Genomic DNA, 235,004 nt, shown 5'->3' with positions numbered 1-235,004 from the left:
TGTGTGACCTTGGATACAACATTTCTCCCCATCAGTTTTTCTCTTCTGTGACACGAAGAGGTTGAGCTGAATGGTCCAGAAGATTCCCAGCAACACTGACACTTCAGGCCACAGACAGTTCACAGTTTGTTGTGAGGGTTTAAAAAGCAATGATGATGTATATGCAAGTACTCTGTAAGCCATAAAGTAGTATACAGATGTTAGGAATATCAATATTATCCAGTTCCCTGCAGCTGTACTCCAAATTTAGGGGCTTAAAATATAAATGGACACTGTCTGTCAAGGCATCTGTGCTCTTGGAGGATTCTGATAATTCTTTGTAACTATCGCTCTTCCAATAAACACAAATTTGAACTAGTCTATCTCAGGCTCACCAAAGCATGAGCACTGCTATTGTGATTTCGAGGTTGGGTTCTTGGCCCAACTCAGAATCACAGCGACTACTAGAACAGTGGCGGCTGTGGCGGGCCCCTCCAAGTTTTCTTTAAAGACCCTTAACAGTTAGTACAAGCCCTTTCCCCTTTCTGTGGGGCTTGGGAAGCCCTCTTTGTGAGAGAAGGAAGATTTGAAAGTCGTTTTCTCTCCCTCCACACAGACACCCATCTCCAATCTCCACCCCGCGTTCAAGGACACCAAAGCTTTGTCCCTTTTCTAGCAGCAATGTGGATCTGGGAAACGCCACAAAATGATAAGCAGCTTGCTAGGGCATAATTTGCCAGGCCAGCTCATCTCGCCTCCCTTGCACCAGCTCAGGACCAGACCAGGTGCAACCAGAAAGGCCGTTGTGTCTGAGGAGATGGGTTGCGGCCTTGCAGGCAAGGAAGTGGGAGAGTAGCCGGGGTCTTCCGGGAGGGAGCAAGTGCTGGAAGCTCCTGGGTGCATCCAGCGCAGAGGGGGAGGAGAGGCTGGAGGAGATGTGCGGTCCCTTTAAGACCCCAACGCTCACTTAGCCAGAGAAGGGGGGGTGCAGTGGGGGCGCTGCGTGATGGGAAAGTCGCCGGCTGAGCCTCACACTTTCTCCCGATTTCTTAACTTTCGGGCCGGGGGAGCAGGAATAAAGCCGTTGTGCCGGGGCGGATAGGGGGTGCGTACTCGCAGCGGCTGCGTGCTTGCGGACTTCCCGCCTGCCCCAAGCAGCCGGCCTCTCGGGCCAAGTGGCGAGCGAGCGGGCGCCGGGCGGGCAGGTGGCCCCGGGCCGCCGCGCCCGCGCCTTGGCTCTGCCCCCCGGGAGCCGAACGAGCCGCAGCTCCCTCGTGGTGTGAGGGCGGTGATGTTTTTCCTCCCACCCACTTTTGAGTCCCCCCTCCCCCCTCGCACGCACTCTAGCTCTCGCCACAACCTGCGAGCCCCAGACCTCAGAGGAGCGCCCCGGGGAGCTCGGAGCGCGTGCACGCTTGGAAGACGGAGGAGGCCAGTGGCCAGGTCAGTGAGCAGTGCCGGGTGCCCGCTTTCCTTGCCTTCCTTTCCAGCCTTTGCACAGGTGGGGTATACTCTGTTGGCTGGAGCCGCTCCTGGAAGTTCCCCCAGGGCGCCTCGAACTCCCCCGACCTGCCACCCCAACTCGCTCTCGGGACCTGCCATTCCAACTCGCTCTCGGGTTTAGCTGCTAGCGGCCGGCCCGGCTGGAGGTGGGGCCCAGAGCGCCGGTCAGAGGCAACTTGGGGGCTCTGGATTCGAACTCACCACTCGCCACTCCCCGCTCGGCCTGCATATCTCTATGCTCTGGCGCTTTGGGGAGGCCACTTGGGTAGCTGCTAACTAATGGGTTTTGCAGTCCCCTTAGTTATCGCGTGTGTCCTGAGCCTCTTTTCTCGCTTGCTGAAGTGCTCTGGACCAGTGGGTAATTAATGCGTGCTAAAGTTAATGAAACAGGGCAGACGAGCGACAGGCTTCTCTATCCTCTGGACGTCTGCCTCGTCTTCCAGCCCAGACCACTGGGGTCAGAATTTGAGACGCTAGGCTCAGGAAGCAACGCACTATTGCCTGAGCTTAGGGCCTGGAAAGCCTCCCTTCTATTCCCTCCCGGCCCTGCCACTCACTCTGTGGCAATAACTCTGTGAGAACAGGCAGTTGAATTCTCTGGGCTCCAGGGTGCCCATTTTGAAGGTGGAGTTGTTGGGAATAAAATGAAATGATAGATAGCAAGGTGTTTTGCCAGCCAAATGCAAGGCATTGTTTGTCAGGCATAAGCAGTAATGAAGGCATCGACTCTGACAAGAGACACCCTGGGCTAGAACTGCCATTTTTCGGTGGTAACCCTCCACCAGTGAACTGAGCTTTTCTTGTTGGGTGATAGAGTGGGGAGAGGATTTAACTGATGGACACGGCCTGAGATCCAGTATCTTCTTATTGTTTGTCAGAAAAAGAATTGCTACCCTGGGGGCTGTCCCACAGATGATACTGAATGTGAGATTACAAGGTCAGTCAAGCCTCTAGGGAGGATTAAAGAGACACTGTGGGGCGTGAAGAACTGGCTGACATGTGCTCATCCTTTAGCCTTCCTTTGGGAATGTCTCCGGATTTGTTCTACCCAGGAGACCTCTTCTGAGACTGGTCGGACTCCTGACACTTAGGGCCCATATTGCCCTGCATTTACAGCTGGGCAGGGAGCCCTTGGTCCCTTTGCTTGATGCAAATGAACAATGTGAATGCTTGTTTCATGGAGGCACCTTAATGGATACATTTCCTTAGGTTCTGACATGCTTCTTGTTCTCTTGTAAAGCTCACTCTCCCTCCTCCCCTCCCCAGTGTTAGTTGCAGGGTTTTGTTTTCTTAGTGGCTTTCTTGTTGGAGCCTGGATCCCCCCAAAACACATCAATGGCTACATTTCTAAGTCACCTATAAAAGAGCCAAGTTCAATGGCACAACAGCCTGTGTGAAGCAGACAGAGAGTTAATGCAGAAATAACTCCAGTTAAGTGGGTCAAAGTATAATTTGAAAAATTAAGGACAGTTTGGCTCTTTGCAAGTATAAGAGTCGGCATGTTTGCTGAGCAATGCTTGCTTGTGTTTATTGCTGCAGTCCCAACAAATGTCTTGAACCCTTTCCCCAAAAGAAAAAGTTAAAGGTACAAAGAGAAATTGAACAGGGAGGAGACCTGGGGAGGGAACTCTTCTCAGTTTATGTTTCTGCTCAGAATACAAAGGCAGGACTTCAGGATCTTGAAATCAAAAGTGATTATTTATAAAGCGATTCGTTTTCTGATGTTCTCCATCACAGCCTGGGAGGCCACACAGATGACAGGAACGCCAAAAGAGATTGATAGCCCTCTCGTCACCAACTTTTTTATTTGCTCATAACATTATTTGGGACCCAAGAAAAGCAAAAAAAATCCTCAGAGCCGTTTTCTTGCCAGCTTGAGTTATGAAGCAATGCTACTGTTCACCAAATCACCCAGCCATTGTACAGGAAAAACAACCCTGTTGGTTCTTGCCTGGGGAGACCCAAAAACTGTGGTTTCAGAAATACCCCCTGAGATCCATATGTGATTGTGATGAATTGGATTTCCGTGATTAAAAAATGTTTCTCATTTGGAGGCTTGGGGGATAAGCTTATTAAAGTAGGCTCAGGAAGAGCCTACTAGGGTTGGTAGCTGCGTTAAATTGTTCATGGAAATGATTTGCTTTAAGGGATCCTGGTAGCCCTCAAAGGACCGTGATGTTCTGAGTGATTGAAGGTGGACCACAAGCTTACAGAGCGGACCAAGACGTCAGAACTGAGGCCTTTGGAAAGCTAGGAACATGTCCTAGGAGAATTTAGTCCTGTTTAAGGAGCAGGGAGGAGGTAGAGAAGGCAGATGGATGCTGCAAATCCTGGCTGATAGCGCAAATTATTCTCTGCAATCAGTTTTTCTTCGGTTACATATTCATAATTTGAAACAATGGATTTCAAATTATCCATAGCATTTAAAGTTGGAACTGTGTCATCCACATCACTGCCCAAAGACAATTAAATTCTCCAGAATGGTCACCTTGCTTGCATTCCTTTCACCTCTTTATACAGCATTTAGGTTGGACCCTCTGAAAAGATCAATGAGTTCAGTTCCCATCCAGGGTTAGCCCCAGATTGAAATGTGGTGTTTTTCGAATATTTAAATATTTTCAAATCACCCATTGGAAGACTTTTGCAAATTGTAAAGTCTGTGGAAATGACCTGTGACTGGATATGAGCTATGGCAAAGTTGCTGTGTTCTAAGGCTGAAAAAGTTTAAGATTTTCACCCCTGAGACTGGAAATGCAAGTCTCATATTTTTAAGAATTGTAGTTGCTTTGATTGTCTTTTTCATGGTGACCCAATGTGAGCATGTTACCTATGTAAATTTGCCTAATTTCCCTTAAAATGGCTCGTTTTAAATTTCCATTCCACAATGGGCTTCATGTGAGAGAAATATGTCTGAATCATTCAGGTGTTTAATTGCAGCCATTTGCTAATTACATCGCTCTCTTCCAACATCAGTAGCCAAACTAAAGATCCTTATAGATCTCAGAAGACACAGGAGGAACACTGATCAATTTGTGCCTCATCCCTGAAGGATAAATAATAATAGTAGTCTTGAAGCTAAGATTAGTTAACTTTCATTTCAGAAATTGTTTGGGTCTCATGCCTGTTATTTTTATCTTGTTTGCCAAAGTAGCCGTTTTGCAAACCCCAGTTTCCCTTTTCTCCCAAAGAAAATCTCTTGAGAAATCAACTTTAATTCCCTTAAAAAGGAGGATTTCAAAATTTATTTTTATTTTCCTATGACTTGCCTGTAAGGATTTAGCCTGAGCGTCGGATAGGAATGCATGTTCATCCGCTTGAATTTTCCCTCACAATCTTTGCAAGACAGGAGAGGCAAGTTCTCTTTCTTATGCAGGAAAACAATGGTTGCACTTATGTAAAATCCCCAGCACTTTTTTTTTCCTTAGCAAGTTACAAGCTTAAGCATCAATGATCTCCATCAGTTCCAGAGGATCTGTTTTAAGTCTTTTTTCTCCTTTCTTCCCAACAGCTTGAGTATACTGGGCCCTGAAAGTTTTGAGTTGCCTTTTGCAGTGGCCAAAATGAGAAAAAAGTGGAAAATGGGAGGCATGAAATACATCTTTTCCTTGTTGCTGTTCTTTCTTTTCCTAGAAGGAAGCAAAACAGAACAAGTAAAACGTAAGTGTCTTGAGTTTAAAAAACAAGATACTTTCTTGTAATTTCTTTGACAATCTGGTTATAATCTGTTGGGATCGTGATTTAGCCCAAATGTGGCCATTCCCTTATTCTAAGGGAAGAAAGTGAATGTTACTGGTTTATGCATGAGTTGATAAAAGAATGAGGGCTTTGAATTGAGCCAACTAAATTTGGGACTGTTTTTCTGATTATCATATAGTTTTCATCTCATAGAACACATGACACATTAGCCTATTTTCCTTTTCCTGTTCTAAACTGTACAAATCTCATTCCATTTTACGTAACTCTAGAAATATCTGACAGATGAGCTGGATTTTTTCCCAAATTTCAGACTCTTCAGCAAAGGTTTTCAGTTTATGAAAAAGAATAACACAGAAAAGGAAAAAAAAAAGAAAAAGTAAAGCCGGCTCTGCCTGTTCTCTTATGCCGGAAAAACGAAGAAGGAAAAAACCTTCACAGGAACTGGATTCAGATGAAAAATCCTTTGAGGAAATTGAGATTCCAGGGACCATGAGCAAATTGGATGCCATTTATTGAAAGGAACGTACCCGCAAAGCCAGGGAATATTTCTAGAAAGTCAGTGATCCGTGTGATGGGCTAACACATTGGAGAAAGCAGAGTGGCAAGAAGGGGAGATAATTAAGCCTCCTTGCTGCGACATTTGGGAGATTTATGAGTAACCATTGACATCTCTGCTCTTGTTGGGAGCATTCTGCTGCCTTCACACAGTATGAGCCTCACCTTCATTGGGCCACTTGCAGTCACCTCTGAGGTGGACACTTGCTCTAAATTTGAAGGAAAACCCATAGCTCTAGTTCCCCTTTTTGGCTGCATCAAAAGAAGCTCAAAGTGGAACTGGTCCAAGAAGGGCATTCTCTGCTCCACTGAACTTATTCATGAGAAGGAACTGTGAAAATATTCTTGGTAGGAGCTGAAGCAGTATCTGAAGCCCATCACTTAAACATTTATCTCCTTTATCAGCATAAGTTAAATATATCAGGCATGAGTCTTGCTGACAGAGAACAGTGTCAAACCTATTCCATCATTGCGTGTGTTTCTGTCCCACTACAATTTTCATAGTAAACTTAGTCTTCTTCCTTGGAGAAATAGTGCTTTTGATTAGGTTTTTAAGCACGAGTGATCTGTGGCGATATCTAGTATGATTGGGCCATGAGAGGAAGTTTAGCAGGGCACAATATCAGCAGAGAAGCTTGGATCAGCCTCTCCCTTGTATTGTTCAAAGGACCTCCTTTTCCTTCCATTTGAATGTGTCATCCATTTCAGAGCCCTCCTCTTTCAGAACTCCTTCTTGATCAAGGGGATGTAGTAGAAAAGTTGACCATCCATTCTCAGCTCACTTCACAATCAGCTGGACTTAAAATCCGTCCTCTCCTAGGAGGAAACTGCCCTTATGGCCTGTTACTGATGGCATCCTAGGGGAAGCTTGCAACTCTTAGAAGACGGTCTCTTCTGGGAAGCCTTCCATATTTATGAAGTCTTGAGGAATATTGTCCATGCAACTTAAAGCTTAATTGACAAACCAAAGAAAAATATGACTTAAAAACTATTTACAGACCAAAAACTATCACTTTCTAACCTTTCCTACTGCCTATGAATTTGTCCCAAGCCCTTTTGGTATTCAATTGGTGTCGAAATGATTATGTAACAGATAGCCTAGGGCACCAGTTCTGGTCTAGTGTTTCAGGCTTGTAGTCAGATAATGAGGCTAATGTCATGGTCATTCTCTGAAGGAGCAGCTTAGCATCATTCTCTGTGACCGTGCCCAAAGTTAACTGTCTTGAAGATGTGTGCAAAGTTATCTCCACTAAAGGGGAAATCTCAAAGTATATGCCCTATGTACGTTGCCTTGATACACACACACACACACACACACAATGCACACACACAGATTTATATTGCTGCTCTAACAGTGAGAAGTTAGAAGTGGTGGAAATGTCAATCCGTTGGGGAATGGTTATATAAATGATCCATGTAATGTACCATCATGCTTCCATTAAAAACACTGCTTATTGAAAATGTGATAGCCCCAGAAAATGCATGTATTAACTTATTTTTAAATTTCTTATCTGAGCTTTATAAAGAATGTGTATCCCTCAACGCCCATCCTATTCCCCAGGGGTAACTATTGTTAACAGTTTGCTATGTGTTCTTCCAAACTCTTTGCTGTTTGTTATAAAAAGATACATACATATCTATAGGTTTTTTTCCTTTTACAAAAATGGGATATTATATATTTTTTTCTGTAACTTGTTTTTATTCAGCAGTGTATCTAAGACATCCTTCCATGTCAGAACATTGCAATGTGACTACCATATTCTTTCTAATGCCTACATAGTTTCCAGTTATATAAGTTTGCCATAGTTTGTTTAACCAGTCCCTATTTGTAGCTCTTTAGGTTTTTTTCAGTTTTTGCTATTATAAGTAAGGCTTTAATGAACACCTTTAGGCACTTAAGCATATTTGTGAGGAATTGTTAGGTTAAAGTATATGTTCTGTTTTAAGCTTCGTAAGTACTGTCAAATTGTCTTTCGAAAAAGTTGTATCAATTTAGATTCCCACCGTCTATGTATGAGTGTCTATTTCTAATGCCTTCACCAAAAGTCTTATTAATCTTTGTATTTTAGGGCCAGTATTAGGGGAAATCATATTTCACTTTTACTGTGGTATTTTCCTATTACTGGAGCATCTTTTCAATTATTTTTTAATCCAGCTGTATTTCTTCACTGAATTACCTATTTTTCAGTTGGGTTGCTTGTCTTATGGATTTATAAAAGCTTATTTATTGACATTTTGTTATTTCAAATGTTATTAACCTTTTGTATTTCAAATCTTATTTTCCCAGTCTGCTATTTCGCTTTAAACTTTAAGTTGTATTTTCCCATATATAAGTTTTAAATATTTGTGTAGTCAGCTCTGTCACTCATTTCCTTTATGGCTTCTGGATTTCTTCTCATTCCTAGGAAGGTCTTTCCCACTTCATATTCTTAGATTTTTTCTACTGCTTCCATAATTTGGAGTTTTACCCATAATTCTCTATTCCATCTGAAATTTATATTCATGTATGGTGTGTAGTAGGAAACTAATTTTTTTTTATCTGAGTGGTAGGTTCATGACTGTTATTTTTGTTCATCTTTGTGCTGCTTCTATTCATTCCAAAGTTTCCACAATTGGCAAGTATTACTTTTACAGCAAGGGAAACATCCTTTAAAGTAAAAGGACATCTAATTTCCCCTATTTTTACTGTCCAGTTCTAGAGAAGGGTACATATGGATGTGGAAAAAGGAAAAAGAGTTAAAAAAATTGGGAAAACTTTAGGAAACGTGTAGTTATAAGGGTAATCAAGCTTCATGTTTCTCCTTGCTGTCTGATACCATTTTACCCAAGGAAGCCAAAGTTTCTGATCTTTCACTGGCTGACTTGAATGTAAGCTTCTAGGTCAAGGAGGGTGCTCTGTAGCCTGCTGGCTCTCCTCGTGGGCATCAGAGTGGAATGAGGGAGTATGCTGTTGTGGTCAGAGATACTCACTCAGTTGAGGTACAATCCGAAGAGGTCTGGCAAAAATGCTTTATTTGTGGAAAGCTGTTTTCGCAAGAAAAGGTAGAGGTGTGTGCTGCCACTTGCTAGTAGCTAATTAGCCATAGTCCATCACTTTCACAGGAGGGAAGACAGGCTCAGGAACCCAGGAAATACGGATGGTGCATTGCATTGGATGAATGAGCCATTTGTGGCTTATATAAAAGTTTGTTACTGTCCAAAATCAGCAAGGTTTGAGGTCTTTAGCTGGGAAAAGGTCTTTCTGTAACTCCATTATGGTCTGTTGTTAAAGTTGTAGTCAAAGAGGCCAGGAAGCTCTTTTGAAGTTCAAAGGAGCGTAACATTCAGTGCATAATATTCATGCAAATATGAGACAATTGGGCTGAAGAGTTTGCCTCTTTTGGCAGATCTAACTTTGGTAATGAACTCTTGATCAAAGTAAGGTGGAAGAATTGAGTTGTTAGAAATATTCAATTATGTATTTTGAATGGACCAGCCTGTGCCAAGTCTGGCAAAGGTTCTGGGCAGAGAAGTCATTCGTGTGTTTTATGGAGTCCATTCCTGCTTTATAAGGTGAGTTAGCTGGATCTTCCAAGGGACTAGATTTCACTCATTTTTATCCTCAGGAGAAAAGCTTCCAACATTCATTTTTGGCTAAAAATGGGCCTCTGAACTTCTCAGGAAGGGCGAGTCACCAAAAGATTGAAGAGAAGGAAGAAGATACTTAGAAAAGTTAAGACATGTGAAGCATGGCCTTATGGAACCTACCTAGAGCCTCTCTATTGTGAAAGCCAACAAGAAAGGCTTGAGTTTTCCTCCTCCAGATTCTTACTTGGACATTTGAGGTGATTATTTGACAATAGAAAGAAGCAAGGAAAAGAGTAGACCTATTCACATCTTAGAAGTTTAAGTAGGTAGAAGTAGAATATAGGAAGAATACCTTAAAATTAGATCGCTTAATGTTTTCAAAGTACATTCTTAATTATTTTTTATGTTGGGGGAGCCAGTGGGGTTGAGTATGGAGGCTCCAAAGTCAGCTTAGATCCAAACCACAGCTCCATGACTTTCTTATGTACCTTGAGAATGTTACTTAACTTCTCCAGCTTTAGTTTTCTTATTAGTACAAAGGGGGAAATAATAACACAGTGGCCATCAACATGGTCATTTGAAGAATAAATGAGATTGTGTATATCAAGTGCTTTGCAACAGTGGCTGGCACATAGTTAGCTTTAAATAAGTGGTAGCTATTAGAGTAACTCTCTTGCAAATCAAGTGATATTATCCCCTTAATTTTTAGATGAGAAACTTGAAACCCAATGAGGTCAAGTGATTTTGTACAAGGACAGACAGCAAATCCAAGCCAGGGCCAGAACTAAGACCCAGGTATCCAAATTCCGTGTTGCGTTCACTACACCAGATTGCCTCTAGCAATTCTCTGAGAAAGCCAGTTCATTCTCTTGAATAGAAGCCCAGTCCTTTGCACATGGCAGCCACTTAACACGTAAGAGATGATCCAAGTGAATGAATAAAGAACTTTGTAACCAGAATTCCTGAGAGAGACAGTATACTATTTGAGAGTTAAAAGACAGAGATTAGGAGTAAAGTTATTCATGAACCTAAATAAGCTAAGCCAAAGGAAATTTGTGAGGAAGGTTAAAAATATGTGCCTTTATGTCCATGCTTCTTAGATTTCCCTGACTTCTCAGTAGGATTGGAATGTCCTCATAGTCTAATGGAAAGAGGACTGTGCTTTAAGTCAGGAGACCTGGTTTCTGGTCAGTTCTGTTGCCTGCTTTGTGGTATTGGTTGAATCATTCATGCTCTTTGAACTAAAGATTCTCCATTTATAAACTGAGAAAAATTCTTGCTTTCTGGACAGCAAACGAAAGGATGCTAGAATATGGAATTGGGAAGTAGGACAAGGGAAACCAAGGCTCTGGCTTTAGGTATTTGGAGCATACCTGGACTTTTATCATTATCACAAGTTCGTTGCAAAGAGTATTTTATTCACTTAAGATTTATAGCTTGCCTGCTTCTAAAAAGATTAGAAACAGGTTATATATGAAAGAGTAGTTGCAAGACAACATTTTTAAAGATGAAACAAAATAGAGGCCATCTGAAGAAAGTAGAAAGAGTAAATATTTTTAATACTTGGTTTAGTACGTTATAATATTCGCACTCTAAATTGGACTTATGCTTCCTGAAAGGATAGAAAGGGAAACTTTGAGTTTGTTGGCAAGAGAAAATTACAGTTTCATCTACAGAGATTTATTTCCTCTCTCCTACCCACTCAAACAGTATTGATCATGGGATGTTTGAATAAGCACCTTGTGGGTGGTATAAGGACACCATGTATAACCTTGTTTCCATAGAAGAATTGTCTGTTTGGCATTTCTTTATTGACCCTCTGTAAAGGAAGAGGACAAGTATTAAATTATAACTCAGTAAAGGTCTTTTATAAGTGATAAGGAAATGTGGTTCAGGTACTTTTGGATGATCTAAGTTAATTGAAGGCTAGAACATGGAATTGTTTAACAAATGGGTGTTTAATAGGTCTAGAGACTAGATTGTCAATTATCAGATGCCCTAAGCAAGCTTTATAAGACGAAGCACTGTCTTACACCACTTTGGTTTATTATGTCAATTCACAGTTGATTCTCTAAAACGCACCTGTAGGGGAGATAAATCCCATGTTGTCTGAAGTGAAGCTGGACGTTTTAGATACCAGTGTCAGGGCATGCCAAGTTGATTCTGTTGTGAAAAGTTCAAGAGCAGAACTTGAGTTCTTGACCAAACAGAAAGTGAACCTTGGGGCCGGCCCCATGGCTGAGTGGTTAAGTTTGCGCGCTCTGCTGCGGCGGCCCAGGGTTTCACTGGTTCGGATCCTGGGTGTGGACATGGCACCGCTCGTCAGGCCACGTTGAGACGGCGTCCCACATGCCACAACTAGGACCTGAAACTAAGATATGCAACTATGCACCAGGGGGGATTTGGGGAGATAAAGCAGAAAAAAAGAAAAGATTGTCAACAGTTGTTAGCTCAGGTGCCAATCTTAAAAAAAAAAAGAAAGTGAACGTCTGAGCAGAGACTTGTGCCACTGAGGTGCTGATAGGAAGAACAATTTGTTTTTGCAAACGAGAGCTTTGATTTTTGCCCAAAGTCCTATGCCAAATGAGATGTAAGAGACGGTTTTAACCAGAAAAAGATTCAGGTCAGGTTTCATCAGCTGAGCAGCCTTTCTGTAAAAGGATCTCGCCATGGCCTCATAGTAAAGACTAACAAGAATACCATCAAATCCCAGTTATCAGTGCTGATGGAAGATAGAAGGGCACAATAAATTGAAATTTCATGAAAAATCTCCAGTTCTCATCTTAGCCAATTATGTCGCCTTGCTCGACGATCAAACCTCTTTGAAATATGGACCCTTTTCTTCTCATTGGGTTTGCCCACCTGCTAGTAGAAAGGGCAGGTAGTGGGAGGGCTATGCTGTGCATAGGCTACTCAATATGTATTGAATTGAATTAGTTTTGGGCAAATGATCCAACAAGTAGGAATAAGATAATTAGCTCCTGGATAAAAAGGAATAAGCTGTATGCACAGGATGGAGAATTTGACTTCTTCCTAGTTTTCCTCTTTCGCTGGCTTCCACAGCCTGGAAGTGAAGTCTTAAAGCCCTGAGGAAATCTACTGGAGACTTCAATTCTAGAAGCCCAATTGCTGGAGATATAGGAGACTTTTTTCCCCTGTAACTACTATATCTTGCCCTTCTTCCATTCTGTTTCAAGTTTAATAAATGAAAGAAGGACTTATGAGTTTAATTTTTTCTTCATTATTATAGCAGCCTTTTAAAAAAATAGTTAAAAAGGAATTTGTTGACTTGATTTGTCCACTCATATAGTGGACAGCAAAGATTCATCTCTCCCTTTGCACTGATGTATGTGTTATAATAAAATAAATATTATTGTGATACTTACATGATGATGTGTCTACAATAATAGCTCTTATCAAAAACAATCATGGGAATGCTTTCTTGCTTTTAGACTGGTGGTGAAACTACTGACCTTTTGACCTCGTCCTGGGTGCTACACAGTAATGATTGGGCAAAACATTGGTGGCATAGTGGCACATCTCTGTTGTTTACTTTTTGTCATCTTTCTTCTGGTTAACAGCGGCCCCTAAAGTACCAGGAATTGCCACTTCGAATTAGGGCCAGCTGAACCATTTGAAAAACAGCTACAGTGATGCAGGTTGAAGATCCATCTCAAATGTTAATTGGAATTCCTTTGGGACCAAGTTCTACTCACAGATGCCATTAGTTAGTGATAAGACATGCATTCTCCAGCTGGTATCTCTCAGTTATTGGCAAGCGATAAACTTACTTTTCTTGCCTGTATCTCCTAGAAGTTGAGGAGGCATCATTGTTTCAATAAGATCAGCTCACTTGTGCTTGTCCAAGATGATATACTGAGACTTTAAGTGTGGTTGATTATGCCACGTAACTCATTAAATTCTCTCCTGGGTGATGCCAAAAACTTTTTAAATGTTCAGAATTAGCATGTACTGAAATTGACTTTATCATAGTTTCTGAAAATTGATAATTGTTCAGCAGACTCATAGAACGATCAGCTATAATTGTGCTAACCAATCTTGGACACCCGTTGTAAAACAGATCTTAAAGATTATAGTGTTTACTTTTGATATGTACTTGAAAAAAAACAGTCAGCAATTGCAGACGCATTGTTTAATATCTCCAAAGGCATCACTGTTCATCTCCTTGCCTGCCTCCAGTTCCTGAATTTGCTCCTTCCAGGAGTTTGTAGATTTCTGTCTACAGTCTGTCTGTTTGGGCATAATTGGCCAAATCTCATATTGCTGAGATAATAGGACCAATGCACTTGATGAAAGACCATTATGTTTGCATTTAGGGTCAGATTTCTATCAGAAGTTAGTGTTTGAGTAAGATAGTTTCATCCTCAAGAAGCATAGTTTACAAGACACTGGTACCAGAATATGGGATAAATGCCATGTGAATATTATGAGAAAAGTGCTGTTAGGTTTAAAGAGAGTGAAAAAGAGCTTTTAGCTGGTGTAATCTATCTTCACAACTAGATTTCATACCCCTTGACAGCATGGGTACTATTTTATACTTTATGCTTTATCACTGCGATGGATACAAAAAAATGCAAAATAACGTCTGCCAGCTGTACCATTTTATATAGTCTATTTGAGTATGACTTGACTTCACTACAGCCAACAGTGAATCAGTCTTTAAAATTAAAAATTTTAAAGAATCAGTCTTTAAAAGGTAATCAAAGCTGCATATCAGAAATAGAGCAGAAGGGTAATTTGAGAAAAGTTTAGGCAAGGATGTGTGGAAGCCCTTTATTTTCCAAGCTCTAAAAGTGGGTGACCTGCACCTTACAATTTTGTAGCAGGAGAGGCAGAATTCTGTAGTGGTTACAGTCCTTTGTTCTGAAGCCAGACTACTTTGAATCCCAGCTCCATACCTTGACCAGTCATGCCAACTTAAGCAAGTTACCAAACCTCCCTGTGCCTCAGATTCCTCATCTGTAAAATAGGGCTAATAATGGTACCTACCTTGTAGGGTGTTTGTGAGAATTTAGTGAATTCATATCTGTAAAACTCTTGGAACAGAACCTGGCTCAGAGGAAGTGCTCGACAAATGTTAATTGTTATTATCACCATTCTTATCTGGCTCCATGTTTTTTAGGACGTGGTTCCTGGCTGCTTTTTACACTTATCATCTACATCTTAGGCTTTGAGGCAAATTTGGAGCAGGGAAAATTCATTTCACTTAATTTTCACACTTTTTCTAAGAATGCTCTTTAAGAGGCTGAATTTGGGAGAAATGGAAGCTTTTGACTGAAACAAGTTATTTGGATTGTCTGTGGTTTTCATGAATAATGGTGAGCTCAGATGTATTGAAAAGATCCATTTAATAGTGTCCAAGAAATAACCTGTCTTAAAGATATTTCAGAGAAGAGATAGCAACTTGCTTAAAAGTGATAGATAAAGAATACTCTCCTTGTGGCATCAGTATATACTGCTCCATTGGAAAGAGATTTTCCCGCAAGTTAGAATCTTTAACAGTTTGGATGTGAGTTTTAAAAATATGTAAATTTTGAAACTCAGATTTTGATAGCTTGTCTTATTTTAGTGCTTGCTTAGTCTTTCAGAGGTCTTTATCTTTTATCATCCCATTTCTTTTTCATCAAGTAAGAAAGGGGTAAATCACCCAACTATGCAGATCACATAGCTGATAGTGAAAGCTCATCCAATTTCATATTTTAAGTGGGTAGATCTGATGTCAATCTCTGAGGAGCTAATCCAAGCAAGCAAAATAATCCAGAATCAAATGCATAATACACAAGGTTCCATCTTACTTTGCAGTGTGGATTTAAATCTGCAAAGTAACTTCTAGTTTACCTCCATTCAAGTATTAGTGGCTGCAGACTCATACGAGTAGGCTGTTTATGCTAGCCTGATAACAACATGTTAGTAGCGCCCTTCGTGGATTTGCTTCTAAGAATTTCAAATTATTTCTGAAATGTCTAGATAAGTTGTATATGTGAAATACAAATCACTCAGGTGTTTATCAGTAAGATTATAAACTTGTAGAGAAAATCACTCTCCTCTCACCAACATCTGGAATGTAGTGAAAGCTGCCTCATTTAGATGTTTGTCTTGGGAAATTCAGGATTGTCTCTCATCAATTAAAGATGCTGGAATTGTTAAAATATTTCCTACTCCATTCTAGAATATCATGGAGCAGAAGTCTAATTTGTGTATATACCAAGAAAATTGTATTTCTAAGACTTGGCTGAAAAACATACAAGTTCTACCTAAAAAGTAATTCTTATTTCCTGAGTTCTTTCACTTCATAAATGATTTTGAGCATCTACTATGAGAAATATAGATTAATATAACAATGTTAACAATAATGGTAATGTCATAAAAGGGGAAATAAGAATAGTTACTAAAAATGAGTACATATTCAACCTTCCTGATAAAGAAAGAAATATTGGTTCCATTTCCCCCCCACCAAATCGGCAAAGTTTTAAACAAAATATTCAGTGTTAGGCATTCTCACCCACTGCTAATGGGATGGTAAATTAGCATAGCTTTTCTGGAAGGCAGTTTGATAATATAGCCCAAGAATTTGAAAGCATTCAAAACCTTTGACCCAATAAATCTACTTCTGAGAATTTATATTAAGAAAATAACCAGTGTTTCATGTAGAGGTTTATATATACAAGGATGCTTATCATGGATTTTTTTAAAAGAAATAAAAAGAAGCAACCTAATATGCCCAAATAGGGGATTGGTTAATAAATTATGGTTCAACTGTGTTGGTATAGAATCATGTCACTGGGGATGAGGTATGGGGAAATATTTAATGGCACAAAAATGTTCATGATATGTTAATTTTAGAATATAGTTTACAAAGTGCAAGTACTATATGTTGTTAATTTTGTAATAAAATCTTTTTATACACAATGTGTAGAAAAAAGACTAGAAAGAGCTTCTAGTTTCTGACCTGACATGTAATGAGCATAGAAGTTGTCACTCCCATTGTCACAAGAAAAAAGCTGAAGGAACTGAAAAATCAGTCTTAATCCTCCTAAATCCATCAGAATATTGAGGTCGCAGGGCAAACCACCCTGTGTTTTTTATTCTGAAAACTGGAAAGATGGGTGAATTCAAAGAATCACCACTTCTGGATCCTGGTAGGAGTACTTAGAGGGTAATTCACTAATTGCTGGAGAAGAAGCATGTACTAGCTTGAGAGAGGAAAAGTCCTTTTTGTGAGTATTTTGAGTTTTATCTCTTAGAGCCCCACAGGTTCTAAAGGTAGAGATTGGAGAAAAATTCCTTCCTTTTTCAGGCAGGGGAGGGAAAAAGTAACCATTCTAAAATAAGCCCAGAGCTTTTTGTTCTCTTTAACTAAGGACTGCCCTCAAGGGAAATGATTTTACCACAGCCTAACTGACTGATATTTTATCAGAGCTTAACCAACCTGGGAGAGAGAAATACCCAACTCCACTAGCTTTCCTGTCTCACCTATACTAGTGGGAGGGAGAAAAGCTAATAAGAAGTTTTGAAGGTTGTATGTAGCTCAGGGAAACAGGCTCACTGAAAGACTGAGAGCTGATCATACAATTATAGAAGGCTTCTCCTTCCCTCACAATTTACCACCACATCAATAGGGCCCCTATGTAATCACAGGTGATTACCGCTGAAAGAACTGCAAGCCTCAGACACTATTTAAGAAGGAGTATCTAGGGAATCCTAAAAACAGCAGGAGGGAAATAAACAAGGACATGAGTGCAGATTTTCGCCTCTGACACTCCGGCTACAAAAAACAGTAAAATTAACCTAATTCCTAGCTAGATTTACATAAAACTTCACACTAAAGGTCTGTTTACCTCAATTCCTTTTACCCAATACTTTTTTTTTTTTTGAGAAAGATTACCCCTGAGCTAACATCTGCTTCCACTCCTCCTCCTTTTGCTGAGGAAGACTGGCCCTGAGCTAACATCCGTGCCCATCTTCCTCTATTTTATATGTGGGACGCCTGCCACAGCATGGCTTGACAAGTGGTGCCATGTCCCCACCCAGGATCTGAACCATCAAACCCAGGGCCACCAAAGCAGAATGTGCAAACTTAACCACTGTGCCACTCCCAACCCAATACATCTTGTTTAACTTTGAACAAAAAATTACAAGGCATGCTAAAAGGCAAAAAACACAGTCTGAAGAGACAAGTCAGGCATCAGAACCAGACTTAGATATGGCAGATAATTTTGAATTATCAGACTAGGAATTTAAAGTAACTATGATTAATATGCTAAGGACTCTAATGGAAAAAGTGGACAATATGCAAGAATGTATGGGTAGTGTAAACAGTGAGATGGAAACTCTAAGAAAGAATCAAAAGGAAATGTGAGAAATCAAAAACATTGTAACAGAAATGAAGAATGCCTTTGATAGGCTCATCAGTAGACTGGACATGATTGAGGGAAGAATCAGTGAGCTGAAGATATGCCAATAGAAATCTCACAAACTGAAACAAGAAGGAAAAAAATGAAGAAAAATGCAACAGAATATCCTAGAACTGTGGGAAAATTACAGAAGGTTTAACATGTATGTAACAGGAATACCAGAAGGAGAAGAAAGGAAGGAGCAAAATAAATGTTTGAAGTAATACTGCTTGAGAATCTTACAAAATCAATGACAGACACCAAAGCACAGATCCAGGAGGCTCAGAGAATAAAAGCAAAGCAGGATAAATATGAAAAAATCTAGACCTAGCATACCATATTCAAACTGTAGAAAATCGAAGACGGAGACCATCTTAAAAAAAGGAAAAACGCATTACCTCTGGAGGAACAGGATTAAGAATTACATCTGATTTCTCTTCAGAAACCATGCAAGCAGGAAGAGAGTGGAGTGAAATACTTAAATTGTTGAAAGGAAAACCTCACCAACATAGAATTCTGTATCCAGCAAAATTATCTTTCAAAAGTAAATGAGAAATAGATTTTTCTCAGACAAACAAAAATTGAAGGAATTTGTCACCAGTAGACCTGCCTTGCAAGAAATGTTAAAAGAAATTCTTCACAAAGAAGAAAATTATATATGTCAGAAACTCAGATCTACATAAAGAAATGAAGAAGATTAGAGAAGGAATAAATGAAGTAAAATAAAATCTTTGTTTATCTTATTCTTCATTGAGCTAACAGAAAAAAGTTTTTTCAAAATAGTAATAGCAACAATGTATTGAGCGATTATAGCTTATGAAAAAGTGAAATGAATGACAGCAATCTCATAAAGAATGCCAGTGAGGAATGTGGACTACTCTGCTATAAGGTACCTAGACTACCTGTGAAGTGATATAGTGTTATTTGAACTGGACCTAGATTAGTTGTAAATGTATATTGCAAACTCTAGGACTACCACTAAAATTGTTTTAAAAATAAGTATACTTGATATGCTAAGAGAAGAAAGAAAATGGAATAATAGAAAATGCTTAATTAAAGCCAGAAAAGGCAGAAAAAGAATGGGACACACACAAAGGAAAAAGAAATAAAAGTCAATGAATAGAAAATAATTACAAATATGGTCAACCTTAATCCAACTGTATCAATAATCAGTTTGAATAGTTTATATACCCCAATTAAATGACAGAGAATATCAGAGTGAATAAAGAAAACAAGACAAGATCCAATTATATGTTGTCTACAAGAAACCCACTTTAACTATAAAAATACATATGCATTAAAAGTAAAGAGAGAGAGATAGATATAGCATGCTAACACTAATCAAAAGAAAGCAGGAGTAGCTATAGTAATTTCAGACAAAGCAGACTTCAGAGCAAGGAAACTTATGTGAATGTATCTGACACAGCATCAAAATATGTGAGGCAAAAACAGAAATGCAACAAGAAACAGACAAATCCACTATTATAGTTGGAGACTTTTACCCTCTTTGATTAGTAATTAACAGATCCAGCAGACAGAAAATCAGTAAGCGTATAATTAACCTAAACAGCACCGTCAATCAACCAGATCTAACGGACGTCTATAGAATATTTCATCCAACAACAGAATACACATTCTTTTTTTTTTTTAGGAAGATTGTCGCTAGCCAACATCTGTGCCAATCTTCCTCTATTTTATTTGGGATTCTGCCACAGTGTGGCATGACGAGTGGTGCTAGGTCCATGCCCGGGATCTAAACCTGAAAATCCTGGGCCACCAAAGTGGAGCATGCAAACTTAACCACTGTGCCACCAGGCCAGCCACCAGAATACACATTCTTTTCAAGCTCACATGGAACGTTCACCAAGATAAGACCACATTCATGGGTCATAAAACACACTCACAGTTTTAAAAGAATAGTGTAATAAATTATATGATGTATATACTCAGAACACACAGCAATTAAACTAGAAATCCATAACAGCAAGGTAGCTGTAAAATCTCTAAATATTTAGCGGTTAAATAATATACTTCTAAATAGCACACAGGTCAAAGAAATCTCCAGAGAAATTTTAAAATATTGTGAATTATATGAAAATTAAAACAGCTTATCAAAATTCATAGGATGCAATGAAAGCAGTGCTTAGGGGAAATTTATAGCATAGAATTAAAATATTAGAAAAAAGAAAAATCTAATGTCAACCATCTAAGCTTCACCTTAGGAAACTAGAAAAGGAAGAGCAAATCAAATGCAAAGTAACCAAAGAAAAGAAATTTTTAAAAATTAAAGCAGAAATCAGTGAAAGTGAAATGAGGAAAATGATAGAGAAAAATCAGTGAAACCAAATCCAATTCTTGGATAAGATCAGTAAAATAGATAAACCTCTATCCAGGTTACCTAAGATGAAAAGAGAGAAGACACAAATTACTAATATGTGAGATGAAAGAAAGGCCATCACTATCCTATGGACATCAAAAGGATAATAAAGGAATATTATGAACAACTCTATGTCCACAAATTTTATAACTTAGAAAAAATGGACCAGTACCTTGGAAGTTACAACCTACCAAAACTCACACAAGAAGAAACAGTCAAAATAGCTTTATATCTGTTAAAGAAATTGAATTGGGCCGGCCCAGTGGTGCAGCGGTTAAGTGCGCACATTATGCTTCGGCAGCCTGGGGTTCGCCGGTTTGGATCCCGGGTGCGGACATGGCACCGCTTGTCACGCCATGCTGTGATAGGCATCCCACATATAAAATAGAGGAAGATGGGCGTGGATTTTAGCTCAGGGCCAGTCTTCCTCAGCAAAAGGAGGCGGATTGGCAGCAGATGTTAGCTCAGGGCTAATCTTCCTCAAAAAAAAAAAAAAAGAAAGATAAAAAGAAATTGAATCAACAATTAATAACTTTCTAAAACAGAAAGCACCAGGCCCAGATGGTGAACTGATGAATTCTACCAAACATTCAAGAAAAATTAAAGCCAGTACTCTACAATGTATTTCAGAAGATAGAAGCAGAAGGAACACTCCCTAACTCATTCTGTGAGGGTGACATTATCCTAATACCAAAACCATGGAAAGACATTACAAGAAAGGAAAACTACAAATCAGTATCTCTCATGCAAAAATTCTCAACAAAATATTAGCAAAGTGAATCCAACAGTGTAGGAAAAATCCAAAACCAAATGGGATTTATTCCAGGGATGCAAGGCTCTTTTAACATTCAAAAATCAATTAATGTAATCCTTTAACAGCCTAAAGAAGAAAAATCACATGATCATAGCAATAGATACAGAAAGAGTAGTTGACAAAATCCAACACTATGCAACAAACTAGGAATAGAGGGGGAATTTATTCAAATTCATAAAGAACATCTACAAAGAATCCCCATTATCATCATACTTACTGGAAGGAAACTAGATGATTTTGTCTTAAGATGAAGAACAAGGCAATAATGTCCCCTCTCATCACTCCAATTCAACATTGTACTTGAAGTCCTAGCTAATGCAATAAGATGGAAAATGGAAATAAAAGGTAAACAGATTTGGAAGGAAGAAATAAAACTTCCTTTGTTCACAGATGACATGATTATCTATGTGAAAAATGCCAAAGAATCAATTAAAAAACCCTCCTGGAATTAGTAAACAATTCTAGCAAGGTTGAAGGATACAAGGTTAATATATAAAAGTGATTTGCTTTCCTATATACTAGCAGGAAACAATTGGAATTGTAATTAAAAACACAAGACCATGTACATTAGCAGGACAAAAACCCCATCAGAATACTTAGGTATAAATCTAGCAAAATATGTACAAGATCTGTGTGAGGAAAACTACAAAACTCTCAGGAAAGAAATCAAATAAATAGAAAGATATTCCATGTTTATGGATAGAAAGACCCAGTGTTGTTAAGACATCAGTTCTTCCCAGCTTGATCTATAGATTCAGTATAATATCAATCAAAATCTCAGTTAATTTACTATGTGGAAATAAACAAAGTGATTCTAAAGTTTATACGAAAAGGCAAAAGACGCAGAATTGCTGACACAATATTGAAGAACAACAAAGTTGGAGGACTGACACTAACCAACTTCAAGACTTGCTATAAAGCTACAGTAATCAAGACAGTGTGGTGGTGTTGAAAGAATAGACAAATGGATCAGAGGAACGTAATAGAGAGCCCAGAAATAGACTCACACAAATATAGTCAACTGATCTTTGACAAAAAGAGCAAGGACAATTCATTGCAGAAAGGATAATGTTCTCAGCAAATGGTGCTGGAACAACTAGACATCCACATGCAAAAAAATGAAGGTAGACACTGATCTTAAACCTTTCACAAAAATAACTCAAAATAGAGGCCAACCTGATGGCATAGTGGTTAAGTTCACGTGCTCCAGCACGGGTTTGAATCCTAGGTGTGGATCTACACACGGCTCATCAAGCCATGCTATGGTGGCATCCCACATACAAAATAGAGGAAGATTGGCACAGATGTTAGTTCAGGGACAATCTTCCTCAAGCAAAAAGAGGAAGATTGGCAACAGATGTTAGTTCAGGGACAATCTTCCTCACAAAAAACATAAAAATAAAAAATAAGCAAATTCTGCTCTGCAAAAGACACTGTTAAGAGAGTGAGAAGAGGGCCGGCCTGGTGGCGCAGTGGTTACATGCGCATGTTCTGCTTCGGCGCCCGGGGTTCGCCGGTTCAGATCCCGGGTGCGGACATGGCACCTCTTGTCAAGCCATGCTGTGGTAGGCGTCCCACATATAAAGTAGAGGAAGATGGGCACGGATGTTAGCTCAGGGCCAGTCTTCCTCAGCAAAAAGAGGAGGATTGGCAGCAGTTAGCTCAGGGCTAGTCTTCCTCAAAAAAAAAAAAAAGAGAGAGGGAGTGGAAAGACAAGCCCCTGACTGAAGGAAAATATTTGCAAAACACACATCTGATAGAGGACTTGTTTCCAAAGTATACAAAGAACTCTTAAATGTCGACAACAAGAAAATGAACAACCCAATTAATAAATGGATAAAAGAGCTAAACAGACACCTCACCAAAGAAGATATACAGATGGCAAATAAGTATATGAAAAGATGCTCTACATCATATGTCATTAGGGAATTGCAAATTATAACAAAAATGAGATACCACTGCACATCTATTAGAATGGCTAATACACAAACTACAAACACCACCAAATATTGCTGAGGATGTGGAGCAACTGAAACTCTCATTCATTGCTGGTGAGAATACAAAATGATATAATCACTTTGTAAGACAAGTTGGGCAGCTTCTTACAAAGCTGAACATAGCCTTACTGTCCGATCCAGCCACCATGCTCCTAGGTATTAAGTCAATAAGTTGAAAGCTTATGTCTACACAAAAACGTGCATTCAAGTATTTATAGTAGCTTTATTCACAATTTTCAAATATTGGAAGCAACCCAGATGTCCTTCAATAGGTGAACAGATAAACAAGCTGTACATCTATACAATGGAATATTATTCAATAATAATATAAATGAGCTGTCAAGCCATGAAAAGACATGGAGGAATCTTAAATGCATATTGCTAAGTGGAAGAAGCCAGTCTAAAAAGACTTCGTACCCTATGATTCCAACTATATGACATCTTGGAAAAGACCACACTATAGAGACAGTAAAAACATCCATGGTTTTCAGGAGTTAGGGGAGTGGAGGGGGGAAGGGATGAATAGGCAGAGTATAGTGGATATTTGGGGCAGTGAAACTATTTCATAGGATACTATTATGGTGGATATATGTCATTATGCATTTGTCATAACACTTAGAACTACACAAAACTCAGTGAACTCACATGTAAACTGCGTACTTTAGTTAATATATCAATATTGATGCATTAATTATGACAAACATAGCACACTAATGCAAGGTGCTAATAATGGGAAAAGTCAGGGTGGGGTGAAGAGGGGATATGTGAGAATTCTCTGCACTTTCTGCTCAATTTTTCTGTAAACCTAAAACTGCTTTAAGAAATAAAATCTATTAATCCAAAAACAGGGAAAAAAAGACTGGAGGGGCATTAGCAGAATGTTAAAAGTGGTTATCTTCCAGCAGTGGAATTATGTGTGGTTTTTCTTTCCTCTCTATATTTCGTCTTTATTGTTTTATTAAGGCATAATTTACACGCAGCACAATTCACCCTTTTTAGTACAGTCATGCATCGCTGAATGACAGGGATACATTCTGAAAAATACATCGTTAGGCGATTTCATCATTACGCAAACATCCTAGAGTGTACGTACACAAACCTAGATGGTATAGCCTACTGCACACCTAGGCTGTATGGGACTAATCTTACGGGACCACCATCATATATGCAGTCTGTTGTTGACGGAAATGTCATGTGGCACATGACTGTACACTTAAAGCTAATACATTATATGTCAATTGTGTCTCAAAAAATAAATAATTAAAATTTAAAAATTCACCCTTTTTAGAGTACAGTTTTGTGAGTTTCGACAATTAACGTTGTGTTGTGTAAGCACCACCATAATCAAGATATAAAATAGCTCCATCACTCCAAAAATTTGCTCTGTACCCCTTTATAGTAAAATCCTTCCCCCACTCCAGACCTTGGCAACTACTGATCTGTTTTCTGTCCCTATAGTTTTGCCTTTTCCAGAGTGAAAATCATTGGAGTCATACAGTATGTAGACTTTGAATCTGGCTTTTATCATTTAGGATGATGCCTTTGAGATTCACCTGTGTTTGTGTGTCTTAGTCTTTCATTTCTTTTTATTGCTGACGAATATTCCATTGTTTGGATGTTTGTAAGTTCATCAGTTGAAAGACATTTGAGTTACTTCCAGGTTTTGCTGACTATGAATAAGACCACTTTAAACATTTATGTACAGGTTTTTGTTTGAATATACGTTTTTATTTCACTCAGGAAAATACCTAGGAGTGGGATTGCTGGGTTGTATAGTAAGTGTATGTTTAACTTGATAAGAAACTGCTGAGTTGTTTACCAGAGTGGCATTTCCACAAGCAATGTATGAGGAAAAGTCCAGTTGCCTCACATCTTCATCAGCACTTAATATTGTCAGGTTATTTTGAGTTTAGCCATTCTAATAAGTAGGTAATAATATCTCATCATTGTTTCAATTTGCATTTCCCTGATGACTAGTGATATGTTTGCAGTCTGGATATCTTCTTTTTTTTTTTTTTTGGTGAGGAAGATTGGCCTTGAGCTAACATCCGTGCCAGTCTTCCTCTATTTTGTATGTGGGACATCACCACAGCATGGCTTGGTGAGCAGTGTATATGTCTGCACCCAGAATCCAAACCTGTGAACCTCGGGCCTCCAAAGTGGAGTGTGTGAATTTAACCACTACACCACCAGGTCAGCCCCAGTATTCCCATTTTTAAAATTGGATTGTTTGTTTCCTTATTCTTAAGTTTTAAGATTTCTTTATATATTCTTGATAAAAGTCCCTTATCAGAAATGTAGTTTGCAAATAATTTCTTCCAGTCTACGGCTTTTCTTTTGATTTTCTTAACACTGTCTTTCAAAAGCAGACATTCTTAATTTTGATGGTCTTATTTTACAATAATTCTTTTATGGATTGTGCTTACAGTGTCATATCTAAGAACTCTTTGCATAACCCAAGATCACAAAGATAGTCTCCTATGTTTCCTTCTAGAAGTTTTAAAATATTAGGGTTTACATTAAAGTCTATCTATGATCCATCTTTTTTCTTTTTTTCTTTGATTCGCACCTGAGCTAACATCTGTTGCCAATCTTCTTTTTTTTCTTTTCTTCTCCTCCCCAAAGCCCCCCAGTACATAGTTGTATATTCTAGTTGTGGCATGTGGGATGCCGCCTCAGCATGGCCTGACAAGTGGTGCCACGTCACCCAGGATCCGAACCAGTGAAACCCTGGGCCGCTGAAGCGGAGTGCGTAAACTTAACCACTTGGCCACCGGGCTGGCCCCAGTATGATCCATCTTGAGTTAATTTTTGCATATGGTATGAGATATGGATTAAGATTCATTTTATTTTATGTTTTGCCTATGATTGTCCAAATGTTCTGGCAGCTTTTGTTGAAGAGATTGTTTCTCCATTGAATTGCCTTTGCACCTTTGTTGAAACTCAACTGACCACATAAAGGTGCATCTCGGGTTTTTTTGGTGAGGAAGATTGGCCCTAAGCTAGCATCTGTTGCCAATATTCCTCTTTTTGCTTGAGGAAGATTGTCCCCGAGCTAACATCTGTGCCATCTTCCTCTATTTTGTATGTGGGACACCACCATATGGTTTGACGAGCAATGTGTATGTCTGCACCCGGGATCTAAAACCATGAACCCTGGACTGCCAAAGCGAAGTGCGTGAACCCAACCACTATGCCACCAGGCAGGCCCCTGTAGGGCTACTTTTTCACTCTCTCTTCTATTCTATTGATATGTTTGTCTAACCTTTTGCCAACACCACACTGTCTTGAAAACTATAGTTTTACATTGTCTTGAAATCATGTGGTATATATCCTTCAGGAGCTTTCTTTTTCAAAATTATTTTGGCTATTCTACTTCCTTTGCCATTCCATATAATTTTTGAATAATATTAAATTAATTAGATTATTAATTTTTACAATGTATCCTGCTAGTATTTGGATTTGGATTGTGTTGAATCTATAAACCACTTTGGGGGAGATTTCACATCTTAACAATATTGTGTTTTCCAATCCACGAACAAGGTATATCGCTCCATTTTTTAGGCCTTCTTTGATTTGTTTAATCAGTGTTTTGTAATTTTCTGAGTGCAGATCTTGCACATGTTTTCTTAGATTTATACACCAGTGTTTCCATGTTTGTTGGGAACTATAGCAAATAGTACTTTTTCAAATTTCAATTTGTAGTTCATTATAGAATATATAAATGTGATTGTTTTTTGCATATTGGCCTTGTGTCCTGTAATCTTGCTAAATTCTTACTATTTGTAGTAACTTTTTAATAGATTCTTTGGGATTTTTCTATGTAGGTAATCATATCATCTATAAATAGAAACAGTTTTATTTTTTATTTTCTAATGTGTGTGTATATATATATATATATTTTTTTTTTCCTTACCTGGTTTCACTGGCTAGGATCTCTAAGAGTGGTGGAGCAGGCGTCCTTGCATAATTCCTAATCTTAGGTCAAAAGCATTCAGTCTTTTGCCAGTAAGTGCGATTTTAGCTGTAGGTTTTTTGTAGATGTCCTTTATCAGATTGAGGAAGGCCTCTTCCTAGTTTGCTGAGAGTTTCTGGCATGAATGGATGTAGAATTTTGTCAATTGATTTTTCTGCATCTATCACAATGATTACATTGTTTTTTCATCTCCAGTTTCTTGATATGGTGAATTATTTTGACTGAATTGTGAACGTTGAACTAGCCTTGAATTTCCCAGATAAATCCCACTTGCTCCTAAGGTATTATCCTTTTTATATATTGTTGGATTTAATTTGCTAAAATTTCATTGAGAATTTTTGTATCTGCATCCATGAGGGATATTGGTCTGTAGGGTATTGTTCTTATAATGTCTTCGTCTGGTTTTGATGCTAGCATAATGTTTACAGCAAAGATTCAGATTGGAAGCCCTCCTTCCTCTTCATTTTTCTGAAATGTTTGATATAATTCATCAGTGACGCCATCTGCCCCTGTTGTTTTCTTGGTGAGAAACTTTTTAACTACAAATTCAACTTCTTTAAAAGATAGAGAATTATTCAGTTTATCTATCCCTTCTTGAGTGAACTTTGGTAATTTGTGTCTTTCAAATAGTTCATCCATTTCATCTGAGTTGTTAAATTGAGTGGCATAAAGTCATTCATTATAGTCCCTTTTTATCTTTTTAATATCTACAGAATCTATACTGAATTATTCTCTGTTGTCCCTGATGTCAGTAATTTGCATCTTCTCTCTTTTTATCTTTGTTAGTCTTGCTAGAAGTTTATCAATTTTGTTGATCTTAAATAACCAGGTTTTGCTCTCATTGATTTTTTCCTATTGATTTTCTGTGTTCAGTTTCACTGATTTCTGTTGTTTATTATTCCTTCCTTATGTTTGCTTTTGGTTTATTTTGCTCTGCTTTTTCTAGTTTCTTAAGGTATTGGTTTGAGACTTCTCCTTTTCTAATCTAGGTATTTAGTGATATAAATTTCCCTCTATGTGCTTCTTTAGCTGAATCCCACTGATTCTGATATGCTATGTTTTCTTTTCATTTAGTATGAAATACTTTCTAATTTCTCTCTTGATTTTTTTCTTCAACCCACAGGCTACTTATAAGTTACCAGCATATTAAAAGTGGTTGTTTTCTTGTGCTGGAATTGTGTGTAATGTTTCTTTCCTCTGTATACGTTTATGTTCTTATTTTGTTCTTTTTGCGTATTTGTAGGTGTTTTCCAATTTTCTACGTTAAGTATGCATTGCTTTTCTAATTAGAAAATAATCAATTAGTATAAAATAATACTCTGCATTTTGTGGCACTTTATAATTTGCAGAGAGCTTCGTTTAATCCTCCAACATCTGCTTGAGAGACATTTAATCCATATTTCACAGATGTTAAAAACTGAGATTGGCAGAATTTAAATGGCTTGCTCAATGCCAGACGGGTAGAGCTCATTAAGGCTCAAACCCAGATTTTCTGTCTCCTAGTTCCTCATCCTGAATAAGTTGGAAATTAATGTTTGAAAAGTAAATTGGAATTTATCTTGTGAGTATTTGGAAAGAATCATTGAGGGTCTTTCAAGCAGTTAGGGATTTGAGACAATTATCTCAGTGTAGTTTTAATTTGAATCTCTGATTACTAGTGATGTTGAACATCTTTTCATAAATTGCCTGTTCCAATTTCTTCTTCTCTAAATTGCTGTTCACGTCCTTGGACCATTTTTCTATTGGATTGGTTGATTCTTTACTTACTGATTTGAATGATTAAAAATATTCCAGATACTAATGCTTTATTTATACTAATACTTTATTTGTTGGAAATATCTTCTCCCAGTTTCTTGCTTACCTACCTTTTCTTTATTCTTTCAATTTTGATCATCAGGGAAATGTCTGTTGGAGAGTGTGGGAGAAATTAATGTGTTTGCTACAAAAGGGGTCTTGGTTTATTTTGACCTTGTGTGATGGGAAGCAGGAGATAGAAGAGGATGGGATTAGAAGACAAACCACGTGATTTAGTGAAGAGAAGGAGACATAACTTTTGAGTTAATTGGGAGTTGTTAACGCAGAAAGAAATCTGTAAGTTGAATGAGAACAAGGACTTTGTGTAATTTTGCTTGCCATTTTATTCCCAGACTTAGCATATTGCCTGACAAAGAGTAAGTACCCAAATATTTGTTTAATGATTGAATTATGTTAGCACGTGTGGGCAAAGCCGTATATAGGGACCTAATACAATGTGTTTAGTCCATCACTCCTATGCCAACACAAGACAGCTCTGAGAATGTTCTCATAGATCAGCATTTTAGACATTAGCTTGCATTTCCAAAGCAAGGGAGCACAATCTTTTCCAAAAGGACACATGACATGCTCCCTTATCTTACCATTATAACAGAATGGTAGTCAAGATTTTGGCTTCACTGTCAAACTTGGGTTTGAGTCTCATGTCAGTTACTTATTGGTTATATGACCCTTGACTTTCCTTATATATAAAATGAAACAAATAGGGGTTGGCCCCGTGGCTGAGTGGTTAAGTTCATGTGCTCTGCTTTGGCGGCCCAGGGTTTCACCAGTTCGGATCCTAGGCACAGACCTAGCACTGCTCATCAGGCCATGCTGAGGTGGCATTGCACATAGCACAGCCAAAAGGACCTACAACTAGAATATATACAACTATGTACTGAAGGGCTTTGGGTAGAAGAAAAAAAAAGATTGGCAACAGATGTTAGCTCAGGTGCCAATCTTTAAAAATAAATAAATAGAGATGAATGGTAGTACCTAACTTACTGAGTCACTGTAGAATCAAATAAACAAAGCATGTAAAACACTGAGCCTGTAGCAGGGGTTCTGTAAATATTCGCTATGCCTCTTTCCTTGATGTACACTAAAACAGATGGAACCTGTGATTGCCTTTGGATTTTGTGACTTGGTCTGTTTTCTAACAGGCATATTTTCTATCTCCTTCCTCACAGATTCAGAGACATATTGTGTGTTTCAAGACAAGAAGTACAGAGTGGGTGAGAGATGGCATCCTTACCTGGAACCTTATGGGTTGGTTTACTGCGTGAACTGCCTCTGCTCAGAGGTACAGTCCCTCATGCGTGTGATTTCTTAGCTTGCTCCTCAGCATGCAGAGGTGCTTTCAGTACCCAGAAGGCCAGGGAGCATGGGTGCCAAAAGCCTAAAAGAGGTAAAGAAGCAGATCGCCACGAAAAATACATACCTCCTTTTTCATCTATTGCTTTTTGGCTTGCTTTTCATGGGATCTCTGAGTATTTCCTATGGACAGATACTTATGGTCTCTTAGCTATATAATATAGGACATGGTGGGAGGAGGCAGAATAGCTTGATAGTGGGAATGGGGGAAAAAGCTCAATATAATGCCTGGATGACAAGACAAATCCTTTTTGAAAACTATTCTCAAGGCTGGCCTTTAGAGAAGAGGTTAGGACAGATTATACACTGATTTATTGGGAGAGTGTATTATATGTTGTCACAGCCAATAACTGTAATTAGGATTGAGGTTGTGAAACCTTGGCCTTTACCTGGTGAGGATTAGAGTTCTCTTGGCTTGGCCTTAGTTCCTGTCCGGTCACTCAGAGAGGCGTTTTGATGGCTTAAATGCCATCTTTGCAATAGACGACGCAGGTAGTCCCATCTTCTTTCCATGTCCTTGACCCCAGGACCACAGCTATGGTCCATCGTTCTGAACAAGCCTCTACCATCATATACTAGGCCAGGGTTTCTCAACCTCTGTATCATTGACATTTGGGGACAGATAATTCCTTGTTGTGAGGTCTGTCCTATGCATTGTAGGATGTTTCAACATCCCTGGCCTCTACCCACTAGACGCCAGTACCACCAACCCTAACTGTGACAACCAAAAATGTCTCTAGACATGGCCAAAGTTACTTGGGGAGCAAAATGACCCCTGGTGGAGAACCACTACCCTAGGCCAGTTGGAAAGGAAGGCCTTGAGAATTCTGAACATAGAGAAAATTTTCAAGACCAGCCTCTCACTTCAGACTTCATGGAAAAACTGCTACTCCTTGCTAGTCCCCAGGTAGAACAGGAGCAGTCACTTGCGAGCCTGATTCTTTTGCCATTTGAACAGAAAATTGGGCTTTCGGAATTTTGAGCATGTGGAAACCTAACCTTCAGGCAACATCAAGTGGTGTTAAATGGCTGCAGGTCTCTAGCGTCAAGACAGACCAAGTTTCCAACCCTGGTTCTGCCACCTGTGAGCCATGTTATGTTTGACAAGTTACCTAACCCCTCTGAGAGTCTATCAGCTTCTTCTTTAAAATGGGATAGTGATATTTACCTATTTCATATGGTTGTGGTAAGGATTAAATTCTCTAATCCATTTCAATCCCTTGAAACAGTGCTGGGTCAGTCAACATTCAAGAAATATTAACTGCTGATGTCATCATCATCATCACTCTCATTATGGTTATCATTATTTTTATTAATCTGTTAACTCTAGAACAGAATTCAGCATAAAGCATTAAGGAGGAATCAGTTTAGACCTCAGCCAGGAGGGGTGGTTTCTGATGTGCTTTGGTGATCTCACTTCAAGATCTGGCTCTGAGGAGTGTGACACATAAGGAGGCTCTGTGGTGTTTCTAAATGTAACATTCCAAAATTTATCCTAGAAAGTGCACGAGAAAAGAAAAAGGTTTGTGGTAAGATGATTCAGATTTGGATAAAAGAAGCCTGCCTCTTTAAATGGCCAGAGCAGGTATTAAATAGAGCATCTGGGGACTGATTAACTGCCTGGTATGGCATGATTATGTTAGATTCTTGACCCAACACATTGGAAATGGACAGCTAACCCTTGGGGGCTGAGGCTTTGCTTTCTGCAAGGCAGTGAAAATGTTAATATGATCCCAATGCCAACAGCTCAAGCACTAGGCATCTTCTCTTTCTCCATCCTCTTCACCCTCTTCCCCCACAAGAACCTGACAGATACAAGTAACCCTTGCTTCAAATGAATTATGGATGGAAAATGTTAATACAAAATTGATTTCCAAAGTCTTCCTTTGTTCTAGCAATTGTTGAGAGCTGTCAGAGCTAGGGATCTTATAATTGTAAATCAGGCAGGGACCCAGCTGCCCCACCCAGGCATACTAGCTAATCAGTTCAATTCCAAACCGTAGCTTGTTCTTTAAAAATTTTTGACTGAAAAGGGAAATGAGGAGAGGAGGCACTCAGCCTACTGGACCAGGGCAGAGGCATACGGAATCCAGGATCTGTGTGCTAGGGATATTTCCTTGCCCAAGGGTGGGTAGCAACTCAGGGGACCCATCACTCATTATTCCTTCCCTTCCATGGCATTGGGCAGGTGATTATGAAATCAGACTAGGCTCTTGCAAAAGACGTGCAGCTAGAACTGGGGAGTGGTAGAAACGCCACAGAGCCAGGCCAGGAGAAGCCTCCCACAATTAGTGGAAGGCTTTGAAAACTGGAGCAATAGTGATCCCAGCCTTAGAAAAATATGCTAGTAAGCTATCAACAAACCCGGTGGAGGTGCCAGTGATGAGAAAAGTAAAGAAAATGCTGATTTCATTCAGCTTCTCGGGAATGTGTTATTCACTGTCTGGGTGAGTTCCTGCATGACTATTTCCCAAACTGGCATGATCCCAGTGACCCTTGAAAGACGTTTATTTTTTTCATATTATCTCCTCTCTTTCAGAACGGGAATGTAGTTTGCAGCCGAGTCAGATGTCCCAGCCTTCACTGCCTGTCTCCTGTGCATATTCCCCATCTGTGCTGCCCTCACTGCCCAGGTAAATCAGTTCACATCTTTGTTCTCCAGTTGCGATTCTCCTTCCTTCCTCTTCCACCCAACCCACTCCATCTCCCTCATTCCCCGGAAAGGAAACTCCCACACGGAAATAACAATAGGACACTTTTAGGCAGCCTGCAATGGCCCCTGAATACTGGTTATAGCCCAAGAAGGGCACATTCTAGGCTCTAATAAGTTATTGGGTACCCAGTAACAGATTTTCATTGGCTTTTAATCATTTGAAGGTGGATGTCAGTTGGGGGAAGGGAATCGTGGCCGAGAGATTTTCTGCCATAAACAGCCTCTTCCTGCCATGAGCAGCGGGCACCAGGGGAGTTGTAGCATGGTGGCACGTGTCCTACGCAATTAGTGCTGGAGTTGCATCCAAGCATAGCCTCTAAATGATGAGGGGCTGTTCATAAATCAAAGGGGCTGAACCAGTGAGGTTTATAACAGTATAAAGCTGCCTGCCTGCTGAATGGTCACCTCCTCCAGACTGCAGAGTTATTATGTACACATTGTTAAGAGCGACTCTAAGGGGAGGCAGGCGGAGACTTTTTCACAAGGCTGTTAGGACGTCTGCTTTCATGGTTTGCGGCTAGGGTGTTTGTCTGAGGCAGGGGCTCTGTCAATGACACTTTGTTCACATCTGACTGAGGCCTGGCTCCCACACCAGAAGCGTGCAAGCATGGAATGATTCAGAGAATGCCTGTGGGCCTGACAGCTGTCCTAGGAAAAGCTAAGTGACAGTCTTCGGGTTGGGACATTAGAAGCCTTGTAGTCCTATAAGTCCATTCTATTTCCCTCTAGGATGGACGTTCTTGAGTTAGGGTCCTTAGGTGAGCTGTATGGGGTCAGTGACCCCTTTAAAATTGTTCACACTTTTTAGTGTAACTGTGTATACATGTGAATTCCTTTAAAGAGGAGCCATGGCTTTATTGGTATTCTTAAAGGGCGTGTACATGACCCTAAAGATGTGAAGAACCACTAGTCTAGGGCATAAATGGTACTTTAAGTAGTAAGGAACCTCCAGAGCTTATAAGAGAGAAACCCAAGGTGTCAGGGCAAAAATGATAGGAATGGGGCTAGGAATGAAGTTCACTGAAAACTCAGTTAACTTAAATGTTACATGAATGGAGTTTTTGTTTAATGGAGAAAAAACCCCAAACCTTTTTGTCACCACTTTTATAAAGTATACTTTCCTGCACCAGTAAATATACTGAATATAAATATATGAAAACAGGGGATTCTTTCCCAGATGGCAAAAGATCACGCCCTGCCACAGGTCTGTCATCCTGAGTATTGGTGATGATAATACATGCTTCAAGATGTAAGAGATGGACTTGGCATATGATCAACCTAAAAGTTGTTTTTTGGAATTAATCCCTAAATGAGGCTTACTATCTTCATATGTGTTTATTTGCTTCTTCTACTTAAACTGGATTGCAAGGGTGTGGTAAGGGAGGAGTTCTGGTAGATGGGAGCAGTTTCTGATAAAGAGGCTAATCTGGAGAGTTTTTTTTTTTAATCTGCCAGGTTGTTTGTCAAATAGCCTTATAAAAGCTTTTTTATCCAGAAGCCTCCAAAGTGGTCTAATGTCATAGGAATTTATCTAAACTGCTATGTAGTGATTGTTCTTCACTAGGAAGGAGGTTGAGGCATGACCCAGCCACAGAGCATAGGGTGGAAAAGCATAGACTGAAGTATGGCTGCCATTTACCCCAGCTGCATAACAGGAAGCAAGTATTGAGAAGAGGAGAAAGTATAAGCTAGCAATTACTTTGAGAGAAAAAGAAAGTGTTAAAATAAGTGAGGTCATAAATCTCGGAAAAGAGAAAATTGAAAGAAATAAACACATTGTCTTGAAGACTTAAAAAGCCCATTTTGTGGAGTATAGAAACCAGCTGTTCATTTTCTTTTCCTTGTAGTTCTTGCAGGTCACTTCCTTGTGAGTTCATTTTTCTTCTTGTTAACTATAACCGTTAATAGTTTTTTCTGTGGGTAGTGGTACTGAAGTTCCCTAGTTATTATATGCAAAAATGTCTTTATTTTGCCCTCATTCTTGAATGATAATTTGGCTGGGTATAAAATTATAGGTGCATGTTTATCTTCCCTCAGCACTTAGAAGATATTAATAAATGGTTTGTTGACTTCCTTTGTTTGTGGATAAGAAGTCTGCTGTTTGACTATAGTTCTTTTGTGGGTAACCTGTTTTCTCCTTCTTCTAGCTTTTAAGATTTTCTTTTTTTCTTTGATGCACACAATGAGGTGTATAGATGTGTGATTTATTTTTACTTATCTTGCTCAGCCAAAGTACTCAAATTTCTCTTCAATTTTTAGTCATTATTTTTGTGAAAATTACCTCTTCCCCTTCTAGTTTTTTTCTCATTCTCAAAGTTGTCTTTGGTGTATGTTATGGCAGCTCATTTAGTTTATCCTGTGTCTCTTAATTGCTCTTTTATTTTTTCCCTCTTGATATTCAATGATATATTACTTCAATTCTGTCCTCCAATTCATGAATTCTTTCTCCAGCCTTTTCATCCCCACTATTTAGGCCATCTGTTGGGTTTTGTTTATTGTTTTATTTTCAATAACTATTTTCCTCCAAGTTTTGAATTATATTTTAAAATATCTACATGTTGCTGTTTTATAAACCCTTGTTATTTTTTCTTAGGATCTTATTCCCTTCTTTATTTCTTTGAAGTATTTAAATATTTACTTATAATCCCATTTCAGATTGTTCAAATATCTATATTTTTTCTGGTGTGAATTCTCACTTTTGTTGGATTTCTTGACAGCTTTTGTTAGTTCTGAATTTCCTCTCATTTTCTACAATTTTTGTTTAGAAGCTCATCGTCTTTGGAGGTTTTCTCTTGCATAAACCCTTCCTTCTTGGTGAGAAGGTTGTTTCAGGCCTTGTTAGATCACTTAGCTCTAAACCAGGTCATATATTACTGTCTCAGCTTGGGCTCCCTCAGGCCTGGATGATCTATTTCTACGTCTGTTTTCTTATGCGGTGGTAATCCCTGATAGTGATCTTGGACTGGGACCTCAGCTGCAGCTGCCTACCTTGGGCAATCAGTCCATTTGAGGTAACCACCTTGGGTGGGCAGAACTGTGTCAGCCCCTGTTTACATATGAGGAATGTGACTCTAGTCCCCAGTTTTACATAGGGAGCCACTTGCAGGCCATAGTTCTTGCGCAGCTGCCTGGCCTCAATTGTCTGTATCCAGTCCCAGATGCCAGTGGACCATATGGTTTTGGCCCCCATTTATTGCTGCACTTTCCGTCTATGTTTTATTCCACGAAGGGTCTCCTTTCGTATCTGAGCGTGATTTTGCAGTTTTAAAGATTTATTTATTTATTTATTCTTAGTTTTACATTTCATCTCTCTCTCTTCTTTGATTTTGGCAAAGAGCAGGGAGTTTTCTCACATACTCTCTCTGTCATATTGAACCAGAATGCGAACCAGCTATTCTTTCTTTCTGTTGAAGATAAAACAAGAGTAAATGGATTTAAACCATAGTGGAGAAGAATTAGTTTGATAAAAGGATGAACTTTGGGACATATTGGTTGTTAAAATCCTAGAATAAATGGCTAAGGAGAATTTTGATCTCTTTACTGCATATTTCTGGAAATAAAAAGTAGCCACCCATGTGAGATAGAGTTGGCACAGTTCTGCGTTGAGACAGGGCAGTGGCTGTGATGACTCCTCTGTATTGCTTCCACCCCAGTGATTATTAGGCATGAGGAAACTCATGCCTTCAGGGCCACAGGAATGCTTGGTCAAAGGAAGGGGCTCTAATTTTCTGTCTTAACCCAGTGGAAGGCACTGTGATCAAAATGTCCTCACTTAAAAATAGAAGATTTAAAGCCAAGATGATGAACAAGCTCTGTATCAAAAAGAAAAAACAAACAAGGAAACCATATACCCAAGGTTTTGGCTGTACATACTGTCTTATAGCAGTATTGACCTCGGGGACCGTTCACCTGCATAGTGAGGGACTCGATGGGAGGGGCCTGCAGGCCATGCCTAGAGCTCCTCTTCCAATGGAGGAGACTGAGGAGCCATTGCCTCCCCCTTTGTTTCTGTGTTTCCCATGGCGCTTGCTTTCTGAACTCCCTACCTCTGCAATTTCCAAGGTTCCCACCTGCATTTTAGGTTGTCTCCTGTAGCTCCTGCTGAGCCAGGGAAGTCAGAGTATGCAGACTGCTTGTCCAGAGTCACCACAGAGAAATCTATACTGATGCCCGTGAAGAGCAAATGAAAATTCTTTCATCAGCGCTTCCCCAAGTCTTTATGGCAGAGGTCAATTTTGGTCACATACCAAAGGGCTCTCCTGGGCCCAAATTGGCTGGTGCTACATGGAGGCTAGAACATTCTTAATAGAAAAGTCAAGACTGTGTAGAAGTCAGAAAGGTCATTAAATCCATCCCAGTCTCTAAGCAGGACTCTCTATATTCCCTGATAATGCGAGATTTCTAGAAATGAAATTCAATACCTTCTCTTTTGGGAAAGTGGAGTGGTAAAACGGGGAGAGGAGAGAAAAAACTATGACTTCTTTTCTTTTGTTCTTTATATATAATTTTATCACCAAAAGAAGACTTATATAGTGACCAGGAGCCTAAATCATGGTATTATCTGAGAGTTTTTTTAATGGCCATTCTTAATGAATTTGCTACTCAGAATTAATAAATTTTGGTTCCCTTACAGATATTGCAGCATTCATGGGTCATTAAAGAGCTGTTATAAAGTTGCCAAAATATCTAATTTGATCTGTTACCAGAGACCTAATCCACAGTGTTCCCTTTCGGCTAGGTGTGAAAAAGTTTAGTTCTGTGGTATGGTTTTAATAGGGACAGTGACAGTGTGGTTTTGCCAAGAGAGGCACCCCTCACCCCAGCCTTTCAAAGTCAAGGTAGGTTAAGGAAAGGACCTTTCTAGTGATGCACTGTAGTCTGTGTTCCTGTAAGAAGAAGCTGGAAGCCCTGTGGCATTTCTCTCTGGACAGTAGTTGGGCTGTGAGCTAGCTAGTGAATTCAGGCATTTCTCCTATAGTGCAACATATGCATTTCTGAAAATCCTCACATTCTGCAAAACTGTACGCTGAAAAATAACAGGGCTTAAGAAAAAAAGCAGGATTGGAGAAAACAACTCAAAACTTATGCAACTTTGTAACCAGAGTACTAACAAAACAGCTATACTAATAGAATACTAGCATGATTTAAAAAGGCATCTTAAACTTCTAATAAATACAAGAATATTACATTAAGTATAGACTTCACTACCTTTTAAAATGGTGGCATTAGCTTGAAGGAAGAGGTTATAAGGAAGGATTGAGCCTGCAGAGTTATAGAGATGAGAAAAATACACAAAGATCTGAGAGAATCATGTAATAAGCACTTATAAGACAGAGCATACGGCCAAACTGAGCCAAGAGGAAGAATGTGGGTTGAATGGGAATAGGATAGAGTAGTGTATTCCTTCATGGTTTGCTGATTTCAGTTGTGTTAGTGTTCTTGGCATTCACCTGCTGTCACGTGATGGTGCAAAATATTAATATGCTGGGAAAAATCAGGTATAAACCAATGGAATTTCTATTTTATACCAACATCATTCTCTTATTTACCACTTGCATATGAACAAGTTTGGATTACACAAATCTATAGCAGAAACAGACTATAGAAGATGAGGCAGATATATGGCATTTGGCCTTTGACAGTGTAGAGTGAGGGTTGCAAGTCACTGGATCACTCTGAATCTGTTTTTTGGTGTGTTGTCACAGCTATCTGCACATTGTTTTTCCCTTGCCTCCCATCCCGTACATTTATATGAAAAGGGGATCTGGTTCTATGCCTGTGTCCATGTCTGTGACTTCTATTGTTAGAGTAATCAAGTAGGTATGCCTGTTTTGTTCCCTCCAGTTTATTTTTTTTAGGGCAGAAGTTCGGGGGGGGGGGGATTTATTTATTTTTTATTGTGATAAAGTACACATAACATAAAATTTATGATTTTAAAGTGTACAATTTAGTGGCATTAAGACCATTCACAGTGTTGTGCAATCATCACCACTAATCACGTTCCTGAAATTTTTCACCACCCCAAAAGGAAACTCTGTGCCCATTAAACAGTCACTTTCCATTACCTTCTCCCCCCTCCAGCCTTTGGCGACCACTAATTTACTTTCTGTTTCTATGGATTTTCCTATTCTACGTATTTCATATAAATGGAATCATACAATATGTGGCCTTTTGTGGCTATCTTCTTTCACTCAGCGTTATGTTTTCCAGATTTATCTATGTTGTAGCTTGTATCAGTCCTTCGTTCCTTTTTATGGCGGGATAATATTCCATTGTATGGGTGTACCACATTTTGTTATCCATTCATAAGCTGATGGACATTTGACTTGTTTCCACCTTTGGCTATTGTGAATAGTGCTGTTATGAATATTCATGTACAAGTTTTTGTGTGACATGTGTTTTCAGTTATGTTCGGTATATATCTGGAGTGGAATTTCTGAGTCATATGGTAATTCTATGTTTAACCTATTTAGGAATCTCTTTCAAATTTTAAAGCTTCCTTATCTTCTTTTGGTTCGTCTCTTTGATTATCTGCTGCCTGTCATCCTCGTGGTTGCTGCTGATTGCTGTTGTTGCGATCATCCACGTCTGATCTCCATTGCTCTCTCATCTCTTCTTTTGTTCTTTTCTGAATTCAGTATTAGCTTGCCTCTTGGATTTTATTGAAAAAGTTCAATTCTTTAAACAGTAACAGCCAATTAGCATATTCTTTACCTTTGGTAAGGTGACTACAATAGCTATAGTATGCAAGATGATCAATTGGGGGCCATATCTTTGCCTGCTGAAGATTGGTATATTAAAAAAAAAAAACTCTTTGGGTCCAGAGCTATCCAAAAGCCTGAGGATTCTGGAATGATGGTCTCTGCATAGCAGAGGTTTTAGTTTATTATTATTGTTGTTTTATCATTGTTAGTATTCTTACACTGATTGCTGAGAGGTAGCCACAAGGTGTTCACCATTGATCACTAGACCATCCATGTCCACACTGTCTGCTTTCCTACGTCTTAGACCCCATTCACTGTCTTCCATGCATCATTTCTATTATTTTCCTGATACACTTGGTCCTTGAACACTGTGCAGAGTGTGAAGGGTTAAAACCTTCTGTAGGAAAGTGGCACCCAACTTGCCTCCTGCCAGGTGAAGTGATCTTTGTCTCTGGTGAACCCTGGGGATTTAGTTGGTCTTTTAAAAGAATGTGATTTCCTATTAGCATGCTAGAGGCCTGTATGTCATGTAAGGACAAAACTCCTAGGAGGACTATGGCTTTCTGTCATGGTAGAGCAGAACTCTTCTATTTCTTTCAATGGACATTAACCAAAGCTGGCCCCACATGAAGGTGAAGAAGGTGGCACTTCATTGAGGGATACTAAGAAGCCCCAGTTGTCCCAAATAAGTCTTCCATTTGCTTTCTATATTTTAGAAACCTCTACCATTACAATCACTTTTCTGGGTTAAGGCAGTGTTTCCAAAAGTTTGTTGCAAGGAACACAATTTAATGGGATGATAATAGGATTTACTAGAGAAAACATTTATATAGTCAAATAAATGTGAGAGTTTCTGGATTAGAGAAGGCTAAATAGGTTTCTTTTAATGCAGGACTTCTCAGAGCCTTCGATATATTAATGTGCATTATGAATCTATAAAAGAGCATGGGATGCAGTATTTTCCGAACTTATTGAGCTATAGGCCTGATTATTTGTAGAGCACTTGGCAGGATGAGTGTTCTTTAATATGTTTTAGAAAGTCTTGGATGATGCCATTCAACTTCCAGAAGTTATTTATATGATAGCAATAAGCTATTGGTATGTGCAGTATCTTAATTTGGAGAAGTTCGTTGGTGTAGCAGTCCATTTTAGAACAAGACTCCAAACTAGTGTTATTCAAACTTTAGTGTGCTGAAGGATCACCTTAGGGGGTTTGATAAAATGCAGACTCCCAGGCCCTACACTGACAATTGTGATTTGGTTGGGTGGCAGTGGATAGTCTGTATTTTAAGCAAGCACCCCAATTAATTCTGATGCAGTTGGACTGGGGACTGCACTATAGTAATAGGACGCAGGGGAGAGCTTGAGAAAGGAGTTCAAGAGCACTGACTACACAGAGCAGTCCTGGGTGGGATCTTGGAGTAGAAGGCCCTGTGCATCTGCAGAGGACTTGGGGGCAGCAGGACAGCATTATTTCTCTGATAATGGGGAGCATAGGCTCCCTGGAAACATACTTTGACTGTGTGACACTTCCCCAGGACCAACCCTGCAGTAACATGAGCTCACTGTTCCATTTGGACTGCCTCCCTGCTTTCCCAGAGCTCCCACCCAAAGTCTTTCTCTTCTGCCATCTTCCACAGTTGGAGTCCCTGGCTGTTGTGTCCAGAAAGAAGGACCCTCCGTAGGGAGCTCCCGCCTCTACCCCCGCCCATTGTCCATGACTTGTTGTTGGCGAGAAATGAATGGCATTTCTCGGAATTAGCCCAGGAATTTCTGCTGATAAACAAATGAAACTCTCAAAGGGAAAAGCAATCAACATAGTTTGAAATAAAATCAATGTTTTCAGCTTAGTCTGTTTTCAACTTAGTTTGAAATAAGAGTCACATCTAGGGTATTTTAAGGAAAGAATTACTAAAATGTCCTTTAGTGAGCTTTCTTCCTAGTTGCAAGGATGACCCTTAAACCAGGGCCTGCTTTCAGACTAAGTAGAGCAGGAGATTATTACCTTGATTTCCTGTGACCTGTGATTCCTAGACCTGTTCAGCTGGCATTGTATCAGCCTCCTCCTCCCCCACCCCACTTCCCTGCTAAGTTGCCTGATAGCCAAAATGCTATCATTATTACAGCTTCATCTTGTGAATTTAAGCTTTGACTTCTGATACATTCATCTATCTTTGAGAGTGATAACTCTTATTAATCATTTTTAATTTAATCTACACGCAGGATCTAGAAAGTGGAATTTGATGGTGGAGAGTGTGGCTGAATGGGTGGGTGGGGGAGATCCCATGGCCACAAGCCTGGGTATCTGGAAGAGTTCTGGGGGCATTGAAGAAGGAGCCCAGGGAGTCAGGCTTTGCCTTCCCCACAGTCCTGCGGAGTACCAAGTTCCTCCATAATATCAAGAAGAAGTTCTTTATTCGTGGCAGAGGACACGATGATTTCTAGGATCAGTTGCCAGCTCGCAAGTTTTTCACTTCAGGGTTGTTAATTTAAAACCAATATTTTCCAGAAGTAACCAAATATCCTTGCTATCTGTTGCCTAGAGCCAAAGGGTTTCACTCCAGGGTTTTGGATGCAAAGTGATTATAACCCAAAAGGTTTACCAGATTATTTGCAGCGACTAAGATAAATAATAGTCTTTATTAGAATGGTTTTTGTATGATTTTCGTATCTAGATTTTTACACTGTCAGCTATTCCCTGAAAGTGATTTTAGAAACTGGCAGACTTAGGGTGTCAGTTGTTGAAATCTGTGCCAAAATCCACCTCCTCACAGGACTCCATTTTTGACCATCAAAGTAGTCTATTTTATAAATGTCTTGGTGTGTTGTCTCTTGTCTTTGCCACATATACACTAAGACCCAGAGAGTGGGAAGTGGTTCAGCAACAGATGTGTGGCTGCTGAGACAGTGTTTTTTTAGAGTTGTACTCCTTGAATTGGAGAGAGGCTATGAAGTATATGTACTATATTTTTAAAGAAAGGGATAAATCAAAGTTGTCTGCAGGAGGGGAAGGAAGAGGTTGGTTGGATTTTTTTTTAATTGGAGAGAAAGGGAAAGACTTCAAACTTGGTAGTAGAGGTTACTTTTAAAACATAAAGATAAGGGAAGTGTCCCTGTAAGCTATGTTTTCTTTCTTTAGCAAATTTGGGCAGCTTTGATTTCTCCACATTCACAAGATCATGCCCTCAGGGATCTAGGGCCAAATCAGAGTCCACACTCACCATCATACCTTTTATGTAGTGTATTCCTTTATTATTTTAATAGGAGGGAAATGGAGCTTGAGATGGAGGGGCAGGGAAATATGGCTTGCTTTCTTCCTTGCGTTGTTTGTTTGTTTCTCTTCCTCCCTCCCTTCTCTCCTTTTCTTCTTTTTTAATCTCTTTTTATTTTAAAAAATTTTATTGCAGTAAAATATGCATAACATAAACTTTACTATTTTAACACTTTTAAGTGTACAGTTTTGTACGTGTATGTTACTGTGCACCCGTCACCAACATCCATCTCAGGAATTTTTCCATCTTCTCAAACTCTGTACCCATTAAACACCAACTCCCCATTTCCCCCAGCTCCTGGCAATCATCATTCTTCTTTCTGTCTCTATGAATTTGACTGTTCCAGGTACTTCATATGAGTGGAATCATACAATATTTGTCCTTTTGTGACTGGCTTATTTCACTTAGTATAATGTTTCAAGGTTCATCTATTTTGTAGTGTCTTTCTTTTTTAAATGAGGAAGAGAATGGAAAAAGACATTGAGAAGACGCTAGTCCTAGAGATGAGAAAGTGAAGTCAGGAGTCAACCAAGGAATCTTAGAAATATCTAACAAATATTGGTTTTCAGAGCACATTTTTCATAGGGTGAGGAAGACTCCAGAGACCATGCTGTCTTGAACAGTGACAGCCATGACAAGCAGTAACTATCAGTAATGACTGTGTGAAATGCTGGGTTTTGAAAGACAGGCATATTCTTTATTAACCTTTCTCAGGGAGCATCATCCATTGGGAGCTGATTACTGGCACATTTTGTCATGTTTTGGAGAAATCCATAGAGGTAGAACTGTGTCCCTGTTTTCCTTTATCTGGAGAAGTACATTTCCAAAAGAGCCTCCTCTGAGATTGCAAGGGAAATCATGTCTGGAGCCATTCAGTATGGTTTTATTAGAAAGATTATTAAAGGATCAGACTATCAAATCTATGAGGCAATGTTGAAGGAAAAGTGTGCATATGGCTATTTAGGGGCTGTTATTTTTGTTGTTTATATTATTTTGGTCTTCATGGTATTTGGTTTGGTCTGGTTTGGGTTGTTTTTTAAATTTGTTTGTTTGTTTGTTTTTGCACAAAGCAGAGCAGTACCCAAGCCTAGAGCAGGATGTGCTTTCTGTCCTCCAGCTATGTACTTTCTATCCCTCCTTGGAATTAGTAAGAAGGCATTTGGGGGCATTTGAGGCTTTGACCTCCAGCTTCCCAGCTGCAGAATGTACCAGTATGTTGGCATCTGGATGAAGCCTTCTGGCTTCAGGTCTATATCATTGACCAGAGGGCCCATTTGGCTTCCAGAATCAGGACTACATTTGGGAAGGAGAGAGAGCTTTGGTCCTATGGAGTATGCATTCCCTTCCCCCCCCAGGTGAGGCTGTATTGTGCTATCATGGAGAGAGGAAGGCATGGGGCCAGAAAAGAGATGGGGTCTAACCCTACTCTCCCTCAGATCACCGTGGGACTTTCACAGAGCTTGCCAGCCTCTTTGTGCCTGTTTTCTCAACTTGTGAAATGAGAGTGATAATTCCTACCTTCTCCTAAAGTTTGTACTGACAGTGAAAACAAAGATGATATGGGAAAATGCTTTGAAAAGTATAAAGAGGTATCTATCAGTGAGGCAGTGTATAGCAGGGGAAAGAAGGAATTTAAATCTCGAGTCATCAGATTGCATCAGTAAGAGAGAATGTGGGCAAAGCCTGAAACTCTGGCATTTCACTATTTGTTCCCGTAGATCCCAATGACAGAGCCCCATAACCAGGCGCTGACCATATGTCTCCAGCTTCAGGGAAAAGTTGTTTGGGGTCTAAAGGAAATAGGTGACAAGTTTAATGAGTGTCAGGCAGAAGGCATGACATAAATGACATTACCTCTGCCTTTCCTTTCTATTTCCTTCTGATTAGGTTTTCAGTGGTTCCCTGAGTGGGTGTGCATCCCAGTAAAGCTGATTTCTCAAAGCAGAGCGAGCCCTTAGCAGAAACATGGGGTAATGCTGAGAAGGTACTCAGAGACAGGTAACAGTCTCTGAGCTGTCTTGAAAGCTTGATGAGGATTTTCTTTTTTTTTTTTTTTTTTTTTTTTGGCTAAGCCTGACCACTTCCCCTGCCCTGAATCCTAAAAACGTTGAGCAGGATTCTTTGCTCTGTACTGTTGTGTACTGATTAAGTTGCCATAATTCCTGTTAGCAGGCCAGCACTGCGTGAGTCTCTACTTTGTTCTGAATTCATGTTCTGGCTAGAGCCTGTCATCCAGCACCTCATGAAGGAGCACAGCGTGACCCTACTTCAGGGAGCGTCTCAGACCACTGGCATCAGGGAAAGGAGCCACTGCTGTAGTGCTGCTTCCCAGCCTGGGAGGATCAGTCCCCCCCGTCTCCCAGGGCTTTGGAAATGTTGGGAAACTGTTTTGATCATCACAGTGATTGGGGAATGTCCTTGGTATTTAGTGGGCAGGAACCAGGGATGCTAACACAGTGAGTAGGAATATGATGCAGTGAAGAAGTGCCCCACCCCAAATTCCAGTAGCGACCCTATTGAGAAACACTGGACAGCAGCTTTACCCAGAGAAGCCTGGAAGGGAATCTCCTCCCAACCAGAAGTTGGTGCTACAGTCTACTCATTCATTCATTCACTCACTCACTCACTTATTTGTTCACTTCACAAACATTTACTGAGTACAAGCTTTGGGCCAGGTCCCATGTATGGTGCTGAGGTTTCAGAGTCCTTGCCTCAAGTTGCTCACAGTCTAGTGGGGGAGATAGGCATAACGACATCATTAAAACGTAATGTGAGGAGTACTCTGGTAGAGATTTGGACAGGGGCTGGGCAGGCAGAGAGGGGAGAGAGAGAGACACTCTACAAGAGCCGGGAGCCAGGGTCCTCAGAGGGGAGCCAACATTTGAGCTGGGTTCTGACAGACAAATGGGACTTTGCCAGATGGAGGAGGAGGAGGAGGAGGGAGGGCATGTGCGAAGGCATGTGTGGGACCGAGACTGCAGTGGGTGTGGTCCGTGCTGGTGGGAGGAGGCTCAAAAGGTTAGGTTGATGGGGGCCCAGTCTCAAAGGACCTCATCCTCCCTACAGTTAGACATTGTTTGGTGGAGCCAGCCCACTGCAAATGTTGGGAGTAGGTGAAGTTTGTCTTTCATGCTCCCAGACATCTTTTTGCACCCGTTTTCCTCTCTGTCAGTCCCCTGCATCCTCACCTCTCTCTCAGCCACTCAGCTTTCACATAGACACTGACACCTGATGGGAATGAGGCTGGGTTACCATTTCTAGGGGCTTTCACTCTTTATCAACAGAGAGGTGAATGCTTAACTAAAAGAATTCACTATGGATAGAATTCCAGGTGTCAGTGGAGAGACTTTGGGGAGGGGACTTGGAAGAACCGAGTGTTGAGGAGACAGTGCAGAGGGGCTAAGATCAGTTTACACACACTCACTGTGCATGTGAGCATACATGAGGTGTGTGTCTGAGTGGGTGAGATTGTGTATGTATGAGCCAATATGTGAGGGGATCATAATAGTTCCTACCTCAAAGGACTGTTATGAGAATTAAATGAATTAATACATGTAAGGGGTTTAGCACCATCCCTGGCCCATAGTATGCCCTCAATAAATGCAAGCTCTTTTTTATTATTTTAGAATGCACGGCCAGAGTTCAGTCTTGGGAAGTGGGGACATACTGGCCAGGATGGAGATGAGGATTTTATGCTAAGACCTTAGTGGCCGTCTCTGGTTAGTTTCAGTATGTACCTAGGCCACATCCTAACACTGGGACAGTATAATTTTTTAGCATGTGGCTGATCAAGATGTAAATTTTCTCAAGTGGAGCCATAGCAATATTTTATGTACATTTGTGTTTACTTTCTCTGTCTCCACTCGGAGCACATGGCAGGTGGGAAGCTGTTGTTTTACGGACAGTGCAAACCTGCCTTGAGGCCCAGGTCAGCAGTTCTGTCCTCATGTGTGGGAACACGAAATAGAAGAACCACAGCACTTAGGGCTAGAGCCAAGGAGATGCATTAGAAAGAAATTAACTTGGGAGGGGCTGGATGAGGGAACAAAAGTCTTAGCTGGAGAAAGAAGGAGCAAACGGGAAAAAAAACTGGGAAGGACAGAAGACATAAGATCATCCAGCTGCCCCCAAGCTGAACTTACAATGTTTTCTGTGTTCTCTTTGGAAGAGGGGTTGGTTTGTCCAGCATTCAATGGAAACTTGTTGATTGACACTGAGTTGGGCACGAGTTCAGTGTGAGTGTGCCTTCAGCTATTTATTTGATTTTTTAAAATTGCACCCTTTGCAGTAAGATTGTTTAGCTTCTCCTGGCGCCCTGGGGCAGTGAGTTTAGATTGTTAAAATAGCAGCTATTAACACTATCTGTGTTATGACACTGTCCTCCCTGACCGCCTTTAGAGGAATTGGGTATAAAGTTGTTTGACAAAAGTTAAATTCCACTCTCCCCACCAAGAGAGACGGAGAGTTCTCCTCTGAGTCAGAGCACGTTTGTTTAGCCCTCACCCCAAAAGCCTCCAAGTCTGCCTACCCCCGCACTGTCCCCACTCACACACATGTGACTCTCACAAACACACACTGCACCACACTCACTCTCACGTGCACCGTCACACACTCACACCCACCCCACAAACTAGAGGAATCCTGGGGAGCCCTTGTGCCTGTCTTGCTGTTCCTTTGTTTTGTTTTCCTTTCTTTGTTTTGTTTTGATTTGAAATCAGTCTTTGGGATTAAATTGGATAATTTTTTTTCATGGTGTTAATAGTGCTGTGGAGGGAGCATGTAAGGACTTTCTCCTCAGTCCTGGCCATGCTTGCTTCTCCCAACTACTAAATACAATGCTGACTGATCAATCAAAGTCGTCTTTGTCGGACTTTGCATACCATACCTCTTGGGCAGATAGCCCAGGAACCTCTAAATGATGCATGAATTGCTGGATTATCTAGATTATTCATAGGTCTGTTTAAAAGGGAATTTTTCATGAGAGGACTAGATGGCTCTGGCTTTCCCAAAGGCCCTGGGGGAAGATCAAAGGAGCCCAGTCAGTGGGAGAAGTGGGAAGCTGCTGAGCTCCCTAAGCAAGGCAGTAAGGGTGGCTGCAGCAGAGCCACACTCTAGGCAGGTCAGCATTGGTCAGTGGTGAACAGCTATGATGAGCCCAGGCCTAGGAGGCGTGGAGGGGAAGTTCTGTGTTCTCTGGACATCTTTGGTGTATGTCATCCATACCAGTGCTGTCCAATAGAAGTTTTTGGAATGATGGAAATATTCTATATCTGCACTGTCCAATATGGCAGCCACTAGCACTTGTGACTGTTGGGCACTTGAAACGTGACTGGTATGACTGCGGAACTGTGTTTTAAACTTTTTTTAGTGTCACTTAGTTTAAATGTAACTAGACACGCGTGACTAGTGGCTCCTATAGTGGATGGCACGGCTTTATACCATTCATTGGATACTTTTCTGTGGCATGGCATTTAATTTTGTACCTTCCATGCGTCTATTCAGTGTCTTGCAACTAGATGATAAACTTCTTGAGGGCAGGAATCATATTATTCTGAAACCACAGAAAATTATATCTTGAAGAGATTTTTCGTCCAGTTCCTTCCCCTCACATTTGACAAATGCAGAGCCTGAGAAAGACTCTCTCACTTACCTGAAGCCACAGCGCTCATTATAATTAGCTGAACCTGGAACCCAGGTCTCCCTGCCTCCTAGACTGTGCTTCGCCACATCTCCCTTGCAGATAAATTTCAAAAGAGTAAATATTCTCTTCCTTTCCACTCTCTTCACTGCTTCTGAGATTAATCCCCTGATATTTGAAAATAATTTGGAACCCAAGTATCTTTATCTGCTCATGTGCCAATTCACAACGTAGGCTCTGGACGAATGTTTACGGAATGAATTAATTCTCTGAGGCTTTCCTGTTGTGTGTTCTCTTTTATGTTATATTTTCCAAGAAAATCTGTTTCTGTCTCACTCAGTGCATTTGAGTCAGCCAGTGCTCATGCTGTCTCAGCTCAGGGAGACAGGGCCTCTGCAGATGTGGCCATGGCCTGGGCAGCTATTTGGGTATAGACTAGAGAACCTAGTTTATCAGCTGCCTAGCAAGCTGATAAAAATGCTATAGCGCTTTGGGCTCCAGGCCTCATCTGCAGTTTGAATTCTGTAGACTTGATGGTAACCAGGAACATCAGGCATAACTCTTTCCCCTCTCCACTTTTTCTCTGGCAAAACACAATCACCTACAACTAAAGGTACCACAAGTAGGACTTGGGGGCCATATCTTACTGGTCACTTAGAAATTGAGATAAAAAACCCAGTCCAAACTAACTTTGGAATCAACTGCCAAAAGGAAGACAATTCAACTCAGGTCCGAATAAAGTATGCTTTCATCTCCTTTCTCCTCTCTCTTATTTCCCACTCCAAGTCTTTGCCCCTAACCCAGAGCCAACCAACAGTAACTCAGCAATAGCTTAATTGAAGCAAAACCTGTTAACAGCCACCAAAGGCTGAGTTTCAGCCAAGGAGCTGGCTCCTCCAGGCAACCCTGCCAAGAGCCAGGCCCAGGCAAAGGAGCAAATGGCCTGCATCCCATCTGCGGTGGAATGGCCAGCTCGTTTGCTGGTACCACCTAAAGAAGGAGTGGTCCGGTACTGAGATAGAAGGCTTCCAGGGACCCGCCCAGCCCTAAAAATCTTAAGCCCAAGTATAGTCATTGGATGCCAAGGACACTGGAGAAAGTCTTTGGAGCATGTAGGAGCACCAAGCCAATTGGAGTGCCTGCTAAGCCAGCCCAGCATTCCTAGCATTCCGGCCACGCCATATACACCCCCACCCCCAGAAGGCAGCCAGTGGCCACATCAGAGGCTACATCCAGCAGGCTGAGACCCCCATCAGATCCTCCAAGAGCCTACTCCCTCGCTTAGGCCTGCCTGCTGCCCTGTGCTGAGTTCAGGGAGGTGGACAAACAGTACCGCCCAGTTTAGCCTAAGAATCTCATTTGCCATGGAATCTCCAGGCGGTGAATCATTTTGAGCAAGCACTTAAGCAACTTTCCACTGAGTCATCCTGAGGACTGTCAGGTTCATTAATCCTGACATATACTGTGTATATCCTTTGTTCAGATCCTGTTCCCATCCTGATACTGAGGGAGACAAGATTGTAAACAACAGAGCTTTAAAGACGTGCTTATTGGGAGTCATTTGTATCAGGGTTCCCTTTGCCTCTCTATCTTCTAAAAGGCCTGAAGCACTAATTAAAATCCTGCCAGTACCAATTCTTGCTCTGTGTATGCTCTTGGCTGCATAACTACCAAGAGTATGTACTCTTTACTCTGAGTGGCAGTACATGTTGGATTTCTTTTCCAGATACTCCATGGGTCCTTTTTCATTTGGCTTCTTCTAGACCAGGGGTCAGGAATTTTTTTTTTTCTGTAAAGGTTCAGATAGTAAATATTTTAGGCTTTGCAAGCCATACAGTCTCTGTTGCAACAACTCTTCCATTATACTGTGAAAGCAGGCGTAAACAGTATGTAAATAAATGGGCATGGCTGTGTTGCCATTAAACTTGATTTACAAAAACAAATTGCATGTCGGATTTGGTCCACGACCCCTGCCCGTTCTGGACACAATGGGCTAAGTCCAGTTAGTAGGTGAGACCTGATTTTAACTGTTAAGAGTGCCTACAAGTATCACTTTGGGGACGGGACCACTCTTACCCTCAATTCTTTGGGGGAAGAGGTGTAAAAATTAGAATATTTTTCATCTTTCCCATTTTGAATATGAATGTTGGATTCTCTGTAACAATCAGAATAGGCTAAATTATGATGCAGTCACAACCCGCGAGTCTCAGCAGCTTAAACCAACCAAGGTGTATTCCTTACTCACACTGCATGTCCATCTCGTGTCATTCTCATCCAGGGACCCTGGCTCACAGAGCCTTGCTATCTGGAATTCAGTTCCGGTGGCATGGGAAGGGAATGTAGCAAATTATGCGCTGGCTCTCAAAGACTTCTGCCCAGAAGTGACACAGATTACTTCTGCTCATATGTCATTGGCTAGAGCAAGTCACATGGCCATGCTATGACTTCTCAGGGACAGGGAAGTGCAGTGCTGCCATGTGCCTGGTAGGAGGAAAACTGGAGTATTGATGAATAGCCCTAATGACTATCACACACTCCAGGAACTGCTTTCCAGGTTTCTTCTTCATGTCCTTCCTTGCCTAGCCCTTAGGTTATCTGGCCTAATTGTCTGTTTTGCACAACCCTGCCTGGCTTTCCTCAGCCCTGCTGGTCATTGACATTGGCACATGGGGGAATAGCTTAGGAACTAAAGCATTGGGATAGTAGTCATTCCTTAGAATGCTATGTAAACCAACCATAAATATGAAGTTAGGCCTTTGAGCCAGGTCCTACATGCCATTGGATCCTAGGCTTGATTGCCATTGGGCGGCAGGCCTGAGAACAAGTGGACCTCCCATGCCTCTGGGTTTTATTTTACTTTGGTTTGCTTTTAATGGGAATTTGACCTAGAGAGGAAATTCTAAACATATTGACTCTGGGCAGTTTCTGCTCTTAGTGCTTTGGAGAGCAGTTGTCAAGATGGAGGAAGGAGGTGGAAAGTGAACGGTAGAAAGTGTAGGTGATATTAATGCAATATTATGGGCTAAAGTGAAACTTATGGCCCATGATTTTAGAAGAAGGAGTATATTTGTAAATACACAAGACTTGGATAGGATAAGCCAATTACTCTAAAAATCCCAATATCTCAGCAGCAAAACACAATGGGGGGTGGGTAGCTGTGAGGAGGGAGGGCTCTATTCCATGCAGTCATTCAGGGTCCCAGGCCCCTTTCACTGTAGCGGCCTCTCTATCCTCTACGACCTCAGAGTCCTCCTCTAGATCCTCTGCGTGTAGCCCTCTGTCTAGGGAAAAGAAAGAAAGGAGAGTTGTGCAGGAGGTTTTACAGGTCAGACTACAAAATCCTGAATCATTTCTCACCACATTCCACTGACTAGAACTTATTCACATAGCCCGACCTAACTGCAGTGAGGCTGTAAAATGTAGCATAGCTGAGAGCTCACTCAGTTGAGGGCGGGGGTAGAGGGTGGGAGGAAAATGGGTTTGATGAGCACACAGCACCACTGTATACTTGTCTTAAGCAAAGGTGATGTTTTTGTAGGAAGGGCGCAAACTGCTAAGTCTTAAATTGAAGTCTTCACCAACATCTTCTCAATATTGAAATGTCTGACGCTCATGGGGCATTATGAGCCTTGATGGAGTAAGAGACTGGTCCTACCCTCAGAGAACTTGTATTATAAATAAAGATAAGTGTAATTCCCCTAGACCTCATATTTTGCTTTGTACTTCACATGGCCTTTAGACCCATAGGTAAGAGCAATTACATTCTTGCTTGTACAGTGACTTAAGATGTGCGTCCTAGGGGCAGGAAAGTGAAAGAGTTGACATTCAGTGAAATGATGATCAGTGACCCTGGGCAATTCATTCTGAATCCTAAATATTCATAAATCACTCTTAGAAACTAAAAGAAAGCAATTAAAAGGGGAACTATAGAAGTAATCTTCTTTCTCTTCTTGCCCTGACTACTAGGACATTCAGAATCCTTTAATGCTCATATAACATCATAATTATGTTAACTCTATTGGTTGGTATTTCTTTTTCTTTTTTTTTTTTTGAGGAAGATTAGCCCTGAGCTAACGTCTGCTGCCAATCCTCCTCTTTTTGCTGAGGAAGACTGGCCCTGAGCTAACATCCAATCCCATCTTCCTCTACTTTATACATGAGACAGCTGCCACAGCATGGCTTGCCAAGTGGTACATAGATCCACACCCGGGATCTGAACCAGTGAACCCTGGGCCACGAAAGTGGAAAGTGTGAACTTAACCACTGTGCCACCCGGCTGGCCCCTGGTTGGTATTTCTTATAGCTACTTCTTGGTTCAGGTTTTTTCTGTTTTGATTGTTAATTACTTCATGGTATATGCCTTTTGTTGCAAAAAGGAAAAATTGAAAGCATGGTTTCTTGTTTTATTTAATGCTAAGTTTGAAAATTGGTATTTGTGGAAAAGGTTTTCTGTGTGTATCATGACTTCCTGAGCAGTTGGTTTTACGTGGTGTAGTTTTAGAGAAGAACTTTAGGTCAAAGAAAGGCTCAACTCTCTAAGCCAAAGGAGTATATCACTCCTTCAAGGACAGCTAGAGCTTTCATGTCCAACCCATAGCTGTAGGTCAGAATGGAGAAAACATTTTTAGGTTCCCTTTCTCCCTAGCTGTATGTTGAATATTTGGGGATCAGATCATTTGTATTTATTATTTCCTCTAGTCCAGGGCTTCTTAACCACTTTCGGGCCAGATATTTCTTTGTTGTCAGGTGCTGTCCTGTGCATTGGGGATGTTTAGCAGCTTCCTTGGCCTCTATCCATTGGATACCAATAGCGCCCTCCTCAACCTGTGACTACCAAAAGTGTCTCTGGATATTGACAAATGTCCCCTGGGGGAAAAAAATCACCCTCAGTTGAGAACCACTGCTGTCGTCCTGAAGTATTTGTGATCTTGCATAGATACCCTCACTTGCCCAGGATCCTGGTCTTTAATTATATGTATTTTGCCATTTCCTGTAGAGATAGGAGTTGGAGACAAAGGTTATGGGTGGCAGGAAACACAGTTCTAAGAATGCCTGCACTTATACCCCCGTGGGGCATAGAATGAGGCAGCATAGAACAAACGCTGCATATATATGTCCAGAACTGGGAGTAAAAAGCCTCCTCAACACTCTTTAAGCTTTGAGAAGCTGACTCATTTCTAGGGTATTATTGAAGGTTCTGAATAAAATGAGTTCTAGAACCAGAAGCCCTAAAGCAGTGCCTCTCAAACTTTACTGTCCACATGAATCACTGGGAATTTGTTGAAACGCAGATGCTGATTCAGTAGGTCTGAGATTCTGCATTTCTAACTAGCTCTTAGGTGACACTAGTGCTGCCGGTCCCCATACCACAAGAGTGGAGGGTTGGTCTCTGAGAAGAGGAGCTGGCCGTCCAACGCCATTTTCAGGTTCTGTCAAGGGAATTGTTCTGTTCCAAGATGATTTCATTGGCCCAGTAACTAAGAAGGTAATCTGCAGTTTTTAAACATTCCCTCCTACCACTCTCAAGAAGGCACAACCCAAGTCTATAGCCTCCCCCTCTTTCTCTCGCTCTCCCTAACCATTTGAGGCTAATAGGAGGTGAAGTAGTCAAGTACTTCCTTTTGATGAGCTACTTTATATTTTTTAGACCTTCTATATGCCTGTGAGTATGTGAGAGAGAAAGCGGTTTCCTTTTCAGAGGAAACAGAATTTAGGAAAAGCAATTAAAGTGACAGAAAAGATTTTGTGTGGGTGGCTATTTTATCCTAGCTGTAGTTTCATATAATGCCTAGATCTCAAGAGCAGTATAGTAGATAGCTCCACTTCTGGGGCCAGAGACTTTGGTTCAAGTTCTAGTTTGACCGCTTCCTAATCTTAGTTTCCTCATCTATAAACAGGTATAATAACATATCTACCTCATAGGGTGGCTGTAGGGAGAATAGAGGTAATGAACAGGAAGATACAGTGCTGAGCACAGAGCCTGCTCAGTGTAAGCTCTAGTCAATAACTGTCAGTTGCTAATGGTATTGATGCTGTCCCTGTAATTATTAGAACTGTGGCTGTCAAATTCTTTTCTGCCTCAAGAGTGTCTAATATGCCATACTCCTGTCAGTGATGTCTCTCATTATGCTCAGTGGTTCCCAATCAGGGATGGGCTGATGTGTGGAGCTTGGAACTACTCCCACCAGAGGCCATGGTCCTCTTGAGAATTACGAGGTCCCCTTTTGAGAATTACTGGTCCAAAGCAATGACTGATCCTCATATTGCATTTCCAGACTTGGTAAATCCAAAGATGATAACAAACCTTATTTACTTGCTTACTTTCTGACCTCTACAATCACCTTTCTCCCTAATAACTTTACTCCAAAATGAGGAGAGTGGCCATCATATGAGCATCTGGCTGCCAAAAGATGAGTCCCAGTTTCAAAGGGGAAATTTGCATTAATCTTTGACATTTCTTTACTATTCACGCCTCCATTTCCTGAAGAATAGTCACCATCGCATGGCAATCAGTGGTGGAGTTCTTTTAAATCTCAATCCCCTAACACTTCCTTTCCTTTCTCTGTATTGTATCCTCTTACCTATGTTACTCTTTGCCCAGCAGGGACTTTGGCTTCAGATCTTAAAGGATTTCCTAGGAGGAGAAACATGATACTTTCTCCTCTCCTCTAGTAATTCTGTGACACGGCAGATGAACTGCCTCCTTTGGTCTCCAGGAAGAGGTGGACTGCCTTTTCCTCACAGCTCTGACTGCTCCAGCAGCCTGGAGCGCTTCATCTGCCACTGCCTTCCCCGCAGCCTCTGCCAATGGCCTCCAGGGACCACTTTCTGAAACCTGCTGCTAACACTTTTCCAAACACAACAGAAAGCGTGTTTGGGGATAAGTTTTCTCAATTAACCCTCAAGTACTGAATACCTCTTTTCTTCCTTTAAAAGTATGTAATGTGATAGCCCTAGGTTTTTTCACTAGCCTCCTAACGGGTCCTACCTCCAACCTCATGGTCTCTTGTCCGGTCATCTCAGAACAGTCTTTCAGAAATGTAAATCTCATCAAATAACTTCACTGTTGAAGTCACTTCACTGGCTTCTCATCATATACAGAAAAAATCCAAACTCCAGGGCTTGACTTCTTTGTAGCCCCAGTGCCTGATGTCACTGGGTTGTTGTTCCATGTGCCAAACTGTATGGTTCAAGTTAATAGCACTATACAGTATTTCACAGGGGGCATTTTTCTCTTGGTTTACAGGGCTTGCTAATGAAAGAAAAAAAGAAAGGAAAAGATGCAAGAGATGCTATGCAGCTGCCTAGAGGAAACATGTTAGATTGTAGCTGAAGGTTGAGTGACTGAGGGTGGGAGCAGGGTCCTGAATTCAGTAGTTTATAGTGTCCATGAGATGGCAAATATCAAGATCATTAAAACATCTAGTTATTAGATGAGGTGCAGGGCAGTACTTCCCAAAGGGTGTTCCTGGGATGTTCATAGCTGTTACATAGATGAAAAAGACGTCTGGTGGTTCAGTAAAGTCAGTCAGAGAAAATGCTGGGTTGTAGTTAAGCAGATTTCTTTACTATGGGACTTCTGCGATCCTTTAACACACTGAAAGGGCTATTGTGAGCATAGAATATGGATCTTTTCCCAACTTTATTTGCAGCACAGCATTTTGTTTTCACAGAGCATCTTGTGGACTAGTAGTGCTCTGCAGAGCAGACTTGGGAAATGCTGGTGTAGGCAATACAAAGGAATGCTTGACTGCCCTCCGCACTGTCTCGGCCAGATGCCTCGCATTGTTTCTGTAAATGCTGCTTGAGGGTAGTGACTAATTTGTCCATTTCAAAGGGTCATTGACCTTCAAAAATAAAGCCTGGTTCCCAAAGGATTAGAACTAACCAAGTAATAGTAGAACTCATTCTTAATTTATTTAGGGAGAAGAGGAAGGCAGTGAGTGACACATGTTACAACAAAACCTGTCATTAATAATTAGGTGACATGTGGAATAGTTGCTTTAACATTTTCATTTCAACTACAAGTCCATTTATTACAGTGTTCGGTAATTAGAAATTTTAAAAGCCCATAGTATAGTAGTGAAAGAATAAGACAAACTTATCAGATCCACTGCAGAAGAGGTTCTTTTCGTTGGGCTATGTAGTCTAAGTTCAGATGAAGACCTGAGATTTGGGAATTGGCCCCTGACAACAGAGGACTTTGTGTTTTGTCTTCTTCCTCAATTGTTGGACTTGATTTTAGTGGGCTTCCCTAGCCCTCATGTTCTGTGGCTCTAGGCAAAAATTAAGAGACCTAAGTTTGAATCCTTGCTTCGACACTAAATAATGGTGTCGCCTTGGCAGCTCTGGTCCTCATTTTCGTCTGTCAGGAGAGAAGGCTATTTCCAGTTTGCTTTTGGAAATATACATGGGAAACTCTAGAAGGCTTATGTAATGAGATTGAAATGGTCCATGAGCTGAATAATGGAGCTGATGATAAAGCTGTTCAGTAAAGTGGAAGAAGACATTTTGACAGGAAAGAACGTAGAAGTTCCCTCTAAAGATTGGATTATGGGAAGCTTTCACCAGTACGTGCTCTCAGCACACAGAAAGCTGAAAATGAGCATGCATAGCCCTAGAGCCCTGGAAACTGGACTGAGTTGCCTGCAGAGATCCGGTGCTGCTGAGGGGAAACCCACAGGACCCTCGCTTTGTATTAAAATAGTAGGGACACCTCTTTTGGGTCATGGAATACTTTGAGAATCTGATAAAACCTGCAGACCTTCTTCCCAGAAAAATGCATGTACACTCATACACTCAAATTTCTGTAAGTCACTTCAGAATCACTTCAAAAGTCATACTTGATTTTTCTCCAGCTCTCTAGGACTTAAATCAAGAACCAATTTGGGGCCAGCCCGGTGGCACAGCAGTTAAGTTTGCACGTTCCACGGCCCGGGGATTGCCAGTTCAGATCCCGGGTGCAGACCTACACACTGCTTGTCAAGCCATGCTGTGGTAGGCGTCCTACAGATAAAGTAGAGGAAGATGGGCATGGATGTTAGCTCTGGGCCAGTCTTCCTCAGCCAAAAAAAAAAAAAAGAGGATTAGCAGCAGATGTTAGGTCAGGGCTAATCTTCCTCAAAAAAAAAAAAAACACTTCACCCTTGGATATTCACATTTATATCTTGAAATTAATAATAGACTCTCAACGTTCAAGCATATATCACTATTTCAATGATTGTTCCTCCATTCCAGTGCTAGAGCCAGGAGGAGATAGAGAAATCAAGACATAAGCCCTGCCTCCTTTGCTCTTACTGATCACTTAGCAGGCAGTACACTTGTTATCAGGTGCTAGACTGTAGGGTACAGTCAGACCATTATAGTTGCTGCAGGAAATCAGAGTGTATTTGATAGATGGTGAGGGCTGGGTAGGGTATGGGTAAGCAAAGGGGAGTCTGCAGTTGGGTCTAGCATTAGTTAGGGCAGAGTTGGCAAGGAGCATAGTGGGGGCAGGAACCAGCTGGTCTGAAGTAGAGTGTTGTTTAGCCAAGGGGATGCATCGTTGAGATGCGCTTCATTACCCTAGCTGTGCTGTGATGCTGCTCCATACATAGGGCTTCAGCTCCAGATGCTCGCCCACAGGCAGGTGACTGACACTGCAAGGCTAGAATTGCTATCTGAAAGGCAGCAAATCACAAGCTGAGGGGCCTTTTCTGAGTTGGCAGAACCTTTCAGGGGTGTAGTATGCTCTGGATACCGGACCGCTGGAGCAGACTCAATTATAAATCTCTTTTTGCCTTCAGATGGAATGCACTTGGTAAGCTGGAGATAATCATAATCAATTGCCTGTGTTGCATACAGCTCTTTTTCTCCCTGAACCTTTTCAAAAATGTAATCCTGTTTGTTCTTTCTATGTCCCTGTGAAGTAGGAGCAAGTGAAATGATTACCCCCAACAAATAACACACGTACTCACAGATGCAGGAAGTTCTTTAGAAACTGAGGCCCAGAGATGCAAAGTGACAGCAGTCCCATCACACGGCAAGTCAGTGGCACAACCCAGCCAAGGATACATCTGCTTCCCTGCCCCCCGAAATCCCGTGCCCAGTCTGCCAGCGCCCCTTGCTTCATAGAGCCATGTTCTCCTCTTACACAAATCCTCTCCTCAAGCCATCCTTCACAGCATCTGTCTGACAAGAAGGCATACTCAGGCAGGGTCAGCTACTGACTGACAGCAGCTGAAACATTAACGGAAGTGGGATGAAAAACAGCCCGCAGATGGGTTCCGGCTGAGGAGGGGAAGAACTGGGATTACCCCGGGGTGTGAGCTTTCAGCGCCCTCTTCCACTCTCTTCTCTCCAGCTGGACCGGCAGATGACTGTTTCCTCTCACTCGGCACCTTCTTGGCTGGGACAGAGTGTTGTGTCTGTCTGTTTAGCTGCAGAGTGATCTGCTAAATCTGCTGCAAGAATTTCCCGGCCTGGGACCCCACTGGGGGTTGGGCAAGGGGTGGGAGTAGGGAGGCCACTGGTTGTAGGAAGGTATGAGCCCACACAGAGTCTCCTTGAAGATTCCAAGCAGGAAAATCCTGTCCCCTCTCTCCCCTCCTTTAGCTCAGCTGTCTGGCAGACCCTCCACATCTCCCAAGGCGGGTAGCCCATGGCAGGGCCAAGCGGCACTGGACAAAATTATGACTTGGGATTGACCCCCTGACCCTTTTGTGGTTCTCCCTTTCTTGTTCATTTACCTTTCCCTTCTTTACCTGCCTCCCAGTCACCAGGGTACAAAGCCCCTTCGCTTTGTCCAGACCTGCCCTACTCTGATACTCAGCCTTTGTGTCTGCATTGCAAGATGTTTAGCAGTTTAGTATTTTTGGTAACAGCTTTATAGAGATATAATTCACATGCTATTTATCCTTTTAAGGAATACAGTTAATTTGGTTTTAGTGTATTTACAAGGTATTGTAACCATCGCCACTATCTAATTCCAGAATGTTTTCATCGCCCCAAAAAGAAGCCCCATACCCACTGGCAGTCACTCCCCATTTTCCCTTCCCCCTGGCTCCTCACATCCACTGATCTACTTTCTGTCTCTATGAATTTGCCTATTGTGGATATTTCATAAATGTGGAATCATGCAGTACGTGGCCTTTTGTGTCTGGTTCTTTCACGTAGCATGTTTTCAGGGTTCATCCCTTATGACAATTATATTGCATTGTATGGATATACCACATTTTGTTTATCCATTCATCCATTAATGGGCACTGGGTTGTTTTTACCTTTTGACTATTGTCACTAATATTGCTGTTAACATTCGTGTACAAGTATCTGTTGGAGTCCCTGCTTTCATTTCTCTTGGGTATATACCAAGGAGTGGAATTACTGGTTCATATGGTAACTCTGTGTTTAACGTTTTGAGGAATTGCCAAACTGTTTTCCAAAGCAGCTGTATCATTTTACGTTTTTACTTTCCCATCAGCAGTGTGTGAAGGTTCTATTTTCTCCCCATCCTCACCAATACTTGTTATTATTGTCTTTATTCTTATAGCCATCCTAGTGGGTGTGAAGTGGTATCTCACTGTGTTTTCTTGTCCCTCGCAAGGCCTTACTCTTTACTGGGGACTGTTCCAGTCTTTGGTACTCATTACTGTGAACTTATTAAATTCTGGGGAAGGCAGGGCCCCTCTCTAACTAATGCTTGAACCTGGGGCCATGTCAGGTGCTCTGGCAAAGCAGAGAGGAAGAGAGTTTAGGGACAGAGCAAACTTGCCACTTTTGGAATCTTTACCGTAGCAGGAGCAGTCTGCACTACCAGTCGTTTTCCCTTCCACCAAAGAGACTTTGAGTGCGGAAGTAGCTAGACAAGGCTTCCTGGAAGAGGTGAGACTGGAGTTGGGCCATGAAGGGTGAGGGGAAGGAAAATGGGTGAAGGGGGAAGTGGAGAGGCTAGACTGAAAAAAAAAATACGAAGAGCAGCTCAGATACTGACCCAAAACAAAGATGAAACTCAAACCAATAAGCAATTACTTTTGTTTAGTAGCTCTGGAAAACAGGCAGCAGGAGAGGAGGCTGGAAATAGTGGCTAAAATGAGGTGGGAGAGTTGGCTGAGTTCAGATTTTATTCTTTGCCCTTTAGGACTACTCATAATCACAAATACACTCATAACCCTTCTGACCCGTAAAGCCACCTGTCTGGGCCCTCAGGAAATCCGAGGAGATTACGGGTTTGGTATATGGCTCTGGACAGACTCAGATCTTTGGCTAAAGAAATCACACCTGGTGGGCTCCCCCCTGAGATGGGGGGATGGGGCAGATGGTGTCAGCTGAGAGCTGAGGCATAAAAGGATTCTGAGTGAATGTTATGGCTCAGAAGTGACTCTAGTCTTCACTCAGAATCAGGGAATTTTTGAGAAGTTCTGCAGAGCAGTGAAAGACAGTTTTCTTAGCCAGTTTAGGATGCTATAACAAAAATACCATAGACTGAGTGGCTTAAGTAACAAACATTTATTTCTCGAAGTTCTGGAGACTGGGAAGTCCAAGATCAAGGTGCCCGCAGATCTAGTGTCTGGGGAGAGACCACGTCCTGGCTTGTAGACAGCCACTTCATGCTATGTCCTCACATGTTGAGAGCAGAGATCAACTCTCTCCTGTCTCTTCTGATAAGGGCACTAATCCCGTTCATGAGGGTTCTGCCGTCATGACCTAATCACCTCCCAAAGGCCCTACCTCAAAGTACCATCACATTGGGGATTAGGTTTCAACATATGATTTTGGGAGAGGGGACCTCAACATTCAGTCTATGGCAGGCACTATAAGGACTGGGCTGCCCCACCTCTCTTCCTTTACCAGCTTGCTTTCTGCCTTCCAGAAATCCTATTGTTTCTAGCTAATAGTAATACAACAACAGGATTTACTGAGGATTAATATGCACCCAGTACACGTTATGTGTATTGTCTCAGTTAATCCTTAAAATAACCTATGAGGTAGGTACTATTATCAGCCCCATTGTATAGATGGGGGAACTGAGACTCAGAAACGTTAAGTGATTCTCTCAGCTAATAAGTGGTAACTAATTATCAGTGGAGCTGGAATTTGGGCCCAATTTGGACACCCCAAAATAAGGCCTTTTTTCCCAGTAGATGGATCTTGGAGGCTGTATTTTCAGTTAGCTGCCCCATGAAGAACTAAGTTCTGGAAAGTTTCAGAATCCTTGCCCTACGCTGTACAGCCTCATTATGGATAGGCTGTATACATGTTACAATTTAATTATCTAGAAAAAGAACCTGTTTTCAAACATTGTCTTCCATTGGCACCTTGGTATCAATTTGTTAATGAGATGAGTGCTAAGCCCCGCTAGCAGGACCTCAATGTGATGGGCCACAGAAGAGTTAAGTTTCTATGGAGGAGGAGAGTTTGGGAAAGATCTGGAAATCATAAGTTTCTGCCCAAGGAAAGCTGGTCTAGCTAAGTCATCACTTTGAGAGGCCCAGGGCAAAAGGAAGTGATGGTGGTTGGTTGTAGCACTGAAAGGAAGAAATCTAAATGATAGGCATCACTAGTTTAGCTGATGGACCCATTTGAAGCAGTACCTTTGATTTCAGTGAGCATCCCGAGGGAAAACTCATTTGAACCCACATGGCCTCGGAGGGTGAGCACTGTTCCCCTTTTGGAAGGGAGCCACTGTTTCGGATACATTCATCCTGCAAGATGTACCGCATCTTTGCTGTATGCTCTGACCTGGCCTGACCAAGATGCACTGCCAAGCTGCCCCTCCCTTCATTGTAGCACGGCTCCTCCGAGGGCCACAGTTACTTTCCCACCAGCCCCCTTATTTGTCTGCTTTCTTTCCATCTGGGCCAAGGCCTAAAAACCAGCTGAAATTTATGCACTTTAAAACAATTTGTTTAAGAAAGTAACGTAACAGCCCCCACTGTCCCCAAACAGAGGTGCTGAATAGTGTCAGTAGGAGAGAACCATCTCCTTCTAGTCAACTAGGAGCACAGAATCCTAGCTAGGGTCTGTCCCATTAGCAGGAGTAGTGCTGGGTTTCTATGCCCAGCTTTGTAGGATCGATTTGCTATGGTTTGAAGGAACTCAAAATGATCACCTAGTCTGGCCACTGGCCTTCAAGTAGGATTTTTTCAAACATACTCTTCCAATTTAGTTTTTGAATGAGAAATTTGTATCCTTCAAGAATATGAGTGCAGTGGCTGGCCCAGTGGCATAATGGTTAAGTTTGAGTGCTCCACTTTTGTGGCCCAGGGTTTGCAGATTCGTATTCGGGGCGCAGACCTACACACCACTGATCAAGCTGTGCTGTGGTGGCATCCCACATACAAAATAGAGGAAGATTGGTACAGATGTTAGCTCAGCAACAATCTTCCTCAAGCAAAAAGAGGAAGATTGGCAACAGATGTTAGCTCAGAGCCAATCTTCCTCAGCAAAAAAAAAAAGAACACGAGTGCTTATATGTATATATGATTATATATATTTACATATATAAAGGTATGAAGTAAATGTCTAGTTCACCCCATCCCACATCCATCTAATTCTTACCTTCCCCCCAAAACAGAGTTCCCCCTATAACTTTCAGTACTTTCTTATGTATCTTTCTAGATTTTCTTTATGAAAATATAAGCAAATATGAATATGTACTCTTTTAAAGATATACTCTCTTTTACATAAAAGTAGCATGCCATGCATATCATTTTGCATGCTGTGATTTTCTTCATTTCATAATTTATCTTTCCATATTGGCGCATAGAGAGCTTACTCATTCTTTCATACAACTTCATAATATTTCATTATATTAGTGAGCCATCACATATTTAACCAGATAGCTATAGATGGACATAGAAGTTGTTCCCAATCTTTTGCCATTACAAATATTGCTGCAATGAATAACTTTTATATATGTTTCACACATGTGCAAGTGTATGTGTAGAATGAATTCTTAAAAAGTAAGATTGCTGTGTCAAAAATACGTATATTTTTAAGTTGATAGATATTGCTAAATTACCCTCTGTAGTTTTTGTATCAGTTCTCACAGGCTTGCCAAGAGAGTATATTAATCAAACTTTTGGGTTTTTTCAAATCTGATAAGAAAAATGGTGTCTTGGTGCAGTTATTGACATTTCTCTTATGAGTGAGGTTGAATATATTTTCTTAAATGTCTAAGAGCCACTTGTAGTTCCATTTCTGTCAACTCTCTGTTTATATTCTTTGCCTGTTTTTTACTGTTGGGTTATTAGTCTTTTTCTTATCAATTTCTAGGAGCTCTTTATATATTAGGGGCAAATAGAATTTTAATCCAAAAGTAACAAATCTCTGAAGAGGTTCTATGTTAGTTGTTTTTACAGTGTCTTTTAGCAGCAAAGCCCTTTCTTAGAATGAAATCATAAAAATCATAAAAACACATGCATTGATAAAGTTGGAGCTGTTCTGTGAAGTGGAAGTGAGGAAGGGGCTCATGTCCCTCTGACACTTCTGAAGAATCCCAAAGCAGCCTGGAACACAATTTGAAAATGGCTGCCCCACGTGGCTGGTTGGCCTGTGATTTCAGTTCTAATAATCCTTTCAGCCAGGAATACTTTCTAGTTTCTAATCTGAATCTTCATGATACAGTTGGTACTCCTTCCTGCTTGACATAGTTGGGCAATTTGTGATAATTTAACCTCTCTTCCATTCTTAACCTTTATGTGTTATTTAAATATGTTATCATTTAACACCTTCTTGTGCCAGCCCCTCCAATGATAGCAGGATTCTCCTTGAAGTCCAGGACATGTCTTATTTACCTTTGTAGCTCTAACCTAGCATGGTACCAGCTATTGTCAAGGTATAGTCAAGGACCTGTTAGTGCCAGGTGTAGTCAAAGACTTCCATAAGTGTTTGTTGAATAAAAAAGGAAACAAGAGAGCAACAGTGCCTTAACTGTCTTTATCCCACAGCACCTACCATACACAAAAGAACAAAGTAAATGCTTCTTTTTAAAGATTTTATTTTTTTCCTTTTTCTCCCCAAAACTTCCTGGTACATAGTTGTATATTCTTAGTTGTGGGTCCCTCCAGCTGTGGCATGTGAGATGCCGCCTCAGCATGACTTGATGAGCGGCGCCATGTCCGTGCCCAGGATTCGAACCGACGAAACACTGGGCCGCCTGCAGTAGAGCACGCGAACTCAACCACTCGGCCACGGGGTCGGCCCTAAATGCTTCTTAATTAATTATCCAGTCATCCATGGAAACAAGGAAAATCCCTTCTGTTCTTCACATTTATAGCTTTCTCCTATGTGCCTTCTTTCTAGACCAACATTATTTACTATTTATTGTGGACTTTGTTATATACCAGATACTTTTGGGCTTTTTAAAATTAATTATTTCTAAACCTCACAGCCATGTAAGGTAGATGGCATACTCATTTTGAAGATGAAGAAACCGAAGTACAAAGAGATTAGGTAGCCTTCCCAAGGTCACAGAGCAAAGACAGGCCAAAGCTGAGATTTACACCTACTGTTTACAGACCCCAGAGACCAGGCTCAATTCTTTTCACTTGCATCACTGAGACATAGAGCTGAAAAACACTGTGTACAAACAGCACCCAACACAGGGCTTCCTTTCCTAGTTCTTTTGGTGTTCTGTCCTCATGTTTCTGGGACCTGGGGCCGAGCCCTTTGGACTATACAGTTCTGTTTTATTGGGGGTGTGTGTGTGTGTGTGTGTGTGTGTCTCTCAAGGTAATTAAAGGGAACATAACCCTAACCTCTTCTTTCGAGTTTTTTGCCTTCATCTCCTTGTGTCCTCTCTACCACAACCTCCAAAGTGGCCTGCTAATGTGCTGGGACTATACCAGTAGAATGACAGAGAACCAGACTGGAAACATTAGCATCAGGCTCAGCCATCAAAAGTAAGGTAGGAACCCAGGTAACAGTAGCAATGGCAAAAGAAGGGAGGGCTTGGAGTTGAGATTAGCAACCTATCCCTGGGAGCTCTGGAGAGGTTTGCATTTATCTCATAAACACTGGGAGCTGATTGTCTCCTGACATACACGCGACCTTTCTGACTAGCCAAGAACCGCTCCACTGAGAAAACAGAAATTTGAGGGTAGGGAGAGTGGAGAAGAGAGCAACCAGCATGAGGACTTTGGGTTCCAGAGGATGGGAAGAAGGGTAGTGCCAGGAGGGGAAAGAATGGTGAACCAAAGGAAGTGGGATAGGACCACAGACTTCTTGGTAAAATTTGCCAGTTTCTCTGAAGGGAGGGAAAAAAAAGCCTTTGCCAAAGTTATTCACACTAAGATGTTAGTAACAATGTCTAGCCACTCACAGAAGTTTTGGGATTATAAACTGATTGCAAAAAGGCAACCATTTACCCCAAAGGGTTTGGACTTCTAATGATGGCAGTTTAGTCACTAGTGAGAGAAAAGGAGGTAAGAAATATTTAGGATAAGGGAGTGTTTTCAGAGCACCCCAGAAATCATAGTTCTGTTTGACATAAGACCATCCCTCACCATGGGAGAAGAAACAGTTTCTTTTCCCAGCACAACTGTAGTCAGATGGCTTAGTGCTGGTCTGCTTACCCCACAGTGTCCTTCCTCCATTCCTCCTCAGAGTGCTGTGTGGGATTTGACTGGAAACAGGAGACAGCAGAGGCTAGAAGCCATGCATCCTGGTCATTTCTGTTGTAGGATTCCCCTGAGAGGCCTTGAAGCCAGCTTTGCTTTGGACTGATTTTCTGCCAGTTTTCAGCCAGGAACACTGAATGTGTTCCAAGGATAGTTGGTTAGAAGCCCAGCCACCTTCAAAAATCTGAGAAGGGAGAGGGTAGAGTACGAAGTGGCTTTCCTTGCTTCTGTGGTTCCTTGCATTGGCCCTCTAAAGATGCAGGGGAAGATTTAAGTCCCATGTCCTATTCTTAGATAGAAAAATCGAGGCCCAAAGAGGTAAAGTGGCTTGTGTAAGGTTATGGGGAGTCATATGAGATTATGACTCAGTGATCCTGACTCCCAGTTTTTTTTTAATTTCTTTGTTTAAATAAAAATTGTATATATTTAGGGTATACAACATGCTGATTTTATATATATATATTCACCCACACATGTTGAAATGATTACTAGTCAAGCTACTTAACTTATCTCCTCACCTAGTTACCATTTCTTGTGTGATGAGAGCACCTAAAATCTACTCTCTTAGCAAATTTCCAGTGTTCAGTACAGTTAGTAACTGTCGGCACCATGCTGTACTTTAGATCTCTAGACTTACTCCTCCTACGTAACTGCAGCTTTGTATCCTTTGGCTGGCATCCCATTTCCCTCACCTCCTTGCCTCTGGTAACCACAGTTCTACTCTCTGCTTCTATGTATTCAACTTTTTAAGATTCCGTATATATGTGAAACCAAGCTGTTTTTTCCTTTCTGTGTCTGGCTTATTTCACCTCACATAATATCCTCCAGGTTCATCCATGTTGTTGCAGATGGCAGGATCTCTTTCTATGGCTGAATAATATTCCATTTATATATATACACCACATTTTCTTTATCCATTCATCCATCGATGGACACTTAGATTGTTTCCATATCTTGGCTATTGTGAATAATGCTGCCATGAACATGGGAGCACAAATTTCTCTTCAAGGTACTGATTTCGTTTCCTTTCTGGCCCCAAGTTTTAGCACCCACTCTGTGAAAAGTACACAAACTTCAAGGCAGGAAAACTATATTTCTAAGTTGGCTCTCCTATTAAATAGCTGTGTGAAATGGGCAAATTCTTTTGGGGTATCAGTAGCCTCATTTTCATAATTCTACCCCCCACCACACCATTAGGGATGTTAGAAGAATGAAATCAAAATAAATGGGAAGATGTTAAGGTAATTTTATTGCATAAAACTAGTATTAAGCATGACCATAACTGGTTTCTTTTTCTTTGGTTCTGTTTTGTCTTCCTCTCCTTTGTTTTCTCTCTGTCTCCTGTTGAGTGGATTAGTAGATTCCCCTGCCAGGTTCCTCTAAAGAGTATTGCAAGAAAGACTCTCAAGGTCATGCTTCCACTGGAAAACCTCACTCTGCAGTTGCTTCACCACTGGACCCTCGGTTGAGGGCCCAATTCAAAAATCAATCCACATTCTTTTAAGGCAAAGTAATTCCAACATTTTTTTTTCTTTTGGTATTCTAGAGATCTGCCAGCTCCTGTAAGAGTCATGGCAAATATTATTTTGTAGGTCATCCTAGTTTTCCTTCACCACAAAAAACTGAGATTTGGTATAATTAGAGCCCAGGGAGCAAATGGCCCTGCTCCTGACCTTTCTCCAGTGGGTTTCACTCGTGTCTCACAGCTGCAGCTGTCTGGTTGTGTGTACTTGTGGGCAGGAGCAGGGACTCATAGCCCAGACCAAAGGGTCAGTTAGTATGACTTAAACTCTTTCTAGGAGCTAAGGCTTCTTCTTTTTAAGGCAAAATTAAGGAACTTCTCTTTTACTCTATAAGGAGTCCTTAATAAATAGTGAGTGAGTTACTCATAAATTGAAGCTAGATCAACTTATATGGCAAAATATAGAATTAAGGTACTTACCAAAATCACTGAAGCTAGAGAAAGGGCAATATCAGTTTCCTAGGTGGGTTTTTTTTTTTTTTTTTTTTGGTGAGGAAGACCGGCCCTGAGCTAACATTTGTTGCCAATCTTCCTCTTTTTTCTTTTCTTTCTCTCTCTCCCCAAAGCCCCAGTACATAGTTGTATATCCTAGTTATAGGTCATTCTAGTTCTTCTATGTGGGATGCCTCCACAGCATGGCTTGATGAGTGGTGCCTAGGTCCATGTCCAGTATCAGAACCAGAGAACTGCAGGCTGCTGAAGTAAAGTGCACAAACTTAACCACTTGGCCATGGGGCTGGCCCCAGGTTTCTGGGTATTTTATTTTTTCTTTCTTTTTCTTTTATTATTTATTTATTTGTGATGCAGACTGGCCCTGAGCTAACATCTGTTGCCAATCTTCCTCTTTTTTCCTTGAGGAAGATTGTCCCTGAGCTAACATCTGTGCCAATCTTCCTCTATTTTATGTGGGATGCTGCCATAGCATGGCTTGATGAGTGGTGCTAGGTCCACGCCCGGGATCCAAACTTGCAAACCCTGGGCCGCTGAAACAGAGTGCACGAACCCAACCACTGTACCACCAGGCCGGCCCCTGGGGATTTTAGACCAAAACATCCTAGAGGGACAACACAGCCTTCATACTCTGTTTGTTTTGGTTTTAAATTAAATGATCCCTTCCTTGTTACAGGTTTGAAGTGATTGGCACCCTCCTTTGATAGTGGGTAGGAGGGAAGACTCTAGAATCAGTCAGACATCAGTTCAGATCCTGGTGCTACCATTTACAAGTTGCGTGACCTTGGGCAAGTTAATTTCTTAAGACTTAGTTTCCTCATCAGCGAAATGGGTATAATCATAATGTCTGCATCAGAATTAGTAAGAACCAATGAGATTATGTATGGAAAAGCACCCACCATTATGCCTGGCATATTATTTAGAGCTCAATAAGTGTTAGCTATTGTTTGATGATGATGATGATGTTGATAGTGATGGATATTATTATCAGCCTTTATTATTTTCGCCTATATCCTGAGAATAATTTTATTCTGTTTTTCTAAAACAGTTGTATCGAGATATAATTTACCCACCATAAATTGGACTCATTTTCATTATAGGTTTGACTGATGGGAAAGAAAGGATGATCTATCTCCCTAAGCCTCCGCTCTAATGAAACACACAACTCCCCTGATTTCTCTTCTTCTACTATCCCACAGTAGGCACTTTCAAAGCTCTGCTTGTATCTGTTGTTAATTTGTACATCAGTGATTAGTTTATTCTGGGGGCTTGCTCATTGTTGTTTGGGGGGGTGTGTGTGTATACATGTGCAGCATGCACTTTAAGGAAGACCAATGAGAAGACTTCTTGAGACCATTCACTTAGAATCAACTCTCTAAGTGCATTGACTTTTTGCTACATGGCAACCCAGTCTAGACTCCATGGAGAAAAGAGATGTGTAAGGCAGATTCCAAGTCTTAAAAAAGCAATACATACACATGTATACATAGGTTGATAGAAAGAAGATGGAATTTAGGGTCAAGAGACCAAATTTAAATTCCCTTTTTCATCATTCACTACCTTTGTGACTTTAGATAAGTTATTCAAACTCAGGTACTTGTTACTCTCAAATGGAAAATAAAGATAAGAATCTATCTTACTTAATTTATAGGGTTGTTATGAGGCTTCATTGTAATAATGTATGAGAAATCTCTTTGTAAATTGTTGGCTAGGTGACTAAAATTGACAAATATGTGTTACAATAATATTCGATTGTAAATTGTGTGCTTCAGACATCAGGTACCCTGAGAGGTGCAGATCGTGGGCTGCAGCTATTAGGAATGCCTCGTGGAGGAAAAGGGACTCTTTCTGAGCCTTCAAAATCAGATAGGACTTCAATACATGGAAAAGAGCGGGAGGGGAGGGGCAGTCTTGATTGAGGGATTAAAAATAAGCAAAGACTCCAGAACCCCAGAGGCCGGAATAAGCATATAAGCACACACCAAACGATATAAAACATAGAAAGGGGTAAATTTACCTGAATAGTTATAATAGATGGTTCCTCTTCTGAAAGTTCGCCCTCCTTCCAGGCAGGTTAATATCTTATTTGTCTAGGACTGTTAGCTCCACCAAGGCAGAGGCCTTGTCCTTCTTCTCTGATCTTTCTTTAGTGCCTGTCACAGCGCCTGGCACATAGTAGATACTCACTAAATGCTTAACAACTGAAAGAATGGATGGATGGTCATGTCAGCTGCTATTCTTGTCTGGCTGCTTTAATATTATCTAAAGTCATCAGCCACTGAATTAGGGACTGTCTTTTAATTCCCTATATGTGGTACAGCCCCATCTGCTGTTGGGATTTGAAATTCTTTGACTGTTTTGCAATGATGGCAATACTTGGTGTGATTTTTCTCCACCCTGTCCCAGAAGACTCCTTACCCCAAGCGAACAATAGGGTGACCAGCAAGTCGTGTGAGTACAACGGGACCACTTACCAACATGGTGAGCTGTTCGTGGCCGAAGGGCTGTTTCAGAACCGGCAACCCAATCAATGCACCCAGTGCAGCTGTTCGGTAAGACCCCCCATCTTAATGCCCCTACCCAAATAAGAGAGCTCCCTCTGTACTTATACCTTTAGTTTGAGCCTACACTGTCGGATGTTTCAGTGGAAGGTGAACTGCATCTAAATCATAAGCCTCCCTGCCCATCTGGACTCCCCGATCTTCATCTGCCCTGAACAACTGTGTTGAAGAGGTCAGATCAGTAGTATTGGGCAAAGAAGAGCTGGTGGTGTTGATCTGCACTCCTTTTCACAGTAGTTATACCACCAAAGCCTTCATCTGAAGGACACGATTATTTGAAGCCTTGGGAATGCTATGGGTGGAAAAGCTACTGGCACTATCTAGGGTCACTCAACCAATTTGTAAGAAAATGGGCTGTCTCTTAGTTCCCATCTCTGAAGTAGTCTACTAACCAGTTCGTTCTTGGTGCCCTGCAGTGACAAGTGTCTCGACAAAACATGATTATTCCTGTGACTTTATTTGTCAAAAGAACTGTGTGCACTTCAGGAATAAAGTATATGGATTATATCCTCATCTAATTGTATAGTCCGGAGACTGCAATAGGTTGAACCAGAAAATGGAGAGTAAAATGAGTGTTTACACTGAAGTGTGAGGGAATGAAGTTAGAAGTAGAAACAACTTTTGTGCTTGTAAGGGGCATTAAATTCTGGATTGCCAAGGGAAGTTACAGAATCTCTTCCTTTAGGGATTTTTAGTAAAAATATACTATCTCAATAGTTTGGGAGAATTTGGTTGTGGCTTTGCCTTCCTAATGACCTTTCAGGAGCCCTTCTAGCCCCAGAATAATATGCATCTAAGAATTAAGAACAGGTTTAAGGAATAATGTTTGGAACATAGAATTTTAAAGAATGAAGATTCTGCAAAGACAGCCATAACAGCAAGTAAATGTGATCCTCTCCTTTGCCTCGTGCTGAATTGAACTGTTAGTTCAGATCATTTTTTACAGTTTTGTGTTACCCCAGTGAGCTTGTCTCCTTGGTTTGGATGGGAGACTCTAGTGAGAGTTATAAAAAGTGGCCACCACACAAATCCTCATTCCAATAAATCCCTAACATCCAGCTGGGGCGTGTGGGAACCAAGGGAGACAATGAACAGAGAAGAGAGGAGCGAGACTATATTTGGTGGTTTGGAGGCCTGTGGCAGCCCCCACACTGACTACTTTGTACCATCTTAGATCAGTATGCCCAACTAGGATTGCCAGCTCTTCTGTGACTTAGTCCCTGGCGTGGAGAAGTAGGAAGTATCAAACAAACAATACATGATAAAATTTAGGAAGTACCTAGAACCGACTATGGGAGAGCAGCAGGAAAGGACGCGCCATGTTTTAAGCCCCTGCTCAACTCAGTTACTGAGCTAAGCCTTTACTCTTATCCCAGATCCTTCTGACCTTAATTCTGTTTCTCCTTGGCAGGAGGGAAATGTGTACTGTGGTCTCAAGACTTGCCCCAAGTTAACCTGTGCATTTCCAGTCTCTGTTCCGGATTCCTGCTGCCGGGTGTGCAGAGGTAGGTGTCCCATATCCCAAGACCCAGGGTGCTGCCATCCTGAGCAGGACTTAGAAGAGAGGAAAATACCTGTACAGGGTTCTTGGGAAAGGGAATTTTCTATGGTAGCCATAGTTTCTACCAGTGCTTTCATTCGGAAAAGGAAACTATAAAAGCTCTGATTTTAAGGGCCACTGCCTAAAAGAAACTATGCTGGAGAGCAGCAGAGGAGAGGGGGTGGGAGTCATCTTAAGTGGAAGTGAGTATCTATCTCTCCTTCCTTAACCCCTTTTAGCTTGTCCCCAGGTTATTGTATTATAAAACACAGCCCATTTCCATGCACAGCCTTAAAAGGAAGAATGGGCCTTGCAGAGTGTTTTGAGCATTTTGAAGACTGCAGGGCAAATTTAGGTGCATTTTTTAAAATCCCACAGTAAGATGGTGACAAACTCAATACAAGTAAAATGGAAGGCATCATCTTCTCAAATTATATCCAAAATGGAATCGTCATCTTCTCAAGATCATTTTGTATAGTTTTGTGTTACCCCAGTGAGCTTGTCTCCTTCGTTTGGATGGGAGACTCTAGTGAGAGTCATAAAAAGTGGCTACCACACAAATCCTCATTTCCATAAATCCCCAACATGGGTGAATGTTGGAATGACCTTGGTAAATTTATGTGCAGACCAGGGCTGGGGAGGTGGGGGTAGGTGATCCCAATGTGCAGCCAAGAGAACCACTGAGTTAGAGGAAAAAATTAAAGGATTTGCTGGTAGGGGATGGGTAGTTGACTTCCTATACATTACTGCCAGCTTAATCTTCCAAAAAGATAGCCTTAACCTTGCTGCACCCCAACTCAAAAGTCTTCATGCTCACATAGTATAATATGCCAGTCACAGTTCTAAACAGTTTATAGTTCCAAACACTTTAATCCCATGACAACCCTGTGTGGTGAGTACGATTATTATCCCCATTTTATGGATGATGAAACTGAGGCAGAGAGAGGTTAAGAACCTTGCCAGAAGTCATGTAGCTAGTGAGTCAAGGAGCTAAGAATTGAATCCTGGCAGTCTGGCTCCAGACTCCAGGCTCTTAACCATTTCATTGCCATTGAAGGGGACGGCTCCCTGTTGCCAGGAAAATACATGTCAACCCCCTGACTCTGACAGTGAAGGCCTTCCATGTTCAAGCCTCAGCTTGCCTTTATAGGCCCACATTTTTCCATTCATGCACCTCAGCTTCCACTCACGTTGTTCTTATGCTCTCTTACATTTGTAGCTTTGCTCTCTCCTCTGCCCCTCAATACTTCTTGAACTTTAGTGTGCTTCAGAATCACCTGAAGAACTTGTTGAAATTCTGATCCCTGGGCCACAGCTGCAGAGATTCTGATTCAGTGGCTTTGGGGTAGGATCCCGGGATATGCATTTAGACGAACCCCCACTGTCCATTCTGATGCAGGTCGTCCATAGACTGTTGCTTTGAGAAACCATTCCTAAGATCATGAGGATGACTGGGGGTGGCTTGAAAGGAACGTTTTACATCTGAGTTTAGTGCACTTAAATTGAGCCTATTAAAAGTCTGGAACCTGAGGAAGCCAATAGAAAAGTAACCAATGTCAGTCTCTGATTGGTCAAAGCATCTAATTCCAACCATATGGCAACCAAATTTGGAGTGAATGAGTGGCAGCTGTTTCATCATAAGGAACTGGCAGGAAAAGGAGACAAATGGCTGCTTAGGTCACATCTGTACATGTGCAGTAAGGGTTGAGAGGAGGGAATGTTGCCTGTTTTTGAAATATCCGTTGCCTCCATCTCTGCCTGTGGAAATCCTGCCAGTTCGTCAAGACATAGCTCAAATGCAGCTTCCCCAGATTCAAACACAGGGAGTCCTCAGGCACATTTTGATAAATACTAGCTGGAAGGCCTTTCTGTCTTCTCTGCCTTCTCACCTCCATCCTTAATTTCTCCACCCCTAAATCCTCCTTATCTTTCAAAAGCCAGCCTAATGCCGCCTCTTCTATGAAGTGTTCTTTTCATCCTGCAAGTTGGGAGTAACCTTCCCTCTGCTCTAGGACCCCTCAGCACTTAATCTGTGCTTCTCCAGTAGCATTTATCACCTTGTCATGTTTGTCTTTTATTATTTGTGCTCATGTCTTGTCATCCCTACCAATGTATAAGCTACTTAAGGCAGAAACTATTTGTGTCTCATCTTTTCCCCCCCACTGCACTAGACACAGAATATAGGTGCTCTTTGAATAACGCACGCTAGCTTGGAAATATGGCCAGAAAGTTAGTCATAGTTTGAATTAGATGCTACTAAAATATTATGATTGTGTTTTCTTCCTTTGAATCATTGATTGCCTGTGGTAGATGGTACTGACTATACATTGGTTCATGGTCAATAGGAAATTACCTGGTGTCATTCCTGAGCCCCATGTTGTTTTTCTCCCCCATCCTACTTTAGGACGCTATAATTAATATTTTTTGAAAGAAATTAACTTATTCTGAGTACCAGTATATTCTCATCCCTTTTAATGTGCGTTTTGTACCAGCCCTCATAAGTCAGTATGGATTTACTTGCAGCCTAACTTGATTTATGCTTCAGTAAGGCTGTGAATCTTTCCATACCTGTTTCTCACAGTGTGTGGGTATCCGTACCTCAATACAGCTGTTATGTTGCATCCAGGAAAGATGAGTATGTTGTTCCTCAGCTCCGTTCCCACCTTTGCTCCAACGTAACTTGAGTCTGCTCCAAAGGGGAGAGTCCGTACTGAGCAGAGATGCACATGTGGTTGCTACTATAACCAGCTAATTGCTATAATCCAATTTTTAGGCTGAGATTATTTTGTTTGGGGAAAAGGGTATGTGAAATTCAAACTGAAGAATAATTAATAAAAGAAAGGAAACTGCAAGAAGATGTATTATTGCATCCAAGAGGCAATACAGTGCAAAGGACATAGGCCACAAGCCACAAGGACATAGATTTGATGTTGCAGAGCTACCGTCTCCTAGTGATGTTATCTTGGACAAGCTGCTTAACCACTTAAAGCCTCAGTTTTGTCAGCTGTGAAAATGGGGATGCTAAGCTCTACCACCAATAGAAAGGTTGTAAAAATTAACTGAGCTGACATAGAGTCCTAGGAGAAGGTCCAGTACAGAGTTATTCCTTAATGAGTGATAATCATTATATTTCATATAATAATTACTATATTTATTACCCTGGGGTTAAGTAGAATTGCACCTTCTCTTCTGTCTCTGACAGTCTTGCCTTTTGATTCGCTTAATCTCCGTATACAGAAACTCCATATACCGAACCTAATTTCTAGTCCTTCTTGTGCTAACAGATCCTAGGACTAACCATCTTCTCAAGAGTTCTCTTGTCACAAATAAATCTATTTTCTTTTCTTATGTCCTCAGAAGCAACAGATAAAAGCTGGCTATTACTGATCCTCTGTTGTCCCTTGACAATTCATTAAGTTCTTTCTCTGCCATCTCGTCTCCAGCCTAAATAAACCATTCTCTTTCATCTTCTCCTATAAGGACTAAATCCTACACTTTTCATAAAATTGTTGCTTTTTTCCCCTGCTTTAAATTTCTTTACATCTTTCAGTTGTATATAATGTGATTGAATCTGCTTTGAAGTTCTAATTTTTGAAGCACCTAGTTATTTTTTTCTGCTGAAATGATGTTTTTACAAAGGTATACCTTGTATAAGCATATTACTCATACAGTGGGGAACCCAGACACACTTCTGCCCTATGTTGGCCACCCTAATTGCAGGCAAAATACTGCAGAAGAAATAACCTTTTGAGTGCTGAACTTGCAAACCTTAATATAAAGGGCCCCATTCAGACAGGCTCTCTGCACTGTCACCAAACACTAATGTGTGCCTTTCTTCCTGGGTCAGACGGCAATCTTAGCTGTGGATTGAATCTCAGCCCCCACCTCAGTTGTTTAGACATGTCTTTGAGGCCAAGACAGTCAGGAGAGTGTTGGCAGGGTGCGTGTCATTGCTGGCACTCCAGCAAACCTCATCTGGACTAGAAATGTAGCTCAAAAAGCCACTGGAACCTTAAGGGAATCTTTATCAGAAGAAAAAATCTCTTCAGAGATTGTAGGACTGCCACATTCTGGGCAAGCAGGCCTCAAACCCAAACCCACACCCAGCTTCCCTCCCCCGTTTATCATTTCTGCTTCCTGTCTCCTGCCTATCTTGCCAAAGCAAAGGGGAAGGCTATGTACTTGGACTCTAGACAAGGGAGAGGTATTTGGGGTAGGCTATCAACTGTACTGAGAGCCAAACCTGTATGTGGTAGATGGTGTACATATCTAGCGCTTACTATGCGCCAGGCAGTGGTCTAAGCACTTTTGTGTGTAATATCTCATTTGATCCTCACAACAAAGGAGGAACAGTTATTATCCCCATTTTACAGATGAGGAAACTGAGGCAGAGAAGTCAAGTGATTTTCCCAAGGATACATGGTAGTAAGTGGCGGAGCTTGAATTTGAACCTTGTTAGCCTGGCTCTAGAGTCCCAAGTTTTTGCACTATCTGGTGGGAGCTATTCATAGGAGTGTGACAAGGGCCTCTCCCAGTGCAGGAGAATAAAGAGAGGACATGTGTGGCACATTGGCATAGGCAGATAATCCTAAGAAGACAGTAACCACACTGCCCGTCTTTCCCCATCAAGGTCTCAACCTACCCACTCCCAACCACAGGGGAACACCCTCATTCCACCCTTCTCTCTTTCTAGGCTTAAAGAGGCCCGAGTGTAAATATCTACCTTCTTTCATTCAGCATACATTTGTCAAGCAATCACTAAGTACCTGGCACTGTGCTGTTGCTCAAGACATAATAGTGAACAAAACAGACGTGGAACCTGCCCTTGCAGAGTTTAGTGGGGAAGACAGACATTTATCACATAATGATGCAAGTAGATATAAAATCACAACTGTGTCACATGCTACAAAGGAAAGGTATTATAAAAGCCCATAATTGGGAGGGGTCGACCTAGTTAGGGAGGTGAAGGAAGACTCCTAGGACTGTCCCTCCAGCCTCAACTCACACCACATTCCTCTTCACTCTCTGCACCCCAGGGAGGTGCACAGGGATGAGTGACTTAAAAGTTAGGCAGATAACTGGTGGCAGTCCTGTCCTCCCAGGATTCCTGACTTCTGATTTTACCATGAAACCAGTCACCTCATGCTGTAGGAGTGTCTGTACTGTCCTTCCTGCATTATAGATGCTGCATGATACTCTAGTCTGGACTTTTCTTCTGAAGTAACTACCATACCTTACCATATTCTCCAATTTCAGTTCTTCAGCTTGTTTTAAAGGCCCTCTGTAAAACAGTCTGACCCTTCCTTAACCTGATACTCATCCTCTTTTCTCTGACACCAACACGCACACCTTCTTCTCTAGGCTGGCCGTTCTCTGTCCTGTAATATGCCGTGTTCCTTCCCACCTTCACCACTGTTATGTGCTTCTCTTGACTCTTACTCCCCACAAGCTTGGAATAGCCTCCCTCCTCTTCTACTGATTAGAATCCTCCCCATCTTTCAAGAGCCCAGCTGAAGGCGCACCTCTTCTAGGTAGTCTTGCCTAACCCCTCTAATCCTCACTGATCTTGTTTGACCACTTTCAGGGCTTAGTGTGGTTCATAGAGTTCAGCATTTAAAAATATTTTCTTGTATTGTTCATTGTTTCCTGGGTCTTGGCTCCTCAACTAGAAAGTTCTATAAATAGAGGACCGTCTTCTTCCTCTGTTTCCACTAGAATAGTATTGAGCATATATCTTGTGATGAATTTATTAAAAGGAAAGAGAGCCACAGTTAGGAAAAGCTCTTGACAGCACTCCAAGTGCAGTGCTGGCTGGAGAGACAGGAGAAAAGATTGAACTCACAACTTACTCAACTCAAGCTCCTTTATCCAACGCATCTCCAGTGAGCCCAAGGAGAAAATTGAGTCTCTTTATAAAATCGAGATATTTCTGCTAACTCCTTCAAAGTAACTGAAACTGGAAGCAACTGCTTAAAAGCAATTTGTCAGTGTTCAAGACAACTGCCATTTTACCTAAGACTTCCAATTTCTTTCCGAAAAAGCAGCAAAATTACACCTCAGATGCCATCTCGGCTGCAATGCAGAGATCTCCAGGGAAGTGGTGTGTGAGATATTTCATTTTTTAATATCATAAAATTCTATCAAATTTTTCAAAATCAAAGAAAACTGGAGAAAATAACAGCAACTCCAAATATAGATCCTCACGTATCAGTCTAGAGTTGCTTTTGTTTTTGTCCTCATTTTCAGCAGAAACACTACCATCTCCTGGTCATAATGATAGAAAGGAAACATTGTTAGTGAGAAGCACTACTTAGAAAAATAAAAATTAGCTCAATAATTTTTGAGTTGGTATGCTCTCACCTAAACTTCCAAATGTGTTGAAACACTGATCTTTTCATGGCTAGGGAAGCCTGACCATCCTTAGTAATCCCTTTTCAAAAGTGAATCATTCATGTTCATGAATATGGGACCATCTTAGGTATTGTCTATCCTTGCCTACCTCTCCTCTTCTTTGAAATCCCCACTGGAAGCTTTCTTCTTCCATGGAAACTTTCCAGGTTGTTTTTGTTCTCTCTCCATCCCTTGCACTCAGAATTCATCTCCATGTGCCTGCTGACTGTCCCAGGACTCCCACCCCTCTGAGGTCATCATGTTTCTTCTTGGCATGTCTTTTATGTCTAGAATGTTTCTTCTTAGACAGAAACCCCTTCTGACAGTGGATGAGACAGCATTGACTTTCATACTGAGCTTAACAAATTAACAGCAATGATTCCTAATTGGCCATCTGGGATATCCTGTCAAGGTCAATAATGCCCCATCCTGTTGTGGTGTTGGAGGGTTTTTCATGTGTGTATGAGTCTGGTTCTACAATGAAAATAAGGAGTTCCTGGTGAAGCATTTCAAAGCAATGGTCTTTTCATGGATGGTTAAAGCCACCCTTCCTTCAGCGTTGTCCTTCTGACTACTTCAAGGGACGCTGCGACTGCCCAGAAACACACCGCTGGATATGCCCGCTACTCTCATTAGAATAGTCTTCATGACCTCAACATTTATAGAAATTAATCTTTCTTGACTGACAGTATAAATGGAGGAAAAAGAAACATGAGAAGGAAGAGTGATGTCAGGCAGAGGAATCATATTTGAATACAGTAGTACCCCCTTATCCACGGTTTTGCTTTCCGTGGTTTCTATTACCTGCGGTCAATGGCAGTCCAAAAATATTAAACGGAAAATTCCAGAAATAAACAATTCATAAGTTTTAAATTGCACACCATTCTGAGTAGCATGATGAAATCTCACATCATCCCACTCGGTCCTGGGTGGGACATGAATCATCCCCTTGTCCAGGGTATCCATGCTGTGTACGTTACTTGCCCATTAGTCACTTAGTAGCCATCTTGGTTATCAGATCGACTGTCTCGGTATCGCAGTGCTTGTGTCCAAGTAACCCTTATTTTACTTACTAATGTCCCCAAAGCCAACTTTATTATTATAGCCATGTGCTGCATAACGACATTTCAGTCAAGGACAGACTGCATATATGATGGTGGTACCATAAGATTAATACCGTATAGCCTAGGTGTGTAGTAGGCTATACCATCTAGGTTTGTGTAAGTACACTCTATGATGCCCACACAATGACTAAATCACCTAACAACACATTTCTGAGAACATATCCCTGTCATTAAGCAACACATGACTGTAGTTATTGTTGTTACTCTCTTAATGTGGCTAATTTATAAATGAAACTTTATCATAGGTATGTATGTATAGGAAAAAACATAGTCTATATAGGGTTTGGTACTATTCACTGTTTCAGGCATCCTTTGGGGGTCTTGGAACATATCCCCTATGGATAAGTGGGCTGTACTGTGTTATCTACACTACAACTGTAAGAACTCGCAAAGCCCAGGTCCCCATAGCCCAGAAAAAGTGGACAGTTGCTATAATTATCCAATTGATTCAAGCGAATTGCTGGAATGACTACATCCACTTTCGTTTTTGGCTTTGGCTGTTAAAACCAGACCCACATCCTCTACTCTCACCAAGTAGTCCAGTCCTCTTTGGATAGGGCCAGGAAGCCAAAGTGATGGTCACAGAAAGAAGAAGGACCTTAAACTGGCTGCTTTTCATTCCCGGGTTGAACAGGCAGTAAACATCAGTAGATCACTGAGTTTCCCTCTCCACCCTGCTTGTTATTTTCCATTTATGGATGTGGTAGCGCAGGACTCTATTTGGGTTCTTGGATTTTTACCACTCTGCTTTATGACTATGTAAATTGCACTGCCTCCCAGTGAAGCAGATATCTGTCTTCTTCAACCTCATTTTAAACCAAGAGAGAAAAACACAAACTCCTCCTCTAAAAAGATGAAAATAAGGAGAGGACTAGCATAATTATGAAAGAATCTAAGCCATTTCAGAAGGAATGAGCTGAAGAAATTTCTGCAGCCATTTTTTTTTGTATCTCCAGGATTCTGGCTTTAGAAATGTAATGATTTAGAAATAAAATGATTCCCTTTCTATGAGCATAAATTTTCTTTTTCTGCTAGGCTTCATTTGTTTGTTTAATCTAGATCCTTTCCTTTGTTAAATACCTAGCACACTTGTGGGAGTCCCTAAGTTGGGCTTTCCCTGTGTGTAAGCTACCCTTGAAAGAGGAGAAGGAGGGGCTGGCCCCGTGTCCGAGTGGTTAAGTTCGCGCGCTCCACTGCAGGCGGCCCAGTGTTTCATTGGTTTGGGTCCTGGGCGCGGAGGTGGCACTGCTCATCGGGCCACGCTGGGGCGGCGTCCCACGTGTGATAACTAGAAAGACCCACAATGAAGAATATACAGCTATGTACTGGGGGGCTTTGGGGAGAAAAAGGAAAAAAATTTGAAAAATCTGAAAAAAAAAGAAAGAGGAGAAGGAGGAAGAAGTGGAAGGAAAGGATGGGAAAACAGGGAGAGGCAATAATAGCTAACACTTACATAACACTCACAGCGTGCCAGGCACTATTCTAAGCTCTTTGCATATACTAATTCATTTCATCCTCAAACCCTATAGGGTAGGTATTACTGTCTACATTTTAGCAATAAGGAAATTGAGGCACAGAGAGGTTCATTTACTTGCCCAAAGTCACACAGGTAAGAAGGGGCAGAACCAGGAATTGGACCCAGGCAGTCTGACTCTGGGCTGTTCTCTTATCCATTACTGCTATGCTGCATCTCAGCTTGGGGATGTGAAACAATTTTGGGGACTCTTGTTAACTTTGAGGCTACTGAAGGAACAGACTTTGTGACAACTCTGCTCCCAGGGGCCAGATATGGTAACACTTCCAGCAGATTCATCGGGACTACTCTGGGATGCAAAGACCCCATTTATAGCCATAAACTTGGATCTGTGTAGTCACATCTCCATTGAAAGAGCAGAGCATGGGTCATGGGCACCATCTAGCTCAGTTTTTTTATTCCCTCTCCCATGATTTCCTCCTGCAAACACATGCACTTTCACAATGCACTTTTTAAAAAGTACGTATTTCTGATTTTTCTGGATAAATGCTTTTGTACTCCTCTTCAGATTTGGCTTGCCACTGTTGGCAGGAGTCCTTCCTTGTCTGTGACTTGGTGTTTCTCAAGCAGATATTTTGTTTAAAGTGCTTAGAGCTTGTATTGACAGCCCAAACAATAAAATGCTTTATTTGACAATAAAGTATTTTCTAAGAAAAATGACCGCCCACTTCACAAGATGCTGGAGGACCTCTTGTAGTCCTATGTATCACTACTGGAAGCTCAGGTGTCTACCAATGGAGAATCCTTATACCAGTGTTCTTCAAAGCTTCCTTCAAATTTCAACACACTTGCTCCCTCTGAAAAGAATTTGGAGAATTAGATGTTTGGCATAGGCCCCCCCCCAGAGTCATCTGCTTCCACTCCCTCTTTCATCTCCAGCTTGGTTATTGAGTACTAACTATAAAGTAGCCCAACCACAGAACCTGGAACGATCATTTTCTTCCTCTCTGCCCTCTCACAATTTCCCTCAAAATACTTTTAACTCTTTTCCCTGATTCTGCTGATTTCAACTTGTTCTTCTGAAAATACAGAAATCACTTTGTCTTGTCGCAGAGATCACTTCCCCCTGTCTTGAGGATTCATTTAATTTCTATTTGCCTTATGATTAGAGTGACCGTATAATTTATCATCCAAACTGAGACCCTTTTGAAAGTGAGAGGGGCAATCTTAATAATTATGCCTGCCAGAAAAAGAGGCATAAAACTGTGTTGTCCCAGATAAATCAAGACCTACGGGCACTCTATTTATTATGATGTGTGTGTTTCAGAAGTGGCCACATGCTGGCGTAGTTTTGCTGTCTGAGGCTTATCTTCATGGGTATCTCATAATCTCATTGTACATTTAGTCCTTTTGAGAGGATAGGGTTTAATTCTGTGACCTGGTTAAGCCAACCAGAGATTAATAGAAGCAATGGGAGCTATAAACAATCTGAATTTTAGCCTAGCTCTTGACCATTTTTCAAATAATTGTTCTCCATTTCTCCCATTACCAGAAAGCCAAGCCATTCCAGCTCCATAGGGTACCACTCAGAGGATAATTGAGGTTTGAATAAACAACACATGTGGCTTTTAAGGTTAAATGAATATTGTTTGACATACAGTACACCAGAGTTGTTTTTCATTTTGGTTTCAAAAATTGGTTAAAATTGCCTCTTGTTGCTTCTCGGAATTAACTAGAATCCATCTGTCTCCATTAGAATCACTGTTGTTTTTTTTTTTTTTAAAGCATTGGCTGAAAAAAGAGGCTCCCTCTCATGATCACTTGTCCAGTGAATCAGGGGCAAAAAACAAAGAAACGGGTTTTGTAGGGTACTGGTGCCTACTTTCTTCTTTTATGGATTTTGCCTCTTAGATATATCTAAGTTATATCTAAGGTATAATATCTAAGATTGTAAATGGACAAACCTATTTTCAGCTGTCCAGACAGACCCTGCCCAGGCCTAGAGAACCACTTATAGCCATAGAAAATGTGAACATCCAAGAAGATAATTCCAGTTTAACTATGGTTCAAATTATATGGAGTAACTAAAATGTTGAAACCTTTAGCAGCTATTTATAGCAGATTCAAGCTTAGAGAATGCCATTTTGATAACTTTGAAAGCTCAAAGGCAACAAAATACTGGTAGTTCCTACTTGAAAATATATATTCAGAAGTAATAGCTCTGGTAGTTTTTTTGTGTGGGGTTTTTTTTCTCTGTTTTTTATGATTTATTTTGAAGGTTCTTTTTTTTTCCCCTTCCTGCTTTTTCTCCCCAAAGACCCCCCAGTACATAGTTGCATATTTTTTTTAGCTGTGGGTCCTTCTAGTTGTGGCATGTGGGACGCCGCCTCACCGTGGCCTGATGAGCGGTGCCATGTCTGTGCCCAGGATCCAAACCGGCGAAACCCTGGGCCGCTGCAACGGAGCGCAGGAACTTAACCACTCGGCCATGGGGCCGGCCCCCTTCAGTAGTTTTTAATGAAGTGAAATAGTTCAATTTAGGTACACATGACTGTCTGAAAATGCTTAGGTGGTTGTGACACATTTATCTGAACTTGTGTTACAGGGTATTAATAGTCTGCTCCCACGTTTGATACTGACTTGCCTCGTCACGTTGCCATCTTGCCTCTGTTCATTTAACAGGGATTATATGCTTCTATATTGCTTTCCAGATTCTGACTGGACTATGAGTATTTTAAAACACCATTTAAAAGCCCTTTAAGACTCCATGGTCTAAATGCAATAAATTGAACTTCTCAGAAGGCCGTGCTGAGTAAACATTTCATGTCAATCCCAATCATTAATTTACATTAAAAAAGGACATTTGATGCGGACAGCTATTCTATCAGTTTTCTTTTGTAATTTGTTCTTTTTTGCCTACTTAGATTAGGCTTAAAACCACATCCTATAGCTTTTATATTTTGTTTTGCCATTTGCTTGTGAATCTTTTCTGATTTCAAATCTCTTGGGTCCCATGTTTTCATGTTTGCTCAGGACAAAGCTTAGACCCACCACTGCCACCTAAAATGGAATAAGTAAATCCAAGTTCATCCCCACTTAGTCACTGTCAAGGGCAGTGCCATTCCCTAGCTCTCCAGATTTGCAACCCAGAGTCATTTTATACTGTTTTCTCCTTTGCCTTCCTCCTTTATTATCAAATCTTCCATCAGGGTCTTATCATTTCCTTTTGATCAGAAGTGGTCTGATTTGCCCCTTCTTCTCCATTATTTTATAGATTTTCATGGCTTATCACATATTACTATGACAGTCTTCTAGTCAGCCTCCCAAATTCCAGTTGCTCCCCAACTAGTGGACACTCCATTGCCAAGATAAGCTTCCGCAAATATCACTTTTACCATTAGAACCTCTACATAAAGATTGGTAACAGGATCAAATGTGAATTCTTCAGCCTCTTTTTGAAGTCCATGCAGCAATTATTTACCACCCTTACCTCAACAACCAGTCCCCCTCCCTTCCTCCCTCCTTCACTCTCCCTCTCCTTCTCCCCCTCCCTCTCCACTAGCCCCATTTCTCCTTTCACATCTGAGGTTTCTACTCAAGCCACATCTTGCTTGCTGTCTCCAGTATGTGACTTGCTATTTCCCAAGCTCTGGCCCTTTGCAAATGCCATTCCCTTCAGTTGAGATACCCTCTGCCCACATCACTGTCTGTTTATACCCTGCATTTATCTGCTTCTAAAAATGTGACTTAACAGTTCTTTTGGGAAGCTTTCCATGACTACATCTGGCCGCTTGCTCCACCTGTTCAGTATCTCCTAAGCACATATATTCCATTTGTATTTTCAGTTGTTACCCTGTGTGTGTGTGTTTTTAGGCTATTTCCTATATTGATTTCCTGTCACCTCCACACAGGTTGTATATGTCTTGAGGGCAAGGGCATGTCCTGTTCTCTCCTCCTCCTGCCTTAACATCAGGCTCTCCGCTCGAGAAGCATCCAGTACATGTTAACAGACTTTGGGGAATTACGTTCTAGATAAAAACAGAGGGGAAATCATCTTCACTCTTACAGGGTCATTTAAGTTTCCACATAGTCTGCATCCAGTCTGTGTCTACCATCTTTACTCAGACATGGAATAACCAGGAAGAGGCGAGTATACTATTGCCCAAGCACTTAATTCTGTATTTTTGACTGCAGTTCAATTCAGTACATATACTGAGCACCTGATGTGTACCCAGAAATATGCTAAAGTGCTCCAGCCCAGTTATTCACAAACTCCTGCACACATCAGAATCCCTGGGATGGCTTGTCAAAACCCAGATCACTGACCCCCCCACCCCGGAATCTTTGACTTAGTAGGTCTGGAGTAGGGTCCGAAAGTTGGCATTTCTAACAAGTTCCCAGGTAATGCTGATGCTGCTAGTCCAGACACCACACTCTGAGAACCAATGATGTAGTCAGTACGGAGGGGGCGTCTAAGACATGGTCTCTGGTTTCAAGGGATTTACAGTCTCTTTAGGGAAGCAAGGCAAGCTTAGGAAATATTTAACAGCCAAAAATATTGTACAGTGTTTTAGTATTCATTCATTCAACAAATATTGACACTATCTACATGCCCAGCACTGTTCTAGGCACTGGAGTTACATCAGTGAACATGATAGACAAAAATCCTTGTTCTCATAGGAGAATTCTAGTGAGAGAAAACAGACAATAAATAAAATATATAAAATGTACAATAGTGATAAGTGCAAAGAAGGAAAAGAAAAGAAGGATAATAAAAACCAAAAGGGGATTGAAATTTTAGATAGGTGGTCAGAGAAGGCCTCCCAATTCCATCATTTGACAAGTATTTCTTGAGTGACTGCTATGTGCCAGGCACTGTTATAGATGATGGTGACAGCCATGAATAACGCAAACAATAAACCCTGCCCTTGCAGAATGGACACACTTATTTGGGAGCCAGGTAAGCTGGTATTTTGGGTATTAACGCTCATCAACTCATTATGTGACTGTGAATGGCTATACACCCTCTTTGAGCGTTGGTTTCTCCATCTGTTAAATGGAGCAGAGCAGTTGGACAACGTTATGCTTGTACATCTCTAAGGCTATAGAATGCTAAGTCCTTCAGGAGATCAGAAATATGTAAGAGTACTTGAGGAAGACTTAGTAAAGGAGGAAAAACTTAATGGTTTTCATAGGCATGGGGAGTTCTGGGGGGTGGGAGGTGGGAAGGTAATTTCAGAAGAAGAATAACGTGAGCAAAAACATGCAAGCAAGAATGGGAGCCACGTTTTAAATGAAGAGCAAGGAGGTCAAAGGGTTCCCATTGTATAATAGCTGAGATAGTTGGGTAGGAGGTAGATGCTCAGCAAAGATGAGGTGGGGGCTAATTACAGAGAGTCTTGCCTGGGAACTCACTGAGGGTTTTGATCAGGAAATGATACAATTATACAATCAAAGTGGTGTTTTAGGACGATTAACCTAGCAACCAGTTAAATCTTCAAAATTCATATTTTTTTTCCATAAGATGACCTTTGAATCATGGAGAGTTAAAGCCATACTTTGTTGTATGTCACTGTCTAATGATAATATTGCTATCAAACTAATTTTAAGGTCTTTTTCAAGCCCTAAAAGCCAAAGATGTTATGTAATTTTCCCTAGCAGTATTACACATGATTGAACCAGTAACATGTTACTGTTTAGACTTAGGTTTTGAAAGTTTCAGAGATGCATTAGAACAGAAAATCCTTAATGCTTATATCTTTTTCTATTCCTTGTTATCCCATGAAATATATGATTGACTCTATATTGGGTTTATCCTCAGGCAGATTAGATAGATAGATAGATAGATAGATAGATAGATAGATAGATAGATGTAGAGATAGATATAAGACATATATTCACAGAAACACACACACATATAAATAGTACTCATGTAGAGTGACGCAAACATCTCTAAGACCAAGCTCTTCTCATCAGCTTGCTTGGTCCTAGATAATACAAGGTAATATTCTTGGAAGCTGAGGAACGTCTGTACCTGTTTTGTGAATTTTGCCCTCCAGGCTAAAAGTAGAATCCTGCTCCTAAAAAGAGTTACTTTGGAAGATGGCAATGATAGGGGTTCGCTGTTCAAAGAGTGGACTTACAGACCTAGAGAAAGCTGTGGCAGGCAAAAACAGAAGTACATCTTGGATATTGGTTATGTAAACACTCCAACCATAGCGAGTTTTATCCTAACTTTCATATCAGGTCATAACTTCTCAGAGACATAATGGTGAATTTAACAAATCATGACAGACCAAGTCCTCAAAACTCTCACTTTTTTAAGGGTAGTTTAAACACAAGTTAAATATGCCTACAAAATACTTAACTGTTACTGGAATAAAATAAGCAAAAGTGACAAATGATGGCTATATTAAAGTAGAAAGTGATTATTTTCCCTTTTATTTTCCAAATTATGTGTAATGTTGCTGGAAAGTCTATTTTAGAAAGTGGCAACTTTCTCGGGAGTTGTTTTGAAAAATGAGGCACACCCAAAGAGAAATCTTTCAGTGGTGCTCTTTGAAGGACTGCCACAACAGCTAAAACATCTGGAGAACTTTGAGATCATAGAACCAAAATGTTACTGGGTCACAAGGGTGATATTTTTTCCTTCTATGTATGGATGATTCTTTCTTTATTTCTTTTTAATCAACAGGAGAAGGAGAATTGTCGTGGGAACATTCTGATGGTGATATCTTTCGGCAACCTGCCAACAGAGAAGCAGTAAGTGTGAATAGTTCAAATAATTCAACGCTCCACAGCATCAGGCCAAACTTTCTTCTCTCCATGGTTACTATCCCAGCAACTCCATAAAAGGGCGCATTTTTAAAACCATTTTTCTTCCCTTTCCTCAGAAATTCGAATGGCATCATTACCAACCTATAGCCTTTTAAATGCACTGTATAATTGGTAAGCAGGCCAGGACACAGAGAAATCATAGCCTTAGCCCTTAGGAGCCCTTCATCTAGATCAGATGTTGGTGCCCTTTCAGGATGACTTGCCAAAACTTTGTCTTCTGTAAGGGAGGCAGATCGCTACCCCTATCCTCAACAGGAAGGACTTTCTGTGGGATTGTAAGGCAGGGCAGCCCATCCTTTTGGCAGAGGGACTTTAGACATGTCCACTTAACCTCTATCCTAAGCCTTAGCTCTTAGTCATACAGCTTGAAGAGCGGAAAGGCAGCAGACCAGATTCTCCTTCCTCAGCCTGCAACATCTTCTCATTTCCATTCTCAGCACTAATTTCAGAAAAAGCTTTATGAGTAGGCATCTCTCTACATAGGGTAATAGCATCTCTTGTTCCTTTGTATTTTGAAGTAATTAACAAAATAGAATGTCTCTCTAACAAATTTGTGTCTAAGTACAGCAACACTTCAAAGTTCTTAAAATCTGAAAAGGAGATGTTCCGATTCAAAGAATATATCATATTAAAGGACTTAAGAAAAGTATACAAAATGTACAAAGGCACTCATTGCACATAAATGGGTATTCATTGTGCCCTGGTACAAAAAAAGCGCACAGGGGCATTCAATGCAGCATTATTTTGATAAGAGCAAAACAAATGGAGACAATCTAAATGTCTGTCAATAGGAGCTTGGTTAAATACACCCAATCTATGGGGCACTGTGCAAGTGTTAAAAAAAATGCAGTGCATCGAAGTGCAGTAAAGTGGAGGGATCTCCAAGATATATTATGTAAATAAAACAAGGTGCAGGATACAATTTATCTTGTCATATCCTTATGTAAAGATTGTGTGTGTGCATGTATGTAAAGGCATATGAAAAGTCTGGAAGGTCACATACCAACATGTTAAGAGTGGTAATGTCAGAGGGGTGAAAATGGGCAGGAGGAAAGGTTGATTTTGAGTTTTTACTTTATGTCTTCTGTATTATTTGATGTTTTGCAATGAACATGAATTAGTTTTGTAATAAATAACATTTAATGATTTTCTAAAACCTTTTGAGTTAGTTTTAAACGCACTTTGGATATAAGGCAAGAGTCTAGGAAATTATAGGGCAGGCCCGAGGATAGTGAGGGTATGAGGAAGGTGTTGATAGGGGACATAATAAAATGACCAATACAAACATCACAGTGTTGCTTAGGCCATGCTTCCCAGTTATCACATGTGCCACTTTTGCTTTGCATTGTCCCCAGCTTGCCAACACCCTCAGCAGTGAGGTGAAATGATTCATATTTTCTTTCTTTCTTTTTTTTTTGGGGGAAGATTAGCCCTGAGCTAACATCTGCCAATCCTCCTCTTTTTTGCTGAGGAAGACTGGCCCTGAGCTAACTTCCGTGCCCATCTTCCCTTACTTTATACGTGGGACGCCTACCACACCATGGCGTGCCAAGCGGTGCCATGTCTGCACCCAGGATCCGAACCGGTGAACTCCAGGCCGCCGAGAAGCGGAACGTGCGGACTTAACCGCTGTGCCACCGGGCTGGCCCCTCATATTTTCTTTATTCTCTAGTCGTATTATTTTCTAGACATTGCTGTTTCTGAGTGAGCATAGAAGGATTGTGGGTAGAGTAGAGAATAATACTCTGGATGTCTCAAAAAAGGAGCTCTCTTGCAAGAGAGGGTGGGCTTCTCAGTTTTCAGAGTAATATAGACCCTGAGGAAAGATTTTCTCCATCCAGCTCTATCTGCTTTGTAATAAGTGAGATTCCTTCCAGATCCTAACAGGAGATGATGTCAGTCTCCATCTTCTGTGTTGTAAATTTCCTTTTTCTCAGCCCCAATTTTTTATTGTGGTAGGAAATTGAGAGTAGCTAAATTAGTTGCTGTCAACCAGATGCCATTTTAAACCAAATTCAGGTCTCAGTCACCTTAAGCTGTGTGCCTTACTTAAGCTGGGTTTCTTAGCCCCCAACACTTAGCACTGTGGCCACCTCAGCAGTTTTGCTGGTAATGCCATTAATTAGACTTCCTTCCTGACTTTGTCTTATGCTGCTCCCAACTCCATCCCTTGTGTAAGCCTCATCGTTCTTCCTAAGCTGCTGGTGATAGGGCTGGACTTAATCCAGTACTTCCTGTAGCAAAAGAGGTCAGATACAGAATGCAGGGCCTTGAAATAGTTATTGATTTTCAAAGGAGTTCAAGACCTATCTTTAGAAACAAACGTTTGGGCCTGGTAGACCAAATCTCCAGATGGTTCCACTTTATTATAAATAAATATTTTCCTTTGTTCTAAAAGGGGTAGATATTGTGGGATATGATTTGAATAATAAATAGCATCTGTAGTAATGGAGAACTATGTACCTGGCACATAGTAGGCACCCAGTAAATATGTGTTGAGTGAATGAGTGTGGAAGGTGGACTGAAATAGGGGGGTGGGGAGTGGGGGGGACTTTTCATTAACATTAATGCACAGGAATTTGCCCCAAATAAGAGAGAAATCCTTCAAACTTGTTTTCTCTTGACTAGCCAAAAATTAGGAGGTGGGAGAATCCCTTGTTAATATCCTTCATAGGCCCAGCTTTCTGCATGGGAGAAAAATGGCAGCCCTAACAACACATTTCCTATTCAGTAGACTGTTCCTTTAGTAGGCTGTTCCTGTTTACAGGGAACCATCAAAAATCTCGGTTCAACAGAAACACAGATGATTGTTTTATTTTGCCAAGTGAGCTGAAAACCATCACTTTACCAAGTTTTATGAAGTGCATAGAAAGGAGAACCAGTGGTTCAATTATGACTCCTTTGTAAAAGCGTGAAATGGTTTCCGTTTGATTTTTATATCATAATTTCACATGAATTGATCCTAGTACCATCGTATGTGTGTGTGTGAGTGTGTGTGTGTGTGTGTGTTATGTTGGGAGAGAGAAGTAGGAGCGGGGTCGAAAGCCAAAACATGAAAGCAACCATAATTTTGTTTTGGACAACACCCAAACTGATTTTTGTCCCCAATAGATTACTCAGAGATTTACCATTAGAAAAGTAGAGGAGTTTGTGATAAAAACAATATGAAACAGATAAAAACGCATGTCTCATTCACATTGTAAGAACAGTGGTTTGGGAAGGAAACTGGGCTAAGTGTCTCCCAGACAGGGATAGATGTAGGTTACCAGTGACTACAATATAATGTACTCATGGCTTTGTAGATTAGAACAAATTTTTTTAATTAAATTAACCTTTTTAATTTAAATTAAAATTTTTATTTTTTAATTGAACTTAAACGTTTTATTTTGTGATAACTGTAGATTTATTTGCAATTGCAAGCGATAATACAGAGAGATCATGTCTGCCCTTTACCAGTTGCCCCCAATGGTAACCTCTTGCAAAACTATAAAACAGGATAACAACCATGAAGGCACTTTTAAGGCCGTTTCTGAACTTTCATGTTTTCCTGTCTCTGCCAATAAAATGCTTATATATTAGGCCTTAGAACAAGTAAGGAAGAAATTCCTGGGGAATTTGTACAATGGTGGGAATTTTCCATCACCAGAAAAGAACTGTGTAAGAGCCACCTCAAAAGCCTGAGATATTTGTCAGTCCTTCATGTCACTAAATTAAATAATACCAAAATATTGAGCAGAATAAAATAAACCATAGCTATGTGATCATTCCTACCTAACTAGTTTTGACCTGCTCTCTCAAGCAGGCTATTCACAGTTGGTTTTGAAGATGAGCTCCAATTTCACTTACAACTCCAAGGCCTTAATGCCTTTTTCTCCTTTGCTGTAAGTTACAAGGTCAGAATGGCCCCTGGTAAGCTTTTTCCGTTTGTTTAGGGGAGCAACTCTAAAAGAGCCATTATTCTTTTCTTTCTTTCTTTTTTTTTTTTACTTGGGTCATACTGGTTTATAACACTGTGTAAATTTCAAGTGTACCTCATTATATTTTTGCTTCTGTATAGACTGCATAATGTTCACCACCAGAACTCTAGTCTCCATCCATCACCATACACATGTGCCCCTTTACCCCTTTCATCCTCCCCCAACCCCCTTCCCCTCTGGTAACCACCAATCTGTTCTCTGTATCTGTATGTTTGTTTATCTTCCACATATGAGTGAAGTCATACAGTATTTGTCTTTGTCTGACTTCCTATTGATGGAAGAATGGATAAAGAAGATGTGGTATAAATATATATATATATATATATATACATATATATATATGGAATACTACTCAGCCATAAAAAACGATGAAATCTTGCCGTTTGCGACAACATGGATAGACCTTGAGGGTAGTATGCCAAAAGAGCCTTTACTCTTAAGCCAAAATCACACATCACCACCCCCACTTCCAGGCCCAAACAGAAGATCCTTTGTCAGTGATTCTCAACAGTGGCTTCAAATTAGAGTTCCCTGAGGAGAATATAAAAATCCTGATGCCCAGGCCTCACTCCAGACCAACACTCCAGACCAACTCTATCAGACTCCTTGTGGTAGGCCCCAGGAATCAGTATTTTCATACCTCCGTGGGTGATTCTTTGCGCAGCTGAGGTAGAGACAAGTGGCATGTGTGGTTGTGAACACTGTAGCAAACTTATATATCTGAAAGAACTTTTCTTTGGAGCAGCTTTTAGCCAAATGTTTGTGAATCACTGAGTTTGACCAGACATTTTCTGTCCTACTTTCTCTTCCTCTTGTTCATCTTCCTCTCTCCTTCCCCCCATTCCCACTCTCCTGCCATCTCCAAAAACTCAGCCTTCACTGTCACCCTGAATAAAACCACTCTCCTCCCTAGCTTCAGTTTCTCTGTCTGTAAAACAAAAGACCTAAATAAGATGAGGTTCTGAGGGGCTGACTGGTGTATCATAGGGCCTCTGATCAAAATCCCTGAGTTTTTGTGTGGTTTTTTTTTTTTGGTCTTGAATCAGTTTTCTACCCTTACCATATGTCCAGAGTCTGAGTCCCTGGTACCAAAAAACAGCATTTTAGTTTGTGTTCACCATCATGAATCAGAGAACTTCTTGTACTTGCAGCTTATCATGGGTCAGCAAGCTTCCCTCTCAAATTCTAGCCCTGTTAAACTCCTTCCTTTTAGCATCAGTAGGACACCCACCAGCCAAACTGTCCTCTCTGTATTCCTTTGGCAAAATTTTGCCAAACTCCAGAAAGGACAGAACAATCTGTATTGGCCTTTGTGGAATGTGAGTGATTATGGCAGAAAAAGACATGAGCCATTGTGGGAATGAAAAATATTTGCACTGAGAATCCCATCTGTGTGCATGATAATAAATTGATGCAAATTCTTATTTGTGTGAGGTTTTATAGTGGTGCACCAGCTTGGGCTCTTCTTAAGTATAGGTAATAATGTTCTCTTTCTCTTACCCCAGCTCCTGTTCACTCTCCTCCCAGCAATGCCTCTACCCGACCAAGAGAGTGATAATAATTCCCAAAGCTAAACTTGCAACATGTGTGTCTATGGAACATAACTATAATAAATGTTTTATGGGATGGTTGGTTCAGGGGACCCTATAACTACCTTCTCATTGTTCCCTGTTATTTCTATCACTGAGTATAAGGATCTTCCTTTTTAATTGCCTGTGAAAGATTTTTTTAATGGGTTCACCCCTCCTTTACCCCTAACAAATGCCCCTAAAACATAATGTCACTTGGCTTTAAGCCTTGAGGTTCTATTCTTCATTAATTACAACCCCCTCTGCCCCTATTCTACCTCAGCTCCTGGGAGAGGGGTGGGTAGCAGAATAGTGGGCTCAGCATGTGTCTTGAGCCCTTGCTGAAAGAGCAATGATTGGATTACTTGTACTACAAGACTCCAAGCTTTCATTAGGGATCACAGCTTTCATTCATTCATTCAACAAGGATTTGGTAAGCACCTTCTAGATGCTAGACACTGGTCTAGGCACTGGAGACATAGCAGTGAACAGGACAAAGTCCTCACCTCTGCGGAGCTGACGTTCTAGTACTGTCATGCACAGTCAGTTCTTCTCTCTCTAAAATGTCGAGGGTGTCTGTGCTCTATAAAACGTCTAGGGTATCTGCTCTATGATCTCATGTCATTGCCTGCATTTCCAGTCTCAGTACATCTTATCTAGACTATGCTTGGTTTGTCTCTTCCTCCTATCCAGTTCACACTGCACATTATCAGGGTTCATTGCTTTGAAACACAGTTCTGATTTTTTCTCTATTTAAAAAAAAAAAAAACCTCAAAGACGTCTACACCCTCGCCCGTGTTGCCTACCAAATAAAGTCCTCACCCTTTAGCCTGTCATTTAAAGTCCTCCATGATCTGGCTCCAACCCACTTTTGGAATGTTATCCTTCAACTGTTCCCTTTTATGGTCTCTATGTTCTCTGCTACACCTTCTTAACTTGGAAATCTCTGCCTGGAATATTCCTCACCAACTCTGCCTGTAAAAAGTCTCCTCACCCTTCATAGCCCAGATCACAAACCCTCCCCGACTAGAAGCTCTCTTTCTCATCCTAATTTGCACAACATTTTACACTTTTCCTGTGGCCTCTGTCATATTCTGCCTTGTGTTGCAGGCTAGTGCCTTAATTCTTAAACCCGAATGTGAGATTCTTGGGGGCAGGAAAGACACTTTACCCATTTTGGTTGTTTTCTCCCTCAGGAGTTTGTCTGTGAATCTAACCCAGTCTTCTCCAGGGAGAGAGAGAAATCTCAGCACGTCGCCAGTGCTGCTCTTACTTCACGTCCCTATTTCTCTTTTGGTGTGGGTGGACCTGCAGCTAAGAAGAGCTCATGACTAAAAATCATCAAATAGCTTCTAATGTATGTAAGTCTATCTCTGCCTTCTCACTGGTGAATTTTGGGGGCTGAATTTGTCCTTGTCATTTTACAGAGACATTCTTACCACCGCTCTCACTATGATTCTCCACCAAGCCGACAGGCTGGAGGTCTGCCCCGCTTTCCTGGGGCCAGAAGTCACCGGGGAGCTCTTATGGATTCCCAGCAAGCATCGGGAACCATCGTGCAAATTGTCATCAATAACAAACACAAGCATGGACAAGGTAAGGGACATGCTCCTTTTGTATTGTATCCACGTCAGGGCTTCAGCAGCCCTGGTCATCGGAGGGCTAGAGCTGAGAAAGGACCCTTTCTCCCATGCATATCATACATTCACATGTGGATCACTCACCATCAAGTCTAGAAAGTAGCGATGGACTTGGACGAGTGACTCCAGGGGCCTCTTAGGACTTCCTTAAATACAGACTAAAGAGCATAGGTTATGTTTCAGGTGTATCTGTCCTTATTTAGGACAAAAGACAAGAAAGGAGTAAATCTAATGCAGCCTCCAGCATTTTCTTAGTTGCCCCTGGGAGTTGGAGGTCCTTGGGAAAATTCCTCGGGTCTTTAACAGAATGAGAGGTTGTTTGTTTTCCAGCAGGGCACCCAATATTCAAAGGTATTCAGTGCCAAATGCTTCTGAAGCTCTTATACATACTTTAGAAATAGCCATGCTCACACTTCAGAGTCTCTTGGGGCTCTTCTTAAAGATACATATTCCAGGCTCCTCTCTCAGAGATTGTAATTCCCATGAGGAGATTGTCCTTAGAAATGAGTGATCCAGTGAGAACTCCAGAAACCTGGCTGAGTACCAGGAGGACTGATTAGGTTAACACCAACATGCAGCCCACTCAGCCGACCAGCTGGCTGCAGAAGGCACCCACACAGGTCCACAGCCCTGGTCCTTCCTGCACAGAGTTCTCTGGCCTCCACTCCCCGCCCCCCAGTAGCGGGGGTGAGGGGAGGAGAAATTCAATCAAACAATTGACTGCTTCTTACTTTTTTAGGCATTGTGTCAACCAGCTCTTCAGAGCAAGAGCTCAGCTGGTTCCTTTGTATGAAACCACAAACATGTTTTGTTTCCTTTAAAGGACAAACAAATCAAAGGCAGTTCCCTGAATGGGTTAAAAGTAATAAATTATTAAACCAAATGATTGAATAACACGGGTGAAAAACAATCCGTTACAAAGGACTCCTACTATAAATCTCAACAAGGCTAGTCAAGCCAAAGCTAGTTGATCACATCTGTTACTAGTTAGATGTAAATTTCAGATTACAGATAAAAAAATTAAATTGCTTTTGAAACTAACAGGCTTAAAAGAAGAACATTCAAAATAAAACTCTTAGTAAAAAATGGTGATGTATTAGAAGACTTGGAAATATTTACTATCGATCTGGGTTTGATTTGAAATTTATTATTTTTAAATTCCAAGGCATTCTGATATGAATTTATGAAATGAAGAGGAGGAGTGAGGTAAAGATGGAGTTTGATTTGCAATCCTAAATTGCCTCCAATAGATTCCATTTGCTCTGAAAGTATTTCAAAGCCTTAAAAAACGTCTGGGGAAATGGCCTTTGAAAATCCTAAATCCCATAATGTCCACAGGCCTCTTCATTTTCAGGACAGAGGCTCGTCCCTTGATTTTCTCCACATCCTACAAAAGGCCAGCTGGTTTACATTTATTCATTTGCCCCTATTGATTTGGATACAGCAGTTCTCTCCTGACCTTTCTGTTATCATTCACTGGAAAATCACTTGTCCCCACCCCCGACTCCTGAAGCCCCAGCTGGATGATTCAAAATCATCTTGAGAATTGGTTGGTGGAGAGAAGGCTGCATTTCCCTCTAGAAAATTGACCTTACCCTATTGCACTTCAGAGTGCAGTCTCTCACCCAGTCTGGATTGTTCCCTTATTCCAAATGTTTAGGGAGAGGGAACCTAGCTGTAATACACTAGGAGTCCTGCCTGCACTGCTCCTTAGCATGTCTCCCCTTCTCCTCAGCTCTCCTGCTAATGATGTGCTCCTCTGAGATACGTCTACTTAGTCCCTTGTTAGAATCAAGAAGAGACAATAGGACTCCACCATTTTGAACTTGAGTTCAGCCTAAATTGTCTTGAAGCAGACTATGTACCCACTTAATCACGTTGTCTAGAAAGGAGTGTCACTGTTTGGGGAGGAGAGAGAAGAGATAACGGCAGGAGAAAGAACAACACATCTGGCCTGTCTTGTCATGTCATTCTATCCAGAGCCCTGAGCTTCACAGTTAGATATCAAGTCCCTATTCTATCTCACTGTAAGGTTGGGAGCTTCTCTTGTTTAGGTTCTCAGGTTCTTGGAAATCTTTACATAGATTGACCTGTTAGAGTGCCTAGTACTGTAGCAGCTCTTGCAAAGGACAGGAAAAGGCAATCAACATCATGCATATTTCCTAATGTGACCCAGTGGACTTGAGGAGAAAGAAATAGCCCAATGATTCATCCTTCTGCGGCCATTGTCTTGCAGCCAAATCAGTCTATTCCTAGAAACGCCCAAAGTGGGGCTATTTCCCTCACCCTAGCCCCGCCTTAAGTGATACAACCCACCCTAGAGATGTTGTTTACTGGGATGTCGACAGGTCTCCCTGGGTATGATGAGGTGATGGAAATAATGAGAAACACACCCAGTCCCAGTCATGGCTTGAAATCTCCAGAATGTCTCAGCACTTTCAAAAGGAGAGAATTCATTCTCAGACCTCCCCATTCGCAGCCCTGTGCAGTTCTTATTCTGGAGCCTAGCTCTATGCCTTACAGTAAGAGCCAGATATGTGTTGGATGGTTTGCATTGAAGGATGTTCCTGTTGTCCCTTCCCTTCATAGGCCCCTCAGCCTGCAACCCAAATGCTTGCTCTTGCAAGGCCCCTGAGGAAACATGGAGCCAGTGACTTTATTTCCCACTCAACAAATGTGAAACCACCAAAGGATATCTGTAGGGCAGGCAGTGATTCACCGTAGCCCGATCTTTACAGCCATGGTGAGGTGGGGGACAGAGGACATTGCCTGAAGATTAGAGGCATAAGCTACCTTTCACCACTTACCAGGGAAGTGCGGGTCCTTTCCCTCTCAATCTTGTCTTAGCGCCTTCCTTCCCATGCCAAAGGGTAGGCCAGCGCCATTAAGCTTTATACTCCTCTATGCTGGTGGATCAGATTCTCATAGCATTTGATATTCTGAATGGATTTGCTTCAGGATCTGGGGAAAAAATTGGCCCTTTGGAAAGAGCAGTACTTTTGTCATCTAGCCTCCCTGAGCAGCAAATCTCTCTGGGAAATTTTCATGGCAAGAAGCACATCCACTTGAGCCATTACAAATCCTCTATGGAACTGCAGGTATTAATGCTACATTCTACTAGAGGTTCTTTATCATATACCGAGGACAGATATGCTCCCATGCATTTCATTCATTCCTCTATTTTTTTTTCTTCTTTATCTCCCCAAACCCCACCCTGTACACAGTTGTATATCTTAGTTGCAGGTCCTTCTAGTTGTGGGATGTGGGACGCCGCCTCAACGTGGCCTGACAAGCGGTGCCATGTCCGTGCCCAGGATCTGAACCCTGGGCCGCTGCAGCAGAGCGCGCGAATTTAACCACTCGGCCGTGGAGCTGGCCCCCTCCTCTATTTTTTTTATTCATTTTTTTCAGATTTTATTTTTTGCTTTTTCTCCCAAAGCCCCCCAGTACATAGTTGTGTATTCTCAGTTGTGGGTCCCTCTAGCTGTGGCATGCGGGGTGCCGCCTCAGCATGGCCTGACGAGTGGTGCCATGTCTGCGCCCAGGATTCGAACCGGCGAAACTCTGGGCCGCCAAAGCGGAGCTCGCAAACCCAACCACTCGGCCATGGGGCTGGCCCTCATTCCTCTATTTTAAAAACTATTTATTGACTGCCTTCTATCTGCCAGGCACATGTGAGCATCCAGAGGCCACTGCTGAAGAACCTGAGTAGTTGCTGATGGTTTAACAAGGCCCAAATGGTTTTTTTGGTTACAGAAGCTGCTCTGTAAACGTATCTCTATGGCCATCAGAAGAACAAAGGATCCTAGATGTCTTAAGGGGTTCAGGGCTTTGGTTCTGAGCTCAGAGGCCCATTTTCAGCTTCCTAGCCTTTAATTTCCAGTCCTCTGTTCTCTTCCAGTGTGTGTTTCCAATGGAAAGACCTATTCCCATGGGGAGTCCTGGCACCCGAACCTCCGGGCATTTGGCATTGTGGAGTGTGTGCTGTGCACTTGTAATGTCACCAAGCAAGAGTGTAAGAAAATCCACTGCCCCAATCGATACCCCTGCAAGTATCCTCAAAAAATAGATGGAAAGTGCTGCAAGGTGTGTCCAGGTAAAAAGGCAAAAGGTGCGTTGGTTGGAAGCCCTGCCTTTGGTTGAGTGAGATCCCCACATAGTCATTCTCAATGCTCTCTGAACATCAGAAACATAATCAACCTGCCATATCATTGTAATGATGCTAGTTCTACTAATAATGAACTTCATTCTCTCCTCTCTTGAAAGGCTGATATGATGGTTGCTTGGAAGAAATTTACTACTCGGAAATAGACTGGGGATTTGCTTGTGTCTACCACACCTTTGACCCCATGTAGTCCCAAGTGCCAAACTTAAAACTTGCTTTTCTGAATGGTAGAGAAATTAGGTTATAATGATTAGTAGGAAGAATAGTGGCACCTTTCATTTATATCATTATTTAACTCATGAAAGCACAATCACATATATTACCCTTTTGAGACAGGATGAGAGACAGGTGAGGTGTAGTGGAAGAAGAATGTGTTCTGGTCCTAATCTAAGTTGCTGTGTGACCTGGGAAATGTGGCGGTCTGCTCTGGGCCTCATCAGCCTTATCTGTACAATGAAAAGTTTGGAATAATTGATCTCCAAGCTCCCTTCTAAGACTAAAATCCTATAATGATATTTTCAGTTCTCTATGAAAGATAAGAAAATGGAGGAATATAAAGTAGAATGACTTGCCAAGAGTCATATAAATGGATAATAAAACCAAGGCCTGGAACCCAGGTCATTTGCAGCCCATTGTCTTTTCCAGGAAAGTAGAAAATATTAACTGATATAAAAAGGCAAATTAATTATTTAGATGGTAGTTTTAGCACATGAGCTAGATAAAAATATAGTTGGTAGTACTGGAGTTGACAGAGTATGGGATTGGGAATCAAGTATTCTAGCCCTGGCTCTGCCAGTGCTTTCCTGTGTGACCTAGAACGTGTCACTTGACTTCTCTTAGCCTCAGTTTCCTTCTCTGCAAAATGAGAAGGTGAGAGGAGATGATTTCTTATGGCCTTTCCAGTTCCAGCATTCTAGGAGTGAATGAATGAGTCACTTCCAGGCACATGAATTTATCATATGCCCACCTGCAAAGCATTTTTGTAAACACAGACGAGACACCAAACATTTTTAAATGTAGGCAGAGAAATAAATCATTTATTCCTTCAACTTAGGCAACTCCTCATGAGTAGCAGGCAAATGTGAACTTAGTTAATGTATATTTTTTGAGCATCTTCATGTAGGCCAATGGTTCCCAAACTTGTGTGCACATTGGAATCCCCAGAGAGCTTCTAAAAATACCTGTGTCCTATCCCCAGAGATTATAATTTAATTGATTTGAGATGTAGGCCTGGGCTTTGGAAGTTTTAAAAGATCCCCAGGTGATATTAATGTGCAGACAAGTTTGGGAACCACTGCTGTAGGCCCAGGGTGGCTTATGGTCTTGCTACTCAAAGTAGTTTGTGGACCAGCAGCACCTGAAAGCTAGTTAGAGCTGCAGACTCTCGGGTCCCACCACAGACCTCCTGCAGCAGGATCTGTGTTTTAATAAGATCCCCCAGTTGGTTCCAATTTGCCTTAAAGTTTGAGAAGCATTTATTTATGGCATAAACAAAATCTTTCTGTTTTTGATTGTTTTATACCATCAATTTTTATTTAGATTTACCCACATATTTATCATTGTGTATATTCAGCATTCCTTCTTGTATTCAGATCTTCCTCTTCTGGGATCTTGTTACTTCTGTCTGAAGTGAGTTGTGGTCAGCTTGGTGGCAAACTCAGTTTGGGTTGTCTAAAAATGCCTTTTTTCCCCTCTCCTTCTTGGAAAATAATTCCCATTTTTGTTGGGCAGACAAACAGAAGTGGGCTAAGTTTCTTTCCCTCTGTTGAGGGAGGAATGACATTTGGAAACAACTGCTCTCGATCATTTGGGACCAGTTGTTTCCAAGTGATCAATGAACAAAATCTTTCTTAATGTAATGACTGTCATCTTCCAGAGTAAACATGGAGCAGGGTGTGGATAGGAAGGACAGGAGCTATCTGATCTGGAGTATAGAATTGGGGCATTAAAATTGATGAGGAAACGTACTCATTAGGAATAGGGAGAGAGCCCATTCTGAAGATGATATGAACAACGGGGCCACCCAGTCACAACAACCTATCATCACTTCCAAGTCTGTGATCTCACTGGATCCTCAAAGCTTTTAGTGACACTTACGAGTAATTCCACAAACACAATTTTCCCTTTGGTCAAGAGTCTAAAGCCTCTGGTCATATAAGTAATACAGCATGGTAATTTCAGACAAAAACTAAAAGTTACCTACACTACCCCAGGTGAGATCAATCCTTCCACTATATAATATTCCAATTTGAATCTCAGACCTTCAGACAAAATCCCATTTCATTGTGTGCTTAGGATTTTATTCATGCAAGTGATTCAAATAAGAAGTGAACGAACCGAAAAGGTGTGAGAACAGGACACCAAAAATGGCATTATTTTTTAAATAATTGGCCTCTCAGGTTGGTTATACAGTCATGCATCACTTAACGACAAGGACACAGTCTGAGAAATGCATCATTAGGCAATTTCATCATTGTGCGAACATCATAGAGTGTACTCACACAAACCTAGATGGTATAGCCTCCTACACACCTAGGCTAGATGATACTAATCTTGAGACCACCCTTGTTGACTGAATCATCATTATGTGGCACATGACTGTATTTATTAAAACCTTTGCATTCATACTTTTTGGCTAAGCAGTTTCACTCCTCGGAATCCCAAAAAAGTAATCAGAGAGATACAAAAATATACAAACAAGGATTTTTGCTGTAATGCTGTTTACAATATTGAAAACTATCTGAAAGTCCACCGATATGGGAATAAATACTTATGGTATATTTGTACTGTGGTATACTATACAGCCAGTAAAAGCCATTGCAGACCAAGATTTAATGCCATGTAAAGATGTTTCCAATATATTAAGTACAAACAGCAAGCTACAAAAGAATATGTATATTATGATCCCACTTCTTATGTTAAAAAAAGACAGCGTTCATAAAACACTTAGAGAAAAAAAAGACTGGAAAGGCATATAGCAGAATGTTAATAGTGGCTATCTTTGGGTGACTGAATTATGGGTAATTCTTATTTTCTTCTTTTTGTTTATCTGTATTTTCTAAATTTTCAACAATATATATTCCTTTTGTAATTAGAAAAAAAATAATAAAAGTTATTATTTAAAAAACTGCCCTCCAGAATCCAATTGGCAATGTACCCAAGAGTCTGATTGACCAAACCTGTTTCTCTGGAACAGCTGCTTCCTCACCCTGCTCAGGTGTGTGGAGATAGAGGACTTATTGGGCAACGTGGAAGGACAGAGTTTCTGTTCCATTCTGTATACTTGTCTCTCAGTGAGCCAGACATGGGTGTCTGCAAAATTAACGACTCTTCATAGTCACATTGCCTAACAAGAGTCACTCTCCAAAAAGGACAGGGCACCTGCTCTGGGTACTCAGAAACTTCCGAGCATCAAGCAACATGCACTCGCTTATGCATTCCATCTGGAAATATGTACTATGTGCCTACTGTGTGCAAGACACGGTTACAGGCACTGAGAATAGAGAGATGAGCAAGACAGACAAAGGCTACTTGCCAGCGTGGTCCTTACATTCTAGTAGGAGAAGATAATGAACACAAACCAATAAGGTAATTTTAGGTTGTGATAAGTACTGTGAAGAAAAAACAAACAGGATCAGATGATAGTGAATTGTGGGGAGGGCACTTTCAAAAGAGTGGTCAGGGAAGGCGTCTCTGAAGAAGTAATATTTGGGTAGAGTCCTGAACGATGTGAAGGGGTGAGAAATGGGAAGATCATGACATCATCGGCCTCTTAGAAAATAACACATGACACAGAGGAAAAGGAACAAAGAGGTGAGGAGGGAAGAAGATGGATGGGGGAAAAAAAGAACAGTAAATTCAGTTATTCTTGTTGAGAAGGGAAAAGAGAGAAATAAAATTCACTGATGATCCAGCCAAAAGTTTCATTATAACGAATGATTACAGGCTCCTCCAGGAACAAACTAGGGCCAAAATAAAGGGTATGAGTCTCACCTCTCTCTCTTGCCTGTTGCTCTGGTAGAGGCTGGCTTTGCCTTGCATATCAGTGGCCACTTATAGGGTTGTGTAGGACTTCCACTTCCAGAAGGTTCCCCAACTCACCTCTCTCCCCTACCGTACCACGCCAGTACCTGGAGTTCCCATAATTACACACTCCTTTTGGATTATATAATAAAAAGCCCCTGTGAAGACTTAAAAGTTCCCTGGGCTGGGGTAATACATCTCTTTCATCAGTCATCACCACTTCCTAAGGAAATGATTTTTCAATTTCTTAGTTCTAGAGGGCTCAGGACAGGAGCATTCTCATGGGAAGTGGGAATGGCCAGAAATGACTTCAAGGATGGCATGCTTCCTCCAAGAGAAATGAAAGTAGGTGAACGTGGAGTGAGCAGAAAGGTGGAGGGTGTGGAATGAGGAGGATGTTGCCAAGTAGGTAGTTTGAAAGACACTTTGTTTGCTCTTAATATTTTCAAGTGCCAGCCAGGGTTGAGTCACTAATGGATTTTGTCGTTTGTAGATCCCTTCTGGTGAGTAAATTAAGCTCTTAGAGGGAAAGGGTGGTGGTGCAGGATAACTCTTCAGGACACTGGGAGGACTTTTAGCATGTTACAGGTACTTCCAGTGCCATCATGGATTTCATATGGTAGTTACAGCCATAGCCAATATTAAGCTGGTGAGCAAAATTTTGTAAATGAACTCAGCTCTCATTCTAAAGGTGATAATTAAATACACAGAGGTACACTCAGTGACCTCCCACCCACCCAACCATTTGAAAAGTGCTAGCACACATCACTTAGTTACCTAACACATCACCAAAAAAGACTGGCCCACTGAGTAATTAAATCACTAAAAAGAAGGGCAAAAGGATAAAGGAAGCTTGATTCTAGGATAATCTACAAATTGAGTAATCCAACTGGGAATCATGAAGAGAAGACATCGATTTTGTCCTTACAGTGCCAAAATGGTGGTGGGGGTTTGAAGGCTAATCAGGTCGGCAAGAGACATGAAATAGCCATTTGATTACATCTGGTCCAAGGCATCTGATTGGCTAACGCTGAGTCTCCCTAATCAGAGTCACAGATCCAAAGCACTCAACACTCAACAGTTTCAACAGATGGCTCCAGGGTGTCCACAGCTTCTCGTTGTTGTTTCTGATTTGAGTGTCCACTTTAAATACACCACTGAAGAGGGTGCTGATTACAAGGCCAGCAAAGAAATTTAACTCATGGATAACCAACCAGGAGAAACTTTTTTTGGTAGGGAGCTGAGGGAAGGGGTGGTGGTGGAGCAGAGTGGAGACTATCAGGGGGTTGGTACCTTTATACCTGGAAGTGAAATCCAACAGTTCATAATTTAAGTGATCCATAGTTGAGGGATTTGACCAATTTTTTTGTGTCTCCCAACCATTCGTTTGGCATAGAATACATACGACTAATCTGACATCTAGGTTTTGGCACTGGTGTTGGTCTGATATTATCGTCCCCCTTACAAACATATCAGTGAGCATTCAGAAATGTCAAGCCAATTTGGATAGATCCGTTGGGCAAGTATATGTGCATAAATGAGTGTTATAAATGTTTTCAAAGTATGTCTAAGTGATGTCAGGGAAGTTAACCAAGACCTTCTGTCAGCCCATTCCCTGGGTCTCTGTTGGTAACACTGAGCTAGACAGACCGTGATCCTGATGCAGTATGGAAAATCCCATGTTCCCTTAAGTGCCTAAGAGATTTGTACCTGGCCACATTCTTCCTCCTCATGAAGGTCCACTTATTTGGTGGTGGGTGGATCCACTTTAGTTTGTGGGCCAGTGTTCTGAAGAACTATGGATTCTCTTATCACGTGGACTTAAAATAAAGGTCATGTGCTCCTTTGTGATTTGATGGCTGTTATAGGAGCAGCCTAAGCTGAGCCAATTAAATATGGGTGGAATTTCTATCTCTGTAAGAATGTTCTTGTTGATTGTGCACTTTTGATGAGTGTGAGGTGTTATGAACAATAAGATACATAAATGCAGAAGTTTGCTTCCAGTTTTGGAAAACCATGACAGAACTCTACTTGCTTCCTGATTCCAGAAGAACTTCCAGGCCAAAGCTTTGACAACAAAAGCTACTTTTGTGGAGAAGAAACGATGCCTGTATATGAGTCTGTGTTCATGGAGGATGGGGAGACCATCAGAAAAATAGCGCTGGAGACCGAGAGACCACCTCAGGTAGAGGTCCATGTTTGGACCATTCGAAAGGGTGAGCAGTAATTTCTTTTTTTTTTTTGGTAAGGGGGCACAGGGAAGGAGGAGAAGACTCACCTAATTTTGCTTCTCCTATTCCTCTGTTTGCATCAGAAGTTCTCCTGATTGCTTAGAAGCTAATGCAGGAGTAACACAGTTGTTATTATGGCCTTTAACTTTAATCATGGCCTGGGCTATAAAGTAAGTATTGACCCTTGGGTTTGTTCTCTTTCTCATACCACCAAAGGCTGGAGGAGTGGTTCTCAACCCTGACTGCACATCAGAATCATCTGGGTTTTCAAAATACTAAATGCCTGGACACATTGTGTTCATTGCGACCCTACAGCTGTTCAAACCATCCCATAGATACCAGCCTAGTGCTGATCTAGTCTGGTCAAGTTTTCTAGGAATCCAAGGTGAGATTTCAATTGGAAAATAAAGCACATCCTCTTCTACTGACTCCCTCATAAGGCTCAAGAGAGCTCAAACTTTAGTATGTTTCAGCATCACACAAGGAGCTGGTTTAGAACACAGCTACCTGGCCTTAGCCAAGAGATGCCAATTCCGTAGGCCTTGGGTGGGTTCTGAATATTTGCATTTTTAACGGATAGCCAGGTGATTCTAATGCAGGTGGCCCTTGGACCATACTTTGAGAACCAACTGCCCTAGTATTTGTGGGGCTATTTTCCGTCTCTTTTCACAACAGTTTTTCTTTCTCGAAAGAATGAGCTCTTCCCCACCCCTTAAAAAATATGCTGGAACACACATATGTTTCTCACAATGTTTATTTTTGCTCTATGCCTACAAATGTTGATTTTCCATCTCTAACTCCCTAGCTCCTCTGTAACTGGTCACTTAGGACTAAGCGCTCTTCTGTTGGCTTCCCTTGCAGTGGGCCCACTATTCATTGCCCCATATCTCTCACCCCACAGAGATGTGTGGATGTTTTTCAACTTGCTAGTGTAGCGTCTAAATAGCCACTTGTTCATGGTGCTGCGTAATCCAGGTCTGTGCGTGGTGGGCAGAGAAAAACCCAGGCTTCATTTATGTTGCTCCCTGTAGACCTCTTGGGGATTATTGAAGTGGGCTAGTAACATGTTGCTCTGTAACTACAGGGCAGTTTTCAGTTGTTTGTGTTATTCTGATAAAAGCTATTCAGGCAAAGTTGAGACTATGGGAGCCTCATCATTTTAAGTCTCCTCATTTTTTATAAGGGAAAGCTAAAGGAGCTGTGAATATTTCCCAAAGGAAAATATGGCTTTTGGGTGAGTTCAGGAACAGGGATGGCTTCTCCATTTACACAAACAACCTGCCTGCAATCCCATTGCTGGCTCTCACTGCCTAGCCAGGAGGGCAGCCCAGTGGTTTGGCAGGGACATAGCCTACCCATACTTGGGGCAAGGGCAGAATTTCTAATACTGTGTTTGGCTACAGAAGCTTCAGCCAGCACCCGTGCCTGATTCTATGTGGCTTTCCCTAGGAGTGGGTTCCATGGTCAGGAGCACTGTCTCCCTTATCTCCATCCTCTGGAGAACCAGGGGGAGGCCAGTGAGCCAAGGAAACAAATGGAGTCAATTATAACCCTTGAGCCATCCAAGTTCCTGGTTAAGCACATTACACAGCCCAGTTCGATACTCCTAAGCCCCAGTAATGAGATGATATGCTCAGCCCAAGCAGAGAAAAAGAGTTGGTGGTTCCAGATAGAGAGTGCCTGACCACCTGCCCCACTTTTTGCTTGGCCCTAGGCATCCTCCAGCACTTTCATATTGAGAAGATCTCCAAGAGGATGTTTGAGGAGCTCCATCACTTCAAGCTGGTGACCAGGACAACCCTGAGTAAGTGGTACCACCTCTCTTTCTTTACTCCTCCGTGGAAAATGCATCCAGTTTTCAATATAGTGTAGCCCCAAATAAAGTCCCTCTGTATTCTCAGTGCACATTCTCAATTCTCAATATCAACATTAGAGGTTGTTTTGTCTCTTCTCCGGGTGACTTAGCAGTGAATGGGGTGTCTGAATGGGAACTTAAAAGCTTGGACCTGGTGAATACAAATCCAGATGTAGTCTGAGCATAAGCCACCTCAGGTCAAAGTTTCCTGAACATCTTTAATGAAACTGCTAAACCCAGAGTCTCAAGAGGGTTGGAGAAAGCTTACAAGATTCTAGGTCTGGTGCATTTGTGGAGACTTCATATCTGGAAGGATATGTCCTTTGGTGGTGGGGATGAGAGACAGAAAATGGATGCATATCAATTCCCGTGCTGTATCAAAGTTCTGTTTGCCTCTTTGAAACTGCCCCTGGGTGGTCATGTTTCTTTAAAAGCATTCAGGCACTCAAGCATAACTTGCAGCTGTCCCACTTTCTACGCTAGATGGAGCCTAGGGACTGCTAGGCACTGGAGGGTGGTGGGGGGGAGCACTTCTGAAGGAATAAAAGGCACAGACTTTCTATCCACAGGGAATTCTAATGGGCGAGACAGAACATGAAAATGCCTCCACTATGAATTAGTTTAGTTCTGGGGACTTAAATACCTAAGTGCTCAGGGGAATCTGCAAAGAACAATGAGATGAGAGCCAGGTGGGCTTAGTCGGGGAAGGCTTCGGGGAGGAGGTGTGTTTTGAAAGAGAAGGGTGTGACTGGGCAACAGGTCAGGAAATCAGTCCAGAGAGAGGGTGCAGCCTAAGAGAAGACTCAGACAGGAGCAAACAAGAAATGTAGGTGTGGGTGGGTGGGTGGGTGTGGGTGAGGAACAATTACAAAGGCCACATAGGGTGCACTGAAAGATGAGAAGAGTTGGAGGTAGGAAGTAGTCAGAGTGCCTGGAAGAAGCCAGAGAGAAGTTCAGATAGAAGGCAGGTAGCCTTGGTACTTGCTGCAAATTTACAATCAGCGTAGTGATATCAAAATGGTGCTGTGGGAAACATGTCTCTCAGCTGTCAGATGGATTTATTAAGCACCTACTTTGATGAAGCCATATTCGGAAGAGCCCAATATGCCATGCAAAGAAGTTGGACTTGATCTCCAGACCAGGGAACCCCAGTGGAGGTCTTCAAGCAACTGAATGATGCATTCAGATCTGTTTTTTAGAAAGAGGTGTTTGCTGTGTGAGTGAAAGGTGCATTATTAGTGAGGCAGCTGGTGATAGTCTGAATTAGGAAGCTATTCTACTGTATTAAGTTGGTTAGACAGGGGAGGAGGGGTCACTGTGAGGGACATGAGGCACATCTCTGAGGTTAAATCATCAAGATCAGTATCAAAGAGAGAAATGAGTTTGGAATGACTCCAATATTAACAGCTTTATAGACTGGGTGAATAGTAATACCATTCACCGATGGGAAATTCTGGAGAATAAGCAGGGATTGGTAAAAAAATGAATTTCACTTGAGAAATGTTTAGATTAAGATGCCTAAGGGCCATCTGAGCAGAGTTATCCAATAAGCACCTGAAAATAGGGTTGATGAGGTGAGTTGTTCTGCAGGAGACTGATAGACAATAAACTGGACAGTAGGAGAATTCAAATAGAGGAGTCAGGAGTCCTTACGTGTGAATAGATAATAAAAGAGGCAGAGTCTAGAATCTCAGGATCAATGATGTAACTTTTTAAATTAACAATTAATTTCAAAGAACGTATTTTTGTTTGTACTGTTATCAACACACTGCTCTAGGCATCAGGGACTTGAAAGATGATTTAAACAAACTCTCTGCCCATAGCAGTTAGGATCTGGGGTGTGTAACAGAAGTAGATGATGTGTGCCTCTGACTGTGTGCAACTGAAGGAACTGGGTAATGAGATGATCTTTCAGGGTCACCTGGGGACAAAGAAGAAGAAGCCTGACCCGTTTGTAAAATGTGCCTGTCAGATCCTGGCACACAGGAGAGCTTCAGTAAAAGCCGGTTCTTTGCCCAACTCTTCTTTCCTCTCCCATCGAGTCAGAGAGAATAGGAGAAAGTGAAGAATCCAAAGGAGAAAGGAGGAGAGAGATTGAGTCCATAAGGAAGGGGGTCATGTTCTCATGTGGCTAGAGAAAGAAAAGAGGTTCAAAATAGGTTCTGGATTAAGAGGAGCTTGCTGACCTTGGACTAGGAGTTCTCCAGGTTGCAACACCATGAGAGCAGGAATAAAAAGCCTAAGGAGGGTATCTAGGGTGGGCAGTTTGTTATGCAGGTTATTTAACAGGGCAGGAGAAGGAAGATCTTGCCACTCAAGGACCAGGAAAGTTAGAAAAGGGATGGTCCAGGGACATGGGGTGGTTTCCAGTGCTCAGCACAGAGTGTGCACTCAAAAATGCTCAGTTAGCATGACAGAATGGGGAATAGAGAAGTTGGTAAGGACACATTGGAAGTGTGGAGAGTCCATGGCGGGAAAAGAGAAAACAGGGAATGGAAGGGGACACGAGCAGAGACGACAGGGAAGGGAAGAGATACAGCCGTGTTCACTCAGAGTAGAAAGGGAGCACATGGGGGATATGAGAATGGAATTCTATAAGGAGCCATAGGAGGGAATTGAGGGCTGCTAAAGAGGGTGGAAAGACAGTATGTGGGCATAGGAGAAAGCAGAGGTGAGCAGTTTTTAACAAAGGGTAGCAGGAAGAGAGCAGAGCAGTAAATAATCAAATAACCCAAACCAATATTTGGACGCCCCAAAGTAAGCGAAGCCCCGGTATGCAGCAAGTACTATTTTCCAAAGTGCCCTCTCTGAATTGGGGCCGAGTGAGCCACCTAAATAGCTAACAACCTGATAATGGAGCATTTTGCAAATGCTAAATATACTTAAAAATTCCAAGAATAATGCTTAGGTTTTACTCATGAGGAGGCAGTTATGTATTATTCCTGGGATTCTTACAAATTGCTGTCTGTTGAAATGAAAACTCCATGGCCCATTTTCCATATCTGTCCCCAGAAAAGTGTTTTGGGGGCTGTTTTGCTGAAACCACCTTATATTTGTATTCCAACTCCCCTGGTGGGTTCGTGAGTTGGTGGATAAGGATGGGGTATATTGGTGATACTCCTAATTTGCTCTGTTCTCCTCTTACATCTCTGGGCCACTTTGTGTTTGCCTTATAGGCCAGTGGAAGATCTTCACCGAAGGAGAAGCTCAGATCAGCCAAATGTGTTCAAGTCGTGTGTGCAGAACAGAGCTCGAAGATTTGGTCAAGGTTTTGTACCTGGAAAGGTCTGAAAAGGGCCACTGTTAGACGAGACAGACAGTATTGGATAGGGTAAAGCAAGAAAACTCTAGCTGCAGCTGGACTGCAGGCTTATTTTGCTTAAGTCAACAGTGCCCTAAAACCCCAAACTCAAATGCAGTTAATTATTCACGCTATGCACAGCATAACTTGCTCCTTTATGTGGAGTGGTGTGTCAGCCCTTAAACATCTCCTCCAAAGAGGCTAGAAGAGTCTTGAATTATTTGTGGGAGGAAGAGGGATAGAACACCACAACACTGCTCTAGTTTCTGGGCGAATCACATTTCTTTGCAGGTTAAAGAGTAAACAAAACCCCAGGGTTTCTCTCTAGAAAGTTATTCCAATGAAAGAAAGAGAAGGGAATTGCTTAGTAGGAGTTCTGTAGTACAGAGAAAATATTTGTATGAAATGATACTCTTTGAATTTTAGAATGTTTTGTGTTTTTTTAAAAAATTAACTCCCCATCCTCACATACACAGACACACACTAAACTACAGCCTTCCTTCTGAGGCAAGGCTAGTGTAGACTCTCCCTTTCTTTCCCTTGTCTGGCTCCCAAGTAGCTTGGAGGTTGTTGGCACCCAGGAAGATAAATAAGTAATTGTGAGCAGAAGGCTCTGCCCTGGGGTCTTGGTGTAACTGTTGAAGTCACCACCTATAGTGGCAGGGTGAAGAATAAGAACACCATTTGATGGCTGCATTCACTTTGAAGTGGTAAATAACTTTTCCCTAATGATACCACTCCTCTTTTTTTCCTGAACCAATGGGGCTGCCATCAAGAAGTTAATATTGGATGAAACTTGCAGAAACTGAATCCATATAAGAAAATTGTTGAAGAAAGGAGTTGATAGAAGTCAACAAGGCCATCTTTGTGTTTTCAAGTCAATAAAACTCACCAATTAATAGCTCAATATTCACTAATTTTCTTGGGGCCGTAGTTTTCTAGTCCAAACACTTAGGTTTAATGATTAAATTCTAGAAGCTCCTTAAAAGGGCAGTTTCCCTTCTTCCCCAATCATAGGAGTTGATTTTTACTTTTGCAAAGGGACTCAGTCCTCACAAGCTTCTGAATGTTGACTCTTTAGTTAGGAGAAGTATTGCTCTTTTGGGGAGATGGGAATTCTGATGAAGATCTTTATCCTAAGCCTTCCTACCATTCTCTTGTCATCCACCAAGCATAGATTTGAATCATGGATCCTAGAGAAGGCTGCTCCAAAGAATGTCTATTTGCAGCCCAATACCAGAGCATAAATTATTCATTCTGTGGCCTGGCTTTAGAAATCATCTTGGTGGGACAACTATAAATTTTCCACAGCAAGGATCTCAAGCCTACCTTCTAGATGTATCTCCTCTGAGGAGCGTGAATGAAGTCTAGTATTTAGAAATATTAAGGACCCAGAATTCCTGTATTTCCCACTCCATGACCATAGGTGAGAGGAACATTTTTTTCCTCGAGTATTTGACACCAATAGGGAAAAATGTAAAAGGTCCAGTCTTTATGGCAACCTGGCACAAAGGAGTCTGTTCTCATAAAGGAGACACTGGAGCCCTGTGGCCAGGCCCTTCATGGGACAAGCCTCTCACTCCCTCACACCCATTCTCCTTGGGAAAGGGAAGTAGGACATCCAGGGTTGAAAGGCTACGGAGCATTATTGGGGGAAAGGGTGTTAAGTAGCTGCTGCCTCCTGCCCCGAGGTGGCAGTATTTCCATAGTGTGGGAATAACCGGATCCTGAAGCAAAAGCTGATTTCCCCTTCTAGATGACTCACCCCAAAGCCTTCCCACCCAGGTGTTCTCTGAAAGCTCAACCTTAAGGGAACACCCAGAGAGTTTCCCTAGATAGACTCCTGCCCCCAGGTGCTAGGACACACCTTTACAAAGTACTGTGTGAAGCAGGAGCTAGGGAGCTGTGCTAGGCCAACGTAGAAACCCTCCAGTGCTTGGTGTTGTGTAGGGAGTAGGACATAGGGAGAAGAGGCCAAGCAGCCTGTAGTTGGTAGCAAGGAATGGATGTGGTTCTTCTTGTGTATTTATTTGTGTCATAAACACTTGGAACAACAAAGACCATCAGCACCATTTAGCAGTTGTAGTCATTTGTAGTTAACTCATGTAAACAAGTAAGAGTAACATAACAGTATTACCCTTTCACTCTCCTTACAGGACATGTACCTAAATATGGTACTTATTTATGTAGTCACTGTACTTCTGGATTTTTAAATTAATAAAAAAATTAATTTTGAAAAATCATCTGCAGTAATGTGTGAGTGATTGACTCTCTGGTCAATATGGACCTTGGACTAGTAACAGGTGATGGGGGGCCTCACTGTTTGACACTCAGCCTGACACACTTCTCACACTATAGCATCGTGGTTAAAAGTGGGAACTTTGCAGTCAGATTACCTGGGGTTTTAATCCAAGCTCTGTACTTACCAGCTGTGTTTCTCAGTCTCCTCGAGTATAAAATGGGGATAATTACTGGTACTATTGCCTTTTGCTTGCAGTCTTGCAGTGAGATTTAATTTAGTCAATGCATGTAAAGTCATTAGAATAGTGTCTGGTGCATAGTGAGTGGTCGATTACGACCATGGATATTCAAAGATGGCATGGCACTGAAAATGTCCATTGATTTCTGGCTTCCCTTTAGGCCAAAATGTTTAAGAGATTGGGGACAGAAGGCCAGACTTGGGTTTCAAGAGGCCCTCGATTTTGGTCTGCGGCTCAGTGGCAGATTTGTATAGGGGGCGGGGTGAGAGTTTTGTCGCATACGTTGATCCAAACTGAATTCCCTCAAACCCCTAATACCAGCTAGATTTGTGCTATCACAGAAGCCTTGATACAAGAGAGCAGAAATGTCAAATTATATAAGGACAATAAAGTATGCGTTGGTGTTAGCACACAGAAGTCATTGGTGATGAAATGTTGGGGGAGTGATAGGAGCAGAGGCCAGAAGTGAGTGGGGAGATGAGGAATTGGAGACAGCAGTTAGAGACAACTCTTTGGAGGAGCTTAATTACAGAGAGTTGAGAGAGGTGAAGGAAGTAGCTGGAGGAGGATATGAGGTCAAAGGAAAGTTTTTGTCTTAAATATGGGAGATATTTGGCCATATCTGAATACTGAAGGGAGGACTCCTACATAAAAGAAAAGATTGAAGGTAATGGGGAAAAAAGGGTTAGCCTGTTGAGTGAGATTCGTGAGAAGCCATGCCCCCATGCTGAGGCCTTGAAACACAATAATTGACCCACAACCAGGACAGAATTTTGGCCTTCGGTTGCCAACCCCTTACAGTGAATTAGCTGTGCCTAGTTCCCCTCATCTCTGTTAGCTTGGTCCCCCTTTACACCCAGCATACTTTCTTCTGGAATGGTGGGCTATAAATCCCAATATTACTCCACCTCCATTGGGGGAACCACACATAACTCAAACCAGACACCTCAGCGCCGTCCACACTCTTCCTTTTCCCTGATCCCCCACATCCAGATTTCAGCAAGTCCTATCGATTTGGTCTCCTAAATGTAGACCATGTTTATTGGCTTTTGCTCTTATCCCCTCTTGCAGAATCTTTTCCTTTCTATGGTCTCCACCCCCCAGTGATTCCCAGGAAGCCCCAAAGATCGTCCCATTTGGGCTCAAGGACAAGTCCTGCCTGCTACCACATGTTACCCACCCTTTTATTCCTTTCTTGCTTTGGCCCTCGTCTATGATATGCACTGGTAGAAAAAACAGCCATCGACTGCCTCCATCACCACACTTCTGACAGTCACCTCTCTTGCCAGCTGTGATATTGCTGGTGAGTGCTCCTTCTGCTGACCTAGAAGTGCCACCATGGTGGTGGTGCTCTGGAATCCTCAGTGTTCCCCCGTGGCACCGTATCCTGTGAGCAAGTGGAGAGAATACCGTACTCCCTCCTGGCCCATATTGTTCCATTTTGCCACCTTACATTAAGCCAGTTAACACATAGCTCTTGAGTGCATATTATATGCACCAAAGCAGGGTCTTCCTGCGCCCAAGAGTCTCCTGGAGTTTTTCGTGGCAACCAGTCTTTCAGGTTCCACTTCCAGCTCTTTTCTCAGGGCTCAGTTGCTAGTATGCAGAGGCTGTGCTGGTTATAAGCCTCCAAGACAGACATGAGACTGTCCTCCTCATCCCTCTCTCCTTTGGTGCACATGTACTGCTTCCATTCCCCACCACATCCCTCATGCAAATTGAGGGGGCCCACCCCACCAGTCTGCCAAACAAGCTCAGACACTTCTGAAACCTCCAAGTGGAGAAGATGACTCCTTGAAGGCAGAGCTCCAGCCACAGCACACAGCCTCCGAAACATTTGATACGCATTCACAACTTTTTGCTTTTTATATGCTTCTCCCACCACTATAATGTTCTTCCCTTTTCTTCACCTGGCAAACTCCTACTCATCCTTTAAGACCTAGTCCAAGTGTTACCTCCTCTGTGGAGCCTTGCCTCCTCCCCTCGGAGTTTGTGGCCATTTTCCCTTTCTTCCTATGTACTGTATCCTCCAACCATGCCATCTCCGTGCTCCTGGAACTTACCATGTCCTTAGTACTTTTGTGCCTTTGCACACAGCTTCCTTTGCCTGGAATTTTCATGCTCTGATGTCTCTACTCAATGAACATCTACTCATTTTTTAAAACTCACATTGCTCATCTCAGACCCCATCCATCTCTTTCAGGTGCAGTTAGTTCTCTCCCCCATGCTCCTAGGAAATAACAACCAAAGCACATACCCTGTGCCAGTCACTGAAGTAATCAATTGACATGCATGTTTTCTCAGTTATTCCTCACAACAGCCCTATGTGGTAGGTCCCATTATTGACCCTATTTTAGAGATGAGGACATTGATGACGACAATGGCTTTTACATGACATTATATGTAAAAATGTGAAGTATTTGCTCAGCCACAGTCTCCCTGATTGGATTAGAGAGCTCTGAAAGGGCAGGGACCCAGTGCCCAGCACTGCCAGACATTCAATAAATATTTTCCAAGTGAATAGTCAATCTGATGAGATTCTTTCTCAAGTTGGGAAAGAAAGAAGTTCAGGGATTACTTAAATATCCAGGGGCTAGGCAGTCCTTCAGGATATTTTCTCTGTACCCCACTCCAAGGAAAACTAGTAAAATCTGGGCTAACAAATACAAATGAAAAAATGCTTGTTTTCTTGGCAAATGATTTGCCATGAGATGTCTTTTAACTGATAAGTATTGGGTTTACACGTAGATTTTTGTGTGTGCTTAAAGCACGGTGTCTCTGCGTTTGTGGCATAGGTCCCACAGCAACACTCGGCTGTGACGAGTTCTTGCTGAGACTTCAACATTGTGGATGATAAGTAGTATTTCTATTTCTACATATACTATCTATATTGTAATGTAATATTTAGAATAGCTGTAGTACATATTAAAATACTTATATCTCTATCTGTCCGTGTGTGTGTGTGTGTGTGTGTGTGTGAATCATTAGGCTTCAACATCGTGTGTGTGGAACCTTCACAAAGTGGATGATATGAGAGACCCAAGGCCTGGCTTTATGTTAATATAGATCAGAGGAGTTCTGAGTTGTCCCCACGTATAAGTAGTTCCCAATCTAGGAATGAAGTATTGGCCAAAAAATTAGGATTCAGCATACATTTTCTTATAGAAACATCATTCCATTTGATGCTCAGATTCCCAGGCCAGTCCACACAAGCCTCTTGAACCCTGAGTGGAGCCAAGTTATAAATAGTACTAATTACTACCTGCTTAAGCTTGGTCCTGGGGCAAGGGCAGGTGGTGAGGAGAGAGGAGTGGGCAGGGAGTTTCCTTTCACTTTTCTGGGTCGGATGGGTGGGAGAGGGGTGAGGGGTAGGCTCTAGGCAAAATCTCAAAGAAGACAAAGTTGGTACTGAACAGCCTCCTCTCTCCATTTCATCACGCACTCTACGGTCCCTGGTGCTGTCATTCCACCCTTCACAGCCAGCTTTCCCAGACCCAAGCCTGCGTTGCTCTGCAAAACCCCCAGGCTCTGCAGCTCACTTAACAATTAGAACCTGAGTCCCTTTGGGGCAGCTCTCTGGGCCTTAGGAAGGAAGCAGGTTTAGTGAAGTGAATGAGAGTTGCTTAACCCTCAGATACTTTTCACTTTTAAAGACTTTATTACTCTTTATTACCCTCAAAATGAATTCCCCAATTACAAAATTACAGACAGAGGGCGCAACCTCTGGCAATGGAGGTAGTAGGAGGGAGGGGTGTGTGTGTGTGTTGGGGGTGGCGAGTGGGGTTTGTTATTGGGGAAGCTGGAAGAAGTAGGCAGCACCAAGTAAGCAAGCCATCCCTACCTGTCCTGCCTGAGTACCTGAAATCCCTGCCTCTGCCCCTTGTAAACAGCACTAATGCCATTCCTGCTTTTCCAGCTTTCTCCTTCTTTCACTTCCGAACCTGCTACCTCTCTAAAATGCCCAGGTTTGGGTTTGTTTATACTGGGAAGCGGCAGCTTCCATGGCAGCAAAGGCCCTAGTGAGGAAGGAGGGGCTGCTTGTCTACCAGTGTTGAGAACTGTCTGTGCGGCTGTGCATTGGCACCCACCTGGCCATGGCCCTGGGCTAGCCCTAGGAGGGGGCTCAGAAAGGCATTCTGAAACTCAGGAATGTATCCGCGTAGGGAAATGGCTTCATCAAGAGGTAATCAGGGGAAGAGGAAACACTGTGGAAGGGCTTTAGCCTTTTTCAGTCCTGTGATCAAGACATTCACCTCTGTTCAAAGAATCAGCAAAATAAAATAAGTTTGGGGTCAAACCTAGTGAGGAGTCCACTCCCATCAGGAAACCAAGAGAAGACAGGGAGTTAATGCATGCCAACAATTCACATTTCGTTCTCTTTCTCCATGTTTCCTACATCTCTTAATCTCAGTTTCCTTATCTGTAATATGTGATAAGAATAACCCCTTCCTCATAGGGTGGTTGTGAGACTTAAATGAGATAATGTAAAGGGCTCGTGATAGTGACAGGCACATAGCAAGTGCACAGTAAATTCCATTTTTTTTTTAATTAAGTGAACCGTTTGTTCTTGAACTCTAGTAGTTTAAAAAGGGGGGAAAGCAGTCTGTGCTTGGATTATTTCAGGCAGGAAGTGGTACCTGAGCCTGGTTTTGAAGGAAGTGTCAACCTGGGATAACTAAAAGCAGGAGGTCCTAGTATAAAAAAGGAGAGAGGATGTCCCCACAGGACTTCAGCCGGGTCTTAGTAAGAGCGAGGACCTGATTTTAGTGCCAAGGAGAGGAAGAATAAATCTACCCACTAGAAACTGGGAATTGTGGCCATTGCATTTAGTTTTGAAATGCAATCACAAGACTACAAGGTGGGAAAACCTGGTTGACCACCTTTTTGGTTCTGAAAAATGATCTGAGGGTTGTTGTTGACCATAATTTCAATAAAAGCTCACAGTGTGACATATGACATGGCTATTTCCAATGTTCATTTACTTATAGGCTTTAGTAACTGAAAGGCTTCCATTCATTCATTCATTTCTGGAACACCTACAGAGAACCAGGTACTATGCTTGGTTCTGGGGTTCCAACAGTGAACAAGACAGACCTGGTATTAGCCTGCACAGAAGCTATAGTCTCCCAGGGAATACCGACACTGGATGAGTAATTGCAAGTGTGGTGATTGGTATGAAAGGGCAAGTCCAAGGTGCTATGAGAGTGTAGGTCATAGGGACTTGTCCTCATGGAAGGACAAGGAAGATGTCCCTGAGGAAATGACATTGAAGATGAGGCTTAAAGAAGACTTAGGAGTTGGCACTCCACACCATATTTTGTTTGAAAACAGGGTTTCACTGCTTTAAGAGTTTGAACAAGCATTTGACCAAAGCATTGATTTTTCAGGTGACTCCTGTTACACCGTAGGTGCTCCTGGTAGGGAGAGCTGGGTACTCATGATAAGTCTTCCCCTATAAAAAGATTCCACCAAGGAAAGGAAAGAGCAGAGCCCTAAGGGGATCAAACACAAGACCGGAAAATTTTGATGGAGGGAAGGGATATGAACCTGAAAAGTCAGCCTTAAGTATGACTCTCCAGAGGGGATGAGGCAACCACTTGGGTGCTGGAGTGGAGGCAGTGGTGTACCAAAGTGAGAAGTATCTTATGACTGACATTGTTTAGAATTGCCAGAGCATGGTGATAATAAATGTCTGACCAATTTTTAGTGAGTTCTATTGTTTTTAAGTTCTCTACAGAGAATGTACCTACTTATTGACTGCACCCTGTGGACTACTCCTACCCTCCACCCACCCCTGCCACTAGTTGGCAGTCAGACTGGAGTTGGAGAAAAGCAGACACAAAATTTTCAGCCCAGTTCTCAGGAGCCTTGTAATTCTAAGAAAATCAGCTCTCTGGAGTACCTGTTGGGATATCGCCTCTTCTAAAGCAACTGAAGTCATTGTACACTTGCCTTGTTAGTGCCAAGGAAAGTAGCCACTTATGAGCCCTGAGGTCATGTCAGGCAGAGAGGAGAATTGAGGCAATCAGTTGGTTGTCAGGCAACTCAACCTCTTCTGCAGGGACTGGCCAATTGTTTCCTCAAATGTCTTTTTCGCTTTGGCTAGTGGAGACCCAGTCTGAGTATAATTACTGTCCTGGATCTGAAACAAAGACACAATCACATGGGGTGGGATTGGAAAGGACCAGATATTAACCCCAAGCCGCAGGCAGGGGGATGCCTGGAGCAAGACAACAGGCTTGAGAAGGCTCTGATGCAATGCAACATGGAAGGAGGAGGGTGTTTGGTTGAAAGGAAAAGGTCAGTGTGCATTTGAAGGCAGAGCTGCGGCCTATGGGACGCCCTGAAGTTTTGGAAACTGAGGACAAGCTCCAAGAATATTGAGACATTCTGGCAACTTTGGAGAGGGAACCCCTCCAGAAAAACACAAGACAATTTGAGCTGATTGAATGACTTTGGATAGAAAGTGGGACTCTGGGTTGGATGGGATGGGGAAGGTTTCCAAGCAAGTATAGGGGAAGGAGATTGTGGGAAAGAACAAAGGGGAGGGAGAAGCTCAAAAGGAAAGGAAGTTTAAAGTAGTCCACTAAAGTTTTGGGGTAAACATTACTATTCCATTGTCCTCCCAACAAACTAAGAAGGGGGCAGATTTGGTCTTGCTCATGTATTTGGCAGCCCCCTCCTCCCTTTTAGTCTCCATCCCTGGTGCTCAGCACTCTCTTGTTTCCTGTTGAGTGTCTTCTTCCAACACTGGAAAAAGCTGGAGAACATTTGGGGTTTGGCTCTTTGGAGTGGTACCAGCCAAACAATAATCCGTCAAAGTTTGGCTACTGTCACAAATACAAAAGGAATCAGTTTCCCCAAGCACATGTAGCACCCCAAAGGCTGACCCTTTTAGCCCATTAGACCTGCTTGGGACCATTTCTGATCCCTACTCTGCCTTTAGTATGGAATTGTTCAATGGCCTACCCTGAAGCAATCCAATTAATTCAGACTATTGTGTTAATGGCTGCTGATAAATTGATGCCCTACCAAATGAACAATTTGTATCCTATGTAGAAGGGTCTGTCTTTAACTCAGTGGTTCCTAAACTTTTTTGCGTCCACATGACTTCTTTTGTCAATCAAAACTTTCTCTTTTTGTTTATCTCACATAATCGTTGTATTTTTAGTATCTGCTCATTGAGAAAATATATAATGAAAAAAGTTACTAGGAATTCAGACACATTTTTAAAAGGTTGTGTGCTTTTTTAATCACAACAGCCATGTATGTTTGAGAAATAGTAGTAAATATATGTTTAAGGCATATTTATTCAAAATAAAGGGAACGCCTTGTTCACAAGCAGGTTTGCAGGTCCCTCACAGTAACTCCTTGGTTAACCTGAGGGTTGTGGCCTCAGATTAAGAACAACTGTCTTAACTAGAAGAAGTGATTGAAGCAGGAAGTTTAATCTCTTTGAAAGTTTCGTACTGAAGATGCTTTTGTGCCAGCAGGGTAGGGTGGAGCCTTGCCCATGTACCTCACAGATGTATTTTCCGTAGGAGGTCTGGGCAGGGCTAGTTAATAGCTGACAAAAGAAAAATGAAAGAATGCTCATGTTTCAGGGAGCCACCCTAAATGCTCATTTGAATGACTTCCACAAAGACCAAAGCTGGAGGAAGCTGATGGAACATTCAGGGTTTGACTTTTGGGAGCAGAGATGGCCAAACAATAAGCCATTAATCAAAGTTTGACTACTGTCACGAATAGAAAAAAATTGATTTCCCCAAACGGGCTAATGGAGAAGAGCTGCACAACTCTGTGAATATACTAAAAACCACTTAACTGTACACCTTAAAAGGGTGAATTTTATGGTATGTGAATTATATCTCGAGGTGCTATTTAAAAAAAAAACTCAATGACAACTGTCACCAGGAGTATTGAGGTCATCACAGTTGCTATATTAAGCTCCCCATAGCTGAGCCCCTCATACCTCCAATATCCAGGGTCTGTGAATTTGGGCTATCCTCAGCTCCACAGAAGGCTGACTCCTTTGATATCATCTATTTGACTTTGTACATTCTGAGCAGATGTGATCAAAAGCATCAGGTGGTGAAGTGGAGTGGTTAAAACACCAGCACTGAATTGAGAGAGACCGTGTCCTTGTCCTTGTTATATGACCTTGAGTAAGTCATTTCATCTCTCTGAGCCTCATCTTACTGTTTGATCGTACTAATTGCTCCTGTCTCCTAACATTGCTGTGAGAAATAAATGAGTTAATGAGCACAAAATGCTTAGCATAATACCTAGCTGATGCAAACTGACCTAAGTCCATTTGGTAATACACAGCTATTATTTGGTAAATAATGATAGCTGGCAAAGAAGCTTGAGACAATGAGATCTAGCTACTCCTCTATGCTCTCCCTACAGATTATAATCAAAACAAAGGCTTAGCTAAAATTCTGCCTCATACAAGTATTATTCATTAGCAAAGTAGGCACACTACCTCATAATACCTGTTCTATAAGCTTGATGAAGTCCCAGATCTCTGTCCTTTTAAGTGCGCTGAGCACATCCTTATGAAAGATACAGCACACAACCTCTAGTTGGCATCATACAGTCAGAAATCCTCCTAACCTAATGACTAAGCACAGGACCCATTTGAGATCAGGTCACTCATGCTATTCTATGGAGTATAGGGTAAAAGCCTCGGTGGATTCTTATCCCCTGTTCATGCAAACGTAGGGTATGTCTGCAATTTGTTTTTGCTAATCCACATATATTGAATACCTTTAATTTTATAAGAGCCCGTTTCTAACATTCATCATAATAATACGACATTAGTTTCACTAATAAAAAAGATTTGACATGCAATCTGCTAGTTAGCAAAATGTCAGTTCTTGAGTGAGATATCAATAACAGAAGGACTCATAGTCGCCACCTCGATAGTGTAATTCTTTCTGATAAATTATCTCTGGCCACCCTGGACTATGCCCTCTTAACTGTGTGCTCAATTCCTAAATGCTTATAGGACTCTTCAAGGTCCATTTTGCCTAAGTTGCAGAATTATGAGCATACAGTTCTTTGTGGTATTTCTTTATTTTCTTTTTCATGCTTGTGGGTTCTGTGGTGATAGCCCCTCTTTCACTACTGATATTGATCATTCATATCTTACCTCTTTCCGTATTGGTCAATCTGGACATGTTTGTCAATTTTATTGATCTTTTCAAGAAACCAGATTTTGGTTTCATTGATTTTCTCTTGCTTTTCTGTTTTTAGTTTCATTGATTTCTTCTCTTATTATTATCATTCCCTTCTGCTTGCTTTGAAGGAAGCAAGCTCTTAGTTTTCTAGTTTCTTAAAGTATAAGGTTAGATTACTGATTTTAGATCTTACTTTTTTTTAATATAACCATTAATTGCTATAAATTTCTCTCTCAACGCTGCTTTAATGGCATCCCACAACTATTTCATGTTGTATTTTTATTTTCATTTTTTCAGTTCAGAATACTTTTTAAAATTTCCCTTGAGACTTTCTCTTTGACCCATGGGTTATGTAGAAGTATGTTCTTTCATTTCCAAATATTTGGAGATTTTTCTAAGTATCTTTATTATTGGATTTTAGTTTAATTCTGTTAGGATCATTGTATTATTTCTATTCCTTTAAATTTATTAAGGTTTGTTTTGTGGGCCAGAGTATGCTTTCTCTTTACGTTATATTTGCACTTGAAAAGAAGGTGTAGTCTTCTGTTGTTGGGTGAAGTGTTTTATAAATGGAAATTAGGTCAAGTTGTTGATAGTGTTATTCTGGTCTTCTGTGTCCTTCCTAATTTTATATATACTTGTTCTGTCAGTGGCTGAGAGAAGAGTGTTAAAGTCCAACAATAATTGTGGATTCGTCTATTTCTCCTTATTTCTATCAATTTTTGCTCAGATATTTGAAGATCTGTTCTTAGATATATACAGATTTAAAAATGTTATATGTTCAGGGAGAATTGAGTCCTTTATAATTATGGAATGTCTTTCAGTATCTCTGATAATATTCCTTGTTCTGAAGTCAACTTTGTCTGATATTAATATAGTTATTCCAGCTTTCTTTTGTTTAGTGTTTTCATGAAATATCATTTCCATCCTTTGACTTTTTAACTTATGTGTGTCTTTATACTTAAAGTGGGTTTCATATAGATACATGTAGTTGATGTATTAGTCAGGTTCTCCAGAGAAACAGAACCAGTAGGATATGGATATAGATGAATTAGATAGATGGCAAATAGATAGATAGATGATATTGGATGCTAGATATTTTATATATATATATAAATATATATATATAGAATACTTATATATGTATATATAGAGAATATATATTCTCTCTATATATACAGTGCATATATAAATATATATAGAATACATCTATCTATCTATCTATATGTATATAGAAAGAGAGAGAGGGAACCAGGGGAGCTGATGGTGTAAATCTCAGTCCAAGGGCCAGAGAAGTTGCGGTGAGGTGACCCAGCTGAAGCAGTGAGGTAGGAAAAAGGGGGCAAATTCCTCCTTCCTCCACTTTTGTTCTATTCAGGCCCTCACCAGATTGGATGATGGCCACACACACTGGGGAGGGAAACTTACTGAGTCTACCAATTCAAATGCTAATCTCATGTGGAAACACCCTCATAGCCGCACCCAGAAATAATATTTAATCTGGGAACCCATCCATGGCCAGTCAAGTTGACAGTAAAACTAACCATCACAAGTCTACCTCTTGTCAACTTGGCGTTCATATGCATCTACTTAAACCATACTTAATCTCCAAATAAGAACAATAACTGAGTCACAATTCTGCAGAACATAATACAACTATCTCACACACAAATGAAAATGCACTAATTTCTTTCTCAGAAGAGGAGGTAAAGTCCTTGAGCAATTATAGCTCTTCTCCTTGATATAAGGAGGAAATAGTCATGACAACTAGTCTTCCTTTCTGTAACTGGTCACATGGTCCTATCTGGTATTTATAACCACCTTCTCCCACTACCTATTCTGTATTCCCTTTACCTTTAGTAAGAACCTCAGCTGGTCATGGTTTTTTACATGATGGAGTGACCCGAACCTGCATTCCTGAAGGGTCTAGGCCATTAGTAGTCCTGTCTGGATTGGATTGTTGTAATTTTCCATTGATCTTAATGACAGGACATGGTGATACTAAGAGACTCTCTAAGGGATCTCCTGTACTCTAGACACACACTTCCTCACCTCCATTGTGGAATAGTAGTCCAATTTCCCCTTGGTAGTCAGGATCAATCAGCTCAGTCAACACCATAACTCTCTTCTTTGCCTGTTGATTCAGAGGTAGCAGGAGCCCAAAGTGACAGGGCAGCAGTCTTAACTTTGAGTTCAATGGAATCGTTGTTGTGTCTCCTACTGGAAGCATTCCTCCCTCTGGAACTAAGTCCTCTAGGCCAGCAGAGCATAAAGTTACTGAAACAAGAAGCACAATTTTTGCAAGTGGGTTACTAGGGTTAATAGTAAGCGGTGCCACTCCTATTTCTACCCATTGATTCCTAGATCTGTGGCTCCTGGCTATCGGAGAAACAGCACTGTATGTTGGATGCTGGTTCAAAGCATATACAGCCTTCTGAAGAACCTTGCCACAGACCTGCAAGATATTACCACCTAGCTGGTGCTGTAACTGAGTCTACAAAAGGCCATTCCACTATTCTATCAAGCCAGCTGCTTCAGGATGAGGAAGAACATGGTAAGATCAGTGAATTTTATGATCATGGGTCCATTGCTGCACATCTTTTGTTGTGGAGTGAGTTCCTTGATCAGAAGCAATACTGCATGGAATGCCATTATGGTACATAAGGCATTCTATAAGTTCGTGGATGGCAGTTTTGGTGGAAGTATTGCATGCAGGGAAGGCAAATCTGTATCCAGAATAAGTGTCTATTCCAGTAAGAACAAAACTCTGCCCCTTCCATGATAGAAGCAGTCCAATGTAATCAACCCTGCCACCAGGTAGCTAGCTGATCACCCCTGAGAATGGTGCCATATCAGGTACTCAGTGTTCAACTCTGCTGCTGGGAATTTGAGGACTCAGTGGTGGTCATAGCCAAATAGGCCTTGGTGAGTAGAAATCTATATTGCTGAGCCCATGCATAACCTCCATCCCTGCTACCATGGCCACTTTATTCATGAGCCAAATGGGCAATGACAGAAATGGGTAGAGAAAGAGGCTGACTGGTGTCCACAGAATGGGTCATTCTATTCACTTGATTATTAAAATCCTCCTCTGCTAAGGTTACCCATTGGTGAGAATCCATATGGGACACAAATATCTTCACATTTTTCACCTGTTCAGGGTGCTCTATCCATATACTTCTTCCTCAAATTTCTTTGTCATTAATTTTATGATTGTGGTACTTCCAAGTTCCTGCCCATCCAGCTAAACCATGAGCTAAAGCCCATGAATTGATATATAATCGCATATCTGGCCATTTCTCCTTCCAAGAAAAGTGAACAACCAGGTGCACTTCTAGAAGTTCTGCCCACTGAGAGGATTTTCTTTCACCACTGTCCTTCAGGGATGTCTCAGAGAGGGGCTGTAATGCTACAGCTGTCCACTTTCAAGGGGTGCCTGCATGTCATACAGAACCATCTATAAACCAAACCCAAGTTTCTCCTCCTTTGTCAGTCACCTGATCATAGGGAACTCCCCTATGATCATAGGTGCAGGTTGGGAGAGAAAAAGCAGAGTAACAGCAATGGGGGCCATGGACATCTGGGCCTCTTCTTCACATAACTTATTTGTGCCTTCAGGGCCTGTTTGGGCTCAATCACATATATACCACTTTCATTTTAAATGCTGCTGGTCACACCCAACTTCATGGCTTGGTGGTTCAGACAATACCCAGTTCATGATGGGCAACTCAGGTTGCATGTTAACTTGGCGGCCCATGGTTAAGCTTTCAGTCTCTGCTAAGGCCCAGTAGCAGGCCACGAACTGTTTCTCAAAAGAGGAACAGTTATCTACAGGATGGGAGGGCTTTGCTTCAAAATCCTAAGGACTTGTACTATGATTCACATATAGGGGACTGCCAAAGGCTGCAAACAGCATCCCTACTTGCCACTGACACTTCAACCACTATTGGATCTGCTGGATCATATGGCCCAAGTAGCAGAACAACTTGCACAGCAGTCTAGACCTGTTGCAGAGCCTTCTCCTGTCCAGGGCCCCACTCAAAACCAGCAGCTTTTTGGGTCACTCAGTAAATGAGCCAGAGTAACACACCCAAATGAAGAATATGTTGCCTCGAAAATCTGAAGAGACCCACTAGCCATTGTGTCTCTTTCTTGGTTGTAGGAGGGGCCAGGTGCAACAGCTTAGCCTTCATCTTAGAAGGGATATCTCAAAATGCCCCACACCGCTGAACCCCTAGAAATTTTACTGAGGTAGAAGGCCCTGAATTTTAGCCAATTTATTTCCCACCCTCTGACATGCAAAAGTCTTACCAATAAGGCAAGAGTGGTTACTACTTCTTGCTTATTAGATACAATCAGCATAATGTCATCAATTTAATAGACCGGTGTGATAACTTGTGGAAGGAAAAGTTGATCAAGATCCCTGCAAACTAAATTATGACATAGGCCTGAAGAGGATATACCCCTGAGGTAGGACAGTGAAGATGTATTGCTGGCCTTGCCAGCTGAAAGCAAATGGATTTTGGTGGGCTTTACTGACAGGGATGGAGAAAAAGGCATTTGCAAGTGAATAACTGCATACCAGGTACTGGGGTTGATTTACTCAAGCAACGAAACCACATCTGGTACAGCAGGTGCAATTGGAGTAACCATCTGGTTAAGCTTACAATAAGCCACTGTCATCCTCAAAGATCCATCTGTCTTCTGCACAAGCTAAATAGGAGAGTTGAATTGGGATATGGGGGAGAATCAACACCCTTGCATCTTTCAAGTCCTTGATGGTGGCACTAATCTCTGCAATTCCTCCAGGATTTTACTTTTGATTTACTATTTTTTTTTCTAAAACTGTGTATAGGCAGTTCTAGTGGCTTCCACTTGACCTTTCTCACCATAACAGCCCTCACTCCACCAGTCAGGGAACCAATGTGGAGATTCTACAAGCTCCTTACTACACACATTCCAATTATGCATTCCTGAACTAAGGAAATAACCAAAAGATGGGTTCAGGGACCCACAAGACACATCGTGAGTTGGATCAGAGCTAAAACTCCATTGATCATTTGACCTTCATAAGCCCTTACTCTCACTGGTGGGCCACAGTGATGTTTTGGGTCTCCAGGAACTAGTGTGAGTTCAGAACCAGTAGCCAGTAGTCCCTGAAACATTTGATTATTTCCTTTTTCCCAGTGTACAGTTACCCTGGTAAAAGGCCATAGATCCCATTGAGGAAGGCTGGGAGAAAGATTACCAGTATAAATTCGCAGTAGTGTACTGGGTCCCTACTCAAGGGTACCAAGCTTCCCATGCATTCAAGGGGTTCTGGGTCTGTAAGCTGGCTGAAGTCTGGGAATTGATTGAGAGGCAGTGACTCTGTTCTTATGATTCAGGTTAGACTTTTGTTCATTTGACCTATATTTCTACTTACACAGATCAAGCAAGAATTTAGTAGGATTCCTGTATATTTCACTTCCAGGAACACCATGATCAATCAGCCAATACCATACATCTGTATGAGTCAGACTATGCTGACTGCTGCTTTGACTGTGCTGTCTATTATGGTAAACATGCCAACCTTGCCTTTGCTGGTTGGGGGCTACAACTTGACCCCTGCCACACTGGGATCCAACTGCTCCCATTGTATTTAGGTTTTCCAATTGAGTGGCTGTGTTTCCCACTGTAAGGTCTGGTCTACAGAGAATAACAATCACAGAGCTCTTCAAGAATGCCAGGGTTCCCCCTACAAATTTATTTCTCATAGTATTGGTAAAAGGTGATCTTCCGCACTCTCCCGTTGTGATTGAGTATTTCTTAAATGATAAATCCACTCTAGCATTCTAATCTCCCTCAGCCTTTGAATCTCTTTCTCTACATTAAACCTAGGCATGTCCAGCATTTCCAATTTGCTCATGGTGGGCCACCTTTTGGTCCACGTTTCAGCCAACCAACCAAACAAGCTGTTAGAACCCTTTCTAACTCCCCAAGCTACAACATTAGATGCAAAATCTCTGCTTAGTGAGCCCATATAAATAGAATCAGCCTGATATAACCTTATGTTTCTTCCACCATTATCTCACATTCTTAGAATCCATTCCCACTCATGGTCCTCAGATATCTGTCTATGTATATTTAATTAGAAAGCTCAGGTAGTTCTTTTAGAGTGTAATGCATCTCGTTATTGGTCACACATAGTACCTCACCTTTAGGAACCTGCTGTGACTTGAGTCTAGTTATAAGTCTAAAAGGAGTAGTGGGGGTGAACTCTGAGGAGAATCAGCATTGTTTTGCATGGCAACTGCCTCAAGCGAGGCCATTATACTTTCCTCTTCCAATTCAGGGTTAACCCCCTCAGATGGAGGTGGAAAGGCCAATAATTCTCTGAGTGGAGAGGACACTTCCTTCAAGGATGAGGAGGCAACTTCCACTGGGGTAGGGAGACCTCTTCCACGGGTAAAGTAGAATCATCAGAATTTAGGAGCTCAATATCTCCAGCTTCATCAGGGTCTTGTCACATGTCCCCAACCCAACTTATAGGATCTAATTATTTCCTGATCAATGCCCTCATTTTAGTAGTAAACACCTTGTGAGGCTTGGAGTTCAACTTGAATTGTAATTCAGCCAGTTGCAGGATAAGGTTCCATGTTTGATTTTCAGCAATTTCAGCCCCGTGGCTACAGGAGTTAAGGGTATCTTTCACGGCATACATAGAAGCTCTTAGGTCATTTATGTGGTGAGTGAGCTGAGAATTCAAATCCCTGAACTCATCTTTTTCTTTCACTACTTTTTCCAGCAACATTAGGAGCAACCAACCAACATCACTATATTTGTTAGTTTCCCAAAAATATTTGATAGTACTATATTCAGTCACTTAGCTCCTTGCCTCTTATAAGTAGTTGATTAGGACTATCCCATGCAGATATGGACTATCAGTGCTCACTTTACTACTGGAAATAGAGTCATCAGGATCTTTAAATCTAATCATATTAGGGATCCAATTCTAGGAACCCCAGAACCAATTCAGAAACACATCCTTAAGATTCTGTTTCTCTAGGACCACTCTTAGTACCAAAATCTGTATTAGCCAGGATTCTCCAGAGAAACAGAACCATTATGATATACACTTTTCTCTTAGGAGATATTTTATTTATTTATTTATTTATTTAAATGAGGAATTGATTCATGCAATTATGGAGGCTGAGAAGTCCCAAAATCTGCTGTTTGCAGACCCAGGAAAGTTGGTGGTGTAATTCAGTCTGAGTTCAAAGGCCTGCGAATTAAAGCAGCCAGTGATGTGCATCCCAGTATGAGGGCCAGAGAAAATAAGATAAGATGCTTCAGCTCAAGCAGTGAGCCAGGAAAAAAGGGACAAATTCCTCCTTCCTTCACTTTTTGTTTTATTTAGGCCTTCTCTCATTGGATGATGCCCACCCACATTGCGAAGGGCAATTTACTTTACTGAGTCCACTTATTTGAATGCTTATTACATATGAAAACACCATTAATGACACATCCAGAAATAACATTTAATCTAGGCACCCTGTGGCCTGTCAAGTTGACACATAAAATTAACATCACAGTTGAGTCTTGTGTTTTTATACATTCTGACAATCTATGTCTTTTAATTAGTGTGTTTTTGACCATTTACGTTTAATGTAATGATTGATCTGTGTGGATTTAGGTCCACAATTTTATTTATTTATGCTTGTTCCTCTGTTTCTCCTCTCCTGCTTTCTTTTATGTCATTTAAATATTTTTAGTATTCCATTTTAACTTATCTATTGAATTTTAAATTTCTTTATATTTGTAGTGGTTGCTCTAGGGATTAAAATATACATCCTTGACTTTTCCCAACTTTAGTTTTATAGTTAATATTTTTTCAGGTCCAGTGAAATGTGGAATCCTTACCACAATGTGGGTCCCTATGCACTCCCTCCTGTGTGGTGTAGCCATTATTATATGTATTACATTTACACACATTGGGATCTCCATCAGACAGTGTTAGAGTTTGTGTTTTCAACCATCATAACAGATTTTAGAAACTTAAGGGAAGTACAGTCTGTTATATTTACCCAGATATTTACCATTTCTGTTGCTCTCCCTTCCTCCTCAAAGATCCCAATTTCCCTTTGGTATGATTTCCTATCCACCTCAAGATTTAATCTTTGGTTTTCAGAAATATGACTATGATGTGTCTATGCATGGTTTTCTTTGTATTTTCCTAATTAGGGTTCCCTGAGCTTCTTGAATTTTTCACCACATTTGGGACATTTTTGGCCATTATATCTTCAACTATTTTTTCTACCCCATTCTCGTCTCTTTTTCTAGGATTCCAATTACATTTATGTTAGACCTGTAGGTATTGCTCTACAAGTCTCTAAAACTCTGTAGAGTTTTAAAATCTCATTTTTCTCTTTGCTTCAGATTAGATAATTCTTATTACTTGATCTTCAAGTTTACAGATTCTTTCCCCTGCCATTTCTGTTCTGCTATTAAGCCTATCCAGTGAATTTTTATTTTATGTTGTATGTTTTGATTCTAGAATTTCCACTTTGTTCTTTAAAAATTATAATATATATTTTCTGCTGACATTTTGTATCATTTCACTGATTGCAAGCATATTTTTCTTCATTTCATTGAGCATGGTTGTAATAGCTGTTTTAAAATTCTTGTCCACTATTTCCAACATCATGGTCATCTTTTGGATGGTTTTCATTCTTATCTCTTTGTCTTGAGGCTGGGTCACATTTCCTATTTCTTCATATGTCAAGCAGTTTTTTATTGTAACCTCAACATTCTGAATGCTAGATTGTAGAGGCTCTGAGATTCTGATATATTCCCCTGAAGACTATTGATATTTTTGTGTTGTCAGTAAATTAACTCAAACTGCCAACTCTGATTATTTAGCTGGGCTGTTTTGCATCTGTCCCTTACATGCATGGTTCAAGGATAAGTCAGAGACTTGGGAAGAGTTTGATGCTCCTCATCTCTGGCTCTCTACTTGCTGGAATTTCCCCCTCACTTTCCAGTGGCTATGGTTGCTAAGAACTCTGTCCTCCAATTCTTCAGGCTGAAAGACTGCTGGCTTTCTATCAGAGTGTTAACTGCCTCACACAATCCTCTCTTTGGCCTAAGCTTAAGTTAAAATAGGTAAAAAATGGGAAACCTACTCCCTATCTTCCCTTTTTCCAAGTGTCAATACCTTTGGCTCACTCACCAGTGCCTTTGTGTCATTATTTGTTGCATTTTTTCTAGAGCAGGTGATGGCAAACTTTTTCTATGAAGGGCCAGATTGTAAATATTTTAAGCTTTGTGGACCATGTGGTCTGTCCCAACTAATCAGTTCTGCCATTATAGCATGAAAGCAGAAATAGAAAATATATAAATGAATGGATATGGCTGTGTTCCAATAACACTTTATCTACAAAGACAAGTGGCAGGCTAGATTTGGCCTATAGGCCAGTTTGCCAAACTGTAGTCTATTATTTCCAAGAGGGTGAAGTCTAATAGAAGCTTAATTGGCCACACGGGTAGTTGAAATTCCTCTATATAATATTGCCTGTTTTATTTAATTCATTTTAGGATACTTCACATTAATTGACTAAATAGAAAGAAATTCAAGTTAATGAAATTGAAAAAGGAAGAAATAGAAAAAACTTAAAAGAACGCCACAAAATCACAAAGGGGGCTAGAACCATCTTGTCATAAAGAAAGTATAAATTTGATGTATATGATTTATAGGTCAATGTATGATTATTAGGCTATTTTTTTGGTTACCTGACTTAGGGTTACAAAGGACAAGATCCATTAATTCATCCCAAAAGTGTTTATTGAGCATATATGTGTCAGGCATTGTGCTAAGTACTGGAGATACAGTGGTGAGCAAAACAGCATAGCAAAATGGTTGAGAGCATGAACCCTGGAACTAGCCTGCCTGGGTTTGAATCCTGGCACTGTCATTTATTAGTTTTGTGAGCTTGGGCAAGCTACTCTGCCTCTCTGGTCTCAGTTTCCCCCATATGTATGGCAATAATAATGCCTCATGGAGTTGCTATGAGAATTAAATGATTTAATTATTATAAACTGCTGAGCAAATTGCCTGACACATAGTAAAAGTTATATGTGTGTTTGTTAAACAACAGAGATTTAGACCATCTCTGCCTCCAGGGAACTTAGAGTCTAGTGGGAGAGACTGACTTTAACCTAAAACACAAGTAAATGTAAAAACGAGTAAATGCAAAATGCAACTGTGATCAGCGCTACAAAGCAGATTTACATGGAGCTATGAGAGCTTGTTTTACTGGGATTTGACCAGAAAAGGTATCTCTGAGGAAATGATATTTGAGCTGAGGATAAGGAGGAGCAAATTAGGCAGAACCTATGTTTTTGAAGGAGCATGATGAATTAGTCTGTATTTCCTGTCTTACTAATGAAGCACTCTGTTGAATGAGGGCATGATGCAAGTCTTAAATTTCTGTATCCTCCATCATGCCTGGCAAGCATGATAGGCATCCTGGACAAGTCTGATGATGTTTGTGGCAGGCAAGAACTGCCATTCTTGAAGCTTATTCTTCCCTCCTTCTGCCTGGCTACCCCACTTCAGAGAAAATCTTCACAAACCAGCGATACAAAGAATGCTTGGGGGTGTTAAAGCATTCTGTCTAGAAGTCAAGGCCACTGAGGGAAAGCAGCAGTTTGGATGATGAATATAACTCTCTTTGTTAGCATTTTGGCTGCTGTATCACTTCAAAAGCATTTGCTCCACAGACTCAGCCTTGGGAATCTAAGAAGTTGTGCTGAGCAGAGGACGCTGTGGGCTGAGGCTTCTCATGCTTTCTTGTGGTGTTCAATTCTGAAGGCCATGATCCTCCAGTGGGACATTCATTACAAACTATCTCCATTTCATTACGTGTGGCTAAAGGATTGGAACCATCAGGCACCTGAAACAATTTCATTTCCAAGATTCTTTCTCTTGTCAATTATGGATCAGGAAACAAATGTATGAAAGCAGATATCTTTTTTTTCTCATTCGAAGTAGGAGCAGATGACATCACTTGCAGTATGGAACTGCTGAAAACCTTAACAATCCATTTCAGGACGCTTTCTGAGGAACATTTCCATCTGGTGTAGAGATGTGTACCAATCCAACCTCAGGACCCACTAATTTGCTAAGCACTTTGCAGGATTTTAAGAGGTTTCACGTGCATTTGTAAGGAACCAGATGAAAATAAACTACAGCAATATATCAGTTAGAATAGTATTCTTTGTTTGCAAGCCACTGAAAACCCAATCCAAATTGTCTTAACCCTCAAAAAGGGAACTTATTGGCCAACGTAACTGTCTAGTTCAAGAGCAAATCCAGCTTCGGGTGAGCTTTCTTCTGCTCACCCAGTCTCTCACTTTCTTTCTCTCTCCATCTCTCAGCTCCACTTCCTTGATGAGGGCACCAGTCTCAGGTAGATTCTCCCTTCTTTGTCCAAAGAGGGATTTGGCTGCTACTTCCAGGGCCACATACTACTCCATTCATATCAGGCAAGGAAGAAGCCTCTTTTCCCCAGTATGCCCAGCCAAAGTCTTGAGATTTCGTCTGATTTCAGCATCTCGGGTCATTTTGCCCACCCCAAACCAATCACTATGGCCAGGGGATGAAATGAGTGACTGGCTTATCCTAGGCCATGTGTTTTACCTGGAAAAGAGTCAGTTGCCTCAAAACTACAGGAGGCCCAAAATAGGAATCAGGATTGGTGGGAAAAGACAAAGTGGAAATGCATGGTGGGAAGGCAAACAACAAAGGCCAACTCTGTGCAACAGTAATTGTTGCTTATACTAGATAAGGGTTTTCACTTTAAACTTCTCCAAGTCTTTCCTGTCCATTAGCACACTAGAACCTTGCAAAAACCATGGAAGGTAGCTAAGACTGGAAATATTGTTCTCATATAGCTGTGGAAACTGAAGCTCAAATGAGTCAGGTGAATTGGATAAGTCTGCAAAGTTGCATAGTGTTGGAGATAATTGACTCTCCGGCTGTAGAAATCTGGATTCTTTAAACACCAATCCATATATTGGGTTGTGTTCATTTTATCTTATTTTTTTAACTCCATAACCAATTCTCATTCCTCTTTTTCTCCCCATCTCCACGGCCATTCTAATATGTTTAACATGTAGCTTTTTTTTTGAGTGTGTTCTTTCAAACTGTATATTGTTTTGTGTGCATACATTCTTAATCTACATAAGTGGTACTATGTTATATAACTTATTCTGTTTCTTACTTTTTTCGGCATTATGTTTTTAGCTCAATCCATACTGCTGTGTGTATATTTAATCTGTTACTGCCAACTGTTGCATACTACTGCATGGCATGTATCCACCATATTTTACCGATCTACTCTCTCAGTCAGGGTTTGCCACTAGGATTCTGCTAACTTTCCACCACTACTGATAACACGTCTGCAAACATCTTCATATATGTCCCCCTATAGGCTTGTATGGGGATTTTCCTAGATATATATGCTCAGAACAGAATTCTTAGGTCATAGGATATGTGTATATTTAATGTGTCTAAGTTAGTTGTATGATCCTCAAGTCAGTGAGGCCTTCCTTGGCAAATCTTTCTTCACTTTCAACCCATGTAACATTTCATATCCCCTTTTCCTGATTTAATTTCTCTGCTTAGCACTTATAACTATCCAATAAATTAATTTATGTTATCTTTATTATCTTATAATAAATAATTATTGAAATAAGATTTTAACAGATTTTTGTTTGTTTTCTCACTGTTTGTATCCCAAACATGTAGAGCGACACTTGACACAAGGATGGTACTCAATAAATATTCATTGAATGAATACAGTGGTATCAAATTGTTCTCCAGAACAGCTGAACCAGTCTACATTATGCAGAACGTAACGGTTTTTATATCCCATATTCTCATCAACACAATATCAGCTTTTTAATTTTTGCCAACCTGAGAGCTGTTTAGTTAAACTTGTATTTCTCTAATTACTAAAGAGTTTGAGCACTTCTTCATAGATTTCATTTTATTTAAGTGCTTCCTTTGGAGGTGAGCTCTTTGTTACTTAAGAGACAAATCAAGTTCTAGTAAAGAGTCCCAAACAAATGCCCTGAGGGGCACATCTGTATCCCTAGCTAAGAGCAAGCACAGTCAGGATGTCTAATGTCCAATTTGCAAAGGAAATTCTAAAACCCAAAACAACAAGAGTTCAGAACATCAATTTCAACTCTACCTCCAAATCATGTATCTTTTGGCTGTTAGAAACTCCTTAACAGAGCTTGTAGAAGAAGTCTAAATTCCATGGCACTCTTCACTTAGTGAACATGAAACTGTCTGAATAGCCATTTTTTCCTCATTAACCCCAGTTAACACACCCAAGGAAGTATGTGTCCCAGTATTATCTCACAAATGAAGCTCAAGTTTCAAATGCCATACCCTCCCTTTCTAGGCCTGTTCCAGAACCTCTCAGCCCACAGTGGCGATCAGGTTTCAGCTTCATCTCCTTCTCTGATCCAGGCACCTTGTTGTGCCAAATGGTATGCCAAAAGGCTTAGGACCAAGGAGATGAAGCTCTAAACATTCATTCATTCCACCTTTATTGAGAACATACAATCTGCCAGAAAGCACTCTAGGCTCTGGGGATACAGTCCCTGACATCAGGCAATGTACAGTCTTATGGGTAAAGAGGCACATTGTACGAGCCATGACATTCAGAGACTGTGATAAGGTTTATGCTGGAAGGCAGTGCGGAGGGTTGGAGAGCACAACAGAGGGGTACTTGTCCTGGTCTGGGAAGAGAGAAACAGGAGCAGATGAGACAGAAGGAAGTTTCTTCAAAGGCATATTGCTTGAACTGAAACTAGAAGATGAAGTAGAAGCTTACCAGAAAGATTGGGGAAGGGGGTCAAAAAGAATAGCTTGTGCACATTATAAAAACATATAGATAACTCACTGTGGCTTCATGATATTCCACTGTATGCATACACCACACTTCGTTTATCCATTCATCCATTGACAAACACTTGAGTGGCTTCTACTTTTTGCCTATTGTGAATAATGCTGCTATGAACATCGATGTACAAACATTGAATCTTAGCTTTCACTAATTTGGGGCATACACTTAGAAGTGGAATTGCTGAATTATATGGTAATTGTATGTTTAATTTTTTTGAGGAACCATTGTACTATTTTCCACAATGGCTGCATGATTTTACATTCCCACCAGTACTGTACAACTCTTCCAACTTGTCAGTACTCATTATTTTCTGGGTTTTTTTGTAGCCATCCTAATGCACGTGAAGTGGAATCTCATTGTGATTTGGTTCACATTTCTCTAATGATTAGTGATGTTGAGTATTTTTTCATGTGCTCATTGGCCATTGGTATAACTTCTTTAGAGAAATATTTGTTGAAGTCCTTTGACCATTTTTGAATTGGATTTTGTTTTTTGTTGTTAGGTTGTAGGAGTTCTTTATATATTCTGGATACTAACCCCTTATCAGACATATGATTTGCAAATATTTTCTCTTATTTCATGGGTTACCTTTTCACTCTGTTAATAGTGTTCTTCACAGCATAAACATTTTTAATTTTGATGAATTCCAATTTATCTGTTTTTTCTTTTGTTGCTTCTGCTTTTGCTGTTATATCCAACAAATCATTGCCAAATCCAATATCACAAGGCTTTTCCTTTATGTTTTCTTCTAAGAGTTTTATAGTTTTAGCACTTTTGTTTAGGTCTTTGGACTATTTTAAGTTAATTTTTATATATAGTGCAAGGTAAGACTCTGTCTTCATTCTTTTTCATGTGGATTTGCAGTTTTCCCAACACCATTAGTTGAAGAGATTGTCCTTTCTCCATTAAATAGTCTCAGCACCTTTGTCAAAAAATATTTGTCTGTATATACTAGGGTGTATTTCTGGACTCTCTATTATAAGCCATTGATCTATATGTCTGTCCTTGTGCCTTGTGTTTTCATTACCATATCTTTAGTAACTTTTGAAATCAGGAAATATGAGACATCCGACTTTGTTCTTCCTTTTAAAGATTATTTTGGCTACTTAGGGTCTCTTGAGATTTCATGTGAATTTTAGGATAAGTTTTTCTATTTCTTCAAAAAACATTGTTAGTATTGCGTTGAATCTGTAGATCACTTTGGGAGAAAGTACTTTGTAAAAATTATTTACACAGGTGATTTTGTATTGTTAAACTACCCTTGTGTTTTATTTGCTGCTTGTATAAAGCACACTCTTGACTAAAAAAACTTAGAATAGAAAAAGGTAATAATGATAAAAATCTGAAGAACAATAATCATATGTTCAATGTATTCATATTGAACATATTCATATGTATTCATATTCAATGTATTCATGTGAACAATATATTCAATATTCACTATGGATGAGGAGTCACAGATCTTGGACTCGGCAGTATGGTTCCAGAGTCTGTATCCTTTTTTTTTTTTTTCCCCAGAGTCTGTATCCTTTTGCAAGTCATTTGCATGTGCTGTGCCTTGGTTTTCATCTGCTCAATGACCCAAAGGACTTTTGAGTTACCTCAAAATGGCCTTAAAAACACCAGGAATTTTGATATTAGATGTCGTTCTATAAGGCTATACAAAGAGACTTCATAAGAAAGTTTTATTAATGGTTCATAATTCTTGTTAAATCAATCACCCTATTTAATTGAAACCAAAGGAAATAAAATGACCATATGTTTATTGACATGATGATATGTCTACCTTATCTGATGAGGTTGTCCACAAAGTCTTGAGGACTACCCAGAAGGAATAGTTTAGAAAGCTGAGAACTTTGGAACAATGCACTGCCTCCCTAAACCTAACTCACCCATTCCAAACTTTCTGTGCCTGGACAAGCTATCTCCTCTTGACCATATTACTTCCTAATGGCACTATGAACACTTATAACACCAACCTAAAGTCAAGTGGAGCCAGAAGGCAGATGACACCCACATCCTACTATCAGCCAAGTTTGGACCTTCTCTACTCAGGGGCGAGAGAGAGTACCTACAACCTCACCTCTAGAGAATTTCTCCGTATTATTACCTATAAGTCTTTACTTGTTTAACTCCTGTATTAGTTATCTATTGCTACATAATAAGTGGATGCAAACAATAAGCATTTATTACCTCCTAATTTCTGGGAGTCAGGAAACCAGGAGAAGCTTAACTGGGTGGTTCTGGTTCAGGATCTCGCATTAGGCTGCAGAGAAGCTGCTTGTAAGAATGGCAGCATCTCAGGCTCAACTGGGGGAGGATCTGCTTTCAAGCTCACTTTGTTATATGATTGTCATCCAGGAGGGTTCAGAGTTCAGGCCTTTAGTTAAGATGTTCACATATAAACAAACGGAACAGAATTGAGAGCTCGGAAATAAACTCATGAATATACAGTCAACTAATATTTGACAAAGGAGCCAAGAATAGTCAATGAAAAAAAGACAATCTCGTCTTAATAAATACTGTTGGGAAAATTGGATATTCACATGCCAAAAGGTGAAACTATACCTCTCTTACACCACTCACAAAAATTAACTTGAAGTGGATTAAAGACTTAAATGTAAGACCTGAAACCATAAAACCCCTAGGAGAAAACATAGGGTGAAAGCTCCTTGATGTTGATCTTGGCAATGATTTTTTTGGATTTGACACCAAAAGCTCAAGTAACAAAAGCAAAAACAAGTGGGACTACATCAAACTAAAAGGCTTCTGCAAAGCAAAAGAAACAATCAACAAAATGAAAAGGCAACCTACAGAATGGGAGAAAATATTTGCAAATCACATGTCTGATGAGGTTAATACGCACAATATATAAAAGGAACTCATATAACTCAATAGCAAAATACAAATAATCCTATTAAAAATGGACAAAGAATCTGAATAGACATTTTCCCAAAGAAAATATTCAAATGGCTAACAAGTACATGAAAAGGTGCTCAATATCAATAATCATCAGGAAAATGCAAATCAAAACTACAATGAGATGTCACCTCACACCTATTAGAATAGCTATTACCAAAAAGACAAGAGATAACAAGTGCTGGTGAGGAAGCAGAGAAAAGGGAACTCTGATGCAATGTTGGTGGGAATGTAAATTGGTATAAACGCTATGGAAAACAGTATGGAGGTTCCTCAAAAAATTAAAAATAGAACTACCGTATGATCTAGCAATTCCAGTTCTGGGTGTGTATCTGAAAGAAATGTAATCTTGATTTGATATCTGCACCTTTATGTTCATTGCATCATTATTTACGATAGCCAAGACATAGAAATAACCTAAGTGTCCATTAACAAATGAATGGGTAAAGAAAATGTGAGATAGATATATATATATATATATATATATATATAATGTAATACTATTAAGCCACAAAAAAGAGAATCTTGCCATTTGTGACAACATGGATGAATCCTGAGGGCTAAGTGAAATAAGTCAAACAGAGAAAGGCAAGTACTGTATGATCTCACTTATATGCAGAATCTAAACAAACTGTACTCATAGAAGCAGAGAACAGATTAGTGGTTGCCAGAGGCAGTGGGTGTACGGCAGAGGAGATGGTTGAAGGGTGTCAGAGGATACAAACTTCCATTTATAAGATAAATAAGTCATGGGGATGTGATGTACAGCATGGCTACTACAGCTAACAGTACTGTACTGTATATTTGAAAGTTGCTAAGAGAGTAGATTTGAAAAATTCTTATCACGAGAAAAAAATGATAACTATGTAAGGTGATAGATGTTAACTAAACTTCTTGTGGTAATCATTTTTCAATAAATACATATATCAAATCACTATGCAGTACACCTTAAACTTATACAATGTTATATGTCAATTATATCTCAATAAAACTGGAGGGCAAAAGAAGTAAATGCTAAATCTCATTGGAAAAAAAGATGCTCACGTGCGTGGAGGTGACCTCGTACTTGACTTTGTTAGAGAAGAGTGGACAGTGGAGCTGCCAGCCTTACCTGATAGGCTTGAAATTCTTGTTCTTGGAGGAAAGCACCATTTTGATTCTCAACACAGGGGTAGAGCAGGCTGTACAATCACCATTGCCAAAAAGTTTTCTCAAATTTTACTAAATAGCAGAAATTCTTACCCATCTGGCTTGCTCTAGTCTAGAAGCAGGAGAATGGCCAGCATGGCATCTTGATGCTTCCTCTGGCCCCCAGGATTCTAAGATATCAGTCTCCCTAACCAATCTCCTAGGCAAATGGTAGTGGTGAGCTTGAGGCTAGAAAGCCTCAGCTAGAGAGAGATCCAGTGCCTCCAGAGCATCTCCTTGAAAGAGCCTGTAACATTTGAAATCAATCATTCCTGAAGGGCAAGGCCAGCTCTGAGGTAGAAAAGAGCAAGTGGACCTTTGTGCCTATCTGGCCTACTCATTCTCTGAGAAGGAATAGTAAAGGAAGGAAATAGTAAAAGGGCCCACTTGCCACAGCATAACTATTCGGGCTGATAAGAGGAACAAAGAGACCACTGTTGGTGGGGTTGGCAACCAACGACTGAGGGCTTGGAGCTGGATTTCCTCCAGCATCTCAGGGCTGCTGAAAGACTGGATCATTAAGAGTTTATGGCCTCGTAGAGTTATTTTAAGCCTGTTCTGTTGGTGGATGCTGGCCTCACCTTCAAGCTGCCACAAAATATTTTTATGCCCCAGGAACTGTGGCTTGGGCTGAAGAGAGGCTGCTCCTTTGGAGGGAGGAGGGCCTGAGGCTGAAAGATGGGATTGTAGGTGAAAGGGTTTTTTGCACCTAATGAGCTGCCTGTGGTGCTGCTGTCACTGCCATTGCCACCATAGCTGCTCATATGCTGTTCCTATTCTCAGGCAACTGACTGGATGGGGCATGCTCACATGGAACAAAAAAGAAAGCAACAGCCCTGCCTACTTTGAATAAGGCAGAGTGGTACCAAGTAAGATAATGGAGTCCTAACCTGCGTGCTTGGAGGGAAGGAGAGTGGAGAGTGAGGAAGATAGGGCCCCTCCAGGAGTTAATTGGTCATTTGGGAAGCAAAGCAAAGTGTCTCATTTGACACATAGTATCTAATAATACAGACCACCCTGCCTTAGACCCAGAGCTCTGAAGTCCTGGGACTTCCCTCTTGGATGCACCCTTTTAGAGATGTGTGGGGCAAGCAGCTATCTTGAAAAAAATGTGGTAATTGTATCAGTGAGTATTCCCAGAGATTTTCAAGGGCCATGGGTCCCCACTAGGAACTGGTTTCCAATGACTCATTCCACAATTTTTTTGAATGCCTACTATATGCCAGGAATTGTCCTAGGCCAATTGAGTATAACAATGAAAAAATAAGATAAGCATCTCTACCCTCACAGAGCTTATACCATAATAGAGGGTGACAGGCCATAAACAAGATAATTTATTAAATAAATACTGTACCAAATGATGGTGAATCCTATGAAGAAAAGAAAAGCAGAGTTGGGAAGGATGGGAAGTACCAGGCTTGGCAGTGAGGGAGCATGATTTTAGACAGGTCAGGGAAGATCTTATGGAGAAGCAGATATTGGAGCAGAGACTTGAAGGATGTGAGGGAAAAAGTCACATGAATATCTGTAGGAAGATTGTTCTGGATGGAGAGAAGATCATGTGCTAAGGCCTGGCATAGGTGAAGAATGGCAAGGAGGCCAGTGTAGTTGAAATGATGTAAGGGAAGAGTTGAGTGGTAGGAGTTGAGGTTGAAGAGGTAACGGGGCCGAATGGTGAAGTGCCTTATAAACTAAGGATCTGAATTTTATTATGAGTGAGATGGGATGCTATTAGAAGGTTTTCAGTAGAGGAGTAACATAATCTAATTTATGCTTTAAAAGACCCATTCTGGTTGCTACTTGGAGTAGACTACAAGGAAGCAAGGGTGGAAGTGGGAAGATCATTAGAAGGGAATTGTAATCCAGGCAAGAGAGTATGATCATTAGAGCCAGGGAGATAGTGGTGGAAAGATGAGAAGTGGTCAAATTCTGATATACTTGGAAAGTCGAGCTGACCAAATTTGCTGATGGATTGGATATGGATGATGTAAAGAAACATAGAGGTCAAGAATGACTGTCAGGCTTTTGGCCTAAGCAATTGGAGAATCAAATTGCCAGCAACTGAGATAGGGAAGACAAGCAGAAGAGCAGATCTGAGAGGTGGGAGGACATTTGAGAGTTTGATAATTAACGGTTTGGGTTTGCCCAGGTCTGGAGGCACTAGAAAAAGGGTAGCAGCTGGTAGCTGCACTAGATGGGTCATGGAAGAAAATGGATTGGAACAGCCTCAGTATAGCTGCAGACAGAGCTGGTTGGCAGTGGTTTGGGGAAATGGAATCAGTTGGACCTAAGCTGCCCTTCTTCTGCCTCTCCCTTCTCCTGTCTGGAACCCAGTGCCTTCACTGCCTCACTCAGCTCCATCCTGCTTGGTCTGTCCCTCATGTCTAGTCTAGGAGTTGAGAAACTTTCTGTAAGAGCCAGATAATAAATATTTTAGGGTTTATGGGCCAGTTAGTCTCTGCTGCAGCTACTTAACTCTGCCATTGTGGTGCAAAAGCAGTCATAGACAATACATAAATGGAGGAGCACGGCTGTGTTCCAATAAAACTCTATTTTCAAAAACAGATATGTGAGCTGATTTGGCCCATGAGCTGTAGTTTGTCACCCCCTGCTCTAGACCTGCAATGAGATACCCACAGAAACACAGGCCTCACATGCTCACCCAATCTCGTAACACACTGACAATCTAATTTCAAGGTGGAATGTTAGAAAGGAATCTCTGGGTAGCTATCCTTCAAATATGGCTAAATATTAGTGTTTTCGTGGCAGAACAAATGGTCTCATTGGCATTCTTTTACTCTATAAAGTGAATAATCTAAGTTGGAACTCATTAAAGCTCTTTTCATTTCCAGTAAGGAGAAACAAAGGTGGCTCATAAGCATTTTCACTTTTCCTGAGTTGACCTTTGTTTTTTAAAAAAGTTACTTGCCACTACTCTAAAACTGTCTCTGTCTTCCCCATGCCAACCAACATGTCCCAGGTCCTATCCCCCTCAGGGCCCTGCCAGGTGACTGTCTAATCCAGTTATAAATTGTTAATGGTTTCCACCTCCCAGAAAGTTTACAATCCAAAGCCCACTTTTTTTTATTAAGTATTTTATTTTATTTTATTTTTTTATTTTATTTTTTTGAGGAAGATTAGCCCTGAGCTAACTACTGCCAATCCGCCTCTTTTTGCTGAGGAAGACTGGCACTGAGCTAACACCCGTGCCCATCTTCCTCTACTTTACGTGGGACTGCTACCACAGCATGGCTTTTGCCAAGCGGTGCCATGTCCACACCTGGGATCCAAACTGGCGAACCCCAGGCGAACCGCCGAGAAGTGGAACATGCAAAATTAACCGCCGCGCCACCGGGCCAGCTCCCAAAGCCCACTTTTGAGGATCAAGCACCAAATGTCCTGCCCTTCCTGGGATCACCACAGGTTCATTGTCACAATTTTCCAGCTCCAATATATAGGACAGTTCAGCTCACATGAGGGATCATTGGAACTCTGTCAGATGGGCTGTTGCAATGAGCATATTTGAATAATGCTTTTCATTTATGAAAAATGTTAGATATACTATAAAAATATAAAAAAGGTAATGAACACCCTATATACTCACCACTCAGCTTAATAAATAAAATATTATAGATACAGTCAAAGGCCTTTGTATATTCCTCCCTGATTTCGTTTTCCTACCTTTCTTCTCAGAAGTTACCTCTATCTTGAAGATGGTTATGTCTTTTCTTTGTACTTTTACTACGTATGAATGTATCACTAAGCAATATATAGTATTGTTTTACATGTTGACAACCTTTGCATCTATGACATAATACTATAAATATATTTTCAAGGTGGATCCATAGTTGATACATGTACTTCAAGTTTATTCATTTGCCCAATTTTATATTCTTCCATTGTAAGAATATACCACACTTTATTTATCCACTCACCCATCAATGATTTCTTACTCTGATTCCAATTTTGCACTGTTTCAAACAATGCTGCAATGAACATTCTGGTTTACTTTCCTGGTACCATATGTGAGAGGTCAAATGCTGCTCTTTTGCTGAGCTCCTCAACCAATGTTCGAGAAGCCCTGCCCTATATAAGAGTGGCACATGTGGAAAGACAAAGTCCCCTCCTGGAGGAGCTAGTGACCAAAACACTAAAAGGCCTTCAGAATTCTCTTATCTCATTGTGGTTGGGCAAATAGTTTTGACCTAAATCAAAATGACCAAGCAAGGAGAAGCTTAAGTTACAAGGTCAAGGTCACCTTCTCCCTTGATTCTCAGTTCAGACTCTTGATCCCTGAGAGTTAAAGCAAATATTTTTGTTTGGCTACAGACACTTCTTGTCTGGCCCAATGGATTCACATGTATCAGTGATGGAGGGAGACTCAGGCAGTCAATAAGAATCAGGCTGTAATGTCATTCCATCAAGTATCATGTGTGGCAGGAGACTTCCAGATGGTGGAATCAAACCCAGGCTTTCCTGCAGTGCAAAGGCAGAAGGTAACCGAATAGCTAGCCAACCCCTTGATTTCCAAGTTGTTCTGCAGGTGTTTCCTGCTGTGGCTCTGTTGTAGAGCTGGGCAAAAGAGCATCTGATGTTTATGAGTTTCTACCGAGGAGGAGTCACACTGTAAGTCAGTGAGAAACTTGACAGTTTGGACATTAATGTGAACTGTTTTTTTCTTTTTTTCTTAGAATGTTTCCGAAGATTTTCTGTTCCTCAGTGGGTTCACATTTTCCCCCTTTATAGAGCTGCCCCTAGAGACTGTCAATAATTGTCAGGGTCTGCCAGAAACAAGAAAAAAGTTTGGAAGCTTCAGTAGATATTATCATTTAAGTCAAGTTATAATGGAGATTCTTTCTACCTTTCGCCTCTATTCATGACATCCTTTATTTCAAAAGTGTCTAATGACACTGTCCTTAAAAACTCAAAGAACCAATGTAACTGTTTTATCTATAGATGGCATCCCTGCATAGTGACCGTTCTGAAAAAACTACAGTTTAAATTCTTACAGACATATTTACTTTCTTACATCAAGTCCTTTACTGCTACCACATCCTTTCTCTGTGAATTCCTTTTAGGCACGTAGCCTGAAGCCTAGTCGTCATCCCTCAGTCACCCTAACAACTCTCATACCCCATTCCACACCCAAAATCTGTTTCTCACTCCACACTCCGTTCTTTTTTTTTTTTCAACACACTCCAGTACTATTTTAGGAAAAGTTTGAATGAAATATGACAAACTTAGGCTGTTTCTATGTGATATTAAATCAAGATGCAAATCAGAGTAATTCAATATTGTTTTTAAAAGTTATCACATAATCATATGAAAAAAGCCACGGTCAAATAGACTGATTTGGATTGGGGTCGATAATTTCTGAAGTGTGGTATTTATTACCAACATCAAATGTACAATGAAAGCTGGTAAACAGACTCACTTTAAATTTCTTTTTTAAAAATTTGGGTATTTATTTTAACATATTTTAGAAAAATACAACTATTATGTCAGACCCATTATTTCAGAAATATTATTGCTTAGGATGAGGTCACAATTTTTAAAAAGTGAGTCAAATTGATGAAAAATATTAAGTGAATAATAGGGCAGGTGGTTTATGGATATAGTAAAAGTAGTTAAGTTGGTATGTAAATGAGTGATGCTTGGAAAATACTGATGTAGATAAATGTTTATTTTTCCTTCCAAGGATTTTGAAGAAATGGCCCAGGAGTTCTAAAGCAAATTTGAATATTGTTTAAAGATATTTGTAACAACTTAAAATTTGTAATTAAAAAAAGTGTAACTAAACACAATGCCTACATTCAAAAACGTTATATGTGCCGAGTTTTCATACATTGAAGACCATGAGTGCATTAACTTGAGCTGCTCAGTAGATTCATTTTTTGTGCAGAAGTCAAAATAAACTTCATTTGCCATTCAGTTTAATCAAAGAATATACCGTAATTCCACAGCATGCTGTTGGATGAGGGAATAAAAACAATTACCATTTGGAAATACTTATCTTTGTGGGTTAGGATATTACTACTATTGTGCAACCAAAACAAATTACAGAAATGAATTGATACAATTGCCTCATAACTCCTGATTCCAAATGTTCATGTTTATCAAAACAGCTTTATATTTATTAATTTTTCCTTATAATAAGTAAATATGTGTTTGGGTTATCAAATAAATTTGTATTAATAAACTACTACTTTTATCCATTTTATATGTTCAAGTCCTGTATAGAACTTTATTTGAAAAGGGGACTTCATTAATAAACAGGCTTGAAAACCATTGGTGGAGATGAAGCAGCCAGTTGAATTGCTAAATTTTTCTCTATCATAATGTATTGGCATTTCATGTAAAATGAGAGAGGCAGATTCTGCTTAATAATAAGCATTAACATTTATTTAACACTTGCTATATCAGTCAGAATAGGTGAGATTATGTTGCAGTAACAAGCAATTCCAAAATCTCAGTTGTGAACCACAAAAGGTTAGTTCTCACTTGTGCTTGGTGTCCATTATCACTTGGTTAAGCCTCTGTTCCATATTATTTTCACTCCAGGACCCAGGGTAATAGGTCAGCCTCTATCCGGAACATTGCATTTGACATAGCAGAGGGCAAATGGAATATGACAAAGCTTTATACCGGCCCTTAAAGCCTCTGCCTGTATGTAACACATGCCATTTTTGCTTATACTTCATAGGCCAAACCAAGTTGCATGGCCATGCCTGAGTTCAACAGAGCAGAGATGTATAATCATTCCACAGGGAGGGGCACTGCAAGAGGGGGCACGAAATATAGGTAAACAGTGCTACAATCTACCACACTTATCATGTGCCAGGCCCTCTTCATGTATACTTTACAACAATCCTATGGGGGTAGGTACTATGATTACCCCATTCTAGAGATGAAGAAATGGAGGCTCAGAGGTTTTCATGACTTGCTAGTCATACAGTTGACTAATAGCCAAGCTGGGATTTAGAACCCAATCAGTGGGACTCCAGAGCCTGTGCCTTAACCACCATGCTATAGTGCTTAGGTTGGGATTCCTATTAAACCTATGGATACTGCTCTTCAGACCCAGCTTACAGTGAGTATTTTAAATAGGTTATGAAATTATACTGAAGACTGTGCCGCCGGGGGAGCCTTCAGTATAATCCCATAGTCTATTTAATATATTAACGTATGAATTCCACAAAGACAACAGTTCCAGTCATCTTCAAACATAAAAATCAAACACATTCAAAATAGTGATAGTTCACTGCAACTCAGTTTTTTGTTACTAAAAAGATACCTCTGTATTTTTATACAGATCACTGCCAGTCTTTGAATTAAGCACAGCATGTAATCTAATTTCCCCTTCTCTGGGATAGAAATAAGCCACCAAAGGCATGGGTTCACCTAAGCCTGCCTTCAGGGGGTGTCCTAATTTATACTCAAGAAAAAAGGGACTCTGAAAGAAGGATGCTCGTTGGGCAGACTCTGACTAAAGGAGGACCCATAGGCTTTAGGGTCAGAGGATCTCTTTCTTGGGAACAATACCACTAATATTACAGCTTCTGGGTAAAGCCAGGACCTGAGTTTTCGTGTAGACATGATGCCCCTGAGGACCAAAGTCAATCAGGAAACAAACAACGAACTGCACTGAATTTCATCAGTGCAGAAGGCAGCTGGAGTTGTGAAAATCAGGCACCCTAACAAACTAGAGCAGTAAATCCTTGGCCACAGTCTGGCCAAATTCACAGGTTGAAATCTAGAGGCAAATTCTTATGGATAGATTCCATAGCTATAGTAACACTCTCTGGACCTCTCCTGCCTCATTTCCTAATATTCAGGTCTTTTCCTGGAGCATTTACAAACTTTTAGGCAGGTGGGTAGAGGAAAATCTGTTTTTAATATAAAATCTGCAAAATATTTCATTTGAGCATACCTGGACTTTAACTCATTTTGTCCTCATAACAACCCCATGAGAATACCTGACTTTATAAATGAGTAAACTGAAACTTACAGAGCTATGGTAACTTGTCCATGCTCCAAGGAGGCGGACTGCATCTGTGTCTCTTGATTTCCAGCACCTCAGATCGTACCTGACACATAGTTGATGCTCAAGAAGTAGTTGAATGAATGAATAAATGAGCAATCAATTTCTTCTTTTCACACTATGTGCAAGCCATTGTGCCTCACCCCTATTTTGTCCTCACCCATCTTATCCCTCACCACTCAGACTGGGCCACCATCACTGTCTGACCTTTTCCAAGGCTTGGGGTGGGATGGCAGTTGAAGGAGGTAGTGTGCTTAGCCAATCAAATTCAAATTCTTTGTTCCCACATTTGCCTTTAAGAGCAAACAAAGTAATGCAATCCTGGAGAAGGCAGTTCTTGGGGAAAATGTTTTCCCACCACGTGCCTCATGTGTTTCCAAACACAGTCTCCACAGGCCCCATATTTTTTTTTCTAATGCAATTTGCACTCCCCATCTAAACAAGGCAGTCTAAAAAAGAGCACACCATTCTGCATTAAAAATTTTGTTCTTGATTTCCAGCCATCGATGGAATTAACCACATTTTGGCCTTGGAGAAGTTGCATTCCCGATTCTCTCTGCCATCTCACTTATAAAGGCAGAGAAGGGAAGCGGGGTGCCAGGCAGAAGGCATCAGCTTGGCATTTGCGGCATGACCACTCGGGAAATTCCATTCTCTGCAAAATCCACATCTCCTTCCTGTAGGTCCTGTGGCTGGGGCCTACAGCTAGGGACAGAGGCCACACAGCTGCTCCCCCTTTAGCCCCTTTCCCTACCGTTATCAAAGGCAGAAAGGTGCTGATGCCCAGATATCCAAGGGAACAGGGACTTTGTCTTCTAGACTCTCCTTCCCTGAAGGCTTTAATGATGAGACGAATTTTCTTTGTTTGGACTAAATCCTGAACACGCAGGCTCTTCCTTTGCCATTTCAAGAAGGCGGTTTTGCAGAGGTTGAGACTAGAACCACTGCTGTTGCCAGGGTCTTCCACGAGGGTAGTGATTTTCAAATATTTCTTAGCTATGAAACTCTGGCTAAAAATGAAACTTGGTATATAAAATAGACAAAAAGTGCAGCTGCTCTGGATAAAGTAGGGAAGGGGACTTAGACCTCTCACAGTTTTTTCCCCTATATCAGCCTCTGAGGACTCTCCAATAACCCAATGGGGTGCAGAACACAGTTCAAGGGTCACTGCCCTCAACTGTAAGAGCTGACATGGAGGAGTGTGGACAATGTCTGGCTTTCTTGCCTCTCCATCCCCACTCTGTATTCTGAGCCTGGCACGTAGTAGGAGCATCATAATCATGTATCGAATGAATGTTTCATGGCAGTTGCTGTTGGTTAAGTGACTGGTCCTCCTGGGATGTGTATGTGTGCCGGTGTATGTGCGTTGAAGGGAAGAGGGACTGAAAGCTGAGAGTTGGAGTGCGTTGGAGTTGAGATGAGTGACCAAGTCTTTGATGGTGAGCTTGCAACAGCTGGAATGTGAAGAGGAGCTGAATGGTGAACAGTGAATGGCTCAGCAGGCTGCTAGATCCTGCAGATTTGCCAGCAAAGCTGGTTGGTTTTCCCCTTCATTTGTTAGATAGTTTTTGATCTCCTGCCATGTGTCAGGTTAGCTCCTAGGAGGCAAAGATGACTAAAACACAGTCCTTGCTCTAAAGGGACTTATGGTCTAGTGGAGGAGACAGATATGAAAACAAACCAGTGCCAAAAAATTAGTGTTATGGCCATAATTATTTTAAAACTATTGCACTTATGTCTATTTCATTCCCTGTAAGTCTTGCTGCCCTGGGGTTCATCGAATCTGTGGGTTTCCACTGTTCAGAGGAAAGTGGATGCCAGCTAGAACAACAAGGCATTGCTTAGCTCTGATTGTCAGATTAGATTTTGGTTTTTAGTCTATAGATGAGTTGTTGTTTTTTTAACATGAGATCCCCAGTTAAACAAGTACACAAGGGACAAAGTGCATCTTCATTTTCACTAATCTCTCACCAAAAATTAGCATTTACTTTCATTATGAATGTAGGCAACAGACCACAGACCATACCTGTAACTGTGTCATCAATAGAAATCACAGATGTTTTCATATCACATCAGTAATGCTGTAGCTATCTGAAATATTTACCTTCATCATTGTTTCAAAATTATGGTGGTGACTAGACCTTCCACTAGATCTTATCACTTAATGCACTAATAAAGAAGCACAGATTTTATTCTATCATGATTTTTTACATTTCGATAACTATATTTCAAAATAATTGGCTTCTTTTGTAATCCTATGTACTTTATTTTATCTATTTAAACATATTAGTTTTAGAAAGGATCCATAGGCACCATGAGACTGCTAAAGGAGGCCACCATGTCACAAAATGGCTAAGAACCTCCATTAGATAGTAGTATTAAGAGTGAGATTTTATCAAGGAAGAAAACAAGTTTCAAATACCAGCAGCTCCCTTTAGTTATTCAGAGCAAAGCGTGGGGTTTTACTCTGAGCCATGAGTAGAGAGAACTCAGTCTATGATGTAAAGGAAGCTCCCACCTGCCTGGGGAGTGAAGAGCACTTCTGAGATTGGAGATAAGGAACTGTGGAAGAAAGAAGAGAGGGAGAGGAGCAGGTGGACAGATACCGGAGGGGCCTGGTAGAAACCACCAAAGCAGCGAGGAGTGTTCCTCACCTGGAACAGACTGGAAAAATATGAAGGCCCCGTGGAGAAGACCTGTATCCACCTTGGTGCTGGAGCAATCTGGCATCCAGGTGGTAGGACAGCAATAGGGGAGGAAGATCTGTACGTGCATGGGTCTGATGTAGCACTTCCGCTTCTTCATAGACTGCATCTGGCACACAGAAAATTCAAATTTTGAAGGTGAGGACCAGTGAGCCACCAGAAGCCTGCGTTTGGAATAAAGAGGTTACAAAATCAGGGGGCTTTGCCACCAGAACCAAATAGCTAGGACCATGAATTTCAACAACAGGTACAACCAATGAAGAGCGGAAGGAATCCACTGCACTTCAGCATAGGAATGTGGGGATTATTCCAGACCAGCCACTCCATAGCGGAGAGTAGTGATCACCCAGAAGAATGAGCACGGATCCAAGGCTGTATTCTTTTTTTTTTTTTAATTTTTATTTTTTTCGGATGTACATCATATTTCAAATTCTGGATACATTACATCATGTTCACCACCCGAACACTAATTATAGTGCATCCCCTCACATGTGACCCTAATCACCCCTTTTGCCCTCCCCCCTCCCCCCTTCCCCAATGGTAACCACCAGTCCAATCTCCAATGCTATGTGGTTTTTTTTTGTCGTTTTTATCTTCTACTTATGAGTGAGATCACATGGTATTTGACTTTCTCCTTCTGATTTATTTTACTCAGCATAATACCCTCAAGGTCCATCCATGTTGTCACAAATGGCTGGATTTCGTCATTTCTTATGGCTGAGTAGTAGTCCATCGTGTATAAAATACCATATCTTCTTTATCCGTTCATCCCTTGTTGGGCACCTAGGTTGCTTCCAAGTCTTGGCTATTGTGTATAATGCCACAATGAACATAGGGGAGCAAGTATCTTTATGCCTTTGTGTTTTCAAGTTCTTTGGATAAATACCCAGCAGTGGGATAGCTGGATCATATGGTAGATCTATCCTTAATATTCTGAGGATACTCCATACTGCTTTCCATAGTGGCTGCACCAGTTTGCACTGCCACCAGCAGTGAACAGGGGTTCCCTTCTCTCCACACCCTCTCCAACATTTGTTGTTTCCTGTCTTGTTAATTATAGCCATTCTGACCGGAGTGAGGTGATACTTCATTGTAGTTTTGATTTGCATTCCCTGATAGCTAATGATGTTGAGCATCTTTTCATATGCCTGTTGGCCATCAGTATATCTTCTTTGGAGAAATCTCTGTTCAGATCTTTTGCCCATTTTCTAATTGGATTGTTGGTTTTTCTGTTGTTGAGCTGAATGAGTTCTTTGTATATTTTGGATATTAACCCCTTATCTGATATGTGGTTTGCAAATATCTTCTCCCAATTGTTAGGTTATCTTTTCGTTTTGTTGATGGTTTCCTTTGCTGTGCAGAAACTTTTTAGTTTGATGTAGTCCCATTTGTTCATTTTTTCTTTTCTTTCCCTTGCCCGGTCAGACATGGGACTTGAAAATATGCTGCTCAGACCAATGTCATAGAGCGTACTGCCTATGTTTTCTTCTGGAAGTCTCATGGTTTCAGGTCTTACATTCAAGTCTTTAATCCATTTTGAGTTGATTTTTGTGCATGGTGTAAGGGAATGGTCTACTTTCATTCTTTTGCATGTGGCTGTCCAGTTTTCCCAGCACCATTTATTGAAGAGACTCTCCTTTCTCCATTGTATGCTCTTGGCTCCCTTGTCGAATATTAGCTGTCCATAAATGTGTCGGTTTACTTCTGGGCTCTCAATTTTTTTCCATTGATCTGTGTGTCTGTTTTTGTGCCAGTACCATGCTGTTTTGGTTACTATGGCTTTGTAGTATAATTTGAAATCGGGGAGTGTGATACCTCCAGCTTTGTTCGCTTTTCTCAGGAATCCTTTGGCTATTCGGGGTCTTTTGTTGTTCCATATAAATTTTAGGATTCTTTGTTCTATTTCTGTAAAAAATGTTGTTGGAACTTTGATAGGGATTGCGTTGAATCTATAGATTGCTTTAGGAAGTATGGACATTTTAACAATGTTAATTCTTCCAATCCAAGAGCACGGAATATCTTTCCATTTCTTTGTGTCTTCTTCGATTTCTTTCAACAATGTTTTATAGTTTTCGGTGTACAGATCTTTCACCTCTTTTGTTAAGTTTATTCCTAGGTATTTTATTCTTTTTGCTGCAATTGTAAATGGGATTGTATTCTTAATTTCTCTTTCTGCCACTTCGTTGTTAGTGTATAGAAACGCAACGGATTTTTGTACATTGATTTTGTATCCCGCAACTTGACTGTATTCCTTTATTATTTCTAAAAGGTTTTTAGTGGACTCTTTAGGGTTTTCTAGATATAAAATCATGTCATCTGCAAAGAGTGACAGTTTCACTTCTTCTTTTCCAATGTGGATCCCTTTTATTTCTTTTTCTTGCCTGATTACTCTGGCTAGGACTTCCAATACTATGTTAAATAAGAGTGGTGACAGTGGGCATCCTTGTCTGGTTCCTGTTCTTAGAGGGATAGCTTTCAGTTTTTCTCCATTGAGAATGATATTTGCTGTGGGTTTGTCATATATGGCCTTTATTATGTTGAGGTATTTTCCTACTATACCCAATTTATTTAGAGTTTTTATCATAAATGGATGCTGTATCTTGTCAAATGCTTTCTCTGCATCTATTGAGATGATCATGTGATTTTTATTCTTCATTTTGTTAATGTGGTGTATCACGTTGATAGATTTGCGGATGTTGAACCATCCCTGCATCCCCGGAATGAAACCCACTTGATCATGATGTATGATCATTTTAATGTATTGTTGTATTCGATTTGCTAGTATCTTGTTGAGGATATTTGCATCGATGTTCATCAGTGATATTGGCCTGTAATTTTCTTTTTTTGTGTTGTCCTTGTCTGGTTTTGGTATCAGGATAATGTTTGCTTCATAGAAGGAGTTAGGAAGCCTCCCCTCCTCTTCAATTTTTGGAAGAGTTTGACAAGGATAGGTATTAAGTGTTCTTTGAATGTTTGGTAGAATTCACCAGGGAAGCCATCTGGTCCTGGACTTTTATTTTTTGGGAGATTTTTAATTGCTGTTTCAATCTCCTTACTGGTGATTGGTCTATTCAAATTTTCTACATCTTCTTGGTCCAGTTTTGGAAGGTTGTATGTTTCTAAGAATTTATCCATTTCTTCTAGATTATCCAATTTGTTGGCGTATAGCTTTTCATAGTATTCTCTTATTATCTTTTGTATTTCTGAGGTGTCTGTTGTAATCTCTCCTCTTTCATTTCTGATTTTATTTATTTGAGCCTTCTCTCTTGTTTTCTTGGTGAGTCTAGCTAAGGGTTTGTCAGTTTTGTTTATCTTTTCGAAGAACTAGCTCTTGGTTTCATTAATTTTTTCTATTGTATTTTTTAGTCTCTATTTTGTTTATTTCTGCTCTGATTTTTATTATTTCCTCCCTTCTGCTGATTTTGGGCTTTGTTTGTTGTTCTTTTTCCGGTACCTTTATGTGCACTTTTAGATTGTCTATTTGGGATTTTTCTTCTTTGTTGCTGTAGGCCTGAATTGCTACAAACTTCCCTCATAGAACCGCTTTTGCTGTATCCCACAGATTTTGGCATGTCGTGTTTTCATTTTCATTTGTCTCCAGGAATTTTTTTATTTCTTCTTCGATTTCTTCATTGACCCAATCATTGTTCAGTAGCATTTTGTTTAATCTCCACATTTTTGTGGCTTTCTGGTTTTCTTTCTGTAGTTGATTTCCAGTTTCATACCTTTGTGGTCAGAAAAGATGCATGGTATTATTTTGATCTTCTTAAATTTATTGAGACTTGTTTTGTGACCTAATATGTGATCAATCCTGCAGAATGTTCCATGTGCATTTTAAAAGAATGTGTATTCTGTGGTTTTGGGATGGAATGTTCTGTATATATCTACTAAGTCCATCTGGTCTAATGTGCCCTTTAAGGCAAGTGTTTCCTTATTGATCTTCTGTTTGGATGATCTATCCATTGGTGTAAGTGGAGTGTTAAAGTCCCCGAATATTATTGTGTTACTGTCTATTTCTCCTTTTATGTCTGTTAATAATTGCTTTATATATTTAGGTGCTCCTATGTTGGGTGCGTAGATATTTACAAGTGTTATATTTTCTTGTTCCCTTTATCATTATGTAGTGCCCGTCTTTGTCTCTTATTACAGTTTTTGATTTAAAGTCTATTTTGTCTGATATAAGTATTGCTACCCCGGCTTTCTTTTCTTTGCCATTTGCGTGGAATATCTTTTTCCATCCTTTCACTTTCAGTTTGTGAGTGTCTGTAGGTCTGAAGTGTGTCTCTTGTATGCAGCATATACGTGGATCTTGTTTTTTTATCCAGTTGGCCACCCTATGGCATTTGATTGAAGCATTTAATCCATTGACATTTAAAGTAGCTATTGATAAATATGTATTTATTGCCATTTTGTCACTTTTTCTTTTTTTTGGGTGTTTTAGTAGTTCTTCTCAGTTCCTTTGTTTCTCTCTTGCTCTCTTCCCTTGTGGTTTGATGGCTATCTTTAGTAATATGTTTGATTTCTTTTGTCTTACTTTTTTTCCTGCTTGTTATAGGTTTCTGGTTTGTGGTTACCATGAGGATCCTATTTAATATACTATGCATATAACAGTCTATATTGAGTAGATAGACTCTTTAGCTTGACCTCTTTCTAAAAGCTCTACTTTTTCACTCTCCTCCTCCCACGTTATATGTTTTTCACATCATATATAGTCTTTTGTTTAGTGTGTGTCTATCCATTACCCTCTTATCATTGAAATAGGTAATTTTAGTACATTTGTCCTTTAACCTTCATATTACCTTCACAGGTAGTTGATCTGCTGCCTTTACTATACTTTTACCTTACAAGTGATTTTATTGCCTGTTTTTTCTTGTTGTTGTTTTGGGTTTTTTTGATAATTTTTTTTCTTTTATCTCTATTTGTGGTCATTACTTTCCCACTTAAATAAGTCCCTTCAGCATTTCTTGTAGAACTGGTTTCTTAGTGATAAACTCCTTTAATTTTTGCTTGTCTGGGAAGCTCTTTATCTCTCCTTCCATTCTGAATGACAGCCTTGATGGATAGAGTATTCTTGGTTGTAGGTTTTTTCCTTTTAGCACTTCAAATATGTCGTGCCATTCTTTTCTCGCCTGTAGGGTCTCGGCTGAGAAGTCTGCTGATAGCCTGATGGGCTTCCCTTTATATGTCACTTGTGGCCTTTCTTTTGCTGCTTTTAGGATTCTCTCTTTGTCTTTAATTTTAGACATTTTGATTATAATATGTCTTGGTGTGGACCTCTTTGGGCTTCCCTTGATTGGAGCTCTCTGTGCTTCCTGAACTTGGATGTCTGTTTCCTTCCTCAGGTGAGGAAAATTTTTCTCTATTATTTCAACAAATAAATTTTCTGCCCCTTTCTCTCTCTCTTCTCCTTCTGGGACACCTATAATCCGAATGTTAGCATGCTTGATATTGTCCCAGAGTTCCCTTACACTGTTCTCATTCTGTCTAATTCTTTTTTCTCTTTTCTGTTCTGCTTGGGTAATTTCCTCTAATCTTTCGTCTAGCTTGCTGATCCGTTCTTCTGCTTCCTCTACTCTGCTATTGAGTCCCTCTAGTGAATTTCTCATTTCTAGTATTGTATTCTTCATTTCTGATTGGTTCTTTTTTATATCTTCCAATTCTTCGCTGATGTGCTCACTGTGTTCATTCATTCTTCTATGCATATCTGTGAGCATCCTCATTATATTTTGTTTGAATTCCTTGTCAAGGAGGTTGCTAGTTTCTGTTTCACTTAGTTCTTTTTCTGGTGTTTTGTAGTGTACCCTTGCTTGGGAAGTATTCCTTTGCCTCCTCATTATGCCTCTTTCTCTGTGCTATTTTCTTTGTACTAGGTTAGTCGGCTATGTCTCCTGATCTTGGAGAAGTGGCCTTATGTATGAGATGCCTTATGAGGCTTTCCTCTCATCACCAGACCATAAGAACCAGGAGTGACCCCTTTGTGGGCTACTTGTGTTCTTCTTCTGTGGCAGGGTTGCTCCCACTGCAGGTACCCAGGGAGTCTGATCTTTCCTTCCCTGGCCGGCTGTTTGTAAATCCGGTTTGGAGGGGCCTCAGTACTGTTGGCTACAAAGTCTATTAGCACACTTTTATTGCAAGTGTCCTCTTAATTGGGTTGGTACCCAGTGTAGCTGGTTGCTAGGCTCAGGGGCATACAGTTGTGATAGGCCTGAGGCCAACAAGGCTGATGTCAGTTCTCTTAGGAGTGCAGCTGAGTGGGGCTAGCCCTTGGCATGGAGGCACCCAGTTGTTTCAGGCTTTGGAAGGTGGGGCTGATCCTTTTTATGGCTATTTGTGAAACACAAGTCTTCTGCTGCTGATAAGGCTCACCCCCCACTGGACCACATACACTGTCAGCACAGTCCTGGTCCGTGCACACTTCTCAACCCCCTGGAGCATACCCCACAGCCACACTGCAGAGGCCCCCACCTCTGCCCCAATGCCCCCCACAGTTCACCAGGTCCTCACACAAGCCCTGCCCCACAGAGGCAGACACCCTTGCCTGCCTGTAGAGGATCAAGGCACTCAGTCAATGCAGGCTGAAAAGTGGCCTGAGGGCTTGCTGTTAGGTGGGGCCAGTCCCTAGGGCAGGTTGCCTGCCCTGGCAGAACTGGATTAAATCTGTGCTCTAGTGGGTGTGGCAGACCCCTGGGCTAACAGCCCAAGGGACGCACCTCAATGGTCCCCACCGGTGTCTGTATCAGCACGCCTGGACCAGCTCAGAACAACGGCCCCCACCAATGTCTCAGTCTCTGGAGAGGATCCTCCTCTCACCAAGATGCCCCCAGAGCCCACCAGTTGAGTCTTGTTTCACCAAAGGACAGTCAGCCTTCTCTCTGGTGATTTTAGGTTGCTGCAATGAATGAGTTTGTGCGTGGGCCCTTTAAGACCCGGATCTTTTCGGCTTTTGGCCGATAGCTTTTCTGGGGTGTCCTCGCTGCAGTTAATAGCCAGCAAAGCCAGATAGTAAGACCCCCATCTCAGTTGGGCTGAGTCCAAAGGATGGTTATAGCAGTATTGCCCCTGCTCCGGACCTCACTCCTCCAGGGAGGGCTGCGTACCTTAGGTTGGCTCCCGCCTGGCCAGCTGAGAATCTCCGCTGCTCCCAAAGGTGGCTTTTTTCCTCTCCGGCCGGAGTTACTGCCTCTTCTGCTTTCGTCAGGACTGTCCTCCAAGGCTATATTCTCTCCAACTCCACTGCCCCTAGACACTGTGTTTTGTAAGAGGAGGGGAAATGAAGTTAAAACATGCAAGACTCAGCATTTATCCAAAGAGGCAGGTTCTTTGAATTGGCACAATGAATTGTGTGTGTACTTCCTCCCACACCCAGCAGGATGGGAAGTTCCTGGGGTAGTTTAGTTCAATTCTACAGAACATTTGTACACATCTGAGTTGCTGGGTATCCATTCCAATCCTGCTGTATGTGTTCTGGCACTATGATGTAGAAGTCAGTTTAAAGTCAAGAAGAGGACAAAGGGAGAAGTGTTCAGTTCCCTGAGGGTATAGTGGTGGGATAGGTGGGTCAGGAAAGGCTGCACTGAGGAGGGAATGCTTGAGTTGTGCCTTCAAATATGAGGAAGTTTTCCAGAGGTAATCAGGCACCTCACTTGAAAAATCAGTGTTATTGGTGGAGAAAGTAACCGTCTACACAATGTGATTTGCAGGGTAACAAGAAGGACCGCTAACGCCCTCAAAATAGCTCCACAACCACCATTAAAGATCTGTTCTTTCGGTTTTGAATGTCTTCTATACTAGTGTTTTTCAAACTGTAATGTGCATATGAATCACCTGCAGATCTTGTTAAACTTCAGATTCTGATGCTGTAGTTCTGTAGTGGGGCCTGAGATTGTGCATTTCTAACATTCCCCCAGGGAATGCTGGTGTTCCTGGTCCACGGGCACACTTTGAGTAGCAAGGCTCTAGAATACCTTAATAAATGTAGCTAATAATAGCTAACATTTACTGTGTCCTTATTATGTGGCAAACATTGTACAAAGCCCTTCATACACTATCACTGCATTCGATCCTCGGGACGATCTTATGAGGGAACTAACAATGTCCTGTAATTTAAGAATTACTAAAATCTCAAATTCAGAGAATTTTCAGTAATTTGCCCAAAGCCATTACCGTGATGAAACTGGGATTGAAGGCAGACTGCCTCATCCTGGGCCCTAACTCTTAGTTATTAGACTCTACTGACTCCCAGGAATAACACCTTAAGGTGACAGTTTTAGTTTTGCTTTTGTGGTTTTTTTTTAAGAAGGTAGACCTTTCCATAGCAGTTAGCATGTATAGCGGATGCAAATATAATTGATGTATTTAGCAGGGCTGGGGACTCCAGAGCCGACTTCCTCAGCCAACCCCACTCATCTCCCACAGCGGCCCCCAAAGCATCACCTCAGAACCCTGGGGCTCTGGGATACTCAGTTTACAACCCAGTGCTTAGAGATGTTGTAAGGTGCTCTTTCTGAGGAGATTAGTGGACAGTTAATTGAGAACAAACTCAGCATCTGCATCGAAGCTAAATCAGGGGTACTGGAAACAGAGAGGGTACATCAAAAGGAATGATGGGGGTTATAAACACAGACACTGTTGACATCCCTGTTTACTCATAGTTAGTTCTATGTTGGTACTGTCTTCCCTGAAGCCTGTCTGGGTTTACCTGGTTTCTCTCTCTTTCTTCCCACTGTTGGCTTGTGCCCCTGCTCCCAAGTGCAGAAATGGCCTTCTGGTTTGCTCCTCCCAGCCCTTCAGCTAAAGGTTGCCTCAAAGCCCAGGCAAGATGAGCTTGTGCTATCCTGGGGTAGGCTTTTAGAGCATCTAATCCCATGGTTTTAAAACTTTTCTCTGTGGACCCTGGAGCATCTCCAGACCCTTTAGCCACCCTACTGGGTGGGTGGGGTGAGAATATGGAGGAAGAGTAGAGTAGATTAGCAGGGGCAAGTGACTTATCCATCACAGAAGCAGAGTGCCTGAGAGTCTAAGGGGCTGAGAGTTCCAACTGCTGATTTTTTTTCCTGATATAGGCCATCCTGATATGGGCATTCTAAGGCCTGCTCTGCTAACTGTGGCCTGTCTAATGTTATGACTCTTGAATTCTTATATGAACCGTGGAATGCTTCCCACTGCTTGCCTGAAGCTGGTCATCTCTCCTTCTGGAGTCAGGGGAAGCTTCCTGCTCTGAGTCTCAACAAATTCTGGAAATAGACACTAGATAACTATTTAAAGCACATTTCAACCTTAGGATTGTCTCTGATCATGCTCTAGTCTTTTCCATTCAGCTATCTGCTCAAATGTTACCTCCTCAGAGAAACCTTCCCTGACCATCCCATCTAAAGAAGCACTCCCATACCCTGATATGTTTTCTTCATAGCACTTATCATTCCCTGACTTTATATTATTTATTTATTGCCTGCCTCCCCACTAGAATGTAAGCTCTAGCTCACTATTATTACCTGTAGAAGCTAGAGCATTGCCTAGGATGCAATGAGTGCTAGGTAACTTTTTTCAAAGGATGGATGGATGAATCCAATTCGCACTGAACCACAGACTGATTCGTTAGGTCTCTGGAGCTCCTCTTTGCACAGGAGGGCATATAACGAGCTTGAACATTCCCTGGAACATGGTAGTGACTCAAGAATGAACTGAATGAAAGAGAGAAATGACTACGGGGAGGGAGACTCGGCTTAGACCACTGATTCTTGCTGTGTGTGAGGGCACTGTGGACAATTCCCCTTTGGGTAGAATATCACAATTAGAATCCTTTAAAAAGCACTTTTAACATCACAAATACAGGGTCCAAATTTAAAAATTATTCACAAATTTTTTAAACTTACAAAGAGAAAATGTGAAAAAGAAAGATTGTTTTCATGATACCAAGCACAAAAAGGACATGAGCTTTTTGTTTCTTGAAAGGTCAGCATGAGCTTATAATGGTTGCAGGCAACACTGGACTGACAGTCCCTAGGGCGCCTCTCTTGAAAATTCTGTGATTCTAAGCCTGCACACACCCCACGGCATGTGATCCGGCCGTACAACGTCTCTTTCCTGAGGAGTGCCTCTCACGAAAGCAAATGCTGCATAAATTGTTTTCCCCATTGTGAAAAAAAAAAAGCCACAGAAATTACCAAGCCGCTACTGAGCTGCAGTCAACTCAGTCTTGAATGAGCATTAACAAGAAGAGGGTGCCATGAAACAAAGGCGAATTTTCCCTTTCCTTCCCTCCCCCATGCTGATCACATTCCATTTTTCAAGAGAATGGCAGCTATCCAGCAGGCGTTTAATTTATGCAAATACACAGCAACTCAGAGGTGGAAGTGACACAGCAAGGGGTGGCAGAAGGCAGCCCTTGATGTTCTAATTGAGATTCTGTCCCCGGATGGCTGTGGAGAATGTAAAGTACCTCATAAACAATCCCAGGCTGTATCCGTTAGTGCCCAAACGCACTGCCAGGTGAGGCAGATCAAATACTGGCAGGCTGCAACTTTTGTAACTGACTGTTTAAAATGACACCAGTAATACCTGCTCATTGAGAAGAAAATGAATAGAATATAAATAACCAGGAGGGCATAAAAATGACCAAGAACCCAGGGATAGCTACTGTTAATATATTGATATTCTAGACCTTTCTCCAAGCATGTATAGACATTTATTTTTCAAAACAAGGAATCACAATGTACTACTTTATGGCCCTATTTTTTTTATTTAGCAATACATTATAAAGATCATTCCTTGTCAAGATATGCAGGTCTACATTATTAATGGATGATTTCCAGTTTTTCACTATATAAACATGGTTGCAGCAAACCTACTTGTAATTGAATATGTAATTATTTATTTAATATAATTACCTAAAAGTGAGATTTCAGGGTAGGTATATTTTAAGATTTATGATATTACCTTTTCCCTGACAACATTTGGTATTATTATACAACAATAATTATTATTATTACTACTATTATACAATCAGCAAACACTTATTGAGATCTTACTATGTGCCAGAAACTGTTATAAGCATTTTATACATATTAACCCGCTTAATCCTCCTCATGATTCTATGTGATAGTTACAATGATGCTCATTTTACAGATGGGGAAACTGAGGTAGAAAGATATTAAGTAATTTGATTGAAGTTACACGGTTAGCAAGCGTCAGAGTCCAGAATAGATCTCAGAGAGACAGTAGCCTATAATCTTAACCACCACACAGCCCTTGTCAATTTGATAAAGCAAACAACCGTAAGCTTTTAAGTTCTAGCCCACAGCCGGAGTTATACGAATTTGCCAATGCTTTCAAAATGTACCCTCACTCAGACATCCCTCACCTTTTGTTCTTCAAAGCAACTACCTTATCCAAGGAGCCTGCCACTGATTTCTTACCTGAAAAGACAAAATATCAAATGTAAAACAATTTTTTTTAAACAAAAGTGCAATTGAAAACCATTCTAAAAGAAATCCAGCACTTCTGCTTTGGCACCAGCGGCAACTGCTGTGACAATCCGGTGGAAATTCATTCTTATTTAGACAATCTTCTGCTTATTTCCCAGAAAAGGCCCTCATGTCACTGAGTCTCACCTGAACCTCTCAGCTAATTTTGCATTCACTTTTCAATTGCAAATGTTTGCAAGCAGATGTTACTGAGAATTCAGTAGGGTTGAGGTAATCCTGTTTCCTGTAGCTTTTACCCCTAAGCATGGAGACTGCTTATAGGTATTGTTTCCCCTTCCACTTTTCCTGGCGAAGCTGCTTGAGCTCCAGCTCTGTTCCAAAGTGCAGAGGGGCTAAGCGTGCTTGACCTGGATTTGCATCTTGGTTTCACAAATACAAGCCATATAACCCTGAGTAGGTTACTTAACATCTCTAGGGCTTAGCAGCTTCATCCATAAGATGGAAGTGATAAAATAGCATCTAATTCATTGGCACTTTATGAGGTGAAATGAGAAAATGGGCATAAAACAAAATGTGAGCTATTATCATTAGAAAGGAAATGTTACCCATTTGTCAAGAGCACAAATTTTGGAGTCAAACTTTCTAGATTCAGATCTTGGCCCTGACACCTGACACTTTTTAGTTGTGGGAACTTGGGCAATTTACTTATCTTCTCTGTGCTTCAATTTGCTCATTTGAAATAATAGGACCGATATCATAGGGTTCCTATGAAGATTCAATAAGTTAATTTATATAAAGTGCTTAGAAGAGTACCTGACACAAAATAAGTATTGGATATTAATGCTGTTATCAGTATTATTACTAAAGTGCTGCAAGGCCCACTTTATGTTTTTGTGTTTTTTTCTTTTGAGGAAGATTAGCCCTAAGGTAACTACTGCCAGTCCTCCTCATTTTTGCTGAGGAAGCCTGGCCCTGAGCTAACATCCGTGCCCATCTTCCTCTACTTTCTATGTGGGACACCTACCACAGCATGGCATGGCAAGCGGTGCCACGTCCGCACCCAGGATCTGAGCCTGTGGACCCCGGGCTGCTGAGAAGCAGAACATGCGAACTTAACCACAGTGCCACAGGGCCCGCCCCTGCAAGGCCCACTTTAAAGAGACTTATAAAACGTTACTGAGGAAATGGAGAAGCTGGAACCTTCATACGTTGTTGATGGAAATGTAAAAAGGTGCAGCCTCTGTGGAAAAACACTTTGTTAGCTTCTCAATATTTTAAGCATAAAATTATCATAGAACCCAGCAATTCCACTCCCAGGTATATATTTAAAAGAATTGAAAATGGATCTTCAAACAAAAACTTGTACAGAAATGTTCACAACAACATTATTCACGATAAGAGGAAACAACCCAAATGTCAATCAACTGATGAATGGATAAATAAAATGTGGTATATCCATACAATGGAATTTTATCTGGCCATAAAACAGAATGAAATACTGATACAACTAGAACATGGATAAACCTTAAAAACATTATGCTAAGTAAAAGAATCCAGTCATAAAGCATCACATATTACATGATTCCATTTATGTGAAATGTCCAAAATAGGCAAATCCATAGAGACAGAAAGTAGATTAGTGGTTTTCTGGGTCTGGAGCAGAGAGGGAGGAACAGCAGGAATGGGAAATAACTGCTGATGTTTATGTGGTTTCTTTTTGAGGTGATGAAAGTGTTCTAAAATTAGACTGTGGTGATGGTTGTGCAACTCTGTAAATATACGAAAAACCATTCGATTATATACTTAAAATGGGTAAATTTTATGGTATATATATATATTATGCCTCAGTAAAATTGATTTTTTAGAGGCTTTGCACATAAGAAGGGTTAAGTTCCCCTCATACCACTTTGAGATCAGTTTTAGTCAAATGTGATGGAGTCTTTGGGGTCCTAACAAGAGGATGATCAGAGCAAAGATTGGTCCCTCTCCTGACCAATGTTAACCAGATCTCACCATGGCCCTCCAGGTCATCTGTTCTGAATCTTACTGCAGCCATGAGGATGCTCATTGTCCTGATGTCTATCATATTCATCATAATTTCATGCTGTAAATGAACCATGACGGAGAGCAAAGACTTTATCTTATTCCCCATTGTATCCACAGTGCCTATCTGCACATACTATGTGCTCAATAAATATATGATGAATGAATGAATTGATGGATAGATAGATAAGCAGCATGAGTTGTAGAAAGACTTTGAAACCAGCCCTTGGATTCAAATGTCAGCTCCACTGCTTATTAGATATGCAATATTGAGTAAGTCCATTAAATTCTCTCAAACTCAATTTCTTATAAGATGGGGGAAATAACACCTCCTTCATAGGAAGTAAATTTTAACTGAGATAATACATGCTATGTGATAACTCAACAAATGATAGTTTCCTCTCCTTTTCTTCCACCAACTGAAAAAGCCCTGAAACACTGAAGGGTTCGCTACTGACAAACAGCTTTTTGTTAAGTCCTGTTGTAGCAACAAACATGAGCATTGACACTTTCCTAAGCACAAACTTAATGTCGTGTTATATCTGTCCTCAAACATGGAAGCTGGCAGTGCAATTTGAGCACATAAAATGCAAGAATTGGGAGGGCTCTTAGCAAGAGATCATCTAATCCAAGCCCTATACTTGATAGAGAATCCTCAAATGCCACAACATTAGTGGCCCATTTGGAGACTCTGTTTAATAAAAAGGGCAAAGAAATAGCCAGCAAGGCGGATGGCAGACATCTGGGGGACCATCAGTGAGAAATTCCAGGAGTGATTCATTGTCCTCACCCCTGAAAAAGTCCCCTATGATATCTGACAGCTTAAGCACCATATGTGTATTTATACAGGGTGAGGCAAAGGTCACTGTACGAGAGAGAACCACTAGAGGAACAGATGTTGATCTTCAACCTTCTAAATATATTAGTCAAAGCAGAATGCCCATAGCAGGAAAAAACAGTCAGCATATCTATATAGGATCCTACTTACACTTCAATTCCAAGAACAAAATTTTAGGTTCTTTATTAAACTTTAGGCCTTGCTTTCATGAGAAGGAACTATCTGAATTTGGCTCCCTGGGGTCCAGTAAAAGGTAGTATAGAACTAAAATAGGCAAATAAGTCTTCATTTTTTAAGGTCCTGAATCAAAAACAAAACTGTTAGAAAATAAGAAATAAGAAAATAACTTGCTCATTTGGAACATAAACAAAAGATAATTAATTTTCCAACTTGTTTTCCATAATTGATACCTTCAAGTGTGACAGATATGTCTATTTATATTGTATGGAGAAAGTGCATATCACAGATTCTGTCTCTTTATGTATAAAATGCACAGAAGCATCAAGGGTAATATCGGAAGCCTAAGAGGAAAAACAACACTGGGAGGCAGTAGAGCCCAGTGGTTAAGAGCGCAGGCTTGTTTTCAGCCAAGATCAAAGCCTAGGCTGATGTAGGAAGTAATCCAACATCCCACATCCCATCAACACATACACATACACACAGACACATGCACACCACAAACTCGCACATTCCACATATGCAGAAATGCCAGATTTAGAAGTGTAAATGTACACTTTATCTTGAAAGGAAGAAAGGAAATCTCCAGTTGCCAGAAATAAATAAAATACCCTAAGAGGTGAGTAGGATTTGAAAACTTGTGACTCAAAAGGATGAGTGAACCAGACATAGTTTTTAGGATCTGGGATTTTAATGCTTAAATGAGGATAGGAGTCAGAGTTGCAAGTTCTATGTATGGCAGAGTCAGAACTGGTATACCTGGGGAAGAGAGAAAGCAGAGGAATGGTAAGGTGTCTTTGAAAAAATTTAATCACTGTACTGAGGCCAGCAATTATGTCATCTCTGCCCCAAGTCATAGGTGGAAACGAAGTCAATCTGAAAATAATCAATGCCTCTAGACAATGCAACATGAAAAGAAAAGGGAAAACCAAAGAAAAAGCATGGAAACCAGAAAACACAAAGTAATACATCAATAGTCACAATAAATATAAATGGATTAGAAACACCTATTTGAAGACACAGACACTCAGATTAGATATTAAAAATTCAGCTATTTGCTTTCTATAAGAAACATATCTAAAATGTCATGAATCAGAGAAGTGAAAAGAAAATTGCTAGGATGGAAAAAGACAAAACAGGCAAAATGGAATTTAAGGTGAAAAGCATTACTAAAGACATGCATCACTTAATGATTAATAAAGAGCCTTCCAGTAAAAAAATAAAATTTCTATGCATCTAAAAATATAGCTACAGGGGCTGGTCCAGTGGCATAGTGGTTAAGTTCGCATGCTCTGCCTCGGTGGCCCAGGGTTCACAGGTTTGGATCCAGGTGCAGAACTAGCACTGCTCATCAGGCCATGCTGTGGTGGCATCTCACATAAAATAGAGGAATATTGGCAAAGATGTTAGCTCAGCGACAATCTTCCTCAAGCAAAAAGAGGAAGATTGGCAACAGATATTAGCTCCAGGCCAATCTTCCTCACACACACAAATATTTATATATGTAGCTCCAAAATGTATAAAGTGAAAATTGACAGAATTAAAATGAGAAATAACCAAATTCATAATCACAGTGAGAGATTTTAACACATCTCATTTGGGAACTGATAGATAAAGTGGACAAAAGTTACCAGGGATGTATAAGATTTGAATAAAACAATAAAAATGAGCTAAAAATAGATATATTTGGCCAGTCTGATAAAGATACATACTGCATGATTCCAACTATATGACATCCTGGAAAAGGCAAAACTATGGAGACAGTAGAAAGACCAGTAAAAAGGAGGAATGACTAGGTGGAGCATCAGGGATTTTTAGGGAAGGGAAACTATTCTGTACAATACTGTAGTGGTGGATACATGTCATCATACATTTGTCAAAACCCATAGACCCTGCAACCCCAAGAGTGAATGTTAACCTAAACTATAGACTTTGAGTGATAATAATGTGTCAATGTTAGTTCATCACTTGTAACAAATGTACCACCCTAGTGCAAGACGATAACGGGGGAGGCTGTGCGTGTCGGGGAGAGGGAAGATATGGAAACTCTCCGTAGTTGCCGCTCAATTTTTCTGTGAATCTAAAACTTCCATAGAAAATAAAAAATCTGCACCTGCCAAAGGAAAAATACTTTTTAAGCACACACGGAAAGCTTGCAAAAATTGAACACGTAAATCTCAAACAAATGCAAAAATATGAATATTATTCTTCAACCATAATGCAAAAGAATGAGAAATCAATAACCAAAAGAAGCCCCTCAAAAAGCCATAGACTTTGAAACTATAAATATACACTTCTAAATATTCATATGTTTGAGAATAAAAATCAATAAAAATTACCAAATATTTATAACTGATTGATTAAAGAAGTACTGTATATCAGAAGCTATGGCATGTAACTTAGAAGTGGGCTAGAGCCACTTTATACCAGCTCGCAAAAGCTGGTTTTAAATATTCAGGAATTTTGCCAGCCAGTTGTTAAATAGCTTGAAATCAGCCACGGTGGAAGCATTTATACTATGAAAATCAGCAAATGCTGCAAATCAAGGCTTCTTTCTTCTTTTTTTTGCTTTCTTTTTTCTCTTTTTCAAAGATTCTGTTTACCAGCACACCACTGACTAAAGTGATAATTAGAAGGAAATATAGCAATATAAAGGCATTTATTACAAAACAAGAAACATCGAAAATCAATAAGCAAACAGTTCATTCAAGGGGCCGGCGCCGTGGCTGAGTGGTTAAGTTCACGCGCTCCGCTTGGGTGGCCCAGGGTTTCACTGGTTCATATCCTGGGCATGGACATGGCGCTGCTCATCAGGCCACGGTGAGGTGGCATCCCACATGCCGCAACTAGAAGGACTCACAACTAAGTAAAATATAAAACTATATACTGGGAGGATTTGGGGAGAAAAAGCAGAAAAAAAAAATGGCAACGTTGTTAGCTCAGGTGCCAATCTTAAAAAGATAAAAAATAATAAATAAATAATTTTTTTAAACAGTTCATTCAAGAAGGTAGAAAGAATAAGAGAATAAAGCAGTGGTGTGCAGGTAAACGTTCAACAACCAGATCTTTGAGTGGTGTAGTTCTACCATTAATGTTCGTTGACATTTTCATTTATGTTAATGAGTAAGATGAAAGTGAAACAATGAAGACTTACGTAGGAACTTCACTCACTTGTAATGATATGAGTGACTTATTTGCTGATTCAGATAACAGTCTTCGAATACTGGAAGAATATTTCCTTATTTTTTGCGCTATTCAAAAATGCAATAACTACAGATACACCACAGCTTTAGGTTCAACCTGCATTGTAAATATTTTTATTCATCACTTTGTTAAGTCTAGATAATCACCAAAACAATAAATCAAGCCTTGATTTATAGCATGTACAGATTTCTGTGGTTTCAATACTCTAACCATGGCCAGTTTCAAGCTGCCGACATGACATCAGTGGGAAAAGATGCGCACTAGCACGCTATTATATAGCATTTCCTCCATTCACATACAATAGGAGTAAATAACCTCAAGAGCATGAATAACAGTAAATGCAGTGAACTAAATAAGAAGTGACAGGCTTGGAATGTTTATTAATTTTTTTAATTTAATTTGCTTAATTGTAATTTTATCTAATTTAATTTTTAATAATGGCTATTTTTAACAACCAGATGGCAAAATTCCTGAAAATGTAACAACTGGCTCTCATTAGCTGATATAAGCTAGCTCCAGCACACTACTGGTTAATGCAAAGAATGTAGAAGGAGAGAACTAATAAAGGTGAAAGCAGAAATTAATAAAATATAAGATAAACTATAGAGATGATTAACAAAATTAAGAGCTGGTTCTTTGAAAAGTTTAGTACAATAGTCAAATATTTGGCAAAACCAATAAAGAAAAAGGAACAAATAAACAATATTAGAAATGTACATTGGGACAATTATATACACATAGAGAGTTTTAAATCATTAGAGAATACTATATATGCCAATGATTTATGCCAATAATTAGAAGGAATGGATATTTCTCTAGAAATATATAATTCAACAAAATTGACTCATGAAGAAGTCGAAAATATGAATATGCCAACAACCATGAAAGAAACTGAACTTGTAATTGAAAATATCACTCCAAAAAAGGATCCACCCAGGCAGTTTTTGTGAATATTTTACCAAATATTTTACCAAATATAGAGTTTTACCAAACCCCTCAAGGACCTGATAATTCCATCTTTTACAAAGATGTTGTTCTATGGAATAGAAAAAGAAGGGAAGATACCCATCTCATTTTATTAGCTGGTATAACTTTGATACTAAAACCGAACAAAAACAGAGTAAGAAAAGTGTCAGTTGGTCTCACTTATGAACAGAGATAAAGAACAAAATCCAAAGTAAAGCAAACTTGCAAATCAAATTCATCAGTGTAAACATACAACAATCATCATGACCAAGTTTATCCAGGAATACAAGGATGATTCAACATTAGGAAATCTATCAAGTCACTGCATTAACAGATTCACTGAGCATCGGCCATTGCAGTTGCCCTGTTGGTCAGGTATCTGTACTAGAGCGGATTAATGTGGCCTCAGGTATAAGATATGCGGCCATTGATTTAGAAAATGTGGGTTTTTTTCTGTCTCATTCAGAAAATGGTCTCAGAAACAGGTTACATTCATGTGGATATACCACTTTTGCTTATCCATTCATCAGTGGATGGTCATTTAGGTTGTTTCCACCTTTGGGCTATTTCAAATATTGCTGCTGTGAACATTCATGAACAATTGTTTATTTGAACACCAGTTTTCAGTTCTTTTGGATGTATAGCTGGGAGTGGAACCGCTGGGTCATGTGGTACTTCTATGTTGGACTTTGTAAGGAACCAAACTGTTTTCCACAGTGGCTACACCATTTGACATTCCCACCGGCAATGTACAAGGGCTCCAATTTTCTGCACATCCGCACGAACGCTTGTTATTCCCCCCCTTTTTTTTATTATAGACTTCCTAGTAGGTGTGAAGAGGTATCTTATTGTGGTTTTGACATGTATCTTCCCAATGACTAGTGATATTGAGCATCTTTTCGTGTGATTTTTGGCCATTTGTATATCTTTTTTTGGAGAAATGTCTATTCAAGTCTTTTACCCATTTTTTTTTTAAAGATTGGCACCTGAGCTAACAACTGTTGCCAATCTTTTTTTTTTCTACTTTATCTCCCCAAACCCCCCTGTACACAGTTGTATATCTTAGTTGTGGGTCCTTCTACCTGTGGCATGTGGGACGCCGCCTCAACATGACCCGACGAGCAGTGCCATGTCCGCGCCCAGAATCTGAACCCTGGGCCGCTGCAGCGGAGCGCGTGAACTTAACCACTCGGCCACTGGGCCGGCCCCGAGCTGGCCCAATTTTTAAACTGAGTTGTTTGTCTTTTTGTTGTGCAGTTGTAGTTCTTTATATATTGTGGATATTAAACCCTTATCAGATATATGATTTATAAATGTTTTCTAACATTCTGTGGATTGTCTTTTCACTTTCTTGATATGTCTTTTGATGCACAAAAGTTTTTAAGTAAAATTTATCTATTTTTTTTCTTTTGTTGCTTGTGCTTTTGGTGTCATATCTAAGAATGGTGTCATATCTATCCATTTCAAAGCCCAAGGTCATGAAGATTTATTTCTGTTTCTTCTAAGAGTTTTACAGTTTGAGCTCTTATATTTACATTGCTATTTTGTGTTACGCCTTGGATATATTGTGAGGTAGGGATCCAACTTCATTCTTTTGCATGTGGAAATGCTGTTATTCCAGCATCATTTGTTGAAGAGACTGTTCTTTCTCCATTCGATGGACTTGGCACCCTTGTCAAAAATCGATTGACCATAGATGTATGGGTTTATTTCTGGACTCTCAATTTTACTTCGTTGGTTGGTATGTCTTCCTTATCACACATTATACTTTAATTACCGTAGCTTTGCAGTAAGTTTTGAAATCAGGAAGTGTGAGTCCTCCGAATTTGTTATACTTTTTCAAGGTTATTTTGGCTATTTGGGATCACTTAAAATTCTATTTGAATTTGAGGATTGGCTTTTCCATTTCTTCAAAGAAGGCTGTTGGAACTTGGTAGAATTGTGTTGAACCTGTAGATAGCTTTGGGTAGTATTGAGATCTTAACAATATTAAGTCTTCCTATCCATAACTGTGAGACGTCTTTCCATTTGTTTAGGCCTTCTGTAATTTAATTCAGCAATGTTTTGTAGTTTTCAATGTACAAGTCCTTCACTTCCTTGGTTAAACTTATTCTTAGGTACATTATTTTTGATGTTACTGTAAAAGGAATTGTTTTCTTAAGTTCATTTGCAGATTTTTTCATTACTAGTGTATAGAAATATGACTGATTTTTGTGTGTTAAGCTTGTATCCTGCAACTTTTCTGAATTCCTTTGTTACCTCTAAGAGTTTTTTTGGTGAATTCTTTAAGATTTTTAATACATAAGATCACATCATCTGCCAATAGAGATCATTTTACTTCTTCCTTTCCAATATGAATATCTTTTATTTCTTTTTTCTTTTCTAGTTGCTCTGTCTAGAATTTGCAGTACAATGCTGAATAGAAATGGTTAAAACAATCATCCTTCTCTTGTTCCTGGTCTTAAGGGGAAAGCTTTCATTCTTTCAACATTGAGTATAATGCTAGCTGTGCAAGTTTCATAAATGCCCTTCATCAGGTTGAGGAAGTTTCCTTCTATTCCTAGTTTTCAGTGTTTTTACAGTGAAGGGGTTTCAGACTTTGCCAAATGCTTTTTTCCTGCATCATTTGAGATGATTATTTGTGGGTTTTTTCCTCTTCATTCTATTAACACAGCACATTACATTAATTGATTTTTCATAAGTTGAATCACTCTTACTTTCCTGGGATAAATCCCACTTATTCATAATGGATAGTCCTCTTAATATCATGCTAGATTTTGTTTGCTATTACTTTGTTGCAGATTTTTGCCTCTATATTTATAAAGGATATTGGTCTTTAATTTTCTTTTCCTGTGATGTCTTTATCTGGCTTTGGTATCCAGGTAATATTATATGTCTGTTCAGATTTTCTATTTCTACTTGAATCGATTTTGAGAGTTTTTGTGTTTCTAGGAATTTGTCCTTTTCATCTAGTTTACCTTATTTGCTGGTGTACGTTTGTTCACAGTATTCTCTTTATTTTTGTAAGGTCTGTAATAACGTCCCCGGTTCATTTCTGATAGCAGTAATTTGACTTTTTTTTCTTGGTCATTCTAGCAAAAGGTTAATCAATTTTGTTACTCTTTTCAAAGAACCAACTTTTGATTTTGTTGATTCTCCCTGTTGTTTTCCTGCTCCCTATTCTGTTTATCTCTCTTCTAATCTTTATCATTTCCTTCCTTCTGCTAGCTTTGGGATTAGTTTGCTCTTTTCCTAGTTCTTTAAGTTGTAAAGTTAGGTTATTGATTTGGGATCTTTATTCTTTTTTAATATATGCATTTTCAGCTATAAATTTCCCTGTAAGCACTGCTTTCACTGCATCATTAGTTTTGGTATGTTTTATTTTTGTTCTCATTTGTCTTAAAGTATTTTCTAATTTCACTTGTAATTTCTTCGTTGACTCGTTGATTGTACAAAAGTGTGTTGTTAAATTTCCACTATTAGCAAATTTTTCAAGTTTTCCTTCTGTTTTTGATTTCTAATTTCATTCCCTTATGGTCAGAGTAGGTGCTTTGTATGATTTCAATCCTTTTGAATTTATTAAGACTGGTTTTGTGGCTGAGCGTATAGTCTATCTGGGAGGATATTCCATGTACACGAGAAAAATGAGTAGTCTGCTATTGTTGGGTGTAGTGTTCTATATCTGTCTTTTAGGTCTAGTTGGTCTAGAGGGCTTTTCAAATCTTATGTTGCTTTATTGATCTTTTGTCTAGTTCTACCCATTCCTGAAATAGGGTATTGAAGTCTCCCGTTATTATTGTAGAACTATTTCTTTCTTCATTTTTGTCAGTTTTTGCTTCACATATTTTGGGGCTCTGTTGTTAGGTATACATATGTTTATAATTGTTATATCGTCTTAAGGGATTGACTCTCTTTTCAATATATGATGATCTAATTTGTCTTGTGTAACACCTTTTGTTTTCAAATCTATTATGTCTGATATTAGTATAGCCACTCCAATACTCTTTGGCTTAATATTTGCGTGAAATATCATTTTTCATCCTTTCACTTTCAACCTATTTGTATATTGGGATACAGTAAAAGGACCAGTGGGTGCCAGTGGTTGAAGGAAGGGAGGGGTGAATCTGTGGAGCACAGAATATTTTTAGAGCAGTGAAACTATTCTTTTCGACACTATAATTATGGGTTCATGTCATTATATGTTTGTCAAAACCCATAGAATGTACAAAACAGAGTGAACCCTAATGTAAACTGTGGACTTTGGGTGATGACGATGTGTCAACGTAGAGTCATTGATTGTAACAAATGTACCACTGTGGTGGAAGATGTTGATAGTGGGAGAGGCTGTGTATATGTGGGAGAAGAGTGTATATGGGAACTCTCTGTAATTAACGCTCAATTTAGCTATGAATCTAAAACTGCTCTAAGAAATAGTCTATTCTAAAAAACTTAAAATACAGAGAAAAGAATTAAAGGCTTTAGAGTCAGATAGGCCTAGAATTCCAGCGCAACTAAATACTGGCTATATGACCTTGGACAATTTGCTTAACCTCCTTGAGTCTCAGTTTTCTTATTTTGTACATGCAGATACTTCGTAGGTTGCTGTGAGAATTTAATAAGGTCGTATCTGCACAGTGACCGGCACATAGTATAATAGTAGCTGTTGTTATTATCAGAGACTCATGGAGCTATGTGGGTCCACAAATTGTTCACGGATCTAGAACTACAACCTCTCCCAGTAGCTTAATCCAGTATCTAGTTTCTCATACAATTAAACGCTTTTTCTTTACAACTGTGAAACGTATTTACTCTAGTTTGGACCATTGTAGAACTGAAGAACAAATTTATCATCCTCCTATTAACACTTCAAGAGCATTGGACTGGATAGGAGTCTAGAAACCTGGGTTCTAGTCTCAGCTGCATGACCACCTAACAGGATGCCCTTTAGTACTATTTTGTGCCTCTTATAAGAGGATAATAGTTCCTACCCTACCCTACCCACCTCCCGAGGTAGTTGTGAGGACTGTATAAAGTAATGTGCTTGATTATTGTTTGATAGTTTAAGGGGCTCCATAAATATAAGGGATTAATACTTGAAGAAACGTCTTAAATTATCTCTTAGCCATCTCCATTTAAGACTAACTTGTCTCTAACCCTTTCCATATTCCTCTGAAAATCTGGAGATCAGTAAAATACTATTTAATGAATTCATTCATTTCACAAACATGAATTGAGGGACTACTTTGTGTCAAGCACACTATTAGGTGCTGGGTGAATGAAGATTAATAAAGCATGGTCCCTGTCTCCAAAAAGCTTAAAGTCTAATAGAGAGACAAATATGAAAAATAAATGTGTTATAATGTGGTAAGTGTATTGGGACAGATATAGATATGCTATGAAAACACACGTAAATAAAAGATTTATTCTAAGAGATGCTATGAAAGGCTTCACAAAGAAGGAGACATTACTACTGGACTTTGAAGCATGAATGGGAAATTCCCAGATGGATAAAATAAGAGCATTTTAGGCAGAGGAAACAGCATAAGTGAATTCATGGAGGCATAAAATCGTGTGACATGTATGATGAGGATGATATTTAGGCATGATGGGAGATAAAGCAAATGAAGTAGACTACTAGGGAAAGTAGTGAATTATATTTGGAAAATATTGACTTTAATATGCCTATAGAACATCTCTTTGGATGTTATAAACCAATGGGAACATAGATATGGAGAGATTTGGGAGTCATCAGTATATAGGTATTAGCTCGATATGAGGGCGAGAGGGTGATCATGAATAATATTTGTGTTTCTTCTTTGGGCAACTGAGTACATAATGGTGCCCTCATTCAGGTAAGGAACATATAGGAGAAGGAGCAGAGGTGGGTAGGAAATCATATGGTCTTTCAGACACGTTGATTTTCAGATACCCATGGGACATCCAAATGAAGATGTTCAGTAGGCATTTGGATATATAGATATGATGTTCCAGAAAGAGATTTTGGTTGGAGATATAGAAATGGTAGCTGAAGTCATGGAAATGGGTGAAATTTCCCAGAGATAATGTATAGAATAAGAATAGGTGCTAGGACAGAGACATGGAGAATAGCAACACTTAAACAACTAGGGAGAGGTGGAAGATCCAGCAAAAGAGATCAAGGGGGAAGTAGAGAGATATGATGAGAACCAGGAGAAGTGTCATAAAAGCCAAGAGAAGAGGACACTTCAAGGAGGGAGAGATCAACTGTGGGAAATGCTGAGCTGAAAGGTCAAGTAATATAAGGGCTGACAAGTGCCCATTGAATATTTATTGAATACCTATTTTTCACTTGTAATTTTCTGGACACAAAAGACTCTGAAACTATCAAACCTGAAAGCTAGAAAAAGCACTAACAATCAGCACCCTGTTTTCTACCCATCTGGTCACCAATTCACCTTCCCCAATTTCACCAATTACTGTGTGTGCTCCAACAGCTTGATTTCCCCCTTGCCCCTCAACTGCCCAGACAAGCAAGTCATCTGGCTACTTGTTGGAACACTTGTAATCAATTCACGCAAAGTAAAATGACAAATCAAAAGTTTAGCCCCTAATAGAACTGACCATATATGTCTCCCCAGGGTGTGGAGGTTTATGTGCTGTGCCTGGACTACATTAAGAAAATTAAAACTGGGTTTGTAACAAAAGGGCCAAAGTGTCAAGTCACTAAAAGCAGAAAATTCCACTTGCAACACAGATGCCTACTCTCATACTGGTTTATGACGAGAGAAAGTGAAGATTTATAATATGCTTTCCATAAAGTCCTGACAGCCATTGAGTTGGGACCTGGGGGCCAGCCCAGAGGTTCTACCTCATTATCCAGGGAAAGAGGGCAAAGGGAGAGAGTGCTTAGTCACAGAACAGGCTTTGTCTTTAAGAGGATCACCTCTCACACCTGGGCTTCTTGAGCTCTGTGACTTGTACTTTTTCAATATTTATGCCAGAATCAAAAGAAGAAGTAAGTTGGCCCTTCAATCCATGCTGAAGGAGCCGTTGTTATGTACCAACTGCACATGAATTGTTTATAATCAGTCTTCTGGCATCCTTGAAGAGTATATAAGCTAGCATAAGCTAGGTTATGCTGCAGTAAGAAGCAATCTCAAAATTTTAGTGGCTTACAGTAAACATTTATTTCTTGCTCATACTACATGTCCAAAACAGGTTGGTGGGCGGGCAGTGGGGAGGGTTTTACTCATAAGTAGATCTTAGTTGTCCTCACTCTGGGATGTCAGCTGATAGATAAGGACCCATGTGGGATATTGCCAGTCAACACATTATATGGAAAAGGGAAAGTGGCAAAGCAAGCACTGGTTCTTCAAGCTTCCACCTAGAAGTGACACATGCCACTTCTGTTCATATTTCATTGGCCAAAGCAAGTCATATGTCTGAGCCTGATTTTAAGGGGTAGGAAAGTGTAATCTTTCTGTAGGTAGAGACACTGCAAGGAGGGACACCAAATATGGGTGAACCATATAATAGTCTGCCAGAGAAACCATAAAAAAAATGTTAAGCCTTGAATAGATTACATAATCAGTATTCTCTGAACACGAAGGTCTAGATAGCCATCATGAAAATATCCACTGGCCATTAGCTGTCAACTGTACCTCAGAATCCACCACTGAAGAGTCATTCCATGGGGTTAAAACATTGCACTAGCACAAGTCATTGGCTGTCAAAAATCAAATGCCTGGAGTGGGACAGCACACTAACCTGTACCAAATTAATATAGTATTCAGATTAGTTGTCCTACAACAGGCTTTTATTATCAAAAGAAGGGAGCACAGCCCTGAGACATTTCAATTAATACTTATCATATACCAGGCACTAGGCTAGACTCTGTCTGTGCTATGTCCCACTTTCTATTTGTGCCAGTTGCAGTTTAAAGATAATGCAAAAGGTCATGACTTGCCCGTGTTCACACAGCTAGTCCAGGAAGTCATAATGAATGCCAGGGGAAAGTCCAGCACTTAGGATGCCTTCTGGAGAGGGCAATTAAGGGGGACAGCAGCAGGACACCAGCTGCTTGAGGTCAGGGGATGTTTTGCACCCAATAAGCTGGAGAAATATACCCAAAGAGGAAATCCCCAAAACAGGTTTGACCTACTTCACAGTTCTGTCCAGTCAACTCTTTCTTAATCAGCACTTGGGATTTGGTGATGTTCTTTTAGATGCGGGAGAGAACCAATCTGATTCCCCAGAGCCATCTCTAGGGAGCTTAGGAAATTTCTTCTAGAAGACACCTGCCAGTGGAATCCAGCCTGCCGATCAATCAGCCTTCTGCCAAAGGCTACTGGCACACTTGTTTTATTATGGATCTATTAAGTTATAAAGCCTGGCAGGATGGATTACACTGACTGACTTTTGGCTCCATCTGCTGAAGAGTGGATAACTCAACAGGAAAATGATGCTTAAAAACCATAAATGGTAGTACACATTAGACCCCAGCATCTCCTCGCCCCTTAAAAAAAAAACAGAACATGGATTGTAAAGTTAGGAAAGATCAACAGGAGAATTTCTCTCCAAAGGGCAGCACCAATGAGATCTACTCAGGTGTTTAGCAAATCCCTTTCCACACCACACATGCATTCATTTACTCATTTATCCATTCATTCAACATATATTTATTGAGCACCTCCTGTGTTTCCAGCACCGTGCTCGGTGCTGGGGAATAAACAACAGACAAAAAGACTTGACCCCCATCTTCATGGGGCTTACAGTGTGGTGGAAGACAGACATTAACAAACACAAAAATTGATACCTCATCACAAATTAGAGTCAGTGCTGTGAAGAAAATGAACAGAGTGCAATGAGAGCTAAACAGGGGAGCCCACTTTAGATAGAGGTGGTCAAGGAAGGCATCTTTGAGGAGGTGACATTCAGATTGGAACTTGAAGGATATGAAGGAACCAAAACAATAAGTAGTAAGACATTTATGTGGCCTTAAAGTGTCTGTCAACAGATTGCATGTTAATTACTAAGGAGAATGTAGTAACCTTACAGTGGAGAAACCAGACATCATTTTGACCAGATGATCAAAATTATTATCACGAATGAGGAACAGATTAACATTGCGTGTCTCCATATGTGATATCCCAAGAAGGACACAGTATCACTTACATAGTATTCTGGCATAATATGAATTTAACAGTGAGGAAATATCAAACAAACCCAAAACGAGGAATATTTTCTTTTTAAAGGGGGTGTATTAGTCTACTCAGGCTGCCATAACAGAATACCATAGACCGTGTAGCTTAAACAGCAGACATTTATTTTCTCACAGTTCTGGAGGCTAGATGTCCAAGATCAAGGTGCTATCAGGGTTGGTTTCTGGAGAAGCCCTTTTTCCTGGCTTGTAGATGGCCGCCTTCTTGCTATGTCATTACGTGTGCTTTCTTTTGTGCTCATGCAGAGAATGAGAGCTCCCCAGTGTCTCCTCCTCTTCTTATAAGGACACCAGTCCTATCAGACTAGGGCCCCTCCCTTATGAGCTCATTTAATCTTAATTAACTCTCTAAAGGCCTTGTCTGCAAATATAGACACATGGGGGTTAGGGCTCCAATACATGAATTTGGGGAGATGCAATACAGTCTATAACAGGAGGCTTGTATCCTTCAAAGTTGTCAATATCATAAAAGACAAACGCTGAGAAACTATTCTAGAGTCAAGACAGCTAAAGAGACAGGGCAATGGAGTCAATGTGTGATTGTAGACAGGATCCTGTACTGAAGGGGGAAAATGCTATTAAGGACATTTTTGGGTCAACTGACAAACTTGAGTGCAGACAGCAGATTAGATAAAAAAAATTGCATTAATGTTAAATTCTTGTGATTGATAACTATATTGTGGTTATGTAAGAGAATATCCCTATACTTTGGAAATATATGCTGAAGTGTTTAGGGGTAAAGAGCCATGAAGCATGCAACTTACTCTGCAATATTTTTTTAAAATTTATATGTAAAGAAAGCAAAGGGTAAAACAAATGGGGGCAAAATGGCAACATGAGATGAGTATGGATAAAGGGTATACTGGTCCATAAATTTGAAATAATTTTTAATAAAAAGCTAAGAAAAGAAAAGAGAAGGAGCCAACTACATAAAAAGTGGGATTAAGAGCCTTCTTGCTCATAACATTCTTCCTTTTTCTTTAGGGCACTGAAGATAATTTGTAATTAGATTATTATTGTGATCGGCTGTTTATTTGTCAACTGCCCTACAAGATCGTAAGCTTCATAAGGGCCTCGTCAGTCTGGACCACCACTGCATCCTCAGCACTCAGCACACTGACTTGTAAGCTGTCTTAGTCCATTCAGGCTGCCATAACAAAAATACCACAAACTGAATAGCTTATAAACAACGAACATTTATTTCTCATAGTTCTGGAGACTGGAAAGTCCAAGATCAAGACACTGGCAAATTTGGTGTCTGGTGAGGATCTGCTCCCCAGCTGCCCTCTTTTTACTGTGCCCTCACAATGTGGAAGGTGCAAGGGAGCTCTGTGGAGTCTCTTTTATAAGAGCACCAATCCCATTCATGAGAGCTCCACCCTCAAGACCTAAGCACGTCCCAAAGGCCCCACCTCCTAGTACATCACCTTGTAGCTTAGATTTCAACATATGAATTTTCGGGGGATGCAAACATTCAGCCCACTGTATAGGCAGAGAACACAGCAGGTGTGATGGTCCAAAGGGTAGGTAGGATGGGAGTAATGTGGTCTGCATAAACATTCTTAAAAGATATTCTATCACAAAAAGAAAAATAAGAAACAGTAGCTTTTTGAAGGAATTGTAGGTTACCCTTTCCCCATCTAAGAATCACAGCTATTTCTAAGCCAATGAATAGTATATAGAAAATATAAGAGGAGTTTCAGCTCTTATGAAAACAAAACATTTTAATGGCAACTATTTTTATGCAAATAATTAATGCATTTTAACTGTCCAGAATAGTCCCTAAAGTTTGCCCCAATCTTAATCTCTTCTTATTCATACTTTATTTGACTTTTTAATTTGAAAAACTGCAAATATGAGATAATCATAATAAAGTTGTAATTGGAATGACAAACAACGACAACAACAAAAGTCACTGAGAAAAGTATTTGTTAAGTTGTTCAGAGGCTACTGCAATGGACCAGGCAAGAGAGAGATTGGTGGCTTTGGTTAAGGTGGAGACAACAGAATTTGAGGGGAGGAGTAAGAAGGGGAAGGATTCAAGAGTGATTTTTGAGGTATGTTTTTTGTGCACCTAGGTATGCTCCCTTTCCTGCAGGGCAACTAAGGAAGTTTGATAGTTTCTGGGGCTGCAGGGAGGGGTTGAGTTGACTGGAACAGAGACCGCTTAAAAAGCCTTCTTTCTCCCAACTGCTTGAATTTCTAGTTTATATCTTCGCCGAGTTGAAAGAGGTAAATAAGCATTTTGGCTGGATTGCAGGCCTCGTGAGGGACTAAAGAGAAGCAGAAATTTGAAAACAGTGCTCATGAAGTGCTTCATTACCTACTAACTGTGCCTAATCATTTCGCTATAATTTGGCTATTCTTTTTTTTTTCGAGGAAGATTATCCCTGAGCTAACATCAGCCCCTAATCCTCCTCTTTTTGCTGAGGAAGACTGGGCCTGAGCTAACATCCGTGTTCATCTTCCTCTACTTTATATGTGGGACACCTACCACAGCATGGCTTGCCAAGCAGTGCCATGTCCACACCCAGGATCCGAACTGGCCAACCCTGGGCCGCCGAAGCGGAATGTTTGAACTTAACCGCTGTACCACCAGGCCAGCCCCATGGCTATTCTATTTGAGAATAACTGAGAGTCAGCTCTACCAGCAATGAATACGTTAACTCAATAATGTAGTGAAGGGCTTCTTGTAGGCCTGCAAGCCTTAGCCATGCAGCCTCCAAAATGCATGGGGGAGAAAGCCTTCCCTTTGCCTCCTTTTATTTCTCCCAGGGTGGCCAGGTTTGTGTCAAGCCAACAGGAAATCACCCATTCATTCCTATATCAGGATCCTTGTGAAATGATGCCCATGCAAATGGTTGTCTGGGTGCTGGGCTGGGCACAGCAAACAAACCTGCAGAGGCCAGCTCTGGAGGCCAATGATGAGATGGGCACAAGTTGTAACCCAGGAAGACAAAATCCATCAATCAAGCAGTCAAATATTTATTGAGCCCCTACTATATACGAGTGAGATACATACTTGTGGTTCTCAACTAAGGGGAAAGTACCTCCCTACAAAGTACAATTGGAAATGTGTAGGGGCTTTTTTTTGTCACAAAGAAGGGGGATGGTAACAACGCTAATAGAATTTAGTGGGTGGGAACCAGGAATGCTAAATATTCTGCATGATGATCCCACACAACATAGAAGTGTCCTACATAAAATGTTCGTAGCACTCCCATGGAGAAACGTGTCAGGCTGGGGCCCAGTGAGTATTGTGATATGAATAGGACACAGTCCATCCCCAACCTCAACAGTTAATTGGTGCCAAAGGGCAGCCAATTCTTCTCTGCTTACACTCTTCCTCCTTATTCTTTCTTTGGGAAGGGAAAATTGTAATTTCCATTTTAAAGATGAGGAAAAAGAGACACATTGGCCAGAGGTCAGCAGCTAATAAGTGGCAGAGCTGAGACCCCGTGTCTTGACTCACAATTACATTGAGGAGTCCATGGAGTTCCCCATAAAATGGGCAACCATAACACAGTTAAGTTTTACGCTTAAACTTTCAATTCAAATCAGCTTTCAACTCAACTCTGGAGCAGACCCGCAGTGTGGTTTCGGGTGACACTGTTCCCTAGAAAACGAATAATAATATCAAGATTCATAAATGTTAGCTTTTTAATGGAAATTTTCGAGAAATTGTAGATTTACAAGCAGTTATAAGAAATAATTCAGAGGGATCTTTTACCCAGTTTTCCCCAATGGTAACATGTTGAAAAACTATAGTACAAAATCACAACCAAGATATTGACATCAATATGATCAGCCAATGTTATTCATATTGCCTCTCATTCATGTGTGTGTATGCATGTGCATTGAGTTCTATACAATCTTAGCACATGTATAGGGGTTTATGTATCCATCACCACAGTCAAGATAATAAAACAGTTCCAACACTACAAGGCTCCCTCCTGTTACTCATTTACAACCACACCCAATACCCTCCTCACCACCCTCTTTGTCCTTAACCCCCAGAAACCTCTAATTTGTCCTCTATTTCAGAAATTTGTCATATCAAAAATATTGTATAGATGGAATCATACTGTATGTAACCTTTTTGAATTGGCTTTTTTCACTTAGCATAATTCCCTGGAGATTCATCCAAGTTGTTGCATGTATCAATAGTTCATTCCTTTATACTGTTGAGTAGTATTTCATGGCATGGATGTACCACAGTTTGCTTAACCATTCACCATTTTAAAGGCCTCTGGGACTATTTCGATTTTGGGCTATTAAAGCAATGCTGCTATAAACATTCATGTATAGGTCTTAATGTTAATGTAAATTTTCATTTCTCTGGGATAAATGCCCAATAGTGCAATTGCTGGGTCAACGATAATTGTGCATTTGGTTTTAACTGCCAAACTGTTTTCCAGAATGGCTATACCATATTACACTCTTACCAGCAAATTAGGAGTCATCCAGTTTCTCCACATTCTCACGAGCAATTGGTTTTTTCACTACTTTTTCTTTTAGCCATACTTGTAGGTTTTTGTAGTGATATCTCATTGTGGTTTGAACTAGCATTCCTCAATGGCGAATGACGTTGAACATCTTTTAGTATGCTCGGTTGACACCCATATTTCTTTTTTGGTGAAATGTTTCTTCATGTCTTTTGCCCATTTCCTAATTGGATTGTCTGAGTTTTTTTAATGTTGAATTTTAAGAGTTCTTTATATATTCTGGATACTAGTCCTTCGTTGCAAGTATTTTCTCCCAATCTGTTGCTTGTCTTTTCATTCTCTTCATGTGTACTTTCATAGAACAAAAGCTTTCAATTTTAATGAGGTCTGATTTATTAATTTTCCCTTTTATGGATTGTGTTTTGGTGTCAAGTCTAAGAAATCTCTGCCTAACTCTAGATCCTAAAGATTTTCTCCTATATTCTTTTCCCAGAAGTTTTATGTGTTACATTTAAGACTATGATCCATTTTGAGTTAATTTTTGTATACGATGTGAGTTTTAGGTCAAGGTTCTTTTTTTGCCAATGGATGTCTAGTTGTTCTGGCTCCATTTGTTGAAAAGTCTATCCTTCTTCCATTGAATAGTTTTTGCACCATTGTCAATAGTATATTGGGTACAATTGTGTGGGTTGCCTATTCTGTTCCATTTATCTATATTCCACCTATCTGTATATCAACACTGTCTTTATTACTATAGACATATAGAAGGCCTTAATCTTGGATAGAGTAATTCTTCTCATTTTATTCTCTTTTTCAAAATTGTTTTAATTATTCTAGGGCCTCTGCCTTTCCATGTAAATTTTAGAAGATGCTTGTCTATGTCTATAAAAAATCTTACTGGGATTTTGATGAGAATTGTATTAAACCTATAAGTTAACTTGAGGAAGATTGACATTGTTACTCTGTTGAGTCTTCTGATCCATGAGCACAGCATGTCTTTCCATTTATTTAGATCCTCTTTTATTTCTTTCATCACTGTTTGTAATTTCAGCATACGGATGCCGTACATCTTTTGTTAAGTTTATACTTAAGTATTTCATTTTCTTTGAAGTGATTGTAAATAGTTTGTGCTTTTAATTTAATTTTCTGCGTGCTCATTGATTTTTATATAGAAATGAAATTAATTTATGGGTGTTGGTTTTTTATCCTGCAGCCTTGCCAAATTGACTTGTTAGTTGGAAGGAGGTTTTTTGTAGATTATTTGGAATTTTCTACATAGAAGGTTTTGTCATCTGTAAATAAAGACGATTTTATTTCTTCCTTTCCAGTATGTGTGCCTTTTATTTCTTTTTCTTGTATTATTGCAGTAGGTAGATCTTCTGGTATGATGGTAAGTAAGAGTGGTGAGACTGAAAATCCTTGTTTTCTTCCCAGTCTTGTGGGGAAAGCATTCAATCTTTTACTATTAAGTATGATGTTAGCTGTAGTTTTTATGTTTGTTTGTTTTGTTTTGTAGATGCTCCTCATCAGATTGAGGTAATTCTCCTTTATTCCTAACTTGCTGAGAGTTTTTACCACGAATTACTGTTGTATTTTGTCAAATGCTTTTTCTGCATCAATTGAAATGACCATATGATTTTTCTTGTTTAGCTTGTTGACATGATGGATTACATAGATTGATTTTTGAAAGTAGTTATTTTATAATTATTACCCCTAATAGCTACTGAATGCTTACATCCTTATCTCACTTAAGTCTTTCAACAGTCATGTGAAATGGGTACTATTATCATCAGACTGATTGTACAAATGAAAAAAAATAAGCTCAGAGAGGTTAAGTGACTTGCCTAAAGTCACACAGTCAATATGGGGCAAATCTGGAAATTGAACCTAGGACTGATTCATACCATTTCTCCTGTCTTCCCAGTCTGCTAGCCTCCCTTCAAGTGCTGATCAGGAATTCCTTGGCATATGTGCTTCCACCATTGTATAAATAAACAAGGGAACTTGACCATATTAACTAGGCTTTTAACAAAGATAAGAATCCTCTCTCTCCTTTCCTGTTCTTGAACTTGAGCCACAGTCGCTTTCCTGGAAGTCATCAAAGCTGCTGATGAATCAGGGCCAAAGCTCTTGGAAATGCCTTCTTGAGAACATGGGATGAGTGGGGTAGCAGGAGGTGTAGCAATCAAGTTCAATTATTCTTAGTTCCAAGATCAGCATTCTAAGGGTGGCTGTCAGAGCCTCCCTCCCCAGAGATGATAGTGCCTATCAGGCTGTCCTTAAAAGGACTCATGTGTATGCAAGCTCTGTCTGACATTCTCCTTTAGTGACACACTGGAATCATGAACTCTCCGATGACTCAGAAGGGGCTTTCACAGCAGAGTAAGAAAGCTACTTCATGCAATTGTTTTCCCCAAATGATTAAATTAAACATCTTTCCCTGTTGTTGGTTTTTTTTCTTTCAAATAAACATCCCTAGGATTTTTTCCCCCAGTCTCCTTATTAATATACCTCAGACAAGAGAGACATTTGACACAAACACTTCGGGAGCAGAATTTACAGTGCTTATTAGATTTCCCTTTGTTTTCTTGGTTAATTCAAATAAACATTTCTCTCCTCTTTTTAAGGAAAAAAATATCTCTGCAGCCAACTTTTTTAGATCACTTCTCTCTCTTATCCATTCTCTCTTTCTCTTTTTGTGTTTCTCTCTCTCTCTCTCTCTCTTTCTCTTCCCAACCCCTGACCCCTACTTCCTGCATCTCATGGTATCTCTATCTCCACAAGTTGTGCTCCCCTAACTCAATGGGTTTTTAGGTTTTTTTTTTTTTAACTTTCAGATAGAAATTTCAGAAAAAGGCGCATGTTCCAGGTTCTCCAGTTCTTATTTCTCCAAAAATGGCTCCAGTGACTATGTCTTATGCTATCTTGCTCAGTACTCGAGTTTTGTACTTACCTCCCTTCTCCTCAAAAGCTATGACCCCCGCCTATCCATAGTAGCATGTGGCCATTTGACCCTCAAGGTATCAGAGCAGGGGGTCATTTCTTGGCTTTTCTCTTCAATGAGTCCAAAGCCTGAGAGATTTCCTTCATTTGGTTTCCTGGGTCCCTTGAGCTATCTCCTCAATTTTTACCTCTGTATCTGAGGGCTTCAGCTGGTTGAATAAGCTCTCATATGTTCATCTAAAGCAGACGTAAGAAAAATAAATAAACCAGGCTCTTGTGTCCAGTTGTCTGTGATTCAAATTCTGTAGAGGTAAAATGACACTTTTCTGAAAAAATAATTGGGTCAGACCCTTGCTGCCATACAGCACTGGCAAAGTGAACAGCTGCCTTCTAGGGACTAATAACCACCTCCTCTACTTATTCATTGAGTCAGATCTTTAGTTCCCTTTCCCTCCAAATCACAAATGCATGACAAGGAAACTATGGGGAAAAGAGGAGGCACATTGACTGTAATTTTCTTAGTGATGGAAATAACTTGAGCAAGAAGTGATGTGTGCCCTTAACAGATCTGGCCCATAAAAATCACCTAAGGTGTATGATCTCTCTCTTCTCCCATTAATAGGCTGGATATGGATTGTCAAGAGAACAAGAGAAGTCATATGTTAAAGGTGCTAGCACCTCAATCAGCCTGGGTCTTGAATAACTTCATGGGACAGAACACATAACACTAGCACCTACCCTGCCATCACCAACTAGAACTTAATGTGAGTGAAAAACCAGCTTCTACTTTGTTAAACCATTGAGATTAATATTTTGGGATTTATTTGTTGTTGAAGCTAGCAATATGTCAATACCAAAATCAGTGGTCTTGCCTTCATGGAGCTTGTAGTCTAGTGGGTACAGAGGAATGTCCAGTAGAGGAATGCCCATAGTTCTATAGAAACTTAGAGAAGGGAGTGACCCAATGGTCTAGGGCAATACCAGAAGACTTTACATAGACTGTAACATTTGAGATAAACCTTGAAGGGGAAAAAGATTCCCCTCAAGAGACAGTGAGTCAAGTTGGGGGCAGCTGTGGCCTCAGTTCTTGCTGTTAGTAAGTCTGTATTCCCTGACTCTTATCTTGCATCTCGTCTCCCAATTTTCTCACCCCTATGCACTGGAGAAGGAGCCCAGTGAGTGGTCTTGCCCTCACCCCTCCCATTCACAGAAGTTGCTCTTCTGGGCAATAATCCACAGGCTGTGCTCTGCAGCTGCAGCCTATGCACACCTTCCAAGAGGCGAGATCCAAGGAGCCAGAAATCGAAGGGAAAGAGCAACCACCTGCATATTTTGTCCTGTCTGATTAATTTCAAATAAATATTACAATGTTTCATGTGTTCCTGGATAGCTCTCCAACATCCTGCAATTAGCCTTAAATGTTCCACGTAAGGAGATGGAATGAGGATGACACTGATCTGAGGGTGTAGACGAGCAAGTAAAACTATAGACTGAACTGGAAGGGACCTTTGAGATCACCCCAGTTGAAGTGCCTTGTGTAACAGATGAGAAAACAAGTTCAAGGAGGGGTCATGGCTTGCCTTACGTCACAGAGTGAGTCAGTAGCACAGACGGAACCTCCAGGTCTCAACTCCAAACCCAGCGCTCTTTCCACTATACTCATCAAGCATCGAGATTGGTTGGAAGAAGCATGCTAAAAGTTAAAAGGAAATAGTGGGTGGTTCCAAGGCAGGGAAGCTTAACATCCGGCCAAAATGTTACAGACAAGGGTCAGTCATATGCTTCCCTTGTATAGTCTTTGCATTGGGTTGCATGTGTCTGGGAACAACAGGCAGAGAAAAAATTAACCTGAGCCTGTGCCTGGTCCACTTTTGTAGAGGAGGGAGACAGTCACCTCTATGATCTGATTTGCGGGGTGCTGAAGAGGCTCTCCTGCCCCAGATGATCTTCCTCATCACCTTGCTATTTCAGGTAAGCATTGCCTTTCCTGGAGGCTGCCTTTAAAAAAAAGCCTTGGAGGGCAGGCCCTGTGGCGTGGTGGTTAATTTCTATGTGCTCCACTTCGGTGGCCTGGGTTCGTGGGTTCCGACCCCGGGCATGGACCTACACCACTCATCAGCCATGCTTGGCAGTGACCCACATATAAAGTGGAGGAAGATTGGCACAGATGTTAGCTCAGCATTAATCTTCCTCAAGCGAAAAAAGAGGAAGATTGGCAACAGATCTTAGCTCAGGACTAATCTTCCACAGCAAAAAGAAAGCACCTTGGAGAGAAAACACGGAAGACTGTTTCAAGCCACTAAAAGCTTACTATGAATTAGGTGTATATTTGATTACCAGAGGTTCTATCAATTCACACTGAGGAAAGCAGCAAATGATGTAAGCCGGGGGCTTGACCAATAGATCATGATGTGCTTGGATTGCCTTAGAACTCTCCTGTGCGTCTAGAGAAAATACTCCTGCTTTGGAGATTAATTGCCATAAGAAAATGGCCCAGAGGCCTGTGTGGGGCCTAGAAATCCAGGCTGCCTCATATTGCAAGCTCAAGGGAGCTCTGCTGTATTCATGTTTCAATCCTAATCACTGCCATGCAAAGGTCTCCCCAGTCACGCCCTTGAAATCACCACACAAGGAGTCCTCTCTTCACCTCTTTCTGCATCTGGATTCACAGCAATCACTCCTGCTTCTGGTCCCTGAGGTTAGTGTAGTGGATGACAGCTTACAAAACTCTCTCCCTGTACCTTGTAAAGCGGGTAAAACAGACAGTCTTATGCTCCTCATTTTACAAGTGGGAAACCTGTGAGCGATAAATGACTTGCCCAACTTCACAAAAGCAATAAAGGTAGTTTTCAAGTCAAACTAGAACCCAAGTATTCTGTCTCCAAATCCTGCCTTCTTTTTCTATGTTGGTATTTCCTAAAGTGTTCTCTGCAGAGCACAAGTTAATTGAGAATTACAGTGGTAGAAAGAGGAGTTCCATGATCTAATAATTTACTTCTTCTCCTACTTCCCTCATGGTAATACACAAGGCACATCAGTATATTGGAGGCTCTGAGATGTAATCTGTATAATCCAGAGTTTCCAAAAAGTATTTATGAATAAGAAGAGCTCAGAGCAGTTGAGAACTTACTGTGCTAGGCCTCATGCTAAGTATTTTCCATGCAACAGCTTATTCTATCCACCAAACATTCCTATGATCTTTGTACTGTGCTTATCCCCATTTTACCAATGATGAAACCAAGGCCCAGAGAGATAAGGTGACTTGCCCAAGTTCACACAGTGGGAACATGACCTGGAAGGTTCTTAAACCCATCCATTTGACTCTATGCAATATTTGCCCACAGAAATTTTCTGCCCCAAAGCCTTCTTTACATCCCACATAACTAGCCTCTTGCAGAATCAATCTTGGGTATGTAGTTCCCCCATTCATCAACCTTTCAACAATACCCTTGCCTTGTTCTTTCTGCCTCATCTCTCAACACCCAGAATCAACCAGAAAAGGCATTACTTTCAACCACTGAGCAAGTAACCTACACACTGGAAAATAAGATAGACATTTGGCTACAGGGGGAGAGAGAAAGGTGTAGAGAGCACAAGCACTTGCCAAGAAGGTGATAGAGACTGGGCCCTAAAAGATGACACAGGAGAATATCACCAACTAAAGTGGCCTGTTTCAGTTTTGCTCTACATGCTCAGGGGAAGAATCATAACAGAATCCTCATCCATCAAATTTTTCTTCTCTCTACCCAACAGGGCAACTGGAGTAATATATATCCACTGTGGGGCTGCTGCTGATTACAGCACCAGGTAGCTGGACCAAGGTGGGTCAGTTCAACTGAAAGCAGCAATTGAAATCACTGTGTAGTGGTTCTGCCACTGGAGATGCATGCACACACATGTGCACATACATAGATTCACAGTGCCAAAAAGACTGGCTAGTGAAGTCAATTCAGTCAAACAACCAGTCAATTTAATTGAGAGGAAAAAAAGTAAAAGTCAAAGGAGATGCTTGAATAAACTGGTCGGTCAGTTCCATCCAATCATTTAGTCAGTAGAAAAGCTCCAATAGACACAGCTCAGTTGTCTTTAGGAATATGGAGAACAATAACGAGGCACCGGACCCAGGGAGAGGGAGGTAAATCGCAACTCGGAGAATGTAGATTAAAAGTGAGGGAAGGGGCCAGCCCAGTTGCGCAGTGGTTAAGTTTGCATGTTCCATTTTGGTGGCCCAGGGTTCGCTGGTTCGTATCCCGGGTGCAGACCTACTCACCGCTTGTCAAGCCATGCTGTGGCAGGCGTCCCACATATAAAGTAGAAGATGGGCACGGATGTTAGCTGTGGGCCAGTCTTCCTCAGCAAAGAGAGGAGGATTGGTGGCAGATGTTAGCTCAGGGCTAATCTTCCTCAAAAAAAAGTGTTAACAGAATTAAAATTAAAAACAAATCTATTAAAAAAAAGGGAGGGAAAGTTTTTTCACAATGAAGGGATGTCCAAATGGCTCCTTTGAAAGGAATTTCACAAGTGAAAAACAGTGGAAAATTTTTAGTAGACAAACAAACCGGGAAAAAATATGTGCAACACGTAGAACAGACTAAGAATTGATATCCATAATATGTTTAAAGGCTGTTACAATTTGATATGAAAGAGACAACCCATGCAGTAGAAAAACAGCAAAGCTTATGGAGAGGAGGATCATAGTGGAAAATCTCTACCTGCTAACTCTTTTTTTTTTTTCCTTTTTCTCCCAAAGCTCCCTGGTACATAGTTGTGTGTTTTTTAGTTGTGAGTCCTTCTAGTTGTGGCATGTGGGATGCCACCTCAGTATGGCTTGATGAGCGGTGCCATGTTCATGCCCAGGATTCAAACTGGCGAAACCCTGGGCCGCCGAAACAGAGCACGTGAACCTAACCACTGAGCCACGGGGCCGGCTCCTCTACCTGCTAACTCTTAATCACAGCAGAAAGTGTCTCAGCATGCCAATGGCAAAGGCACATATGATGATGCGAAATACCCAACCTCACTAGCAGTGAGGGAAATGCACATTAATGTGACAAGGAAATACTTTTTACCCTTCAGATTGCAAAAATAAACACTTAAAAGATTGTTAGTATTCAGTATTGGTAAGCACCCTTATATACTGCTGGTGGGAATGTGGATTGTTTTAACTTTTACTGTTCTGCCAGTTGTTATAAAAATCTTAAATACACATACCCTTTGACCCAGCATTCTCACTGTGGGGAGTATATTCTGTAGAAAAAGTACAAGTATATAGGGAATGTGAAGCAGTAATATATATAATGACACAAAAAATGGAAATACTATAATATCCATCAATAAGGGAATGGTAGAATAAATTCAGGTACACCCATTTAGCAGAATATTCTGCAGGTATTTTCTTTAATGGGTTAGCTCTATGGTACTGACCTGGAGGAATGTCCGTGGCATATTGGTAAGTAAGAATAAGTTGTAGAATAAGGGATGTAGTGTGGTCTCATTTTTGCAAAGCAAAAAAGTGGAGAGGCCTGTGTGTTTATGTGTGTTTGTACATATAGAAAAGTATGAAAATGTGCACAACAAGATGATAATATTTATTACATTAGGAAGATAGAATTGGAGGAAGAGGAAGAGAGAAACTATTATTTTTCTTCATACGCTGCTTTACTTTTTACTATAACAGGATATATTACATATTTGAAGCAGAAAATCACATTTTTATTTAATATGGAGGAAATGTCACCTTTTTAGTTATCAAAAAGTGATGTAAAAACACTGAAAGGCATTTTTCACTTTCAAAATACTTTATCCCAATACCCCAAGGTCTATTAGGAAAGAACAGATGTCACTTTCCCGCTCCCAGAACCATTCTCTTGCAAATCCAAGAGGAAGAATCCTTTCTCCCCACTGATTAGAAAGTCTGTCACAGGGGAAGCTGAGCTCTTGGGAAACTATGTTGTGGAATCAGGGCCAAAGGGCAGTGCTCACGCCTGGGGTCAGACGACAGAGTGTATGTTCATCACACAGTGTGTGACCACAACTGAAATATGAAAAACCTGGTTTTGTTTATGTGTCTCATAAACCAGTTCTAAAGGCATTTCCCAAAAATAAGTCCAAAATGTGTGAGCAGTAGTGGCTGCTTTGGTGTAAGCATGTTCCCCCAAGGCTGCTATTTGGAAGGACAACACTCAACCACTTCAAAGTGATTCTCATCTGTTGGTGTAAAAATGTTCTGGTCTGTTGATATAAAAAACACAAAAGGGCAGTCTCATTTTATGGCCACACTAGTTCTGCTAAGTGCAGTAACTACCTAACTCTGGATATTTATACCTTTATTTCACCCTTTGAGGGAATTGCTTCAATTATTTCAGGAGACGGATTGCAGAGCTATCGTGTTGTCACTGCGCTCTCAGGGTCCTGAGCCCCGCCTAGTGAAAACCAACCTCATATGGAAAAGCACAAAGAGTGCTGTGGTTACTACTTCTACTACCACCACTGCTGAGAGAGGCTATCACTCTTTTATTTTTTATGAGGAACATTCACTCTGAGCTAACCTCCATTGCCAATCTTCCTCTTTTTTCACTTGAGGAAGATTAGCCCTGAGCTAACATCTGTACCAATCTTCTTCTATTTTGCACGTGGGTTGCTGCCACAGCACAGCTTGATGAGTGGTGTAGGTCCGCACCCAGGATCCAAACACCCAAGCAGAGCAAGCCAGACCCAGCCATGATGCCATGGTGCTGGCCCCAAGAGACTACCACTTTTAGATGTCTATTTACTATGTGCCATTCATTGTGTCGAGTGACAAAGAAATTGAGTCACCAGGAAGTTAACTTGCCTAAGGCCACACAGTTGGTATGATTTGGAGCTGGAGACTGAAACCAGTCTTATTCAACAGCCCTTTGCCCTTGACCTCAATGTTATATGTTCTAAAAGGCCACAATAGTTCTCCAGCTTCAGCTCAGTCCTATTCATTCATCATTCATAGAAAAATTCTACCAAATGTCCTGAGCACCTACTATGTATAAGGCATCATACATAGTATAACGTGCTGGGGATACAGAGAAAAATAAGATACCATTCCTACTTTTGAGAAACTTACATTTTGGTGTAGGATATAAATAAGCAACCATAAGTGTAATGTATTGTGACAATGTAATATACACCAGGAGCCAGGAATGCTTGGAAGCATGTGTGAGGAGCCCCCGGTCCTGCCTGGCAGCAGGGGGAAGATAGCTGTTTTAGGTCCAGACAAGGCTTGATTGGAAAGAGACCATCTGAACATGTCTAAGGGTCAAGTCATGGATCCTAACTTTGCTTTAGTATTTTTATTAGGATCTAGAAAGTATAAGATATAAGAAAGCCCCTAAAAAAGGAAAAGGTGGAAGGAGCCACATGAAGACAATCTTCCTTAAAAAAGAAAAAAGGTGAGAAGCCTTTAAGTCCTTGAAATTAGTATGACATGGTCACTCATTAGATACTTTCACTAACGCAATTAGAAATACAAGCAAAGCACTTGAATTGCAAGCAGGGCAAAGCCATCAGAGCATGAAAGTTGTTCGAACTGCTTGAAATATACGCAAACAGGGAACTGTGGGTCAGCTTTGTGACCTATGATGTGTGAGAGTAAGTACTATCTAGTGTAGATTATTTGAAGTTTATTGTGAGAAAGGGAAATAACTGTATCTCAAAATTTATATGTTTTTAAATCTTACTTTATTACTTTTTCTTAAAAAGACACGGAATATTTAGAGGTAATAATTGATATTGTTATTTTAATAAAGGGTTTTCTTTCATAGGATAAAAAGAAATTGGGTCATGTTAATTTAGTTTCTCTTAGTTTTGCACTAGAAGATGACCATGGAGAGGGCAGACAAGACCCAAATGTTCACTTAAGCCAAAAGAATCTTGTCATTACCGTGGGTCTAAGTAGATAAATGGTCAAGTTTGCTTAGGAGGTTAATAGTGCTGCTGAGGAGACCAAGGGGATGAGCGTGGGCTTATCAGATAGAGCCAGGTATAGAAAAGGAAGAAAGAGGAGCCAGCTACACCCTGCCAGCAGTAAGTCAGTGGACACCAGCTTTGTGAAGAATGGTGCACATCCACCTCTAGAATGAGGCATACCAAGAACAATGATGACTTAGAATCCATAGCTCACGTAGAAAACTTTTTGTTCATCCACTGCATCTGGGGTTCTACTCTCAAGGAGCTCAATAACTTGATTGGATTTGCAGTTCAATTCCTTCAGGGCTCATTCTACCATCTTAAAAAAAAAGAGAATGTTGGAAATAGCCAACGTATACCAGTTATCTATTGCTGTATAAGGAATCACCCCAAAATTTAGTGATTTAAAACAACAACCATTTATTGGGTTCATCATTCTGTGGGTCACCCAGGTGGTTCACTGGGCTGGGATTAGAGTGAGACAAGTGAGGTGTCTAGGGTACAAAATTTAAGGAGGCATTCACTATTAGGGTCATGGAATTGTCAACCCTTCACTTGCATGCTCCTGAGAGTGAGTGCTTCCTTAAATTTTGTGCTCTAGGCACTTCACTTGCTTCATCCTAGTCCCTGCCCTGAGGATTCTTCTGATCTAAGCCAGCTGGGGTGATCTCTGCTGGGTTCTTTTATGCTATGCTATGGTAGTCAGGTTTTGAGTCAGCTAACAGCTAGATAATCTAGGATAGCCTCATCCACATACCTGGCATTTGGTAGGCTATTGACTGGGGCAATAGGGATGACGGAGCCTTATATGTCTCCTCATGCAGCAGGTTAGCACAAGCTTCTTCATCTGGTATCCTTTACAGATTCCTACAAGCAGTGAAAGGGAGCAAGCCCCAACATGTGGGCAACTTTCAAGTCTCTTATTGCATTACATGTACTATTGTCCCAGTGGCCAAAGCAAGTCACACAACCAACCCCAGAATGAGTGTGGAAGGAGATTATACAAAGACATGGAACAGGGAGATATGAACAAACTGGGGGCCATTACTACACCACAACGCCCAAAGGTGAATTACAAAAATTTAAGAGAATGGCTGTGGTGAATGCATCAACTGAATAAATAACTAATTTGCGATCAGGAGAGGACCAGGAAGGACTCTCTCCAGACTACATCAGCCAGTCAGGAAGGAACTTCCTCACTGAAGAAATGAGATTGGATTGATGTAGCATATGCATCCCTCAGAGTTTCAAACATGGACTTTCCAAGGACCTGTCCCATGTGTGACTTGTTCCCTAAATCTCTACCTGGTGAGAACCCTGAGAAGGACATCTCCAACACTCCCACAGGACATACACCACAGGAGAGATTAGGGATTCTATCCACAGCAACTCCTCCCCTGGGAGAGGTTGAGAATCCTTGTTTGAGAGGAAAAGCAACCTTAACTCCTACCCCTCTGAATACATCAACTCCATTTGCCATTGGATGTAAGAACCACTTCTGTTTGAAACTCAACTGCTCTCCAAATCTGCATCTGGTTGCATAAAGAAAGAAAAGTCACCATTTTGCTAATTGGCTACAGGTAGAATTTGGCAAGTAAACCAATAAAAAGAAATATCTGGACATAACTATTCCTTTTAACCTCATCCCCTCTTTAGCTAACCCACTCCAATATCTATCTGGAATTTGGAGCCTGACATGGCCAACTACATTGCCCCAAATCTGTCTCCAAGCAACTCTATGGTCATTTTGATAATGAGGAAAGATGCTTTGTTCCCATCTTGGGAACTCTGAAGAGCCGAGCTATAAAGAGCCTGTTCCTTGCCTGCTAGGAACTGTCAATCAAACACCAACAACACTGATGTGTGCAGACAAGAGGACAAGGAAACAGTTGGATGATTGTGGAATCAGTCACCTTACATGGTGTACAAGCTTATCCCAAAACAAAACAAGACAGTTGGAGTCATTGTTAAAGACATCACGGCTTTGTTCTGAAAAGTATCAGCAGTCTCAGTCACTTATTCCTCCCCAGAAATCATTCCAGACAAAAAGGATCTAAGAGGCTCATTTTCGCTTGGTGGAACCAGAGAACACATTATTCACTGGTGACATGGAGCTGACTGTATTTTATCCATTGACAGTTATTCCCCAGACAGATCATCAAAATGCAGCTGTTGGAGTAATTATGGGAAATGTATTCACACACACATGAGATGGGTCATCTTCAGATGAAAGACCACGCATCTGAGTTAGGGCTTATTTATGAATAAGCACTGGGCCTTGTTTGAAGAAAACTCCCAAACTGCTGGCTTGACAAAGGATCTGTAGCAGTAATGGGAGCACTGGGGAAAAGAATGCCTCAGACCTTACACCACACACAGCTTGCCCAAGAGGTGGGTCAATTCCACCAAGAGCTAGCTCATTTTCTAAAACATTGGGTATTTTCCTGCCATTATTTAGGAACTTTTCCCTTTCACCGAATTTTTACTGTAAATGAGAAAGATAAATAGGCCCTTTCGAAACTCAAGGCAATTAATTCCAGCATCCAAAGTTTCCAAAATTGTTTCCATGACCTTCCCTATGATCCCTAACAACATTGCTCATTCTAGGACAAGGCAGTCATTTAAGGAGCAATATCCTACATCTGCTTTTTGGATGCTCACACTGCTTTAATAGCTTTGGTGGAGTTACCTCTCAATTTTTAAAGTGTAATTGATTTTAGTTCCAACTGGGTGTGGAGTCGGGTGACACCACTAGGACATTAGACTTCATCAGGATAATGGTCTTTTAGCCCATTCTTTGAGAAGAAGAACAGTCATTGGATTGTAGCATGACTACATGAGGGCAGATAATGTAGGGTTTGAGCGCTAGGCAGAGGAGGCTGGACTGAGCTTACCCCTCCCAGACATACTCTCTGCTCCGTTTATACTGATTATCGCATTGTCGCTGTAACTTCTATGTTTCTCACTCCTATATTTCCTAGGCTGTTTCTCTACCTGGAAATACTTTCCTCTGTTTCCTTTGTCTATAAAAATCTTAATAGGTTTTTGAAGCCTAGATCAATTCCTTATCTCCTGAAAAGGCTTCCTTGACTTCCCTAGACTAAGGACATCTCTCCTTTTTCATAATCAGTAACACCCACACTAGCTAGAGTACCTCTTGTATTGCTCTATCCCTGTTTCATAAGTATTAGCCTTGCCTCCCTAATTGGATCCTAAGATCCTCAAAGGCAGGAACCATGTATGCTATGTTGCTCATGAAATACTCTCCTTCTATATACACACACAGTGCCTATAAGAGCATCTTGTATGAAGCAGACAATAAATGTTTGTTAATTATCCATGCATCTGTAAGAAGTCATTGGAGAGCCTTGAGTAGGTAGGTAGGCTCTTAATGAGAGCAGAGTACTTAGTATTGCTCTGAAGCAAACTTAAGGAAACATAAAATATATAAGATTGCTTCCCTAGCTGATAAATTATATTCCAGCACAATTAGCTAAATTGATTTGCCCTACATGGAGAATTTTTGGAGAGGTTGCTACTTTGAGGGATCATGATGACTTCCGTTTTGTTTATCCACATGTACATGCAGTCATTTTGGTCAAATAATTAGTGATTTAAGTGATTGGGTTTATGAAATATTATTTTCTACTTTTTAACCAGTGATTATAATGTCATACAGATATAACCTCAGTGGTGAGACAGCCATAGAATCAAGCTAGCCCAGGGAGAATTAGCAGTGTCACCACAGTCAGAATGGCAGCATATGGAGATCAAAAACCCCCAAACTGGGGGATCAAGAGAGCCAAATTCGAGTTTAGTCCCAAGTCTAGCTAGGTGATTGATGGATTGGTCACTTTACCTCTTTGAGTCTGAGTTTCCTCATCTATAAAAAAGATGATCAATAGCTCAAAAAAGACTATAGGATGATAAAGAGTCATTGCATCTTAAAACTGGCCGAGATAAGGTTTCAACAGACAGCAGGAAATGTTCGCCACCAGTTCTGGGCCGCACTACAGCTGCATCCTACTAGGTGTAGCTGATAGGCATCAGGAACAGTCTGCTGCTGTAGGGTTCGTTCATCTGACAAGGCCAGGCACACTGTGCCTATGAACCCAAGCTGTGTTTAACTTATCACTGTCTCAGTTTACCCTCATGTCATCCAAGTCTCTCATGGAAGGGGATGTTCTTTTCAAGCAAGGAATTTTATTGAATGCCATAAATATAAGCTGTCACCCCATCTCAGAGTTTTCAGGTTTGATGTCGCTTAAAACACTTCTGTTTTAGGGAGAAATTCAAATGTTCTTCAAATGCATAAGCTGTGTTTTATCACTGTTTGTATGTTGGCAGAATAGAGGGATGAAAATTAATTACTTTGGTCAGACAAGAATATTGATGCACACAGGAAAAACCCACTACTAACAACCTACAGATGTTAACTGGATGAATGGATCCAGCTACATTTTAAAAATTACACTGTTATTCATTTAACAAATGCTTTCATAAGTACATATTCTGTCAAGAATTGTGCTAGGTACTGCTTCAAGAGAAGACAAAATAGGGTTTTCCCGCTCCATTCAGGACCCTGTTGTCCATTCTTTCTGCCTCTCCTGGATGTCACGGCTAAAATGCTGGGGAGGTTAGGGCTGTCATGTAACCTCTTTGGGCCCCTAAGTCAAAACCCCACAACTCCACCAGGTAACCCATCCTGGAGGGTAAACCCTCACATTGCTGTCTTCACCCAATTTCTCAGTCATCAGAGGCAAGGTGCACAAACATAAAAAAGAGACAAGTTAAAAAGAAAGTGAGAAAAGCAAGCAAAAACGATACTAAGGATGTAAACAGGAAAGAAAAACATAGCCATGAAAATCAAATTAGTCAGCCTCAGAAAGGTCAGATGAGTCAAGTTTTCCATGAGCTTTAATAGACTGTACGATACTTCTTTCCTCAGCCAAGGATAGTATTCTTGGACCTCCAAGGCTCTGATCCATTGTAGGGCAGCCCAGGGATAACCAGTAGGGAGATGGAAGCCCCCAAATTGAATCAATGTTGGTCTTTGAGAACAGGGGATGGAATCTGCTGCAGGGACGCAGTAATCCTTTGTTTAATGGTCCAGTAGTAGGCACTGGGGGATTTAAAGTGGAATAATAGGTACGCCACGGCTCGACACAATGTAACAATTGATTATCCAGAAGTGGGTGACACTTGGAAATCCAGGTAGGAAGTCAATATCCAGGAAATGTGTTGGTCAATAGCTGGGCCCCAATCACTGGGTGAGGGGTTTATGACAGGATTCCTGTCCCAAGAGGACATAGACAAAGTGGAACTGGAAGTACTAAACAGTTAAACAAGACAAAATGAATAAGCAGGAAATAAGGCTGCATGGCAATTAAAGCTGGAACACAAAGTCAGGGCTCACCTAAAACAAGGTTAACCTAAAGCCCTTTCCTAGAGTATTAGACTGGGAGACTGGTAATCCTTTCCAACCAAGGCTAAGCTTGGGCCTTGAGTGTAGATGCAGCTGAAGCCTGCGGAAGGGAATCAAGCAGCTTCAGCTTTGGGAAAAGGAGACTATGGAGGCTCAGAAGCAGACAGTATTTGATACTTAGAGTCCTGCCCTCTGATAACGAAACTAAGAAGAAGAGTCAAACCAAGGTTTTATTGGCTAACTGTATTAACCTTTCCTAGAGCACATTTACATTTTAATCCTTGGTAAAAAATAAGTGGAGTGGCCATGTAAATATATTTCTAGATGGAGTTGAGGGTAGGGGGTGCAGAGAGCCAGAGGAAACCTACTGTACCTAAACGTCACACACTCTGTGGGTCTCAGAGATGCAAACAGCCTACTTTGTGTAAAGGAAGTATCTGAATTTTTTGCCTGGATTACATCTTGAGACTATATGGTGGGAAAATGGACCTTCATAGAGTTGAATCCACCTGCCCATCCCTACCTCTGAGAGAAAAGGAAGACATGCAACAGAGGGTGAGACCCACTCACAGAATTGAAAGCAACCACCTGAAGCCCATTTGGATTCGAATTTCCCTTTAAGGAGTCGGAAACAGTTGACTAGAAACCATTAAATAGGGGCCGGGCCCATGGCCGAGTGGTTAAGTTCGTGCGCTCTGCTTTGGCACCCCAGGATTTCACCAGCTCGGATCGTGGGCGCCGACATGGCACTGCTCGTCAAGCCACGCTGAAGCAGCATCCCACATGCCACAACTAGAAGGACCCCCAAGTAAAAATACACAACTATGTCCCAGGGGCATTGGAGAGAAAAAGGAAAAATTTTCAAATCTTAAAAAAAAAAAAAAAAGAAACCATTAGACAAGAAGTTGTAAGTTTTACAACTTGGTTCCATATTTGCTAATTGTGCTTATTCTCCTGTAGTGATTAGCCTTCAAATCTCTAGAGCAAGGGTCAGCAAACTTTTTCTGTAAAGTACCAGATAGTAAATATCTCAGGCACTGCAGACCGTATATAGTCTCTTGTCACAACTACTCAGCTCTGCCATTGTAGTGCAAAAGCAGTCATAGACAATACATAAACCAAAGGGTGTAGCTATATTCCAATAGAACTTTATTTACAGAAACAAGGGTGCCCAGTTTTGAACAGTGGGCTGCAGTTTGCCAACTCCCCCTGTAGGTTGCTCTAGACCCCTAAATGACCTGTGGGATTATCATTAGAAGCAGCAGCAGAGGTGAGGAGCCAGGGAGATTGCAATCAACTCTACAACTAGATTTAGGGGGAAAGAGTCCAAGTTGGGCAGCTGTGGAGGAAAGAGAAACAAGCAGAGACCTCAAGCCCTGCTGCTGCAAGGAAAGAAAGAATCTCAGAGAGCAGGTCTGGCTCTTAGAAAAGACATTGAGGTTGAGCAGTGGAAATCCTCGTGTGATGCTCTCCAGTGGTACCTCACATGGTGCCTATCAGGTCATAGCATACAACTACCTCCTCTACTTGTCCATGTGGCCAATTCTGGAAAGGAAAAAATGTAGGTGAAAAAAGTGAAGGAGAAAAGTGAGCTAAAGGGAGCTTGGAAACAAAGAAGTCTGGCTTCTCTTTATTGAAACAATTTGGCCAAGAAAATGTTTGAGAGTGCCTAGGACCCTGGCAGAGGGCCTTGAGGCCTATAGGGAGATTTGAAAATGCAGGTCATAGTTATAGCATTCAAAGGAGTAACTAACAGTCATTGAAAGACCTATTCTTGAGGTCTGAATTGGACTATTGAGTTTTCTTGAACGGCTTTGAGTGTACAAATGTTACACTTTGTCCCTTGGGGCTCTCAGGGACAAGCCTGTGTGCAGACCAACTCTGAACTACACTTAAAATGCAAAGTAGATTTATAAGGGTGAAGCAACATGTACATATGCTTAGAGATAGTCTATTGGGACATTTCTCTCAACTGTGCCCTGCAAATAACAACTGGATCCTAGACACATAGCCAAATTTTGTAGAATCCAACAATAGTTCCCATGGGAACAAAAACCTCTGTTTCTCACTGTGTCTTCTGACATCCTAGCAGACACTCAAAGGTGAGGGCGCTTAGAAGACAAAAGATTCATCATTCCAAGGACAAAGAGTTACAACGGGATAACAACCCCAACCTCAGTCTGCTCCAGGTCAAAATGATCTGATCCTGCTTCTTCTGAACTCTCTCCAGAAAGAGAAAGACACACCCAGGAAGAATGTTCCAACTTAGTCACAACCGTGGGGTAAGCCAAGTAAGTAACTTAGGAGGAGGGGGGAGGGAGGTTTACAAAAACACACCCTCAAGCATGTGCTTTCACTCTGGAGCCAAAATGAATCTGAAGAAGAGACAACTCTTCATTTTCCATTTAGTTCTCATTAGGTTTTCTCTCTTTTGTTGTGAGAGCAGAAGACAATCTCCTTGGTGAATAAGAAAGGCTTTAAAAAGAGTCTAGACATAGTTTGTGAATCAGATATGATGGAAAATTGATGACTCCAATTCATTAACCCAGGACCATGACCCCTCAATGGCAGAGAACTGGAAATTCTACTCTCTTAGTTTATGGGGCCATCTAAATAACCTGGGACAATGTAGAAACACTGAGCACTGAACCTTTTCAAATACACTCAGCGCAATCATGTGCCTGTAGATTTGGCCTGAAGTTAAAGAGATTCCATCTGTTGCAAACTTATTTGCACAACCAGAGACATACTTGTATATGTTACGAACCATGTTTCAAGTATGGCTATCCTTATGTCAAGACCATATCCATGAAAATAGTCAACTGTTTTGATCTAAATGACCAGAAACAATTTAGATCTATTCTACCAGCTAGTTGAGATTTGACTAGTAGTACTGTTTACACATTTAAATGATCTAAATGAAAAAGTATTCAATGATAATAGCAACAATTTACCATGGGGTCTTCATCTGAAGCCAAAACATAGGTCCTTTCCTTCTTCTCCTTTCTTTTTTCCCTGCCAAGAAGCTAACGAACTTGAATGGGTGAGCAGTTTTCAAACATTAATGTAGATAATTAACAACTTTGTTATCAATTATAAACTGGTGATTTCATCAAAGAGTTGTCTAGTTTATTAATGGAAATTATGTTAATAGTTGCAATTTTACTTTGTAAGATTGGCTTACAGTTGGAATTGGGGCATGTCCTATAACTTGTAGGTGGAAAAAACAGGCAAAAGTCAATCTCTTGGTTGATACATGTCATGACTCCTCATATCATGGCTGGTCTCCTGATTTCCTCAAGGAGAATAAACCTTTCATTGTCCCATGTCTATCTTCTGGATGGACTGGTCAGGAAAAATTTGCTCATCATTATCTGTTTGATAACATCTTCAGTGGCTGATTCTACGGCAGCCTCCACTTGACTGACCCTTTTACTGACTTTGGATTCTCAGCCTAAGTTTTAGATCATGGCTTAAATAACTCTGACTCCTGACTGGGCTGGCCCTGGACTGATTTCTCCTGGAAACTTCATTGGGTGTCCTAATTTCTAACAAACCACGACTCTGAGATTGGCTCACAGATCTCTGCCTCATCTCTGATATCTTCACTGGGAAAAAGATTTACCTTCTGACAGTTAGCATGAGAAAAGTGTTTCAGTCTATGAAGAAAAATATGACCAATATGTGAATTTCCAGTCCTCTTGAGCACAGAAGAAAAAACTTCTATAAAAAGTATAAGGCGTTATTCTAGAGGAGGAAGTAAGCCTAATTTGTGACAAGAGAAATCCGGTCTTGACAATAAAATCTCCTGCTGTAATCTGGAGTTCCTCAGCTATATAGTGGGGATAGTAATGCCTATCTTCCTTGGTTGTGGGGAGGATTAAAGTGAAATGAGACCATTGCATAGATTGTGGCTGAATACATGTTTCAATTCAACCAATATTTACTGAAAGCCCACCATGTGCCAGACACTGGGAGTTACAAAGACGTAGTAAAGAACTCTTGGGTTAGTGGGTGAAGTGTCCACGTATACAATATGAGAGCCCAGAGGAGAAAGAACCTACCTGGCTAAGTTTGAGGTGGGCTATGATGGATATAATTTTGCTAGGGCTACTCTAAGAGGGTGGGAGTTACCTAGGGACTATATTCCAAACACAAAAAGTGATATGAAGCAAGACAAGGCTAGGTTAAAATCTTTAATGATACTAAGTACTTGAAAAACATATAGCTCCCCCTCCCCTATATGGAATTCAAAATAAAATTATGTGTAAGGAAGTACAGCTAAATTCTGAACGTCCCCAAGAAGTAATAAATAATAATAATAAACACTTATATAGTGCTTACTGTGTTCCAGGCACTGTTGTAAGCATTCTATATTTGTTAACTCGTTTAATCTGTCTAACAATCCTGGCAGACAGATATCGTTATTATCCTCCATTTTACAGATGTAAAAACTGGGGCACATAGAGGTACAGTAACTTGCCCAATGTCACACTGTTGATAAGTAACAGAGGCAGAATTTTTAACCCAGTTTATATTCTTAACTGCTATGCTATACAGCATCTTCAAGATGATACCTCTCTCTCTCTGCCTCTCCCTACTTCCCTCCCTCCCTCCTTGTCTCCTTCCTTCCTTCCTTCTGAGAAATCAAATATCAGCAATTTGGCCCTTGTAGTGTCTTTGCTTTTCCTAAACATAACTTTAGACTTCATGCAAGTGTATGCATGCTGGGACATACGTCGTTATATACCGACGGTATATGAAGCTAGAGGCTTAACAAGGCCCATCTTCTTGGAGTGTCAATTTTAGTTAAGCATACATGGTTATATAGAGCTAAAATTGACCCAGCATTTAACAAGAGTCAAGCATCCTTTTTAGTCCTCAAAGCAACCACATGAGGTGGATAATATTATTATCCTCGCTTTAGTGTTGAAGAAACCGAGGCTTATAGAAACTAAGTAACTTGACCAAGGTAATAGCTAATGAGCAGTGGAGACAGCCTAACTTGAAGGTGACTTGAAGCCTGGCCTAACTGATGACAAGTATTCTTAACTACTATGCTCCACTTCTTTAAAGCACAGATATATAGTAGAAAGCAAAATTCACATACATAACATTTTGAAGAAATATCAAACTTATAGCCAGCTACTTTAGGCTACAACCTCAGATCCTACTGATAGGGTAAAAATTCACTGTCCTCAGCCACTTTGGCAACTGTTGTGGGGAAAAATGAGAAGCCCAACAAAAAGTGTAGACAACTGGAATTGAATAAGACTGGAAGATTCAATGGGCTCCGTTCATATTTACTAACGGAGATTGTCTCGTGAGCATCTAATTCTGGTTCCCTGTTTCAGTGAGGGTCTCAACAAGAAACAGATGGCATATTTAAATCGGGAGAATTTGAGAGATGTTGAATTAAGGGGCTATTTTTTTCCTGGCTTTATTGAGATATAATTGACACATAAAAGGGACTATCTATATCAAAGTGGATGAGATAACACAGGGGACACATGATGAATAGTGCAGTAACTCAGAGTTGGTAGCAGCAAAGCTATTACCAGCCCTAGGCCTGAAGGCACAAAGTGAAGGATGGTTACTGGAAGGCAGAGGAGAGAGTGGTGTGGAGAAGGCTGCCTTGAGAGGAGCAGTGATCTTTGGTTGAGGGACACAGCCACCCCTAGGAAACCTCACAATGAGAGAGCCAAGGGAATCAATACTCTGACCTTACTCTCCTCCCTCCCTCTGACCTCCTGTGAGAGCTTCCTATTAGCCAAACTCTGCGAGATGCTAGAGGGCTAGAGAGCTGGTTGATGTAATCCATACAGTTCAGATTACAGAGGGCAGAGCACAAGGAAGGAAAGGGCGGAGAGAGGATTTGGAAGGGCAAATAGAAGACATCCAGCACAGTTCCCTTGTGACAGTGCTGTAACAACAGAGACCTACCAGAATGCCCTTTCTCCTGATACCATGCAGACTCAATAGCAGTGACCTCCAAGAGATCATTCTAGCTCTTAGACACTAAAATTCTCGCTGTATTAATTAAGGTCTCGCTAGCTGTTCTAATACATAAACTCCAAATCTCAGCGGCATAACTCAGTAAAACTGTTTTACAGTCCAATATGAGTGTTCCTGGTTGTGAAGGGCTTCTATGTGGCCATCAAGGACCCAGATCCTTCGATCTCATGCTTCTGCCCTCCTCTGGGCCCTTGGAGTTCTCTCAATTCAGCCAGTAGATAGGGAAACACGTTAAAGTCACTGCTTCTTAGCTGCTTGGGTCTAAAAATGACACAAAGTAATTCCTCTAAAATTCTGTTAGTGAGCTGGCCCCATCTAGATGTGAGATGGGGCTGGGAAATTCAGTCCCTGGTTGGATAGCCACTACCCAACAGTAATTCTATGATATGGGATGGTAGCAGGAACCTTTGGGAATCATTTAGACATGTGTGCCACAGAGAGCTTTGCAGACTGATATAAACTTAAGTTCTTTATACAGATTGACAAATAGTCTATCAACCATTTAATCAAGCAGTTATCGCAGATTGTTATATGTAGGCATTGTGTGGAAGAGAAAGGAAACATCAGGCACAGTAGCCCCCCTTAAAAGACTTACAATATTTACAGAGGCATCTAGGTAAAATAGTTAAAATTCAATCAATTATTACAGCTATTTTCCAGTTCTTCATGCTTGGTTCTATGCAAACATAAACATATGAGTGGTTGATTTAGGTTATTCATTTTTTCATCTAGATGTTTACAGTCTCTCCACACAGACTCAGCTCTATCATTCTGAGTAAAATTGGTCCATCAGTTTCGTTAAACCGCCAGTAAACTATTTGGTTATTCAGAAAATATAGTCAAGCATTTTGTCTGTGGCTGTAGCAACAGCCTTAGGTCTCCTAATCACTAGCTCTCTCATCCCCCTTCAGTGTCCTCAGGCCATTCACTTAATCCCAAGGAATAGTTACTAAGGAGCCTAATTTTATTATCTCATGAAAAGAAAAGAATTCCAATTAGTTACATGTAATTTTACCCCAAGGTTCCAAGCTCTTATTCAATTTCTATTGACTTAGGCTTTTTCTCTTTTCCTTCCATATGTCCTTTAAGGGCACCTTCATTATTTTATTCTTTGAGATTGAATTTTGTTAAAAAGGGCAGAGACACACAGGTCAGATTAGTTTCGTAGAAGTCAAAAGCCGCCTGGCAGAACAATTAGGAAGGGGACTGTGAGAAAGGCTGGGATCCACAGATATAGACAAACATCTGCATTCCTGACATGCCAATCTCATGTTTTGCTGGGGAAAACAGTTACACTTCTGATGGGGTGAATATGTGAGGTTTTTCTTTCTCCTTTAGATCAAGAAAAAGCTGTGATGGGATTTAAAATAAACAAAGCAGCAGCTACTGCCTGACGTGCCAATGGAGACACGGAGGAGAAAACATAAAGAGTCTGGATAATCGAAGCCCACAATTATTTTAAAACCTTAAAATTAGTCTGCCAAAATTTCAACCACCTCCTCTACCCAGCCAAGAGCTGCTCACAAGAAGCAAGACCAGGTCCTTTAAATTGCGCCTCCTTTTCATGACCTTTCCTTAAGAGTTACTAGTGAGCAGTGAAAGACTTATAGATTCATGATAGAAGGAAGAGGAGCTTGGAGTTGACTGCAAGCCCTAGATTAGGGAGCGATTCCCATTGCTACAGCTATACAATGCTGATCAGATGGAATTAAAACATCTTACAGAATTCACTGGACACGGCTCTGCTGACCGGCCATGCTTCCTCTAGTGCAGCCCCTTCACCATTTCAAAGTAAATGAAAAAGGGCCTTAAGATCCTGTACAGCAGGGAGGAAGGGTTTCACACCAATCCAGCAGCCAGTCTTGTGCTTACATAGAACAGCTAGCCATTTATGGTGTGTTCATTCAGTGTTCTAGGAAGGTCCCTTTGCCCAATCTGGCTATTCTTCCCGATTTCTTGTGCCTAAAATCCTTTTCACAGAGCCAAAGATCTTCCTTTCACAAATAGAAATAAAATGAGAATATTAACCCCATGAGAGTGCCTGGAACACTGACATTTGCCAGATCTTTGGAAGATGAATGAAGAGAAAAAGGCCTAGAAGCTCAGCGACCGTGCTTTTCGGATTTCCCCTTTAAGCTCATCAATTTCTCGGAGAAGGGATAGTAAAAAGAAGATTCAGTAGTGAGAAAGGCAACCTAGACAAGAACCAGCAGGGACACTTAACATTCTAAAGGACTGCCAAAGCCAACTCCGATGTTTTGAAATGTCATAGCAACGTGGCTAAGAGTGAATTCATTTTCATTTTTCCAGCTTGAGTTTCAGTGGACATTTTCACTTGTGTCTGTGTTCAATTCTAGAAAATTCTCAACCATTAAAATTATGCCTCCTCATTATCTCTATTTTCTCTTCCTGGAAATTCTGTTAGATAAATGTTGTAAGTTTTCATTCTATCCTTCATATCTCTTTCATATTTTCTCTCTCTGTAGCTCTCTGTCTTGCATTCTTGGTGATTTTCTCTTTGGGAGATCTCATTGAATGAAATCTCTCACTCAGTTCAGTAATTCTCCCTTCAGTGATGTCAAGCCTACTGCACCATGTGTCTACTTAAGTTTTGTATTCAATAACATTTTTTAATAAATTAACTTAATTGAGGTATAATGTACATGCAACAAAATGCATTCAGTGTTCTAGGAATCCATTTAAATGTGTGATTTAATGATAAATGTATATAGATATATAATGTTCACTTCAATTAAGATATAGAACCATCACACCAGAAATTTCCCTCAAGCCCCTTTGTAGTCTATCTCCCTCAGATCTAAAGCAACAGCTAATGTTATTTATATATGATAGATTAGTTTTGGCTGATCTGGAATGTGACATATACGGAAGCATACACTATATATTCTTTTGTGTCTGATGTCTTTTGTTCAGCATACTGCTGTTGAGATTCACTCATGTGATTGATAGTATCAGAACTCTATTCCTTTTTATTGATGAGTAGTATTCCATTTATGGATATGCCACAGTACATTTATCTATTCACTAGTTTATAAACACTTAAGTTGTTTTAATTTTTAGCTATTATGAATAAAGCTGCTATGAAAATTTGTATGCAAGTCTTTGTGTGGACATATGCTGTAATTTGCATTGGCTGAATACCTCCAAGTGGAATTGCTGAGTCATAGGCAGGTTTGCATTAAACTTCATAAGAGACTGCCAAACTATTTTCCAAGGTGGCTGTGCCATTATAATACCCACCAGGAAGGTATGAGAGCTCCAGTTGCCCTACAACTTCACCTACACTTGTTATTATCAGTCTCTTTAATTTTATCCATTCTAGTGGTTGGGAAATGGTATCTCACTGTGACTTCAATTTGCATTTCCCTAGTGAATAACTATTTGAGACACCTTTGCACATACTTATAGGCCAATTAACTATTCATATATATTCTTTGATGAAGTGTCTGTTCAAGTCATTTACCCATTTTTTCTAATTGAGTTGTTTGGTTTCTTAGTGCTGAATTGTAACAGCTCTTTATAATGCCAAATAAAGATCTTCAAGAATAATCTGTCCCAAAGTGTGTTATGTCTTTTCATTCTCCTAACTGTATCACTTGAGAACCAAATTTAAAATATTTTGTTTAAAGTGATGTGATGGTTAATTTTATGTGTCAACTTGACTGGACCACAGGGTACCCAGACATTTGGTCAAATATCATTCTGGATGAGTCTGTGAGGATGTTTCTGAATGAGATTAATTTTGAATTGGTATTCTAAATAAAGCAGATTGCTCTCCCTAATGAGGGTGAGCATCATCCAATCAGTTGAAGTCCTGAATAGAACAAAAACGATGACCCTCCCTTAAATAAGAGGGAACTCCTCCTGCCTGACTGCCTTGAGCTGGGATATCAGTTTTTTCCTTCCTTCAGGCTCATACTGAAAAATTAGCTCTTCCTGAGTCTCCAGCCTGCTGACCTTTGAACCAAAACTACACTATCAGCACTCCTGCTTTTCAGTCCCTCATACTCAAACTGGAACTATATCATTGGTGCTCCTGGGTCTCCATATTTCTGACTGCAGATATTGGGACTTGTCAGACTCCACAATCACATGAGCCAAATCCTTATAATAAATCCTCATATACATACACACACATATACAAACATATATCTGATTGGTTCAGTTTCTCTGTAGAACTCTGAGTAATACGGATTTTGATACCAAGAGTGGTTCTAGAGGAACAGAATTTTGAGGATGAGTTTTCTGAATTGGTTCTGGGGCTTCTGGAATTGGCTCTCTAATCCGATTAGATTGAAAGACACTAATGACTCTATTCCCAGTAGTAAAGATATCACCGGTAGTCTGTGATGTGACCTGGTAATAGAGACATGCAAAATATCACCATTGGATACTTCTTGTCAACCACTTACAAGAAGCAAGGATGTGAGTGACCGTGTATATGATATTTTCAAACACTTGGTCAAATTAATGAATATAATAAAATTGGCTGGCTGCTCCTAACGTCATTGGACAAAGGAAAGAAAGAAGGATGAGCTCAGGGGCTTGAATTTCAAGATGAAGAGCCACATAAATGACCTGGAAGCTTCTGTGTGTTCCCTGAAGGAAACCCCTCTTTCCTATAGCCACAGGGCTGAGATTGCTAAAAATCAAACCTAGAATCTCATCCTGCGCCAGGCTGAATTACAGCACAAGTAACACTCCCAGCCTCATAGTGTGTCTACTGTTAAAATGAGGGCATTGATTAAGAAGGAATGAGATCCTGAAAGTTGGAATAAGGATGTGTGGGAAGACACTGATGAAACTAGGGACATTAAGCCCCCAAATACTGATGATTCTTCTTTGCCAGTGGAACAAGCCTCTCCACAACTGGTGGAAGGAGCCTCCTTACTTTCAGTGGAAGCTGCATCTCCACCCCTGTGTGGGAGATGAACCCTGAATTGCCTGAGGAAAGTATAATGGCCTCTCCTGAGGCAGTTGCCAGCAAGACAATGCTGATTCTGCTCAAGTCCCACCTCCACCACTCCTCTTTGCTTCTAGACCCAAACTAGACTCAGATCCCAGCAAGGTCCTAAAGGTGAGGTGCAAAGAGTGACTCATGAGGAAGTGCACTACATTCAAAAAGAACTACCTGAGATTTCTAATTTATACAGACAGAAATCCATGGTACATGTATGGAAATGGATATTAAAGATGTGGAATACTGGTGGAAGGACCATAAAGTTAGATTAGGCCAAATTTATTGATATGGACACACTAAGCAGAAATTCTGCATTTAAGACTGCAACTCAGGGATTTAGAAAGGGCTCTAAGTTTGGTTGGATGGCTGAAACGTGGACCAAAACACGGCCCACCGTGAGCAACTCAGAAGTGCTGGATTTGCATTGGTCTAACGTAGAGAAAGAGATTCAAAGGCTTAGGAAAATTGAAATGTTAGAGCAGATGTGTTGTATAAGACCTACTCAACCACCCTGGGAGAGCCCAGAAGACATACCTTTCAGTAATATTGTGACAAATAAATTTGTGAGGGCGTCTCTGAAGAGTTTTGTGATCACTATTCTCTGTAGACCAGATCTTACAGTGGGAACCACAGCCACTCAATTGGAAAACCTAAATGCAATGGGAGCAGTTGGATCCCAGTGTGGCAGGGGTCAAGTTGCAGCACTCTACCAATAAAGGCAAAGTGGGCATGTTTACCATAATGGACAGCAGAGTCAAGGCAGCAATCAGCATAGTCTGCCACATACAGACCTACGGTGTTGGCTAATTGATCATGATGTTTCTAGAAGTGAAATAGATAGGAAGCCTACTAAATTCTTACTTGATCTGTATAAGCAGAAATGTAGGTCGAGTGAACAAAAGCCTAACCTGAATCATAAAAACAGAGAGTCACAGCCCCTCAATCAATTCCAAGACTTGAGCCAGTTTACAAACCCAGAACCCCTTGAATGAGTGAGAGGCTAGGTCACCTTGAGTTAGGAGCCCAGCACACTGCTGAAAATGTATCCTGTTAATCTTTCTCCCAGCCTTCCCCAAAGGGACATATGGCCTTTTACCAGAATCACTGTACATTGAGAAAAGGAAGTAATCATATCTTTCAGGGACTATTGATACTGGCTCTGAACTGACAGTAATTCTAGGAGACCCAAAACATCACTGTGGCCCAATCAGAGTAGGGGCTAATGGAGGTTAGGTGATCAAACGCAGTTTTAGCTCCAGTCCATCTCATGTTGGTTACATTGAGTCCCTGAACCCGTCTCTTGGTTATTTCCCTAGTTCAGGAATGCATAATTGGAATGGATGTACTAAAGAGCTGGCAGAATCTCCACATCGTCTCCTTGACTGGTGGAGTGAGGGCTATTATGGGGGAAAGGCCAAGTGGAAGCCACTAAAACTGCTTATAGACAGTTTTAGAAAAATAGCAAATTAAAAGCAATAGCACATTCCTGGAGGAATTGCAGAGATTAGTGCCACCATCAAGGACTTGAAAGATGCAGGGGTGTTGATTCTCCCCACATCCCCATTCAACTCTCCTATTTAGCTTGTGCAGAAGACAGATGGATCTTTGAGAATGACAGCTTAATCAGGTGGTGAATCCAATTGCACCTGCTGTACTAGATGTGGTTTATTTGCTAGAGTAAATCAACACATCTTCTCGTGCCTGGTATGACTATTGACTGGCAAATGCCTTTTTCCCCATCCCTAACAGTAAAGACCACCAGAAGAAGTTTGCTCTTCACTGGCAAGGCCAGCAATACAGCTTCACTGTCTACTATTCAATGAAGTAGCCAGCCCTGTGTCATAATTTAGTTCACAGAGGTCTTGATCAGCTTTCACAAGATATCACACTGGTCCATTACATTGACATTATGCTGATTATACCTAGCAAGAAAGAAGTAGCAACTACACTAGCCTTATTGGTAAGACATTTTCATATCAGAGGGTGGGAAATGTATCTGACAAAATTCAGGGGCCTTCTACTTCAGTGAAATTTCTAGGGGTCCAGTTGTATGGGACATGTCGAAATATCCCTTCTAAGGTGAAGGGCAAGTTGTTGCATCTGGCCTTTCCTACAACCAAAAAAGAGTCCCAACACCCTGTGAGACTTCTTGGCTTTTGGAGGAAAATGTTCCTCTATGTGCCAGGCATTGATATTGACAGTATTTTTAGTTCATTTAATCATCACAACTACCCTTTGAGCTAGGTTCTAATACTATATATATTTTCTGCACATAAGGAATTTAAGCATCATAGAGATTAAGCAACGCTGTCATACAGGTAATGAATGGTAAAACCAGATTTGAACTCAGGCATGTCTAATGCTTGGTGCGTGGTTGTAACTACTATGCTATATTACTTCATTTACTGAATACTCACAATGAAACTTTAATTCACTTAGCGAATGCTCAAAATTAGAGTGACCAGTTTTAGAGTGCCCTGGTTTGCCCATGACTGTCCCACATCCTGGGAAACCCCTCAGCCCTCAGCAAACCCAGACAATTGGTCACCCTAGTTCACCTGACAACCATTTACTAGTCACAACCTGAATGGTTACTGTCTTCTAAGAAATAATTGGTGACAATAAGTTAGAATTCACTGGATCCATGGTGATACCTGAGACAAATCCGACTACCTTTCAGTAAAACCATCCACTGTGTTCATCTAAAAGGTGGCATAATCGCCAGATCCTGGCAGGATTGGTCATTGTGATTCACCAATATGTTTGAGAAAAACTTTCTGCCACCATAAGCGAAGACACAGACCCATGCTTCTCCATCATTCTGCTATTCCTGAAGATCACCATAAAATAGGCTGCCACTATGTTCCCTTGTGATCCTACTAACTGGAACCCACCAACTAGATTTGACTTTGTCAAATGGCTCCTCCAACTGAGAGGTCATAATAAAGGAACTGGCAGTTCCCTGGCCTATTTGATCAGTGTAGGCAATCAACCCAGATAAACCAGTGCATCCAAGTGGATTTTTAAGAGGCCAAAGTTAGTGCTTTGCTTGTCTTCACGTTAGACACTCATGATCCCAGCAGACTAACTGCAAATCTTCTCTTACTGTTGAGTAGACCCAAACCTACTGGCCTTTCTCATAACTCTGTCAGACCCTCAGCCTCTAAAATCCCAAAAGGAGTATTTGTGTTTGGGGAATAGGAGTAAAACTGACACTTCCACAGTTCAAAAACTACTCAACCAAATTGGCATAAGTGATGTACCTGAAAGGGGGTTTGTATGAATTAGATGAGCCATATTTCTCTCCAGCTGTGCAATAAATTGTTCCCAGTAGCCAGAGTGCATGTCGTTGCTTGCTGATGTATCTAACTTACCACTAAAAAAGCACTAGGGAAAATTAAAGCCCCGCATTTCTTAAGCTGTCTCAAGGTGAGAGGTCTTATGCAGGATGCTACATATGAGTATGATCTTTAAAAAAACAGCAGCTAGCTCTGAAAAGTCTCAAAGCTACTTGCAAATTTGCCTGTAGTTCTTCCTGACTAAAAGTTTGAATTACAAGCATGATCTTAAAGCTTTTCTTGATACCCAACTGTTAAGCATTTCATTTGACTCTCTTGGTTTCTGTTAATTCACTTTGGTTGCTCTGAGTTTCAATGGCCTCAAAAATACAGCATAATTGAATTTATTCGGGTCTCTGTCTTTGGTTGCATTTAGCTATCTGGAAAATCAGGTCTTTGTCAAAACTAAGGTCTAAAAGTATTTTTCTATTCTACTCTTGTGAAACAAGAATGTGGTGGTATTTTTTTTCAATCTCTTTTTTTTTTTTTAAGATTGGCACCTGAGCTAACAACTGTTGCCAATCTTTTTTTTTTTTCTTTCTGATTTTTCTCCCCAAATCCCCACAGTACATAGTTGTATATATTTTAGTTGTGGGTCCTTCTAGTTGTGGCAGTGGGACACCACCTCAGCATGGCCTGATGAGCGGTGCCACGTCTGTGCCCAGGATCCAAACCAGCGAAACCCTGGGCCTCCATAGCAGAGCGCGCGAACTTAACCACTCGGCCATGGGGGGGCCCTGTGGTGTTATGTTTTAAAAGCTATGTAAATAATTGACCTTAATTCAAATTGACAGGGTATCCAAAGAAGCAAAGGTAGGCTTCTTTTTTTATTTTCTTTTAAAAACTGATTCCACCTATTAGAGTTTTTACTAAATTAGTGTTTAATACTAAATTGTAAGCTGTTTCCCAAGTTAGGGGGAAAATCTTGCTCATTTCCTCCCTACAGTACCGAATCTCCAAATCTGCTCCTGCCCTCGCCACAACTTGATCCACAGAGACGCCACAACTATCTTTCTTTCTTTTGCAGTGTCTTTCTTTCTTAGCGTCTTCTCTGGGTCCTACACAAAGATCGTTGTTATCTAGACTTTATAACCAAAACATTTGAGAGAGAAGAGGGGAGAAAAACCGAAACCAGGGTGATAGTGTTAAGATGATAAGTACTAATGGGTCATGGGTATGAATGGAGGAGCAGAAATTGGGAGAACTGAGGTGGGAGGCAGGGCTGGGAACTAGTGTGCAAGATGAGCTGGATGTCAGGAGTCAGGTGTGCAAACACATTTTGCAGATTAGTGTATAGAAGCTGTCTTAGTCTGTTTGGGCTGCTATAACAAAATATCAAAGACTGAGTAGCTTATAAGCAACAGAAATGTCTTTCTCACAGTTCTAGAGGCTGGAAGTCCGAGATCAGAGTGCCAGCAAGGTTGAGTGGAGGCCCTCTTCTAGGTCACAGACTTCTCATAGTACCTGCACATGTTGGAAGGGGGGAGGGGGCTCTTGTGGGGTTTCTTTTATATGAGCGCTAACCCCATTCATGAGGGCTCCACCATCATGACCTAAGCACCTCCCAAAGGTCCTACTTTCTAATACTATCACAGTGGGCATTAAAATTTCAACATATGAATTTTGAGGGGACACAAACCTTCAGACCATATTAGAAGCTGCACAAAGTCTAGGAATCATTCAAAAACTATTTATTGAGCACCTACTATGTGCCAAGGACTATTCTAGATGCATGGGATACAGCAGCAAACAAGACAGACAAAATTCCCTGCTGTCTTGGAGCTTGCATTCTAGTGCCATTCAGATGCCATTCTGTGCCAGATATATAATTTAAATGCTTTGGTTTTGTCCTCTCACCTCCTTTCCCACTGCTACAGCCTCAATTTAGTTGCAAATTCCCTCCTGTCCAGACAGTAGTAATTGTTTCTTAACTAGTTTCCTTATCTCCAAGTTAACACCCTTGAAAACCATCCTCCTAATTATCAACAAATTAATCTTTCTAAGGCATATTTCCAAGCATGTTACTCTTCTGCTCCAAAATTTTCAATAGTTTCACATTGTTTTGAATTAATCCTAATGTTCTTTACCTTGGCATTTAAGATCATTCACAGCATGGCAGCAAGCCACCTTTCTAGTCTTGTCCCACACTACTGGCCTACACTACCCCTACATTTCACCCACTATGTGCTTTCTCAGCTCCATCCTTTGCTTGCCTCATTCCCTTTGACTTGAATTCCTTTCTCCCCACAAACAATTCCCCTTGTCCAAATCATACCTTTGTGGTCCAACTGGCAATAAATTGGATAATCGTGGATTATCCCCATACTCCCCTCCTCCATAGAGTGATCTTCCCAGCCACTCTTGCTTTTCTTCAGCTTCCTCCCCAGGATCAGATCCTAGTACAGGGGCTGGGGCCTCCACAGCATGTGGACAGACCTACCTCATGATGACCTAGCTGACTTTCAAGTACCACCTGCCCTGGGTACGCTGCATTGTCCTAGTGGACTGCCTTTGTCCTGGGTTCTAGCTCCCTCTCTTTTCTTGTCTGCTGCACGTGGTCACCAAGAAACCTCATATCTTGTGGCTAAGACTCAAAATGACGATGATGGCCTTGACTTCATATATCAACTTTACTACTTTTCCTCCCCTCTGTCTTGCTTGATTGGTTAGTTGCTAAAACTGGTAAGTGTGAGGAAACACACTCAGGCATTTGTCTGTGAGAAAAGATAGTAGCAGTGTAAGTTCAGAGTTGAACTTCAGTGCCAAAACTTTAAAACTTCAGATAGCTTGCCTTCCCCTACCCAACTCTGCCCATTGTCCAAGGCTGTCCAGAATCCAGGAAGCTCTCCAGAATCCATTGCATCCTATAGTTACTGGTTTCAGCATTTATATGGGCAACCCATAAAAGTGGTTCATGGTTACCGCTCTGTGGATGGACTAACTCTCACACCAGTTTCCCCCCCAATATTTTCAACCAGAGCCCTTGGTTTGGTGGGTCCTTGAAGCCACAACAGTTTTGTCTAGTAAATGCAAAATACTGATAATAAAATAACATATGAGAAGACTCATAATATTATAGTGATGATGGTAATAATAATAGGTAACACTCATTGAGTTTATTATATGCCAGGCACTGTGCCAAGCACTTTGCCTGTATTATCTCAATTTTTACAACAACCCTATGAGGTAGGGACTGCACTATTTTTGTTCCCATTTTACAGATGGTAAAACTGAAGCACATAGAAATATAGTAACTTGGAAAAAGTCACACAGCTAATTAATAACAGGAAACTTGACGTCTGTGTATTATGTTCCTATAATTATCACTCCTTGAGATATCAAGTCCAAATGTCTTTATCTGGCTTTCAGGGCCTTTGGCAAACTATACTCTTCTCATTCTAAATTCTGATTATTGCTGAACAAAGACTTTTCCCTTTCACCAACCTGATAATCACCATGCTGGAGAATAGTATTTCTTCAATTTCGGAGGTCTTTCTTTTATTCACCACTGTTCTCTGGCCCTCACTCTTTTCAAAACATACTTCCAAACTCACCTTTCTAGGGAGCCTTACCTGAACAACTCCAGCTCCATTATTTAGCTCGGAAAATCTATAAAGAAACTTAGAAGTATGAAAACATCAGTAATCGGTACACAGTACTATTCAAAGAGCCGCTCTTCTAGAGGCAAAGGAGAACATTTTAAATTTGTTCACTCGACAAATATTTACTAGGAGCCTACTATGTACAAGACACAATTTTAGGCTTTGGGAATACCATAATGAGCAGTTTTTGCCTTTGGGGGACTTACATTATGATTGGGGAGACAATGAACAGAATGAACAGGTCACTGTTATAGTATATTCGGTGGCAGTGAGTGCTACTGAGAAGAATAAAGCCAGGACAAGGAAAAGGGAGTACTTGGGGTGGGGGAGTGTTATAATTTTTAATAGAGTGGGCAAGGTAGACTTCACTAGAAGATGATGTTTGACACAATTCTGATAAAAATCTGAATTAACTCGCCTGACATTCACCTCTAGATACTTGTTAATTGAGTAGCAAACTGGGGTTGGGAGGGAATGGTGTCAAAGAAAAGCTTTCAAACCAGGTGAACTCTTAATGTGGATAAATCCTCACAATTAGAGAAAATATTTAAGATGTCTTCATCACAATTTCCACTATATTTTCTCCTTTTCAAAACCATTTGGGCTGTCCATAGCACAGCCTCACCTGAAGGGGAAATAGAGCAGCATGGATCTTGGAGTTAGACTATCTTGTGTTTCTGTCTCAGCTCTGCCACTTACTTGCTGTGTGACTTTGAGGCCAATCACTTAGATCAGCTTCTTCTGTAAAACGGGGATATAATAGTAGTCATCTGAGAGGACCGTTGTGGGGATTCGATGGGACGAGGCATGTGATGCATTTCACATGGTGCTCACAAGAGTTGGGGTATTGTGGTAGTTGTTGCTGTTTGGTTTTGTCAGTGAGGTATAAATAAATTGGTGGCCACAACACTAAAACAGATATTGGTTCCTGGTTTCTTGGCACCCACCAGGAAAATTAATTCAGACATGGTCCCATGTTGAAAGCAGATTTTATAATGGTTATTTGTTATGTTCAACAGTATATAGCGGCAGTAAACAATTGTAGCTCAACAAATCAACCAGATAGCAGGGGAAAAAACAATAACAACACTGCTGCAACTGAAAATGGTTACTTCAACGGCTATCTACTGATGTGCACAGGGGTTCTCATTAGAAAGAAGGCCTTTGGCAAAGCTGGAAGTGAGAACTATTTTGATATATGACTTAATGCCAGAAATATTCTGAATCAATAAGGATGCATTGCTTGCTTAAGTTGAGTGTATATTTTTCTATTTTAACGACAATTATTTGTGGATGGGATATATATAAAAAATATGTATTTGATCTAGAGGAAACGAGTCTTAATTTCAAACATATAAACAAACTTGTTTTGAATCTCAGTGAAAACAAGTTTGTTTTGGAGTTGATGCCTAATAGTCTATATTACAGCCTAAAACCTGGTTTTTTAGCTAAACAATAAACCCATTAAGATAGAAGTACAGAAAGAAACATTAACACATTCCTCACTCCACCCTGAGCAAGTACATGATCCAAAATTTGTGCTATTTGAGTACTGAGTTTCAATAAATCTTTTACATATTTGCAATGTTGCTAAAATGTTTTGCAAGAGGGTTAAAAAAAATAAAGTGAGTCAGGGAGACAAAGAAAGGGATCTAGGCATTAGATACCAGTTCTGGCCAATTTGGCTCCTCTTCATCAATGCTGAAAGGGGGGGCAGGCAGAAACATTTCATTGCCCTTGCACCATTTGGATCTTCTCTTCTTCTGAGATACTTGTGGTAATGTGTCTTCCAGCACAATCTCAATTTCCCATGCCGTGCTTCAGCCCCATGCACCCACAAAGGAATAGTTGGAGGACAATACGTGGGAGAAAAGGAGTATACTCCCCATGTTTTTGTAGCTTTCATTCTTTGCTGGACTCTTCTCTACACCATGGTGTTTCTCTAGCCAATATCCTTTTCCCCAATCTTCCCACTCTAAGAATCCACGTAGCGTTCTTCAAGAAGCTCTTCTCCCAACTTTCTATCCCCTTATCATGGTTGTCCCCAGCCCTAGGCTTTTCTTCTGTCCATATTCACCCATACACATGACTCCCAACTCTGGCTCTAGCAAGAATCTCCCTGGAAAAACAGTCCAATTTCTCCAACTCCCAACTCCACATCACCCATGTTGGTGGTCCTCAGTCACCTCAAAATCAAGCTTATTCTGATTTTAACTCGTTATGATTTCCAAAACTATTCCCTTGTTTTTCTGTCTCCCCAGTCATCTAAGCCTGAAATCTAGGAGTAAGTCTTATTTTTTTGAGGAATATTAACCCTGAACTAACATCTGCTGCCAATCCTCCTCTTTTTGCTGATGAAGGCTGGCCCAGAGCTAACACCCGTGCCCATCTTCCTCTATTTTATATGTGGAAAGCCTGCCACAGCATGGCTTGACAAGCAGTGCTAGGTCTGCACCTGGGATCTGAACCAGCGAATCCCCGGGACACAGAAGCAGAACGTGTGAACTTAACCACCGAACCACCAGACTGGCCCCTGAGTAAGTCATTTTTGACTCTTACCTTCACCTTCTTGTGCTATAGGCAACCAGTATTCAAGTCCTCTAGTCTTAGTTCCTACTGTTGATCATATGACTGAGAGGACTTGCCCTCTCCCCTCCCCCATGTAGCATTTTAAAAAATTCATCCTTATGACCTTGTTTGGCTTCACATGTTGACGTTGTTGATACCTCTGATATGCACTCCTTACACCCACTTTCTATTCCTTATGCCAACACTGTACCCTAGGCTCTCATCACCTTAAGACAACGTGGTCATTTTGGGGGAGACTGCTGTGTCTTAAGGTGGATGAGCTGCGTGCTCACTCTCTCTGAGATTGAACTAGAATAACTGTTCAGGTAACATAGTGACGTTCAGTCTTAAATCTTGTAACCAAATACTAAAGAATTGCATGGAAATGACATATCCACAATATTATTTAGATAAGAGAATGATGCATATGATTTAACAATGATAAAACATAAAATAGTTAACACATTTTATAACCTTTATGAAATAAATCAAAGAGTAGCAAAACAAAGGACAAAGGGAAACAAAAAGTAAGAAATGTATTCAATTTTATAATTAAGCTTGAAACACTGACTCTGACCTCATTCTCACGTCATTTACAGCTATTCTTGAAAAACGGCTAAATTTTACTTAAAATTCTTGACTGATTTTGTTTTTCTACTCCATTCTTGTTTTGTTGTAAGCTGTGGGTCTGGATCTCAGAAAGCAATCACTACTCAATGGAATGAGTCAAAAATAGGCTCAATCCAACCACTTATTTTTGTGGCTCTTTCTGCTACAACAGGTCTTCCTTTGAATTACTATCTAGAGCAGGTCTGTACAGTGAGTCTTAAGCTGGAACAAGACAGCTGTCTAACTTTCTGTCAGAAGTAAATCTCTCTGAACTGTTCCTTTTTCTCTGCATCTGTAAACAAGATGTGAGGGTAGGGAAAGAGTCGGGGTATGGCCCCCTGCTTCAACAGAGTTGCCCCAAACTCCTCAAAGTGAAACTAAAGAATAATTTTACATTAAGTTGGTTTTCCACAAAGCCAAACCAAAACTGGATTACCCAATAAATAACCAAAACAGCCACACCAACACAGGTGCCCCAAAAATTAGAATAAAAAGCTTTTGGAAAAAAATTGATATTGAATTTTTTAAAAAAGAATCAAAGTAGGAAAGGACAAAACTTTGCTGAACTTTGTTACACTTATTTTACAGTTTAGTGATACTTTTTTAGCTTAAATTATGTATGAGGGTGAGTGCTATAATCTTTTTGGCATTCCACTAAAGTCTATAAAGATCTTCACCTGACCTCTAGACAGATTTATTTTTATTAATATAAAACCAATTTGTCTTATACAAAAAGTTAATCAACTTATCCTTAAAAAGAAATATCTTCATATGGTTAGATTATTGTAGCAAACTCATGGACTCTTCAAGGCTAGAATGTATTTCCCAGCCTCCCTTAAATTAGGTGTGGCCCTGTGACTGAGTTCTGGCCAATGTGAACAGAAGTAAGGTGTGTAATGCCTTGGCCTGACCCATAAAAACGTCCTATACACAATCTTCCATTCTCTCTTTTCCCATCCTCCAGCTAAATGGAAAGAATGCCAAGGACCTGAAGGAGAGCAGAGTCATGAAATAGAAGAATCCTGGGTCCCTAAATGATAGCATAAGTGGAAAGCTGCCCAACTAGAAAGACCCCCAGCAGACTATGAGGTGAATGAGAAACATTTACTGTGTTATAAATCTCTGAAAATCGAGGATTAATCTGTTATAGCAGTGGTACTTTAATACCAAGACCCCTGGCAATCTGTCCCTGATCTGTTCCCAACCTTACTTCCTACACCTCCTCAACATGTAGAATATCTTTACTGTTCTCTGACATACCACACGTTCTCACCTCCTCAACTTTACACATACTATTTCTTCTTTGAATTTACTCCCTCATTCTTCTCCAATGACACAAATTATACTCATCTTTAATGACCAAACTTAAACCTTAACTTTTTCATGAAGCCACCCTGATCACTCCATACCACTGTGGTTTCCCCTTTGCTAATCCCTTAAAAGTCATCCCTGGTGGTCGAGTGGTTAAGATTCAGTGCTTTCACCACCATGGCCCAGGTCCATTTCCCTGACAGGGAACCATGCCACTCATCTGTTTGCTGTCATACTGTGGTGATTGCGTGTTGCTGTGATGCTGAAAGCTATGTCACCAATATTTCACATACCAGCAGAGTCTCTCATGGTGGACAGGTTTAAGTGGAGCTTCCAGACTAAGACAGACCAGGAAGAAGGACCTGGCCACCCACTTCCAAAAACATTGGCTACAAAAATCCTATGAATAGCAGCAGAACATTGTCTGACAAAGTGCCAGAAGATAAGAGGATGGCACAAAAGACTGGGCAGGGTTTCTCTCTGCTGTACACAAGGTAGCTAGGAGCTGCAATCTACCTGATGACACTAACAACAACAATCCCTTAAAGCACTAAGCCATCCATTTAGATACTTACTGCCCACATTATTCCAAGCGTTTCATATGCATTCTCTCATTTAATCCTAAAATCCCTATGAGGTAGGTAGTATAATTAGCCTCATTTCAAGACTAAATCTTGGAGAAGTTAAGTAACTTTCCCAAGGTCACAGAGCTAGTAAGTGAAAAGTGGTATTTATCTGCAATAATAAAAATAACAAAGCAACAGCTAACCTTAACTAATAACTATGTGCTTGAACTATGTACTAAGGACATTATCTTATTATCTGAAATGGAGGTAGGATTGCTATTATTAAGCACTCATCTTGCAGATGAGAAAGCTGAGGCTCAGTGACATTGTGACGTCTCAAGTGAGTAAGCGACATGCCTTGGTTTAAGACAATGTCTGACTGACTCTGGAGCCATTATTCTTCACCATTACATTAAACTAATAGATGGAGGAAACAGAAGCAAGGACAGTGTGGGTGGAAGTTATGGCACATAAGGAAGGACAAAGGTGAACAAAAGAATTCTTGTCATATCCAAGAGTGACATCAGTAAAATGGCAGACTAGACAGCTATGGATACAAATTCCTCCACAGAAACATTTGAAAAACAACTAGAAGCTGGCTGAAATAATGTTGCAGGAGCTCTGAAAAATAATCAAAGGTCTACAGCAACCAAGTGAACACCCAACTAAGAAAAAGCCACATTCAAAACAGTAGGAAACTCTATGGCATGTTTACTTACCCTTGCCCCACTCCATCCTCAGTGCAGCATGGCACATTCTGCAGGAAGTGGTAGCCCAGTTCCTAATTTCCTCCCTCAAACTAGAGGGAACAGATCAAATCTTATTTGCAACATTCTGACCTATGTGAGGGAGATGCCTGAAGGCAGCTCTGTTTTGCCTGACTCAGATCTCAGACTGGGAAAAGCCATGGAAACCCGCAGTGCACGCGGCTCACGAAAACTCAGGAGGACTACAAATCTGCCAACTGCTGGGGCAAGACAATATGGGTGGAAGAGTACAACAGAACATCTAAGGCCCTGAGAAGAAGCTGGGGTGAGACTCTGAGAAATTAAGACATTTAAAAGCAGCTGTGTATATGGGGGAATTGTAAAAAGCACACATATAGGGCCGGGCAAGATGCACATTCACAAAAGACGAGAGAAGACCTTAAGTGTTCACCCTGGGCTGATCCCAAGATTCACAATATGCCCTACTAATTTGTGAAGATCTGCCTTAGCGTGGAACCAATTTGCAAAGACGGGGAGAGGTGACTGCTTATTCAAATGCTCAATTTTCAACATAAAAATCACAAGGCATGTAAATGAACAGAAAAACATGACTCAATCGCAGCAAGAAGATAAAATGGAAGAAGAAACACAGGCATTGAATGTACCAGACAAAGACTTTAAAATAATTGTCTTAAATACGCCCCAAAATTAAAATAAAACAACAAAGAGATAGAAATTATTTAAAGGAACCAAACAGAAATCTGGAGCTGAAAAATACAATAGCTGAATTTAAAAATTTACTACAGGGATACAACAGCAGATCTATTTATTTTTTTTTTAGAAAAGTGAAAGTTTATTAGCTTGTGCACAGGAGAGGCACAAGGGAGCCAGTGCAGAAAGGAAAGAGGCAAGTGACTGGCTCATTAGGGAGTGGGATTGTGCAGCTTTTATTAGGCAAAGCCTGGGAAAAAGGGCCCTGTCATGGCATGTAGAAGTGGGGCTTTGCTTGCACCTGTGCTGTTGTTCAACATGCCACCTCATGTGATGCCTGCAGCATTAGCATACTAGCTCTCCACCCCTGGGTGTGATTTTTACTATGCTTATGGGGCTAGGGTCACCTTAGTTGACTCCTGGGTGTTGGGGCACATGCGTAAACCCAGGAAAGCCCAGAAGCTGTGGAATGTGGATTTTGGTGGTCTCTATCTGATTCTCCTAACCTGCCAATTAGTTAGGGCCAATCTTGTTAGGGCTTTATCTTGTTAGGCCCAGCGCCTTACAGATGGCCTTGTCTCATTAGGCTGGTTCCTGTCTCATTCCCCCCTAAGAGATTTTTTCTTAATATTAAGGATCATGGGCGAAGGTCTCTTCTTCTGAAGTTACTTCTTACAACAGCAGATTTTAAAAGGAAGAAGAATCAGTGAACTTAAAGAATGAATATTTAAAATTATCAAGTCTGAGGAGCAAAAAGAAAAAAGAATGAAGAAAAGTGAAGACCTAAGGGTCTTACAGGACATGATCAAGGGGACCAATATTTGCATTATGGAAGTCCAAAAAGAAGAAGACAGAGAGAAAGAGGCATGAGATTATTTGAAAAAACATAATGGCCAAGAACTTTCCAAATTTGAGCAAATACATGGATATACAAATACAAGAAAGTCAGCGAACTCCAAGTATACTAAACCCAGAGACCCACGCCAAGGCACATTAGAATCAAATTGTCAAAAGCCAAAGATAAAGACAGAATCTTGAAAGCATCGAGATAGAAGTGACTCATCATGCACAAGATATCCTCAATAAGATTATCAGTGGATTTCTGAGCAGAAATCTCTGATGCAGAAGGCAGTGGCACAATATATTTAAAGTGTTGAAAGAAAAAAACTTTCAACTTAGAATTCTATGCCCAGGAAAACAGTTCGTCAAAAGTGAAGGAAAAATTAAAACATCCCCAGATAAATAAAAGCTGAGGGAGTTCGTTGCCACTAGACTTGTCCTATGAGAAATTCTAAAGGGAGTCTACCAAATTGAAATGAAAGAATACAAAACAATGACTTTATAAAAATATAAAGGTCTTTGTTAAAGCTAAATACATGGACAAATATAAAAACCAGTATTTTGTAATTTTGGTTTGTAACTCCACTTTTTATTTTCCATAGGATTCAAAATACAAATGCATAAAATAATAAATCTATGTTAGCTGGGTACACAATATATAAAGGTGTAATTTTTGGCATGAATAACAAAGTGGAGAGTGACAGAGTTGTAATGGAGTATAGTGTTTATATGTGATTGAAGTTAAGTTGGTAACCATTTGAAATATATACCTATCACTTCAGGATGTTATATGTAATCCCTATGATAACCACAAAGAATATATTTATAGAATATAAACAAAAGGAAATGAGAAGGGAATCAAAATGTGCCATTGCAAAAAGTCAGCCAAACACAAAAGAAGACAATATGGAAGAAATGAGAAGCAAAAAAAGGTATAAGACATACAGAAAACAAATAACAAAATGGCGGAAGTTCTTCACTATCAGCAATTACGTTAAATGGTTAGAATGGTGAAATTTATGCTATGTATATTTTACCACAACAAAAAAGTATCAGGAAAAAAAGTCACATCCAGGAGAGAGTGACTCACTGAGCTGAAGTAGATCAGCACAGGAGTGATCGAAATCAAACTTTATAAAATAGCAGAAGAAATGAATATAACACAAAATCAAATTGGGGTAGAGGTTGTTGGAGACTGGGGGAGGAATTTGGACTTTTATTGTAGATAAAGAGGAATCAACTAGAAGTTGTTAAGCAGAGGAATGACCTGATGGAATTGGTGTTTCAGGAAAATTTTTCTAAATGTGTTGGAACAAAGAGATAGTGTAGCAGGGGTCTAAGGAGGAGTGCTGTCGTGATGGCATTTGAAATCATGAGAACAAATAAATTCCTGTGTAAGTAAAGACAGAGGAAGAAACGTTAGAATCAAGTTATCTTCTGCTCCTGAAAGAAACCAAGTATGCTCCAACTTCAGAGACCTTGTACTTGCTTTTACCTCAGCCTAAAATTCTCTTCCTCTGCCCTAAAATATCGACATAGTTCACTCCTACATTTCACTCAGGTGTCTGTACAAATGTCACCTTATAAATGAACACTTCCCTAAGCACCCCTCCTAGTATATCATTTGTCCTCCCTCCATAACTCTCTATCACCACTGATTATTTTCAAAAATACCCTAGGAAAAAGACTGCTCACAGTGAATGAGCCCTGAGTTAGGTCAAATAAAGGCAATCTCTGCAAGTGGGGATTTCCAGGAAGCTGTCAGGCAGGTCAAATAATGACAATTACAATTCTCTGAAAGTAGGGTTTTATGAGGGAGCTCAAAACCTGTTTTGCTTCTTCCATTGGTTGCCAAGCTACTGGTTTGCACAATTGCTGTAGTTGTGAAGCTGTTGGTTTTCATGGTTATTTATGGCTACCACTGAGCTGGGTAGAAGGGGATAGGAACAAAACAAGTTAAAATAACACAAAACTCACTGCTTTAATTGAGATTCAACTGTTTGTCTTGAATAAATAGTTCTTGGATTGTTGAAAGACTTTGCTTAATTTCCAGAGTTCTGAAAAAGTTCATTTTGACAATTTTTCCTGTGTTCTTGTTACTTGTATGGAGGAACAGATTTTTGGAAGGCCCTTATTCTGGCAATCCGGAAGTACTCTCTTATAGCTCTGTTTCAATCCTAAACTGTTTGTTATTTTAAAGAAGGCCCAGGTATCACCAAATCCATTACACATTACACTCACAGCCACATATCTCACATTAGTAGCTGCACACACAGAGAGACACACATATACACATTCACAATTTTCAATCCATTCTATCAACAACAGCTAAGTGGATTGGGGTAAAAGAGGGAGGGACTTGAAAAGTCAGCTGCCTTCCTACCTGTGAATACCTCCAACATCCAATGCAGGTAGATAACTATCCTAACCATGGAAACCACTACTGGTTCCTGTGACTCAGGGCTTAAAGAAATCGTGTTTGACTTAATGAAAACAGACAGTAGACTAAAGAGAATCATGAAGATCTTTTAAGAAAAGGCGCTTAACATACTAAAATACCTTTCTGTTTCTTTCATGTTTAATTTTTATAGCTTCTATGTTTGACATGACTTTGTGGAACATTGTTTCAAGCAATGTAAACATGTAACTACTCTTCCCACTGTAGTATAATTGTTTCCAATGTCTACTTAATTTAATGTGATTTTTTTTCTCCTAGCTTGAGTAGAATGGTTGTTTTAATTCACTTTAGGAAATCTTTAGGGTACTATTTGAGCCTTCACAGGCACTAGGCAAAAAAAAGTATTTTTCAGGCTTTCTTCTAATATACATACAGGCAACTAGTCAGAAGAAAGACCCTCTTTAACAATGTCAATCTGTAATAGAGAAAGGAAGAATAAAAGGGGGCATGAAGACCCTTATGCTCTGCCTGTGTTCCCATAAGTTGCTGCTTTGAGGAAGAATGAAGCCAGCCAATTAGGAGGGAGATGGTATGAATGGGATGAGAAGTATTCTTTGAGCTCTTACAAAATATTTCCCCTCATACTGGTTTTGAACTCTTAGCAATTCTCAGACCTCTTTAAATTCTTTGAAATCCATCAATTAATTTTCCACAAAATCATAGGTATCTCAAAAGTTGGAAGAGAACTTAGAGGTTGTATAGTCCAGCCCAGTTTACTATCTAATACTTGAAATTCCTCTATAATACATAGGCCTGCTAGTTTTTTAACCTCTGTTTACTCACTTCCAGTGATGGGAAATCTCACTATCTCCTGAGACAATTTTTCCCCCTTTGAATGATACTGAAGGTTAATAAATTCTTTTTTTATGTTGAGTTGAATCCAGTTTCTGTGGAATACACACACACACATATGCACAGTGGTTCTGATTTACCCTTCAGAGAATAAAGAATGTATCTTGGCCCTCTTCCCATAGACAGCAGTTTTGTTCATTCAAGTCTTCTCTTCTCCAAACAAAAAAATTCCTCATTCTGTCACCATACCTCTCAGACCCAGCCCTTTTCACTGTACTGTAAGTTCTAGTGTGTTGGTAAATATTTAACAACCAGCTCTCTGGAGGAGGGAGGATATTTCATAATATTTTACGAATGATTTGCAATATTTTCAAACTTCTGTGGTGTAAATACTTCCATCACAGACAGTTTTAAGCTACCATCATGTTGTTATTGAGTGTAGAGATGCACATAATCACTGCTAGTGAACTGGTGCAAGTCACCTCCAGCACACCACTGGTCTTGGCCTCCTCTTCCCTGCTCAAGCCTTTGGAGTCAACTCTAGAGATAGCATTTGAGCTGCCTTGGACAAAACTTTGACCCAGGGAACATAGGATCATGGCAGCCATATATACATGTCTCAGCTTCATGGACAAAAGAAGGCTTTCTGAGTTCTCCATTTTTTGCTTTCCATGAATGTATGGAAATCCATCAGCCCCTTGCCAGATCAGAAGACAGTCCAGTGGAGAGCTACAATGTCTTCATCATTAGATTGACAATGAAAAGGCATGTTCTATAATGGCCAGAAAGATTTAATGTGGCCCTCTGGACTCACATTACCTAAATGTCATGGCCAATCTGCCACAGTAAATTCTGGGAGGAATTAGGTTCAAGGTATATATAATTCATTTCTGCTAAAGACACAGTTAATTTCATATACATCCTATTCTTCTATTCTTTAGTCTTTGTTCTTCAGAAAGCAACTATCAGCTTTACATTATCTAGGCTGAGAACTTCAAACTCCAGCCTGCTGGTTCCAGTAGCAGACATGGCTCACACTGCTGTCTGGTAAGTAATAGGTCTATTTGTTCAGGCATGCAATTGACTTTACTCTCCTGTGTGGAAGTATCCATAGGTCACCTTTTAAAATTCACTTGGTAACATGTGTCCATCTCCCAATTACTTTTAGGTGCCTTAATGAAAATAAAACAAATGGAATTTATAAACAAATACACATGTAGGAATGCAGAAGACATTGGAGCTGCCAAAACAGAAACTAGAGATGAGCCTCTGCCCATGCTTTACCTTTCATTCTAGCTGCTTGAGGGGTTGTGTTAAGTTCTTCTCGTCTGTCCTTATGGCCCAGGGATTCTTGAGATTGAAGCTCTTTGGAAGTTTCCTTGCCCTGCTGAAAGACAAACTGGTAGAAATAGGTAAGAAGAGATTGTTCTCAGCCAAGTAAGATTTTCACAGTGAAAATATAGTGATACACAGACTCTAAATATAAGGGGATTGAATTCCCCAATCAAAAGACACAGAGTTGGTAGATTGATCAAAAAACAAGACCCAACAATATGCTCCCTCGAGGAAACACATCTCAGCTCTAAAGACAAACACAGGCTTAGAGTGAAGGGATAGAAGACAATACTCCAAGCAAATGGCAAGCAAAAGAAAGCAGGTGTTGCCATACTTATATCAGACAAAGCAGACTTCAAGATAAAAAAAGGCAATGAGAGACAAAGAGGGGCAGAATATAATGATAAAAGGGGCACTCCAAGGAGGAATTCCAAGATGGCGCCGTGAGTAGTCCTCTTTGTCTCTCGCCCTTCGAGTCTACAATTATTTGGACACTTATCGCTTGACAAAGGATATCCAGACAGCATCTCAGGACGTCTGAGACACCCACGCGACTATACATCGGAAGGCGGACGGACTTTCCTCCGGGAGGATGTGGAAATAGGTGAAAACTCTCCGACCCCGACGGGCAGCCTAGTACCCGCAAGCGGCTTTCTTCCAACGGACGCCCCCAGAGGATCCACACACATCTAGGGCAGGAGCGAGAACACAACAGAGGAGCGACGGTGGAAACAGGTGACCAGAACCCTACTTAAACCCCCCGCAATTACTCCTAAACGCAGAGGGAAACTTTGGAGTTGCACACCTGAGCCCGCGGGGAGAGTCTCTCCCCGCCATTGGCGGGGAGACCCGGCCTGGTGCTCGGGGCGCCCGGAGGGTCCCAGAGAGAGACACAGAGGGCACGGAGGTCTCCCAGCTGCCGTTGCCCGCCCCGTGGGACTCGGGATTGCCGGAGATCTCAGAGAGGACCGGGGCGGGGGAACTTTCAAAGGCGGGTCCGGCGACCCGGTGGGGAAGCGCCGGAGCTCCGCCAGGCAGCAGACAAAACTCTCTGTCTGCCGGTAGCAGAGGGGCCACGCTGAGCACTCAGGGCTCCCGGCAGAGGCCCGGACAGAAGCCCAGAGGGCGGAGCGACCCCCAGCTGCCATTGCCCGCCCCGTGGGACTAGGGATTGCCGGAGATCTCGGAGAGGACCGGGGCGGGGGAACTTTCAAAGGCCGGATCGGCGACCCGGAGGGGAAGTGCCGGAGCTCCCCCAGGCAGCAGACAAAACTCTCTGTCTGCCGGTAGCAGAGGGGCCACGCTGAGCACTCAGGGCTCCCGGCAGAGGCCCGGAGAGAAGCCCAGAGGGCGGGGCGACCCCCAGCTGCCGTTGCCTGCCCCGTGGGACTAGGGATTGCCGGAGATCTCGGAGAGGACCGGGGCGGGGGAACTTTCAAAGGCCGGATCGGCGACCCGGAGGGGAAGTGCCGGAGCTCCCCCAGGCAGCAGACAAAACTCTCTGTCTGCCGGTAGCAGAGGGGCCACGCTGAGCACTCAGGGCTCCCGGCAGAGGCCCGGAGAGAAGCCCAGAGCACGGGGCGACCCCCAGCTGCCATTGCCCGCCCCGTGGGACTAGGGATTGCCGGAGATCTCGGAGAGGACCGGGGCGGGGGAACTTTCAAAGGCGGGTCCGGCGACCCGGAGGGGAAGCGCCGGAGCTCCGCCAGGCAGCAGACAAAACTCTCTGTCTGCCGGTAGCAGAGGGGCCACGCTGAGCATTCAGAGCTCCCGGCAGAGGCCCGGAGAGAAGCCCAGAGGGCGGGGCGACCCCCAGCTGCCGTTGCCCACCCGGTGAGGCTAGGGATTGCCGGAGATCTCGGAGAGGACTGGGGCTGGAGAGAGTTCCAGAGACCCAGCTTAGTAGCCTAGGGGGAAACCCTACAGGCTCACAGAAGCCTTAGGGAAAGCCTCTGCACAGCACCAGTAGAAGGCACCCAGCCGCCAGCCACAAGGCTGGAAGACCCCAGGGCAAAAGCAGCATAGCTAGGTGTACTAACCACAGACTGTAGAAGATGCCAATAGCTCTCCTGCGACCCATAGAGGACAAGTGAGATTTGGTGGGTGCCGACAGCAACCGAGCGACAAATAAAAGTGATCCCACCCCTGGCCGCTGGAAAAGCCCATAACACCGTTGCAGACCCCAAGGAGAGAGCGCATCTAGGTGGGCAACAACAGTAGGCACCTGCAGCCTGAAGCCCCCCGTGACGGCCCCCACGGCAGAGGAGGGAATCCAAAGGGCCACTGTGGCTACGAAGAGGGGCCCAGGCCCAGTTAGCAACTACGGACAGGGTTCCTGGTTGGTGAAGTATAAACAGCTGCTCCCCCCACTGCAGCAGCTGAAACAAGTGAAAGGAGCAACTAAACTCTATCTCCATGCGGAGGCACAAATCAACATCATCAAGCAATATGAAAAAATACATTAAATCTCCAGAACAGAAAGAAAGTAACAAATACACAGAAAACAATCCCAAAGAAAATGAGATATATAACCTAAATGATGATGACTTCAAAACAGCCATCATTAAAATACTCACTGAGTTAAGAGAGAATTCTGACCGACAACTCAACGAGTTCAGGAGCTATGTCACAAAAGAGTTTGATACGATAAAGAAGAACCAAACAGAAATACTGGAAATGAAGAACACAATAGAGGAGATTAAGAAAAATCTAGATGCTCTGAACAGTAGGGCCGATAATATGGAGGAAAGAATTAGCAATTTGGAAGATGGCAATATAGAATTGTTGCAGGCAGAGGAGGAGAGAGAAGCAAGACTTAAAAGAAATGAAGAAACTCTCCGAGAATTATCAGACACAATTAGGAGATGCAACGTAAGGATTATAGGTATACCAGAGGGAGAAGAGAAGGAGAAAGGGGCAGAAAACCTATTCAAAGAAATAATGGCTGAGAACTTCCCAAATCTGGTGAGGGAGATGGATCTTCAGGTGACAGAAGCCAATAGATCTCCAAACTTTATCAATGCAAGAAGACCAACTCCACGGCATATAGTAGTGAAGCTAGCAAAAGTCAACGACAAGGAGAAAATATTAAGGACAGCCAGGCAAAAGAAACTAACCTACAAAGGAACCCCCATCAGGCTATCAGCAGATTTCTCAGCAGAAACTTTACAGGCTAGAAGAGAGTGGAATGATATATTCAAAAATCTGAAGGACAAAAACCTACAGCCGAGAATTCTCTACCCAGCGAAAATATCCTTCAAATACGATGGAGAAATAAAAACTTTCCCAGATAAACAAAAATTAAGGGAGTTCATTGCCACAAAACCTCCTCTTCAGGAAATCCTCAGGAAAACCCTCATTCCTGAAAAATCCAAAAAAGGAAAGGGGCTACAAAACCAAGAGCAGAGGAGATAAGTAGAAGGACAACAACAGAGAGTAGCAGCTCTACATCAGAACAGATTAAACCATGGGACGAGAAACAAAGGAAACTGAAGAAAACCGGAAAACAAGACACAAAATGGTAGTGGTAGGCCCCCACGTCTCAATAATCACTCTAAATGTAAACGGATTGAACTCCCCAATCAAAAGACACAGAGTGGCAGGATGGATCAAAGAACAAGATCCAACAATATGCTGCCTCCAGGAAACACACCTCAGCCCCAAAGACAAACACAGACTCAGAGTGAAGGGATGGAGAACAATACTCCAAGCTAATAATGAACAAAAGAAAGCAGGTGTCGCTATACTAATATCAGACAAGGTAGATTTCAAAGCAAAACAGATAAAGAAAGACAAAGAGGGACAGTATATAATGATAAAAGGGACTCTCCACCAAGAAGACATAACACTTATAAATATATACGCACCCAACACAGGAGCACCAAAATTTGTAAAGCAACTCTTAATAGAACTAAAAGAAGACATCAACAACAATACAATAATAGTAGGGGACCTCAACACACCATTAACACCAATGGACAGAACATCCAGACAGAAAATCAACAAGGAAATAATAGAATTAAATGAAAAATTAGACCAGATGGACTTAATAGATATATATAGAACACTTCATCCAAAAACAGCAGGTTACACATTCTTCTCAAGTGCACATGGAACATTCTCAAGGATTGACCATATTTTGGGAACCAAAGCAAACATCAATAAATACAAGAGAGTTGAAATAATATCAAGCATCTTTTCTGATCATAACGCTATTAAACTAGAAATCAACTACAAGAAAAAAGCAGAGAAAGGTGCAAAAATGTGGAGACTGAACAACACGCTTCTCAACAAACAATGGATCATTGAAGAAATTAAAGAAGAAATCAAATATTATCTGGAGACAAATGAAAATGAGAACACGACATACCAAATCATTTGGGATGCAGCAAAAGCAGTCCTAAGAGGGAAATTCATCGCAATACAGGCTCACCTCACTAAACAAGAAAAAGCTCACGTAAGCAACCTCAAACGACACCTAACAGAACTAGAAAAAGAAGAACAAACAAGGCCCAGAGTCAGTAGAAGGAGGGAAATAATAAAAATAAGAGCAGAAATAAACGATATTGAAACAAAAAAGACAATAGAAAGGATCAATGAAACAAAGAGTTGGTTCTTCGAAAGAATTAACAAAATTGACAAACCCCTAGCCAGACTCACCAAGAAAAGAAGAGAGAAATCGCAAATTAATAAAATCAGGAATGACAGAGGAGAAATCACAACAGATACCAATGAAATACAAGAGATCATAAGAGAATACTATGAAAAACTATATGCCAACAAATTGAACAACCTGGAAGAAATGGACAAATTCCTAGACTCCTACAATCTCCCCAAACTGAATCAGGAAGAAATGGAGAATCTGAATAGACCAATCACAAGTAAGGAAATAGAAACGGTAATCAAAAACCTCCCCAAAAACAAGAGTCCAGGACCAGACGGCTTCTCTGGAGAATTCTACCAAACATTCAAAGAAGACTTAATACCTATTCTCCTCAAACTGTTCCAGAAAATTGAGAAAGATGGAGAACTCCCTAACACATTCTATGAAGCCAACATCACTCTGATCCCCAAACCTGACAAGGACAACACAAAGAAGGAGAACTACAGGCCGATATCACTGATGAACATAGATGCAAAAATCCTCAACAAAATTTTGGCAAACCGATTACAGCAATACATCAAAAAGATTATACACCATGATCAAGTGGGATTTATACCAGGGACACAGGGATGGTTCAACATCCGCAAGTCAATCAACGTGATACACTACATTAACAAAATGAAAACCAAAAACCACATGATCATCTCAATAGATGCAGAGAAAGCATTCGACAAGATCCAACACCCATTTATGATAAAAACCCTCAGTAAAATGGGTATAGAAGGAAAGTACCTCAACATAATAAAGGCCATATATGATAGACCCACAGCCAACATCATACTCAATGGACAAAAGCTGAAAGC

The 235,004-nt window shown here is 40.8% G+C and overlaps 1 protein-coding gene across 8 annotated transcripts; it reads left to right on the top strand.

Annotated features, from left to right (window-relative positions):
* Positions 1-607: 607 nt before the first annotated feature.
* Positions 608-112,871, top strand: CHRDL1 (chordin like 1). Of its 8 annotated transcripts, none has more exons than XM_008540098.2 (12): positions 608-1,422; positions 4,991-5,139; positions 29,863-29,975; positions 32,586-32,679; positions 70,352-70,494; positions 71,915-72,008; positions 87,726-87,793; positions 94,841-95,009; positions 98,955-99,164; positions 105,290-105,457; positions 107,187-107,276; positions 110,504-112,871. In XM_008540098.2, exons 1-12 carry the CDS (start codon positions 1,271-1,273, stop codon positions 110,632-110,634), a joined length of 1,581 nt encoding a protein of 526 aa, XP_008538320.2. In that variant the 5' UTR covers positions 608-1,270; the 3' UTR covers positions 110,635-112,871. The 8 variants fall into 8 exon arrangements, with proteins under 8 accessions (XP_008538320.2, XP_070462029.1, XP_008538321.2 ...); XM_070605928.1 differs by having other exon boundaries at positions 793-1,422; positions 105,293-105,457; XM_008540099.2 differs by having other exon boundaries at positions 862-1,422; positions 70,349-70,494; positions 98,955-99,149.
* The last annotated feature ends 122,133 nt before the right edge of the window (positions 112,872-235,004 follow it).

The sequence above is a fragment of the Equus przewalskii genome, chromosome X (assembly GCF_037783145.1).
Source record: "Equus przewalskii isolate Varuska chromosome X, EquPr2, whole genome shotgun sequence".
Taxonomy (NCBI): domain Eukaryota; kingdom Metazoa; phylum Chordata; class Mammalia; order Perissodactyla; family Equidae; genus Equus; species Equus przewalskii.
This window is presented reverse-complemented; position numbering and strand designations above follow the sequence as displayed.

Coding starts and splice junctions, on each gene's coding strand:
- CHRDL1 (XM_008540097.2), top strand. CDS start 1,271: ATGTTTTTCCTCCCACCCACTTTTGAGTCCCCCCTCCCCCCTCGCACG. Junction 5,140..29,862: donor CAAAACAGAACAAGTAAAAC/GTAAGTGTCTTG, acceptor CCTTCCTCACAG/ATTCAGAGACATATTGTGTG. Junction 105,458..107,186: donor TGTTTGGACCATTCGAAAGG/GTGAGCAGTAAT, acceptor GCTTGGCCCTAG/GCATCCTCCAGCACTTTCAT.